General features: G+C 47.1%; 2 protein-coding genes across 3 annotated transcripts; one reads left to right on the forward strand and one right to left on the reverse strand.

Annotated features, from left to right (window-relative positions):
• Positions 1-5,459: 5,459 nt before the first annotated feature.
• On the forward strand, positions 5,460-65,138 carry LOC135050078 (myeloperoxidase-like). The gene is made up of 13 exons (XM_063956217.1): positions 5,460-5,547; positions 17,285-17,378; positions 36,813-36,988; positions 37,192-37,312; positions 39,154-39,283; positions 41,221-41,427; positions 56,365-56,680; positions 56,983-57,143; positions 57,428-57,680; positions 57,802-57,972; positions 59,296-59,533; positions 61,226-61,437; positions 64,732-65,138. The coding sequence occupies exons 1-13, from the start codon at positions 5,472-5,474 to the stop codon at positions 64,752-64,754; spliced, it is 2,178 nt and encodes a 725-aa protein (XP_063812287.1). The 5' UTR covers positions 5,460-5,471; the 3' UTR covers positions 64,755-65,138.
• A 23,132-nt stretch (positions 65,139-88,270) lies between these two features.
• Positions 88,271-243,346, reverse strand: GDPD1 (glycerophosphodiester phosphodiesterase domain containing 1). 2 transcript variants are annotated; one of them, XM_063956218.1, is made up of 10 exons: positions 242,710-243,346; positions 199,591-199,633; positions 159,124-159,259; positions 146,083-146,128; positions 144,134-144,255; positions 122,750-122,839; positions 112,502-112,635; positions 108,973-109,032; positions 94,368-94,419; positions 88,271-93,089 (listed from the first exon to the last, which is right to left on the reverse strand). In XM_063956218.1, the coding sequence occupies exons 1-10, from the start codon at positions 242,843-242,845 to the stop codon at positions 92,967-92,969; spliced, it is 942 nt and encodes a 313-aa protein (XP_063812288.1). In that variant the 5' UTR covers positions 242,846-243,346; the 3' UTR covers positions 88,271-92,966. The 2 variants fall into 2 exon arrangements, with proteins under 2 accessions (XP_063812288.1, XP_063812289.1); XM_063956219.1 differs by lacking the exon at positions 199,591-199,633 and having other exon boundaries at positions 242,710-242,836.
• Between the last annotated feature and the right edge of the window lie 447 nt (positions 243,347-243,793).

The following is a 243,793-nucleotide window of genomic DNA, read 5'->3' on the forward strand; positions in this document are numbered from 1 at the left end:
ACAGCCCCCGGTTGTGCCCCCAGTGGCACCGTGGGATCTTAATGTAGTTTTGGATTTTCTCAAATCCCATTTGGTTTGAGCCACTCAAATCGGTGGATTTGAAATATCTTACATGGAAAGTAACCATGCTACTGGCCCTGGCTTCAGCCAGGAGAGTGTCAGAATTGGCGGCTTTATCGTATAAAAGCCCATATCTGATTTTCCATTCGGACAGGGCAGAACTGCGGACGCGTCCTCACTTTCTGCCTAAGGTGGTTTCAGCGTTTCACCTGAACCAGCCTATTGTGGTGCCTGCGGCTACTAGCGATTTGGAGGATTCCAAGTTGCTGGACGTTGTCAGAGCATTGAAAATATATATTTCAAGGACGGCTGGAGTCAGAAAATCTGACTCGCTGTTTATACTGTATGCACCCAACAAGCTGGGTGCTCCTGCTTCTAAGCAGACGATTGCTCGTTGGATTTGTAGCACAATTCAACTTGCACATTCTGTGGCAGGCCTGCCACAGCCTAAATCTGTCAAGGCCCATTCCACAAGGAAGGTGGGCTCATCTTGGGCGGCTGCCCGAGGGGTCTCGGCATTACAACTCTGCCGAGCAGCTACGTGGTCAGGGGAGAACACGTTTGTAAAATTCTACAAATTTGATACCCTGGCTAAGGAGGACCTGGAGTTCTCTCATTCGGTGCTGCAGAGTCATCCGCACTCTCCCGCCCGTTTGGGAGCTTTGGTATAATCCCCATGGTCCTGACGGAGTCCCAGCATCCACTAGGACGTCAGAGAAAATAAGATTTTACTTACCGATAAATCTATTTCTCGTAGTCCGTAGTGGATGCTGGGCGCCCATCCCAAGTGCGGATTGTCTGCAATACTTGTACATAGTTATTGTTACAAAAAAATCGGGTTGTTATTGTTGTGAGCCGTCTGTTCAGAGGCTCCTACGTTTTGTAATACTGTTAACTGGGTTCAGATCACAAGTTGTACGGTGTGATTGGTGTGGCTGGTATGAGTCTTACCCGGGATTCAAAATCCTTCCTTATTGTGTACGCTCGTCCGGGCACAGTATCCTAACTGAGGCTTGGAGGAGGGTCATAGGGGGAGGAGCCAGTACACACCACCTAGTGGTCAAACTTTTAAATTTTGTGCCCTGTCTCCTGCGGAGCCGCTATTCCCCATGGTCCTGACGGAGTCCCAGCATCCACTACGGACTACGAGAAATAGATTTATCGGTAAGTAAAATCTTATTATTATTGCTAATGTAAAAAGAAAATGAGCTTAGTTTGTAATAGTAGAAGATTAGTAGTCCACTGCTGCTATGGTAGTGATTACCAGTTCCGTGATGGTGTTATGAGGCCCAATTGTTGATGGTCCAAACAGCAAAGGAGTCCAACTTGAGTGAGTTGATTTTCCAGTTATAGGCTGGAAGTCCCAATTGTTGCTATTGTCCAGAGCCACAGCGGAGGAGCTCCTCAGGTAGGCAAAACCATTTCCCCGATAAGTAACCATTTTTGCTGCGACAGCTGCTGCTAAAACACATACAGTAGGTCCGTGGACTTTACGGACCATATGTGTTTTTGGGCAAATAGGGGTAATTGTTTTGCATGGAAAAAGTGGCCTTTAATTGGATAGCTTGTAAATGACCATTGGGCAAAAATCGCTTTAAATGCCCATATTTTTTTTCTGTGCGAATGCCACTGTAAGCTTAGAAAACGAAGAGAGGTTAATCACTAAACAGAGTATGTGTAATTACCTCTTGTAACATGTTAATGGGCTTAAATTTGCACTTTGTTAAATTCTAAATAGGTATTACAGTGTCGTGAAAACATTTCTTTTATGTTTGCATATTTGTCGCACTTAATCCTTTTAGATCTTTAAACAAAATTGCATACCAGACAAATACCACCTCAGTAAACACAAACAGTTTTTAAATGTTCATTTCGTTTATTGAAGGAAAAAAGTTATCCAAGACTAAAGCCAGGTACACACTGGCAGATTTTTTGGGTCTGCCCGACAATCAGACGATTTTTCGGGAAATTGTAGGCAACAATATCTGAGCTTAAAGATTTTTTTTTTTTTTTAAAGTTACCAATTTTCTGCCTCATCACACTTTATTTGCATATATCCGCCCACAAGGAGGATGATGTAGTGAGAGGAAAACATAGGAAATATGGGCAGGTTATAGAGAACGCACACACACTGCTCAAGATCTGGAGATTGTGGCAGATATTTTTGGTCTGGGCCAATTGATCGGAAAATCAATCGTTCGGGTGTGTTTGCAAGATTTTTCCGAATTATCGTCGAAACGCCAACATAATCGTTCATACACACTATACAATAAATGGGGCCGGTACAATAAATGAGGCCGGTACAATAAATGAGGCCGATGTCCCAATTATTGGCAAATCGACCCAATAATTGTATAGTGTGTACCTAGCTTAACTGCCTTTTGTGTGAAATAGTAATTGCACACTTCTTTACTCATTCGACCAATGAACAGAAATTAATTGATAATTGGATTTAATTAGACTTGACAAAATCAGGCTTGATTACTGCCAGCCCTGTTGAATCTAGGCAACACTTAAATTTAACCTTTCCAGCAATGATAAGGTGGCTTAAAGGTCTCAACAAGCAGCATGGCATGCCGTAATTAAAATTAATTCAAAAATAGATGAGAAAGTTATTGAATTATCAGTCTGGAAAGAGTTACAAGTCATTTCTAAGGCTCAGTGACTCCATCGACCACAGTGATAGCTATTATTGCTAAATGGGGGAAAAAAACCATGGAATCTTCTCAGGAGTGACCACATTACCCAGATTCCTCCAAGAGCTCATCAACTAGTCATCCCGGAAGTCACAAAGGATCCCAGACAAACATCTAAGGAATTACAGGCCTTGTGTGCCTCAGTGTCAGCATTCATGATTCCACCATAATAAATGGTATCCATGTGAGAGTTGCAAGGCAAAAACCACTGCTAACCAAGAGGAACATAAAAATTAAACTAACATTAGCCAAAAAGACACCTTGATAACACCAACAGCCTTTTGGACTGATGTTCTGTGAACTTATGAGTCAAAAATGGAAGTCATGATTCTCGTTACATCTGGTGTAAAGCTAACACAGCATTTAACAATAAGAACATACCAACAGTTAAACGTGGTGGTAGTGGGATGCTTTGCTGCTTCAGGACCTGGGCAACTTGCCATACGTAATGATGGATCTTGATTTTTGCTCCATACCAAAAAATTCTGAAAAGAATATGCTTACGCACAATTGGGTTATGCACAGTGGTGCAGGTAGAATTTTTTTCTTAGTGGTGCTGATAGTAAAAATGGTCACGTGGCATGAGAGTTAGTGGTCACACAAAACTAGGGGAGTGGCAACATGACAATAGGGACATGGCCACATTATGCCACACACCGTAATGCCCCTTACACATTATGCCACAAACTGTAATGCCCATTACATATGCCAGACACCGTAATGCCCATTACACATTATGCCACACACCGTAATGCCTATTACGTATCATACCACACACCGTAATGTTACTGACACCATTTTATGTCCCACACACAAAAATTCCCCTTACAAATTATGCCCCATAGTAAAGCTTCTATTTGCTTGCATCTTCCCTTGGCGTTGCCAGCACTTCCGGGTAATGCTATACATGCAGTGGCGTAATTATACATTTTGCACTCCCCCATGGCGATTTAGTGCCGCTTATATGCATTATGCTCCCTGTAGTGCCTTTTACACGCATAATGCTCCCTGCAGTGCTGCTTACATGCATAATGCCCCCTGTGGTACCGTTTACACACACAATGCACCCTGCTGTGCTGCTTACACGAATAATGCCCCACTAGTGTCACTTACACACATAATGCCCCCTGCAGTGTCGCTTACACACGTAATGCCTCTAGTATTCCCTACCACCCTACGTGCTCATTGCCAGATGTTACATGTTCGTTGTCAGGTGTTTCTTGCTCATTGCCAGGAGTTGCAGGCTCATTGAGGACAGAGATTCTGCGGCGCCAGTGGTGACCATATTTCTTAATGGTACTCCATACCACACCGTACCACCCTACTTTCAGCACTGGTTATGCAGCAAGGCATCAATCTGAAGCACGAGAGTGGCTCAGAAGAAACAAAATTAAGGTTTTGGAGTGGTCTAGTTAAAGACCTGACTTGAATCCAATAGAGATGCTGTTGCAGGACCTTAAACAGCTCATGCTTGAAAACCCTCAAATGTTGATGGATGAGTGATGGAAATTCTGCAAAGAAGTGTGGGCCAGAATCCCTCCCCAGTGATGTGAAAAATGGATCTCCAGTTATTGGAAGCGTTTGATTGCAGATGTTGCTGCTAAAGGTGGCAAAGACGTTATTAAGCTTAGATGGCAATACATTTTTGACATGGGTGAAACTTTATTACTTCAATAAATGAAATGATCATTTATCTGTATTTTGTGTTTGCTCAAGTTGTCTTTTGTCTTATATTATATACTGTCTTAATTATTGTTTAAAGATCTGAAATACAGGTTGAGTATCCCATATCCAAATTCCGAAATACGGAATATTCCGAAATACGGACTTTTTGAGTGAGAATGAGATAGTGAAACTTTTGTTTTTTGATGGCTCAATGTACACAAACTTTGTTTAATATACACAGTTATTAAAAATATTGTATTAAATGACCTTCAGGCTGTGTGTATAAGGTGTATATGAAACATAAATGAATTGTGTGAATGTAGATACACTTTGTTTAATGCACAAAGTTATAAAAAATATTGGCTAAAATTATCTTCAGGCTGTGTGTATAAGGTGTATATGAAACATAAATGCATTCTGTGCTTAGATTTAGGTCCCATCGCCATGATATATCATTATGGTATTCAATTATTCCAAAATACGGAAAAATCCGATATCCAAAATACTTCTGGTCCCAAGCATTTTGGATAAGGGATACTCAACCTGTAATAGAATGAGAGAAATAAGCACAAATAGAAGAATACAGGAAGGGAGTAAATACATCTTTACGTCTCTTCCAATAGTACATTGTGCAAATACTTTTGTGTCACAAAAATTGTGACTTCATATATTTACATTAAGCTGTGCTCCATCTATCTATCTGTGCATAGTTCTTGTCTTTTGTATACAAGGATCTTGTCAAACTTGCCGAGTGTTCTGTAATGGTTGACTGCATTATCATTGCCTAAAAGACTTTTTACTATTTCTGCAACAATCTTACAGCAACCTCTCATTATATTACTTCCTCCTAGAGGTTATCATGACACTCCCATTCCCTTTGATTTCATCCTTTATAAGGTCAGCCAACTGTTAGGAGCTGACATCCAAGACAGATGAGGTGAGACCTGCTGTGTTTAGTGTCATTAGTTACAGTCTTTGTATTCTGTTTCTTTGTTAGCATCATTAACAAATAGTAATGTAGAAAACTAATGTCATCCTAGGAACTAGACTATGGCTTCATTGCGCATCAGTATTTGTCTTTTCCTGATTCTTGGATCGCTGCAGATTGGTTCATCTTCCTTTTACGGTAATCTAAAAACCTTCATTGCATATGCAGTTTATATGCTTATTTTCATTATTTTTAAATATATCCATATATATATACAGTACATATATAATGATATTACTATCTTATTATTATTTTAATATTTTGGGGGGATATTTATCAAAGCTTGGGAATAGATAAAATTGTAAGAGATTATGGGGGATATTCAATTAGCTCCGACAATTTCGGAGCTATCGAATTCACCCCCTGCGTATTCAATTGCGGGCCGTTTTCACCCGTTTTTAATGAATTTTCACTAATGCCTTTTCACTTATTTTTTGGGAAAACATTGGTGAAAAATGCCTCAAAATCTGCCAAAACAGCCCGAATTTTCACTGGCGCAGGAGCAAAAACGAAAAAACGGTCCTGCTATTGAATTGGGTGAATCCCCATTCACCCTAAAAAAAAAAGTAGTCTTTATGTTAACTGTTCAATAATTATAAGTGCAGGCATTTTTCATGGTTACCGCTAATTTAAGTAGTCAGGGCCACCATGAGAACTGGGTGCCCAGGTATGAAGGGGACACATTGGGAATATTGGGCATCATCCATAAGACCTTGGAGAGACTATATGTGTTAGTTTTCGGAAAACACTTACTGTATAAACACTTATATCGATGATATCTCGTTCCCACCCGTCTTCGAACTATATTTCCCCAGACGTCCGATAGATGTTGGAGGGCATCTTTGCTCATATTTGGTGTCTCTGCCCTAAAATTAAGTGCTTTTGGGATATGGTACACCATTTAATTCTCTTGTGGGCATTTCACTCCTACTCTGCATCTTATACTTCATCCTACCACGGCCCATTCTTGAATGTAATAGAACTTCTCAAGCACTTATTTGGCACATCCTCATGGTGGCTAATTGCACCATTTCAGTTTTCTGGAAGACAGCAGATCCCCCTTCTTATGCTAATTTTCATAATGCAATCTGGCACAACTACCACTTAGAGCATATCACCAGCTACCTGCATAAATGCACGTACAGATTCATTAGGATCTCTTATTATGAGGCTCACACTAGTAATTTATAGTGTTTTTTCTTCATGCAGCTTCTGCCAAAAGTCTCCCACACCTACCATCTCTTTCCCATTACTCACACTTCCCCACTCTCCTTCCCTTCCCACCTTTCTCTGCCCCCCACCCCCACCCCACCCCCTCACACACACACACCTACCTTTTCCCAATCCACCAGTTCAGATTGTTCTAATACCTTTATTAGTCACTCAGTAGGACTTCATCACCAAGGTACAGATGTAGCCACGCTCATCGTTGTATGCATCGCGGCAAGTGTGCCCGCATCTTTATGCACAAGCGCACGCACGCACACCCATTGAAAGCTATGGTGCGCACTCCCGCTGTGGCCAGTCGCAGTGCAGCGAGATGACATTATGATGCGATGCATGCGCAGGTGCGTATGCATCGCGACATAGATGAGTGTGGCTACATCTGTATCTTTACTTCATCCCCTCTTGACTTTTTGTAATATGCTATTTCTAGATTGATATTTTCCTATTTAGTTTGTTGTAAAACAGGCCTGTCAAAACTCAAAATCCCAACTGGGCAGAATTATCAAGGTCTAAGTCTTGTGTGGGCCGGAAGAAAATAAAAAAAAAAATATATATATATATATATATATATATATATATATATATATATATATATATACACGCACATACACAAAATATAAAACCACAGCACTCGCCACCCCAGAAGCGGGGCACACATGTGCACTTACCGCTCATAGGGTGGAGTGCACATAACTTCGGCACTCGCCATCCCAGAAGCGGGGTACACAAATGCACTTACCACTGATAGGTTGGGGTGCATGCAGCCCATGACCACATCACTCAAATACATACAAACAGAAAACCCTGCACTCACCATAGCAAGCTCATTTATCCTCACAACATCAATAAATAAATGATGGGGGTTTAGTTAGTGAATTGCCCAATGCACAGAAGCCTGCAAACCGATTGCCAAGGTACCCCACCTTCATGCAGGTCCTACATTATTACAGAGTCTTAAAACCTGGCAACTGTCTCACACATCATATGCCTGTTAGGTTTAATGTGCACCTGCCACACATCCTATGGCTTTTAAAGGTACACTAGTCACCTGACACTGGCTAATAGATTACTAAGAAACAGCTGAGACAGGTTCAAGATAATTGAGTCTACATAGGGGTGCATGAGAAAGCTAGTGGTCAGTTAATAAGAGTTAACTATAGATTAACCCCGCAATATACACACAAAATATAAAACCACAGCACTCGCCACCCTGACGCAGACACTACGCCATTGTGCCAGCCAGTAGCTGAGAGTAGTTACTATGACATCATGTTTCTAGGCACTGTGCAGCAGCACAAGGGCAGGAGAGTCTGTTATAGTTGTAACTATTTTGTACTTCATATGAAAACATGTTTACTGTATGTAATTAATTGTGTAGGTTTATATAAGTGTAAAAAATAAAATATTAATTTATTGTAAACTACCATTTGAATTTGTTATTCATTTAATGGTAGTTTACATCTCTCCCACAGTCCGGCCCCTCTACACAGACAGTTGTCACTAACTATAGCTGCCTGCTCTTCTTTCTGTACCCCTCACCTCCAGCACCTGCAGATAGAACCCCCCGCTACCCAGCCAGCTGTCCATCAGCTGCCACCCAGCAGACTGGACACCATATCTTTTGTTGTTTGAGAGCAAGACCCCCAAAAGCTAAGAGGATAGTGCCCAGGGTCAAATTAATAATGGGACGGATGGAGCTAAAGCTCCAGGTCTCCATATAAAAATAGCCCCATCATCATATCAGTATGATGATGATAAGCTGCCTAGCTGACCACACAATCGGCCATAAATCATAAGGAATAAAACTGTATTTCTCTGACGTCCTAGTGGATGCTGGGGACTCCGTCAGGACCATGGGGAATAGCGGCTCCGCAGGAGACAGGGCACAAAATTTAAAAGTTTGACCACTAGGTGGTGTGCACTGGCTCCTCCCCCTATGACCCTCCTCCAAGCCTCAGTTAGGTTTTTGTGCCCGTCCGAGCAGGGTGCAATCTAGGTGGCTCTCATAAAGAGCTGCTTAGAGTAAAAGTTTTGATAGTTTTCTTATTTTCAGTGAGTCCTGCTGGCAACAGGCTCACTGCAACGAGGGACTTAGGGGAGAAGAAGTGAACTCACCTGCGTGCAGGATGGATTTGCTTCTTAGGCTACTGGACACTAGCTCCAGAGGGACGATCACAGGTACAGCCTGGATGGGTCACCGGAGCCGCGCCGCCGACCCCCTTGCAGATGCCGAAGTAAGAAGAGGTCCAGAAACCGGTGGCTGAAGGCTTTTCAGTCTTCATGAGGTAGCGCACAGCACTGCAGCTGTGCGCCATTGCGCTCAGGCACACTTCACACCAGCGGTCACTGAGGGTGCAGGGCGCTGGGGGGGGGCGCCCTGGGCAGCAATGTTAATACCTTTCTGGCTAAAAAGAATACATCACATATAGTCCCTGAGGCTATATGGATGTATTTCACCCCTGCCAGGTCTCAGAAAAACCGGGAGAAGAGCCCGCCGGAATTGGGGGCGGGGCCTATCTCCTCAGCACACAGCGCCATTTTCCTACACAGCTCCGCTGCTAGGAAGGCTCCCAGGCTCTCCCCTGCACTGCACTACAGAAACAGGGTAAAAAACAGAGAGGGGTGGCATTTTTTGGCGATATTATATATATTTAAGCAGCTATAAGGAAACAACACTTATATAAGGTTGTTCCTATATAATTATAGCGCTTTGGTGTGTGCTGGCAAACTCTCCCTCTGTCTCCCCAAAGGGCTAGTGGGGTCCTGTCTTCTATCAGAGCATTCCCTGTGTGTCTGCTGTGTGTCGGTACGTGTGTGTCGACATGTATGAGGACGATGTTGGTGTGGAGGCGGAGCAATTGCCGGTAATGGTGAATGGATGGCTTTGTTTATGGAATTACGTGATAATGTCAGCACGCTGCAAAAGTCGGTTGACGAAATGAGACGGCCGGCAAACCAGTTAGTACCTGTACAGGCGTCTCAAACACCGTCAGGGGCTGTAAAACGCCCTTTGCCTCAGTCGGTCGACACAGACCCAGACACGGACACCGAATCTAGTGTCGACGGTGAAGAAACGAACGTATTTTCCAGTAGGGATAATATGGAATAAAACAGACGTAATAAAACCAATGTGTAGTAAGTCTTGTGAAAAAACAAGGTAAGTATTAGTGCCTTTTGAGAGGCTTTTTATTCTTCTAGAAGACTATACAGAATCCAAAGCGTACCCCACTCACACTTTAAGCGGGGATATATAAGCACATCAAGGTTTCTTTCATAGGGATGGTGGCTTCTACCGTTTTTTATACACCCAGTGGGGATCTCAAGGGGTTCAACCAAGCAAAGCTGTGAATTATTTAGAGGTCAGAAGTTGATACGTACCCCAACACTCACACTAGGAGGGCAGATGTGAAGCCTATCAAGGTATCTTTTTCTTCTTAGAGTGGAAGTGGCGGTCCTGATGTAGTGTATTTCAAATCACAGATCAACCCACGACAACTCCAAACAGGATAACATGAAAGAAATGGCAAAAAACAACCAATAAGGCACATCAAGGTTTCTTTTAGAATACAGACTTTTGCCACTTGTGTTACACCCGGTGTGAGTCTAAAGCAATACAACCAATCAAAGGTGTGATGAGCAATACAGATGCGTACCCCAACACTCACACTCAAAAGGAAGGTGGAAAACCCATCAAGGTATCTTTCTCTCCTTAAGATAAACAAATGATTTATCGAATATGGCGTACCCCAACTCACAGTTTGAGATACTAGATGACTCCCGTAAAGGTATCTTTAAGGTTCCAAATAGGGAATGGTATTTCCTGCTTGGGTCTAGTAGTTCTCCATTGTTCCCCCCCAAAAAAAATTTGCAACTCCCACAACAAAAATGGAGGAAGGGGGTTTGACAGCAGGAGTGTGAGTAGCTTGCCACTATCTGGATTTTTATTTTCTTTATATCTTTGCATTTTTTATCTACCTCTGTGCAAGTGGTTTTCCAAAATTCCTCTTTGCCATTTTTATCCCATTGTTACATGTGCTTTGCTTGGTTGAACCCCTTGAGATCCACACTGGGTGTATAAAAAACGGTAGAAGCCACCATCCCTATGAAAGAAACCTTGATGTGCTTATATATCCCCGCTTAAAGTGTGAGTGGGGTACGCTTTGGATTCTGTATAGTCTTCTAGAAGAATAAAAAGCCTCTCAAAAGGCACTAATACTTACCTTGTTTTTTCACAAGACTTACTACACATTGGTTTTATTACGTCTGTTTTATTCCATATTATCTCTGTTGGAGTCTCTATACCTAAATGGTCTGAACCAAAGGAGAACATCAGATAAAGAGAACATCCCATCCAACGTAAAAGGAACGTTCTGGTGATGTTGCACTAATGTTTTTTAGCGCTTGTGATGTATTACAGTTTTCAAAATTCAGTTTTTTGTATGTATAGCTAAATGTGGTGACATTTATTTGAAATCTGCTGCATCTAAGCTGCTTGGCGCCAGTAAGGACTACTCCCTAAACACATTTATTCAGGTATTTTCCAGTAGGGCCACACGTTATATGATCACGGCAATGAAGGAGGCTTTGCATATCTCTGATACTGCAAGTACCACAAAAAGGGGTATTATGTGGGGTGTAAAAAAAAAATCTACCTGTAGTTTTTCCTGAATCAGAGGAATTGAATGACGTGTGTGATGAAGCGTGGGTTACCCCTGATAAAAAACTGCTAATTTCAAAGAAGTTATTGGCGTTATACCCTTTCCCGCCAGAGGTTAGGGCGCGCTGGGAAACACCCCCTAGGGTGGACAAGGCGCTCACACGTTTATCCAAACAAGTGGCGTTACCGTCTCCTGATACGGCCGCCCTCAAGGATCCAGCTGATAGGAGGCTGGAAAATACTCTAAAAAGTATATACACACATACTGGTGTTATACTGCGACCAGCAATCGCCTCAGCCTGGATGTGCAGTGCTGGGGTGGCTTGGTCGGATTCCCTGACTGAAAATATTGATACCCTGGATAGGGACAGTATTTTATTGACTATAGAGCAGTTAAAGGATGCATTTCTTTATATGCGAGATGCACAGAGAGATATTTGTACTCTGGCATCAAGAGTAAGTGCGATGTCCATATCTGCCAGAAGAAGTCTATGGACACGACAGTGGTCAGGCGATGCGGATTCCAAACGGCATATGGAAGTATTGCCGTATAAAGGGGAGGAATAATTTGGGGTCGGTCTATCGGATTTGGTAGCCACGGCAACAGCCGGGAAGTCCACCTTTTTACCTCAAGTCCCCTCCCAGCAGAAAAAGACGCAGTCTTTTCAGCCGCAGTCCTTTCGTTCCTATAAGAACAAGCGAGCAAAAGGACATTCATATTTGCCCCGAGGCAAAGGAAAGGGTAAGAGACTGCAGCAAGCAGCCCCTTCCCAGGAGCAGAAGTCCTTCACGGCTTCTGCAAAGGCCTCAGCATGACGCTGGGACCTTACAAGCGGACTCAGGGGCGGTGGGGGGCCGCCTCAAGAATTTCCGCGCACAGTGGGCTCACTCGCAGGTGGACCCCTGGATCCTGCAGGTAGTATCTCAGGGTTACAGGTTGGAATTCGAGAAGTCTCCCCCTCGCCGGTTCCTAAAGTCTGCTTTGCCAACGTCTCCCTCCGACAGGGCGACGGTATTGGAAGCCATTCACAAGCTGTATTCTCAGCAGGTGATAGTCAAAGTACCCCTTCTACAACAGGGAAAGGGGTATTACTCCACGCTATTTGTGGTACCGAAGCCGGACGGCTCGGTAAGACCTATTCTAAATCTGAAATCTCTGAACCTGTACATACAAAAATTCAAGTTCAAGATGGAGTCACTCAGAGCAGTGATAGCGAATCTGGAAGAAGGGGATTTTATGGTGTCCTTGGACATCAAGGATGCTTACCTTCATGTCCCAATTTGCCCTTCACACCAAGGGTACCTCAGGTTCGTGGTACAAAACTGTCATTATCAGTTTCAGACGCTGCCGTTTGGATTGTCCACGGCACCCCGGGTCTTTACCAAGGTAATGGCCGAAATGATGATACTTCTTCGAAGAAAAGGCGTATTAATTATCCCTTACTTGGACGATCTCCTGATAAGGGCAAGATCCAGAGAACAGCTGGAGGTCGGAGTAGCACTAACACAAGTAGTGCTCCAACAGCACGGGTGGATTCTGAATTTTCCAAAATCCCAACTGATCCCGACGACACGTCTGCTGTTCCTAGGGATGATTCTGGACACTGTTCAGAAAAAGGTATTTCTTCCGGAGGAGAAAGCCAGGGAGTTATCCGAACTCGTCAGGAACCTCCTAAAACCAGGGAAAGTGTCTGTGCATCAATGCACAAGAGTCCTGGGAAAAATGGTGGCTTCTTACGAAGCGATTCCATTCGGCAGATTCCATGCACGAATTTTTCAGTGGGATCTGCTGGACAAATGGTCCGGATCGCATCTGCAGATGCATCAGCGGATAAAATTGTCGACAAGGACAAGGGTGTCTCTGCTATGGTGGTTGCAGAGTGCTCATCTGTTAGAGGGCCGCAGATTCGGCATACAGAACTGGGTCCTAGTGACCACGGATGCCAGCCTGAGAGGCTGGGGAGCGGTCACACAGGGAAGAAACTTCCAGGGCGTGTGGTCAAGCCTGGAAACGTCTCTTCACATAAATATACTGGAACTAAGAGCAATCTACAATGCTCTAAGCCTGGCAAAACCTCTGCTTCAGGGTCAGCCGGTGTTGATCCAGTCGGACAACATCACGGCAGTCGCCCACGTAAACAGACAGGGCGGCATAAGAAGCAGGAGGGCAATGGCAGAAGCTGCAAGGATTCTTCGCTGGGCGGAAAATCATGTGATAGCACTGTCAGCAGTGTTCATCCCCGGAGTGGACAACTGGGAAGCAGACTTCCTCAGCAGACACGATCTTCACCCGGGAGAGTGGGGACTTCATCCAGAAGTCTTCCACATGATTGTGGTCCATTGGGAAAGACCAATGGTGGACATGATGGCGTCCCGCCTCAACAAAAAACTGGACAGGCATTGCGCCAGGTCAAGAGACCCTCAGGCAATAGCTGTGGACGCTCTGGTAACACCATGGGTGTACCAGTCAGTGTATGTGTTCCCTCCTCTGCCTCTCATACCCAAGGTACTGAGAATTATACGGCAAAGGGGAGTAAGAACGATACTAGTGGCTCCGGACTGGCCAAGAAGGACTTGGTACCCGGAACTTCAGGAGATGCTCACGGAAGATCCGTGGCCTCTACCTCTAAGAAGGGATCTGCTTCAGCAGGGACCGTGTCTATTCCAAGACTTACCGCGGCTGCGTTTGACGGCATGGCGGTTGAACGCCGGATCCTAAGGGAAAAAGGCATTCCGGAAGAGGTCATCCCTACCCTGGTCAAAGCCAGGAAGGAGGTGACTGCACAACATTATCACCGCATTTGGAGAAAATATGTTGCGTGGTGTGAGGCCAGGAAGGCCCCGACGGAGGAATTTCAACTGGGTCGATTCCTACATTTCCTGCAAACAGGATTATCTATGGGCCTCAAATTAGGGTCCATTAAGGTTCAAATTTCGGCCCTGTCGATTTTCTTCCAGAAAGAATTGGCGTCAGTTCCTGAAGTCCAGACTTTTGTAAAAGGAGTACTGCATATACAGCCCCCGGTTGTGCCCCCAGTGACACCGTGGGATCTCAATGTAGTTTTGGATTTTCTCAAATCCCATTGGTTTGAGCCACTCAAATCGGTGGATTTGAAATATCTTACATGGAAAGTAACCATGCTACTGGCCCTGGCTTCAGCCAGGAGAGTATCAGAATTGGCGGCTTTATCGTATAAAAGCCCATATTTGATTTTCCATTCGGACAGGGCAGAATTGAGGACGCGTCCTCATTTTCTGCCTAAGGTGGTATCAGCGTTTCACCTGAACCAGCCTATTGTGGTGCCTGCGGCTACTAGCGATTTGGAGGATTCCAAGTTGCTGGACGTTGTCAGAGCATTGAAAATATATATTTCAAGGACGGCTGGAGTCAGAAAATCTGACTCGCTGTTTATACTGTATGCACCCAACAAGCTGGGTGCTCCTGCTTCTAAGCAGACGATTGCTTGTTGGATTTGTAGCACAATTCAACTGGCACATTCTGTGGCAGGCCTGCCACAGCCTAAATCTGTCAATGCCCACTCCACAAGGAAGGTGGGCTCATCTTGGGCGGCTGCCCGAGGGGTCTCGGCATTACAACTCTGCCGAGCAGCTACGTGGTCAGGGGAGAACACGTTTGTAAAATTCTACAAATTTGATACCCTGGCTAAGGAGGACCTGGAGTTCTCTCATTCGGTGCTGCAGAGTCATCCGCACTCTCCCGCCCGTTTGGGAGCTTTGGTATAATCCCCATGGTCCTGACGGAGTCCCCAGCATCCACTAGGACGTCAGAGAAAATAAGAATTTACTCACCGGTAATTCTATTTCTCGTAGTCCGTAGTGGATGCTGAGAGCCCATCCCAAGTGCGGATTGTCTGCAATACTTGTACATAGTTATTGTTACAAAAAAATCGGGTTGTTTATTGTTGTGAGCCATCTTTTCAGAGGCTCCTACGTTTATCATACTGTTAACTGGGTTCAGATCACAAGTTGTACGGTGTGATTGGTGTGGCTGGTATGAGTCTTACCCGGGATTCAAAATCCTTCCTTATTGTGTACGCTCGTCCGGGCACAGTATCCTAACTGAGGCTTGGAGGAGGGTCATAGGGGGAGGAGCCAGTGCACACCACCTAGTGGTCAAACTTTTAAATTTTGTGCCCTGTCTCCTGCGGAGCCGCTATTCCCCATGGTCCTGACGGAGTCCCCAGCATCCACTACGGACTACGAGAAATAGAATTACCGGTGAGTAAATTCTTATTTTCTAGTTCTCTCCCAAAATTCTTATTTTTTAAAATTTTTAATACCCCTTTTCCACTACTGATGCGGGTCACAGCCGGGAGCCTGACATGGGAACTACTTGGCTGCGACCCGCATCAGAGCCCCCTTTCCCACTGCACTCACCCAACCCGGCATATTGCCGGGTTGTTGACACTCCAGTGACGCGGCAGGGGCGACGCTAGGAGATCACATGATCTCCCAGTGCCGCCCTTCCATACAGTGTTAACGGGAGCCATCGACATGGCTTCCGTTTACACTGCAACCCTACCCGGATCATTCCCGTGTCCTACCCAGGTAGCTACCCGGGTAGGATTCCCGGGTCACTTGATCCAGGTTTTTGCAGAGGGACCCTTTTTCACTAGCAAAAAACACGGGTAAATGCGCGCCCCCGTACATTTACCCGTGTTTTTTTAGCTAGTGGAAAAGGGGTATAAGTTTTATGCAAGACAGTGGGTCTGATAGTGTAGGGGTGTAAACAGCACCCACATGTCATTGACCACACCCACACAGCACTAAGCTCCTCCAATTCTCAGTGTATGATCGTAAAACATTTTCAGGCCCAGGCCCATGTGGCCCTTCATCCGGCCTTGCATATAATCATGAGCAAGAAGAATATACAAGCCATAGTATTTAGCAAATATATAGCTTCTACATCACCACCAGTTGGCTAAAAGTGGCTTTTTGGATTTGCTTTTGTAATTGACATATTAATGTGTGAAGAGTCAGTTTGTAGAGCAGCCTTTTTCAGCAGGTGTTCCGTGCCGCGACCAGGTGCTAGGTGTGCCACCACAACCAGAGGTGCCCGCCGCCGCCTTCCGCCAGCCAGACAGACCGCCCACCAGAGACCCGCCGCCCGCTAGACAGTCCCGCAGCAGCTTGTAGCCTGATATGCCTGCACGCCCAGCGTTGCTCTTCCGCCACAGTTGGCCCGTGACCTATTGTGACGCATAGGTCACGCACCGTATGTCGCATTCTCGCTCTCCCGCCCACCCACTCACTCACTGCTGCTCTGTGCTGCCTGGTCCCAGCGCAGCACAGGAGATATATGCAATCCAACAGTGGCATGTCAGAGATGCAGAAACTAACAGGATACCAGAGCTACGCAGGTCTGCAGGTTGGGGGTGATCTATCTGAGTGATAAATGATAACACAAGCGGGTTCCTTCCTACATAAGGGGCATGGTGCTGTACAATGCCCGCCTGTACACATCCACACCTGCTCAGTGCTCATAGCACTGTGAGTACCCCCCCACTGGGGGACAGGGGGAAGGACAGATGACAGGTAGGGGCCAATATTTGTTATTTTATTTTTCCTGTGGGGAGCAATATGATTTATGTGGGGAGCAACATCATTACTCTACGTGGGGAGCAATGTCATTGATTTATGTTGGAAGCAATGTGATTGTTTTTTTCTATGATGGAGCAATTTAATTGTTTTTTTCTGGTGAGGCCAATGTATGTGTTTCATTTTACTTTGGAGGACAATGTATGTGTTTTTTTTTCCTGTGGATGCCAATATATGTGTGAGGTTTTTTTTTTTTTTTACTGTGGGGGCCATTGTGTGTGATTTATTCCCGTGGGGGACTGATGGTGTACTTTGGCAATTTTAGTGTGCCGCGAGTTAAAAAAGGTTGAAAATCACTGTTGTAGAGTATAAGTAACTTGGATACTAAATTACCATATGGTAACATTTAATCTTTTAATGTTAACAAACCAGATGGAATTGAAGAGCTGGACAATAACCTTATTCTCACATCAGTCCAGGAGGCTAAGAAGCTGGTGGATGCTGCCTACAAACACACACGTGACGTGTAAGTTTATGTACAGTACACTCTTCCTGACCAGCAAGACTTAAGGTGTGTACACATGGTAAGATTTTTTCTTCTGATTTTGACTATATAGTCAAAATAGCAAGAAAAGTTAGTGCAGATCGCAAGGTGAAAGTCACCTTGCGATCCCGATGCACGGTCCCACGGGGTCGGGGTCGCAAACCTAGATAGACTGTGCAGGCAAGTCAGTTTTGACTATCTAGTATAAAAGTATAGTCAAAATTAACATTTAGCCAAAATCGGACATACTATAGTCAGTATCGCAAGCACAGTCATCTAGGCTTGCGATACCGACCTTGTCCCTATCGCATAATGAGAATCGGGGTTTAACCCGAATCTCACCGTGTGTACACACCTTTATACACAACTATGGTCACCGGAGATTTCCATACTCCCTTAACTAAAATAAATAAGTTACAGTAAGTCACAAAGCACTACATTCAGTGCTTTGGTATAGTAATGGCAGTGGCGTGCGGTGGGGTGAGGCAGAGCCTTTCCTGTCATACTTACGCTTGTGTCAGAGTTTTGACTGTATAAAGTATATGAAATATGCAAAGAATATGTTTGAAATATCTTCTTTGCATGATTCTAATCATATTTCTCTGACGTCCTAGTGGATGCTGGGAACTCCGTAAGGACCATGGGGAATAGCGGCTCCGCAGGAGACTGGGCACATCTAAAGAAAGCTTTAGGACTATCTGGTGTGCACTGGCTCCTCCCCCTATGACCCTCCTCCAAGCCTCAGTTAGATTTTTGTGCCCGACCGAGCAGGGTGCAATCTAGGAGCTCTCCTGAGCTTCTTAGAAAAAGTTAGTTTTAGGTTTTTTATTTTCAGTGAGACCTGCTGGCAACAGGCTCACTGCATCGAGGGACTAAGGGGAGAAGAAGCGAACCTGCCTGCTTGCAGCCAGCTTGGGCTTCTTAGGCTACTGGACACCATTAGCTCCAGAGGGACCGAACACAGGCCCAGCCTCGGAGTCTGGTCCAAGAGCCGCGCCGCCGGCCCCCTTACAGAGCCAGAAGCAAGAAGAGGTCCGGAAAATCGGCGGCAGAAGACATCAGTTTTCACCAAGGTAGCGCACAGCACTGCAGCTGTGCGCCATTGCTCCTCATGCACACCACACACTCCGGTCACTGAGGGTGCAGGGCGCTGGGGGGGGCGCCCTGAGCAGCAATATAAACACCTTGGCTGGCAAAAATACATCACATATAACCCCCAGGGCTATATGGATGTATATTAACCCCTGCCAGATTCCATAAAAATGCGGGAGAAAAGTCCGCGAAAAAGGGGCGGAGCCTATCTCCTCAGCACACTGGCGCCATTTTTCCCTCACATCTCCGTTGGAGGGAAGCTCCCTGGCTCTCCCCTGCAGTTAATACACTACAGAAAGGGTTAAAAAGAGAGGGGGGGGCACAATTTAGGCGCAGTATACAACATATAGGCAGCTATAAGGGAAAACACTTTTTTATAGGTGCTATCCCTGTGATATATAGCGCCCTGGTGTGTGCTGGCATACTCTCCCTCTGTCTCCCCAAAGGGCTTTGTGGGGTCCTGTCCTCTATCAGAGCATTCCCTGTGTGTGTGCTGTGTGTCGGTACGGCTGTGTCGACAGGTATGTGGAGGATAATGAGGTGGAGGCGGAGCGAATGCCTGTAAATATGTTGTCACCCCCTGCGGGGTCGACACCGGTGTGGTTGAACTTATGGAAGGATTACGTGAAAGTGTCAACTCCTTACATAAAAGGCCGACGACACGGAACAGCCGGCTACTCAGCTTGTGCCTGTTCCAGCGTCTCAAATGTCATGGGGGGCTCTAAAATCGCCCGCTACCTCAGATAACAGACACAGATGTCGACACGCATACTGACTCCAGTGTCGACATCGATGAGACTGGTGTACCCTCCAAATAGGTCCACCCGTTACAGGATTGAGACAATAAAAAATGTATTACACATTTATGATTATACCCCAGGTACCACATAAAAGGGTATTGTGTTTGGTGAGAGAAAACTATTAGTAGTTTTTCCTGCATCTGAGAAATTAAATGAGGTGTGTGAGGAAGAGTGGTCTTCCCCCGGTAAGAAATTGATAATTTCTACAACGGTTATTGGCAGCGTACCCTTTCCCGCCAGAGGATAGGTCACGCGGGGAAACACCCCATAGGGTAGATACAGCGCTTACACGCTTATCAGAAAAGGTGGCACTACCGTTTTCGGGTACGGCCGCCCTGAAGGAACCTGCTGATAGAAAGCAGGAGGTTACCCTATAAGATATGGTCACACACTAGGGCATTATATTGCGACCAGCCGTTGCTTCGGCATGGATGGGCAGTGCTCCCGCTGCGTGGTCAGATTCCCTGTCGGAAAATAACTATGGATAGGGACAATATTTTGCTGAAAATAGAGCATATAAAAGACGTGGTCTTATACATGCGTGATGCACAGAGGGATATTTGCCGGCTGGCATAAAAAATAAGCGCTAGGTCCATTGCCGCCAGACAGGGGTTATGGACTTGGCAATGGTCAGGCGATGCCGACTCGAATCGGCACATGGAAGTTGCCCTATAAGGGGGTAAAACTGTTTGGGGATAGTTTTTCAGACCTCGTTTCCACAGCTACTGCTGGGAAATTAATTTTTTTTGCCACAGGCTACCCCACAACAAAAGAAAGCACCGTATCATCAAGTACAGTCCTTTCGGCCCCAGAAAAACAAGTGGGCTAGAGGCTCATCCTTTCTGCCGAGAGGCAAAGGTAGAGGAAAAAAGCTGCAACACACAGCTAGTTCCCAAGAGCAGAAGTCCTCCCTGCGTCCGGTAGGGCCACAGCATGGTGCTGGGGCTGCTCAGGCGGACCCGGGTACGGTGGGGGCCCGTCTCAGATATTTCAGCGGACAGTGGGCTCTCTCACATAGATCCCTGGGTCCTTCAAGTAGTATCTCAGGGGTACAGGCTGGAGTTCGAGACGTTCTTCCCCCCGCCTGTCCTAAAATCTGCCTTACCGGCACCTCCCTCTGCCAGGGAGACGGTGTTGGTGGATATTCAACACTATAATCACAACAAGTGATTGTCAAGGTGCCCCTCCTTCAGCAAGGAAGGGGTTACTATTCCACAGTGGTTGTGGTACCGCAACGGTTCGGTGAGACCCATCTTGAAATTAAAATACTTGAACTTTTATATCAGAAGATTCAAGTTCAAGATGGAATCGCTCAGGGCGCTTATTACGAGCCTGGACGAGGGGGATTACAGGGTCTCCCTGGACATCAAGGATGCGTACCTGCATGTCCCCATTCCCCCCCCCCCCCTCACCAGGAGTACCTCAGATATGTGGTACAGGACTGTCACTATCAGTTCCAGACGCGGCCGTTGGAGTTGTCCACGGCACCGAAGGTCTTTACCTAGGTAATGGCCGAAGTGATGATACTCCTTCACAAGAAGGAAGTTTTTATTAACCCGTACTTGGACGATCTCCTGATAAAGGCGAGGTCCAAAGAACAGTTGGTAGTGGGGGTAGCACTCTCACGGGAAGTGCTACAACAGCACGACTGGATTCTCAATATTCCAAAGTCACAGCTGGTCCCGACGACACGTCTTCTGTTCCTGGGAATGTTTCTGAACGCAGACCAGAAAAGAGTGTTTCTTCCAGTGGAAAAAGCCGAGGAGTTGTCATCTCTAGTCAGAGACATCCTAAAACCAGGACAGGTGTCGGTACATCAATGCACACGAGTCCTGGGAAAAATGGTAGCTTCGTACGAAGCATAATTCCATTCGGAAGACTCCACGCAAGGACGTTCCAGTGGGACCTGTGGGACTAATGGTCCGGGTCCCATGTACAGATACAACAGCGGATAACCCTGTCAGCAAGAAACAGGGTGTCGCTGCTGTGGTGGCTGCAGAGGGCTCATCTACTAGTGGGCCGCAGATTCGGAATACAGGACTGGGTCCTGGTGACCACGGATGCCAGCCTTCGGGGCTGGGGTGCAGTCACACAGGGAAGAAATTTCCAAGGAGATTTCGCTTCACATAAATATTCTGCAGCTAAGGGCCATTTACAATGCCCTAAGACAAGCAAGGCCCCTGCTTCAGAACCAGCCGGTACTGATCCAATCAGACGACATCACGGCGGTCGCCCATGTACACAGACAGGGCGGCACAAGAAGCAGGATGGCGATGGCAGAAGCCACAAGGATTCTCCGATGGGCGACCTACACCCAGGAGAATGGGGACTTCATCCAGAAGTTTTCCAAATGCGGGTAAACCGTTGGGAATGACCACGGGTGGACATGATGGCGTCCCGCCTCAACAAGAAGTTGAAAAGATATTGCGCCAGGTCAAGGGACCCTCAGGCGATCGCTGGGGACGCTCTAGTGACACCGTGGGTGTACCAGTCGGTTTATGTGTCTCCTCCTCTACCTCTCATACCCAAGGTACTGAGAATAATAAGAAGGCGAGGAGTGAAAACCATACTCGGGGTTCCGGATTGGCCATGAAGAGCTTGGTACCCGGAACTTCAAGAGATGCTGGCAGAGGACCCTTGGCCTCTGCCGCTCAGACAAGACCTGCTGCAGCAGGGACCCTGTCTGTTCCAAGACTTACCGCGGCTGCGTTTGACGGCATGGCGGTAGAACACCGGATCCTAAAGGAAAAGGGTATTCCGAAGGAAGTCATCCCTACCCTGATCATAGCCAGGAAGGATGTCACCGCAAGACATTATCGCCGCGTTTGGCGAAAATTTGTTGCTTGGTGGGAGGCCATGAAGGCCCCGACGGAGGAATTTCAACTATGTCGATTCCTGCACTTCCTGCAAGCAGGGGTGACGTTTGGGCCTCAAATTGGGGTCCATCAAGGTCCTGATTTCGGCTCTGTCGATTTTCTTCCAGAAAAAACTGGCTTCACTGCCTGAAGTTCAGACTTTGGTTAAAGGAGTACTACATATTCAGCCTCCTTTTGTGCCTCCTGTGGCACTTTTTGGATCTCAACGTGGTGTTGGATTTCCTAATGTCGCATTGGTTGAGCCACTTAAAACCATGGAGCTAAAGTATCTCGCGTGGAAAGTGGTCATGCTGTTGGCCTTGGCCTTGGCCAGGCGTGTGTCAGAATTGGCGGCTTTGTCATGTAAAAGGCCTTATCTGATTTTCTGTATGGATAGGGCAGAGTTGAGGACTCGTCCTCAGTTTCTCCCGAAGGTGGTCTCAGGTTTTCACTTGAACCAACCTATTGTGGTGCCTGCGGCTACTGGGGACTTGGAGGATTCCAAGTTGCTGGACGTAGTCAGAGCCCTGTAAATTTTATTTTTCCAGGACGGCTGGAGTCAGGAAAACTGACTCGCTGTTTATCCTGATGGCACCCAACAAGCTGGGTGCTCCTGCTTCTAGGCAGTCTATTGTGCGCTGGTTTTGTAGCACTATTCAGCTGGCGCATTCTGCGGTAGGATTACCGCAGCCTAAATCAATAAAAGCCCATTCCACAAGGACGGTGGGCTCATCTTGGGCGGCTGCCCGAGGGGTCTCGGCTTTACAACTTTGCCGAGCAGCTACTTGGTCAGGGGCAAACACGTTTGCAAAATTCTACGAATTGATACCCTGGCTGAGGAGGACCTGGAGTTCTCTCATTCGGTGCTGCAGAGTCATCCGCACTCTCCCGCCCGTTTGGGAGCTTTGGTATAATCCCCATGGTCCTTACGGAGTTCCCAGCATCCACTAGGACGTCAGAGAAAATAAGAATTTACTTACCGATAATTCTATTTCTCGTAGTCCGTAGTGGATGCTGGGCGCCCATCCCAAGTGCGGATTGTCTGCAATACTTGTACATAGTTATTGTTAACTAATCGGGTTCTTGTTGTGAGCCATCTATTCAGAGGCTCCTCTGTTATCATGCTGTTAACTGGGTTTCATATCACAAGTTGTACGGTGTGATTGGTGTGGCTGGTATGAGTCTTACCCGGGATTCAAAATCCTTCCTTATTGTGTACGCTCGTCCGGGCACAGTATCCTAACTGAGGCTTGGAGGAGGGTCATAGGGGGAGGAGCCAGTGCACACCAGATAGTCCTAAAGCTTTCTTTAGATGTGCCCAGTCTCCTGCGGAGCCGCTATTCCCCATGGTCCTTACGGAGTTCCCAGCATCCACTACGGACTACGAGAAATAGAATTATCGGTAAGTAAATTCTTATTTTATAGCCAAAACTCTGAAGTAAAAAGTCTATGGCAGGTGAGGCAGTGCCTCACCTGCCTATCTTTTCCGCACATCTCTGATCAAAACTCACCAAATTTCCAGGAGTTTATACTGCTGCACCTGTGTATAATGCCCAGATGTACGATTTGGCTCATATATTGCATGTACATCTATCTCTGGTGCTAGCCAGTGCCTCCTGAGCTATTTAGCTCACCGCACATCCCTGAGTAATGGTCTATTATAACATATACTGGTTGAGTATCCCATATCCAAATATTCCGAAATACAGAATTTTTTGAGCGGGACTGAGATAGTGAAACCTATTGTATTTAATGACCTTCAGGCTGTGTGTATAAGGTGTATATGAAACATAAATGAATTGTGTGAATGTACACACACTTTGTTTAATGCACAAAGTTATTAAAAATATTGGCTAAAATTACCTTCAGGCTGTGTGCATAAGGTGTGTATGTAACATAAATGCATTCTGTGCTTAGACTTAGAACCCATCGCCATGATATCTCATTATGGTATACAATTATTCCAAAATACGGAAAAATCCGATATCCAAAATTCCTCTGGTCCCAAGCATTTTGGATATGGGATACTCAACCTGTGTGTGTGTGTGTGTATATTGTCAAAGTCAGAAAAATATCCCCATACACTCTGCCATATTTGCACCGCACACTGGTCTGCGCTGCGCATGCGTACGCTCTCCCGTGAAGGCGCATACCCGCAATAGCGTGCACCCGCGGGCGCACGGTATGCGTATTTACGGTAGAGTTTATGTAACCGTAGCGTGCGACTCATTCGTTACATATTTTCACAATTAATGTAGTTTGTAGATCATGGTCCCTTTGATAGATTCTGAAAGTTTGGTTAATATAGAATGTCCCTGAACGGAGGGATCCCTCTTTGTATTGTAGGAAGGGTCTAACAGGAGTCATACAGTAGTGTTTGGTACCCATCGGAAGAGTATTTAATTAACAATATTTCGGTGTTGGTTTGGAGCGTACTAATCGCTCGTGCGGATAGTTATGGACATAAGAAGTTTATGTCCATCTCTATTATTTACTCATACTCAGGTATGCGGCGGGAAACCTAGTTTCCCACCCACCTGAGCTGTTTGAAATCGTCACAGCCCACCTGTATGAATCACCCTATGACCTTTTGTTATAATGCGAAGCCGAATTCCTGCGTCCAATGGACAATGAGGTTGTAGGGACCATTAGATTGCATTGTGTGAGTAGCATAAAAGACGGGCCTGTGGCATCCAGCTTCCACTTCTCATCAAACGGTTCTCATTGCTGATAATCGGGAAGCTGGATGTCCAGAGGCGCATGCGATCATACCCTTTGTGCGTAAGTTTCTCTCCGTAATCATATTGTCTTACTGTGAGCCAATCTCTCTCTCTCCGTCTCTCTCTCTCTCTCTCTCCCTTCTCTTTCTCTCGTATCTCCCATTGACTAGTATTGTATTGTATTAGATCAGCATAGTATTGTATTGTATTTCTTGTATAGTTATTTGGTTAGGAAGTCTCTGTTATATTGTAGTGTATCATTTGTACTGTGATTCCTTTTTACAAGTATATTAGTTATAATACAGTTAATAGGCTTTGGACCCTAATCAAGTATCTGTGTATTTTTCTCATAGTGTTAAGTGTTCACTTGAGCGTCGGTGACGCTCAAGCAGCTTTGTAGTTAGTCAGGTTACACAAGGTTGCACTTACACCCTGTATTCACATTAAGGTATTCTGTGTATTACTTTGATAAAAGGTTTAGACATAAAGGTATAGCGTTGTGAGCGTCTGCGCCGCTGGTGATCTCCTCGTGGTCTCGAGCGTCCGCTACGCCGTAGCGAATCATTACTCTAGTCATCGCCAATAACGTGTTGTCCTGTGATCACTGGGCCGTGAGCGAACGTGACGCTTGAGCGTCTCGCCTTCGGCTGAGCGATCGTTACGCAACTAGCGTACCCTTACGGTACTTCTTAAGTAAACAGCGTACAGTGTTCTTAGACTTCATTAAGGGTTGTTTATACGACAAAAGAATTTAGCATTGTCAATTGGGGGACTCGTCCTGTCCTTCTCATATCTGCACTAGGTAGATCAGCAGACATTATCCCCCAGCAAAGGGTGGGAGGTTGTCTCGCAGTGCTGACGGGATAAGCGTCTGCTTCGCTTAGATAAAGAGTGCTGAAGGAATCCGGGAACCGGAAGTAAGAACAAAACGCTTGTGTCTTTTAAAACTGTTTATTTCTCTTCTGTCTTGCGTATACACGCACGCATACATATATATCTGCATTTCTTTTTCAATTTCGTATATCACTATTCCTGTTTGCCAATTTTTATAGTTGATAGAAAGTACTAAAAGAGACTTGCTGTTATTTCATAGTTTAAGAATAGAGGTAATAGTTAAAAGTGTAGACAAACACACACGTTTGCCTGGGAGATAAGGCAAAGCCAGTGGGGTACGCGGTAGATGATCAGGGATCGTTTACATTGATAAAAGAAATTGTGTTACGGTGGATCTTTTGTTTTGCGTACACGTGTCTCTAACAAAGACTAGCGTACGCAACCCAAAGGCAGACGCACGCAGCGTACATTACGCAACGTAGCGTCCGGTTACGCCCACGTAGCTCAAGTTGTGAAAAGGCGATAAGTAACGCACAGCGGTAAGTAACGCGACGCGGTAAATAACGCAAATCTATTTTTGGAAAATTTGAAATTTAGTTTAACAGATCCTGCTCCTAATTGGTAACACAGCTGGGCTAAAGAAAATTTCTGCGCAGAAATAGATATAGAAACGAAAGTGTACATGTGTTGAGTGAGTGTGTTTTTATTACATAAGTTTATATAACTTAGAGGTTGAACCAAAAAGAAATCGGGTAGGACATACGTGTAAGTGACATATACGGTGGCTAAGGAGGCATCCTTGGTTAAATAAAATATGAGCATTAGAGTATAGCGGACCAGTATACAAGACCAGGAGGTCAGACCAGGAGGTCGTACAGAACAAGACCAGGAGGTCACAAGGTACAAGAAGGTCCGCTATAAAGGTACAAGAAGCACAACCCCGGGGGTTGGTGCTAAAACCCATATAGGCCATTGGAAGCTCTGGCTGAAGGAATTCGCAGCCGCAATTTTCGATTCCATTGATCTCTCAGTACATAACAGGTAGTGCTTATGTACTGAACGATTGTACCGCACGTAATTGTGTGCAGTAGTTAGTAATCTGACCTAATACCATTAGAGTAAAGTGGTCACAAACGCTATTTGTACATTCTGACGTGATTTGTGTAATTTTTTATTTTTAAAGGGAAGTTCGCTGGTCACTCAGGAACTATCTAACAACCCCACCTTTACTGGAAAGAGTAAGTGTCCTGCGGGTAACCCTCGTATGTTCCAGTAAACAGAAGGTTTCTGGTAGGGCCCTGTATCGAGTACGCCAGCACCATATCGGTGTGATCAGGTCGTATTGGTCGAGGTGGGCGAGTGAGTGGGGTACTCGGTAAACCGCCACCGCCGGCCTATTTTGAATAATTTGGTTTGCTGTAAGGGTTCGCTGAAGACCGTGATATAAAGATCAAAGGAGTAGTAAGCAACACCTGCAGATTATGGGGGCCAATTGTTCAGGTAGGGGGCGATCAACCTCGGTTCGGGTTGATTCAGAGAACCGACCAGTCGGGTCGGCAAGGTACATCATGTGTGAAAAATACGGAAGTCACACAGAGGTTTTATGTGATGAATGGGAGAGAATGACTGTACAAGACAGGGAGAAATTCCCAAGAATAGGTAGCTTCAGTCCAGAAGTGTTACAAAATTTAAGGAGGAGGATATGTCTCATAAAATCAACAAAGAGACGAATTCAGCATCATGATTATTTACAGTTGTGGCAACAGGAAGGTGAGATACAGAGAGGTTTGGCTCTGGCGGCGGGATCTGGGGCAGTCAGGAAACTGATAGCCACAGCCCCGCCACCACTATACATAGCAGGAGAGAAGTTGATTACGGAGAGAAACGCACTGGGTTGTAAAACACAAACACTTAGTAACCCTGTAAATGTTAATGATGTTAACCAAGTAACTCATGCAAGTATTAACCCGTGCAAGTTGTACCCTGTTTTGAACTTTCCTCAGGAGTGTGATCAAGAAGACGATCCAGCAACAATTTCAGCTCTCTCTCTCGCAGCCACCATAGCAGAGACCACAGTAGGCACAGCAACACCCACGAGATTAGCAAAGGCCCCTAGCGGAGGGATAGGTGAGGTCGTGTCAACGGGTAAGTACGGCACCATGCATTATACTGAAACAATTTCACCACAAGTTGTAGAATCTACACAGAATGAGGTTGTTAGAGTTAACCCTGTTAGAGTAATAGCAGTTCCCAATGGGAAAACAGATGTATCAGGAGCCACTCCCATAAGGAACATTGCCATGTACACACCATTTTCCCGAATGGAATTAAGAACAATAGTGTCCGAATTTCCTGACCCCAGGAAAGACTTAGTTGCTAGCCAAAAATACATCAGGGATCTAGGTAACACTGTAGAACCCAACAACAAGGATTGGCAGATACTGCTAAGAGCTTGTTTACCTTCAAATGTCGACTCAGTTCAATTCTTAGCGGATTGTGGACTAGATAAAGATGTACCGCTTACAGACGTGTACAACAAGGATAATGTAAAAAGGATAAATTTACAGCTAAAGGAGTATTTCCCAGCCGTTGTTAAATGGAACAAAATATTCTCCATTAGACAAAAAGAGTCCGAAACGGCAACAGAATATTTTCATCGGGCACTATTAGAAATGGCAAAGTACACTGGAATAGAAGACATTAGGACCAACCCAAACCACCAAGAAGTAGCAGTATCTGTACTGATGGATGGTTTAAAGGAAACATTAAAGACTAGGGTTCAGACCACGCAACCATGTTGGCGAGGTCTGTCGGTGTCCACATTAAGAGAGGCTGCTATTGATCACGACAGAAACATCACTAGACACAGGGAGTCGCAAAGTGATAAGTTGATGTCAGTAAGTATACAGGCGCTGACCACAAGGCAGCCTGCGTATGTACCACCGAATCCTGTGGGTAAGTCAAGTGTAATAACATGTTTTTCTTGTAACAAACAGGGACACTATGCACGAGACTGTAGAACAAAGAGTGTACAAAGATCTTTTCAACCCCCTAGACAACGACACGACACACGACATTGGGAGCAGGGTCCACAGAGGCGGAGTTTTGAGCCACATACAGGGGAAACAAAAAGATACCCCCCGAACAGAGATTGGCATGCCTCTGGTAGTTCCCAGCTAACTCCCCCACAAGTAGTTGCTGCCAACGGGATTCAGGGAGGTCAGCATACCCAATAGGGGTGTGGCCATACCTGTAATCTGCAGCCAGTGAAATTGATTGCCAGTCTTAGAAATGAACCAGAGATTGCAATCAATGTAGCTGGTAAAACCTTAAACTTTCTTGTAGACACAGGGGCGGCCAAGTCAGTGATAAATTCGACAGTGGGCATGAGAACCACTGGTAGGACAGTTCCAGCCGTGGGAGTAACAGGAGTAGTCCAGCACTACCCTGTTAGCAAACCAGCCGAGATCACAATAGGGCCTTTGCATACCAAGCATTCGTTTTTGCTAGCTGCATCGGCACCAACCAATCTCCTGGGAAGAGACTTACTATGTAAAATGGGTTGCGTCATTTATTGTACTCCTGAAGGTGTATTCTTGGACATTCCTGAGAATCACGCTCAGGAAGTACGAGACATGTTAGACTCCCCATCAAAATTAATGTCACATCCCATTATGACAAATAGGAATCCATCCCAAATAGAAGAGATGACATCTCAGATACCAGAGTCACTTTGGACAAAAGATGGACAGGACACTGGATTAATGGCAAACGTAGCTCCAGTAGTTGTACAAGTAAAAGATGGTAGGATAGCTCCAAAAATCCCACAGTATCCTCTGAAGCCAGAGGTGGAGTTAGGAGTTTTCCCAGTAATAGAGCGCTTGCTACAACAGGGCATTCTAGTAAGAACGTCCAGCACAGCAAATAGTCCCATCTTCCCTGTTAAAAAGAGTGGGGGGAGGGGTTACAGGCTAGTGCAGGATCTAAGGGGGATTAACAAAATAGTTGAGAGTCAGTTCCCCGTAGTGCCAAATCCAGCTGTCATCCTAATGCAAATTCCTCCCACTGCCAAATTTTTCACTGTTATTGACCTCTGCTCCGCATTCTTTTCGGTACCTCTGCACCCTGACAGCCAATATTTGTTTGCATTCACATACAGAGGAGTCCAATACACGTGGACTCGGTTACCCCAAGGTTTCATAGATAGTCCAAGTATATTTTCTCAGGCTTTGCATGATTGTTTACAGTCTTTCCAACCGGAGAGTGGATCAGTATTGATACAGTATGTAGATGATTTACTACTGTGTTCAGATTCGCTGGAAGCTTCCCTGAAGGATACGAAACAGCTCCTGTTTCATCTTTCAGACACAGGACATAAGGTTTCCAAAGACAAGTTGCAATTATGCCAAACTAAGGTAAAATATTTGGGACACTGTCTAACACAAGGACTGAGACACCTGACCGCTGATAGAATCCAAGCCATTAGAGACATGACACTGCCACAAACCCAGCAACAGATCAGGACGTTTTTAGGAATGTGTGGGTATTGCCGTAATTGGATCCCAGGGTTTTCCATATTGGCGTTACCTTTGCAGGAAATGGTCTCCTCAAACAAACCTGATAGGATCTCGCATACAGACGAATCCGAAACAGCATTTGAGAGACTCAAACAGTGCCTAACGCAGGCGCCAGCACTAGGTATGCCAGACTATGGGAAACCCTTTGAACTATACGGAACAGAAAGTGCTGGTTGCGCAGCAGGTGTACTAACCCAAAAACACGGTGATGCCAGCAGGCCAGTTGCATACTACAGCGCTCAGCTAGACATGGTAGCGCGATCCCTTCCCACATGCTTGCGTAGCGTTGCGGCGATAGCATTGCTAGTGACAAAAAGCGAAGATGTCGTGCTAGGCCACAACCTCACAATCCATACACCACATGCAGTATCTGCCTTATTGAATTCTGCCCAAACCAGACACGTCTCATCAGCAAGGTTTACAAGATGGGAATTGGCATTAATGGCCCCAGTAAACATCACCATAAGGAGATGCAGCGCATTAAATCCTGCAACATTTCTCCCAGGTGTGCCTGGTCAGACACAAAGGGTGGAAGGTGAGAGTGATGGGGAAGGAGGATTTAATACAAAGGAAGATGCACATGATTGTATGGAATATTTGACCCAAAATTTTACCGCAAGGCCTGACATCAGTGACAATCCACTGGAAGATGCAGAACTCACGTTCTACACTGACGGTAGTTGTCATAGACAGTCAGACTCGGGAGACTTGTGTACTGGATACGCAGTCGTAGATGACCAAGACACCATAGAAGCGGAACCGCTAGGTCCACCTCACTCAGCCCAGGTTGCTGAACTGGTCGCCCTAACCAGAGCATGTGAATTGGCTAAGGGTAAGTCAGCCAATATCTACACCGATTCTAGATACGCCTTCGGGGTAGTACATGATTTCGGAGCCCTATGGCGCCTCAGAAATTTCATGACGGCAGCTGGTACACCGATAGCGCATGCAGCTTATATAAAAAGGCTTCTAACAGCGATACAGGAACCCGACAGAGTGGCTGTTATCAAATGTAAAGCACATACATATAGTCAAGACCCAGTGTCACTTGGTAACAGCCGAGCAGACGAAGCAGCTAAGCTTGCAGCTGCTACCCCCATACAGACAGACACCACACAACTGATGGTATTTAATACCATCAACACACAGAAGTTGTGTGAGATGCAGAATTTGTGTTCCACACAGGAAAAGGCAGTCTGGAAGGCAAAGGGATATGGCCAGGAGTCCTCAGGGCTCTGGACGGATGGACATGGTAAACCAGTGGCCCCCAGGACATACCTTCCGTGTCTGGCTGAAGCAGCTCACGGGCTGACTCATCTAGGCAAGGAGGGGATGTGCAAATTGGTAAGAGCATACTGGTGCGCCCCAGGATTCTCCTCTCATGCGGGTAAAAGAGCAATGTCATGCCTTACCTGTCTGAGAAAGAATATTGGAAAAGCAATACCTACAGAACCATCCCATATCCCACCTGCCGGCGGCCCTTTCCAGGTAATACAAATTGACTTCATTCAATTACCCCCATGTCGAAATTTGAAATATGTACTTGTTTGTATAGATGTTTTCTCGAATTGGGTCGAAGCATTTCCAGCAGCTACAATTACCGCTATGTTTACAGCTAAGAAAATTGTGCAGGAATTTGTATGTAGATATGGTATCCCTAGAATCATTGAAAGTGATAGGGGTACCCATTTTACCGGTGATGTCTTTCAAGGAATGTGTAAATTAATGGGTATTGATAGCAAGCTGCACACTCCGTACCGTCCACAGGCGAGTGCGAAGGTCGAAAGAGTGAACAGCACTATTAAAAATACATTGAGTAAAGTAATGGCAGAGACAGGATTGACGTGGCCAGAAGCTTTACCCATTGTTTTGTATAGCATCAGAACCACTCCCAGGTCCCCTCTTAACCTGTCCCCTTTTGAAATTCTGTTTGGTCGACAACCGCATGTCATGATTAACCCTCAGGATGATTTGAAATGTAACAATGAAGTGACTGTAAAATACTTGATTAACATGAGTAAGCAGTTGAGGAATCAAAATGATAATCTGAAGTTGGTGATTCCTGATTTACCAGATAGTAATTGTCATGACATTGAACCTGGGGATTATGTAATGATACGAAATTTTCTACGCTCAGGTTGTCTTATTGATAGATGGGAAGGACCATACCAGGTCTTATTGACTAGCACCACAGCATTGAAGGTTGCTGAGAGAGAGACTTGGGTCCATTCATCCCACTGCAAAAAGGTTGCTGATCCAGAGAAGTCCCGTGATAAGGAACAGACGGTAGAGGTTGTATCACTGGAGTGTCTGTTCCAGGAGGACTGAGGCGGCACCTGAGCCTTGAAGACCGAAAGCAGTTGTCGACTCCCCAATCCCTTTTATTGTTTTTCTCCACTTCCCATCCCCTCTCCCTTGAAATTTCTTTTTCCCCCTTCTCATTCTTCTCCATTTCCTCCTCAAAGATGGACTTGCCCCAAGAGACTGTGATCCGGATTTTGATGTTAACCATGATGTTGACCAGAGCAGTCTGTTCCGGCGAGAGTACCATAGAGGTCGAGAGAGGTTCTGGAATGGGTTCCGATTATGATGATGGAGGCGTAGTTTTCCAAGATCAACCAAATCAACAAGCAAAGGCGAGTATCAGAAAACGATCCGATAGAAGAAATTGTGATGGATTGTTAGCTGAAGAAAACTGTATCTGTAGGCTCTGTGACAATTTGATTGAGGATGGGTGCATAAAGGAATGCCAATCCAGTTTTAATATCCATATGGACCGGCATCCATTGAGTGACTATCACTCCTTAGTGGGTAACGTATTAAACCAAACAGATTGTTGGGTATGCTCTCAAGTACCTCAGGGTCATAGCAAATCAGGGCTAGTACCATTTCCTTTAACGTTAGGGGAGGTACTTGAGCTAAATGGTGGGAGACCGGTGGACCGGAGGTTTAACATCTCCAGCCCTCCTAGTTTGAAGCTCCACCAATACCATGTGGATAGGTCCCTCTTATGTTTCAATATCTCCAATCCCCGTAAACCGGGAAATTGGGAAGTGTCATGGAGCAACCTTACCATGACCTTTTCACACAGAGCAGATAGAATGCCTACAGATACAGAGCTTGTACGCCACATAGCCAGTAGAGGAAAATCTTTCCGGTATCGATATACCTTAGGAAATAGGATTACTAGAGTTGGAGAAGTATCACCAGGATACTGTGCACATATCGTACAAACTGATACATGCATTAAGCAGATGGAAGAATTAGGGTCAGGAGAATTCACCTGGAAGGTGTGTAATATGGTAATGTCCTTCTCCGTCCCATATGTTCTCCCCGATGATGCATATTTCATATGTGGGAGAAAGGCGTACAAGTGGCTTGCCCCAAACTCTGAAGGATTGTGTTATATTGGAAAAGTATTGCCTGAAGTGATGACTGTAACACATGACAAAATGAAAGACATACACCGTGGTGCCCAAGCTCCTTATACTCACACTCATTACGAGCACCGAGTTAAAAGACAACTGTCAGAAAGGTTAGAGCATCCGGCCTCTGATCTTATCCATGAATCCACCGGGATTCAGATTCTGGTAGCGTTAGATTTCACTCGCACCGCTCGAGGAGTGATGAATTATAGATACATTTCCGCACTCGCCAATTTGTTAGATAATATCACTGAAATGTATGATGACACGTTCAGATACACTGGAAGAGAACTTCAAGCTTATAAAACAGAACTAGTTCAGCATAGGATGGTTCTTAATTATCTTACAGCAGTAACAGGCGGATATTGTGTTACATTGGCAACACAGTACGGCATAAAGTGTTGCACGTATATCACAAATAGCACCGAGGATCCGGTAGAGGTCATAGACCAAAAGATGGACGATATTCTCCAATTAAAATGGGAGTTTCGCCGAAAACACAATCTCACCCTTGCCGCTGTAGGTAATGAGCTGACTAGTTGGGTGTCATGGTTGAACCCGCGAAATTGGTTCTCCGGTTTAGGAGACTGGGCTCAAGGAGTCATAATGGATGTTGGAAAGTTTCTCCTATGTATCTTAGGTGTTGTTATATCTATTGGATTGATATTTAGATGCGGGCAGGCTTTAATGAGGTGCAAACAAAGTACAAAAGTGGTGAGCTTGAGGAGTGAGGAAACTGTAATTAACCTGGATTTGATTTATGACCCAATGATAGAAACCAGGATGTGATGAAAAATGCGATTATACGGTCCGTTTCTTTCACCTGTTTTTCTGCTTTTCTCCAAGATACAAAGACCCCCTTGGACGAGGAAGTTGACGAGACGCTATACAGACAACGGACAAGCACCAAAGATGAAGTTTTGACAAACTATGATATGGACACTTGATGAACTTTGCCATGGATCCCCAGTTTCCCTAGTATTTTTAAACTCACGCTAGCCCAACATTTTTGTAAATCTGATGGCACTGACAAAGCTATTTGCTCATGCCCAAGGAGCAATACAGCGCAAAGAAGACGACTCTCAACAGATACCGAAGAAAACTTCAACAACAGATGTACATTTCCCTGACATAGAATATCATTGCATTTTCCATAAGTGTTCTTTATCTTCATCTCTACAACCCTCAGGTAATAACACACATAGTATAGGGAATACAGGCACAGATATCAGCAACCACATATTCCCCCATTCATGTATCATCAACTAAAATGTGCTCCCCATTTTGTTCAAAAGCCGAAAAGAGCTCGGTAAAGTTTGACAGCCCATCCACAGACCTGTACCACGGGATAAGAAGGAATTCAAATGTATACTTCGCAATACCTCGAAGCTTGATTTACCACACGTAATGCACGATGATACATGACCCTCCAAACATGGACTCATACACACATACTTCTGCTATCTCACTAGGTCATACCCTCTTCACACCTACTCCTCTCTTCTTCCTTACCCAACCATGGAAATGAATTAACCCCTGACTTATATTTTTCTCCTTTTTGAAATGTTTTGAAGGTGGCAGTTATTATTGACTGCCAAAGGGTGGACTGTCAAAGTCAGAAAAATATCCCCATACACTCTGCCATATTTGCACCGCACACTGGTCTGCGCTGCGCATGCGTACGCTCTCCCGTGAAGGCGCATACCCGCAATAGCGTGCACCCGCGGGCGCACGGTATGCGTATTTACGGTAGAGTTTATGTAACCGTAGCGTGCGACTCATTCGTTACATATTTTCACAATTAATGTAGTTTGTAGATCATGGTCCCTTTGATAGATTCTGAAAGTTTGGTTAATATAGAATGTCCCTGAACGGAGGGATCCCTCTTTGTATTGTAGGAAGGGTCTAACAGGAGTCATACAGTAGTGTTTGGTACCCATCGGAAGAGTATTTAATTAACAATATTTCGGTGTTGGTTTGGAGCGTACTAATCGCTCGTGCGGATAGTTATGGACATAAGAAGTTTATGTCCATCTCTATTATTTACTCATACTCAGGTATGCGGCGGGAAACCTAGTTTCCCACCCACCTGAGCTGTTTGAAATCGTCACAGCCCACCTGTATGAATCACCCTATGACCTTTTGTTATAATGCGAAGCCGAATTCCTGCGTCCAATGGACAATGAGGTTGTAGGGACCATTAGATTGCATTGTGTGAGTAGCATAAAAGACGGGCCTGTGGCATCCAGCTTCCACTTCTCATCAAACGGTTCTCATTGCTGATAATCGGGAAGCTGGATGTCCAGAGGCGCATGCGATCATACCCTTTGTGCGTAAGTTTCTCTCCGTAATCATATTGTCTTACTGTGAGCCAATCTCTCTCTCTCCGTCTCTCTCTCTCTCTCTCTCCCTTCTCTTTCTCTCGTATCTCCCATTGACTAGTATTGTATTGTATTAGATCAGCATAGTATTGTATTGTATTTCTTGTATAGTTATTTGGTTAGGAAGTCTCTGTTATATTGTAGTGTATCATTTGTACTGTGATTCCTTTTTACAAGTATATTAGTTATAATACAGTTAATAGGCTTTGGACCCTAATCAAGTATCTGTGTATTTTTCTCATAGTGTTAAGTGTTCACTTGAGCGTCGGTGACGCTCAAGCAGCTTTGTAGTTAGTCAGCTTACACAAGGTTGCACTTACACCCTGTATTCACATTAAGGTATTCTGTGTATTACTTTGATAAAAGGTTTAGACATAAAGGTATAGCGTTGTGAGCGTCTGCGCCGCTGGTGATCTCCTCGTGGTCTCGAGCGTCCGCTACGCCGTAGCGAATCATTACTCTAGTCATCGCCAATAACGTGTTGTCCTGTGATCACTGGGCCGTGAGCGAACGTGACGCTTGAGCGTCTCGCCTTCGGCTGAGCGATCGTTACGCAACTAGCGTACCCTTACGGTACTTCTTAAGTAAACAGCGTACAGTGTTCTTAGACTTCATTAAGGGTTGTTTATACGACAAAAGAATTTAGCATTGTCAATATATATATATATATATATATATATACACACACACACATTGTATTTACTATATGTGTCACCTACTTGCTCATTTCAGCCTTAAGGATAGACTAAGGAAGGGAATCATGAGTCCATCTGAGGTCATGACATACTTTAAACAGCCTGTGGCTTCTAGCAGAAACTTCATCCGAGCAGCAGACTACATAGAGACCACCCTTGATCTTCTGACAGAGAAGGTGCGGAGCATCTACAGCAGACCTTTAAACATTTCAGGTACAGAGAGGAACTTCAAGTGCACCTGTTACCTGTGAATTAATATCAGATCAGATAAATAGATTATTTTATTCATTCATTCAAATATGACATTATAAATGTGCTATACTGTACGTCTTAGTTGAAACACATCAGTCATTCTGACAATAATTATCCTATTGCCTGACTAACCTTAGCACAATACTATTACATATATTCAACAGACTTGCTGACAACCAACCAGATAGACATGTTACATAAGGTTTCCGGATATGCTTTCCTTCATCTTCCAAAAGCTTGTCCTCGAAGTTGCTATCGTACGATCACCGGAGTGTGCAACAACAGGTGAGGATAGGATTACCAGGGGGAAAGAAACAAGTAACTATCCCAGAGATTGCTTAGAGCATAGGTTTACAAGACACCGCTGTCCTTCCCTCGTGAGCTGAAAATGACTTTATTTTTTACCTTGCTTTGGCCTTTACATTTTGTCTTAAAAATCAGATTAGTTGCCGTATGTTTATGAGCTGCATACAACTTTGATTACTTTGTCGTTGCTATGTAACATTATTGTAGCAAATTGTGCTGAAAATATTGTTGGTAATTTAACTACTGTAAACTGTATAGTGATGGGTATAATGCACTCCATTTGTGATATAGAAGAATATTGTTGAGAGGTGCTATCGGACACCGAACTGCAAGATTTTTGTTTCAATGTGATGTCTTAAACTGTGTTCACACCTATACAGGAGCGCCGACAGCTGTGTCAGACCCTGGTAATCTGAGGGGGCGTGGCCAATGCAGGGAGGTGTGGCCAGCCCCCTCCTTTAAAAATATTGAAAAATAAAGCTGCTGCACGCGCTGGTGGGGGTTTTGAGTGAGATAGCGGTGTCGGCCTCCTGATCCCATAGAATCCCATACACACTGAGCTATTTCTACTTATGGTTAGTCTGGGAGGAGGGCAGGTACAGGAGTGGCAATTATACGTGTTAGCTTTAATCTTGGATTGTGGTATTTCTATCTATAGTGTCTAAGATTGAAGATTTAGGAATGAAGCAGAAAAGAGCAGTTTTAATTTTTTAATGTCTTTATCATTATGTGAAATTAGTAAGCACCAAATATAACATGGGTACTGTCAAATATAAGGATATTATAAGGCCATCGTGGAATTCTGTGTCCATATAAATGCACAAGGCCACCAGAACTGCAAGGTAACTTATGGAAGCTTTTTGGTTTGCAAGAAATTATTGCATGTAATGTAATGCATACATTTACATTTTATACAAAAAGTAGCCTGTATGGGGTGATCGTCATATCCAAATAGATTAAGTTCAATGACAGTTGGGTATTGCTTCACGGAACACTTTACAAATGAGGCACGTGACTTCACCGCTCACCAGGGGGCAGATGTATTCAGCCTGGAGAAGTGATTAAGACGTGATAAGTGCAAGGTGATAGCGTACCAGCCAATCAGCTCCTAACTGTCATTTTTCAATCCCGTAATGATTGGCTGGTGCATTATCACCTTCCACTTATCACTGCTTTATCACTTCTCAAGGCTTAATACATCTGCCCCCAGATATTATATATTTTACAGGCATGACCCCTATATATAGGGGAGAAAAGTAGTGGTATGAACAGTAATGAAGTTACTACATTTTGGTCTGATCACATTTGTGTATTCACCATATGGTGTGTGTGTCTCTGTGGATAAGATTTATCAATCCTTGGAGAGATAAAGTGGAGAGAGATAAATTACCAACCATTTTTCAAACAAAACCTGAAAATGACAGACAGAATCTGATAGGTTGGCACTTTATCCGCTTAATCTCTCGCCAAGGTCTGATACATCTCCCCCTGTGTTTCCAAACAGCTACAAAAATGTTTGCTACAGAAATAGTCAACTTTTAATAATCAGATTCCTGATGCATCTAACTTCATATTTCTAATATTAATACTGGTACGCCTAAGTAAACATGCTCTCAGTTTTGTAGACTGAGAAAACTGTTTCTACTAGATGTACAGGGCACAACCAAGTACTGACAATTACATACAAAGCAAGGTGGACCTGCTGCATATATATGTGATATTGTATTTTGAGACTTTCTATTCCAGTTCAGTCATGAATACAAATGAAAGCATTAATAGATAATGATAACACTGATTTGTTTTGTTTTTATTCATTTTAGGAGATTTCCAAACTTTGGAGCTTCCAACAGGGCCTATTTCCGCTTACTACCTGCCCAGTATGAGGATGGGAGATCCCTCCCACAAGGATGGACAGAATCCAAAAGGATCAATGGATTTACTTTGCCTTTGGTGATTAGATTTTCTACCATTTGCCAATGTCTAGCAAAAACATTTACAGCAGGATAGATTAACAACTTCTGTTATTTAAGGCAACATCCACGAATAGTTTTAGACACTGGGAGACTATGCAGCTAATGTTATTAAAATGAAAACAATCCACTCAGAATTTCAATGGGTCGCAGTAGTAATTACGGATCCACATGACAAAATATCAGACCAGTTTAATTTGAACATATCCAGATTGACACTCTGGCAACATCAATATGTTCAGTCAATGTTCAGCCATTCAAGTTCAGTCGGACAACGCCACGACAGTGGCATAAATCAATCGACAAGGAGGAACACAAAGCAGAGCCTGCATGCGAGAAGTGTCAAGGATACTCCTCTTTGCAGAAAGAAACGCAAGAGCAATGTTGGCCATCTTTACTCCGGGGGTGGACAACTGGGAAGCGGACTTCCTAAGTCATCACGACCTCCACCCGGCGGAGTGGGGCCTCCTCCCATAGGTGTTTCAGCAGATTACCGACCTGTGGGGCTGCCCGCAGATCGACTTGATGGCATCTCAGCTCAACAAGAAGCTTCGCTGGTATTGTCCGAGAACCAGGGACCCTCAGGCGATAGCAGTGGATGCATTGATGACGCTGTGGCCTTACCGGTTGGTCTACCTGTTTCCTCTGATTCCGTTACTCCCAAGGGTGCTAAAAAGAATCGGGCAACAAATAGTCCAGGCAATTCTGATTGCCCCAGACTGGCCTTGGAGGGCATGGTATGCGGATCTTCTTGACATGTCCGTTGAAGACCCTTAGCCTCTGCCAATGAGAAGAGATCTTCTTCAACAAGGACCGTTTGTCTACCCGGACTTACGGCAGCTTCGTTTGATGGCATGGCGGTTGAGCGGAACATCCATGCTTGCAAAGGCCTTTCCAAAAGGTTATTGCAACCATGGTTCAGGCCAGGAAACCTGTGACGTCAAAGCACTACCATCATATCTGGAGGATATATGTCTCTTGGTGTGAGGAGCATAAGTATCCTCCTGCGGATTTTCACTTGGGACGTTTCTTATGTTTCCTACAGGCTGGAGTGGATATGGGCTTAGGTCTGGGCTCTATTAAGGTCCAGATTTCAGCCTTTTCTATTTTCTTCCAGAAGAAGTTGGCAGTGTTGCCAGAAGTTCAGACCTTCTTGCAAGGGATATTTCGTACACAGCCTCCCTTTGTGCCACCAACGGCACACTGGGATCTGATTGTGGTATTGGAATTTCTACAGTCCTCCTGGTTTGAACCGTTAATGATGGTAGAAGACAAGTACCTTACGTGGAAGACGGTAATGTTACTGGCCCTGGCTTCTGCTAGGCGTGTCTCAGAATTGGGGGCCTTATCGTGTAAAAGTCCATACTTGGTCTTTTACGAAGATAGAGCAGAGCTCAGGACCAGGCAGCAGTTCCTGACGAAGGTTGTCTCTGCGTTCCACTTGAACCAACCTATTGTGGTTCCGTCAGGTTCTGGCACTTCTGCCCCTCCGGAGGCGTTGGATGCTGTGCGAGCCTTGAAAATCTACGTCAAGAGGACGGCTCGGATCAAAAGACAGATTCCCTGTTAGTGCTTTATGATGCGCAGAAAAAGGGTTGCCCTGCTTCTAAGCAGTCCATTGATGACATTTTTGAAACGCAGCCTGTGACATTGCAGTTAGGAGCTGATTGGTACTTTATCTCCGTCCATTTTATCTCCATCCAAGGCTTAGTACATAGACCCCTAAAACTCTAAGTAGGCTTGATAATGTGAATGATTCCATTGCTGTATGAACAGTGCTGCATAATACTATTAGTGCTATATTATATTAGTAATACGCAAATGTCACTGCACTGTATATGTGTGTACAGTGGACATACAGGCATATTACGTTTTTTTCCAGTTGTTTTGATGTCTTTTTTTTTTTTGTCATTGCAGGCGCGGGCTGTGTCTAATGAGATTATCCGGTTCCCAGAGAGAGAGCAGACTCTTGACAGCCAGAGATCTCTCATGTTCATGCAGTGGGGCCAATGGATTGATCATGACCTTGACCTCGCACCTGAGACACCATCGAGATCAACCTTTCTAAAAGGCATAGACTGTGAGCACAGCTGTGTCCGGGCACCACCATGCTTCCCACTGCGGGTACCTTTCTTCTACAATGTGTTTTATTTCAGAGTAGGAATACAACTAAGCAGGAGTAAGATTATAACTAGTGTCTATTTTTGTGTAGAGTAAGGGGCTGATTTATCAATGAGTTTTCTCCTATACAATGTGTTTTAGAACTCCCAGCTATAATTTTTCAAACACATGACAGTTAGAAGCTGATTGGCTGGAGCACCATTTATCATACACGAGTTTTAAAACTGTTTCGTATGATAAAACTCGTTGATAAATCAGCCCCTAAACGTTTTACACTTACATTGCTGATACTAAACAACATTTAGAAACAATTTCTATCAGTATATAAATATGTGCATGTTGTGCAGACATAGTACATTAAACTCGTGATAGAACTCTAATATCATTCTATTACACTCTATACATACGTTTGGTGTATCAAGCAGTGAAAGAGTGAAGAAGTTGTAATAGCAACCAAGTGTGGAGACACTCTCTGCTTTATACATCAACCCCATAGTACAGTACTTTGTCCCTACTCAGAATGACGTGAGCACTGGGCATGATCACAGTACCATTATGTTAACCTCTATCCAGAGAGTTAACATCCATCATAGTCAGACCACAGACATGATAAAAATACAATTAAGCTGCATTCTATAGAGGCACATGACACCACAGCTTCCAATATGACCTGACCACTGGACATGATCATAATTTAATCTTGACAGCGGCAGGAATTCTAATGCTTTTGGCTGTGTAGGGAGGTAGTCTGTATGTGCATTGCAGAACATAGTATCCTCCACCTAGTTAGAGTAGACAAAAGTAATACTTTTCTCTGACGTCCTAGTGGATGCTGGGAACTCCGTAAGGACCATGGGGAATAGCGGGCTCCGAAGGAGGCTGGGCACTCTAGAAAGATCTTTGACTACCTGGTGTGCACTGGCTCCTCCCACTATGACCCTCCTCCAAGCCTCAGTTAGATTTCGTGCCCGGCCGAGGTTGGATGCACACTAGGGGCTCTCCTGAGCTCTTAGAAAGTAATAGTCTTAGATTTTTTTTATTTTCAGTGAGACCTGCTGGCAACAGGCTCACTGCAGCGAGGGACTAAGGGGAGAAGAAGCGAACTCGCCTGCTTGCAGCCGGATTGGGCTTCTTAGGCTACTGGACACCATTAGCTCCAGAGGGATCGACCGCAGGCCCAGCCTTGATGTTCGGTCCCGGAGCCGCGCCGCCGTCCCCCTTACAGAGCCAGAAGCAAGAAGATGGTCCGGAAAATCGGCGGCATGAAGACTCTGTCTTCACCAAGGTAGCGCACAGCACTGCAGCTGTGCGCCATTGCTCCTCTCACACACTTCACACTTCGGTCACTGAGGGTGCAGGGCGCTGGGGGGGGCGCCCTGAGGCAGCAATAAAAACACCTTGGCTGGCTAAAATACCTCAATATATGGCCCCAGGGGCTATATATGAGGTAAATACCCCTGCCAGAATTCCATAAAAAACGGGAGAATAGGCCGCGAAAAAGGGGCGGAGCCTATCTCCTCAGCACACTGGCGCCATTTTCCCTCACAGCTCCGCTGGAAGGAAGCTCCCTAGCTCTCCCCTGCAGTCTACAAAGGGTTAATAAAGAGAGGGGGGGCACTAAATTTAGGCGCAGTATACATTATATATAAAAACAGCAGCTATAGGGGACATAACTCAGTTAGTCCCTGCATTATATAGCGCTCTGGTGTGTGCTGGCATACTCTCACTCTGTCCCCCCAAAGGGCTTTTGTGGGTCCTGTCCTCGTTTAGAGCATTCCCTGTGTGTCTGCGGTGTGTCGGTACAGCTGTGTCGACATGTTGAATGAGGAGGCTTATATGGTGACGGAACAGAGGCCGATATATGTGATGTCGCCCCCTGTGGGGCCGACACCAGAGTGGATAGATAGGTAAAAGGTATTAACCGACAGTGTCAACTCCTTACATAAAAGGGTGGATGACGTAACAGCTGTGGGACAGCCGGCTTCGCAGCCCGCGCCTGCCCAGGCGTCTCAAAGGCCATCAGGGGCTCAAAAACGCCCGCTCTCTCAGATGGCAGACACAGATGTCGACACGGAGTCTGACTCCAGTGTCGACAAGGTGGAGACATATACACAATCCACTAGGAATATCCGTGACTTGATCCCGGCAATAAAAAATGTGTTATACATTTCTGACTTTAACCCAAGCACCTCTATAAATGGGTTTTAGGTTTGGGGAGAAAAAACAGGCAGTGTTTTGTTCCCCCATCAGATGAATAAATGAAGTGTGTGAAAAGCGTGGGTTCCCCCGTTAAGAAACTGGTCATTTATAAAAAGTTACTGATGGCGTACCCTTTCCCGCCAGGAGGATAAGTTACGCTGGGAGATATCCCCTAGGGTGGATAAGGCGCTCACACGTTTGTCAAAAAAGGTGGCACTGCCGTCTTAGGATACGGCCACTTTAATAGGTACCTGTTGATAAAAAACAGGAGGCTATCCTGAAGTCTGTATTTACACACTCAGGTACTAGACTGAGACCTGCAGATAGTGCTGCTGCAGCGTGGTCGGTGACCCTGTCAAACAGGGATACTAGTTGGCAAACATAAAAACATATTAAAGACGTCGTCTTATATATGGGGGATGCACAGAGGGATATTTTGCCGGCTGGCATCCAAAATAAATGTAATGTCCATTCTGTCAGGAGGGTATTAGAGACCTGTCACTGGACAGGTGATGCTGACTTAAAAAGCGCATAGAGAGCCTTATAAGGGTGAGGAATTATTTGGGGATGGTCTCTGGGACCTCGTATCCACAGCAACTGCTGGGAAGAAATAATTTTACCTCAGGTTTCCTCACAGACAAAGGTACAGTCCTTTCGGCTTCAGAAAAGCAAGCGGGTCAAATGGCGCTTCCTTTCTGTACAGAGACAAGGGTAGAGGGAAAAAGCTGCACCAGTCAGCCTGTTCCCAGAATCAAGATTCTTCCCCCGCCTCCTGTGAGTACACACCATGACGCGGGTGCTCCACAGGTGTAGCCAGGTACGGTGGGGGGCCGTCTCAAAAATGTCAGCAATTAGTGGGCTCGCTCACAGGTGGATCCCTGTTTCTTTCAAGTAGTATTTCAGGGGTACAAGCTGGAATTCGAGATGTCTCCCCCCAGCCGTTTCCTAAAATATGCCTTGCTGACAACTCCCTCAGGCAGGGAGGCTGTGCTAGAGGCAATTAATAAGCGGTATTCCCAGCAGGTAATACTCAAGGTGCCCCTACTTCAACAAGGACGGGGTTACTATTCCACACGGGTTGGGGTACCGAAACCGCATGGTTCGGTGTGACCCATTTTATATTTAAAACCCTTGAACATAAAAAAATTCAAGTTCAAGATGGAATCGCTCAGGGCGGTTATTGCTAGCCTGGACGAGGGGGATTACATGGTATCCCGGGACATCAAGGATGCTTACCTGCATGTCCCCATTTACCATCCTCGCCAGGAGTACCTCAGATTTGTGGTACAGGATTACCATTACCAAGTCCAGACACTGCCGTTTGGACTGTACATGGCACCGAGGGTGTTTTATCAAGGTAATGGCCGAAATGATGATACTCCTTCGAAAAAAGGGAGTTGTAATTATCCCGTACTTGGACAATCTCGTTATAAGGGCGAGGTCCAAGGAGCAGTTGGTAGTCGGGGTAGCACTATTTTGGAAAGTGCTACAACAGCATAGTTGGATTCTAAACAGTCCAAAGTCACAGCTGGTTCCTATGACACGTCTACTGTTCCTGGGGATGGTTCTGGACATAAACCAGAAATAGTGTTTCTCCCGGAGGAGAAAGCCAAGGAGTTGTCATCTCTAGTCAGAGACCTCCTGAAACCAAAATAGGTAGCGGTGCATCATTGCACGCGAGTCCTGGGAAAAATGGTAGCTTCCTACGAAGCAATCCCATTAGGCAGGTTCCATACAAGAACTTTTCAGAGGGACCTGTTGGACAAGTGGTCCGGATCGCATCTTCCGATGCATAGGCTGATAACCCTGTCTCCAAGGACCAGGGTATCTCTACTGTGGTGGCTGCAGAGTGCCCATCTTCAAGAGGGCCGCAGGTTCGGCATACAGGACTAGGTCCTAGTGACCATGGATTCCAGCCTTTGAGGCTGGGGGGCAGTCACACAGGGAAGAAACTTCCAGGGACTTTGGTCAAGTCAGGTTATTTCCCTACACATAAATATTCTGGATCTGAGGGCCATTTACAATGCCCTGAGGCCGGCAAGGCCTCTGCTTCAAAACCAGCCGGTACTGATCCAATCAGACAACATCACGGCAGTCGCCCATGTAAACCAACAGGGCGGCACAAGAAGCAGGATGGCGATGGCAGAAGCCACAAGGATTCTCCGATAGGCGGAAAATCATGTGTTAGCACTGTCAGCAGTGTTCATTCCCGGAGTGGACAACTGGGAAGCAGATCTTCTCAACAGACACGACCTCCACCCGGGAGAATGGGGACTTCCTCCAGAAGTCTTCCAATAGGATTGTACACCATTGGGAAAGGCCACAGGTGGACATGATGGTGTCCCGCCTCAACAAAAAGCTATAAAAGATATTGCACCAGGTCAAGGGACCCTCAGGCGATAGCTATGGACGCTCTGGTAACACCGTGGGTGTACCAGTCGGTTTATGTGTTCTCCCCTCTGCCTCTCATACCAAAGGTACTGAGAATAATAAGAAGGCGAGGAGTAAGAACGATACTCGTGGATGGCCAAGAAGAGCTTGGTACCCAGAACTTCAAGAATTTATATCAGAGGACCCATGGCCTCTGCCACTCAGACAGGACCTGCGGCAGCAGGGGCCCTGTCTGTTCCAAGACTTACCGCGGCTGCGTTTGACGGCATGGCGGTTGAACGCCGGATCCTGAAGGAAAAGGGCATTCCGGAGGAAGTCATTCCTACGCTTACTAAAGCCAGGAAAGAGGTTACAGCAACTCATTATCACCGCATATGGCGAAAATATGTTGCATGGTGTGAGGCCGAAAGGGCCCCAACAGAGGAATTTCAACTAGGTCGATTTCTGCATTTCCTGCAAGCAGGAGTGACTATGGGCCTTAAATTGGGTTCCATTAAGGTACAGATCTCGGCTCTGTCGATTTTCTTTCAAAAAGAACTAGCTTCAGTACCTGAAGTTCAGACATTTATAAAAGGAGTGCTGCATAGTCAGCCCCCGTTTGTGCCTCCTGTGGCACCTTGGGATCTCAACGTGGTGTTGAGTTTCTTAAAATCACATTGGTTTGAACCACTAAAAACCGTGGATCTGAAATATCTCACGTGGAAGGTGGTTATGTTATTGGCCTTGGCTTCTGCCAGGCGAGTATCAGAATTGGCGGCTTTGTCTTGTAAAAGCCCTTATTTGATTTTCCATATGGATAGGGCAGAATTGAGGACTCGTCCCCAGTTTCTCCCAAAGGCGGTGTCAGCGTTTCACCTGAACCAGCCTATTGTGGTGCCTGCGGCTACTAGGGACTTGGAGGACTCCAAGTTGCTAGACGTTGTCAGGGCACTGAAAATATATGTTTCCAGAACGGCTAGAGTCAGAAAATCTGACTCGCTGTTTATCCTATATGCACCTAACAAGCTGGGTGCTCCTGCTTCTAAGCAGACGATTGCTCGTTGGATTTGTAGTACAATTCAGCTTGCACATACTGTGGCAGGCCTGCCACAGCCAAAATCTATCAATGCCCATTCCACAAGGAAGGTGGGCTCATCTTGGGCGGCTGCCCGAGGGGTCTCGGCTTTACAACTTTGCCGAGCAGCTACTGGGTCAGGGGCAAACACGTTTGCAAAATTCTACAAATTTGATACCCTGGCTGAGGAGGACCTGGAGTTCTCTCATTCGGTGCTGCAGAGTCATCCGCACTCTCCCGCCCGTTTGGGAGCTTTGGTATAATCCCCATGGTCCTTACGGAGTTCCCAGCATCCACTAGGACGTCAGAGAAAATAAGAATTTACTCACCGGTAATTCTATTTCTCGTAGTCCGTAGTGGATGCTGGGCGCCCATCCCAAGTGCGGTTTATCTGCAATACTTGTACATAGTTATTGTTAACTAAATCGGGTTATTGTTGAGCCATCTGTTGAGAGGCTCTATTGTTTCATACTGTTAACTGTGTTTCATATCACGAGTTGTACGGTGTGATTGGTGTGGCTGGTATGAGTCTTACCCGGGATTCAAAATCCTTCCTTATTGTGTACGCTCGTCCGGGCACAGTACCTAACTGAGGCTTGGAGGAGGGTCATAGTGGGAGGAGCCAGTGCACACCAGGTAGTCTAAGATCTTTCTAGAGTGCCCAGCCTCCTTCGGAGCCCGCTATTTTCCATGGTCCTTACGGAGTTCCCAGCATCCACTACGGACTACGAGAAATAGAATTACCGGTGAGTAAATTCTTATTATCCACTTGTAGATGGGTGTGGTATACAAGTTAGACAGTAAAGTCATTAGGTCAACACCATGTGGTCGACAGTCAAAAGTCCGACAATCAATAGGTCGACTCCAACATTTGTTGAAATTCGTCCCCTCGCGGGCTCGCATTGCTCACTATGGCCCTCATTCCGAGTTGTTCGCTCGGTATTTTTCATCGCATCGCAGTGAAAATCCGCTTAGTACGCATGCGCAATGTTCGCACTGCGACTGCGCCAAGTAACTTTACTATGAAGAAAGTAATTTTACTCACGGCTTTTTCTTCGCTCCGGCGATCGTAATGTGATTGACAGGAAATGGGTGTTACTGGGCGGAAACACGGCGTTTCAGGGGCGTGTGGCTGAAAACGCTACCGTTTCCGGAAAAAACGCAGGAGTGGCCGGGGAAACGGTGGGAGTGCCTGGCCGAACGCTGGGTGTGTTTGTGACGTCAACCAGGAACGACAAGCACTGAACTGATCGCACAGGCAGAGTAAGTCTGGAGCTACTCTGAAACTGCTAAGTAGTTAGTAATCGCAATATTGCGAATACATCGGTCGCAATTTTAAGAAGCTAAGATTCACTCCCAGTAGGCGGCGGCTTAGCGTGTGTAACTCTGCTAAATTCGCCTTGCGACCGATCAACTCGGAATGAGGGCCAATGCTTTAGGCTCGCTCTGCTCACCACAAGGTTATTTGAGGTGATAGTTTGTCACATGGATAGTAAAATAAAAAAACACACTGAAACACGTGTCGACCTTTTGCCCCTTGAACCTTTTGACTGTCGGTCTTTTGACTCTGTCGAATTTTTGATCCTTTTCACCATATGGTGTTGACCTAATGACTGTCTATCTTTTAACTGTATCAACCGCCTCCAATTGTAGACACGGCCAGATTTAATACTTAATACAGTTATATTGCAATCTATAAAGACCCATATTACAATATATCAATGACCTGACCACAGGGCAGGCTCAGCAGCGGGTGTACAAAGTATACACCCGTCCCAGGCCCTGAGGATCAGAGGGGCCCCAAGGTCCAGGGGTACAAAAATGGGTTTGGGTATGTGTGACCGGCGGTTGGGAGACCGCCGCAGGTCACCATACCGACGCCGGGATCCCGGCTTTTAGATGCCCAGCGGGGTGGGTGAGCTGTGCTCGCCACAGATTCTATTCCCACTCTGTGGGTGTCGTGGACACCCACGAGTGGGAATAGTCCATGACTGTCGGCATGCCGACTGTTGGGATTGTGAGGATGCGGGATCCCAGCGTCGGCGCCGGTCACATAACTACATCCTCAAAGATGAGGCCGCGGTGCCTAGTATTAATTTTTAAATTGCCGGCTATGGCTACCACAACTTAACTTGGTGGGTAGAACACAAACAAATTTTCAAGCAGCAACTTCTGAATTCAGGTGGCTGCAACTGGGTGCCAGGGTCGTGGAGGAGGGCAGAGATATCAGTGTACCAGGCCCCAAGATTTCTTTTGCCGGCTCTGCCATTTGGGTGTGATTATAGTCCAATTCTTTTGCATTGCATGCAGACGTAGGCCACTACCACTGCTCATTATTATATTTTATTCACATAGGACACTACATCTCTGAACATCCTATGATCACTGAACGTGATTGTGGTATAATTTTTTTAATACTCTGTAGCAGTGGTTCCCAAACTTTTTTGAGTCATGGCACCCCTAGGCCAAAAGTTTCTCTTTGAGCAATTCAGATAAAAATATTAAATTAAGTCAATTGTGTTTATATATCATCCTTAGGCTAAGTTATGTGGTGAGGGAACAGGATTCATTATGTTTGTCTACATGTTTTATGATTGAAAGCCACAAGCTCTGGTTTTGTCTATTACATTGATTGTAAATAATGTGAATTGGTCCTGGACCACCAACCCAGGGCACCCCTGCAAGTGTCCCGAGACACCCCAGGGTGCTACAGCACAGTGTTTGAGAACCACTGCTCTATACAGACAAAAGACATGGTACTTGCCTAACATGACCTGACCACTAGGCATTATTAGAGTACAATTCTATAGTAATCTATACAGACACAGGACACTACACTAGCTATCATGCCATTACCGCTGGAAAATAAGAATTTACTTACCGATAATTCTATTTCTCGGAGTCCGTAGTGGATGCTGGGGTTCCTGAAAGGACCATGGGGAATAGCGGCTCCGCAGGAGACAGGGCACAAAAAGTAAAGCTTTCCGATCAGGTGGTGTGCACTGGCTCCTCCCCCTATGACCCTCCTCCAAGCCTCAGTTAGGTACTGTGCCCGGACGAGCGTACACAATAAGGGAGGAATTTTGAATCCCGGGTAAGACTCATACCAGCCACACCAATCACACCGTACAACTTGTGATCTAAACCCAGTTAACAGTATGATAACAGAGGAGCCTCTGAAAGATGGCTCCCTACAACAATAACCCGAATTAGTTAACAATAACTATGTACAATTATTGCAGATAATCCGCACTTGGGATGGGCGCCCAGCATCCACTACGGACTCCGAGAAATAGAATTATCGGTAAGTAAATTCTTATTTTCTCTATCGTCCTAGTGGATGCTGGGGTTCCTGAAAGGACCATGGGGATTATACCAAAGCTCCCAAACGGGCGGGAGAGTGCGGATGACTCTGCAGCACCGAATGAGAGAACTCCAGGTCCTCCTTAGCCAGAGTATCAAATTTGTAAAATTTTACAAACGTGTTCTCCCCTGACCACGTAGCTGCTCGGCAAAGTTGTAATGCCGAGACCCCTCGGGCAGCCGCCCAAGATGAGCCCACCTTCCTTGTGGAGTGGGCCCTTACAGATTTAGGCTGTGGCAGGCCTGCCACAGAATGTGCAAGTTGGATTGTGCTACAGATCCAACGAGCAATCGTCTGCTTAGACGCAGGAGCACCCATCTTGTTGGGTGCATACAATATAAACAACGAGTCAGATTTTCTGACTCCAGCTGTCCTTGCAATATATATTTTCAATGCTCTGACAACGTCCAGTAACTTGGAGTCCTCCAAGTCACTTGTAGCCGCAGGCACTACAATAGGCTGGTTCAGATGAAATGCTGACACCACCTTAGGGAGAAAATGCGGACGAGTCCGCAGTTCCGCCCTGTCCGAATGGAAAATCAGATATGGGCTTTTGTAAGATAAAGCTGCCAGTTCTGACACTCTCCTGGCCGAAGCCAGGGCTAGTAGCATGGTCACTTTCCATGTGAGATATTTCAAATCCACATTTTTTAGTGGTTCAAACCAATGAGATTTTAGAAAGTCCAAAACCACATTGAGATCCCACGGTGCCACTGGAGGCACCACAGGAGGCTGTATATGCAGCACTCCCTTAACAAAAGTCTGGACTTCAGGGACTGAAGCCAATTCTTTCTGGAAGAAAATCGACAGGGCCGAAATTTGAACCTTAATAGATCCCAATTTGAGACCCATAGACAATCCTGATTGCAGGAAATGTAGGAATCGACCCAGTTGAAATTCCTCCGTCGGAGCACTCCGATCCTCGCACCACGCAACATATTTTCGCCAAATGCGGTGATAATGTTGCACGGTTACTTCCTTCCTTGCTTTAATCAAAGTAGGAATGACTTCTTCCGGCATGCCTTTTTCCTTTAGGATCCGGCGTTCAACCGCCATGCCGTCAAACGCAGCCGCGGTAAGTCTTGAAACAGACAGGGACCCTGCTGAAGCAAGTCCCTCCTTAGAGGTAGAGGCCACGGATCTTCCGTGATCATCTCTTGAAGTTCCGGGTACCAAGTCCTTCTTGGCCAATCCGGAACCACTAGTATCGTTCTTACGCCTCTTTGCCGTATAATTCTCAATACTTTTGGTATGAGAGGCAGAGGAGGAAACACATACACCGACTGGTACACCCAAGGCGTTACCAGCGCGTCCACAGCTATTGCCTGCGGATCTCTTGACCTGGCGCAATACCTGTCCAGTTTTTTGTTGAGGCGAGACGCCATCATGTCCACCATTGGTCTTTCCCAACGGGTTACCAGCATGTGGAAGACTTCTGGATGAAGTACCCACTCTCCCGGGTGAAGGTCGTGTCTGCTGAGGAAGACTGCTGACAGTGCTATTACATGATTCTCTGCCCAGCGAAGAATCCTTGCAGCTTCTGCCATTGCACTCCTGCTTCTTGTGCCGCCCTGTCTGTTCACATGGGCGACTGCCGTGATGTTGTCCGACTGGATCAACACCGGTTTTCCCTGAAGCAGAGGTTCTGCCTGGCTTAGAGCATTGTAGATTGCTCTTAGTTCCAGAATGTTTATGTGAAGAGACGTTTCCAGGCTCGTCCACACTCCCTGGAAGTTTCTTCCTTGTGTGACTGCTCCCCAGCCTCTCAGGCTGGCGTCCGTGGTCACCAGGATCCAATCCTGTATGCCGAATCTGCGGCCCTCCAATAGATGAGCACTCTGCAACCACCACAGAAGAGATACCCTTGTCCTTGGAGACAGGGTTATCCGCTGGTGCATCTGAAGATGCGACCCTGACCATTTGTCCAACAGATCCCTCTGGAAAATTCTTGCGTGGAATCTGCCGAATGGAATTGCTTCGTAAGAAGCCACCATTTTTCCCAGGACTCTTGTGCATTGATGTACAGACACCTTTCCTGGTTTTAGGAGGTTCCTGACAAGCTCGGATAACTCCTTGGCTTTTTCCTCCGGGAGAAAAACCTTTTTCTGAACCGTGTCCAGAATCATCCCTAGGAACAGCAGACGAGTTGTCGGCATTAACTGGGATTTTGGAATATTCAGAATCCACCCGTGCTGTTTTAGCACTTCTTGAGACAGTGCTAATCCCATCTCTAGCTGTTCTCTGGACCTTGCCCTTATCAGGAGATCGTCCAAGTATGGGATAATTAATACGCCTTTTCTTCGAAGAAGAATCATCATCTCGGCCATTACCTTTGTAAAGACCCGAGGTGCCGTGGACAATCCGAACGGCAGCGTCTGAAACTGATAGTGACAGTTTTGTACGACGAACCTGAGGTACCCCTGGTGTGAGGGGTAAATTGGAACGTGGAGGTACGCATCCTTGATGTCCAAGGATACCATAAAGTCCCCTTCTTCCAGGTTCGCTATCACTGCTCTGAGTGACTCCATCTTGAACTTGAACTTCTTTATGTACAGGTTCAATGACTTCAGATTTAGAATAGGTCTTACCGAGCCATCCGGCTTCGGTACCACAAATAGAGTGGAATAATACCCCTTTCCTTGTTGTAGAAGAGGTACCTTGACTATCACCTGCTGAGAGTACAGCTTGTGAATGGCTTCCAAGACCGTCTCCCTTTCGGAGGGGGACGTTGGTAAAGCAGACTTCAGGAAACGGCGAGGTGGATCTGTCTCTAGTTCCAACCTGTATCCCTGAGATATTATCTGCATCCAGGGATCTACCTGCGAGTGAGCCCACTGCGCGCTGAAATTCTTGAGACGACCGCCCACCGCCCCCGAGTCCGCTTGAGAAGCCCCAGCGTCATGCTGAGGCTTTTGTAGAAGCGGGGGAGGGCTTCTGTTCCTGGGAAGGAGCTGCCTGTTGCTGTCTCTTCCCCCTTCCTCTGCCTCGTGGCAGATATGAATATCCCTTTGCTCTCTTGTTTTTAAAGGAACGAAAGGGCTGCGGTTGAAAAGTCGGTGTCTTTTTCTGTTGGGGAGTAACTTGAGGTAAAAAGGTGGATTTCCCGGCTGTAGCCGTGGCCACCAAATCTGATAGACCGACTCCAAATAACTCCTCCCCTTTATACGGCAAAACTTCCATATGCCGTTTTGAGTCCGCATCGCCTGACCACTGTCGCGTCCATAAACTTCTTCTGGCCGAAATGGACATAGCACTTACCCGTGATGCCAGTGTGCAGATATCCCTCTGTGCATCACGCATATAAAGAAATGCATCCTTTATTTGCTCTAAAGACAGTAAAACATTGTCCCTATCCAGGGTATCAATATTTTCAATCAGGGACTCTGACCAAGCTACTCCAGCACTGCACATCCAGGCTGTCGCTATAGCTGGTCGTAGTATAACACCTGTATGTGTGTATATACTTTTTTGGATATTTTCCATCCTCCTATCTGCTGGATCTTTAAGTGCGGCCGTCTCAGGAGAGGGTAACGCCACTTGTTTAGATAAGCGTGTGAGCGCCTTGTCCACCCTAGGAGGTGTTTCCCAGCGCGCCCTAACCTCTGGCGGGAAAGGGTATAAAGCCAATAACTTCTTTGAAATTAGCATCTTTTTATCGGGGGCAACCCACGCTTCATCACACACCTCATTTAGTTCTTCTGACTCAGGAAAAACTATAGGTAGTTTTTTCACACCCCACATAATACCCTGTTTAGTGGTACCTGTAGTATCAGCTAAATGTAACGCCTCCTTCATTGCCAAAATCATATAACGTGTGGCCCTACTGGAAAATACGGTTGATTCGTCACCGTCGCCACTGGAATCAGTGCCTGTGTCTGGGTCTGTGTCGACCGACTGAGGCAAAGGCGTTTTACAGCCCCTGACGGTGTTTGAGGCGCCTGGACAGGCACTAATTGATTGTCCGGCCGTCTCATGTCGTCAAACGACTGCTTTAGCGTGTTGACACTATCCCGTAATTCCATAAATAAAGGCATCCATTCTGGTGTCGACCCCCTAGGAGGTGACATCCCCATATTTGGCAATTGCTCCGCCTCCACACCAATATCGTCCTCATACATGTCGACACACACGTACCGACACACAGCAGACACACAGGGAATGCTCTTAACGAAGACAGGACCCCACTAGCCCTTTGGGGAGACAGAGGGAGAGTTTGCCAGCACACACCAAAGCGCTATATATGACAGGGATAGCCTTATAATAAGTGCTCCCTGTATAGCTGCTTTTATAATATAATTTTTGCCACTATTTTGCCCCCCCTCTCTTGTTTTACCCTGTTTCTGTAGTGCAGTGCAGGGGAGAGACCTGGGAGCCGTCCTGACCAGCGGAGCTGTGTAAGGAAAATGGCGCTGTGTGCTGAGGAGATAGGCCCCGCCCCTTTTCCGGCGGGCTCGTCTCCCGCTCTTTAGTGGATTCTGGCAGGGGTTAAATATCTCCATATAGCCCCCGGAGGCTATATGTGAGGTATTTTTTAGCCAAATAGGTTTTCATTTGCCTCCCAGGGCGCTCCCCTCCCAGCGCCCTGCACCCTCAGTGACTGCCGTGTGAAGTGTGCTGAGAGGAAAATGGCGCACAGCTGCAGTGCTGTGCGCTACCTTTAGAAGACTGAGGAGTCTTCTGCCGCCGATTCTGGACCTCTTCTTGTTTCAGCATCTGCAAGGGGGCCGGCGGCGAGGCTCCGGTGACCATCCAGGCTGTACCTGTGATCGTCCCTCTGGAGCTGATGTCCAGTAGCCAAGAAGCCAATCCATCCTGCACGCAGGTGAGTTCACTTCTTCTCCCCTAAGTCCCTCGTTGCAGTGATCCTGTTGCCAGCAGGACTCACTGTAAAATAAAAAACCTAAGCTAAACTTTTCTAAGCAGCTCTTTAGGAGAGCCACCTAGATTGCACCCTTCTCGGCAGGGCACAAAAATCTAACTGAAGGCTTGGAGGAGGGTCATAGGGGGAGGAGCCAGTGCACACCACCTGATCGGAAAGCTTTACTTTTTGTGCCCTGTCTCCTGCGGAGCCGCTATTCCCCATGGTCCTTTCAGGAACCCCAGCATCCACTAGGACGATAGAGAAAGGATTATGCACTTCTGTTACACTCTATACAGACATAGGAGACCGCACTTTCCCAACATGATCTGACCTCTCGACCTGTTTAGAATATAAGACATAGAACATTCTGCATTTACTCAACATGGCCATTGGGATATGAGCATTTTACAGTTTCATTGCATGCAGACAAATGACAGTATACTCCGTAAGGAACTACTGTGGTCACAGCGTTAATGCTCGCAACAGGACCTTTGAGTCCCCAGTTGGACGCCAGAATGAGGTAATGAAAGACAGATGCCCATTGGGTTACAGAGCTGCTATCACTGACTGGTATTTGTGGCTTGCAGAGATTCGTGTCTTGACTTTTTGCTTAGACACTGAGGGTGAGAAGCTAGTGTTCATTGCCATAGATGTAGAGAATGTCCCTGTACAGCACCAAACGCCATCCCTTTAGCAAATCTGTCCTATCGTGTGAACACCTTTTGATGAAGGAACAGAACTCCCATAAGGGGAAAGACTTATTGTAATGAACATTTTTGATAGTATCAGGGAGTTCGGTATGTAATACCGCCGCCCAGGATGCCGAGTGTCATTATCCCGAGGTTGTGTTTCAGTGCATACACCGCTTCTGTGGACAATAGTCTGCAGGCACAGATAAAGGCTGGCTTAATTCTCATATGTACATATGGCCTGTATACATGAGTATCAAGTCAAGAGTGTATTATGCCACTATGCCCTTGTTAATTCACCCTACTACACTGACCTCAGATTATGAATATCACTGTAACAAATGTGTGAAGCAAGAAGTTGTGATATTGTTTCCCTTTGCAGATCCCCCCAAATGACCCTCGAATAACCAACCGCAGCGACTGTATCCCCCTTTTCCGCTCATCTCCCGCCTTTGTGCGCGGGTCCTGTGTTCGGGAACAGATGAATATTCTCACTTCATACGTCGATGCCAGCCAAGTATATGGCAGCACCAATCAGTTGGCCAGGACGCTTCGTAACAACAACAACCAGCTTGGCCTCATGGCTGTGAATAACAGGTTTAATGATAACGGGCTCGCTTACCTGCCTTTCAGCACACAAGCAAATGATTTCTGTGTACAGACTAACAAGACATCTGGACTCCCATGCTTCCTGGCTGGTGAGCACAACCCATCTGTATATTTCATAAGACAACCGATATAGAAAGTTTCTATAGTGGTATGATCACCTGTGTGAGTGCACAACAATGTGCTTCTAATATGTACACAGTGGATTTACAGTGAACTGGAAGAATTATAATGGTAACTAACCTTTTAGTTTACTACAGCAGTAATACTAATTTGCATGATCACCAAAAGTCAGTATGCATGGACCTGTAAGTTATATGTTTCTGTGTCAGTCCTGTGGATAATGGCTGTATTAACAATACTCATCATCAAATATCTGTTATGTGCTTCTCAGGGGACGGCCGTGTCAGTGAGCAGCCAGGTCTAACTGCATTTCACACGATCTTTGTGCGAGAACACAACCGTATAGCAACTGAGTTACGGCGAATGAACCCAAGCTGGTCAAGAGAGATCCTCTATCAGGAAACAAGGAAAATCATTGGAGCCATTACACAGGTGAGGCTGTGCTGTAGTGTGACTGAAATACCAAGCAGGCTGTAAATATCTGCAACAATTTTCTAATGAAGAAAGGCTCCGGCAGTCCTAACATTTATATAATCTCTAATTCTATTATGATGCTGAAACGTGCGCAGGCACATTGGAGGCAGCTTCTGAGGAATCTGTAGGAAGTTAGAATTTTAGGTTAAGTGTTACCTTAAAATACTTCTATCTAGTGTTGTCCTCTTAGCAGCAACTTATTGTGTCACTTTTGGCTTCCACTTGGCATTGTCTCATTCCAGAAAATAAACTACAAGGACTGGCTGCCCCTGCTGCTGGGTTCTTCAATGTCCCGGTTGGTTCCTCAATACACTGGTTATAATGAATTTGTCAACCCTGGAGCATCCAATGTGTTCAGCTTGGCATTCCGCATGGGTCATACGATGATCCAGCCATTTATTTATCGATTGGTGGATCGTTACCGGACCTCACCAAGTTTGCCTCCAATCCCTCTGCACCTTTCCTTCTTCAACACCTGGAGAATTGTGAGAGAAGGTAAGTTTAGTATACCTATAGGTTACATAAACCTATGCTCTTGAACAAGTGACCCACAGAAGTGGTTCTTCGTCATATATATCTGATGTCCTATTGCATTTGTATTATTTTGTACTTGCAGGAGGCGTTGACCCTATTCTTCGTGGCCTTATGGCTAATCAAGCAAAGCTGAATCGACAGAACCAAATTTTAGTGGATGAGCTCCGGGATCATCTTTTTGAGCTGTTCCAGCGCATTGGTCTTGATCTGGGTGCCCTCAATATGCAGCGTGGCCGGGAGCATGGACTACCAGGTATCTATAGAGCTGCCACAGAAAAGGTTCTGTGTCCATTCAAAACTGTGAAACAGCAATTAATTATTTTTTATCTTCGATACATGTAGCGAGTACAGATTTCTCTATGAAAATGCTGTTTTCCGTAGTTTGGAAATGTTTAGATAATTTATTATCTGTAACTCCAAATTGTTAATGATCTAAATCTCTGTTTGGATGTCCCAGCGCTTTCATCTTCCCTCCCTCCCGCATAACCTCACCTCTCACAATCTCATTATCTATTGATGGCACTACTATCTCCTCTACCCCCCAAGTGCGATGTCTTGGAGTAATCCTTGACTCCTCCCTCTCCTTCAAACCACACATTCAGCACCTCTCACAAACCTGCCGTTTTCATCTAAAAAATATTTCCAGGATCAGACCCTTTCTGACCCAGGATGCTACTAAGATTCTTATCCACTCACTGGTCATCTCCAGACTGGACGACTGTAATCTGCTCCTGACTGGCATTCCTGACAAATACCTCTCTCCACTCCAATCTATCCTCAATGCTGCTGCCCGGCTCATTTTTTTCACCAAACGCACTACATCCACCTCCCCTCTCCTACAAGACCTTCACTGGCTCTCCTTCCCTTTCAGAATCCAATTCAAACTTCTCACACTCTCTTACAAAGCCCTCACCCACTCCTCTCCCATTTACATCTCTGACCTTATCTCCCTTTACTCTCCCACCCGTCCTCTTCGCTCTGCTACTGCATGCCGACTCTCCTGCCTACGGATTACTTCCTCCCACTCCTATCTCCAAGATTTTTCACGTGCTGCACCACTTCTCTGGAATTCCCTACCTCTCCCCCGGCATCAACTCCAGCAGTCTTCTGCCACCTGATACTTATTCCAGTGTCATCTGCTGATGTAGCTATGTTTAGTTACCCTGTACTTGTCCTATACGGTCTTCAGCTGTAAGTTGCTGTTTTCCTGTTTTGATTATTTGTTTATGTACTCTGTAATTGGGCGCTGCGGAACCCTTGTGGCGCCATATAAATAAAGGATGATAATAATAATAATAATCTAAACACATGGACGCAAATTTAATAGGGTGCGAGAATCTTTTTAAAGTGGCAATCATTTACAAGGCAAAATGATTGCTGCTTTAAAAATACAGGCATTCTCGCCTCGCACAAACTCCTGCACCTCCGGCTTCTTGCACCCTATAACATTTACCCCATGAAGTTTTACCACACTGACATGACATCTGCTGAATATTATTAGTCTGATTTATTAAAAGGCCAATCTATATGTGTGTGTTTCTGTGCATTCAGTGAGTTCACCTACTTATTTCTGTAGGATACAATACATGGAGGAAATTCTGTGGGCTCTCTCAGCCCTCCAATGTAGCTGAACTAGCTCAGGTGCTACAAAATACACAACTAGCACAGAAATTCATCTCTCTATATGGGACACCAAAAAACATCGACATCTGGATGGGAGCTGTCGCAGAGCCTCTCCTGCCCAATGGTAGAGTGGGTGAACTGCTGTCCTGTCTGATTGGAAACCAGTTCAGTAGATCCCGAAATGGAGACCGGTAAGTAGGACAGAAGCAAATAGGGGTCTTAGGGTTCTATTCACTAAGCCTTAGATGGAGATAAAGTCAACGGAGATAAAGTACCAGCCAATCCGCTCCTAACTGACATGTCACAGGCTAGGTTTGAAAAGTGACAGTGAAGAGCTGATTGGCTAGTACTTTATCTCCGTTGACTTTATCTCCATCCAAGGCTTAGTAAATAGACTCCTTAGTGGTAGGTACCTATGGCCAGATGTAATAAACAATTATATTATTTATTTCTTTTTTCTAAAATGTATTGATCACAAAAAAATACATCAAGTACAGTATAATCAAAATACAGGATGGTACTTACAGACAATCAGAATAGGCAGGAGTAGATCTCCCATGTAATATGTAATATAAGAAGAAAATAGTATTTATCCAAAACATAGGGAGCATAAAAACAACACACTCATCTTTTTTTAACTATACATAGAAAATACACTAAAGAGATCTAAACAGTTATTATGGCACATGCTGTAGCTAACCTGAAACATAATGACATGTCGATATTGTTCTCATTCTATAACTGCAGTCTGTTTTTATTTTGTGACTACTCTCTTTCCCCCTTAGCCTGTAAATCCTCTATTTTATGTTATGTTATGAAGTTTACGTGTTCTAGCCACAGTACAGTTTTATTTCTTAATATTCCCTGCATGTTTGATCATTGAGCAGAGAACCGTGGGGCTGATTTACAGTATTAAGCAGTGAAAAGAATGGAGAAGTGCAAAAATGGAGACATTGTCCATAGCACCCAATCAGCATTGTTTTTATCGAATGTACTTGATAAATGCCACCTCAATGCTGATTGGTTGCTATGGTCAACTTCTCCACTGCTCCACTCTTTTCACTGCTTCATACATCAACTCCCCATATTCTGCAACAGTTACGATATGCTCTCAGGTTACGTTATGAGGAGGGTTACTGTTAGGTGTTTGGGGGTGGTTAGTCTGACCTACAGACAACCTATTAGGCTATTAGGATAAAGTACTTGGTCAGACTACAGTTAGGCTGTTTCAGGGATGTTAGCAGGGGAGTCTCTAGAGAGGAGGGTGTGCAGACTCCGTGTGTGGGCCCCCTCCTCTCCCGTAGCCGTTGCACCGCTGCTAGTGCTCTGAGCGCTAGAGACTCTGGCACAGTGCCAGAGTCTACAGCGCATGCGCAGGACTCCAAAACATGGCCGCCACGCCATTTTTTCTGAGTCCTGCACATGCGCTGTAGACTCTGGCAGTGTGCCAGAGTCTCTAGTGGTCAGTGTGCTAGCAGCGGTGCTACGGAAGAGGAGGAGGCCCACACACGGTCAGCGATGGACTCCGGAAAGGTAAGTATAGGAGAAATGGGTGCGGTGTGGGCCCCCCCGGACTCAGGGTCCCGTGTGCACCGCACACACTGCACCCATTATAAAAACGCCAATGGATGTTAGGGCAAAGCCCTTGGTGGTTAGATGTAGGGTTCAGAGCAATGGGACAGAGGTACCTAGAGAGATACTGCATTTTACACGTCAACAGCTTACTATGACAAATGTATTAACTATTGAAGGAGGCAAGAATGAGATTGCTGGTGCTTTGTCATGTTTATACGACGATGTTGTTGCAACTGTTTTTGCATTATAATCATGTAATTCTCTGTATTTCTCAACAAAACACTATTTTACATTTTTTTCCAATATAGATTTTATTACGAGAGAGCTGGAGTGTTCACAGCAGCTCAACGAAGCGCGATTGAAAGAGTAACGATGTCTAGAATTATCTGTGACAACACAAAGATCACTGAGGTCCCTCGAGATGTCTTTATAGCAAACAGTTACCCACAACAATTTGTAAATTGCTCTGAGATCCGCAAATTAGATCTCAGCCCCTGGAGGAGGAGAAAGAGTGGATCAGGTAAGAGATGATTAAATAGAGATTTCATAAAGTAGAAGTTTCAGATATAATTTTGCCTCAAAACATGGACAGGGGCACTTGGGGTACTTGTGCCCTATGGGTCAATCAACTCAGAGTGGAGAGACTTGCGGTATCTGTGCCAGTTACATATAACTGTTGACGTGCATGTAGAAGTATATTCCCATCATGGCCGCCATCAGGGCAGACTGCTGGAACTGTAGTTTCCGAGCCGGCAGAGTGGACAGGCCTGCTTACACTGCTTGCCAGCTTGAGCTGATCTATACGTCCGCCAGGCCATCTGAAGTGCTTCAGGGATTTGTGTTCCACTGTGGAACGCAAAACCAAAAGCTGTCATCTACTCTGGCTAGCAGGCACTTCTGGTGCCTGAAGTGACCCCCGCTGGCACCCGAAAACCATCAATACACACAACCATTTGTCATATCTATTCGGATCCCAGTCCTTAGGTAATTGGCGCAGACTCCCTGCACTGCCACTGCAACCTGTTAATGCCACAGGGACATACATTCCCCACCTTATCCTCAGCCCTCTAGACATACAGTAATCCCGAGCCCAGGGTTTTACACTAGATGCTTGCCCCAGGTACATACACTACCTCTCTGGCCCCATAGACCTAAACTACACCCCGGCCCCAGGGACATACACTTCCGACCCTATATCCCGCCCCGCCCCCGGACACAATACCACCCGATCCAGGGACATACACTATCCACCCTACCAACTCACCCACCCTCCCACCAGCCCCAGGGACATACACTGCCCGCCCTACATTCCCTTTGGCCTCAGGGACATACGCTACCCAGCCCAAGGGACATACACTACCTGCCCCCCAGCCCAAGAGACATAAATCATTTCCCCTGCCCCCCAGCCCAGTACTTTGAGGGGGGGGGGGGGGGGGAGCTGTGATTTTGTTAGTCCCAGACTCCACAATTTCTGATGGCAGCCCTATTCTCTGTGATCATTGATGTAGTTTATTTTTACTGATCTCTCTATTCCACATTTGGATGGTCTTTTGTTAAGTGCTTTGCCAAAGTATGTTTTTCCTTTCTTGTCCTTCATGATTTATACACCATAGTGGGCAGTATTTCCCCCAGTCCGGGATGGGAAGACTACACAACTAGATGGAACATATTATTCAGAAATACCAACTCCGCTCCATACCTTTAATGTTTCTATCCACTGATACAGAGATAAAAAGTGAAGTGGGATTAATTATGAAGTGAATTTGTATTAATTATGGGTTCCGTTCCTTGACTATCATATAGTAATGCCCATGTATTCTAATATAACAGAAAATACATTAACATTATATTACAGTTAAAGGACAAAGGGAGAGATTTATCAAATCTTGTAGAAAGATAAAATGGACAGAGATAAAGCACTAACCAATCATCTTCTGTCATTTTGCTATCACAGCCTATATAAACATGACAGTTAGGAGCTGGTACGTTATCTTTCTCTACTTTATTTCTCTCCAAGATCTGATAAATCCCTCCTACTCCCACCATTGAATAATAACCATGTCAACGATGCCTTTTATCTCCTCCCCTCATGTTTACCTGCTGCGTTGACTGGCAACCTTAGCTACAGAGCATTAGTTTGTTTGCATGGCAGTCAGGATATATGTTAGAGAACATTGGAGTTTGTCTGCCTGGCTGTCAGGCTATGTGTTACAGAGCATTAGAGAACATCAGTGTGGCAGTCAGGATATGTATGTTACAGAGCATTAGAGAATATCATTGTGGCAGTCAGGATATATGTTACAGAGGATTAGAGAATATTAGCTAGCAGTCAGGATATGTGTTACAGCATTAGAGAATATCACCGTGGCAGTCAGGATGTATGTTACAGAGCATTAGAGAATAGCATCATGGCAGTCAGGATATATGTTACAGAGCATTAGAGAATATCAGAATGGCAGTCAGGATATATGTTACAGAGCATTAGAGAATATCAGAATGGCAGTCAGGATATATGTTACAGAGCATTAGAGAATATCAGAATGGCAGTCAGGATATATGTTACAGAGCATTAGAGAATATCAGAATGGCAGTCAGGATATATGTTACAGAGCATTAGAGAATATCAGAATGGCAGTCAGGATATATGTTACAGAGCATTAGAGAATATCAGAATGGCAGTCAGGATATATGTTACAGAGCATTAGAGAATATCAGAATGGCAGTCAGGATATATGTTACAGAGCATTAGAGAATATCAGAATGGCAGTCAGGATATATGTTACAGAGCATTAGAGAATATCAGAATGGCAGTCAGGATATATGTTACAGAGCATTAGAGAATATCAGAATGGCAGTCAGGATATATGTTACAGAGCATTAGAGAATATCAGAATGGCAGTCAGGATATATGTTACAGAGCATTAGAGAATATCAGAATGGCAGTCAGGATAAATGTTACAGAGCATATTAGAGTTTGTCTGCCGGGCAGTCAGGATATATGTTACTGTGTTTATCAACGTGGCTGTCAGGATATATGGTACAGAGCATTAGAGTTTGTCTGCGTGGCAGTCAGGATATATGTTATAGAGCATTAGAGAATATCAGCGTGGCAGTCAGGATATATGTTAATCAGTGTCATACAATGTTCTGAAAACATTTAATAAAGAAAAGTTAAATAGTAAGATCATTCAATAGGTGGTCTATAGAAAGGTTTTAGGTGGAACGAAAACATGGAATCCTCAAGAGTGGACTGTGAATAATTGAATAAGTGCAGTAGATAAAGAGTCCATAATTTAGGTTGTGTTGTCAGGATTCACATACATTTTAAACAGTAGCCAGGATATGTTCTCAGAAGGGGGTCCAGTGTGCTTGCACCCACACTACACATGCTCAGTAGAGTACTCAGACCTACTCCTTTTACATTCTATGAATTGGCACAACATATGCAAAGTTCTGATATCACTGATCTCATTAATCTGGGATCTGAATTTTAGGAAAATAACCATTATATATGTGTGTTAGTTACAGTATGACATGAGAAAAGAATGGGATCTGACAGCATACCTTTGAACCCTACAGCAATATTTATTGTGCAAAACATTGGCCCACATAATCCTGTAGGTCTCACATTTCTAGAGTGTAAAATGCACAAGAAGAGTATTTAGATGAGTAAGCATGACTTTGAGGTTCTTTTGTAGACATTGCTCAGATGACAGATAAATGTGCCATATGTACAAATCACTGTTATGTATGGATTTATTCACAGTGTGTAATGCAGACAAATTATAAATCATCTCATGTTTTCAATTTCCAGAGGTTGAAGACTCCTGCGAATAATGAAGCTATGATCTATATGCCGTGATACCAGTGTGTGCCCTATTCTTTATATATATTGAATGATTTCATAGCAAATGCTATTGATGAATCTGCAGCATGCTGTTTAGTTATCCTTGAATTGAGATTCTGCAAAGAGAAGCTTAGATTGCCGTAGGGTGTGTAGAAAATCCTTTTTTTACTTTTATGCTGTTTTACATTAAATGACCCTTGTTTATGCCGTTGACTTTATTATGTAGCATGCATGGCGTAAACCCACTCAGAACAGTGTCAGAAGCAGGCGCCAGAAAGTGTATCTCGCTGATATGGCTCAGAAATGTCACATCTCTTAAACCAGTTATATTATATTTATATTGTACCAGGCAATAAACATTCATATGAAAAGCACTGAACTGACTAAACTTATTCACCTTTTCTATAACTTGTGTTAATTAAAATTGTAGTCTATCTCCATATGGGGTTATGTGCACATTTTTGCCATTTGCGTTAACATAGTTTATTGCCACTGTTTGCAATGAGAATAGATTAAAGTGGCTATACATCATTTATCATGCCGGGACAGTACAGACAATAAAAGGTTGGCCTAGCATTGACTTTCTCCCATTAAAGCCTTTTTACTACTTACTTCTCACAGTGGTGAAGAATGTATCCTTACTGAACATGGACACACTACTGGCTGCAGGGCAGGTCCGGAAATCTCTTTTTTGGAGATAAAATTTTGGAAATGTAATCTAAAGGCTACAATGGTGTTAGAGGGCTAGGATGGGAGCTGGTAGGTTTTAGTAAAGAAGTGGGTTTTGAGAGCCCATTTGAAGCTTTGGAAAGTCTGATTGAGAGAGAGAGAGAGTTCCAGTGGTATGAAGAGTTAATCAGATGGGAAGAGAAGTGTCATTCATTGGCAAAGTGAAATGGGTTGGAATGATTGTAGGGGGGGATGAGGTTAGAGATGTAGGGGGGAGAAGGTTGGGTGAGAGCTTCATAGGTGAGTATAAAATAAACATATGTCGAATGCAAACTTCTTAAGAATGCAGATGAATAGCACTGGGGAATTCTTTCCACACACTTTTCTCTGACGTCCTAAGTGGATGCTGGGGACTCCGTCAGGACCATGGGGAATAGCGGCTCCGCAGGAGACAGGGCACAAAAGTAAAAGCTTTAGGATCAGGTGGTGTGCACTGGCTCCTCCCCCTATGACCCTCCTCCAAGCCTCAGTTAGGTTTTTGTGCCCGGCCGAGAAGGGTGCAATCTAGGTGGCTCTCCTAAAGAGCTGCTTAGAGTAAAAGTTTTGTTAGGTTTTTTATTTTCAGTGAGTCCTGCTGGCAACAGGCTCACTGCAACGAGGGACTTAGGGGAGAAGAAGTGAACTCACCTGCGTGCAGGATGGATTGGCTTCTTAGGCTACTGGACACTAGCTCCAGAGGGACGATCACAGGTACAGCCTGGATGGGTCACCGGAGCCGCGCCGCCGACCCCCTTGCAGATGCTGAAGAGAGAAGAGGTCCAGAAATCGGCGGCTGAAGACTTCTCAGTCTTCATGAGGTAGCGCACAGCACTGCAGCTGTGCGCCATTGCTCTCAGCACACTTCACACCAACGGTCACTGAGGGTGCAGGGCGCTTGGGGGGGCGCCCTGGGCAGCAATGAAAGTACCTATGCTGGCTAAAAATACATCACATATAGCCCCTGGGGCTATATGGATGTATTTAACCCCTGCCAGGTTGTCAGAAAAACGGGAGAAGAAGCCCGCCGAAAAGGGGGCGGGGCCTATTCTCCTCAGCACACAGCGCCATTTTCCTACACAGCTCCGCTGCTAGGAAGGCTCCCAGGCTCTCCCCTGCACTGCACTACAGAAACAGGGTTAAAACAGAGAGGGGGGGCACTTATTTGGCGATATTATTATATATTAAGATGCTATAAGGGAAAACACTTATATAAGGTTGTCCCTGTATAATATAGCGTTTTGGTGTGTGCTGGCAAACTCTCCCTCTGTCTCCCCAAAGGGCTAGTGGGGTCCTGTCCTCTATCAGAGCATTCCCTGTGTGTGTGTCTGTACGTGTGTGTCGACATGTATGAGGACGATGTTGGTGAGGAGGCGGAGCAATTGCCTGTAATGGTGATGTCACTCTCTAGGGAGTCGACACCGGAATGGATGGCTTATTTAGGGAATTACGTGATAATGTCAACACGCTGCAAGGTCGGTTGACGACATGAGACGGCCGACAAACCAATTAGTACCTGTCCAGGCGTCTCAAACACCGTCAGGGGCTTTAAAACGCCCATTTACCTCAGTCGATCGACACAGACACGGACACTGACTCCAGTGTCGACGGTGAAGAACAAACGTATTTTCCATTTGGGCCACACGTTACATGTTAAGGGCAATGAAGGAGGTGTTACATATTTCTGATACTACAAGTACCACAAAAGAGGGTATTATGTGGGGTGTGAAAAAACTACCTGTAGTTTTTCCTGAATCAGATAAATTAAATGAAGTGTGTGATGATGCGTGGGTTTCCCCCGATAGAAAATTATTGGCGTTATACCCTTTCCCGCCAGAAGTTAGGGCGCGTTGGGAAACACCCCTTAGGGTGGATAAGGCGCTCACACGCTTATCAAAACAAGTGGCGTTACCGTCTCCAGATACGGCCGCCCTCAAGGAGCCAGCTGAAAGGAGGCTGGAAAATATCCTAAAAAGTATATACACACATACTGGTGTTATACTGCGACCAGCGATCGCCTCAGCCTGGATGTGCAGCGCTGGGGTGGCTTGGTCGGATTCCCTGACTGAAAATATTGATACCCTTGACAGGGACAGTATTTTATTGACTATAGAGCATTTAAAGGATGCATTTCTATATATGCGAGATGCACAGAGGGATATTTGCACTCTGGCATCAAGAGTAAGTGCGATGTCCATATCTGCCAGAAGATGTTTATGGACACGACAGTGGTCAGGTGATGCAGATTCCAAACGGCACATGGAAGTATTGCCGTATAAAGGGGAGGAGTTATTTGGGGTCGGTCCATCGGACCTGGTGGCCACGGCAACAGCTGGAAAATCCACCTTTTTTTACCCCAAGTCACATCTCAGCAGAAAAAGACACCGTCTTTTCAGCCTCAGTCCTTTCGTCCCCATAAGGGCAAGCAGGCAAAAGGCCAGTCATATCTGCCCAGGGATAGAGGAAAGGGAAGAAGACTGCAGCAGGCAGCCCATTCCCAGGAACAGAAGCCCTCCACCGCTTTTGCCAAGTCCTCAGCATGACGCTGGGGCCGTACAAGCGGACTCAGGTGCGGTGGGGGGTCGTCTCAAGAGTTTCAGCGCGCAGTGGGCTCACTCGCAAGTGGACCCCTGGATCCTACAAGTAGTATCCCAGGGGTACAGATTGGAAATTCGAGACGTCTCCCCCTCGCAGGTTCCTGAAGTCTGCTTTACCAACGTCTCCCTCCGACAGGGAGGCAGTATTGGAAACAATTCACAAGCTGTATTCCCAGCAGGTGATAATCAAAGTACCCCTCCTACAACAAGGAAAGGGGTATTATTCCACACTATATTGTGGTACTGAAGCCAGACGGCTCGGTGAGACCTATTCTAAATCTGAAATATTTGAACATTTACATACAAAGGTTCAAATCAAGATGGAGTCACTCAGAGCAGTGATAGCGAACCAGGAAGAAGGGGACTATATGGTGTCCCTGGACATCAAGGATGCTTACCTCCATGTCCCAATTTGCCCTTCTCACCAAGGGTACCTCAGGTTCGTGGTACAAAACTGTCACTATCAGTTTCAGACGCTGCCGTTTGGATTGTCCACGGCACCCCGGGTCTTTACCAAGGTAATGGCCGAAATGATGATTCTTCTTCAAAGAAAAGGCGTCTTAATTATCCCTTACTTGGACGATCTCCTGATAAGGGCAAGGTCCAGAGAACAGTTGGAGGTCGGAGTAGCACTATCTCAAGTAGTTCTACGACAGCACGGGTGGATTCTAAATATTCCAAAATCGCAGCTGTCTCCGACGACACGTCTGCTGTTCCTAGGGATGATTCTGGACACAGTCCAGAAAAAGGTGTTTCTCCCGGAGGAGAAAGCCAGGGAGTTATCCGAGCTAGTCAGGAACCTCCTAAAACCAGGAAAAGTGTCAGTGCATCATTGCACAAGGGTCCTGGGAAAAATGGTGGCTTCTTACGAAGCGATTCCATTCGGCAGATTTCACGCAAGAACTTTTCAGTGGGATCTGCTGGAAAAATGGTCCGGATCGCATCTTCAGATGCATCAGCGGATAACCCTGTCTCCAAGGACAAGGGTGTCTCTTCTGTGGTGGCTGCAGAGTGCTCATCTACTAAAGGGCCACAGATTCGGCATTCAGGACTGGGTCCTGGTGACCACGGATGCCAGCCTGAAAGGCTGGGGAGCAGTCACACAAGGAAAAAATTTCCAGGGAGTGTGATCAAGTCTGGAGACTTCTCTCCACATAAATATACTGGAGCTAAGAGCAATTTACAATGCTCTAAGCTTAGCAAGACCTCTGCTTCAAGGTCAGCCGGTATTGATCCAGTGGGACAACATCACGGCAGTCGCCCACGTAAACAGACAGGGCGGCACAAGAAGCAGGAGGGCAATGGCAGAAACTGCAAGGATTCTTCGCTGGGCGGAAAATCATGTGATAGCACTGTCAGCAGTGTTCATTCCGGGAGTGGACAACTGGGAAGCAGACTTCCTCAGCACGACCTCCACCCGGGAGAGTGGGGACTTCATCGGGAAGTCTTCCACATGATTGTGAACCGTTGGGAAAGACCAAAGGTGGACATGATGGCGTCCCGCCTGAACAAAAAACTGGACAGGTATTGCGCCAGGTCAAGAGACCCTCAGGCAATAGCTGTGGACGTTCTGGTAACACCGTGGGTGTACCAGTCGGTGTATGTGTTCCCTCCTCTGCTTCTCATACCTAAGGTACTGAGAATTATAAGACGTAGAGGAGTAAGAACTATACTCGTGGCTCCGGATTGGCCAAGAAGGACTTGGTACCCGGAACTTCAAGAGATGCTCACAGAGGACTCATGGCCTCTGCCGCTAAGAAGGGACTTGCTTCAGCAAGTACCATGTCTGTTCCAAGACTTACCGCGGCTGCGTTTGACGGCATGGCGGTTGAACGCCGGATCCTAAGGGAAAAAGGCATTCCGGAAGAGGTCATTCCTACCCTGGTCAAAGCCAGGAAGGAGGTGACCGCACAACATTATCACCACATGTGGCGAAAATATGTTGCGTGGTGTGAGGCCAGGAAGGCCCCACGAAGAAATTTCAACTCGGTCGATTCCTGCATTTCCTGCAAACAGGAGTGTCTATGGGCCTCAAATTGGGGTCCATTAAGGTTCAAATTTCGGCCCTGTCGATTTTCTTCCAGAAAGAATTGGCTTCAGTTCCTGAAGTCCAGAAGTTTGTCAAGGGAGTACTGCATATACAACCCCCTTTTGTGCCTCCAGTGGCACTGTGGGATCTCAACGTAGTTCTGGGATTCCTCAAATCACATTGGTTTAAACCGCTCAAATCTGTGGATTTGAAATATCTCACATGGAAAGTGACCATGATGTTGGCCCTGGCCTCGGCCAGGCGAGTGTCAGAATTGGCGGCTTTGTCTCACAAAAGCCCATATCTGATTGTCCATTCGGACAGGGCAGAGCTGCGGACTCGTCCCCAGTTTCTCCCTAAGGTGGTGTCAGCGTTTCACCTGAACCAGCTTATTGTGGTACCTGCGGCTACTAGGGACTTGGAGGACTCCAAGTTGCTAGATGTTGTCAGGGCCCTGAAAATATAGGTTTCCAGGACGGCTGGAGTCAGGAAAACTGACTTGCTGTTATCCTGTATGCACCCAACAAACTGGGTGCTCTTGCTTCTAAGCAGACGATTGCTAGTTGGATGTGTAGTACAATTCAGCTTGCACATTCTGTGGCAGGCCTGCCACAGCCAAAATATGTAAATGCCCATTCCACAAGGAAGGTGGGCTCATCTTGGGCGGCTGCCCGAGGGGTCTCGGCTTTACAACTTTGCCGAGCTGCTACTTGGTCAGGGGCACACCCTGGCTGAGGAGGACCTGGAGTTCTCTCACTCGGTGCTGCAGAGTCATCCGCACTCTCCCGCCCGTTTGGGAGCTTTGGTATAATCCCCATGGTCCTGACGGAGTCCCCAGCATCCACTTAGGACGTCAGAGAAAATAAGAATTTACTTACCGATAATTCTATTTCTCGTAGTCCGCAGTGGATGCTGGGCGCCCATCCCAAGTGCGGATTGTCTGCAATAATCGGGTTATTATTGTTGTGAGCCATCTTTTCAGAGGCTCCGCTGTTATCATGCTGTTAACTGGGTTCAGATCACAGGTTGTACAGTGTGATTGGTGTGGCTGGTATGAGTCTTACCCGGGATTCAAAATCCTTCCTTATTGTGTACGCTCGTCCGGGCACAGTATCCTAACTGAGGCTTGGAGGAGGGTCATAGGGGGAGGAGCCAGTGCACACCACCTGATCCTAAAGCTTTTACTTTTGTGCCCTGTCTCCTGCGGAGCCGCTATTCCCCATGGTCCTGATGGAGTCCCCAGCATCCACTACGGACTACGAGAAATAGAATTATCGGTAAGTAAATTCTTATTTATACTTCCACTGCATCTGTGTCTTCAGATGACACTTGTCAATAAATAAATCCATATTCATTATAAAAAGGAAACCAGGAACAATGGGCAGTTTTTATACTCTGTGGAATCAGAAAATGTGGACTTACGATGACAGATGAATGTAATCTTCATTCTGAAATACCTTGATAGCCTGTCAGGTGTGTGTCTAGAAAGACCAAGTTATACTGTGGCAGCTGTCTCTGGAACCAGCAAGTATAGTATAAGGCAGCAAAATTAGAGATTTTGCTGGAAAAGACTTAATAAGATGATATTATTATTATTATTATTATTATTATTATTATTAATAATAATAACAACAACAACAGCATATTTGAAAGCATTGTACATGGAGTGTATCATGATACATAAAAATGACATTAAATAGAAGGTTAAACTGGGCACGGAAGAAATTAGCGAATTCTCTGAGGTATGGTGCACTTGATATAAATGGGATGAATATATTGATTGTTGCACTAAAACTATGGGACAGTCCTGAAAAATCTGGATTGTACCATCAGAAGTGGGATAGTTAGGAGGAATGACATAGGTCAGGCCTGGCCAGCCTGTGGCTCTCCAGCTGTTGTATAACTACACGCCACAGCATGCTCTGCCACAGTTTGTTCCTGGCTCTGGGCAGCAGGTGATTACTGCCTATGTGCTAGTTCCTGGCTCTGGGCAGCAGGTGATTACTGTCTATGTGCTAGTTCCTGGCTCTGGGCAGCAGGTGATTACTGCCTATGTGCTAGTTCATGGCTCTGGGCAGCAGGTGATTACTGCCTATGTGCTAGTTCCTGGCTCTGGGCAGCAGGTGATTACTGTCTATGTGCTAGTTCCTGGCTCTGGGCAGCAGGTGATTACTGTCTATGTGCTAGTTCCTGGCTCTGGGCAGCAGGTGATTACTGCCTATGTGCTAGTTCCTGGCTCTGAGTAGTTGGTGATTACTGTCTATGTGCTAGTTCCTGGCTCTGGGCAGCAGGTGATTACTGCCTATGTGCTAGTTCCTGGCTCTGGGCATCCTATGATAACTGGCTATGTGCTAGTTCCTGCTCTGGGCAGCGGGTGATAACTGGCTATGTGCTAGTTCCTGGCTCTGGGCATCAGGTGATTACTGCCTATGTGCTAGTTTCTGACTGTGGGCATCAAATGATAACTGGCTATGTGCTAGTTCCTGGCTCTGGGTGGTTGGTGATTGCTGGCTCTGTGCTAGTTCCTGGCTCTGTGTGGTTGGTGATTACTGGCTATGTGCTAGTTCCTGCTCTGGGTGGTTGGTGATTACTGGCTATGTGCTAGTTCCTGGCTCTGGGTGGTTGGTGATTACTGGCTATGTGCTAGTTCCTGGCTCTGGGTGGTTGGTGATTACTGGCTCTGTGCTAGTTCCTGGCTCTGTGTGGTTGGTGATTACTGGCTATGTGCTAGTTCCTGCTCTGGGTGGTTGGTGATTACTGGCTATGTGCTAGTTCCTGGCTCTGGGTGGTTGGTGATTACTGGCTATGTGCTAGTTCCTGGCTCTGGGTGGTTGGTGATTACTGGCTATGTGCTAGTTCCTGGCTCTGGGTGGTTGGTGATTACTGGCTATGTGCTAGTTCCTGGCTCTGGGTGGTTGGTGATAACTGGCTATGTGCTTGTTCCTGGCTCTGGCAGCGGGTGATTACTGGCTATGTGCTAGTTTCTGACTCTGGGCATCAGGTGATTACTGCCTATGTGCTAGTTTCTGACTGTGGGCATCAAATGATAACTGGCTATGTGCTAGTTCCTGGCTCTGGGTGGTTGGTGATTACTGGCTATGTGCTAGTTCCTGGCTCTGGGTGGTTGGTGATTACTGGCTATGTGCTAGTTCCTGCTCTGGGTGGTTGGTGATTACTGGCTATGTGCTAGTTCCTGGCTCTGGGTGGTTGGTGATTACTGGCTATGTGCTAGTTCCTGCTCTGGGTGGTTGGTGATTACTGGCTATGTGCTAGTTCCTGGCTCTGGGTGGTTGGTGATTACTGGCTATGTGCTAGTTCCTGGCTCTGGGTGGTTGGTGATTACTGGCTATGTGCTAGTTCCTGCTCTGGGTGGTTGGTGATTACTGGCTATGTGCTAGTTTCTGGGTGGTTGGTGATAACTGGCTATGTGCTAGTTCCTGCTCTGGGTGGTTGGTGATTATTGGCTATGTGCTAGTTCCTGGCTCTGGGTGGTTGGTGATAACTGGCTATGTGCTAGTTCCTGCTCTGGATGGTTGGTGATTACTGGCTATGTGCTAGTTCCAGGCTCTGGGTGGTTGGTGATTACTGGCTATGTGCTAGTTCCTGGCTCTGGGTGGTTGGTGATTACTGGCTATGTGCTAGTTCCTGCTCTGGGTGGTTGGTGATTACTGGCTTTGTGCTAGTTCCTGGCTCTGGGTGGTTGGTGATTACTGGCTATGTGCTAGTTCCTGGCTCTGGGTGGTTGGTGATTACTGGCTATGTGCTAGTTCCTGGCTCAGGTTGGTTGGTGATAACTGGCTATGTGCTTGTTCCTTGCTCTGGCAGCGGGTGATCACTGCCTATGTGCTAGTTTCTGCCAATAAAACTGCAAATTAAAAAAGTGACAGAAGAGTGATCCAGATTAGCCGTCCTTGACGCGGAAGGTGGGGTACCTTGGCGATTGGTTTGTAGGCTTCTGTGCATTGGCCAATTCACTAACTAAACCCCCATCATTTATTTATTGATGTAGCAAGCATACTCAGAGCTCCCAGCATTTTGAAGTAACATTTGGGATACTGTATGTGACCTGACTTTTGTTTTAGCTATAAAATCCATCCTGTATTCCATTATAGGCACCATGTCAGGTAAACCAATTTTATGAACTTACTGTATATTCCCACTTCTCTTAATTTGGGTGTTTTAAGAGTCTGAACTATGGAAAAATAAGATTTTAAACCTACCGGTAAATCTTTTTTTCCTAGTCCGTAGAGGATGCTGGGGACTCCGTAAGGACCATGGGGTATAGACGGGCTCCGCAGGAGACATGGGCACTATAAAGAACTTTAGATGGGTGTGCACTGGCTCCTCCCTCTATGCCCCTCCTCCAGACCTCAGTTAGAGAAACTGTGCCCAGAGGAGACGGACAGTACGAGGAAAGGATTTTTGTTAATCTAAGGGCAAGATTCATACCAGCCCACACCAATCAAACCGTATAACCTGGAATATACGCAACCAGTTAACAGTATGAACAAAACAGTATCGGTCAACAACTGATCTTAACTGTAACATGACCCTTATGTAAGCAACAACTATATACAAATCATGCAGAAATATGTCCACACTGGGACGGGCGCCCAGCATCCTCTACGGACTAGGAGAAAAAGATTTACCGGTAGGTTTAAAATCTTATTTTCTCTGACGTCCTAGTGGATGCTGGGAACTCCATAAGGACCATGGGGAATAGACGGGCTCCGCAGGAGACTGGGCACTCTAAAAGAAAGATTAGGTACTATCTGGTGTGCACTGGCTCCTCCCTCTATGCCCCTCCTCCAGACCTCAGTTAGAATCTGTGCCCGGCCAGAGCTGGATGCACCTAGTGGGCTCTCCTGAGCTTGCTAGAAAGAAAGTATTTGTTAGGTTTTTTATTTTCAGTGAGATCTGCTGGCAACAGACTCACTGCTACGTGGGACTGAGGGGAGAGAAGCAAACCTACCTGCGTGCAGCTAGCTTGTGCTTCTTAGGTTACTGAACACCATTAGCTCCAGAGGGTTCAAACACAGGGCCTGACCTCGATCGTCCGTTCACGGAGCCGCGCCGCCGTCCCCCTTGCAGAGCCAGAAGACAGAAGAAGGAGATAAAATCGGCGGCATAAGACTCCGGTCTTCATTAAGGTAGCGCACAGCACTGCAGCTGTGCGCCATTGCTCCCACTGCACACCACACACTCCGGTCACTGTAGGGTGCAGGGCGCTGGGGGGGGGGCGCCCTGGGCAGCAATAGGTATACCTTTTGGCAATATATACACATAATACAGTCTGGAAAACTGTATATGTGTAAAACCCCCGCCATTTTTAGTCAGAAACAGGACAGAAGCCCGCCGCTGAGGGGGCCGGGCCTTCTTCCTCAGCACACCAGCGCCATTTTCTCTTCACAGCTCCGCTGGAAGGAAGCTCCCCAGGCTCTCCCCGGCAGTATCCTGGTACACAAAGGGTGAAAAGAGAGGGGGGGCACATAAATTTAGGCGCAAAAATTTGTATATACAGCAGCTACTGGGTAAACACTGAGTTGTAGTGTAATCCCTGGGTTATATAGCGCTGGGGTGTGTGCTGGCATACTTTCTCTCTGTCTCTCCAAAGGGCCTTGTGGGGGAACTGTCCTCAAATAGAGCATCCCCTGTGTGTGTGGTGTGTCGGTACGCGTGTGTCGACATGTCTGAGGTAAAAGGCTCCTCTAAGGAGGTGATAGAGCGGATATGTGTGTGAGAGGGTGTCTCCGTCGACAACGCCGACACCTGTTTGGATATGTGTAAGTGCTAAGGTGAATTTATTGCACAAAAGGTTAGGTAACAGACAGGAAATCTACCCATGTCTGTCCCTATGTCACAGAGACCTTCAGAGTCTCTCAATGCTCACTATCCATAATAACAAACACTGGTATCGACATGGAGTTTAACTCCACTGTTGACTACGATAATGCAAAGTTACAGCCAAGATGGCTATAAGGTATTCAATATATGATTATTGAAATAATAGATGATTTGCATATCACTGATGACTCATCTGTCCCTGACACGAGAGTACACATGTTTAAGGGGAAGAATGCTGAGGTAAATTTCCCTCCTCTCATGAGGAAAAAGAGCGGGAATCTCAAGATAAGAGATGGCAGCTTCCCACAAGAGAATTCTCAGGCTGTATCCTTTCCCCACTAGGGCCAGGATATGTTGAGAATCTTCCCCTGGGGTGTCCTGTTTGCACAGATGGTAGCACTTGCTATTCTCAGGGATCCTGCAGATAGCGTGCACATTCTACACATTCTAGTATACAACCCAGACTGGCGATTGTGTCAGCATGGGTTTATAGCGCTGTGGCAGCGTGGACAGGTACCTTATCAGCAGAGATGAGACCCTAGTATGCAATATAAATATATTAAAGATGCTGTCTTAAGTGATAGATATATAGTTATAAAGCATGCCAAAAGAGACATGAGTATACTGGGTCCTAGAGTCAAAGCTATGTCGATCTCTGCTTGACGTGTCCTGTAGAATATGCATTGGACAGATGATGCCGACTTAAGAGGCATATGGAAGGCTGAGTATTGTGTGGAGAAGGGTTCTCGGGGCCTGGTCTCCACAGCTATAGCTGGTAATTCTGCTAGTTTGCCTTATATTCCTGCACAGCCTAAGAAAGCACGACATTATTAAATGCAGCCTTTCGTATAAAGAAACAAGAAAGTCGGAGGGGCGTCCTTTCTTGTCAGAGCCGGGCAGCTAGTTCCCAGGAACAGAAGTCCTCCCCGGTTCCTACAAAAATACACCAATGTCGCTGGGGCTCCACAGGCGGAGCTAGGCCCGGTGGGGACACGCCTTCGTAAGTTCAGCCACAAGTGGGTTCACTCCCTGGGCAATAGATATTGTGTCTCAGGGATACAAGCTGGACTGTGAGAAGATGCCCCCTCACCGACGGCCCTGCGTGCTTCCCCCCAAGAGAGGGAGCCAGTGTAATCTGCAATTCACAAATTGTATCTTTAACAGGTGGTGGTCAAGGGTCCCCTCCTTCAACAAGAGGGTGTTATTATTAGACCATGTTGTAATCCCGAAACCAGACGGTTCGGTCAGACCCATATTGAATTAAAAATCCCTGAACATATACCTGAGAAGGTTCAAGTTCAAGATGGAATCGCTAAGAGCGGTCAGTGCAAGCCTAAAAAGGGGGAGACTTTATTGTGAATCAGGACATAAGGGATGCATACCTTCAGGTCCCCATTTATCCACCTCATTAGGCGTACCTCAGAATTGCGGTACGGGATTGTCATTACCAATTTCAGATGTTGCCGTTTGGTCTCTCCACGGCCCCGAGAATATTCACCATGGTAATGGCGGATATGATTGTGCTCCTGCGGAAGCAAGGTGTCACTATTATCACGTACTTGGACGATCTCCTCATAAAAGCGAGATCAAGAGAGCAGTTGCTGAACAGCGTATCACTTTCTCTGGAAGTGTAACGGCAACACGGCTGGATTCTATATATTCCAAAGTCGCAGTTGTTTCCTACAGCTCATCTGCCTCTCCTAGGCACGATCCTAGACACAGACCAGAAAAGGGTTATCTCCCGATAGAGAGAGCTCAGGAGCTCATGACACTGGTCAGGAATCTATTAAAACCAAAACAGGTGTCAGTGCATCACTGCACTCGAGTCCTGGGAAGGATGGTGGCATCATACGAGGCCATCCCCTTAGGTAGGTTCCATGCGAGGACCTTCCAAGGGGACTTACTGGACAAGTGGTCCGGATCACCTCTTCAGAGGCATCGGTTAATCACCCTATCCCCCAGGGCCAGGGTGTCTCTCCTGTGGTGGCTGCAGAGTGCTCACCTTCTCGAGGGCCGCAGATTCGGCATTCAGGACTGGATCCTGGTGACCACGGATGCAAGCCTCCGAGGGTAGGGGGCAGTTACACAGGGAAGAAATTTCCAAGGTCTGTGGTCAAGTCAACTGACTTGCCTTCACATCAATATCCTGGAACTAAGGGCCATATACAACGCCCTAAGTCAAGCGGAGATCCTGCTTCGCGACCAACCGGTTCTGATCCAGTCAGACCGCAGGGGTTCATGTAAACCGCCAAGGCGGCACAAGGAGCAGGGTGGCGAGGGTAGAAGCCACCAGAATTCTTCGCTGGGCGGAGAATCAAGTAAGCGCACTGTCAGCTATGTTCGTTCCGGGAGTGGACATCTGGGAAGCAGACTTCCTCAGCAGGCACGACCTCCACCCGGGAAAGTGGGGACTTCATCAGGAAGTCTTCACGCAGTTTGCAAATTGATGGGAACTGCCTAAGGTGGACTAGATGGCGTCCCACCTCAATAAAAAGCTAAAAAAGGTTTTACGCCGGGTCAAGGGACCCTCAGGTGATAGCTGTGGTCGCACTAGTAACACCGTGGGTGTTCCAGTCGGTCTCTGTATTCCCTCCTCTTCCTCTCATACCCAAGGGCTGAGAATTGTAATAAAAGGAGGAGTGAAAACAATGGCCCTCATTCCGAGTTGATCGCTCGCAAGGCGATTTTAGCAGAGTTACACACGCTAAGCCGCCGCCTACTGGGAGTGAATCTTAGCTTCTTAAAATTGCGAACGATGTATTCGCAATATTGCGATTAAACACCTCGTAGCAGTTTCTGAGTAGCTTCAGACTTACTCGGCATCTGCGATCAGTTCAGTGCTTGTCGTTCCTGGTTTGACGTCACAAACACACCCAGCGTTCGCCCAGACACTCCTCCGTTTCTCCGGCCACTCCTGCGTTTTTTCCGGAAACGGTAGCGTTTTGATCCACACGCCCATAAAACGCCGTGTTTCCGCCCAGTAACACCCATTTCCTGTCAATCACACTACGATCGCCGGAGCGAAGAAAAAGCCGTGAGTAAAAATACTATCTTCATTGTTAAATTACTTGGCGCAGTCGCAGTGCGAATATTGCGCATGCGTACTAAGCGGAATTTCACTGCGATGCGATGAAAATTACCGAGCGATCAACTCGGAATGAGGGCCCATATTCTTTGCTCCGAATTGGCCAAGAAGGACTCGGTACCCGGAGCTGCAGGAAATGCTCTCAGAGGACTCAGGGCTTCTGCCTCTCAGACAGGACATGTTGCAACAGGGGCCCTGTCTGTTCCAAAATTTACCGCGGCTGCATTTGACGGCATGGCGGTTGAACGCCGGATCCTAGCGGAAAAGGGCATTCCGGATGCAGTTATTCCTACGCTGATAAAGGCTAGGAAAGACGTGACAGCAAGACTTTTTCACTGTATATGGCGAAAATAGGTTGCTTGGTGTGAGGCCGGGAAGGCCCTACAGAGGAATTCCAGCGGGGTCGATTCCTGCACTTCCTACAGTCAGGAGTGACTATGGGCCTAAAATTAGGATCCATAAAGGTCAAGATTTCGGCCCTATACATTTTCTCTAAAAATGAACTGGCTTCACTGCCTGAAGTTCAGACGTTGTTCCGGGGGTGCTGCATATTCAGCCTCCTTTTGTGCCACCGGTGGCACCTTGGGATCTTAACGTTGTGTTGGATTTCCTGAAATCCCACTGGTTTGAGCCACTTAAGACCATGGAGCTAAAATATCTCACGTGGAAAGTGGTCATGCTATTGGCCTTAGCTTCGGCTAGGCGTGTGTCAGTATTGGCGGTTTTGTCTTGTAAAAACCCTTATCTGATCTTCCATATGGACAGGGCAGAATTGAGGACTCGTCCCCAATTTCTTCCTAGGGTGGTATCATCGTTTCCTTTGAACCAGCCTATTGTGGTGCCTGCGGCTACTAAGGACTTGGAGGATTCCAAGTTGCTGGACGTAGTCCGGGCTTTGAAAATTTATGTTTCCAGAAAGGCGGGAGTCAGAAAGTCTGACTCGCTGTTTATTCTGTATGCAGCCAACAAGGTTGGCGCTCCTGCTTCGAAGCAGACTATTGTTCGCTGGATCTATAGCATGATTCAGCTGGTTCACTCTGCGGCTGGATTGCCGCATCCAAAATGGTGAAAGCCCATTCCGCAAGGAAGGTGGGCTCTTCTTGGGCGGCTTCCCGAGGGGTCTCGGCTTTACAGCTTTGCCGAGCTGCTACTTGGTCGGGGTCAAACAAGTTTGCTAAGTTCTACAAGTTTGATACCCTGGCTGAGGAGGACCTTGAGTTTGCTCATGCGGTGCTGCAGAGTCATCCGCACTCTCCCGCCCGTTTGGGAGCTTTGGTATAATCCCCATGTTCCTTACGGAGTTCTCAGCATCCACTAGGACGTCAGAGAAAATAAGAATTTACTCACCGGTAATTCTATTTCTCGTAGTCCGTAGTGGATGCTGGGCGCCCGTCCCAAGTGCGGACTCTCTGCAATACATGTATATAGTTATTGCTTAACTAAAGGGTTATTGTTATGAGCCATCTGTTACTGAGGCTCAGTTGATGTTCATACTGTTAACTGGGTATGGTTATCACGAGTTGTACGGTGTGATTGGTGTGGCTGGTATGAGTCTTACCCTGGATTCCAAATCCTTTCCTTGTTGTGTCAGCTCTTCCGGGCACAGTTTCCTTAACTGAGGTCTGGAGGAGGGGCATAGAGGGAGGAGCCAGTGCACACCAGATAGTACCTAATCTTTCTTTTAGAGTGCCCAGTCTCCGGCGGAGCCCGTCCATTCCCCATGGTCCTTACGGAGTTCCCAGCATCCACTACGGACTACGAGAAATAGAATTACCGGTGAGTAAATTCTTATTTTCTCTTACGTCCTAGAGGATGCTGGGGACTCCGTAAGGACCATGGGGATTATACCAAAGCTCCCAACCGGGCGAGAGAGTGCGGATGATTCTGCAGCACCGATTGAGCAAACATGAGGTCCTCATCAGCCAGGGTATCAAACTTGTAGAATATTGCAAAAGTGTTTGAACCCGACCAAGTAGCCGCTCGGCAGAGCTGTAAAGCCGAGACGCCACGGGCAGCCGCCCAAGAAGAGCCAACCTTCCTAGTGGAATGGGCCTTTACCGAATTCGGTAACGGCAATCCGGCCGTAGAATGAGCCTGCTGAATCGTGTTACAGATCCAGCGAGCAATAGTCTGCTTAGAAGCAGGAGCGCCAACCTTGTTGGCTGCATACAGGACAAACAGTGCCTCTGTTTTCCTAATCCGAGCCGTCCTGGCTACGTAAATTTTTAAGGCCCTGACTACATCAAGGAGCTTGGAATCCTCCAAGTCTCCCGTAGCCACAGGCACCACAATAGGTTGGTTCATATGAAACGATGACACCACCTTAGGCAAAAATTGAGGACGAGTCCTCAACTCAGCTCTATCCACATGGAAAATGAGATAGGGGCTCTTATGAGACAAAGCCGCCAATTCGGACACCCACCTAGCAGATGCCAAGGCCAACAACATGACCACCTTCCAAGTGAGAAATTTTAATTCAACTGTTTGAAGAGGCTCAAACCAGTGAGATTTTAGGAACTGTAACACCACGTTAAGGTCCCATGGTGCCACTGGGGGCACAAAAGGAGGCTGGATGTGTAGCACTCCCTTCACAAAAGTCTGGACTTCTGGGAGAGGAGCCAATTCCTTCTGGAAGAATATAGATAGGGCCGAAATCTGTACCTTAATGGGGCCTAACTTTAGGCCCATATCCACTCCTGTCTGTAGAAAGTGGAGAAAACGGCCCAAGTGGAAATCTTCCGTAGGAGCATTCTTAGCTTCACACCAAGATACATACTTCCTCCAGATACAGTGATAATGTTTCGCCGTCACCTCCTTCCTAGCCTTTATCAGAGTAGGGATGACCTCCTCCGGAATACCTTTCCCAGCTAGGATTCGGTGTTCAACCGCCATGCCGTCAAACGTAACCGCGGTAAGTCTTGGAACACGCAGGGCCCCTGTTGCAACAGGTCCTCTCTGAGAGGAAGAGGCCACGGATCGTCTGTGAGCATCTCCTGAAGATCCGAATACCAGGCCCTTCGAGGCCAATCTGGAACAATGAGTATTGTCTGCACTCTTGTTCGTCTTATGATTCTCAATATTTTTGAGATGAGCGGAAGAGGAGGGAACACATAGACCGACTGAAACACCCACGGTGTCACCAGGGCGTCCACCGCTACTGCCTGAGGGTCCCTTGAACTGGCACAATACCTCCAATGCTTCTTGTTGAGGCGTGACGCCATCATGTCTATTTGAGGAAGTCCCCAAAGAGTTGTTATCTCTGCAAAAACTTCTTGATGAAGTCCCCACTGTCCTGGATGGAGATCGTGTCTGCTGAGGAAGTCTGCTTCCCAGTTGTCCACTCCCAGAATAAATACCGCTGACAGAGCGCTTACGTGATTTTCTGCCCAGCGCAGAATCCTGGTGGCTTCCGCCATTGCCACTCTGCTCCTTGTCCCGCCTTGGCGGTTTACATGAGCCACGGCTGTGACGTCTGATTGAATCAGAACCGGTAGGTCGCGAAGAAGATTCTCCGCTTGTCGTAGGCCGTTGTATATGGCCCTTAATTCCAGTATGTTGATGTGTAGACAAGCCTCCTGGCTTGACCATAGTCCCTGAAAATTCCTTCCTTGTGTGACTGCTCCCCATCCTCGGAGGCTCGCGTCCGTGGTCACCAAAACCCAGTCTTGAATGCCGAACCTGCGAGCCTCTAGAAGGTGAGCACTCTGCAGCCACCACAGGAGAGACACCCTGGCCCTGGGGGACAGGGTTATTTTCTGATGTATTTGAAGATGGGACCCGGACCACTTGCCCAGAAGGTCCCACTGAAAAGTCCTCGCATGAAACCTGCCGAAGGGGATGGCCTCATAGGTTGCCACCATTTTCTCCAGTACTCGAGTGCATTGATGGACTGACACTCTTTTTGGTTTTAGCAGGTCTCTGACCATGTTCTGGAGTTCCTGGGCTTTTTCCTTTGGGAGAAAAACCCTCTTCTGTTCCGTGTCCAGAATCATGCCTAAGAAAGATAGTCGAGTCGATGGAATCAACTGTGACTTTGGTAGATTTAGAATCCAACCATGTTGCTGCAGCACTCTCAGGGAGAGCGACACGCTTTTCTGCAACTGTTCATTTGATCTTGCTTTTATCAGGAGATCGTCCAAGTACGGGATAATTGTGACTCCTTGCCGCCTTACCTTGGTGAAAACCCTCGGGGCCGTGGAAAGCCCAAACGGCAACGTCTGTAACTGGTAATGACAGTCCTGTACAGCGAATCTCAGGTATGCCTGATGAGGAGGATATATGGGGACGTGAATGTATGCATCCTTTATGTCCAGTGACACCATAAAATCCCCCCCTTCCAGGCTGGAGATAACTGCCCTGAGCGATTCCATCTTGAACTTGAACCTTTTTAAGTACAGGTTTAGGGATTTTAAATTTAGAATGGGTCTGACCGAGCCATCCGGTTTTAGGACCACAAACAGGGTTGAATAATACCCTTTTCCCTGTTGTATTAGGGGAACCCTGATAATCGCTTGCTGTTGACACAGCTTTTGAATTGCAGCTAAAACTATCTCCCTCTCTGGGGGAGAAGCTGGTAAAGCCGATTTGAAGAATCTGCGAGGAGGCACGTCTTAGAATTCCAGCTTGTAGCCCTGGGATACAATTTCCATCGCCCAAGGATCCACGGCCGACTGAACCCAGACGTGGCTGAAGAGTTGCAGACGTGCCCCCACCGGCGCGGACTCCCTCAGTGGAGCCCCAGCGTCATGCGGTGGATTTAGTAGAAGCCGGGGAGGACTTCTGCTCCTGGGAACTAGCCATAGCCGGCATTCTTTTCCCTCTACCCTTACCTCTGGCGAGGAAGGAAGAGCCTCGACCTCTTCTGGACTTATGCGACCGAAAGGACTGCATCTGATACTGTGGTGTTTTCTTTTGCTGTGGGGTAACATAAGGCAAAAAAGTAGATTTACCCGCGGTAGCTGTGGAAACCAGGTCCGCGAGACCTTCCCCAAATAAAACCTCACCCTTGTAAGGCAAAACTTCCATATGTCTCTCTGAGTCGGCAGCACCCGTCCATTGGCGAGTCTACAGGGCTCGCCTAGCAGAAATCGCCATGGCGTTGGCTCTCGAACCTAACAGCCCAACGTCTCTCGAAGCGTCTCTCATATATAAGACTGCGTCTTTAATGTGACCTAAAGTCAATAAAATGGTATCCCTATCAAGGGTATCCATATCAGCTGACAAGGTATCTGTCCAAGCTGCTACCACACTACAAACCCAAGCCGATGCTATTGCCGGTCTGAGCAAAGCACCCGTATGTGTATAAATTGATTTTAAAGTCGTTTCCTGTCTACGATCAGCAGGATCCTTGAGGGCTGCCGTGTCTGGAGACGGTAGCGCCACCTTCTTGGATAAGAGCGTTAAAGCTTTGTCCACCCTGGGCGAGGATTCCCACCGTACCCTGTCCTGTGCAGGGAAAGGGTATGCCATAAGAATTCTCTTGGGAATCTGCAGTTTCTTGTCTGGAGTTTCCCAAGCCTTTTCAAATAGCGCGTTCAGCTCATGAGATGGGGGAAACGTTACCTCAGGTTTCTTTTCCTAAAACATGTGTACCCTCGTGTCAGGGACAGAGGGGTCATCTGTGATATGTAAAACATCTTTTATTGCAATAATCATATAATGAATACTTTTGGCCACCCTTGGGTGTAACCTTGCATCATCGTAGTCGACACTGGAGTCAGACTCCGTGTCGGTATCAGTGTCTGCTATTTGGGATAGGGGACGTTTTTGAGACCCTGCAGTGCCCTGTGAGACCGTCAAAGCCATTGATTGACTCCCTCTATTATCCCTGGACTCTGCTTTGTCCAATCTCTTATGTAATAAAGTCACATTTGCATTTAAAACATTCCACATATCCAACCAATCAGGTGTCGGCGTTGCCGACGGAGACACCACAATCATCTGCTCCACCTCCTCCTGAGATGAGCCTTCCGCTTCAGCCATGCCGACACGCGTACCGACACCCCCACACACACAGGGATATATGTATATGGAGACAGTTCCCCAATAAGGCCCCTTGGAGAGACAGAGAGAGAGTATGCCAGCACACACCCAGCGCCAACTGACACTGGAAGTCAATTCCCAGATAAACAGCGCTTATATTGATATATATATATATATATATATCAATATACACTCACTGCGCCAATTATAAGTGCCCCCCCCTCTTTTTGCCCTCTGTCACCGTGTTCAGCAGGGGAGAGTCCAGGGAGCCAACTTCTCTGCAGTGTGCTGTGGAGAAAATGGCGCTGGTTAGTGCTGTGGGATCAAGCTCCGCCCCCTCAGCGGCGGGCTTCGGTCCCGCTCAAATTTTCAATACTGGCGGGGAATTGTATAATCTACTGCCTCCGCAGCATATATAACTTATTAGCCAGTCCTAGAGGTTTATTATTGCTGCCCAGGGCGCCCCCGGCGCCCTGCACCCATCCGTGCCTGCAGTGTGTGTTGTGTGTGGGAGCAATGGCGCGCAGCGTTACCTCAGAGAAGAACTGAAGTCTTCTGCCGCCTTTGAAGTCTTCTTTCTTCTAATACTCACCCGGCTTCTATCTTCCAACTCTGCGAGGAGGACGGCGGCGCGGCTCCGGGACGAACGGCGAGGGTGAGACCTGCGTTCCGACCCTCTGGAGCTAATGGTGTCCAGTAGCCTAAGAAGCAGAGCCTATCATTTAAGTAAGTCTGCTTCTCTCTCCTCAGTCCCACGAAGCAGGGAGCCTGTTGCCAGCAGTGCTCCCTGATAATAAGAAAAAATCCTAACAAAATTCTTTTTCAGAGAAACTCAGGAGAGCTCCCTTGCAGTGCACCCAGTCTCCTCTGGGTACAGGAGCTAACTGAGGTCTGGAGGAGGGGCATAGAGGGAGGAGCCAGTGCACACCCATTCTAAAGTTCTTTATAGTGCCCATGTCTCCTGCGGAGCCCGTCTATACCCCATGGTCCTTATGGAGTCCCCAGCATCCTCTAGGACGTAAGAGAAAATAAGCAGCAAAAGTTAAATATTGTGGGTTGAAAAGATGGGGATAGGAGGGCCCTAAGTGTACCACAAACATTTGCTTTAGTGATGTATTGGGATGCAGTCACTTTGATGGGTCCATGCCACCATCTGAGTGAGAATAGAACCTGTGGCAAGCCACCACGCCAATGCAAGGGGACTTACGGCCTCGCTGCTGGGATTCCGTCTGCCGGGATATCGTATGTATCCCGCTGTATTCATACTGTGTAACTGATATGTGCATACTGTACTGTTACCATGTGTGCTTTATGATTATGTACAAATTATGTTTTACTTTTTCCTTTACAAAATTATGGATTTTGTCTTTTTGCAAACAAGCGATAAACTCATTTAACAACCAGAACACTTTTACCTGAAAGTCCCTCTATGTGGCACCATTACCCCCTTATTTAGGAATAACTGCTTTTGTGTTCCCATTGTGTGTAGAGCACTCCTACCCTCCTGGTTTACCTCTGACTCTTATCACCACAGCCCAGCACCAGTACTGATGGGCGTAAGATGAAGCGGCTCTGTCAGCACCTTAATGGTTCTGTGCTACGTATGTGATGACACATCTGCAGTGCCCCCTCTTTATATTGTGTCAGTCTGGGATACAGAGCAAACCTGCCATTATAGCAAAGGTGATAGAACTGTATACATTTCATAGGGTGTGGTATATTTTGTTGCTATTCATCATGTCGACACTTCTGAAATGTCGACATAATTAAAAGTCAATAAAACTTCCCTGGTGGTCTAGTGGCAACTTACCTGATATTGTGGCTCCAGCAATGTCTTCTGGGTCCAGCGGGTAGCTAATGAGGACTTCCAGCATTGAGTATGCCTAAACTCTAACCTCCCCCATAATACCTAACCTCCCTTACCACTGCCTAACCCTAACCTCATCTTCCGCAGCCTAACCATGACATCCCCTCCTGCAGTCTAACCCTATCTTCCTCTCCTGCAGTCTAACCTTAACCTCCCCTCCCGCAGCCTAACCCTAACCTCCTGTCCCGCAGCCTAACCCTATCCTCCCCTCCAGCAGCCTAACCCTAACCTCCCCCCTGCAGCCTAACCTTAACCTCCCCTCCCGCAGCCTAACCCTAGCCTCCCCTACCGCAGCCTAACCCTAACCTCCCCTCCAGTAGCCTAACCCTCCCCTCCTGCAGTCTAACCCTATCCTCCCCTTCCGCAATATAACCCTAACATCCCCTTTCGCAGCCTAATCCTATTCTCCCCTCCCACAGCTTAACCCTATCCTCCCCTTCAGCAGCCTAACCTTAACCTTCCCTCCCGCAGCCTAACCCTAACCTCCTCTCCCGCAGTCATACCCTAACCTGGCCTCCCCCAGCCTAACCCTAACCTCCCCTAACCCTATCCTCCCCTCTTAAAGCCTAACTCTTCGCTGCCAGTTTGTGCAGAAAGTTGGCATTCCTCATGTCAACATTTCACGTCTGTATTCTGCACATGCCGATATGTTCAATGTTGATATTTTGACTACATCACATATATATATATTCAATTAGCGTCGGATCCATTCCGACATGCATTTGTCGGAATGGGTACGACAACCCCTATTCAAATCTCATCTCAATTCGACTTTTTCAAGTCGAATTGAGATGAGGGACCCAGAGGAGGAGAGGGGGGGGGGGGGGGGGGGTGAGCCGCGGGGAGACCAGCAGGGACAGCCGCGGGCAGAAGGAGATCGGCGCTGCAGGAGGATGTCACACAACCGCCCAACCTCACGGCACTGTGCATCCGGCTCCAGCAAGCGTGACCTCACTTGCTGGAGCCAGGTGGAAGCTGCCGTTAACGGCGCGGCTGTGTAACATCCTGCTGCAGCGCTGTGCTGTAGCGCTGATCTCCCCTATATGCCCGCGGCTGTCCCCCGTCTTCCTGCGGCTCTCCCCCTCTCCTCCTCTGGGTCCCACATCTCAGTCCGACATTTTTTTATATCGGACTGAGATGGTCGAAAAAGCACAAGCACTTGGATCGGCAGCTATTCCGCTGATCCACGTGCTTTTTGACAAGTCGAATTCATCGGCTTGTCGAAAAATTTTGGGTTATATTGAATAGGTCGAATCGTGATTCGACCTTAAAAAGTCGAAAACTGCCGTCTTTTCAACAGACGGCAGCTTTGGACTTCAATTGAATATACCCCATAATGTACTTTTGTAATAAGACAGGCATTCTACATACGGTGTTATAATGAGGGATCACAAACGTTTGTCAATAAAACAACATAAGTTTTATTTATATAGAAAAGGTTTTATTATAGGATTTCTATGATTTGTATTACATATGCAACAGTAAGTACAGGCTGAAGACAGTTGTGCAGGCCAGGCGATTTCACAGAGTTCTCGTTGCTGCCGCATTTTTATTTATTTGTCATGGCTTATTCATATCAGCAGAGATCTGTACCATGTACTAACCGCAGGCACAGATCCACTATAAATGATCACAGAGAATGGACGCGAATTACAACATGCTAAAGAATGTACCATGCAGTTCTGGCCAATGTCCAGTAACATGTCAGTTAGCCCTGCTAAGTGAATCTGGACCCATGTCTGAGGAACACATACACCAGATGGCGGTCTGCACGTGAGTGTCTGCTTACATTTGTAGAGCAGGAGAAAAGAACTGTACCAGGATTACATAATAAAATAAATATGCGGTGTTGCTTAATCATGTCGCTGTTTTCCCTCTTAGCTGAAGCTAAATAACTTTATTCAGATCTCACAAAATGGCCATGAAAGCTTATGTGCACTAAGCTGTACCCAACGTAGAAGTTATATTACTGTTCTCATGCAAAGACCAATTATAAAAACTGAAACAAATGTGCAATTTAGCCATGTGCAATGGCGGAAATAAATGGGTGCTTGAAGGATTAAGCAATAACTGAGATGGGGCTTCAGACCGGCTTACAGAAAGTGCCAGTAAATGACCACTGAACCTTAAAAGTTGTGTTCATGTAAAAGATATGCTAGTAATGTTCACCAGTATCTGATGAAGTCCCTGGGAAGAAACATTTCAGGCTGAGCTTAGTGACTGTTTAGAGCAGGCATGTCCAAACTGCGGTCCTCCAGCTGTTGTGAAACTACATTTCCCAGCATGCCCTGACACAGTTTTGCTGTCAGAGAATGCTAAAGCTGTGTCAGGGCATGCCGGGATGTGTAGTTTCACAACAGCTGGAGGGCCGCAGTTTGGACATGCCTGGTTTAGAGTATATAAAGAATTGTCAGTGGAATCTATTGACACCGATCTGACAAATGTGGAACAAATCTATCTACTAAAATAGAGGTCCATATATGTAAGGGGCCCACACTTTGGGACCCGCAATACAATTTGCCCATCAATTAGACACTAAAGCCTACCTGCGTATTGTTCCTGATCATCTGTATCGCTTCATGACCACTGTCTGCCCATCTTCTAATGCGCCATGTCACAAAGAACATATTCAGCTTGTTCTATGAACATGACCATGAGTTCAGTGTGTTCCAGTGGTTATCGGCCATCAGGACCCCAAACAGTGTCCAGGTCACCTAGCAGGTGCACAAGTGTATGCGTAACTCACTAACGCATTTTAAGAGATCCGCAGGTGGAGCTAATTATTTCACTTGTGATGCTGTGAGGGGACCTGCAAAATATGAGCTGTGTTTCCTCCAAACTATATGCCAGAGTCAAGAGGATATTGATCAGGAAAGCTACCAAAGGGGCAATCACAATTTAGAAGGACTTTCAAATCTTTATGGCTGAGGCTGATTGCTCTGTGCATGTGACAACAAAAATCACACAAAGCTGGATGGTATGGAGAGGTGGTAAGAAAGAAGCCTCGTCTGGAACAATGACACACTCCTTTGTCCATTGCAAAAAAAATACTTGGTAGATTCTGATGTCATGCAGCAAAAAACTGTAAAGGCTGGATGGTCAGATAAGGGCCAAGACAGAACTTTTTGGACTGAGCTCCAAGTACTATGTTTGGAGAAAACCAAACACAGCACACCATCCACAACACACCATATCTACTGTGAAGCAGGGTGGTAGCAACATTGGGTGTCATTCCGAGTTGTTCGCTCGCTGCCGATTTTCGCAACGGAGCGATTAAGGCAAAAATGCGCATGCGCATGGTACGCAGTGCGCATGCGCTAAGTAATTTAGCACAAAACTTAGTAGATTTACTCACGTCCAAACGAAGAATTTTCATCGTTGAAGTGATCGGAGTGTGATTGACCGGAAGTGGGTGTTTCTGGGCGGAAACTGGCCGTTTTCTGGGAGTGTGTGGAAAAACGCAGGCGTGCCAGGATAAAACGCAGGAGTGTCTGGAGAAACGGGGGAGTGGCTGGCCGAACGCAGGGCGTGTTTGTGACGTCAAACCAGGAATGAAAAGGGCTGAGCTGATCGCAGTGTAGGAGTAAGTCTCGAGCTACTCAGAAACGCCTAAGAATTATTTATTCGCAATTCTGCTAATCTTTCGTTCGCAATTCTGCTAAGATAAGATACACTCCCAGAGGGCGGCGGTCTAGCGTGTGCAATGCTGCTAAAAGCAGCTAGCGAGCGAACAACTAGGAATGAGGGCCTTTATGCGGTGGGGGTGCTTCTCTTTAGTAGGAACTGGGCAATAGGTCAGGACTGAAGATTAGAGGGTTACTGGCAAGTATACTTGAGGTAAACCTGCATCCATCTGCTGGACAGCTGAAGATGGGCAGGTGGGTCACCTTTCAGCACGACAACAACCCTAAACATAGCTAAGAAAACTACATTGAGAATTACACATAGTAAGGTGAATGTCATTGAGTGGCCACATCCAAGACCTGATCTTATGGGTCTTACACACAGGCTGCCTGGCCGCAGAGGTGCCTTATGGGCGATACGGCCGACGGACAACCGGCCGGCAGGGGGAGTGAAGTTTCTTCACTCCCCCCGTCACCCGACCCCATAGCCTTGCATGCTAACATGGACGAGATTGTCCATATTGGCATGCATGCAATATGCCGCACATCGTTCATCATTGGTGCATACACACTGAAAGATATGAACGATATCTCGTTCATTAATGAACGAGATCGTTCATATATTTCAGTGTTATCGGACAGTGTGTACGGCCTATAAATCTGATAGCAAATCTGTGGATGGACATTGCCACTCACCACATAATCTGACTGAGCTTGCTGAATCTTCCCTGCAGAAATGTTCAACTATTCCCCAGTATGGGCACAACCCTATTATTCTAGGTTTTATTAGTTGTCAGAACTAATGCCTTTTTTCATAAGGAGTAATGTGTAAATAAAGTTTGTCAGCTGTTTGCAGTGTGCGCCCGCTGCGCACATCACAAATACTTGCAACTGCACTGCACTACAACATCGCTCCTTTTGCTGCGGCTACGATCAGGTCTGAATTAGGCCCATAATCAGATGTCCCCTTTTAGTTGTACAGCTGGCAGCAAGCTATTGCTCACAGTTATTAGCCAGGTTCTGCAAAAGGTGTCTCCCATAGGCTGACTGCTGTGATCTCCATTGAGATTACTGACAGGGTGTTTGGGCATACATTACAATATCTTCCCCACCCTCAAATCAGATCTTTATGTCATTTATAATCAACATTCATTGAACTGTATGTCAGAATTGCAGCATTTGCCATGAAGCACTCTGTATACTGCATAATACCGTATGGAATGGGTCTACTACGTTATGCCAGCTGTCAGGATCCCGGCGCCCAGCATGACGGAAGCGGGGTGAGCGCAAAAGAGTCCCTTGCGGTCTTGCTGGGATCGTCACGCTGCGGCCACGGTATTCTCCCTCCAGGGGTGTCATGGACACCCCAAGAGGGAGAATAGTTGTCGGTATGCTGAGCGTCGGGATACCGACAGCCGGCATATCAAATGCATCCTGTATGGAATGAAGCATGTACTGTGGAATAATGTGTGTGGTGAATGCTCTACACCAAGCCTGGGCAACCTGTCTCCAGGTGTTGTGATACTACAAGATGCATCATGCTGTGCCATATAGCTGGGTATGCTGGGACTTGTAGTTTCACATTACCTGGAGACTGCACATGACCCAGGCCAGCTCTAGCCAGATAAAAACGATCTGCTAGCTGCCATGGTTTAAAATTGCACCTTTCAGTCATGTCTGTAAGTAACCATCACAACTAAAACCCTAAACATATTATTCATAGGTTATGAAGCTTTTTGCCCTCATAGAAATATACAATGGAAGTATTTTCCATTAATGGTGCGTATAGTCACTGCTGGCTATTTGTTAGGTACCTGTAAGTGGAGAACCTTTGGGACTCACCCAAATGGTCTAAAATAATCAATACCTCAAGAAATCACGGCGTCTCGCTTCTATGAGTGCTGACGCTATGGCGCAATTCAACTGATTTCAGTGCACTCTAGGAAAGTCCATAATGGCAGCACATCGCAGACCAACAACAAAGCTCCTTTTACCTCACACCACCATAGGGGTGCGCAATTCCATGCATGATACCATCAACCTATTTATCACCTTACATGATGAGGTCTTACATTAACAAGCAGCTGTTCCAGTATTTGCACGTATCATTCCCCCTGCCATGAAGCATGAATCAGACATAAGCCTAAGTGACATGTTGCAGCGATGAGCGCCAAAACTAAGAAACACACAATAAAATCAAAGCAAATGACGTCTCCTTTCCGATAATGAAATGCTGCGGCCATTCCACGCAGAGCGTCCGTAGGAAAGATGACGGTTGTCTCATGAATTTACAGTTTAGTGGTTTCATCCTGATTCTGCTTAAACTATTTACAAATGTAAACTATACAAGATACCCTAAATAAATATGTATAAGTAAGTATTTACTACACGGCCGTGCATGAGGTATGATGACGTTATTGTACAGTAGCATCTCAGGCAGGTGGTGGTCTCATTAAACCTTTCCCTTATTTCAATGAGTGTACTTTTCCAGGAATTCTTTAAGTCGATTGGGATAATCCGTCATTACGCCGGTGGCGCCCAAGTCAAAGGCTCTTTTGTATTCTTCTTCATTGTTCAACACCCAAATATATACCTAGAAATAAAGAGAAATGTACTGATGCTCTCCTTTGCTATAAGGAAAAAAAAGCTATTCTATATTTTAAGCTGGAAAACATTATAAGAACCAGTTTTATATAATTAATGGGCAACTACTGACGAATTCCATTTTTATAAAGCTGACGAAAATATGACACTATTCAATGTTTCTGTTACCTTCCTGCACAGTTTGATCACATATTGTATTATATAATCAAACTGTGCCTTATTTCCAGCCTGTTGTAGATACATACGGGGGAGATGTATCAAAGGTTGGAGAGAGATAAAGCACCAACCAATTAGCTTTTGTCATTTTTTAAACAAAGCTTGTAAAATTTAATTTAGAAGCTGATTGGCTGGTACTTTATCTCTCTCCACTTCATCTCCAAGGTTTGATATATTTCCCCCAGTGGTTTTTAATAAATGTGGTAGCCTGTGAACAAACAACACTTCCACCTTATACCTGATGCCAGTGGCGCCAGCGTTCTGCCGATGTCTTGGGAAAGATGCACATAAGATCGCAAAGGCTACCACGCAGTGCCGGAGTATTTGTTATTTCCCGTGCTGAAATATGTCGATGTCACTCAGCATATATATGTGTTTGATATTATAATATTTAATGCCTTTTATCTGTGTTAGTTTGCACCTGTATATGATGGATGTATGCAGTGCACACGAGGGACAGATCACTAATAATGTATTTCTTCCTGGCAAATGATTTATTTATTACCAGTTATTTATATAGCGCGCACACATATTCCGCAGCGCTTTACAGAGAATATTTGGCCATTCACATCAGTCCCTGCCCCAGTGGAGCTTACAATCTAGATTCCCTATCACATGTACACACACACATTCACGTTAGGGTTAATTTTGTTGGGAGCCAATTAACCTACCGGTATATTTTTGGATTGTGGGAGGAAACCCACACAAGTACGGGGAGAATATACAAACTCCACACAGTTGGGTCATGGGTTCGATTCCCACCATGGCCCTAAGTGTGGTGAGGCAGTAATGCTAACCATTACACCATCCGTACATTAATAATGTTATCTAAGTAATCCATCCATATCGCTACAGAAGTGGTATTACAATGTTGTGCGCACTGAGGACCATTGTGTAAGCTTAATCAGAACTTGTAAAGAGAATAATATTACTTGGGGTTCTATTGACTTATATATAATTCCTATGATCGTTATATTTTAGTTACAGATTGCAGCAGTCACCACCTCTGTGACAATCTGATCTTATGGTTTCTGGGTTTATCATACAGTACCTGGATTCCTCGTGCTTTCAGATGCTCAAATAGAGCTTTCCTCATTATTAATCTGAAACAAAAGAAAGTAACATTAATATCAGCTCTTGTGACATGTCTGAGCCTATAGTTATTATAATATGCACTGATGCTATAAATGGGTGGGGGGGGGGGGGGGGGGTGAGGGTTGGAGGGGGGGTGTAAGGTGTCTGAAATATATAATAAGACATTTTGCCCCCGTATGTTTGTTTGTGCCATTGTTTTATTTATAATAATGATACAATAATTACAAAACCAAGAGAGTGTTGCCCTTAATATTATTGTCCCTTTAAATCCCACTGACAAAACCCTGAACATATCAGTTTATTGAAGATGCGTCATATTTGTCTGCAACATATGTATAACACCACTGTACAATGGATTACATTATGTTTTATTCTCTATACACTGTATCTAAATTTTCTCAGTACCATTACTAACGTAATATAGATTGCACTGGATGTTATTCTTAGTACCTGGGGCCTAATTCAGAGTTGTTCACAGCAGCAAATTTGTTAGCAGTTGGGCAAAACCATGGTGGTCATTCCGAGTTGATCGCAGCTAGCAACTTTTAGCTGCTGCTGGTGCGATCAATAGTCCACGCCTATGGGGGAGTGTATTTTAGCTTAGCAGGGCTGCGATCGCTTGTGCAGCCCTGCTAAGCTGAAAAAAAAATCAAGCAGAAGTAGAAGCAGCCCTGGACATACTTACCCTGTGCGATGGATCCAGTGATGATGGGCCCGGCTTTGACATCACTCCTCCGTTGTCCTGGACACGCCTGCGTTATACTCACCACTCCCCGAAAACGCTCTTCAACGGTCCGGATCCGCCCCTCCACGCCTCCTTGCTGTCAATCTTCTTAGCGGTCGCTGCTGCAACCGCTCCCGTCGGAAGCCGCAACGTAACCCAGCAACGTCGCGCAAGCTCCCTGCGCCCACCGTGCATTCCGCACCCGTTCGCACAGCAGTGAAAAACTGCTGCATGCGAATGGGTCGGAATGACCCCCATGTGCACTGCAGGGGGGGCAGATATAACATGTGCAGAGAGAGTTAGATTTGGGTGGGGTGTGTTCAAACTGAAATATAAATTGCAGTGTAAAAAGTAAAGCAGCCAGTATTTACCCTGCACAGAAATAATATAACCCACCCAAATCTAACTCACTCTGTTTTTGCTGTGTCTTGTGTAAGATATGGTCGTATTTTGGATATGTTTCTTAGATGTATGTAACATGATCTTGAGACAGATTGAATGTGGGGGGGGGGGGATCAAAGGACAGTTCAAGAATCAAGAATGACACCTAGGCAGCAAGCTTGTGGGGTAGGGATGAACAACAGTGATAGTGATATCAGGTTGGTAACTACTATTGGCCGGTGGAAATATAATTAATTCGGAAATATTAAGTTTGAGGTGGCGAGATGTCATCCAAGATGAAATGGCAGAAAGGCATTCAGTGACACGGCCCAATACAGATTGTGACAAATCTGGGGAGGATAGGTAGATTTGAGTATCATCCGTCTGGAGTCTTGCGGTACTCCAAGTGAGAAAGGTAGCGAAGAGGAGGTGGACTCAGAGAAATGAACACTGAAGGAGCGATTAGATAAGTAATATGAGAACCAAGTAAGTGCTGTGTCCTGACGACCAAGGGATTGTAGTGTTGTATGAGAAGAGTGGTCAACAGTGTCAAAAGCAGCAGAGAAATCAAGGAGATTAAGTAGTGAGTAATGGCCTTTAGATTTAGCAGTGACCAAATCATTCACTACTTTAGTCAGTGCTGTCTCTGTGGAGTGTTGGGTATGAAATCCTGACTGATGTGGGTCCATTAACGGTAAATTAAGAAAGTGTGTGAGGCAAGTGTAGGCAAGTCTCTCAAGTAGCTTGGAGGGGCATGGGAGCTGAAAGATGGGACGGTAGTCTGAGAGAGAGAGTTAGGGTCAGAGTTTTGTTTTTTCAGAATGGGAGTAATCACTGCATGCTTGTACAGAGAAGGAAAGATACCAGTAGACAGAGAGAGAACTAAAATCTGTAAAGTTTGGGATGAGCACAGCAGACAGAGCTTCACTAATTTGTGAGGGTATAGAGTCAAGGGGAGAGGTAGTAGAGTACGCAGATGAGAAGAGTGCAGATTCTTCATCTTCATTTGTAGGATCAAATGAAGAGAAGGTGTTAGAGGGTTCAGGCAGGGAATTGAGCAGGTCACTGGCTGTGGAAGAGCATACTATTGCATTTCGGATCTTATCAATCTTATCCTTGAAATAGAAAGCAAGGCCTTGCGCACTGATAGTGGCTAGTGGGTTGGGTGAGGGATGGATAAGAAGTGATTTAAATGTATTCAAAAGTTGCTTGGGGTTAGAGGCTTGAGCAGAGATGAGGGATTGGAAATATGTTTGTTTGGCAGGGTCCAGAGCATTACGATAATGTTATGATTCCAGCACTCTGGTCAGAGGAGATCTTATGGCAAGGACCGGAGCACTGGAACGGAATGCTGGGGAAGGGAGCAGGACAGGAAAATAGCCCCTGGCGCCCTAACTCTGTTGTCTCACCCGTGTTGTCAGAAATCCCCTGCGAGACTATGGTTTCTTGAGCCCTTGGCAGCCGCGTTTGAAGGGCGGTGTTATGATTCCCGTACTCCAGACCAGAGGAGATCGTATGGCTGAGGTCAGAGTACTGGGAAGATATGCTGATTGTGGGAGCAGAAAAGCCTAGTAACCCCTGGCGCCCTAACTCCGTTGTCTCGCCCGTGTTATCAGAAATCCCCTGCGAGACTATGGTTGCTTGAGCCCATGGCAGCCGCGTTCGAAGGGCGGATTATGTCTGCCCAACCCCGATGCCCCCTCAGGTCTTAATGGGAAACAAAGGGAAATCCGAGACAGGGTGATAACAAGGGGCCCTCTGACTAAGCAACCAGGCCAAGGGTTACAAGCTAACTAACTAAATCAAAAAGGTATGTGCGGACTAGCCGCCAGGGAAAAGGACAACCAAAGATCCACTGATCCGTTACTCCTATCCAGCACCGCTGGATACCAGAGTGGATCAGGGAGAGCGGAATCCTCCGCAAAAGCTCCAGGACACAAATATACTAAATAATAAACAGTAAGCGGACAAGCCGCAACACACGGCTGCGCCGTGACTCACGAACACCACAGGATGTTAAAGGTGCTCAGTCAGACTCCAGGAAAAGATGACAAATCGCTGAGTACAGGACCACTGAGGACAGGAACAACCGGCTTGAGCAGGACTGGATACTTTCTGCAACTGACATAGGCAAACAGGAAGCTGCCGACACCGACTTTCAGAACTGGAGGACAGGCAGAATCCACTGGAACTCAGGGTAGGACACGGGATCAGACACAGGGACTGACACAGGAATCCACACAGGGACTGACACAGGAATCCACACAGGGGCTGACAGGAACCAGCTCAAACTTAAAGCAGACTGCAAACCAAGGAATATCATCAGCATCTGCTAACTGCAGTGAGCCAGCATATATCAGAGAGGCCTAATTAATTATCTCTTGCAGCTGGCCTGCTGCACGACTAAGCTGACAAGATGCAATCAGCAGCCAGATGAGGCTGAACACATGGGAACAAGCTGCAATTGCACAGACTCACCAGCGGCAGCAGACAAGAGTAATCCAAAACAGAGCAATGGGAAATCCTGGCATGCAAGACAACTAAATAAACATAAAATAGGAATGAACCACTACCTGTGGTTCATAACAGTATCCCCTCCTTAAGGGTGAGCTCCGAGCACCCCATGACACCCACGGGGAACATAAACAGAAGTATAACATGAAATACAGAACAAAACTGCAAAACAGGAATGAGCCACAGCCGTGGCTCATAACAGTACCCCCCCCCTTGAGGAGGGGTCAAAAGACCCCAAAATTCAGACTATCCAGAACAAGGGATACAAAAAAAAAACCTGACACATTGGTCTAACAGACACGAAAACAAAAACAAGCTGCAACCACAGCTTGTAACAGTCCCCTCCCCTTGATGGTGGCCACTGGACACAAGACAAGGGGGAAAAAAAATCTTTTTTTTTTTTTTTTTATCAAGGCAAGAGTCAAAAAATTATTTCTTTTTCTTCTTCTTCTTTTTACAAAGCTCTTTAGGTCTGACCAAGGTAATTCCCCAAACATTGTCTGAACTGATGGTACCACCCAGCAAGGCTGCGTTCAAATCAGAGACAGGTCTCTTACCCTTGGGAGCTGAACTTTCTGGTAAAGTACTATTATTAGAAGAAGTAGTCAGAAAAGCACATCCTGCAGTCACAACAACGGGCTGAGACTCCTGTGCCGAGTTTACAGTATTTTGTGGACTCTCAGCAGACAAGACGGGTGACTTAGAGGAACCTGGACCAATTTCTTTGGAACCATATCTTTTAATAATTGCATCACTGAATGCTGGGGGATCCTGAAGAATGGGATCTTCAGCTTTCATTAGGCTGGTCGCCCACTCAAAAGGCTCTCCTCTAAAAGAATAAATAAGATAGAGCACAAGGTTCTCTGGAGTGATGCCCAGAAATGGTCTAGACAACATAATAATGTAATAGTGTTTGTAAAGCGCCAGAAATTGGGCTAAGTCCCCATCAAAGATTATGGATGTTGAGATATCAGAGTCAGGATCTGTTTCCTTCTCATCTGACTGACTGGAGTGCTTTGCTAGGACCTGGTCACTATTGACCTTACTCGAGGCTGAGACTCTCTGAACCCCACCCGGGGCTGAGACTCTCTGAACCCCACCCGGGGCTGAGACTTTCTGAACCCCACCCGGGGCAGTGACTTTCTGAACCCCACCCGGGGCAGTGACTTTCTGAACCCCACCCGGGGCAGTGACTTTCTGAACCCCACCCGGGGCAGTGACTTTCGGGAACCCCGCTGGGGCAGTGGCCTCCGGGAACCCCGCTGGGGCCAGCACCTCGGATTCTTTTACTGGGACCGGGTCGTTGGCCTCCCTGACTGGGATCGGGCCATCGGCCTCCCTCTCTGAGTCGATAATAATCGAAAGTTCTCCCGGGACTATGACTTCCGGGACTTTTGCTGAAGCAATAACGTTCAGATCCTCCACTAATGCTATGCTTCTTAAGTTCTTTCCTGGGGAAGCGACTTCTAGACCCTTCTTTGGGGCTGCGTCTCTCGAGACCCCACTTGGGGATATTACTTCAAAGATCCCTTCTGGGGTTTTGCTTCTCGAGTTCCCTTCAAGAACTATGGTTTTAGATACCCTTTCTGAGGTTGCGCTCCTCAAGTCCCTACCTGGGGTAACAGCTTCTGAGACCCCTTCTGGTATGGAAACCTGAGCTACAATATTTGATGTCCCTCTATAAGCTTGGGCATCGGGTACCGCTCCAGCACTCTGGGCATCGGGTACCGCTCCAGCACTCTGGGCATCGGGTACCGCTCCAGCACTCTGGGCATCGGGTACCGCTCCAGCACTCTGGGCATCGGGTACCGCTCCAGCACTCTGGGCATCGGGTACCGCTCCAGCACTCTGGGCATCGGGTACCGCTCCAGGACCCTGGGCTACGGGCACCGCTCCAGGACCCTGGGCTACGGGCACCGCTCCAGGACCCTGGGCTACGGGCACCACTCCAGGACCCTGGGCTACGGGCACCACTCCAGGACCCTGGGCTACGGGCACCACTCCAGGACCCTGGGCTACGGGCACCACTCCAGGGACTTGCAACTCCGCTTCCACAGGAACCTCAAGAGAGGAGAGAGACATTCTCTTTTGATTCCTGAATCTATAATGGGGCTCCCTTGCCCAAGGACCCCAATTATAGGACAGAGAGCTTTTTTGTGTGGGTTGTGTGACAAGTACCTCTGCCACAGTAGAGACAGGAGTAGGTCTTGTATCATGACTCAACTTGGCCAGAGGGCAAGACTCGTCACCACACTTTGGCTTGCGCAACTCACAGGTCTGCAGATAATGGCCTAAACCCCCACAATATAGGCATAAGTTTAAGTTTCTGCGACGCAGACGCTCCTCTTCTGAGAGCCTGGGCCGCAGAAAACTTTTAAACTTTTTCTCTTCAATTAAACCAGAGGATTCTCTTGTCACCATACTGTGAACAAGAGTCTCTTTAGAGATAGATGTACTCTCAACGACTTCTGGCAAAATAAGCAAGATTTTAGTCAGAAGGTTTTGCAGTTGCTTTAGGGATTGCTGCAAAACTTCTAGTCGCTCTGGTCTCAAAGCACTGAATACAGAGTTCAGGGCTGCGAGAGATGCCTGCAGGGCTTGCATAGTAGACATAGGAGGATTTAAAACTAGACAAGACAAGGCAAGACAAGACAAGGCAAGGCAAGGCAAGACAAGGCAAGGCAAGACAAGGCAAGGCAAGGCAAGGCAAGACAAGGCAAGGCAAGACAAGGCAAGACTAAATTTTGCTAAACAAAACAAGACCTTTTTTTTTTTTTTTTTTTTTTAAACACCGGACTGGATTCTAAACACCGGACTGGATTCTAAACACTGGACTGGATTGGATTCTAAACACCGGACTGGATTGGATTCTAAACACCGGACTGGATTGGATTCTAAACACCGGACTGGATTCTAAACACCGGACTGGATTCTAAACACCAAATTCTAGACAGGACTGGATTCTTGACACCGGATTGGATTCTGCACACTGAATTCTAGACAGGACTGGATTCTAGACTAGACACTGGACTGGGCCAAAAAAGAAAAAAAAAAAGTTTTATTTCTTTTTTGTGGTATGGCTGATGATAATGTTATGATTCCCGTACTCCAGACCAGAGGAGATCGTATGGCTGAGGTCAGAGTACTGGGAAGATATGCTGATTGTGGGAGCAGAAAAGCCTAGTAACCCCTGGCGCCCTAACTCCGTTGTCTCGCCCGTGTTATCAGAAATCCCCTGCGAGACTATGGTTGCTTGAGCCCATGGCAGCCGCGTTCGAAGGGCGGATTATGTCTGCCCAACCCCGATGCCCCCTCAGGTCTTAATGGGAAACAAAGGGAAATCCGAGACAGGGTGATAACAAGGGGCCCTCTGACTAAGCAACCAGGCCAAGGGTTACAAGCTAACTAACTAAATCAAAAAGGTATGTGCGGACTAGCCGCCAGGGAAAAGGACAACCAAAGATCCACTGATCCGTTACTCCTATCCAGCACCGCTGGATACCAGAGTGGATCAGGGAGAGCGGAATCCTCCGCAAAAGCTCCAGGACACAAATATACTAAATAATAAACAGTAAGCGGACAAGCCGCAACACACGGCTGCGCCGTGACTCACGAACACCACAGGATGTTAAAGGTGCTCAGTCAGACTCCAGGAAAAGATGACAAATCGCTGAGTACAGGACCACTGAGGACAGGAACAACCGGCTTGAGCAGGACTGGATACTTTCTGCAACTGACATAGGCAAACAGGAAGCTGCCGACACCGACTTTCAGAACTGGAGGACAGGCAGAATCCACTGGAACTCAGGGTAGGACACGGGATCAGACACAGGGACTGACACAGGAATCCACACAGGGACTGACACAGGAATCCACACAGGGGCTGACAGGAACCAGCTCAAACTTAAAGCAGACTGCAAACCAAGGAATATCATCAGCATCTGCTAACTGCAGTGAGCCAGCATATATCAGAGAGGCCTAATTAATTATCTCTTGCAGCTGGCCTGCTGCACGACTAAGCTGACAAGATGCAATCAGCAGCCAGATGAGGCTGAACACATGGGAACAAGCTGCAATTGCACAGACTCACCAGCGGCAGCAGACAAGAGTAATCCAAAACAGAGCAATGGGAAATCCTGGCATGCAAGACAACTAAATAAACATAAAATAGGAATGAACCACTACCTGTGGTTCATAACAGTATCCCCTCCTTAAGGGTGAGCTCCGAGCACCCCATGACACCCACGGGGAACATAAACAGAAGTATAACATGAAATACAGAACAAAACTGCAAAACAGGAATGAGCCACAGCCGTGGCTCATAACAGGCGGATTATGTCTGCCCAACTTCGATGCCCCCCGGTCTTAATGAGAGACAAAGGGAAACCCGAGACAGGGTGATAACAAGAGGCCCTCTAACTAAACAACCAGGCCAGGGGCTAAGCAAACTCAAAACTATAATATGTGCGGAGAAACCGCCAAGGAAAAGGACAACCAAAATACCCACTTGTCCAATTCTCCTACCCGGCACCGCCGAGTACCAGAGAGGACTTGTGGAAGCGGAACCCTCCGCAAATGCTCCAAACACAAAATATAAAAGGTAAAGCGGCTGAGCCGCAACACACGGCAGAGCCGCAACTCACGAACACCACTGGATATAAAACGGTGATCAGTCAGGACTCCAGGGACGAGATGGTAACTCCCGAGTACAGGACTTCTGAGGACTGGAATGACCGGATACAGCAGGACTGGAAACAGACTCTCAGCAAACAAAGGCAGCATGCAGGAAGCTATTACCGGCGTCTGTGAAAAGCCCTGGGAGTGTACTTAACAGGGAGTCCTCCAATCAGCTGTTTAGAGGCTGATTGGACTAAATGCCGTGCAGCTGCCTTGCTGCACGGCCAGAGAACAGGTGAACGCATTAAATCCTAAAACCCAGCAACGGGGAACGCGGTCCGCCAGTGGCGTCCCCGTTACTAGGGTCCGTGCGGCTTCAGCGCGCCCGTTGTCTAGCGTTGCTAGGGAGCCTGCGGCTGTACGTGCACGGCGTCCCTAGTTGCTAGGCGCCGGGTCGCGCGGACAAGCGGACCCCGGCGCCTAACAGTACCCCCCCCTTGAGGAGGGGTCAAGGAACCCCTAAAGCCAGGTTTCCGAGGAAATTCCCGAAAAAATGCCCTCTTGAGCCTCGGGGCATGAAGATCCTTATCCAGGACCCAAGACCTTTCCTCCGGACCATAGCCTTTCCAGTGAACCAGAAAATAAAGCCGGCCCCAGGACAATTTGGAATCGAGAACCTTCTCCACCAAGAACTCCTGTTGTCCCTGTACATCCACCGGAGATCTACCCTGAGAGATCCTCCGAGGAAATTTACTGGAAGAAACGTATTGTTTCAACAGGGAACAATGAAACGTATTTCCAATCCTGAGAGATCTTGGTAAACGTAACCGAAAGGCAACTGGGTTGACTCTTTTAATAATAAGAAATGGCCCAATAAATTTGGGTCCCAATCTAGCCGAGGATTGTCGAAGCCTGATGTTACGAGTCGACAACCATACCCTATCTCCCACCTTAAAAGTGCAAGGACGTCGGAGCCTGTCAGAAAATTTCTTCTCTCGAAAGGCCGCTTTTCTGAGAGCAAGGTGCACTTTTTTCCAAATGGCTCTGAGATGGGAGGTTAAGGTTAGCGAGGAGACTGAGAAATGATGAAAAAAAGAATTAGCTCTGGGGTGAAAACCAAAAACTGAAAAGAATGGAGACTCTTTAGTGGAGGAATGACAAGAATTATTGTAAGCAAACTCCGCCAACGGAAGAAACTCGGACCAATCATTCTGGAGTTTGGCAGAATACAAGCGCAAATACTGTTTCAATGATTGGTTAACTCGCTCGGTTTGCCCGTTGGATTGTGGGTGGTAACCGGATCTTAACGACAATTTCATCTTTAATGAGGCACAAAAACATTTCCAGAATTGTGCGATGAATTGTGGACCCCGATCAGAAACAATATCAGTAGGCAACCCATGAAGTCTGAAAACATGGCGGAGAAACAAAACTGCCAACCCTTGGGCAGAAGGCAATCGGGGGAGAGCAATAAAATGAGCCATCTTGCTAAAACGGTCCACTACCACCCATATGACTCGGAATCCGGCTGAAAGGGGAAGGTCAACCACAAAATCCATGGAAATATGGGACCATGGCCTGAGAGGAACATTTAAGGGCATAAGTTGCCCGATAGGCAAGGAACGGGGAACCTTATGCTGTGCACAAACCTGACATGAATAAACAAACTCCCTAACGTCTTTAGAAAGACCAGGCCACCATACTGAGCGAGAGACTAACTCCAAAGTCTTAGAGATTCCCGGATGCCCGGAAACTTTGTTATCATGGAATTCCGTTAAAACAGTAGCTCTCAAAAACTCAGGGACGTAAAGACGACCAGCAGGAGTATTTCCAGGAGCTTGGTGTTGAAGCCGTTTTAACTGGGTAAATAAATCTTGTGTGAGGCCTGCCCAGATGACCGAAGATGGAAGTATGGGAGTAACAGGACTGTTATTGTGAACCGGAAGAAAGCTGCGTGACAGGGCATCAGCCTTAGTATTCTTGGAACCAGGCCTGAAAGTGATTATAAATTTGAAACGAGTAGAAAATAAAGCCCAACGTGCCTGCCGGGCATTAAGCCGTTTAGCCGATTCGATGTATTGCAGGTTTTTATGATCAGTCAATACTGAAATAGTATGTTTTGCTCCCTCCAGCCAATGCCTCCACTCCTCGAAAGCCCACTTTACCGCCAGTAACTCCCGATTACCAACGTCATAGTTGGATTCAGCGGAGGAGAATTTCCTGGACATAAAGGCACAAGGATGTAACTCCAGAGACTCCGGATCCTTTTGAGAAAGGATAGCCCCCACTCCAACCTCCGAGGCATCAACCTCCACAACAAAGGGCAATTCCGGATTGGGATGTCTGAGGACTGGAGCCGAGACAAAGGCTTGTTTCAAGGCCCGGAAGGACAACTCAGCTTCACGCGACCAGTTGGTAGGATCCGCTCCTTTCTTTGTCAGAGCTACAATGGGAGCAACCAGGTCAGAAAAAGAATGAATAAACCTCCTATAATAATTCGCAAACCCTAAAAAGCGCTGAATTGCTTTTAAATTGGTGGGTTGCGCCCAACTAAGGATGGCCTGGAGCTTCTTTGGTTCCATGGAAAATCCCCGAGGGGAAATAATGTACCCTAAAAAAGATACTTCCGTGACATGAAACTCACACTTCTCCAGCTTGGCATATAAATGATTCTCACGTAACTTTTGAAGAACCAGACGCACCTGGGTAACATGTTGTTCCATTGATTCAGAATAAATCAGGATGTCGTCTAAGTAAACGACCACGAATTTCCCTAGGAAGTCACGGAGCACATCGTTAATGAGGTCTTGAAAAACTGCTGGAGCATTAGACAAGCCGAACGGCATCACCAGGTACTCGTAGTGACCCGACTGAGTACTGAAGGCCGTTTTCCACTCATCTCCAGATTTAATTCGGATGAGGTTGTACGCTCCTCTAAGGTCAATTTTAGAAAAAATCACAGCAGAACGTAACTGATCAAAGAGTACAGAAATCAACGGCAAAGGATAGGTGTTTTTAACTGAGATCTTATTCAGGGCTCTAAAATCAATGCAAGGTCTAAGCGAGCCATCCTTTTTCTCCACAAAGAAGAAGCCTGCACTTAAAGGAGATTTTGATGGTCTAATAAATCCTTTCTCAAGGCTCTCCTTTACATAATCATTCATAGCCGCAGTTTCTGGCCCGGATAATGCATATAATCTTCCCTTTGGCAATGCGGCACCAGGAATTAACTCAATAGCACAATCATAAGGCCGATGGGGAGGCAGAATGTCCGCATTGCCTTTGGAGAAAACATCAGCAAACTCCTGGTATTCCACCGGAATGGGTTCTGGAATGATAGCTGCTACTCTGACTGGAAACGTGATACATTCCTTATCACAAAAAGTACCCCATTGTGAAATCTCCCCCGACCGCCAATCAATGGTGGGATTATGAAAGGCCAGCCAAGGGTGACCCAGAACAACTGGAACTGCTGGGCAATGTGTAAGAAAGAACTCGATTTTCTCGGAATGCAGAGCTCCTACTGTAAGTAGTACAGGGGGTGTACGGAGAGAAATAATCCCATTAGACAGCGGACTCCCATCTAAGCCATGCATGGTTACACACCTACCCAAAGGTAACTGAGGAATGCCTAAGGCCTTAGCCCAAGTTAAATCCATAAAGTTTCCTGCAGCTCCACTGTCAACAAAAGCCGAAACCGAAGAACTGAGGCTGCCAAAGGAAACTTTAACTGGGACTAAAAGGGAGTTATTCGAGGAGATAAGCTGCAGACCTAGGTGAACCCCCTCACAATTCACCTGGTCAAAGCGTTTCCCGACTTGTTCGGACAATTACGAGCAAAATGTCCCTTACCCCCACAGTACAGACAAAGACCAGAATTTTGCCTTCTGGCTCTTTCTTCAGGAGACAGCCGGGAGAGACCCATCTGCATGGGCTCCTCTATGTCTTCAGGAATGGAATATACACACGGAGTTGACATTACAGGTGCTCCTTTTTCAGCCCTCCGTTCTCTGAGACGACGATCAATCTTAATAGAAAGCTCCATGAGTTTATCGAGAGTCTCAGGAGCGGGGTACTGAAGAAGACTGTCTTTTAGAGACTCTGATAAGCCGAGGCGAAACTGACTGCGCAGGGCTGGGTCATTCCAGCCACAGTCGTTCGACCAACGGCGAAACTCCGTACAATAAACCTCCGCAGGATTTCTACCCTGTCTGAGAGCGCGCAACTGACTTTCAGCGGACGCCTCTCTATCAGGGTCATCATACAAGAGCCCTAAAGACTCAAAAAAAGCGTCAACTGACAACAATGCCGGATCCTCTGCTCTTAAACCAAATGCCCAGGTCTGAGGATCCCCCTGGAGCAAAGAAATAATAATCCCGACCCGCTGAGATTCAGTACCCGAGGAAGTCGGTCTTAAACGAAAATAAAGTTTACAGGATTCTTTAAAATTAAAAAACTCTTTTCTATCACCAGAAAAACGGTCAGGCAAATGCATCTTTGGTTCAGGGACTACCCTTGGGGAAGCTCGCAAAAGATCTTCCTGCGACTTCACCCGAAGAGAAAGATCCTGAACCATCTGAGTAAGTTCTTGAATCTGGCTGACTAAGAGCTGACCAGGATTTGGCCTTAAACCTGTTGGATTCATGAGGCCGATAAACTCTCAAAAAACTGAATGGGAAAAAATTAAACCCCGTTTAATTTTAAGTTTTGGTATGGCCGGTAATAATGTTATGATTCCAGCACTCTGGTCAGAGGAGATCTTATGGCAAGGACCGGAGCACTGGAACGGAATGCTGGGGAAGGGAGCAGGACAGGAAAATAGCCCCTGGCGCCCTAACTCTGTTGTCTCACCCGTGTTGTCAGAAATCCCCTGCGAGACTATGGTTTCTTGAGCCCTTGGCAGCCGCGTTTGAAGGGCGGATTATGTCTGCCCAACTTCGATGCCCCCCGGTCTTAATGAGAGACAAAGGGAAACCCGAGACAGGGTGATAACAAGAGGCCCTCTAACTAAACAACCAGGCCAGGGGCTAAGCAAACTCAAAACTATAATATGTGCGGAGAAACCGCCAAGGAAAAGGACAACCAAAATATCCACTTGTCCAATTCTCCTACCCGGCACCGCCGAGTACCAGAGAGGACTTGTGGAAGCGGAACCCTCCGCAAATGCTCCAAACACAAAATATAAAAGGTAAAGCGGCTGAGCCGCAACACACGGCAGAGCCGCAACTCACGAACACCACTGGATATAAAACGGTGATCAGTCAGGACTCCAGGGACGAGATGGTAACTCCCGAGTACAGGACTTCTGAGGACTGGAATGACCGGATACAGCAGGACTGGAAACAGACTCTCAGCAAACAAAGGCAGCATGCAGGAAGCTATTACCGGCGTCTGTGAAAAGCCCTGGGAGTGTACTTAACAGGGAGTCCTCCAATCAGCTGTTTAGAGGCTGATTGGACTAAATGCCGTGCAGCTGCCTTGCTGCACGGCCAGAGAACAGGTGAACGCATTAAATCCTAAAACCCAGCAACGGGGAACGCGGTCCGCCAGTGGCGTCCCTGTTGCTAGGGTCCGTGCGGCTTCAGCGCGCCCGGCGTCTAGCGTTGCTAGGGAGCCGGCGGCTGTACGTGCACGGCGTCCCTAGTTGCTAGGCGCCGGGTCGCGCGGACAAGCGGACCCCGGCGCCTAACAGATAACAGTGGTACACAGTCTTATATGTGATAAAGTCACTTGAACTACGAGATTTACGCCACTGGCATTCTACTTTACGTGAGAGTTTTTGTAGGTGCCTTGTGTATTTAGAGTGCCACGGTTGACATCTATGTCTATGTGGAGTGTGATGGGTAGCTGGAGCCACTTCATCGAGTGCTGTTTCTCGAGTCTGGTTCAGGTGTGATACAGCAGTCTCAGGAGAGGTGAATGTAGAAATTAGTGAGAGCAGTGGTTGCAGTGAGGTAGAACGTTCTATTGCACTCTGCTTTGACTCCCGGGCTGAATGTGACTCCTGGGTCTGTTACACACTCACATTCTCACGTATCTGCAGTTGGCCTCGTGTTTATTATGGTCAGATTGGAAGAAAAAACATAAGGAGACATGAAGGCAATGCCAAGCTTCAGTGCAGTGGGCATGGCTTCATTTTATCACCTGGATATTTGGTACATTAGGGTACAGGAGAGTTTATATGTGGACCAGTGCTCCCTACAGCTGCTCTACCTCTGACATAATCCAATGACCTTGCAATTTCAATGTATTGTGGAATAGTCACTGTAACCACCTGTCCAGGGATGATCCGGTATGTAATAGGTAGAATGAAAGCACAACTTACGCATCTGCCAGCCACACAACAAACTTGTGACTTCTGCTCATTTTCGAGGCATCTTTAAGTCTGTAGGGACAGCAGAAAAACATCATTTGGAATTAACATTTGCAGTTTAACCAGTCAGTCTGTAAGTAATTACCTCACAATGTCATTACTTGTTTCCATCTACATCGCTGCAGTACACATGGATATTTTGTGTTTCTTAGCATATGGGTCATCTACGTCACTCTACACCCCATTTATGCCACTCTTCGCCCCATCTATGTCACTCTACGCCCCATTTATGTCAGTCAGTATTCTGCTGATTGCTAGAAAATACTTAGCAATAATAACTAATAATTCATAACTGTATTTTATCCCAACTGAAGTGCCACAGTTATGTTTGGATTCATATAATCTATAATATGCTGCTAAGTAGGATATATTATATACGTATATATATATATATATATATATATATATATATCTCCCAGTGGCCGTTATATAAGGTACACCTTCCCAGGCCTGGGCAGGACCACTCTTCGCCCCCAAACGGCCTGAATGTTTGGAGACAAGGGGCGGGATGTAATAGGAACCAATTTTGCCGGAGGTGCGGGATAACGGTCGATCTCAGACATTTTTTAAAGGGGCAATCTCTTACAAGGCAAAACCATGCATTGTAAATGAATATCCCTTTAATAAAAACATCCGAGAATGGCCAGAATCCCAACTCCGACGATCTCAGACCCTATTACATCTTGTCCAGAGATACAACAAGGTGCTGAATAATTTCTTAGAGAGTCTGGTCCATGGTGAAACGACAGCATCAGACACTTGTTGCACATTGCTGCTGTGAATCCCCAAATGTACCATATCCAAAGGATGCTCAACTGGTCTGACCAGTGGGGACTGAGGAGGCCATTGGACTACACTGAGCTCAGTGTCATATTTGTGGATCATGCGTGCATTCATGTGCTATGATCTGCGACATGGCGCGTTTTCCCACTGGAAGTCTGTAGTCATAAAGGGAGGCACACAGCAACAATACTCAGGATGTGGTAGTTATACGATGCTCAATTCGTACTAATGGGGTGAATGTGAGCTAACAAAGCAGCAATCCACCATCGCTAGCATGAACCACTGACACAAGGCAGGGTGGATCCCAGGATTCATGTCATTTACACCAAATTCTGTCCCAACCACCCTCATGCTGCAGCAGCAAGTGAGACTCGTCAGGCAAAGCAACGTTCTTCCAACTTCAGCCGCCCAGTCCTGTAGAGTCTGAGCCCACCGTAGTAACAGTTTATGGTGTAGGCTCCCACTGATAATGTGTTTTCGCCCACAGAACTACCCCTCACTGGAGGTTCTTTGCTTTGGGCAACATTCTCTGCCACTTAGACCACCTGTCTTGCCCATTTGGTGCTTGTTCTGCACAAAAACTGAAGCTCTTGACCATGGTCCAGAGTTAGAAATGTACGCTATGCTGATGTTTCTCAGCTGAGCGATTATCCGCAATCAGCAGGTGCATCTAAGTCGCTCTGCGCATGCGTCATCTATGTCGCTCACAGTGAGGATTTATTCGCAAAGTCAGGAAGCGTCTGGGGGATGTAACGGGGAGTGGCAGCAAAAACAGACATGTCACAACTATTGTCGGGTGTGTCTCGCCCATTGTAACAACTGTGATCTTGTACGCAGAAAACATGGCCGCAGCACCTTAATACACGCGGCTATTCTACACGAACAAAAGGCTAGTCAGACGATCAAGTATGGAAGCATCTGTGTATGCAGAGGATAATATTTGTGGGGCTGCCGGTGGGCGTCTCAATCCATTTCCAGGCGGCAGAAGCAGTAGCATACTTTCGCACAGTAGCTGCGTACGAGCTCACACGCAGGCAGGGACAGCAACAGAAATCTTGAGGCCCGGTACGGTGATATCTCTGAAGCCCCCTCAAAACATTATATATATATATATATATATATATATATATATATATATATATATATATATATAGAGTGGTGGGAGTATGGCGCCACAAGTATAGGTGTATAGGCCTACTATACAGTTTAGAGATATATAAAATAAAATAAAATAACCAGGGGTGTAGACACTCCTTTAGGAGTAAAAGGTGTCAGCTGACCCCAAAAAATAGGCAGTGATAAGCTGCCTGTTAGTTAAAAGTATATAAGGGAGGGTAGGGGTACTAGCGACTAACAGTGTCTACACTCAAAGGATATATATATGAAGAAGGATGCAATTCGTATTTCTTTTAAAAAATGGGGGGATATTTATTATAAAACAGACAATTTAATAGCAATAAAAAAGAAAAAAAGGGTTGGATGGAATAAAAAAGGGTGGATTTGATCGATTAAAACATAAATTCAAGCTGATAAAATAAAAAATAAAAACATATCTGGAACAATAAAAATATATAAATATATTTCAGATAAGAGAAAGGTGTTTATCTTAAAAATGGAAGGTCAATTGAGGTATACCCAACGCGTTTCGTCCATCTGACTTCATCAAGTCAGATGGACGAAACGCGTTGGGTATACCTCAATTGACCTTCCATTTTTAAGATAAGCACCCTTCTCTTATCTGAAATATATTTGTATATTTTTATTGTTCCAGATATGTTTTTATTTTTTCTTTTATCAGCTTGAATTTATGTTTTAATCGATCAAATCCACCCTTTTTTATTCCATCCAACCCTTTTTTTCTTTTTTATTGCTATTAAATTGTCTGTTTTATAATAAATATCCCCCCATTTTTTAAAAGAAATACGAATTGCATCCTTCTTCATATATATATCCTTTGAGTGTAGACACTGTTAGTCGCTAGTACCCCTACCCTCCCTTATATATATATTATATATATATATATATATATATATATAAGAAACTGTTAATAAATATATATATATATATATATTTATCGATACACGTATACTAAAAGGTATATCTCTCCTTTCTCCCCCACGCCACAGTCTGCGTCTCCTTTTCTCCTTCCTCCCACACACCCCACAGTAGGTCTCTCCTCAATGACTCCATGCTGCATTTCCAGCTCCCGCACCCCATCCTAAAGCCCTGTATCCCCTCACCAATCCACTCCCCAGTATCCAGACCTGAACACCGCACACAGGAACCATGTGGCCGTCACACCCCACCAGAAGAGGCTGGGGCAGGGCGCAGGAATCCTGGCCAGTGGAGCTGCTGCCATGTCCCGTAGCTGTCTGCAACAGAGCTGGACCCGGAAGAGCGGACGCACACTCGCGCCGCACAGTCCCGTGTGTGAGAGGCTCCTGTTACTCTGAGGCTGCGCCCACACTGCCTACAGCTCGCTGCCCTATTTGGACAAGATAGCCAGGCACTAATTGGCATATCCTTGGGGCCCGGTACAAGTGTCCCCTTTGACCCCCCTGTCACTAGTCCTGCACGCAGGGACCATAAACATCTATGAATTGAGTTGCTGACACTTGATTTTGCCTAGTAAAGTGGCCACAGAGTATTTTATTTATTTATTTTGGGGGGGGGGGGTCTCTGTGTGTATGATCCTTACTTGGTGATTATAGAAGGCATTGGGATCTCTAGGAATTGCTCTCGGAGTGGTACGAAGGGCAGGAGTCCTGTATAAAATAACCCAACCAGGAGCAGGACCCGTTGAAAGCAGAAGAGCAGAGGGATGTTGCAGTTCTAGAAGTGTAATAAAAACAAGGATTTAATTTTACTTATCCTCAAGCAGCTATACTATAGTAGTAATAAAATGTACAGTCTGATTAATAAACCTCACATCCTGCCTGCACCATTTCACACTCATTGTAACTTTGATACTCCACCTTACAACATCACACCTTTCAGCGAAATGCACAGTAGTGTCATTGGTGGTCATTCCGAGTTGATCGCTAGCTGCATTAGTTCGCTCTGCAGCGATGAGGCAAAAAAACAGCACTTCTGTGCACGTGTAACACCCACAAATACGGTGCCGGAAACGTAAACTAATTGTGGGGTGCTAATATAAATCAAGTTCGGGTGATCAGAGCGGCAGACCTGCTTTACCCCTCAGACACAATGACAACACACATAACAAGATCCAACTCCATTTTATTATTAAAAATAAGGGCAACAGTGATAGTTATTATTTACTAAACAATGCTAACAACCCCAATTTAAAGCAGGTATATTGCGTGAACAGGTGAGCAAGCTGGCGTCTCTGTAAAGCACAGTCTCTTATAACCAGCGTTTACACTAAACAGGTATATTGCGGGAACAGGTGAGCAAGCTGGTGTCTCTATAAAACACAGTCGTTTTAACCAGCATTGACACTAAACAGGTATATTGCGGGAACAGGTGAGCAAGCTGGTGTCTCTATAAAGCACAGTCTCTTTAACCAGCCTGAACACTTAAGCAGGTATATGCATTAACATCAACTTTTACACTGCTGGGCGGAGCTTACATAAATGAACTAGAAGTACCAGCATTCCTCAATAGCAGATAAATGCATTAACATTTCAGCATAGCAGACAGCTGTTTAAATATATCCTGTGGGGCACCGATGAAGGGGAGCCTACCCCCTTCAATAATGTCCCCATATGCAGAGTTTAAGCAGCGGAAGGGGTTAACTGCAGGGGTGCACCCCCTATTACATTAAAATGCGGGCACTGGGGAATAAGGGGAGCCTACCCCCTTATTAATCTGGTCCTGCGAATCACTGGCGAAGGGAAACCTACCCCCTTTTTCATTACTTTTAAGCAGAGTTGTTGCAGCGGAAGGGCATATACAGATGCAGAGTACGGCAGCGGAAGGGCAATTAGGGTCTCACCACCTGCAGCAGCGCTTCTGCCACCTCCGATAGCCTTGGTCTTCGGCGCCACCCGGGATGCAAGGCACCGGGGATGCACCCTTGCGCTGTGGTCCACTGTCTTTCCCCTGGGAACCGTCTCCCCTTCAGCTGCCGCCGCATTGTCACCGGGTCTTCACTCCTCTGCGCTGTCCTCTCTCCTCCTGTGCAGCAGGCTCCGGTCTGCGCCGTCATCTCCATGCTGGGGTCTTCTCCTCTGACCCTGCTCGGGGTCCTCGCTGGGGTCTTCACTGCCGGGGTCATCCTCCGCGATGCCGGCGCCCCATCACCACCGGGTCCGGCATCTTCCATGCAGCAGCATGGGAAATCTTCCTGGGGCCGTTCCTCCACCCGCTCCTCTTCGGTCTGGATCCGTGTCGGACTCCTTCAGACGTCTCCACAATCCTCTTCACCGGCAGGCAGCGGGGTGGATGGCTTTTCCTCCTCAGGGGTGCTCGCTTCCGACCAGGTCACTAGCTCCGCTCCCAGTGTCTGCGCCTGCCTTCTTTTCTCTGGCCACGATCTCCCAGCGCTGGACACTCCGATCTGCTGGCATCTCGGTGACTTCTCCCACTCTACAACGGATCTCGGTAAGCCACTCACAGGTTACATGTCTGTGGCTCCTCCGGACACTTTCCCATCCTCCAGGACTCTCTCTCCCGTGCTGTGGGGCTTCTTTTAAGGGTCCTGGTGCTACTCCACCTCCCCTCTCCTCTATGATGACTGGCTCCCGGAACCCCAGCAACAGACCACCCCCTGGTCACTCTGCCCTACAACCCAGGGGGACCAATCAGTGGGGGGACAGCTTCCCGGGCTCTGTTGTTGCTGAGGAGGAGGGAATTCTTCCAATAACAGTGGCGCCAAACTCCCTGTCCCAATCTGGCAGGGAACATCACAGTTCAGCCCATGATCTACTCTGGGACTTGTAGTTCCACAATGTAAAAATATAATTAAAAAAAACAAGGGGGTCCCCATTTTTTAAAATAACTTCAGGTTATTACATATGCATATCCGGCACAATGCGCACGTGCGTCGTACTATTGCAACGAACAATGTAGTTTTACACAAGGTCTAGCGATGCTTTTCAGTCGCACTGGCTGCCACAGAGTGATTGACATGAAGTGGGCATTTCTGGGTGTCAACTGACCGTTTTCAGGGAGTGTTCTGAAAAACGCGTGTTCGCAACGTCAAAACAGGAACTGAACAGTCTGAAGTGATCGCAAGCGCTGAGTAGGTACTGAGCTACTCTAAAACTGCACAAAAAAAGTTTGCTGCCGCTCTGCGATCCTTTCGTTCGCACTTCTGCTAAGCTAAAATACACTCCCAGTGGGAGGCGGCATAGCGTTTGCACGGCTGCAAAAAACAGCTAGCGAGCGATCAACTTGGAATGACCCCCATAGTCCCAACTACTGATTAATGTACTGTATGTCCTTGGGTGACTCATGCACCACACTGCATCCTCCAGCAGGTGGCACCGATATGAAATTATTGTTACAAAACTCAGGCAGCAGCTGTAAAGTGTAAGATTTGTATATGGAGTTGTAACAAAGTTAAGAGTTACTTTATCGGATTATTATTACCTGCAGTAAAAACCAACACAAATAATTCATAGTAATTAGGAAATAATACAGTATTGCATTATGGCTCATTTTACTACATCAACAGCTTTTAAGTTTTAGCTAAAGTTGCAAAAGTAATTTTGCAATAGAAAAAAAGATACGTGGAATACCGCTCGACCGGCGCCTCACTCTACGTCAGTAGAGCCTTAGTCACGCCCAGCTCTCTGACGTAGAGTGAGGCGCTGGTCGAGCGGTATTCCACGTATCTTTTTTTCTATTGCATTTTGTATTAGAGGTGGGAAAAGCCTCTGGTGGTACACTGTATGACTAGCAGCCTTAATTGCGCACTGTTTGACACTTCACAATTTTCTTGCTGCAAAAGTAATTTTGTTTAAAGTATGTGCACATATTGAATGTGTGAATCAGCCTAAGATTGCACTAGTTTATCAGTGACATGTACGCAATACTGTGTTTCTAAAAATGATACATCAACAAACTATGTAATCTGGGAAAGTACATTCACAGTAGCAAAGCCAAATAAGCTTGCTCCGCTACATTGACAAATTACATGATATAAGAGAGGACGTATGATCGCTTTGTTAAGTACAGTTTATAATTTAATGAGGTATTTAATATTAAGTGCTGTTCCACAATTAGTCAGCAGGTGGCAGCAGACTCTAAGCCACAGCAACGATTACTGCAAATACATACTAATACATCTTGAAGAAATGTGAAGAATAATAATACTTTGTATCATTATTCATCTACACAAAACAGGTTTATGGCCTCTATAGTATGTCTGAATATGTGGTGAGTCCTGTACACTGGAAGTGCCTCAAGAACAGAGACATTATATGGCCTCTCAAAGTAACTGATGTCAGCTAGGAGACCTGGGTGGTGTCTTTTTGCCCACATCATCATCAGAGGCCATTTCACTGGAAACACGGTGACTCAGGGGTTTATGTACACACGGGGAGAGATGTGTGTTGAGCAATCTATCAGTGGCTGCTCGGCACACATCTCTCCCCCGCTCAGCACAGCGCGAGGGGGGCGGATGAGGGGGCTGCTCATGTCACCCAGCGGTGAAATGAGCGATGTGCTAGATTGTGCCTGCATGCAGGCCAATCTAGCACCGGCGTTGGCGACTCGCGGGGTCACGCATCGCTATCGCTGTGGGGCATACACACGAGAGATCAGTGCTTACTGTATCTTCTAAGTAATCTAGTCAGACCGCTTAGAATGTAAGCACTGATCTCTCCGTGTGTTCCCCCCTTAAGACCTGGAGAGAGATAAAGTGGATGGAGATAAAGTACCAATTTTCTCTGACGTCCTAGTGGATGCTGGGAACTCCGTAAGGCCCATGGGGAATAGACGGGCTCCGCAGGAGACTGGGCACTCTAAAATAAAGATTAGGTACTATCTGGTGTGCACTGGCTCCTCCCTCTATGCCCCTCCTCCAGACCTTAGTTAGAATCTGTGCCCGGCCAGAGCTGGGTGCTCCTAGTGGGCTCTCCTGAGCTTGCTAGAAAGAAAGTATTTGTTAGGTGTTAGGTTTTCTATTTTCAGTGAGATCTGCTGGCAACAGACTCACTGCTACGTGGAACTGAGGGGAGAGAAGCTAACCTACCTGCTTGCAGCTAGCTTGGGCTTCTAAGGCTACTGGACACCATTAGCTCCAGAGGGTTCGAACACAGGGCCTGACTTCGATCGTCCGTTCCCGGAGCCGCGCCGCCGTCCCCCTTGCAGAGCCAGAAGACAGAAGAAGGAGATAAAATCGGCGGCAGAAGACTCCGGTCTTCATTAAGGTAGCGCACAGCACTGCAGCTGTGCGCCATTGCTCCCACTGCACACCACACACTCCGGTCACTGTAGGGTGCAGGGCGCTGGGGGGGGGGCGCCCTGGGCAGCAATAAGATTACCTTTTGGCACATTATGCACATAATACAGTCTGGAAAACTGTATATGTGCAAAAAACCCCGCCATTAAGATATACAAAACGCGGGAGAAGCCCGCCGCTGAGGGGGCGGGGCCTTCTTCCTCAGCACACCAGCGCCATTTTCTCTTCACAGCTCCGCTGGAAGGACGCTCCCCAGGCTCTCCCCTGCAGTATCCAGTACAAGTAGGGTAAAAAAGAGAGGGGGGCACATAAATTTAGGCGCAAATAAGATATAAGCAGCTATTGGGGAAAATCACTCTGTATAGTGTAAATTCCTGTGTTATATAGCGCTGTGGTGTGTGCTGGCATACTCTCTCTCTGTCTCCCCAAAGGACTTTGTGGGGTCCTGTCCTCAGAGCATTCCCTGTGTGTGTGCGGTGTGTCGGTACGGCTGTGTCGACATGTTTGATGAGGAGGGTTACGTGGAGGCGGAGCAAGGGCAGATAAGTGTGGTGTCGCCCCCGACGGGGCCGACACCGGATTGAATGGATATGTGGAAGGTCTTAACCGACAGTGTCAACTCCTTACATAAAAGGTTCGATGACGCAGCAGCCTTGAGACAGCCGGGGTCTCAGCCCGCGCCTGCCCAGGCGTCTCAGAGGCCATCAGGGGCTCATAAACGCCGGCTAGCTCAGATGGCAGACACAGATGTTGACACGGAGTCTGACTCCAGTGTAAATGAGGATGAGACAAATGCACAATCTACAAAAGCCATCCGATGCATGATTACTGCAATGGAAAATGTATTGCACATTTCTGATATTGACCCGGTTACCACCAAGAAGAGTATTATGTTTGGGGAGAAAAAGCAGCCAGTGACTTTTCCCCCATCTGATGAATTAAATGAATTGTGTGAGGAAGCGTGGAGTTCCCCCGATAAGAAACTAGTGATTTCTAAGAGGTTACTGATGGCGTACCCTTTCCCGCCAACGGACAGGTTACGTTGGGTAACACCCCCTAGGGTGGACAAGGCGCTCACACGCTTATCAAAAAAGGTGGCACTGCCGTCTCAAGATACGGCCGCCTTAAAGGAGCATGCGGATAGAAAGCAGGAAGCTATCCTGAAGTCTGTGTATACACACTCAGGTACTATACTGAGACCTGCTATTGCTTCAGCATGGATGTGTAGTGCTGCAGCCGCATGGTCTGATTCCCTGTCAGACAACATTGATTCCCTCGACAGGGATGCTATTTTGCTAACCATAGAACATATAAAAGACGTCGTCTTATATATGCGGGATGCACAGAGGGACATTTGCCGGCTGGCATCTAGAATTAATGTAATGTCCATTTCTGCCAGGAGAGTATTATGGACTCGGCAGTGGACAGGTGATGCTGATTCTAAAAGACACATGGAGGTTTTGTCTTATAAGGGTGAGGAATTGTTTGGGGACGGTCTCTCGGACCTCGTATCCACGGCAACAGCCGGGAAGTCTACTTTTTTACCTCAGGTTCCCTCACAGCCTAAGAAAGCACCGTATTATCATGTACAGTCCTTTCGGCCTCAGAAAGGCAAGCGGATCAGAGGCGCATCCTTTCTGCCCAGAGGCAGGGGTAGAGGAAAGAAGCTGCACCAGGCAGCCAGTTCCCAGGAACAAAAATCCACCCCCGCTTCCTCTAAGTCCACCGCATGACGCTGGGGCTCCACAGGCGGAGCCAGGTGCGGTGGGGGCGCGGCTCCGAAACTTCAGCAACCAGTGGGTTCGTTTACAAGTGGATCTCTGGGCTGTACAAATTGTATCTCAGGGATACAAGCTGGAGTTCGAGGCGACTCCCCCTCGCCGTTACCTCAAATCAGCCTTGCCAGCTGCTCCCAGGGAAAGGGAGGTAGTACTGGCGGCGATTCACAAGCTGTACCTCCAGCAGGTGATAATCAAGGTTCCCCTCCTTCAACAGGGACGGGGTTACTATTCCACAATGTTTGTGGTACCGAAACCAGACGGTTCGGTGAGACCCATTCTGAATTTAAAATCCTTGAACACTTATATAAGAAGTTCAAGTTCAAAATGGAATCGCTCAGGGCGGTTATTGCAAGCCTGGAAGAGGGGGATTTTATGGTGTCGCTGGACATCAAAGATGCTTACTTGCATGTCCCCGTTTACCCACCTCACCAGGAGTACCTCAGGTTTGTGGTACAGGATTGTCATTACCAATTCCAGACGTTGCCGTTCGGTCTGTCCACGGCACCGAGAGTATTTACCAAGGGAATGGCCGAAATGATGATACTCCTTCGGAAAAAGGGAGTAATAATTATCCCGTACTTGGACGATCTCCTTATAAAGGCGAGGTCCAGAGAGCAGTTGTTAGTCAGCGTAGCACTCTCTCAGGAAGTGTTGCTACAGCACGGCTGGATTCTGAATATCCCAAAGTCGCAGCTGATTCCTGCGACGCATCTGCTCTTCCTGGGCATGATTCTGGACACAGAACAGAAGAAGGTGTTTCTCCCGGTGGAGAAGGCCCAGGAATTGTCATCTCTGGTCAGGGACCTCCTGAAACCAAAACAGGTGTCGGTGCATCACTGCACGCGAGTCCTGGGAAAGATGGTGGCTTCTTACGAAGCAATTCCCTTCGGCAGGTTCCATGCAAGGATCTTTCAGTGGGATCTGTTAGACAAATGGTCCAGATCGCATCTTCAGATGCATCGGTTGATCACCCTGTCCCCCAGGGCCAGGGTGTCTCTGCTGTGGTGGCTGCAGAGTGCTCATCTTCTCGAGGGCCGCAGATTCGGCATACAGGACTGGATCCTGGTGACCACGGACGCAAGCCTCCGAGGATGGGGGGCAGTCACTCAGGGAAGGAACTTCCAAGGACAGTGGTCAAGTCAGGAGACTTCCCTACATATAAATATACTGGAACTAAGGGCCATTTACAACGCCCTGAGTCAAGCAGAGCCCCTGCTTCAAAACCAACCAGTGCTGATTCAATCAGACAACATCACGGCGGTCGCCCATGTAAACCGCCAGGGCGGCACAAGAAGCAGGATGGCGATGGCAGAAGCCACAAGGATTCTCCGATGGGCGGAAAATCACGTGCTAGCACTGTTAGCAGTGTTCATTCCGGGAGTGGACAACTGGGAAGCAGACTTCCTCAGCAGGCACGACCTCCACCCGGGAGAGTGGGGACTTCATCCAGAAGTCTTCACGCAGATTGTGAACCGTTGGGAACGGCCACAGGTGGACATGATGGCGTCCCGCCTCAACAAAAAGCTAAAAAAATATTGCGCCAGGTCAAGGGACCCTCAGGCGATAGCTGTGGACGCACTAGTGACACCGTGGGTGTACCAGTCGGTTTATGTGTTCCCTCCTCTTCCTCTCATACCCAAGGTACTGAGGATAGTAAGAAAGAGAGGAGTAAGAACTATACTCATCGTTCCGGATTGGCCAAGAAGAACTTGGTACCCAGAACTACAAGAAATGATCTCAGAGGACCCATGGCCTCTGCCTCTCAGACAGGACCTGTTACAGCAGGGGCCGTGTCTGTTCCAAGACTTACCGCGGCTGCGTTTGACGGCATGGCGGTTGAATGCCGGATCCTAACGGAAAAGGGCATTCCGGATGAAGTGATTCCTACGCTGATAAAGGCTAGGAAAGACGTGACAGCACAACATTATCACCGTATATGGCTAAAATATGTTGCTTGGTGTGAGGCCAGGAAGGCCCCTACAGAGGAATTCCAGCTGGGTCGATTCCTGCACTTCCTACAGTCAGGAGTGACTATGGGCCTAAAATTAGGTTCCATAAAGGTCCAGATTTCGGTCCTATCTATTTTCTTTCAAAAAGAACTGGCTTCACTGCCTGAAGTTCAGACGTTTGTTAAGGGAGTGCTGCATATTCAGCCCCCTTTTGTGCCTCCAGTGGCACCTTGGGATCTTAACGTTGTGTTGGATTTCCTGAAATCCCACTGGTTTGAGCCACTTAAGACCATGGAGCTAAAATATCTCACGTGGAAAGTGGTCATGCGTTTGGCCTTGGCTTCGGCTAGGCGTGTGTCAGAATTGGCGGCTTTGTCATGTAAAAGCCCTTATCTGATCTTCCATATGGACAGGGCAGAATTGAGGACTCGTCCCCAATTTCTCCCTAAGGTGGTATCAGCGTTTCATTTGAACCAACCTATTGTGGTGCCTGCGGCTACTCGGGACTTGGAGGACTCCAAGTTACTGGACGTAGTCAGGGCTTTGAAAATCTATGTAGCCAGGACGGCTAGAGTCAGAAAAACTGACTCGCTGTTTATCCTGCATGCACCCAACAAGCTGGGTGCTCCTGCTTCAAAGCAAACTATTGTGCGCTGGATCTGTAACACGATTCAGCAAGCTCATTCTGCGGCAGGATTGCTGCATCCAAAATTGGTAAAAGCCCATTCCACAAGGAAGGTGGGCTCTTCTTGGGCGGCTGCCCGAGGGGTCTCGGCTTTACAGCTTTGCCGAGCTGCTACTTGGTCGGGTTCAAACACATTTGCTAAGTTCTACAAGTTTGATACCCTGGCTGAGGAGGACCTTGCCTTTGCTCATTCGGTGCTGCAGAGTCATCCGCACTCTCCCGCCCGTTTGGGAGCTTTGGTATAATCCCCATGGTCCTTACGGAGTACCCAGCATCCACTAGGACGTCAGAGAAAATAAGAATTTACTCACCGGTAATTCTATTTCTCGTAGTCCGTAGTGGATGCTGGGCGCCCGTCCCAAGTGCGGACTCTCTGCAATACATGTATATAGTTATTGCTTAACTAAAGGGTTATTGTATGAGCCATCTGTTACTGAGGCTCAGTTGTTGTTCATACTGTTAACTGGGTAAGGTTATCACGAGTTGTACAGTGTGATTGGTGTGGCTGGTATGAGTCTTACCCTGGATTCCAAATCCTTTCCTTGTTGTGTCAGCTCTTCCGGGCACAGTTTCCTTAACTGAGGTCTGGAGGAGGGGCATAGAGGGAGGAGCCAGTGCACACCAGTAGTACTAATTCTTTCTTAGAGTGCCCAGTCTCCTGCGGAGCCCGTCTATTCCCCATGGTCCTTACAGAGTTCCCAGCATCCACTACGGACTACGAGAAATAGAATTACCGGTGAGTAAATTCTTATTTTTTCACTACAGATTTGCCTGGTAGACCGTATTGTGCCTATACTCTACTCATGAGCGTTTTAAGAGAGGATTGTACCTGTGCGCAGCCTTCGTCGCGCCCCCCTCTCCGGCAGCTAGTAAACTCTGGCTTAAATCCAGAGCATAATGCGCATGCGCACGTCTCCGGTAACATGGCGTCCGCGCCTTGTTCTTGGGGACACCTGCAGTGCACATGCGCAAATCACTCAGAGGTGTAAGTATACTCGATTGATGCAGTGTGGGCCCCTGGACCTAGGGGCCCGTATGCACCGCACCCACTGCCCCCATTATAGAAACGCCTATGTCCATGTTCCATGTGTCAGTGGCAGTAGAAGGGACTATAACATACTGGTACAGCAATACAGATGACCGGAGTCTTTGCCCTCACCTCTTTGTGGCACTTCTGTACAATCTCGTAGTCGGCATTACCCCACACAGTCAGGTGCTCTCTCTTGTGCTCTCTTACCAGCTCCGAGACCTGCGGGGAAAGAGACACATTTACTCTCACATGCACTTTGTGAAAACAAATATGGGCACTGGCTTCGCACACATAAATAATATATCACTGATGGGGAAAAAACCAACAAACTGTGCAGTAATATAATATTTAAAAAGAAAAAAAAAGTGACATACAAAGAGCCTAAAATTATTCATGCATGAATATAAAAATAGGATTTTAATTACCTACCAGTAAATCCTTTTCTCCAAGTCCGTAGAGGATACTGGGAATCCATTTAGTACCATGGGGTATAGATGGGTCCACTAGGAGCCATGGGCACTTTAAGAATTTGATAGTGTGCGCTGGATCCTCCCTCTATGCCCCTCCTACCAGACTCAGTCTAGGAAACTGTGCCCGAGGCGACGGACATACTTTGAGAGAAGGATATAAAAGGATAATGGTGAGATTCGGAACCAGCACACACAAACTAGAGGAAAGCCATGCTAACCAAACTTGAAAACAGGAACAGCAACAGCTGAACCAAACAACAATACTTGCAGGAAGAACGAAGCACCGGGCGGGTGCCCAATATCCTCTACGGACTACGAGAAAAGGATTTACCGGTAGGTAATTAAAATCCTATTTTCTCTTACGTCCTAGAGGATACTGGGAATCCATTTAGTACCATGGGGAAGTACCAAAGCTCCCAAACCGGGTGGAAGAGTGCTGAGGTTCCTACAGAACTCATTGACCAAACGGAAGGTCCTCAGAAGCCAAAGTATCGAACCCGACCAAGTAGCTGTTCGGCAGAGCTGTAAAGTCGAGACACCCCGGGCAGCCGCCCAAGAACCCACTGACCTAGTAGAGTGAGCCTGTACAAATTTTGGTACCGCCAATCCTGCTGTGGAATAAGCATGCTGGATAGTAAGCCTGATCCAGCGTGCAATGGACTGCTTTGAAGGAGGACACCCAATTTTATTGGGATGATAAAGAACAAACAGCGGGCCGATTTTCTGTGACGAGCTGTTCGCTTTACATACACCGTCAAAGCCCTCACAACATCCAAAGACTTTGAAGTAGTAGAGGTGTCGGCAACAACTGGAACCACAATAGGTTGGTTGATGGGAAATGCAGACACCACTTTAGGAAGAAATTGCTGACGAGTTCTAAGTTCAGCTCTGTCTTCATGGAAAAATAAATAGGGGCTCCTGTGAGACAACGTCCCCTGCTCCGACACACGTTTTGCTAAAGCCAAGGCCAACAGTGTGACGGTCTTCCACGTAAGATATTTTAAGTCTAACTCCTGTAACAGTTAAAACCAGTCCGATTGGAGGAACTGCTGCACCAATTTGAGATCCCAAGGTGCCGTGGGAGGCACAAAGGGAGGTTTGATGTGCAGAACACCTTTCAAGAACATCTGGACCTCAGGGAGAGAAGCCACTTGTTTCTGAAAGAAAATGGACAAGGCCAAAATCTGGACTTTTATGGAGCCAGACGTAGGTCCACATCCACACCTGACAGCAGAAAAAGCAGTAAACGTCCCAGATGAAATTGCACCGCAGAATATTTTCTGCTCTCACACCAAGAGACGAATTTCTTCCAAATACGGTGGTAATGTTACCCCCTTTCTGGCTTGGATCATAGTCGGGATGACCTTGTCAGGAATCCCTATCCGGGCTAGAATCAGCCATTCAACTTCCATGCAGTCAAACGTAGCCGCGGTAAGTCTTGATAGACGAACGGGCCCTGTTGCAGAAGATCCTCGCGAAGGGGTAGAGGCCACGGATCTTTGAGTAGCATCTCTAGAAGGTCCTCGTACCAGGACCTTCTTGGCCAGTCCGGAGCAATGAGTATTGCTTGAACCTTTTCCCTTTTTATTCTTTTGAGAATTCTTGGGATCAGAGGAAGTGGAGGAAACACGTACACCATCTGATAGAGCCATGGAGTCGTCAGAGCGTCTACCGCCACTGCCTGTGGGTCTCGGCCTGGAACAATACCGCTTGAGCTTCTTGTTGAGACGAGAGGCCATCATGTCAATTTGTCAAGCACCTGAACACCTCCGGGTGAAGGCCCCACTCCCCCGGGTGCAAGTCGTGTCTGCTGAGTAAGTCTGCTTCCCAGTTGTCTACTACCGGAATGAAGACCGCTGACAACGCCACAGCGTTTTTTCTGCCCAGAGGAGAATTCTTGTCACCTCTGACATTGCTGCTCTGCTTTTCGTTCTGTCTTGTCGGCTTATGTACGTTACCGCCGTCACATTGTCTGATTGGACATGAATGGCCTGATCTCGAAGAAGATATGAGGCCTGCAGAAGGGCATTGTATATAGCCCTGAGTTCCAGAATGTTGATTGGAAGGACGACTTCCTGACTTGACCATCTTCCCTGAAACTGTACCCCCTGGGTGACTGCTCCCCAACCCTCTGATGCTTGCGTCTGGTTAGCAGAATCCAATTCTGAATCCCGAACCGTCGGCCCTTGATTAGGTGAGAAGTCTGAAGCCACCACAGAAAAGAATTCCATGTGCAGATGCGAAACAGACCATTTGTCCAACAGATTGAGCTGGAAAGGTCTTGCGTGAAACCTTTCGTACTGAAGCGCCTCGTAAGAGGCTAACATTTTCCCCAGAAGGCGAATGCACAGATGCACCGATATCGGCTGGATTACCAATGCCTTTTCCAACGGAAGGAACACCTTCTGCGACTCTGTGTCCAGTATCATCCTCAGGAATGGAAGCCTCCGTGTTGGCTCTAGGTGAGATTTCGGAAAGGTTCAGAATCCACCCGTGATCCTGGAGTAGTGGGGTTGAGAGACCAATGCTGTCCAACAACCTCTCCCAGGACGGCGCCTTTATCAGAAGATCATCCAGGTACAGAATTATGTTCACTCCCTGCTTGTGGAGGAGAAACATCATCTCTGCCATCACCTTGGTGTACACCCTCGGTGCGTGGAGAGACCAAATGGCAGGGCCTGGAACTGGTAGTGACAGTCCTGCAGTGCAAACCATAGATAAGCCTGATGAGGCGGCCAGAACGGAATGTGAAGGTATGCATAATTGATATCCAGAGACACTAGGAATTCCCCATTCTCCAGACCTGAGATCACAGCTCTCAGAGACTCCTTCTTGAATTTGAACACTCGTAAGTACAGGTTCAATGACTTAAGGTTCAAAATTGGTCTTACCAAACCGTTCGGTACTACAAACAAGTTGGAATAATACCCCTTGTTTTGCAGATGAGGTGGAACTGGAACAATGACCTGAGTCTGCACCAGTTCCTGAATGGCGTCCTGTAAAGTTATACTTGCCTCCTGTGAAACTGGTAAGCCTGATTTGAAGAATCTGTGAGGTGGGAGCTCCTGGAACTCCAGTCTGTAGCCCTGGGAAATAAGATTTATGACCGAGGGATCCTGGCACGAACTTGTCCAGATATGACTGAAGAATTTTAGCCGGGCTCCCACCCGCCAGTCTTCCAGGCATAGTGGTCCACCATCATGCTGAAGGCTTTGAGGAAGAAGAGCTTGAACTCTGTTCCTGAGAACCGGCAGTTGCTGGTTTGCGTGGTTTACCTCTAGCGACCCTGGTGGCTGTAGAAGAACTTCTGGTTTTGCCCTTAAACTTGGCTGTCCGAAAGGACTGCAAATTGGAAGCTGAGTAGGCCTTCCTGGCTGGGGGAGCTGCGGAATGAAGATATGTGGACTTACCCGCAGTAGCTTTGGAGATCAATTTATCCAGTTCATCTCCAAATAAGGCCTCTCCTGTAAATGGTAGGCCTTCCACGCCTTTCCTGGAGTCCGCATCAGCAGTCCACTGGCGCAGCCAGAAGCCCCTGCGTGCTGACACTGCCATTGCAGTGGTGCATGCATTAAGCAAGCCTATTTCTTTTATGGCTTCCACCATAAAGTTTGCAGAGTCGTGTATATGTTGCAGGAGTAAAACAATCTCCAGCCTAGATAAGGAATCTAACCCCTCAATTAGGTTACCTGACCATTTAGCAATGGCTTTAGTGATCCACGCACTTGCTATAGTGAGTCTCTGTGCCACCCCAGCAGCTGTGTACAAGGACTTGAGTGTGATCTCAATTTTACGATCAGCCGTGTCTTTCAGGGAGGCTGCACCAGGGACAAGCAGTACTATTTTCCGTGACAGCCTGGATACTGATGCATCCACTATCGGTGGATTTTCCCATTTTTTCCTATCCTCAGTAGGAAAAGGAAAGGATGAGAGTAACCTCTTAGGGATTTGAAATTTCCTATCAGGATTAACCCATGATTCTTCAAACAGGGTATTCAGCTCCTTTGACACAGGAAAAGTGACTGAGGATTTCTTTTTTACATTAAAATTAGAGATGAGCGGGTTCAGTTTTACTCGGATTTACTCGAATCTCCTTATTGGCTCACGGACGTCACGTGTTATGGTTAGCCAATAAGAAAAATCCAGAAAAAAAGAACTTGCGATAATTCTGGCGTTAAGAACCGAGTAAATCCAAACCCGTTCATCTCTAATTAAAATAAGATTCCTCACACCACTCTGTCACCTTATCAGAAATTTGCAGAATGTCTCTGATAGCTTCTATAAGAGCCTCTATTCCCTGTGACAGAGCAGCATCCCCCCCTTCTGAGTCCACCTCACCCTCCTCCATGTCTGACCCTTCATCATCAGAGTAAGACTGCAGGATATGGGCCAGAGTACGTTTTTGCGGACAAATGGTAGGGGTCTGAGATGCTGGTTTGGGGACTGAGTCTCTGTTCATAAACTCATCCACAGTCTGTCTTAAGTATTGCGTCCCTTTCTCATTGCGGGACAATTTAGTAGAAATATTGGAAATCATTCCTTTAATGGAATCCAGCTATGCTGGTTCAGCCCCGCTAGCCTGGGAAGGTGCACTACACTGAGTACACAGTAGTGAGCCCCCTGGGTATATCAAACACACTGTTTACCTGACATATTGTAAATGTGACAGCACACACAGGAAAAGGTTAAAAGCACAATTAACCCACAAAGAGCCCTTCCAGGGAGACACAGAGATAATATGGAGCTCTTATCGCTAATGCGAAGCTTAGCCGGGTCACAGACTAAGTACCCATATTGGGGACTTAGTACACTAATAATCGCAACCCCCCCTGACCCCCTGGTACCGCTGAGGTAATCTGGAGTCTGTCCGGAGGAGCTGCGTGTCCCTGTCAGTCAGCGTCTGGGCTTTCTGGCTTATGCTGGTGTTTTGCGGTGCCACACCCTGCACCCAGATATAGCGCTAGGGACCCCAAATATACAGAGACGCCTTGATGCGGCTTTGGGGCTTATTCACACATTTGCGCAAATATGTGTAACGAAGATCTCTGAATTCTATTATTATGTGGAATTTATATCTGGTTACTGTTATCATTCAGGGTGCTGGGGGAAACAAATGCCTTTTTTTCTTGCTTAGAAATACCCCTCCCTTTCGAGCACCTGAATGATATCACTAAGCTAATTGAGCATCTACATATATATATGTTTGTTGTGAGAGGCAGAGAGGTTCCTGCATTAGGAGGAGGTGCAGGCCCTGACATGCCACATGGAGCATTATGGGGTTTCTCCAAGGTAGGTAGCTCTTAGCTTAGACATATTGTAGTAAGGAGCCATTATCATGTGGCTCCTTGCTGGTTAATCTTAGACCCAGATTGGGGTAATGGAGGTGTGAGGTGTGGTGCCTCTGGACTGGCTGAGCTGGATGGCCTTAGTGTGGCATATCTTTACATTCTATTAACACTTTTCACTTATTAATTTTTTACCACTATTTCTCTATTTTAATTGTATTTCATTTTTGTATCACTTTCTCTATAGCTTCGGCTTCCTAAATACTAATTTATTAACACTATAGGTTTTTCACTGGTATGCTACGCTGGGCTTTCTGGCTTATGCTGGTGTTTTGGGGTGCCACACCCTGCACCTAGATATAGCGCTAGGGACCCCAAATATACAGAGACGCCATGATGCGGCTTTGGGGCTTATTCACACATTTGCGCAAATATGTGTATCAACACTCTTTTCATCCTCCTACTCCACTACCTCTCCTCTTGATCCTATACCCTCACAGGTCAGCAAAAGTTTGTCTCCTGTGCTTATCCCAACCTTAACTAAAATCTGTAATCTCTCTCTCTCTACTGGCATCTTTCCATCTCTGTTTAAACATGCAGTGATTACTCCCATTCTGAAAAAACACAACTCTGACCCAAACACACTCTCTAACTACCGTCCCATTTCTCAGCTACCCAGTCCCTCCAAGCTACTTGAGAGACTTGCCTACACTCGCCTTACACACTTTCTTAACTCCCACAACTTACTGGACCCACTTCAGTCAGGCTTTCGTGCCCAACACTCCACGGAGACGGCACTGACCAAAGTAGTGAATGATCTGGTCACTGCTAGATCAAAAGGCCATTACTCACTACTTATTCTTCTAGATCTCTCTGCTGCTTTTGACACTGTTGACCACTCTCTTCTCATACAAACACTAGAGTCCCTAGGTCTTCAGGACACAGCCCTTACTTGGTTCTCATCCTACCTATCTAATCGATCTTTCAGTGTTCACTTCTCTGATTCTACCTCCTCTTCTCTACATCTAACAGTTGGAGTACCGCAAGGCTCAGTCTTAGGTCCTCTGCTTTTCTCAATCTATACCTCCTCTCTTGGTAAACTAATCAGCTCCTTCGGATTTCAGTATCATTTGTACGCTGATGATACTCAAATCTACCTATCCTCCCCATATTTATCACCATCTGTATTGGCTCGTGTCACTGGATGCCTGTCTGCCATTTCATCTTGGATGTCATCTCGCCATCTCAAACTCAACATTTCCAAAACAGAATTAATTATTTTCCCACCAGCTAAGGGTAGTTACCAACCTGATATTGCCATAACTGTTGACAATGCAACTATCCACCCTACCCCACAAGCTCGCTGCCTTGGTGTCATCCTTGACTCTGAATTGTCGTTTGTTCCACACATTCAATCTGTCTCTAAATCATGTTACATGCACCTTAAAAACATATCCAAAATACGCCCTTATCTTACACAAGACACTGCAAAAACTCTGATCCATGCACTCATCATCTCCCACATTGATTATTGTAATAGTCTCCTTACTGGTCTTCCCAAACATAGGCTCTCACCACTTCAATCCATTTTAAATGCAGCTGCGAGGCTAATCTTCCTCGCCAGACGTTCTTCGTCTGCTGATCCGCTCTGTCAGTCCCTCCATTGGTTACCGGTATTCTACCGTGTCAAATATAAAATACTTTTACTTACATACAAGGCAATTACCCAAACTGCACCATCATACATCTCCTCACTCATCTCAAAATATCTCCCTACCAGACCCCTCCGCTCTGCACAAGATCTGCGTCTCTCATCCAGATGTATTACCTGTTCCCACTCAAAATTACAGGACTTTACCCGGGCTTCACCCACTCTGTGGAATGCCCTCCCACGCACAATAAGACTCTCCACTAGTCTCCAAACCTTTAAACGTTCCCTGAAAACTCATCTCTTCAGACAAGCCTACCAAATTCCTGACCCACACACATAACCTTCATTGCTTCCCTATCCAGTTACATTCCCTCTGCACAGTCCCCATAACCTCACATTTTGTCTTCCAACATTGCTGGGTGATCATATCATACAACCCACTAAGAACCTAGCAATCTGGGGAAACATTATGTAACAGGTTGCATCTATCCTTGTGTATCAATACCTATTTCCCTATAGATTGTAAGCTAGCGAGCAGGGCTTTCCTACCGCTATGTCTGTCTTTGCCCTGTTTTGTTCTATAACTGTTGTTCTAATTGTAAAGCGCAACGGAATATGCTGCGCTATATAAGAAACTGCTAATAAATAAATAATAATAATAAATAAAATGTGTAACGAAGATCTCTGAATTCTATTATTATGTGGAATTTATATCTGGTTACGGTTATCATTCAGGGTGCTGGGGGAAACAAATGCCCTTTTTTTCTTGCTTAGAAATACCCCTCCCTTTCGAGCCCCTGAATGATATCACTAAGCTAATTGAGCATCTACCAATATATATGTTAATCCACAAACTGTCTTAAGTATTGCGTCCCTTTCTCATTGCGGGACAATTTAGTAGAAATATTGGAAATCATTCCTTTAATGGAATCCAGCTATGCTGGTTCAGCCCCGCTAGCCTGGGAAGGTGCACTACACTGAGTACACAGTAGTGAGCCCCCTGGGTAAGAGTGAGCCCCCTGGGTATATCAAACACACTGTTTACCTGACATATTGTAAATGTGACAGTACACACAGGAAAAGGTTAAAAGCACAATTAACCCACAAAGAGCCCTTCCAGGGAGACACAGAGATAATATGGAGCTCTTATCGCTAATGCCAAGCTTAGCCGGGTCACAGACTAAGTACCCATATTGGGGACTTAGTACACTAATAATCGCAACCCCCCTGACCCCCTGGTACCGCTGAGGTAATCTGGAGTCTGTCCGGAGGAGCTGCGTGTCCCTGTCAGTCAGCGTCTGTGTCCACTGCAGAGGGAAAATGGCGCTGGTGAGCTGCTGGATACGCTCATAGTGAAGCCCCGCCCCCTCTATGGCGCGCGGTCTTCGAGCTTTATGCTGGCTGAGGTAATGTAGTACTTAAAATGGAGTCAGATCTGATTTAAGTCTGTTTTCCAGTGTGGATACTGTGTACAGTGTACCGAGGCTCACTTCGCCCCCTCAGAAGCTGTGCGTATTAGAAGCCGTGCATCTCCGTATCCTCATGCCGCCATAATGGGCGGCGACCCGCTAACCGGGACGTCGGCTTAGTACTCACCATTCTTCACTCTTCTGGCTCTGTTAGGGGTGGCGGCGTGCTGCGGGAATGTACGCTCGCCATGGTGGGGCTTGCGAATAGTTCCCTCAGGAGCTAGTGTCCTGTCAGCGGGGAACAGGACCATTAACCCTTCCAGAGGTTAGGCTGTTCCCCCCCCCCTCCCTAAGTTCCACAAAGCAGGCAGGCTGGTGCCATCCATTCCTGCCTGAAAACAACAAACAGATAAAATAAATACAGAAAACTTTTCAGAAGCTTCCATAGCGTGACTGGTTCCTCTGGGCACATTTTCTAAACTGAGTCTGGTAGGAGGGTCATAGAGGGAGGAGCCAGCGCACACTATCAAATTCTTAAAGTGCCCATGGCTCCAAGTGGACCCGTCTATACCCCATGGTACTAAATGGATTCCCAGTATCCTCTAGGACGTAAAAGAAAAGTAATTCTATAACATAGGATATTCTCCTGCCTAGACTAGTGTCGTAACCCACAGGTCATATAATCAATCACAAAATGTTATATAAAACATGTACAAAAAACCAACCTCCAATATCATAAGTTTGTTTACAATATATATATATATATATATATATATATATATATATAGTGTTCATTAAAGCTTGGATAGAGAAAGTGGAGAGAGAAAAAGTACCAACCGATCAGCTCCTAATTGTAATTTTTCAAACGCAGACTTTTAAGTGACAGTGAGGAGCTGATTGGTGCTTTATTTTGCTCCACTTTATCTCTGTCCAAGCTTTGATAAATCTCCTCCATAGTGTGCTATTTATGTATGTTTGCAACGAGGGGTATAAAGAAATTAAATATATTATGAGGCACAGATTCACATGCTATATGGTATATTGGTGCTGTAATAGGTCTCATATAATCGAGTAAGTACAATTGACTGCAACTCCATACCTCCCAACTGTCACAATTTTCACAGGACAGTCCCGTTTTTCTTGGACAATGTCCTGCTGTCCCACCTGCGGACCGTAGTGCTTGCGCACAGCATCTATTCACCGGGAGACAGGAGACATGGAAAGCAGCTCAGAGAGCGCTGGCCATGCCCCCACAATGATGAAAATGGGGGTGTGGCTTGCAATCGCGGCATTTCCACAAAGCCATTCCCACTTTTCCAAGGCCACACCCCCTTTTCAGACATCTTCTCCCTCTTTATGGAGACAAGATGTTGGGAGGTATGTCAACTCTGTAATTAGGAACTTCAATTCCATTCCAATGGAGTTATGCTATGGTGTGTACTCAGAGGTGCACACCAATCATCCTAAACGCCAGAGGCCAGGTGGCTAACTTCAGCTGCTTTATAGAGGTTTATTCAACTATGCCGATACAGAGTCACTGTTGGACTGGAGCATGAAGGGCCCACAGGGGGAATGCAGTGGTAGGAGCACATTGGTTTGTCTAACCACTAGAGAGAGTGCATGGGCTGGGCCCTTGATAAATATATATTGTACATACTGCTAGTGCATGCATGATAGTGTACCAGATTAAATGCACTGTAGGAAATACACCATAATCCTGTGCATTATAAGGCAAAATATGTATAATGTAATTTATAATTCAAGTGCACAGTCTGGACCCTGATCCCTAGAGGAAGAGAAGGACCCTCAGGCAGTGGGGCCCAATGGGGGTTCCCCTGTGCCCCTGCGGTCCAGTCCATTCCTATAAAGAGTCACATATGGAGAAGTGTAAGAAGAAGTGGTAGCTATGACTCTGGAGAGATCTCTACTAGTTACTAAGGCTCATATTCAATTCTCTTCCCCAAGAACAAGGGTACAGCAACACTGCAGATTTTCCTTACAGTCCAAAGAAGTGCGACTGAACAACAAAGAGCTCTCTAGTCAAGTCCATGAATGCTGTATAGAAATAAGCTACAAAAGGGGGGGGGGGGGGGGGGGGGGGGGGTAGAAGACAGAGGCGGTCAGGAGATGCCGGGCTTCAAAAAGGGGGGGAGCTGCAAGTGAAAGTAATCAGATAATTGATAAGTGCACCCCCTACCCTGCAGCGCTATGTGCGGAGCACACTCCACACGCACCTAGTTACGGCCCTGCACTTAGGGGACAATTCAATTAAGGTGATAAGCAAAAGGTGACAGCGCTATGATAGTCGGTTATCCACTTTTTGTTTTGCCAACAGTCATAACTAGTGCTGGCACTAGGTGTGGAATATTTTGCCGACATGAGAGTGTCAACATTTTAATGTCTACACACGTGTCAACATTGATGAAATGTCAACATGAGTTATATGTCCAAACATCACTGGTGGTCTAGTGGTGACTTACTGTATCTGGTGCAGTGGGTCTGGCGGTGACATCAAGATGACTTCCAGCAGATCCTGCAGCACTTCTGTCCGTATCACTACTCCTAACCCCTATCCCTCCCCCTAGTGCCTGAGACTAATCTCCCCTCCACATGTACAGTATGTACATACATATTAGAGCCCCAGTAAGGTCTACCAGGCACACAACACTGTAACCTTCATATTTGGCTGTACTGTGCTATGCAATGTCAGCCTGTTATATTGCACTTCTTACACTGAGTTACAGCTGTAATTGCTACTAATTGCTACATGAAATGTCATTGGTAAGTTTGTGTGGCTCATAATCATTCCCCAGGGATGTTTAGCTGTGCTCAAAAACAACAGGGTGTCTGTCCCCTCAATATATCTGTTCCAGTCACTAGCTGAAACTGATACAGAAGCCAGTAAAAAGAGAATATTCTAATTTACACAGTAACATTATCATTGTTTTTCAATTCATTATCCTAGGATATACCCCCAAATAATATGTCCTTTTAATTAGAAGAATGAATAGCTTTAAATAGAGTTTTGCAGCCTTTTTATACATGCATTATCAAAACTAACGGTGCTGTGCTGCCATGACACCCACTATCTCCCTGTCACCACTGCCCCCCAATCACCCACTATCTCCCTGTCACCACTGCCTCCCCAATCACCCACTATCTCCATCATCCCTGCCTCCCCAGTCACCCACTAACCCCTTGACACCCATATCTCCCTATACCCTTGGGGGTACTATTATGTGGCCACACCTTTTCCTTGTGAGACCACACCCCTTTTTTTAAGGCGTGTACCTTAGGCGCACGGTCTCTTTAAAAAAGTTTATCCAATCAAGGGGCAGCAAAATGCAAATTTGCTTGCTATGTGTATTTTATGTGAAGAACAATAAAAAAAACAAAAAAACATTGTTAAAAAACAAAAGTAAAAATTCCCTTGTATCTTCTTGATTTGCCATATGCCTGTCTTTTTTAGATGAACCTAATGTGAGGCTTCTATTGGACTAATCCGGTAACACTGCGGCGTTATTTCCACAACGTTTTAGATTTCTAGGATGTCTTTAAGCCAGAGAGAAATCTTGTGCTTTTCTCATTATGCAGCCACCTTCCTTAAGGACATTTAATCATAATCGCCGACTCTCTAGTTAAATTACATCAACATGAACAATAACAGCCGACGCTTCTGTAGCAAGCGTTATATTATCACGCGAGGACAATAAACAGGCAGCAATGATGTTACTATCTGAGATCGGCAAAGTGCAGCATGTGTTGAATGGCTGTAAATGATCATTCCCAGTTGGATGTCTCAGCGTAAGATAAAAGCACAATATTAGCAAGCACAGGCTCTCGCATATGCAATCCTTCAGACGTATGTGGGGAGGAACCCGGGGAGGCGTCTTAGAGACCATTTGTTTTAGTGCTGGAAGTTATTTCTTAAACAGTATTAGCTGCACAGGAAGGAAATGTAATGCCACAGCTGTCTGATCTAACTATGCAGAGAGCAATGTAATGAATAAACAAAAAACAATTATTAGGACAATCCCTTACATACACCATGTTACACAGCCCTGCACAGTAACATTAGAGGATGATAATAATAAGAATTTACTTACCGATAATTCTATTTCTCATAGTCCGTAGTGGATGCTGGGAACTCCGTAAGGACCATGGGGAATAGCGGCTCCGCAGGAGAGTGGGCACAAAAGTAAAAGCTTTATGACTAGCTGGTGTGCACTGGCTCCTCCCCCTATGACCCTCCTCCAAGCCTCAGTTAGGATACTGTGCCCGGACGAGCGTACATAATAAGGAAGGATCTTGAATCCCGGGTAAGACTCATACCAGCTACACCAATCACACCGTACAACTTGTGATCTGAACCCAGTTAACAGTATGATAAACGTAGGAGCCTCTGAAAAGATGGCTCACAACAATAAACAACCCGATTTTTGTAACAATAACTATATACAAGTATTGTAGACAATCCGCACTTGGGATGGGCGCCCAGCATCCACTACGGACTATGAGAAATAGAATTATCGGTAAGTAAATTCTTATTTTCTCTGACGTCCTAGTGGATGCTGGGAACTCCGTAAGGACCATGGGGATTATACCAAAACTCCCAAACGGGCGGGAGAGTGCGGATGACTCTGCAGCACCGAATGAGAGAACTCCAGGTCCTCCTCAGCCAGGGTATCGAATTTGTAAAATTTAGCAAACGTGTTTGCCCCTGACCAAGTAGCTGCTCGGCAAAGTTGTAAAGCCGAGACCCCTCGGGCAGCCGCCCAAGATGAGCCCACCTTCCTTGTGGAATGGGCTTTTACAGATTTTGGCTGTGGCAGGCCTGCCACAGAATGTGCAAGCTGAATCGTACTACAAATCCAACGAGCAATCGTCTGCTTAGAAGCAGGAGCACCCAGCTTGTTGGGTGCATACAGGATAAACAGCGAGTCAGATTTTCTGACTCCAGCCGTCCTGGAAACATATATTTTCAGGGCCCTGACTACGTCCAGCAACTTGGAGTCCTCCAAGTCCCTAGTAGCCGCAGGCACCACAATAGGCTGGTTCATGTGAAACGCTGAAACCACCTTAGGGAGAAATTGAGGGCGAGTCCTCAGTTCTGCCCTGTCTGAATGAAAAATTAGGTAAGGGCTTTTATATGATAAAGCCGCCAATTCTGAGACACGCCTGGCTGAAGCCAGGGCTAACAGCATGACCACTTTCCATGTGAGATATTTTAATTCCACAGTGGTGAGTGGTTCAAACCAATGTGACTTTAGGAGACTCAACACTACATTGAGATCCCAAGGTGCCACTGGAGGCACAAAAGGAGGCTGTATATGCAGTACCCCTTTGACAAACGTCTGAACTTCAGGCACTGAAGCCAGTTCTTTTTGGAAGAATATTGACAGGGCCGAAATTTGAACCTTAATGGACCCTAATTTTAGGCCCATAGATAGTCCTGTTTGCAGGAAATGCAGGAAACGACCCAGTTGAAATTCCTCTGTAGGAGCCTTCTTGGCCTCACACCACGCAACATATTTTCGCCAAATGCGGTGATAATGTTTCGCGGTTACATCCTTCCTGGCCTTGATCAGGGTAGGGATGACTTCATCTGGAATGCCTTTTTCCTTCAGGATCCGGCGTTCAACCTCCATGCCGTCAAACGCAGCCGCGGTAAGTCTTGGAACAGACAAGGTCCCTGCTGGAGCAGGTCCTTTCTTAGAGGTAGAGGCCACGGGTCCTCCGTGAGCATCTCTTGAAGTTCCGGGTACCAAGTCCTCCTTGGCCAATCCGGAGCCACGAGTATAGTTCTTACTCCTCTCCTTCTTATGATTCTCAATACTTTGGGTATGAGAGGCAGAGGAGGGAACACATACACTGACTGGTACACCCACGGTGTTACCAGAGCGTCCACCGCTATCGCCTGAGGGTCCCTTGACCTGGCGCAATATCTGTCTAGTTTCTTGTTGAGACGAGACGCCATCATGTCCACCTTTGGTTTTTCCCAACGGTTTACAATCACGTGGAAGACTTCTGGGTGAAGTCCCCACTCCCCCGGGTGGAGGTCGTGTCTGCTGAGGAAGTCTGCTTCCCAGTTGTCCACTCCCGGAATGAACACCGCTGACAGTGCTGTCACATAATTTTCCGCCCAGCGAAGAATTCTTGCAGCTTCTGCCATTGCCCTCCTGCTTCTTGTGCCGCCCTGTCTGTTTACGTGGGCGACTGCCGTGATGTTGTCCGATTGGATCAATACCGACTGACCCTGAAGCAGAGGCCTTGCTTGACTTAGGGCATTGTAAATTGCCCTTAGTTCCAGGATATTTATGTGAAGAGACGTTTCCATGCTTGACCACAAGCCCTGGAAATTTCTTCCCTGTGTGACTGCTCCCCAGCCTCTCAGGCTGGCATCCGTGGTCACCAGAATCCAGTCCTGAATGCCGAATCTGCGGCCCTCTAGAAGATGAGCACTGTGCAACCACCACAGGAGAGACACCCTTGTCCTTGAAGATAGGGTTATCCGCTGATGCATCTGAAGATGCGATCCGGACCATTTGTCCAGCAGATCCCCCTGAAAAGTTCTTGCATGGAATCTTCCGAATGGAATCGCTTCGTAAGAAGCCACCATCTTTCCCAGGACCCTTGTGCATTGATGCACTGACACTTGTCCTGGTTTCAGGAGGTTCCTGACTAGCTCGGATAACTCCCTGGCCTTCTCCTCCGGGAGAAACACCTTTTTCTGGACTGTGTCCAGAATCATCCCTAGGAACAGTAGACGTGTTGTTGGAATCAGCTGCGATTTTGGAATATTTAGAATCCACCCGTGCTGACGTAGCACTACCTGAGATAGTGCTACTCCGACCTCTAACTGTTCCCTGGACCTTGCCCTTATCAGGAGATCGTCCAAGTAAGGGATAATTAAGACGCCTTTTCTTCGAAGAAGAATCATCATTTCGGCCATTACCTTGGTAAAGACCCGTGGTGCCGTGGACAATCCAAACGGCAGCGTCTGAAACTGATAATGACAGTTTTGTACCACAAACCTGAGGTACCCATGGTGAGAAGGGTAGATTGGGACATGGAGATAAGCATCTTTGATGTCCAGAGACACCATATAGTCCCCTTCTTCCAGGTTCGCTATCACTGCTCTGAGTGACTCCATCTTGAATTTGAACCTTTTTATGTAAGTGTTCAATGATTTCAGATTTAAAATCGGTCTCACCGAGCCGTCCGGCTTCGGTACCACAAACAGCGTGGAGTAATACCCCTTTCCCTGTTGTAGGAGGGGTACCTTGATTATCACCTGCTGGGAATACAGCTTGTGAATAGCTTCCAATACTGCCTCCCTGTCGGAGGGAGACGTTGGTAGAGCAGACTTCAGGAACCGGCGAGGGGGAGACGTCTCGAATTCCAATTTGTACCCCTGTGATACTACCTGCAGGATCCAGGGGTCCACTTGCGAGTGAGCCCACTGCGCGTTGAAATTTTTGAGACGGGCCCCCACCGTGCCTGAGTCCGCTTGTAAAGCCCCAGCGTCATGCTGAAGACTTGGCAGAAGCGGGGGAGGTCTTCTGATCCTGGGAAGAGGCTGCCTGCTGCAGTCTTTTTCCCCTTCCTCTGCCCCAGGGCAGAAATGAGTGGCCTTTTGCCCGCTTGCCCTTATGGGGACGAAAGGACTGAGTTTGAAAAGACGGTGTCTTTTTCTGCTGAGAGGTGACCTGGGGTAAAAAGGTGGATGTCCCAGCCGTCGCCGTGGCCACCAGGTCCGATAGACCGACCCCAAATAACTCCTCCCCTTTATACGGCAAAACTTCCATATGCCGTTTGGAATCCGCGTCACCTGACCACTGTCGTGTCCATAAACTTCTTCTGGCAGAAATGGACAGCGCACTTACTCTTGATGCCAGGGTGCAAATATCCCTCGGTGCATCTCGCATATATAGTAATGCATCCTTTAAATGCTCTATAGTCAATAATATACTGTCCCTATCCAGGGTATCAATATTTTCAGTCAGGGAATCCGACCAAGCCACTCCAGCGCTGCACATCCAGGCTGAGGCGATTGCTGGTCGTAGTATAACACCAGTATGTGTGTATATACCCTTTAGGATATTTTCCAGCTTTCTATCAGCTGGTTCCTTGAGGGCGGCCGTATCAGGAGACGGCAACGTCACTTGTTTTGATAAGCGTGTGAGCGCCTTATCTACCCTAGGGGGTGTTTCCCAACGCGCCCTAACCTCTGGCAGGAAAGGGTATAATGCCAATAATTTATTAGAAATCAGCAGTTTTTTATCGGGGGAAACCCACGCTTTGTCACACACCTCATTTAATTCATCTGATTCAGGAAAAACTATGGGTAGTTTTTTCACACCCCACATAATACCCCTTTTTGTGGTACTTGTAGTATCAGAAATGTTCAAAGCCTCCTTCATTGCCGTGATCATGTAACGTGTGGCCCTACTGGACATTACGTTTGTCTCGTCACCGTCGACGCTGGAGTCAGTATCCGTGTCTGGGTCTGTGTCGACCATCTGAGGTAACGGGCGCTTTAGAGCCCCTGACGGTGTTTGAGACGCCTGGACAGGCACTAACTGATTTGCCGGCTGTCTCATGTCGTCAACAGTTTTTTGCAAAGTGCTGACACTGTCACGTAATTCCTTCCATACGACCATCCAGTCAGGTGTCGACTCCCTAGGGGGTGACATCACTATTACAGGCAATTGCTCCGCCTCCACATCATTTTCCTCCTCATACATGTCGACACAATCGTACCGACACACAGCACACACACAGGGAATGCTCTGATAGAGGACAGGACCCCACGAGCCCTTTGGGGAGACAGAGGGAGAGTTTGCCAGCACACACCAGAGCGCTATATATATACAGGGATAACCTTATATAAGTGTTTCTCCCTTCTATAGCTGCTGTATTTGTATTATCTGCCAATTAGTGCCCCCCCTCTCTTGTTTTACCCTGATTCTGTAGCAGGACTGCAGGGGAGAGTCAGGGAGCCGTCCTTCCAGCGGAGCTGTGAGGGAAAATGGCGCTTGTGTGCTGAGGAGATAGGCTCCGCCCCCTTTTCGGCGGCCTTTTCTCCCGCTTTTTTTAGGAAAACTGGCAGGGGTTAAATGCATCCATATAGGCCAGGAGCTATATGTGATGCATTTCTTTAGCCATATAAGGTTTAAAACGTGTTTTATTGCGTCTCAGGGCGCTCCCCCCCAGCGCCCTGCACCCTCAGTGACCGGAGTGTGAAGTGTGCTGAGAGCAATGGCGCACAGCTGCAGTGCTGTGCGCTACCTTATTGAAGACAGGAACGTCTTCTGCCGCCGATTTTTCCGGACCTCTTCGCTCTTCTGGCTCTGTAAGGGGGCCGGCGGCGCGGCTCCGGGACCCATCCAAGCTGAGCCTGTGATCGTCCCTCTGGAGCTAATGTCCAGTAGCCAAGAAGCCCAATCCACTCTGCATGCAGGTGAGTTCGCTTCTTCTCCCCTTAGTCCCACGATGCAGTGAGCCTGTTGCCAGCAGGTCTCACTGAAAATAAAAAACCTATTTAAACTTTTACTCTAAGCAGCTCAGGAGAACTACCTAGCATGCACCCTTCTCGGCCGGGCACAAAAATCTAACTGAGGCTTGGAGGAGGGTCATAGGGGGAGGAGCCAGTGCACACCAGCTAGTCATAAAGCTTTTACTTTTGTGCCCAGTCTCCTGCGGAGCCGCTATTCCCCATGGTCCTTACGGAGTTCCCAGCATCCACTAGGACGTCAGAGAAAATAATAATAATGTTATTTATATAGCACTCTTCTACCTATAGGACTTATGGCGGGATGTACTAATAGTCGGCAACTGCATCGATGCTAATCGCATATGTACTAACATATGCGAGCTTGGTGGTCCAGAGCAGAGGGTGTGCGGGGGCCTCCGGGGTTCTCCGTCACCTTCCAGTTCCGGGAGGTGACATTTGCAGCCAGTCCCGGGCTCCGCCTCCTATTCCCTGCAGCCGGAAGGACAACTGGCTGTGTTGCTGGGTGAGGAGTAGGCGGCTGAGATCCGGGACTGCGACGAAAGGGTGCCTGCACTCAGGTATGGGGGAGTCTGCGTGAGCGTCACTGGGTGGTGGGATGCGGAAAGAAGCCCATAGGCTTCTATAGGGTATCGCCATAAAGACATGGCGATACCCTTCGCAACGATACTGAAACAGGGGGTTTACCGCATTTTTCCTTTAGTATATCCCACTCTCAAAGTGCTTTACATTTGCATTTAAAAACACAGAATACAAAATAAAGCTATCAGAAAAGAGGACTTAGCATTGTGTGGTATCTGTCTAGGGACCTTTGTGAAACGCGTGAGCAAGAGGAAACTCTTGAGTCTGTTTATTGTAGGATTGTATAGTGGAGGCCTCTTGCACTGTGCTGAGAAGCGAGTTTCATTGAGTCAGAGCCACAAACCTATAAGCTCGACCACCAAATGAATTCTGGGAGATTCTAGGTGCTGCTAATAGTACTTTATCTACAGATTACAGTAAGCGAGCGGGGCAGTAAGGAATTAGAAGCTGCGTCAGGTACCTTGGACCCTGGTCACGTAGGGCTTTAAAAGTCAGTAAGTCAACGTCGAAATAGATTCGCCATCTTACAGGCGGCCTGTGAGTAGAAAATGGGTGTTATGTGGCTGGAACAGGGCTGCTTAGTTAACAGCCTGGCAGCTGTATTTTGTACTGGGCTGTTGCACGTTTCAAGGGTGCGACCAATGGTGGCATTTAAGGATGTACATAAAGTCACAGACCGCCAATAGACGCTGCTGCAGCTGAATCAGGCCCTAATGGTGACCAGTGTAAAGCTTGGAGAAGAATCTGGTCAGTGTGGCTGGAACGTAGAGAGAAGTTAGGTGGTGGCCTCCAGCACCTGCCCATCTAGTAGCCTTGGAACTGGCTGTGTAACATCAGAACCAGGTAATGGTGCTGGCACCTGGCGAGCCTCACAGTGCAGAATTATTAGGACCCAAAATAGAGGAAAATATACCTGATCCCCTACCAAATTCCTAATGAGTCTGCAGGACACGGAACACAACATTGTACACAAAAAAGGTCAACTTTATATTGTGTTAAGCTACAGTCACCATGGTGTGCCGGCCGCAGGCAATGCCAATGAACACTGGAGAATAACGACAGGAGTTACACTGTAACACTGTTACCCATGCTCACAGTTGGCAGAGTTACAGTAAATGCCTTTTATCATGGTGTTCACTGAACTGTAAGTTAAAGCTTTTTTGTACATTTAATGCAGTGTAAATAGAGTATGCTGCTTGATAGAGCCACCACTGATCACTGGGGACACATTAAGGGAATCATTCATATTTGTAGCAGATGGAACGGCAAATGCAATTTTCTATGCTACCGGGCTGCTCATTTTAGCAAGTGAAACTGCAGCCTAGAAATGAAAAAAGTTGCCCACCGAAGCCATTGCAAACTCATTCGCAATTGCGTACAAATTCTCAGCAAAAACAAGGAACATTGAGGCTAAGGTTGGTTTATGGCTACACAGACTGGACCCTGCATTAGCGACGCAAGCAACATGTATGTACGTACGTGATCGATAACAGATACATGGACCAAATACGTCCAAGACACGCCTGCATTTTTCCAACCACTCCCCGTTAACACCCCCAAACAGTCACTTCCTGTCAATCACTGCTCCATGAAATCCTCATTGCCAGAGCGCAGCAGCGCCTTGGATCAAGCGCATTGCGATAACAGCACAACCAAAGTCTGCTGGTTATTGATCCATGGCGTGAACATCGGCCATTGTATACAAACATGAATTAGACCCATCTACTACTGAGACATAAGGGTTGTATAATGGGGGTCATTCCGAGATGATCGTAGCTGTGCTAAATTTAGCACAGCTGCGATCATTCACACTGACATGCGGGGGGACGCCCAGCACAGGGCTATCCTGCCCCACATGTCAGTGCTGCCTATCCCCCCCCCCCCCCCCCCCGCAGAAGTGCAAAGGCATCGCACAGCGGCGATGCCTTTGCACTTCAAGAGTAGCTCCCAACCAGCGCAGCTTTAGCGTGCTGGCCGGGAGCTACTCAACGCTCCCCGGCCCGCAGCCGTTCGGTCCGGCCACGCCTGCGTTGGCCGGACTGCGCCCATGACACGGCGATAAACTGCAGCGTGCGATCGGGTCAGAGTGACCCCCAGTGGGGCTAAGTCAGATGTGGTTGGAGGTGCTATCACTGGAGCAGCAGTGGTAGCGTTGTATGGTAATGCAGCAGGAGGCATCTATTACAAGTAGACGCCTCCTGCTGCAGTAGTGATCCGACCTGCATCCTAGAACGGCATTCATGGCGACGCGCAAACCACCTGTCACAGAGGCCAGGAAATCTCTGTGCAACCATGGAGATACCCGGCCTCTTCCCGCCCCCCAAACTACAGAAGACTGTCAATCACTGACAGTCTGCCGCCGTTCTGCTTCCTACATCACAGGACCCGTTTGTGCACGTGCCGAACAGGTCCTGCGCGATAATCAGCACTCTATGACACACAAAGCAACGCCAACCACATCTGTATATCCCCAATGGCAGGAAATCTAGCTGCATCCACCATAATATGATCTGTGCTGCAAGGAAACCTCTACTGAGTATGAGACCTGTGCCTGAGGTCATCGCTGTCAGTGACGATGTGGACACATTTACTCATCACATACCTTCCTCACAAGAACGTCATTATTCACTTTGATATCTATGTTGATGGGCGTCTCTGGAAATGCTTCGAACACTTCTCTCAGCAACGGGATACGATTGTCTTCTCCGCCATCACAGCAGCAATCTGTGGAGCAGGATGCGTATCAGTTACTGTCACACCCTGCACAGCAAGCACAACTCTAATGTATGTGTGTATATATATATATATATATATATATATATATATATGAATAATCACTCCAGATACAGAACTCTCTTAAATTGTGCAATCACCTATGTGCCTTTGCTATAAAATTACCTTCCAATATGCCAGGATCAAGTCCAAAAGCATGCATGGCACTCCAGGATCTGAAAAATACCTTTATAAATAAATAGAAAAGTCTACATATTGTCCCATAGCGTCAACATATAAGACCCTGTCATCAGGACTGTGGGATCTAACAGTGTTCTTTCCTTTTTTATTTGTATACCTTTGGATCCCACAGTCCTGATGACAGGGTCTTGCATGGCCTGGAAACATACAGATTTTTCTATTTATTTATAAAGGATTTATAAAGTTATTTTTTCAGATCCTGGAGTGCCGTGCATGCTTTCGGACTTGATCCTGGAATATTGGAAGGTATATATCATTACCGAGGCGAAGCAGGAAGTGCTATAGCGGCATAATCCATGCCGCTATAATACATCTCCCCAATGTACCAGCCAACCAACTCCTAACTGTCATTTTTCAAACACAGCCTGTAACACTGCAGTTAGGAGCTGATTGGCTGGTACTTTATCTCCGTTCACTTTATAACCCTAAAAGGTTTAGTGCATAGACCCATTAGGGCGGGATGTACTAAGCTCTCCCGCCGCGGAATCTCCCCTCTCTGCGATTCCGTTACCTGCTGCACGGTAACTGCTCTCCTCCCTCTGGCCAGCGCTGCCCTTCACTCCCTGTAGGTCTCTTATCTCCCACTCCGCACCTGAATCCCCACCCTAGCCGCGGCCACTCTGTTCTCTGCGTTAGCACAACATCCCGTCATGCTGTGCTAAATGGTAAATGGGCGTGCAAAAGAGAATAGGAAAGGGGGATGGGGGGGGGCGGCTGAGTCAACACGGAAAGTAGAGTGGCCGCAGCTATGGGGATTCAGATGCGGAGGGAGAGATGAGACACCTATGGGGAGCGAAGGGCAGCGCTGGGCAGTGTGAGGAGAGCAGTTAACATGCAGCAGGTAACAGAATTGCAGAGAGGGGAGATTCCGCGTCGGGAGAGCTTAGTACATCCTGCCCTTAGGGGTCTATTCATGAAGCAGTGAAAAGTGTGGAGAAGTGAGCCAGTGGAGAAGTTGCCCATGGCAACCAATCAGCATTGAAGTAACATTTATAATTTGCATACTATATAATTGTACGGAGCAGCTGATTGGTTGCCATAGGCAACTTCTCCACAGGCTCACTTCTACACTCTTTTCACTGCTTCATGAATAGACCCCTTAATCTCTCTCCGAGCTTTCATATTTCTCTCCCACAGTGCCAGGTAGTGGCTACAAAGGCAGTGATACAATCCTGGGTTGCATAAGCAGGGAGATATGTACAATGTATTCCCACTGTATAAGGCTCTAGTAAGACCACAATGAGTGAGTCAGAAAGTAGATATGGTCACCTCAATGGGGATATTACAGGGATGACTCATCCAGGGAGATTTTACTCTGATCCCCTGTGAATTGGCGGCTGTCACACTGACTGAGGTGTTTTGGATGATCACAATTAGGATGTATGAAAATGGCCTCATTTTCCAACCTTAGTAACTATATGTCACTATGTAGTATGAAATGATTACAAAGAGTGATTATACATTTTCTCTAAGCTCCTTATCACAAGACACCTTAGTTAAATAGCATAGTTCATGTTTACCCAGCAGAGCTAACATATCTATCTAATAATACAGCAATAACAGGAAAAATACATTTACCTTTTTCAAAGGTCACATCCAGTTGTGGCAAATATGGAGGCAGATCCTGGAAAGGCAAAGAACCATTTATGTGTCTGCAGCAATCCAATTATTTCATTTTTAAAAATACAATATTATGGAGCTTGTTTGAACGAAAAAAATCTATATTCAGGCAATGTCCTATAACCAATGTCACACACAGGAAATCCCGTCGGCATATCAGCCCCAAACCAAACATATCAGCGCCAACCCAAAATAAGAATGTCCTGCCTTTTCCCTATTCATTTACTGATTTGGAATCACTGGACGTCATCAAATTTGCAATGCAGAATGGGTTGTCATGCACCTGTGGATGATCCGTACATGACACAATGAGGTGCATGGCAGTGAGGTGCGTTGAGGTCGTAACCGGTGCACGGATAGCCTCCACTATCATGAGACATAGCCGCTGCCAGGGGGAGGCACTCCAGACTGAGGCACGCTGTTCAAAACTTAGGCCATCACATCACAGTCCTGCCTTTTCCCAGTGCTTCCACTGACATAAACATTACGTTGTCTCCTACAATAGAGCTTCATTACGGCTTAAATGAATCATGAGAGTGAGGGGGCAGAGAGACTGTATAATGGTGTGAGTGCAACTTTTTATTAGATTGCTTTGAGTTTCCCTGACGATGCACGTATCCACCAAAGCACAATACAAAGGGACAATCCAAGGTGAAATAAGGATGCGTTCAGCATCCTAGAGGTCGGAATATAGGCGCTGGATTAAAAGCGACAGCTGACGTCCCGAAGGTGAGTATCGGGTTAGGGTTAGGCAGTGGGGGTAGGGTTATGTACTAGGGGGTGGTTAGCCATAGCTGTCACCCCCCAAGGGTTAGCCGTAGCTGCCAGTCCCGAGGGGTTAGCCATAGCCTCCACCTCAGGGTCGTTAGGGTATGGGAAAAGGGGTACAATACTTACCCCATCCGGTGTCGGTATCGTCAGTGTTGGGATGCCACTGTCAGTCATTTGATAACATACCCAAACCGGTGAAATATGAGACCCACTAAAAGTACAGGACAAGTCATTTTGTGTAATGGAAATGGCTGTGTGCCACGCCACGTGGCGAGGAGCTCTGGTGAAATGTCTTTCCACCCCTTCATATGATTACAATAACCTCACCCTGCACAATCAGGCACCTCACTATGCAATAGAAAATGCTCTGCACAATAAGGCACCTCACTATGCAATAGAAAATGCTCTGCACAATCAGGCACCTCACTATGCAATAGAAAATGCTCTGCACAATCAGGCACCTCACTATGCAATAGAAAATGCTCTGCACAATCAGGAACCTCACTATGCAATAGAAAATGCTCTGCACAATCAGGCACCTCACTATGCAATAGAAAATGCTCTGCACAATAAGGCACCTCACTATGCAATAGAAAATGCTCTGCACAATCAGGCACCTCACTATGCAATAGAAAATGCTCTGCACAATAAGGCACCTCACTATGCAATAGAAAATGCTCTGCACAATCAGGCACCTCACTATGCAATAGAAAATGCTCTGCACAATCAGGCACCTCACTATGCAATAGAAAATGCTCTGCACAATCAGGCACCTCACTATGCAATAGAAAATGCTCTGCACAATAAGGCACCTCACTATGCAATAGAAAATGCTCTGCACAATAAGGAACCTCACTATGCAATAGAAAATGCTCTGCACAATCAGGCACCTCACTATGCAATAGAAAATGCTCTGCACAATCAGGCACCTCACTATGCAATAGAAAATGCTCTGCACAATCAGGCACCTCAGCTAGTGCGCTTACTGTGCCCAATTCCTCCCAACTGACTGGGAAAACATTTACTACAGAAATCGTTCACGCTTGGTGAAATCTAGGAGCACTTACACAAAGGGGCAGATGTACTAAAGCCTTAGAGAGTGATAAAGTGGAGTGAGATAGAGGGCATGATGTACTGAATGGAAAATGCAGGCAAAACCTTGACTGCTGCCGCGCATCTGTACGCAGTGGCTGCATTTAGGTAGTCTGCGCACGGGCACTGGCCGCAGTGCGTGTGAGCGACCTTACACATTGCGGCCGTGGCGGTAGTGTGATTGACAGCGGCGGGTGTTCGTGAGGCGGCGTTGGTGGGAGGCATGGTGGGCCGAAAGAGGGCGGGCCGGGAGTGTTTTCGGGGCGACTGCGTGATGTCACATGCAGCCGTTCCGATTAAAAAAATGGCAGGGGACCACCTGACATGCAGCCAGGGGTCACCCTTAAGTCGATGCGGACGCATCAGGAGGCGGCCCATCACACATGCTTGACGGCCTTCAGAATGTGAGGAGATGGACACAGATCTGGCTGCGTATGCGGCAATCTGCGACGTCCACCTCTGAATAAGGGGGGTAATTCTGAGTTGATCGCAGCAGGAACTTTGTTAGCAGTTGGGCAAAACCATGTGCACTGCAGGGGAGGCAGATATAACATGTGCAGAGAGAGAGTTAGATTTGGGTGTGGTGAGTTCAATCTGCAATCTAAATTGCAGTGTAAAAATAAAGCAGCCAGTATTTACCCTGCACAGAAACAAAATAACCCACCCAAATCTAACTCTCTCTGCAAATGTTATATCTGCCCCCCCCCCCCCCCTCCCCATGCAGTGCACATGGTTTTGCCCAATTGCTATCAAAAATCCTGCTGTGATCAACTTGGAATTACCCCCAAGGTTCTTTGGCCACATTTCCATATGCCGTATTTCTATGTGGATACCTGAATGGTATGCCAGCAATCTGTCTGTCTGTCTGTCTGATCTATCTATCTATCTAGAAATATATGAGACATTATTAACCAAAGGCCCCAATGCTTCTAATGCTGTAAACTGTATCTGAAGATGACAAGGAGAGTAATGTCTGTAATCAATTAACAGCATATAATACTTTGCAGGTCAGATCTCTTTGTAATTCAGATCTGAAAATAAAGCATGTTTCTGCTGATCAAATGTGGCTTAACGAATAAAGCCAGGAGAAGAACGCAGAAGGTATCACAGTGATTGAATTAACTACACTGATATCTGTTACAGCTGGAGCTCAAATATCTCCTAAATCAAATGCATTTTAACATACTTATACCGTAGGAAGATAATTCTATTAGATTTGCAAATAAAAGGAATTTATACTGAAATATTGTTATTCAGAAATAATCAGTCCACGTCTCAGATTACAAGGGCACTTTAATTCATGCTTTAAATAAACATGGTGACAGGTGAAAGCAACTAAAAGTCTAGCATTGTACAACAAACTTTATTGATGCATACATTCTCAGCGGGCGCTGCTTCCCTCTTCCTGAGCACTGCTATATGGCTTCAACAGAAGAGATCTAAAACTGATAAGCAGTCACTGAAGCTGTCTGCAGTGTATGGCGGTCACTGAAGCTGCCTGTAGTACAGAGGTTCCCAAACTGTGTGCCGTGGCTCCTTGGGGTGCCTCGGGACACTTGCAGGGGTGCCCTGGGTTGGTGGTCCAGAACCAATTCAAATTATTCATGGTCAATTAATAGGCAAAACCAGTGCTGGTGGTTGCCAGTCATAAAATATATGGCCAAACAGAAGCATATCTTGTCCCTCACCACACAACTGACCCTAAGGATGACATATAAACGCGATCTACTTAATGTAATATTTCTTTCTAAATTTCTCAATAAGAAACTTTTGGCCTAGGGGTGCCGTGAAAAAAATTCTGATATTCTAGGGCGCCGTGATTCAAAAAAGTTTGGAAACTACTGCTGTAGTGTACGGTGGTCATTAAAGCTGTTTGTAGTATATGGAGGTCACTGAAGCAGTCTGTGGTATATGGAGGTCATTGAAGCTGTCTGTAGTATATGGTGTTCACTAATGCTGTCTATAGCATATAGCAGTTATTAATGATGTCTGTATTATATGGCGGTCATATTGGTAGAAGGTGACTACTATCAACTGAGGCTGGACGGATGTGGGGGTGGGGATGTGGACATTATACTATGCTCCAGGTGACAGAAAGGATAGCTTCACCTCTGGAATTTGTGCTGCAAGGGCAATAGAGCCTGCCTTGCATACATGTAGGTGTGTGGCACTGGCAACAATACTGAAGAAAGCCAGGTATTACAGAGACATCAGCTAGACATTGGGTTAACAGCTTTGTAGCACCAGCGATCAGGGCAGTTAACATGGAAACCTAGGTAAACAGCAGCCTTGGGGCTGATTGCAGACTGCTGCGGGCTGTAACTGAATAGCTGTGGCAGATCAATTAGCCCGTGGTAACGGAATTCGGCCCTATGTGTGTATTATTTGTTGTTATTACAGCTTGCAGGTTTGGGTGAATAAGCCAATTGACGTTCTGCTGTATGAGCAGTACCAGGGGCTTCAGAATTAATTGCAGGTTAAGATATAAATGAACTGCAGGGCAGTCAGGAAACCAATCAGAGGGGAGAGGGAAGGTGGATTGAATGGTAGGGGTGGCATTTTGCCCTGATTGGGCATGGCCAGATAAACAATGGGGCGAATGGAGCTACAGCTCAAGGCCTCCAAATAAAATAGGCCCATCTTCATGACAGTTTGATGATAACAAGCCGCCTAGCCGCCCAAACAGTTGGCCATAAATCATAAGTATTAAAATTGAATTTCTAGTTTTCTCACAAAATTCTGCAATTTTTCTATCTTTATGTATTATGTGAGACAGTGGGTCTGATAGTGTAGTGGTGTACACACCCACACGGCACTGACCACACCCACACAGCACTGACCACACCCACACAGCACTGGTCACAGCCCCTCCCCTTCTTAGTATAGGCCCCAGGCCATGTGGCCTTTCATCCGGCCCTGACAGTGCCAAATCACCTCACCATTGCATCGATGACTGCTGTATATGTCCGGAGTTCAGAGTCAGGGGAGCAGTCACTGCCCACAGATAACAGGCAGAGTGGGAGGAGTCGGGGGAGTGTACAAGGAGCAATAGGCAGATTATTGGTGGAGGATTGGTGAGGTCTGTAACTCTCATGCACTGTAGCCGCACACAGACACAGCAGCCGGAGTCATCCACAGCAGTGAGTGTAATCCCCATATACATTGCTGTATAATATATTTAACTTCAAATCTCAGGTTCATATGCCCAGATCTCATATATTCCAGATTCCACTATGTAGTAATTAGAGTAAAATATAGTGTCAGCACTAACGCAATAAGAAATGACCTTTATGTATATTCCCCATAAGAGAATATATTCCTCTGTGTATAAGTGCACTTACGCGGAATGGTAATAGTCTAAACTAATAGTCAGCATTTCCTGAAATAAATAGCTTTTATTGCATTTTCAAGCCAACAATCTTCATTTGTCCGTATATTAATAAGAATTAATAAGAATTGTGGGGGTGATTCAGACCTGATCATAGATGTGCTAAATTTAGCACATCTACAATCAGCTTCCCTGACATGCAGGGGGACACCCAGCACAGGGCTATCCCGCCCCGCATGCCAGGTCCTGCCCCGTCGCACAAGTACAAAGGCATTGCACAGTGGCGATGCTTTTGTACTGGAAGAGTAGCGGCTGCGTGTGACGTCACGCAGCCACCACAGCCCCCTCCCCTCCCAACGCCGCCTCCCACCCAGCGACTGCTTCTGCCTGTCAATTAGGCAGAGGCGATCGCAGGGCTAAGACAGCCGTCGGCTTTTTGCCATGCGCCAGCGCATGCGCAGTTCAGGCCTGATTGCTACTATGCGAAAATGCACAGCACCGATCAGCTCTGAATTAACCCCAAAGTACACAGAGACAGAAAAAGGGGTTCCTGCACGGGATTAGTGCATTTTCTGTACCCAAGTATTGTTGTAACTAACATTTCATAATTGGTTAAGATAAATGACTGTAAATTGCTTGGGTTGTCCGTGTTCCCCAGAGTCAGAAAACAGTCCAATCACAAGGATATTCTTTTGCAAGGGCACAACAACAACAACAACAACAACAACAACAACAAGAAACTCTTTTACGGGGGCACACTTGTAGTTTATTAAGGGCAGATTCAAAGGTGAATGCTAATTCACCACCTCTGCACCGCTGTATACAGTGGCGGTGCGAAAGTATACAAAAGCCGCAGGAGGCATCTTGAGTTAAAAAACACCCACTGCCGGCTTCTGTGATCGGCTGCTGCATCCTCGCCGAGGATGCAGCATCAGATCACCGACGTGAGCATCAGACATCTGAATAACCAGCATCTAAGGATGCAGCCACTGGCTTCCGACACGCGCCCGTTTTGTGGATTGCTGCCTATCACCGCCCTGTCGCAGCACACGTACACCAGCAGCCTGCCAATCATGCAGCAGCATTTGGGGCACTGCGAGCAACATCACAGCTCCAGATCTGAACAAGTGCAGCGCGGCTTTTGCGCATGCGCATATTTAAAAACATTGGAGATTTGCGTAAGCATCAGATTTACGTACGTCTCTTAGTTAGGCCCTTAATTCATTAAAGTATAACTTTTATTTTGATTTTAAATTAAAATAGCTATAGAGCAGCTTGTAGTGGGAGAGTCCCTGTGATAAAGGTGTCCTAATCTCTCATGTAGGATGTATCTAACCTAAGCTAATAGGATGCGCTAGAGACAGAGAACAAATATGTAAAAAGGCCCAGTTATTTACAGAGATTGTCAGAATATACATGATGATATACCCTTTCTCAAATTAAATGATCACACATCTAAATTGTGGAATATAACATAATATCCCACTGGTACCATGTAGAAAATTATCTGTTGATTATTTTCGTGTGTACAATTGTAAAAAAATCCATCATCAATAGAACTGAAATTATGCCTGAAAAAAAGGGAAGGTCCTGACCATTGATACTCTTGAGATTGTTATCCAGATGTAGTTGTTTGTAACATAATAAAAAGTGTCATATAAGACAATAATTGATAGGAGAAAAGTATGTTCCTTAAACGTATATTGATATAGATACTGAAAAGCAAGATAAAGATGTCTGGCCCCTATGAACTGAGGTTTCTGCTTTCCACTGTTTTGCCTCAAGGGCAGTGGATGCTGGATGAGAGTCAGGAGGCTTTTCTGCTGTCTGTATATTGTTAACCGCAGTGGTCTCTGATATAAATCACATTGCAGGGAACACACTGTGGTCCAGATATGAGAGCGCCAGAAAAGAAATAAAAAATAAATGCCTGTGTTGGTTCAGCTGAATTGTGCCATCTTGGTGTTCATGTCTGTGCAAACGGGAGCTGCTGTAGACGTGCGTTTGCCTGCTGAGGCTTGTTCACTAATCAGTCTGTCGGCCATCATGGAACATCTCTGGCCATCATAGAACATCTCCTAAAAGTCCTTAGATGGGCCAATCACAAATGACTGTGAGAAATGGACAGGTCAATGTGCCATTACAGTTTACTGACATCAACTCAGAAAGAGTCGACTTTTCACTATCTATATCAATATATATATACCAAGCTTTATGCAACAGAAAGGTCATTCTATGAAAAGCCAAATCACATAGAGGATCGCTATGTCGATGCCGGATGCAGTGAGTGATTTTTTGCTACGCTGCATGTGTCACACTGCACATGCGTCCCAATTGTGTTTGTTCAGAGTCGCAGTACAGATTTTAGACTCACACACTCAAAAGTGTGTTGAAAATGTATATACAAACGTACAGAGATGGACTGTCTTTTGGGCATATTATGGGAATGCCATAGGCGTGTTGCTGAAGAGGCTGCCTACACAGACGCTTAACTGCTGACATCTGAGGCCATACTCAGATGGAAAAGCCTGGTGCAAGTTTCCATGGTGCGACCGATATTACCCTTTAAAGATGCACCAAGTGGTATTACAGCACCTAAAGATGCTCAAAGTGAGCGCCTCTGCCCTTGTACATTCAGACAAAAACTTGTACACCTGGGGCAGGCTTTTACTAGCATTAGCATACAGTCACAGACGCAGCTGCAGCAAAAGTCCATAAAGCAGTAGAAGCAGCGTGTGACTCAGTATCTGCCCCAATGTGTGCAGAGCGTTTATCTTTGGACTGATATGCTTAAAAAACCCAGTTATAGGATAGGCACAATGGACCTAATTTAGACCTGATCGCTTGCAAGTGATTTTTGCATTGCTGCGATCAGATAGTCGCCGCCTACAGGGGAGTGTATTTTAGCTGTGCAAGTATGAGAACGCATGTGTAGCAGAGCTGTACAAACAGATTTTGTGCAGTCTCTGCGCAGCCCAGGACTTACTCAGCCACTGCTATCACATCAGCCTGTCCGGGAGTGGAATTGACGTCAGGAACCCTCCCTGCTAACACATGGACACGCCTGCGTTTTTCCAGACACTCCCAGAAAACGGTCAATCTCCTTGTGATCACCTGTGCGAACGGATCCGTCGCACAAACCCATCACTGAGCGGCGATCCGCTTTGTACCCGTGTGACGCGCCTGCGCATTGCGGTGCATGCGCAGTTTGTGCCTGATCGCCCACTGTGCCTGAAAACACAGAGCAGCAATCAGGTCTGAATTACCCCCAATGTTCTCTGTTGATTACTTGCAAACTGGTTGTGCACAATGGAGGAGGTGCAACAGTGCAAGATGTGTACTGGCAAATACAGAATACCTTGATCACTTATCTCCAGGCTATAGGCTGTTAGCGCTATGTGTCACAGGAAGGGGTACTGACTGCCATTCTCCATGATGACCGATTTCACATTTACAAGCTAGAAGAATTGCCCATTTGTGACATTTTTTACTAGTTAAATGTATGTACTATACTGTAAATTCTGTCTGATTGCTGCATGCGTAAGAAACGATTAATCTCCTTATTACGGTCAAGATATAATAAAGGCTTCTTATTGTAATGGCATCTCAGTGTCTGCTTGATGCACATACAATGCATGGTAACGCAGAATAACACAGAATATCTACGCCGTATTGCAGGTCTCTGAGAAACGTCTTTTGTATTTATTTAGACTTTGTGATTCTCTCCCGTTCCCATGATCCCTGCTGAACCTCGTAGCCACACTTACATTTTAGGGGAATATTCTTAAGCAGTTACTGATGGAAGTTAACGATGCAAATGTAATAATAAATGAAACAGCGTGTCTTCTTTATATTTACAATCCATTTATGGTTGCATCATTTCAATCCACTTAAAAATAAACTAGTAACACGGCATCTGCACTAGGCCGCTGCTCTGAGACTGTGGGACTGGATGCAGATCTGCAAGTGTGTTACCTAATGATGATGTTTAACTTATGATGATAAATCACACAGGTAAACAGACAGCTAATCTGTTTATCCCATAAATGAGCGTCTGAAAGTCACAAGGAGGCTGAAAATATAAACACATTTTGGTGCACTATGAAAAACACCCCCAGGACATTTACATAAACAAATGTACATTGCCCCATACCCAGTCAGATGTTCTAGCTTGTGTCTACACTTGTTTGAATAATTGTCCTCGGTTACCCGCAGTGTTAGGCACTGATGTTTGCCTTATAATGACCTGCAGCTGTCTAATGTGCCTAAAAGCCTTCTACAGGCCCGTACTATCCATCTGGCCCTTCTGCCAAACGCCAGAAGAGCCGATGGCCTCATGGGACGGTCTGGCCCGAAAGCCTGGTCGGGCAGCTCCGTCTCTGGGCATTCTGCCCGACCAGCATGCAGAGAGACGAGGAGTGCCACAAGGCCACATCCTGTGACTTGTGACACCCCCTGTGAGGTATGGCAGTTCACTATTTTCGTGTACGCGTGTACCGCACAGAGAGGTGCCAGGGCTGAATTTGTTACTTACCATGTGAGAACATATAGATACGAGGGAGCAGATAACGTCCTTATTCTTCACCTATCCTTCTGAATGACGAGACTTCAACACTCCGCCACAGGTAGCGATTTTGGGATTATCATACCGTATCCTTAATTTACAGTCTTATACACATTGCAGCTACATCCAAAGTCTCTTAACATGCCTGATTCAGAGGTGGGTGCAAATCGGGTCTGTGCTGCATCTTTGGACGCAGCGGATCTGAGAATATATGCAAATGCCGCAGCAGCAGTCTTTTGTATAGAGACTCCTACCGGTGGCTTCTCAGATCCGCCACTTGCGCCTGAAGATGCAGCATTGGTCAGGAACATCAGTGGCACCATCAGAGCCCTGGCCAGGCACAGGGCAGCAACTGAGAGGCCTGGAACAGAACCACTGTATCCAAAGATGCAATCGCCCCCAAAATGGACGTAACACATCTGCGTTTTGGTCACCACTCCCCAACACCTCCCCCAACGCACACCCTACACCCATATAAATAAACTTACCCCTACGGAGTCCTGTGGCGGCCGACGCTGCAGACATAAATCACTTGGAAAATGCCCACCGCATCCATTTTCCCTGTGATTTACGCATCCTCAATAGATATGTCTCCCAGGCACAAGGCATGGGTGCCGTGTTCCCGGAGACCTGCGCTGCCCGCTGCATGAGAGGAGGCGGCCCACGCGGAGCCTGCACATGGGCCCTCTCCTCTCTTTAAACTCCCTTGCATCTGCCAGTTGCAAAAGAATGGAAGCTGCGCCCATCTCAGAATGGGTGTGGATCATTAGATCGACAGTGTCTAGGTCGACAATGTTTAGGTCAACCACTATAGGTTGACAGTCACTACGTCGACGGTATTGGAAGCTCGACAGGGTTTGTAGGTCGACATGTGCTAGGTGGACAGGTCAAAAGTTCGACATGAGTGTTTTTTTGTTTGTTTTTGTGTCGTTTTCTTCGTAGAGTGACCGGGAACCCCAATTAGTGCACCAAGTTCACTCGCCATGCTTCGGGCAGGGTGCCTCGCTCCACTACCGCTTCACTCGGCACAGATTACCATTCCAGTCGTAGTCCACGAGGATCGTTAAGTATGAAAGGGTTCAAAAAAAGAAAAAGAATTTGAAAAACTAATGTCGACCTTTTGACCTGTCGACCTAGAAACCCTGTCGACCTAGTGACTATCGAACTATAGTAGTCGACCTAAACTTTGTTGACCTAGACACTGTCAATCTTCAGACCGGATCCCCTCTGAATTACTGTGCAAGGTAATTAGGATACATATGTTTGATGCACAGGAATTAGCATAGATTTGCAGATTAAGCACAATGATGCGTGATGCCATGCATGGCGCTGCACACCTGTATCCTTCCTCAGTCTTTTACCATTATACACAGGTTGACATCTGACAGCAGTTACCTGCAGTACCAGCCCTTGTGGCCAGGATACCCGTATGTTGTACATTTTTCACATTAGTGATGAAATAAGACACATTGGCCCTCATTCCGAGTTGATCGCTCGCTAGCTGCTTTTAGCAGCCATGCAAACGCTAAGCCGCCGCCCTCAGGGGGTGTATCTTAGCTTAGCAGAAGTGCGAACGAATGGATCGCATCGATGCTACAAAAAAAGATTGTACAGTTTCAGAGTAGCTCGAGACTTACTCCTAGCTTGCAATCACTTCAGGCTGTTTAGTTCCTGTTTTGACGTCACAAACACGCCCTGCGTTCGCACAGCCATGCCTGCGTTTTTCCTGCCACTCCTGCGTTTGTATCTGACACGCCTGCGTTTTTTCACACACTCCCCGAAAACGGTCAGTTACCTCCCAGAAACACCCACTTCCTGTCAATCACTCTGCGGCCAGCAGTGCGACTGAAAAGCGGCGCTAGAGCTTGTGTAAAACTGCATCGGCTTTTGTGAAAGTAAGTCGCGCGTGCGCATTGAGCCGCATACACATGCGCAGAAGTGCCGATTTTTTGCCTGATCGCGGCGAACGAAAGCAGCTAGCGATCAACTCGGAATGACCACCATTGTGTACAAAATTGCATGGTGAATGGGGCTGGGTTCAGGTGATCGGCGGATCCCGGCGACACCAGGATCCCATCTCTTAGATTGCTGGCAGGGGGGCGAGTGGACAACCAGGGGTGGGAATAGTCCCTGTTGGTCGGCGTGCCGACTGATGGGCTATTCAGCGTTCGGGATCCCGGCGTCGGTAATGTGAGGATACATCTGCAGAAGTACTAAGAACCTTTCCAAATTCTTTCCTAATTATTAATAACAAATCCGACACTGAAATTGGGTTCTCTAGAGCCCTTTGAAATAATAAAATAAAAAAATGCATGCTGTTGTGCACAGAGTGATTTTGTGCAGCCATACAGCTCGCCTTAGGGTGACTTACATGTTATCCGTTGTGTACAGGGGCACAGACTTCATGTTGCTGAGCAAAAGAGACAGGCTGGGCTTATGTATAGCTCAGTGACAGCTCCCGCTTCAGGCACGAGTCAGCGGAGAGACCCCAAGCTTGCACTTACAGCTCTGCCTTTTCACCCTCCCCCTTCTACAACCCATATGCCAATGGGTTCACTCAGCCCTTAAGTTATATACATTTGCACGTGGTAATAGGAACCAGCCACAAGCCTGATTAACCGGGGTCTGGTTACTGTGATTACGGACAGGGGTGATTATCAGGGACCATACAGAGGGTTGGCAGTAAATATTATAAGCATTAATGGTAATATTAATACTTGACATGCTGAAATTAATACTTTATCTTATATCTTTATCGATTACAGTCCACTAGTTTTCAATATTTTCTCAGTCTACTTTTTCAATACATTACCTGCTGGAACGGTAACAGTTTCTGTATCCTACCAGGACAGCACCAACCTCTCCCGCCACCCCTCCCACTTTCGTCATCTCTCAGTCTTCCGTCCCTTACAGCGGGGACAGCAGACATGGTAACCAGACATGGGATGTATTATTCTAGGCTAGGGCCATAAGGTACATACATACATCTTTCTTGCAGCATTTAAATTCTCAAACCCCCTAGCAGCACACAACCTCCTCACCCTTGACATCAAAATTAAGAAGCAATAACTCGCCACACATAATATAGGGCATTAGTGTATCACCTGTAATAACTTGAAAGCTCCACATATGAAAAGACAAGGTGTAGTCCTACAACTATCCTGTAATAGTACTACCAGGTCTGAAGGTGGTGGGAAAGCTGCACTGCATGGAAATCAGAGAGCAGGCTCGTATTGGTACTCACACAGTAGTTCAGCTCTGATATATGGACAGTGACGCCTGTGGACCGCTTCAAGTTGCCATCATGTGACACCACAACCTCTTCATCTTTTGTGAGATGACAGTCGAGTTCCAACATGTCTGTTCCGAGGTTGATGGCACTGAAAGGTACAATGACAAAGCAATGTTAGTTTTGCCAGTAACACGTAGCACTAATAAAATACCAATGCTAACCTTATTTAACAAAAGTGTATGCAGCAAACTGGTCTATGGAGGGAAGGGGGGGGACGGGACAGGCACCATTTCCTGACCTAATTTGCAGCACAGAGCTTTGCTTCAAATTTGAATTGCATATGGCCCTTACCTGTGATATCACTAGGTCAGATGCTCTCACCTACAAAAGTGGCCCCTCCCTCTCATCCCACCTCTTATCCAATGCTGTCACCTACAGAACTAGCCCCTCCCTCTCATCCCACCTCTTCCCAATGCTGTCACCTACAGAACTAGCCCCTCCCTCTCATCCCACCTCTTCCCAATACTCTCACCTACAGAACTAGCCTCTCCCTCTCATCCCAATGCTCTCACCTACAGAACTAGCCCCTCCCTCTCATCCCACCTCTTATCCAATGCTGTCACCTACAGAACTAGCCCCTCCCTCTCATCCCACCTCTTCCCAATACTCTCACCTACAGAACTAGCCTCTCCCTCTCATCCCAATGCTCTCACCTACAGAACTAGCCCCTCCCTCTCATCCCACCTCTTATCCAATGCTGTCACCTACAGAACTAGCCCCTCCCTCTCATCCCACCTCTTCCCAATACTCTCACCTACAGAACTAGCCTCTCCCTCTCATCCCAATGCTCTCACCTACAGAACTAGCCCCTCCCTCTCATCCCACCTCTTCCCAATGCTGTCACCTACAGAACTAGCCCCTCCCTCTCATCCCACCTCTTCCCAATACTCTCACCTACAGAACTAGCCTCTCCCTCTTATCCCACCTCTTCCCAATACTGTCACCTACAGAACTAGCCCCTCCCTCTCATCCCACCTCTTCCCAATACTCTCACTACAGAACTAGCCTCTTCCTCTCATCCCAATGCTCTCACCTACAGAACTAGCCCCTCCCTCTCATCCCACCTCTTCCCAATGCTGTCACCTACAGAACTAGCCCCTCCCTCTCATCCCACCTCTTCCCAATGCTCTCACCTACAGAACTAGCCTCTCCCTCTCATCCCACCTCTTCCTAATGCTCTCACCTACAGAAGTGGCCTCTCCCTTTCATCCCACCTTTTCCCAATGCTCTCACCTATAGAACTAGCCTCTCCCTCTCATCCCACCTCTTCCCAATGCTGTCACCTACAGAACTAGGCCCTCCCTCTCATCCCACCTCTTACCAATACTCTCACCTACAGAACTAGCCTCTCCCTCTCATCCCACCTCTTCCTAATGCTCTCAACTACAGAAGTGGCCTGTCCCTTTCATCCCACCTCTTCCCAATACTCTCACCTACAGAACTAGCCCCTTCCTCTCATCCCACCTCTTCCTAATGCTCTCACCTACAGAAGTGGCCTCTCCCTCTCATCCCACCTCTTCCCAATGCTCTCACCTATAGAACTAGCCCCTCCCTCTCATCCCACCTCTTACCAATGCTCTCACCTACAGAACTAGCCTCTCCCTCTCATCCCAATGCTGTCACCTACAGAACTAGCCCCTCCCTCTCATCCCACCTCTTCCCAATGCTCTCACCTATAGAACTAGCCTCTCCCTCTCATCCCAATGCTCTCACCTATAGAACTAGCCCCTCGCTCTCATCCCACCTCTTCCCAATGCTCTCACCTATAGAACTAGCCCCTCCCTCTCATCCCACCTCTTCCCAATGCTCTCACCTATAGAACTAGCCCCTCCCTCTCATCCCACCTCTTCCCAATGCTCTCACCTATAGAACTAGCCCCTCCCTCTCATCCCACCTCTTCCCAATGCTCTCACCTATAGAACTAGCCCCTCCCTCTCATCCCACCTCTTCCCAATGCTCTCACCTATAGAACTAGCCCCTCCCTCTCATCCCACCTCTTCCCAATGCTCACACCTACAGAACCAGCCCCTCCCTCTCATCCCACCTCATTATTATTAATATTAGTTACGGTAGTCATTTTGAGAACGTGTGGATTGGTAAAATAATGAATATTACTTACCTACATTAAACACTAAGCAGAATACTACTAAATAGTAATATACAATCATTGACAAGCAACCTGATACACTTAGGGGTCACATTGTAAGGCCCTCTAATTTTCAAAAGGATGCTCGTTACCATTTATCTCAGTAAAACAATACACTTAGTCAAAAAAGAGACATTTATCTGTAGTATAATATTAACATGTATTTTAAACAAGTGTTGCAAACAAACAAATCTGACAATAAGGCAGGAAGTAGCCGGGGACCGCAGAGGGATCTGGGGACCTCAGTGAGCATGGATGCATCGCAGATGAGGGCGTGCAGCCAGAGGGGCCCACACCGTATGCGCTGCACGGCTTACGGTCATTAGGTCAACAAGACTTAGGTAGACAGTCATTAGGTTGACCACTATTGGTCGACATGCACTAGGTCGACGTGGTCATTAAGTCGACATGAGCAAGGTCTACATGGAAAAAGGTCGACATGAGTTTTTCAAAAATGTTTCACTTTTTTATACTTTACGATCCACGTGGACTACAATTGGAAATGGTAACCTTGCCCAAAGCATAACGAGTGAAGCGAGCTATGCGAGGGGACACAGTGCACTAATTGGGGTTCCCCTTCACTTTACGAAGAAAACGACACCAAAAAAAGTAAAAAAACTCATGTCGACCTTTTTACATGTCAATAGTGGTCAACCTAATGACTGTTGACCAAAATGTTATCGACCTAATGACCCATACCCCGCTGCACCTATCTCTTCAGTACTCACCTTTCTGGCGTCCAGCGTCCGTTACCACAGCCGTGCAAAATCACGCACGGTGACCATTTTCCCGCAGTTTTGCACATGTGCAGCAGGGGAATTGCCAGAAAAATGGGGTGGAGAACATGCGCTCTAGAGTCTACTAGCACCCAGCTCCACACGCTGCCCGGCTGCTGGTAGGAGAGAGAGAGGAGGGAGCCCAAAGACTGCACACCTCTCTTAATACGCCCCAGACTTTGTCTTCAAATTAGCATTACAAGTACCCATGCTTATTACACTGTTTAGAGTGCTCAGCTAGTGCAGTGTGGCTAGGTGGCGGGTTAATTTCCTTTCTTGCTAATATTGATTTAGGACTTAAAGCCAACTGATGACAGTGGCTCCACTGGCGTATTTATAACGGGTGCAGTGTGTGTGGTGCACACGGGCCCCTGGAGTCCAGGGGGGCCCACACTGCGCCTATTTTTTTAATACTTACCCTCCCGAATCCCGTGTTGGAAGCAGCAGCGCTGCAGAAATCACCAGTTGAATGGGTGGGCGGCCATTTTCCAGGCATTAACGCATGCACAGTAAGAAAATCACTGGGAAAATGGCCACACCTGAGCATGCGCACTAGGCTCTGGGACAGCTCTATGGCCCCTAGTGCCCATAGTCGACGAGAGAGGAGAGGACCCAGATGGACTCTACACATGGGCCTCCTCCTCTCTTGAAGTGCCCCTTACAGGCTCAATTTTACATCTTTATTCTCTGGTCTGAAATGAAACTTGCATGCAAACTAACCTCACTAGACTTCATGTGACAATTCTTATGACAATACCACTGCCACGGTGGTTGGTGGTAGGCTAGGCTTTTCCTACAATAATCGTAAATGAGCTAATGACTACTTCCCAGAATTCACTGCTAGCTACATTTCAGACCTAAGACAAAGCAATGGCATAAAAAAGTTCACGTCCTGGTTTCCAGTATCACATATGTCGGAGAAATGTGCAAAGACAAATGAAGTTTACCCAGAGCCCTCAGCAAAAGTCAAACGTAAGCGCTTGCCCTGCCCCAAAAAATAAGAATTTACTCACCGGTAATTCTATTTCTCGTAGTCCGTAGTGGATGCTGGGGACTCCGTCAGGACCATGGGGGATAGCGGCTCCGCAGGAGACAGGGCACAAAATTTAAAAGTTTGACCACTAGGTGGTGTGTACTGGCTCCTCCCCCTATGACCCTCCTCCAAGCCTCAGTTAGGATACTGTGCCCGGACGAGCGTACACAATAAGGAAGGATTTTGAATCCCGGGTAAGACTCATACCAGCCACACCAATCACACCGTACAACTTGTGATCTGAACCCAGTTAACAGTATGATAACGTAGGAGCCTCTGAAAAGATGGCTCACAACAATAAACAACCCGATTTTTTTGTAACAATAACTATGTACAAGTATTGCAGACAATCCGCACTTGGGATGGGCGCCCAGCATCCACTACGGACTACGAGAAATAGAATTACCGGTGAGTAAATTCTTATTTTCTCTGACGTCCTAGTGGATGCTGGGGACTCCGTCAGGACCATGGGGATTATACCAAAGCTCCCAAACGGGCGGGAGAGTGCGGATGACTCTGCAGCACCGAATGAGAGAACTCCAGGTCCTCCTTAGCCAGGGTATCAAATTTGTAGAATTTTACAAACGTGTTCTCCCCTGACCACGTAGCTGCTCGGCAGAGTTGTAATGCCGAGACCCCTCGGGCAGCCGCCCAAGATGAGCCCACCTTCCTTGTGGAGTGGGCATTGACAGATTTAGGCTGTGGCAGGCCTGCCACAGAATGTGCCAGTTGAATTGTGCTACAAATCCAACGAGCAATCGTCTGCTTAGAAGCAGGAGCACCCAGCTTGTTGGGTGCATACAGTATAAACAGCGAGTCAGATTTTCTGACTCCAGCCGTCCTTGAAATATATATTTTCAATGCTCTGACAACGTCCAGCAACTTGGAATCCTCCAAATCGCTAGTAGCCGCAGGCACCACAATAGGCTGGTTCAGGTGAAACGCTGATACCACCTTAGGCAGAAAATGAGGACGCGTCCTCAATTCTGCCCTGTCCGAATGGAAAATCAGATATGGGCTTTTATACGATAAAGCCGCCAATTCCGACACTCTCCTGGCTGAAGCCAGGGCCAGTAGCATGGTTACTTTCCATGTAAGATATTTCAAATCTACCGATTTGAGTGGCTCAAACCAATGGGATTTGAGAAAATCCCAAACTACATTGAGATCCCACGGTGCCACTGGGGGCACAACCGGGGGTTGTATATGTAGTACTCCTTTTACAAAAGTCTGGACTTCAGGAACTGAAGCCAATTCTTTCTGGAAGAAAATCGACAGGGCCGAAATTTGAACCTTAATGGACCCTAATTTGAGGCCCATAGATAATCCTGTTTGCAGGAAATGTAGGAATCGACCCAGTTGAAATTCCTCTGTCGGGGCCTTCCTGGCCTCACACCATGCAACATATTTTCTCCAAATGCGGTGATAATGTTGTGCAGTCACCTTCTTCCTGGCTTTGACCAGGGTAGGGATGACCTCTTCCGGAATGCCTTTTTCCCTTAGGATCCGGCGTTCAACCGCCATGCCGTCAAACGCAGCCGCGGTAAGTCTTGGAATAGACACGGTCCCTGCTGAAGCAGATCCCTTCTTAGAGGTAGAGGCCACGGATCTTCCGTGAGCATCTCCTGAAGTTCCGGGTACCAAGTCCTTCTTGGCCAGTCCGGAGCCACTAGTATCGTTCTTACTCCCCTTTGCCGTATAATTCTCAGTACCTTGGGTATGAGAGGCAGAGGAGGGAACACATACACTGACTGGTACACCCATGGTGTTACCAGAGCGTCCACAGCTATTGCCTGAGGGTCTCTTGACCTGGCGCAATACCTGTCCAGTTTTTTGTTGAGGCGGGACGCCATCATGTCCACCATTGGTCTTTCCCAATGGACTACAATCATGTGGAAGACTTCTGGATGAAGTCCCCACTCTCCCGGGTGAAGATCGTGTCTGCTGAGGAAGTCTGCTTCCCAGTTGTCCACTCCCGGGATGAACACTGCTGACAGTGCTATCACATGATTTTCCGCCCAGCGAAGAATCCTTGCAGCTTCTGCCATTGCCCTCCTGCTTCTTGTGCCGCCCTGTCTGTTTACGTGGGCGACTGCCGTGATGTTGTCCGACTGGATCAACACCGGCTGACCCTGAAGCAGAGGTTTTGCCAGGCTTAGAGCATTGTAGATTGCTCTTAGTTCCAGTATATTTATGTGAAGAGACGTTTCCAGGCTTGACCACACGCCCTGGAAGTTTCTTCCTTGTGTGACCGCTCCCCAGCCTCTCAGGCTGGCATCCGTGGTCACTAGGACCCAGTTCTGTATGCCGAATCTGCGGCCCTCTAACAGATGAGCACTCTGCAACCACCATAGCAGAGAGACCCCCATTTTTCCCAGGACTCTTGTGCATTGATGCACAGACACTGTCCCTGGTTTTAGGAGGTTCCTGACGAGTTCGGATACTCCCTGGCTTTCTCCTCCGGAAGAAATACCTTTTTCTGAACAGTGTCCAGAATCATCCCTAGGAACAGCAGAGGTGTCGTCGGGATTAGTTGGGATTTTGGAAAATTCAGAATCCACCCGTGTTGTTGGAGCACTACTTGAGTTAGTGCTACTCCGACCTCCAGCTGTTCTCTGGATCTTGCCCTTATCAGGAGATCGTCCAAGTAAGGGATAATTAATACGCCTTCTCTTCGAAGAAGGATCATCATTTCGGCCATTACCTTGGTAAAGACCCTGGGTGCCGTGGACAATCCAAACGGCAGCGTCTTAAACTGATAATGACAGTTTTGTACCACGAACCTGAGGTACCCTTGGTGTGAAGGGCAAATTGGGACATGAAGGTAAGCATCCTTGATGTCCAAGGACCCCATAAAATCCCCTTCTTCCAGATTCGCTATCACTGCTCTGAGTGACTCCATCTTGAACTTGAATTTTTGTATGTACAGGTTCAGAGATTTCAGATTTAGGATAGGTCTTACCGAGCCGTCCGGCTTCGGTACCACAAATAGCGTGGAGTAATACCCCTTTCCCTGTTGTAGAAGGGGTACCTTGATTATCACCTGCTGAGAATACAGCTTGTGAATGGCTTCCAATACCGTCGCCCTGTCTGAGGGAGACGTTGGCAAAGCAGATTTTAGGAACCGGCGAGGGGGAGACTTCTCGAATTCCAACCTGTAACCCTGAGATACTACCTGCAGGATCCAGGGGTCCACCTGCGAGTGAGCCCACTGTGCGCTGAAATTCTTGAGGCGACCCCCCACCGCCCCTGAGTCCGCTTGTAAGGTCCCAGCGTCATGCTGAGGCCTTTGCAGAAGCCGGGGAGGACTTCTGCTCCTGGGAAGGGGCTGCTTGCTGCAGTCTCTTACCCTTTCCTTTGCCTCGGGGCAAATATGAATGTCCTTTTGCTCGCTTGTTCTTATAGGAACGAAAGGACTGCGGCTGAAAAGACTGCGTCTTTTTCTGCTGGGAGGGGACTTGAGGTAAAAAGGTGGACTTCCCGGCTGTTGCCGTCGCTACCAAATCCGATAGACCGACCCCAAATAATTCCTCCCCTTTATACGGCAATACTTCCATATGCCGTTTGGAATCCGCATCGCCTGACCACTGTCGTGTCCATAGACTTCTTCTGGCAGATATGGACATCGCACTTACTCTTGATGCCAGAGTGCAGATATCCCTCTGTGCATCTCGCATATAAAGGAATGCATCCTTTAATTGCTCTATAGTCAATAAAATACTGTCCCTATCCAGGGTATCAATATTTTCAGTCAGGGAATCCGACCAAGCCACCCCAGCACTGCACATCCAAGCTGAGGCGATTGCTGGTCGCAGTATAACACCAGTATGTGTGTATATACTTTTTAGAGTATTTTCCAGCCTCCTATCAGCTGGATCCTTGAGAGCGGCCGTATCAGGAGACGGTAACGCCACTTGTTTGGATAAACGTGTGAGCGCCTTGTCCACCCTAGGGGGTGTTTCCCAGCGCGCCCTAACCTCTGGCGGGAAAGGGTATAACGCCAATAACTTCTTTGAAATTAGCAGTTTTTTATCAGGGGTAACCCACGCTTCATCACACACGTCATTCAATTCCTCTGATTCAGGAAAAACTACAGGTAGTTTTTTCAGACCCCACATAATACCCCTTTTTGTGGTACTTGCAGTATCAGAGATATGCAAAGCCTCCTTCATTGCCGTGATCATATAACGTGTGGCCCTACTGGAAAATACGTTCGTTTCTTCACCGTCGACACTAGATTCGGTGTCCGTGTCTGGGTCTGTGTCGACCGACTGAGGCAAAGGGCGTTTTACAGCCCCTGACGGTGTTTGAGACGCCTGTACAGGTACTAACTGGTTTGCCGGTCGTCTCATGTCGTCAACCGACTTTTGCAGCGTGCTGACATTATCACGTAATTCCATAAACAAAGCCATCCATTCCGGTGTCGACTCCCTAGGGGGTGACATCACCATTACCGGCAATTGCTCCGCCTCCACACCAACATCGTCCTCATACATGTCGACACACACGTACCGACACACAGCAGACACACAGGGAATGCTCTGATAGAAGACAGGACCCCACTAGCCCTTTGGGGAGACAGAGGGAGAGTTTGCCAGCACACACCAAAGCGCTATAATTATATAGGAACAACCTTATATAAGTGTTGTTTCCTTATAGCTGCTTAAATATATATAATATCGCCAAAAAATGCCCCCCCTCTCTGTTTTTTACCCTGTTTCTGTAGTGCAGTGCAGGGGAGAGCCTGGGAGCCTTCCTAGCAGCGGAGCTGTGTAGGAAAATGGCGCTGTGTGCTGAGGAGATAGGCCCCACCCCCTATTCCGGCAGGCTCTTCTCCCGGTTTTTCTGAGACCTGGCAGGGGTGAAATACATCCATATAGCCTCATGGACTATATGTGATGTATTCTTTTTAGCCAGAAAGGTATTAACATTGCTGCCCCCCCAGCGCCCTGCACCCTCAGTGACCGCCGGTGTGAAGTGTGCCTGAGCGCAATGGCGCACAGCTGCAGTGCTGTGCGCTACCTCATGAAGACTGAAAAGCCTTCAGCCGCCGGTTTCTGGACCTCTTCTTACTTCGGCATCTGCAAGGGGGTCGGCGGCGCGGCTCCGGTGACCCATCCAGGCTGTACCTGTGATCGTCCCTCTGGAGCTAGTGTCCAGTAGCCTAAGAAGCAAATCCATCCTGCACGCAGGTGAGTTCACTTCTTCTCCCCTAGGTCCCTCGTTGCAGTGAGCCTGTTGCCAGCAGGACTCACTGAAAATAATAAAACTATCAAAACTTTTACTCTAAGCAGCTCTTTATGAGAGCCACCTAGATTGCACCCTGCTCGGACGGGCACAAAAACCTAACTAAGGCTTGGAGGAGGGTCATAGGGGGAGGAGCCAGTACACACCACCTAGTGGTCAAACTTTAAAATTTTGTGCCCTGTCTCCTGCGGAGCCGCTATCCCCCATGGTCCTGACGGAGTCCCCAGCATCCACTAGGACGTCAGAGAAAATACATAAACATATTCAAATATATATTTTATTCAGAAGCCTGTTATGGAACGATGGAAGATGTAGCAGCCAAATAATAATAATAATTATTATATATTATTTACAAGACTTCCATTAAAACGTTTGTGGGTTAAATGGATGCCCTGACACTGCCTGCCTAGAGCCGCGGTGGATAATGCAGAAGTGGCACTGGAGTGACGCTGGTGCATCTAGATGTCCGGCCCAGCAAACAGAAAATGCAGCGATTGCACATAAAGCAACAACTGGAGGCAGTACCAGTAATTACATCTGGATGGGGCAACAATGGGCAGCCCTAGTGTGATCGGGAAGGACTAATGAGATCAGTGCTGTGTCCAGATTGATGTCACAGAAGCCATGGGACTTGCAGTTAGCTTCTGAGTGGCGTTAGTTCATGCTACAGTCAATATGACATGCTTATTTGTAGGAAGATATACAAGAACAGATATTTCCTATTAAGGGATCGCACATCTACTTAGGAAGAAAATGTATGCTGCTAGGCACCCAGGGACTATTTTTATTACAAAATATCTGTAATTGTATCTTTCCTAGGGCTCCGTCTGCTCTTTCATTACCATAAACTCGATGAGAGAAAGAGAAATGCAATCAGTAACGCTGGGAATAAGAAAGCCTGCAGCACTGTGCAGACGCTGCCCCCTGATTGGCTGCCGCAGAATAACAGTAGACTACTCCCTACTAATCTGCTGATGAGACAGAGAAGCAGGACCACATTCTCAGTCAGTGAGATATAACGTTTAACCCCAAATATGCATAGGAATAGTATCCCCCTCTGGATTTAGAGTGGCAGTTCTCACTCTGGTAAGTACCATTATTACATAACAGATGAAATTTTTAGGGGTCTATATCTATAAGTGAAAAAAGCCTCCTCTTGCAGTCCCCCCCCCCCCCCCCTCATTACAAGAAAACGCAGCAGCTTATTCTCCCTCACACTGCTGTATTGACTGAGCATGTGTGAAGATTTGTCTGATGCGGTCTGAGAATCTGCGGAGATAGGTCCGATCCGGTTTGAGCATATGCGGAGATAGGTCCGATCCGGTCTGAGAATCTGCGGAGATAGGTCCGATCCGGTTTGAGCATATGCGGAGATAGGTCCGATCCGGTCTGAGAATCTGCAGAGATAGGTCCGATCCGGTTTGAGCATGTGCGGAGATAGGTCCGATCCGGTCTGAGAATGTGTGGAGAAACGTCCGATCCGGTTTGAGCATGTGCGGAGATAGGTCCGATCCGGTCTTAGAATCTGCGGAAATAGGTCCGATCCGGTTTGAGCATGTGCGGAGATAGGTCCGCTCCGGTTTGAGCATATGCGGAGATAGGTCCGATCCGGTCTGAGAATGTGTGGAGAAATGTCCGATCCGGTTTGAGCATGTGCGGAGATAGGTCCGATCCGGTTTGAGCATATGCGGAGATAGGTCCGATCCGGTCTGAGAATCTGCGGAGATAGGTCCGATCCGGTCTGAGAATCTGCGGAGATAGGTCCGATCCGGTTTGAGCATGTGCGGAGATAGGTCCGATCCGGTCTGAGAATGTGTGGAGAAATGTCCGATCCGGTTTGAGCATGTGCGGAGATAGGTCCGATCCGGTTTGAGCATATGCGGAGATAGGTCCGATCCGGTCTGAGAATCTGCAGAGATAGGTCCGATCCGGTCTGAGAATGTGTGGAGAAATGATCGATCCGGTTTGAGCATGTGCGGAGATAGGTCCGATCCGGTCTGAGCATGTGCGGAGAAGATAGGTCCGATCCGGTCTGAGCATGTGTGGAGAAATGTCCGATCCGGTTTGAGCATATGTGGAGATAGGTCCGATCCGGTTTCAGCATGTGTGGAGACAGGTTTGTTCCGGTATGAGCATGTGTGGAGACAGGTCTGTTCTGGTCTGAGCATGTGTGGAGACAGGTCTGTTCTGGTCTGAGCATGTGTGGAGATAGGTCCGATCCGGTCTGAGCATGTGTGGAGATAGGTCCGATCCGGTTTCAGCATGTGTGGAGACAGGTTTGTTCCGGTATGAGCATGTGTGGAGACAGGTCTGTTCTGGTCTGAGCATGTGTGGAGATAGGTCCGATCCGGTCTGAGCATGTGTGGAGATAGGTCCGATCCGGTCTGTTCCACAAGATTTTCTAAACGTCACATTAGGCAATTACAAAATACTACTATGTACAGCGCTACTACTGCCCACAAAACTCATACAGCATTAGGAGACAAAGGAGTCCATGTACTAAGCCTTGGAGAGAGATAAAGTACCAACCAATCAGCTCCTAAGTGCCATGTTACAGGCTGTGTTTGAAAAATGACAGTTAGTAGCTGATTGATTGGTACTTTATCTCCGTCCATTTTCTCTCTCTCCAAGGCTTAGTCCATAGACCCTAAAGCTCTAAAGTTGATTTTTATGCCCCCTTGATCAGAGTTATTGATCAGAAGTTATCTGAATATCTTACAGAGAGATAACCCTACATCAGTGGTGTCTTAGCGCATCCAGAAAAGTACTAACGCATTTTGCAGGCTCTTTTCCGCCATCCTTAATGATATAGGTCTGGTTACTGTTAAATTGTGCCATGGGTCACGTAACTTTATGCACCCTATATTTTGGAGATTTATTATAGATCTGTTATGCATCATTGTGAGATGCACTTCTTTGTTAATGAAACGGCAAAATGTTGAAATGTTGGCCTGTTCTATTGAAATCTGTATGTCGGTCAGGATGAAGAATTTGTGGTCTAGCACAGTTCTGTTTTTGAATGTTGCATTTTGTTATTTTTGAAATGTCACATGACCAAGGTCACATGAGGGCTCCTTACCAAGCAAATGCATTGAGGTTCAACTGCTCTACTTTTACATATGCTTCACTCAATAAAGGTTGTAGTCCCCTAGATGGATACATGAATGCAGATTGATGAATACTGCTAAATGTATGTAAAGAGTACTGACCCCCAATATGGTTCTATTTTTTGATTCTTCCCACTTGGAAACTATGTATGAGAAATAACACCCTGAAGAGCAAACATAATATTTGGGGGGAAAAGTATAAAACATTCTTAAGTGGACAAGTGGAGAAGATGCTCAGAGCATCTAATCAGCTCCTAACTTTCATTTATCTTGTCCTTTAAAAAAAAGTTTGATACATCTTCCCCTTTATTTGAAATGAATATATTATACAGGTTGAGTATCCCATATCCAAATATTCCGAAATACGGACTTTTTTGAGTGAGAGTGAGATAGTGAAATCTTTGTTTCTGTGGCTCAATGTACACAAACTTTGTTTAATACACAAAGTTATTAAAAATATTGTATTAAATGACCTTCAGGCTGTGTGTATAAGGTGTATATGAAACATAAATGAATTGTGTGAATGTACACACATTTTTTTTAGTGCACAAAGTTTTTAAAAATATTGGCTAAAATTACCTTCAAACTGTGTGTATAAGGTGTGTATGAAACATAAATGCATTCTGTGCTTAGACATGGGTCCCATCGCCATGATATCTCATTATGGTATGCAATTATTCCAAAATACGGAAAAATCCGATATCCAAAATACCTCTGGTCCCAAGCATTTTGGATAAGGGATACTCAACCTGCTACAATGTATTATTCTGCAGACAACCATACTTAAGTAAACATGACCAATCTGATCTCATTTACTCTTCTTCTAAGTTAAGAAAGAGCTGCTTCTCCAACTAAGGAGACAGACAGGGACTGACAGTTCGGCAGACTTTCTTTGCAGAAATGCACTGTGTGGATTGGTTGATCCATATCTAGGGGCAGAGTCGATGATGTCACAATAAATCAAATGCCCGCAGAATCAGCCTTTTTTTACATATACCAGGCACTGTCCTAAAGATTTGGGAAGAGCATCAGCAGTTTGCACTGTGTCAAAGTCGAAAAATATTGCAGTACACACATCACGTACAAACTACACAAACTACACACAGATGGCCTCCGCGCGTGTACTTGTTCTGTCGTGCGTGCACATATTCGCAATTTGCGTATGGTCGCTCCCGCGGTCCTGCGCATTAGCGCGTGGTATGGGTATTTACGGTAAAGTTTGTGAACGCATGGAAAGCTATCAAAACACATTACATATTTAATCCAAATAGTGCACAATGTACACATAGCCTCCCTGCACCACATCAGAAAGTAACAGCAGTTTAAATGGTTTCAGAACAAAGGGATACACCTTTACAGAATAGGAGGGGACAGAACAAGGTTATAAGGTGGTGTTTGGTATCCAGCTGAAGGGTATTTTAAGGGTAACATTCCGGTGTTGGTTTGAGAAAGATGGCATGTTCCTGCGGATAGTTATGTGCAGGAGCAGAATATAGATATAAACTGTATTTACTGTACATTATGTATGCGGCGGGAATCCAGAGGAGACCACCCACAAGAGCAGTTGGGAAAGACATCGCCTACCTATTCAAACCGACCTATGACCTCTCCTGTACTGTAAATGTGCATCCCTGTGACCATTGAATGTAGCCATTATTCTGTTGTATGTATTGTTTATATTGTAACCCCCTTTCAGAAATAATACGCTGTGGTGTCGGAACCCAGTGGTTTAGCCACAGACTGGTGTCGTGTCTTTCTTTCCCTGCTAAGGTTTAGTGTAATAGCATCACACTGCATTGCTACATAAGGTTTAAATTGTAATAGCATCACACTGCATTGCTGCATAAGGTTTAAAGTGTAATAACATCACACTACATTGCTGCATAAGGTTTAAAGTGTATTAGTAATGCATCACATTGCTGTATAAGGTTTAAAGTGTGTTCATTGGGTGTGTACGCGCTGTGTGTACTTTGTACCGTCAGCACGGCGTTTGTACGCTAAGTCCGTACACAGCACGGGACTTTGTACGCTAATAGCGTACAAAGTACGTAGAGTGTGTATTAAGTACAGCGGCCGCAGTGGCTCCATGGTAAAGTGTATTTAAGGTGTGTTTAAGGTATAGCTTTCATTCCTGCATATAAAACGGCATTGTCAATTGGGGGCTCTCACGGGATATGACGTTCTTAATGATGCACTGTACATTACAAACGCGGTTGTAATTGACCGGCTCCAATGGACGCATGGAGAAGCTGATGAAAATGACATCCACGTTAATGTATTGTTGTGGTATCAGTAAGCCGCTGATATGAAATTCAAGGGACAATGCGTTTCTCATAATATTTAAGATGCTAAAAATAAGAATTTACTTACCGATAATTCTATTTCTCGGAGTCCGTAGTGGATGCTGGGGTTCCTGAAAGGACCATGGGGAATAGCGGCTCCGCAGGAGACAGGGCACAAAAAGTAAAGCTTTAGGATCAGGTGGTGTGCACTGGCTCCTCCCCCTATGACCCTCCTCCAAGCCAGTTAGGTACTGTGCCCGGACGAGCGTACACAATAAGGGAGGAATTTTGAATCCCGGGTAAGACTCATACCAGCCACACCAATCACACCGTACAACTTGTGATCTAAACCCAGTTAACAGTATGATAACAGCGGAGCCTCTAAAAAGATGGCTCACAACAATAATAACCCGATTTTTGTAACTATGTACAAGTATTGCAGATAATCCGCACTTGGGATGGGCGCCCAGCATCCACTACGGACTCCGAGAAATAGAATTATCGGTAAGTAAATTCTTATTTTCTCTATCGTCCTAGTGGATGCTGGGGTTCCTGAAAGGACCATGGGGATTATACCAAAGCTCCCAAACGGGCGGGAGAGTGCGGATGACTCTGCAGCACCGAATGAGAGAACTCCAGGTCCTCTTTTGCCAGGATATCAAATTTGTAGAATTTTACAAACGTGTTCTCCCCTGACCACGTAGCTGCTCGGCAGAGTTGTAATGCCGAGACCTCTCGGGCAGCCGCCCAAGATGAGCCCACCTTCCTTGTGGAATGGGCCTTAACCGATTTAGACTGTGGCAGGCCTGCCTCAGAATGTGCAAGTTGAATTGTGTTACAAATCCAACGAGCAATCGCCTGCTTAGAAGCAGGCGCACCCAACTTGTCGGGTGCATACAGTATAAACAGCGAGTCAGATTTTCTGACTCCAGCTGTCCTGGAACATATTTTCAGGGCCCTGACAACTCCTAGCAACTTGGAGTCCTCCAAGTCCCTAGTAGGTGCAAGGCACCACAATAAGCTGGTTCAGGTGAAACACTGACACCACCTTAGGGAGAGAACTGGGGACGAGTCCGCAGCTCTGCCCTGTCCGAATGGACAAACAGATATGGGCTTTTTTGAGAAAAAACCACCAATTTGACACTCGCCTGGTCCAGGCCAGGGCCAAGAGCATGGTCACTTTTTATGTGAGATGCTTCAAATCCACATATTTGACTGGTTTTAAACCAATGTGATTTGAGGAATCCCAGAACTACGTTGAGATCCCACAGTGCCACTGGAGGCACAAAAAAGGGGTTTGTATATGCAATACTCCCTTGACAAACTTCTGGACTTCAGGAACTGAAACCAATTCTTTCTGGAAGAAAATTTACAGGGCCGAATTTGAACCTTAATGGACCCCAATTTGAGGCCCATAGACACTCCTGTTTGCAGGAAATGCAGGAAACGACCGAGTTGAAATTTCTTTGTGGGGCCTTCCTGGCCTCACACCACGCAACATATTTTCGCCACACGTGGTGATAATGTTGTGCGGTCACCTCCTTTCTGGCTTTGACCAGGGTAGGAATGACCTCTTCCGGAATGCCTTTTTTCCCTTAGGATCCGGCTTTCCATCGCCATGCCGACAAACGCAGCTGCGGTAAGTCTTGGAACAGACATGGTACTTGCTGAAGCAAGTCCCTTCTTAGCGGCAGAGGCCATAAGACCTCTGTAAGCATCTCTTGAAGTTCCGGGTACCAAGTCTTTCTTGGCCAATCCGGAGCCATGAGTATAGTTCTTACTCCTCTACGTCTTATAATTCTCAGCACCTTAGGTATGAGAAGCAGAGGAGGGAACACATACACCGACTGGTACACCCACGGTGTTACCAGAACGTCCACATCTATTGCCTGAGGGTCTCTTGACCTGGCGCAATACCTGTCCCGTTTTTTGTTCAGACGGGACGCCATCATGTCCACCTTTGGTATTTCCCAACGGTTTACAATCATGTGGAAAAAACTTCTCAATGAAGTTTCCACTCTCCCGGGTGGAGGTCGTGCTGAGGAAGTCTGCTTCCCAGTTTCCATTCCCGGGATGAATACACAGGACAGGACCCACTAGCCCTTTGGAGAGACAGAGGGAGAGTTTGCCAGCACACACCAAAAACGCTATAATTATATAGGGACAACCTTATATAAGTGTTTTCCCTTATAGCATCTTAATATATATATAAGCATATCGCCAAATTAGTGCCCCCCCTCTCTGTTTTAACCCTGTTTCTGTAGTGCAGTGCAGGGGAGAGCCTGGGAGCCTTCCCTCCAGCCTTTCTGTGAGGGAAAATGGCGCTGTGTGCTGAGGAGATAGGCCCCGCCCCTTTTTCGGCGGCCTCGTCTCCCGCTCTTAACGGATTCTGGCAGGGGTTAAATATCTCCATATAGCCTCCGGAGGCTATATGTGAGGTATTTTTAGCCAAAATAGGTATTCATTTGCCTCCCAGGGCGCCCCCCTCCCAGCGCCCTGCACCCTCAGTGACTGCCGTGTGAAGTGTGCTGAGAGGAAAATGGCGCACAGCTGCAGTGCTGTGCGCTACCTTTAGAAGACTGAGGAGTCTTCTGCCGCCGATTCTGGACCTCTTCTTACTTCAGCATCTGCAAGGGGGCCGGCGGCAAGGCTCCGGTGACCATCCAGGCTGTACCTGTGATCGTCCCTCTGGAGCTGATGTCCAGTAGCCAAGAAGCCAATCCATCCTGCACGCAGGTGAGTTCACTTCTTCTCCCCTAAGTCCCTCGTTGCAGTGATCCTGTTGCCAGCAGGACTCACTGTAAAATAAAAAACCTAAGCTAAACTTTCCTAAGCAGCTCTTTAGGAGAGCCACCTAGATTGCACCCTTCTCGGCCGGGCACAAAAATCTAACTGGCTTGGAGGAGGGTCATAGGGGGAGGAGCCAGTGCACACCACCTGATCCTAAAGCTTTACTTTTTGTGCCCTGTCTCCTGCGGAGCCGCTATTCCCCATGGTCCTTTCAGGAACCCCAGCATCCACTAGGACGATAGAGAAATGTATTTTTATTGTTGCAAAACAAGGTTCAAATAAGTCATATTGTGTTTGATTCAGATTGGATTGTTTATCTGTTAAGTAGGTTTAAAAGTACATTTAAAAGTTGCTGCATAGCCTTGATATCGTTTTTATTTTTAACTCAGACCTAAAATAACTTCTGGTGCTTGTATGATGTGTGATTTCTTTGTGACAAAGGAAGCCGCATGGTCTGTCCTCCATTTTGGACTAACCACATGGCCTGTCCACCATTTTGTGTAACCCTCATGGATGTGGAAGGGGGAGGAGCAGCGGCCATTTTGGGAAGGTCATTTTTCTAAATGGCTGATTTTCAGTCTGCTCAGAATAATCAGCTTTCCTTGGTCACATGAAACACGATTTATGAGTTACCACTGCATTTATTTAACCCATGCCATAGTTAATTACAAATAGTTTCAATGGGGCCTAGTGAAAGTTAATAGTGAGATGAATACTTGATGTAAGAATTACACACAGATATAAACAAAGTTGTTTTTTTTCTTTTACCTCTAGGATTTAGTTAACTCTGCTTGCTATAAGATAGCCATTGAAATGCAAATTAACCTGTGTAACTGCTTTTTCCTAGCAGTGAAAAACCACCTTTACAGGCAGCCAAAAGCACATAGCATTGATATGCAAATTAGAAGTACTGAATGGGTAAATGAGTCCCATAGGAGACCAGTGAATGGTACATATATAATATTACTAGGTGCTTCATCGCGCCCTACGGGCGCTCTTCACACCGTCGGAAGGGGCTGCGCCCCTTTAACCCCTGCAGAGACGCGGGGCGTCGGGGAGGGTACACAAAGACGCAGGGCGGCAGGGAGGAGACAGACGGGAAGGGGACACAGAAATGCGGAGCGGGGCCACAGAGACGCAGGGAGGGGACACAGACGCAGGGCGCGGACACAGAGACGCAGGGTGGCAGGGAGGGGACACAGAGAGGCGGGGCGGCAGGGAGGGATGCAGAGAGGCGGGGTGGCAGGGAGGGGAAGGGAGGCAGATATGCGGGCGGCAGGGAGGGGACGCAGAGACACGGGCGGCAGGGAGGGGACGCAGACACGCGGGGAGGGAGGGGAAGCAGAGACGCAGGATACCAGGGAGGGGATGCAGAGATGTGGGGCGGCAGGGAGGGGACGCAGAGAGGCGGCAGGGAGGGGACGCAGAGAGGTGGGGCGGCAGGGAGGGGAGGCAGATACGCTGGGTGGCAGGGAAAGGACGCAGAGACGCGGGGCGGCAGGGAGGGGACGCAGAGAGGCGGGGCGGCAGGGAGGGGACGCTGAGACGCAGGGAGGGGACGCAGACGTGGGGCAGCAGGGAGGGGACACAGAGACGCGGGCGGCAGGGAGGGGACGCAGAGATGCGGGCGGCAGGGAGGGGACGCAGAGACGCGGGCGGCAGGGAGGGGACGCAGAGTCGCGGGCGGCAGGGCGGGGACGTAGAGGCGCGGGCGGCAGGGCGGGGACGCAGAGACGCGTCCGGCAGGGAGGGGAGGCAGAGACGTGGGGCGGCAGGGAGGGGAGGCAGAGACGCGGGCGGCAGGGAGGGGACGCAGAGACGCGGGCGGCAGGGAGGGGATAGAGAGACGTGGGGCGGCAGGGAGGGGACGCAGAGACGCGGGCGGCAGGGAGGGGACGTAGAGACACAGGTGGCAGGGAGGGGACGTAGAGACACAGGTGGCAGGGAGTGGACGCGGAGACGCGGGCGGCAGGGAGAGGACGCAGAGACGCAGGTGGCAGGGAGGGGGCGCAGAGACGCGGGGCGGCAGGGAGGGGATAGAGAGACATGGGGCGGCAGGGAGGGGACGCAGAGACGCGGGTAGCAGGGAGAGGACGCAGAGACGCGGGTGGTAGGGAGGGGACGCAGAGACGCTGGGTGGCAGGGAGGGGACGCAGAGACGCGGGGTGGCAGGGAGGGGACGCAGAGATGCGGGGCAGCAGAGAGGGGATGCGGGGCGGCATGGAAGGGACGCAGAGATGCGGGGCGGCAGGGAGGGAACGCAGAGACGCGGGGCGGCAGGGAGGGAACGCAGAGACGCAGGGCGGCAGGGAGGGAATGCAGAGACGCGGGGCGGCAGGGAGGGGACGCAGAGACGCAGGGCGGCAGGGAGGGGATGCAGAGACGCGGGGCGGCAGGGAGGGGACGCAGAGACGCGGGGCGGCAGGGAGGGAACGCAGAGACGCGGGGCGGCAGGGAGGGAACGCAGAGACGCGGGGCGGCAGGGAGGGAACGCAGAGAAGCGGGGCGGCAGGGAGGGGACGCAGAGACGCGGGGCGGCAGGGAGGGGATGCAGAGACGCAGGGAGGGGATGCATAGACGCGGGGGCGGCAGGGAGGGGACGCAGAGACGCAGGCGGCTGGGAGGGGACGCAGAGAGGCGGAGCTGCCTGTGCACTCTCACCTGTGAAGTTGGTGTAGCGGCCACATTAGCAGGCGTGCTGTCCCCCGTCTCTGGCCTGTGGAGCCGGCAGGCCAGGCCCTGTGGTGTACAGTCCGGGTCTCTGGGGATGGTGGGAGGCAGCGTTGTGTTCGGTGTGCGGAGGAGGAAGCGGGTGTCTGTACCGGCGCAGGGGGAGCTATGAAGCCTTCTCCTGCGCCACCCGTCCCTCCTGATGTGTATGGCGGCGGCGGCAGCAGTTACAGGCGCGGGTGATGCTGCGCCGTAACTGCAATCTCTTCGTCCGTTGTGCGGACGGCGTCTGGCGGGACAGTGGGTCCCAGGCGCGGCTGCAGTGCGGGAGCTGGCGTTGGGGGGGTGTGGAGGGCGGGAGGGGTGGTGCGAGCTGCGGCTGTCTGGTCGGCCGTGGTGCGGGCGGCGGGGCCCGGCCACCGTGTCCGTGGCGCGGATGGCTGTGGGAGGTGCTGCGGCGGGTGGGTTCGGTGCAGTGGGTTAGGCTGGGCAGTGTGTGGTGGTGAGTTATGCAGGCGTCGGGGTCGGGGGTGTCTGGGCTGTCAATGGCTGCATGTGGGAGCAGCTGGAGGGGGGTTTGGGGTGTGTGGTGCGGGTGGCATTGGGGTGTAGGTGGCACGGGAGGGGTCTGTGGTTACCTGGCAGTGTGGGGTGCCCATGCCCTGGTGGCTTCTGGCTGGTGGGCGGATTATGTGTCTGCAGCTCCGTCCTGCTAGTGGTGTGCTGGGACAGGGCAGGAGCTGCTAACTCCGCCCACCACTGTGACTCCACCCAGCGTTAGAGGGCCAGGCACAGTCACAGGGCAAATATATAGGAGATAATTATGTGTGTGTTTATATCAATGTATGTTCTGCAAGATGGCTATCCAATCTGAATCATATCATTTAAATTATTGATCATTGCTAGATTCATATAGATCTGTGTGAAACCGAATACATTTGTTGCTATATAGTTAAGACAAAAATAATAATAATAAATGTTTAAGGAAGTAAATGAAAAAGACACAAAACGCAGGTCTGGCCTAGTCGTAATAGGGTTTGTACAGAAAGAATATGTGTTGTGTTAAGTGAGCAATTATAGTTGGTATTGCTCACATTTATAGAAGTTGTGGGATTTGTTTAATTGCGGACGTACGGTTTTGTACACGTGTCTCGGACAAAGTACGGAACTGCACACGCAGCGTAAGAGACACGCACGGTAGCGTGTTTATGCAAATTGCATAAGAAGTACAAATGACACAATAGTTCGTTTAGTTTAAAGGCGGGACAGTAGCCACGCTACAATAGCACCATACTACCCGGTTTCTAAAGAAATTTTGTATAAAAACAAAATCTTAGTATAAATAAAAAAAAATTTAATTGCCTCTGGGGGTAAAGCTGCCAACTTGAATGAATCCTAATTTTCTGTACAGAAAACCAAGTATACCTGAGTGAGCGAACGTAGGAGTGATTTGTAATAATTGTAATAATAAGAATTTACTTACCGATAATTCTATTTCTCGTAGTCCGTAGTGGATGCTGGGAACTCCGTAAGGACCATGGGGAATAGCGGCTCCGCAGGAGACTGGGCACAAAAGTAAAAGCTTTAGGACTACCTGGTGTGCACTGGCTCCTCCCCCTATGACCCTCCTCCAAGCCTCAGTTAGGATACTGTGCCCGGACGAGCGTACACAATAAGGAAGGATTTTGAATCCCGGGTAAGACTCATACCAGCCACACCAATCACACCGTACAACCTGTGATCTGAACCCAGTCAACAGCATGATAACAGAGGAGCCTCTGAAAAGATGGCTCACAACAATAATAACCCGATTTTTGTAACAATAACTATGTACAAGTATTGCAGACAATCCGCACTTGGGATGGGCGCCCAGCATCCACTACGGACTACGAGAAATAGAATTATCGGTAAGTAAATTCTTATTTTCTCTGACGTCCTAGTGGATGCTGGGAACTCCGTAACGACCATGGGGATTATACCAAAGCTTCCAAACGGGCGGGAGAGTGCGGATGACTCTGCAGCACCGAATGAGAGAACTCCAGGTCCTCCTCAGCCAGGGTATCAAATTTGTAGAATTTAGCAAACGTGTTTGCCCCTGACCAAGTAGCTGCTCGGCAAACTTGTAAAGCCGAGACCCCTCGGGCAGCCGCCCAAGATGAGCCCACCTTCCTTGTGGAATGGGCTTTTACAGATTTTGGCTGTGGCAGGCCTGCCACAGAATGTGCAAGCTGAATTGTACTACAAATCCAACGAGCAATAGTCTGCTTAGAAGCAGGAGCACCCAGCTTGTTGGGTGCATACAGGATAAACAGCGAGTCAGATTTTCTGACTGCAGCCGTCCTGGAAACATATATTTTCAGGGCCCTGACTACGTCCAGCAACTTGGAGTCCTCCAAGTCCCTAGTAGCCGCAGGTACCACAATAGGCTGGTTCAAGTGAAACGCTGAAACCACCTTAGGGAGAAATTGAGGACGAGTCCTCAATTCTGCCCTGTCCGTATGAAAAATTAGGTAAGGGCTTTTATAGGATAAAGCCGCCAATTCTGAGACACGCCTGGCTGAAGCCAGGGCTAACAGCATTACCACTTTCCATGTGAGATATTTTAAGTCCACAGTGGAGAGTGGTTCAAACCAATGTGATTTTAGGAACCCCAAAACAACATTGAGATCCCAAGGTGCCACTGGAGGCACAAAAGGAGGCTGTATATGCAGCACCCCCTTGACAAACGTCTGAACTTCAGGAACTGAAGCCAGTTCTTTCTGGAAAAAAATCGACAGGGCCGAAATTTGAACCTTAATGGACCCTAATTTTAGGCCCATAGACAGTCCCGTTTGCAGGAAATGCAGGAAACGACCCAGTTGAAATTCCTCTGTAGGGGCCTTCCTGGCCTCGCACCACGCAACATATTTACGCCAAATACGGTGATAATGCTGCACGGTTACATCCTTCCTGGCTTTGATCAGGGTAGGGATGACTTCATCCGGAATGCCTTTTTCCTTCAGGATCCGGCGTTCAACCGCCATGCCGTCAAACGCAGCCGCGGTAAGTCTTGGAACAGACAGGGTCCCTGCTGGAGCAGGTCCTTTCTTAGAGGTAGAGGCCACGGGTCCTCTGTGAGCATCTCTTGAAGTTCCGGATACCAAGTCCTTCTTGGCCAATCCGGAGCCACGAGTATAGTCCTCACTCCTCTCCTTCTTATGATTCTCAGTACCTTGGGTATGAGAGGCAGAGGAGGGAACACATACACTGACTGGTACACCCACGGTGTTACCAGAGCGTCCACAGCTATTGCCTGAGGGTCCCTTGACCTGGCGCAATACCCGTCTAGTTTTTTGTTGAGGCGGGACGCCATCATGTCCACCTTTGGTTTTTCCCAACGGTTCACAATCATGTGGAAGACTTCTGGGTGATGTCCCCACTCCCCCGGGTGGAGGTCGTGTCTGCTGAGGAAGTCTGCTTCCCAGTTGTCCACACCCGGAATGAACACTGCTGACAGTGCTATCACATGATTTTCCGCCCAGCGAAGAATCCTTGCAACTTCTGTCATTGCCCTCCTGCTTCTTGTGCCGCCCTGTCTGTTTACGTGGGCGACTGCCGTGATGTTGTCTGACTGGATCAGCACCGGCTGACCTTGAAGCAGAGGTCTTGCTAGGCATAGAGCATTGTAGATGGCCCTTAGCACCAGGATATTTATGTGAAGTGATGTCTCCAGGCTTGACCACAAGCCCTGGAAATTTTTTCCCTGTGTGACTGCTCCCCAGCCTCTCAGGCTGGCATCCGTGGTCACCAGGACCCAGTCCTGAATGCCGAATCTGCGGCCCTCTAGAAGATGAGCACTCTGCAACCACCACAGGAGAGACACCCTTGTCCTTGGTGACAAGATTATCCGCTGATGCATCTGAAGATGCGACCCGGACCATTTGTCTAGCAGATCCCACTGGAAGGTTCTTGCGTGGAATCTGCCGAATGGGATTGCTTCGTAAGAAGCCACCATCTTTCCCAGGACCCTTGTGCATTGATGCACTGAGACTTGGCCTGGTTTTAGGAGATTTCTGACTAGTTCGGATAACTCCCTGGCTTTCTCCTCCGGGAGAAACACCTTTTTCTGGACTGTGTCCAGGATCATCCCTAGGAATAGAAGTCGTGTCGTCGGGATCAGCTGCGATTTTGGAATATTGAGAATCCAACCGTGCTGGCGTAGCACTATCTGAGATAGTGCTACTCCGACTTCCAACTGTTCCCTGGATCTTGCCCTTATCAGGAGATCGTCCAAGTAAGGGATAACTAAAACTCCCTTCCTTCGAAGGAGTATCATCATTTCGGCCATTACCTTGGTAAAGACCCGGGGTGCCGTGGACAATCTGAACGGCAGCGTTTGAAACTGATAGTGACAGTTCTGTACCACAAACCTGAGGTACCCTTGGTGAGAAGGGTAAATTGGGACATGTAGGTAAGCATCTTTGATGTCCAGAGACACCATATAGTCCCCTTCTTCCAGGTTTGCAATCACTGCTCTGAGTGACTCCATCTTGAATTTGAACCTTTGTATGTAAGTGTTCAAGGAGTTTAGGTTTAAAATTGGTCTCACCGAGCCGTCCGGCTTCGGTACCACAAATAGTGTGGAATAGTACCCCTTTCCCTGTTGTAGGAGGGGTACCTTGATTATCACCTGCTGGGAATACAGCTTGTGAATGGCTTCCAACACTGCCTCCCTGTCTGAGGGAGACGTCGGTAAAGCAGACTTTAGAAAACGGCGAGGGGGAGACGTCTCGAATTCCAATTTGTACCCCTGAGATACCACCTGAAGGATCCAGGGGTCCACTTGCGAGTGGGCCCACTGCGCACTGAACTTCTTGAGATGGGCCCCCACCGTGCCTGAGTCCGCTTGTAAAGCCCCAGCGTCATGCTGAGGACTTTGCGGAGGCGGGAGAGGGCTTTTGTTCTTGGGAACTGGCTGTTTGCTGCAGCCTTTTTCCTCTCCCTCTGCCACGGGGCAGAAATGAGGCGCCTTTTGCCCGCTTGCCCTTATGGGGCCGAAAGGACTGCGCCTGATAATACGGCGTCTTCTTAGGTTGAGAAGCTACCTGGGGTAAAAATGTGGATTTTCCAGCAGTTGCCGTGGCTACCAGGTCTGATAGACCTACCCCAAATAACTCCTCCCCCTTATAAGGCAATACTTCCATGTGCCTTTTAGAATCCGCATCACCTGACCACTGCCGCGTCCATAAACCTCTTCTTGCAGAAATGGACAGCGCGCTAACTCTTGATGCCAGTCGGCAGATATCCCTCTGTGCATCACGCATATATAGAAATGCATCCTTCAAATGCTCTATAGTCAGTAATATACTGTCCCTATCTAGGGTATCAATATTTTCAGTCAGGGAATCCGACCATGCCAGGCCCGCACTGCACATCCAGGCTGAGGCGATTGCTGGTCGCAGTATAACACCCGTGTGAGAGTATATACATTTTAGGATATTCTCCAGCTTTCTATCGGCAGGTTCCTTTAGGGCGGCCGTATCAGGAGAGGGTAGTGCTACCTGTTTAGACAAGCGTGTGAGCGCTTTATCCACCCTAGGGGGTGTTTCCCAACGTGCCCTATCCTCTGGCGGGAAAGGGTACGATGCCAATAACCTTTTAGGAATTATCAGTTTTTTATCGGGGGAAACCCACGCCTCATCACACACTTCATTTAATTCCTCGGATACAGGAAAAACTACAGGCAGTTTTTTCTCACCAAACATAATACCCTTTTTAGTGGTACTTGTATTATCAGAGATATGCAATACATTTTTCATTGCTTCAATCATGTAACGTGTGGCCCTGGTGGAAGTCACGTTTGTCTCCTCATCATCGACACTGGAGTCAGTATCCGTGTCTGTGTCTGCCATTTGAGGTAACGGGCGTTTTAAAGCCCCTGATGGCGTTTGAGACCCCTGGACAGGCACAAGCTGAGTAGCCGGCTGTCTCATGTCGTCAACTGTCTGTCGTAAAGAGCTGACACTGTCACGCAATTCCTTCCATAAGCTCATCCACTCAGGTGTCGACTCCCTAGGGGGTGACAACTGTATAATAGGCAATTGCTCCGCCTCCATCTCATTTTCCTCCTCAAACATGTCGACACAATCGTACCGACACACCGCACACACACAGGGAATGCTCTGATAGAGGACAGGACCCCACTAGCCCTTTGGGGAGACAGAGGGAGAGTATGCCAGCACACACCAGAGCGCTATATATAGACAGGAATACCACTATAAATGTGCTTTTCCCTTTATAGCTGCTGTTGTTATCAAACTGCGCCAAATTAGTGCCCCCCTCTCTTTTTTACCCTTTTCTGTAGTGCAGGACTGCAGGGGAGAGTCAGGGAGACGTCCTTCCAGCGGAGCTGTGATGGAAAATGGCGCCCGTGTGCTGAGGAGATAGGCTCCGCCCCCTTCTCGGCGGCCTTTTCTCCCGCTTTTTTGGTGAGTTCTGGCAGGGGTTAAAATACATCCATATAGCCCTGGGGGTTATATGTGGTGTATTTATGCCAGCCAGGGTGTTTTACATTGCTGCTCAGGGCGCCCCCCCCTAGCGCCCTGCACCCTCAGTGACCGGAGTGTGAAGTGTGCCTGAGTAACAATGGCGCACAGCTGCAGTGCTGTGCGCTACCTTGTTGAAGACAGATGTCTTCTGCCGCCGCTTTTTCCGGACCTTTTCTTGCTTCTGGCTCTGTAAGGGGGCCGGCGGCGCGGCTCTGGGACCGAGCTCCGAGGCTGGGCCTGTGTTCGGTCCCTCTGGAGCTAATGGTGTCCGGTAGCCTAAGAAGCCCAATCCACTCTGCACGCAGGTGAGTTCGCTTCTTCTCCCCTTAGTCCCTCGATGCAGTGAGCCTGTTGCCAGCAGGTCTCACTGAAAATAAAAAACCTAAAACTAAACTTTCACTAAGAAGCTCAGGAGAGCCCCTAGTGTGCACCCTTCTCGGCCGGGCACAAAAATCTAACTGAGGCTTGGAGGAGGGTCATAGGGGGAGGAGCCAGTGCACACCAGGTAGTCCTAAAGCTTTTACTTTTGTGCCCAGTCTCCTGCGGAGCCGCTATTCCCCATGGTCCTTACGGAGTTCCCAGCATCCACTAGGACGTCAGAGAAATATATATTGAATCTATATCTTTTTTTTTAATAACAAATATATCCAGCCAAATCGCAGCTCTCCTCCAAGCAGTCACCTTGCTGCAGGAAACTCAGGTGGGGCCTGTCCAACCAGATAGAGCAGTAACAATATTCCCCAATGAAAGAACTGGTGAGGTCACAGCTACCGGTAAGTGTGAGACAGTTCATTGCACAGAGACAACAACACCTCACAGTTAACAGATTAGGAACGGAATGGTAGGATTACACCCTGTCTTGGAAATAGTAACCCCCAATGGGGGAACCGATAGTCAGGGAATAATCCTCACCAGGAATAATGCAATGTATTGCCGTGGCCCAGAGATGAGCTGCGATCAATCATTTCAGAATTCCCCGACCCTCGGAAGCATTTAGACAGATGTCATAAATTCAGAGATCTGGGTAATGCGTATGAACCGACAAACAAACACTGGCGGATATTTTTGAAAGCGTGCCTACCTCCTAATATTGACACCCAAAAATGTATCACTGATTGTAGATTAGAGTCGGATAGTCTTATGACTGACACAACAAAATCAGGAGAACTTAGAGCAAATTAACATGCAACTAGAGTTGTATTTCCCCACAACTGTTAAGTGGAGAAAAAAAATTCTCCATAAAACAGAGGGAAAATGAAATGACATCTGAATACTTCCATCAGGACCTGCAAATAATAGATAGATACATGGGTGTATCAGATACAGGGAACGATGCGAATTACAGGGAGGTAGCTGTTTCTGTATTAATGGATGGACTCAGACAGTAAGGGACAGGGTACAAACATTTTTTGCCTGATTGGAGAGGTGCCACAGTAGCTTGTCGTAGAGAGTGTGCGATTGAACACCATAAGAATATTGCTAGGCGTAGAGAACTGCAGGAGGAGAGGTTGGGGATTGAAAGTATACAGGCTCTTACACCAGAGTCTCATCAGCCTAAACCCCAAAAACCCTGGTGGTAAGAAAAGACCGAGAAATTGTTACATTTGTAAAAAAATAAAGGACATTTTGCTAGAGATTGCAAGAGTAGTAGAGCACATAGCCAATGTAGACCCCTAGACAGAGAAAACAAGCCACGTTATTAAACACATAGACGGGATCAAGGGACATATAGTAAGGAGTCACGAGCCATATAGAAAACACAGATTCGGTTAATGGGAAGAATGGAATAAATGCAACTTTACCCTTTTGACAGAACTTACTGGGGTTAGCAGGAGGTCTCTAAACTTCTGCTTCTTTCTCTAGCAGAAGTGACCTCTAATGAATTTAGCAGAAGTTTTGTTAGAGATGGTATACATATAGCGTGCTCCCGCCCAGGAAGTACGAATTATGTTGGATACCCACGAAGACTAAGGTTGCATTTCGCTGTTCTAGATACATGTCCATCACAGGTAGAGGAAATTATCTCAAAGATACCGGGTTCCCTATGAATTTAGAATGGACAGGACACTGGATTGATGGCTGGGATAGTCCCAGTAGAGATATAACACACATAGATTTTTTTGGGGGGGAGCAGACCGAGTAGAGAATCATTCCCCGTAGTGCCCAATCCAGATGTCAAACTTTGTAAAATCTTCTTTGCCTCTACCAACTTATCTGTTACTAAACTCTATGTGATTTGTCTTCAAAGCTTCCTCTTCATCTCTTACGTTCACCGACAGGGTTACAGTTCAGACGCCACAGGCCTACTCGGTCTTTCAGAGTTCTGCCCAAATCCAGTATATCTCACCAGCATAGGGACACCAGTATCAGTGTGCCTGGTCATGCACAAAGGGTGGAGAATGGGAATACTGGTGAAGGGAGAGTGTATATAGACACCGATATGTATGATGGCGTGACAGCCTGATGGTGAACGCAAATCTGAAAAATTATCTTTTTATTATTTCCTTTCTCTTTTCACTTTCCACAGATGGTTTACTTCACACAACTGATAATACTCAACAGTTAAATACATTGAAATGCAAGATTTATGTTCCCTACAGAAAGGCCGCTGACCCGGAGAGAACTCGTGACAAAGAGCAGAGTGTAGAGAACCTCGTATCACTGGAGTGTCTGTTCCGGGAAGGTTGAGAGGCAGGACTGTTGAAGGGCATCCGAGCACAGATCTAGAACGGTTGTAGTATCATTCTTTTTTTTTCACCTCCCCCTGCATTTTCCTGTCTTTTCCCCTTCTTATTTTCTTCCTTTCCCTAAACGAAATGGATCGATCACAAGAGACTGCGTTTAGGGTTCTATTAGTAATTCTGGTTTTGATCAAGGACAGTTTGTTTTGGTGAGGGTCCCAGAGAGGTCGAGCAGGGATCTGGAATGGGTTCTGATGGCAAGTATGAATTTGTAGGATCTCAGGATCAGCGCATCACTTTAGTAAAGGCTGGCATCAGTAAGCGCTCTGGTAGTCAGGGAGCTCGGAGGCACTGTGAGGGGTTATTGTCTGATGAATATTGTATTTGTAGGAATTGTGAGAATATAGTTGAGGATGGGTGCATCCAGAGATGTCAGCCCAACCTTAATATCGACATGGACCGTCATCCGTTGAGTGATTAGCACTCACTAGTGGGTAAGGTCTTAAACCAGACAGAACGCTGGGTGTGCTCACAGGTACCTCAAGGTCAGAGCAAGTCAGGATTAGTACCGTACCCTTTAGCAATAGATGAGGTACTCGAATTACGGAGTGGGAGACCGGTGGACAAGAAATTCAATATCTCTAGGCCCCCTAGTTTGAAGCTCCACCAGTATCATGTAGACAGGTCCTTATTGTGTTTTAATATTTCCAATTACCGAAAACCGGGAAATTGGGAAGTGACGTGGAATTACCAGACAATGACCTTTTCACACAGAGCTGATAGGATACCCATAGACTCTGAACTTGTACGCCAAATAGCCAACAGTGGGAGGTATTTTCGGTATAGGTATACTCGTGGAAGCAAGACCATGTGGGTTGGAAAAGTATCGCCAGGGTATTGTGCTCATATCATCCAGCCCGATACTTGTACTGAGCAGATGGGAGAACTAGGGATGGGTTTCTTTACTTGGAAAGTTTGTAATATGGTGATGTTATATTTTGTCCCCTATGTTCTCTCAGATGATGCCTATTTCATATGTGGGAGGAAGGCGTACAAGTGGCTTGCCCCGAGCTCAGAGGGATTGTGTTATATTGGGAGAGTACTGCCAGAGGTCATGACCATAACCCATGATAAGATGAAAGACGTTCACCGCAGTGCTCAGGCTCCTTATACTCATACTCACTATGAACACATCATCAAGAGACACCTCATAGATAGGACAGAGCACGCAGCCTCTGATTTGATCCACAAATCCACGGGATTCAATTCCTTCTCGCATTAGACATCACCCGTACTGCCAGAGGAATTATAAATTATAAGTATATCCATGCGCTAGCGAACTTGATAGATAATATCACTGAGTATGACGACACCTTCAGGTATACGGGAAGGGAGTTACAAGCTTACAAGCAGGAACTGATTCCACGCAATTGGTTCTCAGGTTTAGGAGAGTGGGCTCAAAATGTCATCATGAGTGTAGGGAAGTTTCTCCTTTGTATCCTGGGAGGCGTCATAATTATTGGTTTGATACTTAGGTGTGTTCGAATTCTGACGCGGCGCAAGCACGGCACAAAATTGATGAGTCTAAGGAGCAAGGGTACTGTTACAGCAGCAGATTTAGTTTACGACCTATCCATAGGGACTGTGATATGATAAGGATTGCAAATGAATTTCATGGCCTGTTTCGTTCACCCGTTTTTCTTTTGTCTCCCCCTCTGCCCAGATACATCCATCCGGAAAAAGACATCAGCCCTACCCAAAATGTTTATGTGAATGTATTTTATTTATATGTCTTATCTTCATCTCTGCAACCTTCAGTTAATGGCACACATAGTCGACAGGTGATATCCACATATACTAGCACTCACATATGTTTTCCCCTCCATGTATCATCAACTAAATGTGCACCCCATTTGTTGGAACAAGAAGCCGAAAAGAGCTCGGTAGTGTTTGTTGGCCCACTTACAGACCCTTAATACGGGATAAGAAGGATTTAATGTATACTTCGCAATACCTCGAAGCTTATTTAGAACATATATACGGCACGATGATACATGCCCCTCAGACATGGGTTCATACATACATGCTTTTTACTATCCCACTAGGTCATACATTTCCTACCTACCACTCTCCCCCGACCATCCAAACTTCTGTAGATATTGTGTAGATATTTTTCTGTTTAGTGATTAGATAGTGGCAGTTATTGGTGACTGCCAAAGGGTGGACTGTCAAAATCGAAAAATATTGCAGTACACACATCACGTACAAACTACACACAGATGGCCACCGCGCGTGTACTTGTTCTGTCGTGCGTGCACATATTCGCAATTTGCGTATGGTCGCTCCCGCGGTCCTGCGCATTAGCGCGTGGTATGGGTATTTACGGTAGAGTTTGTGAACGCATGGAAAGCTATCAAAACACATTACATATTTAATCCAAATAGTGCACAATGTACACATAGCCTCCCTGCACCACATCAGAAAGTAACAGCAGTTTAAATGGTTTCAGAACAAAGGGATACACCTTTACAGAATAGGAGGGGACAGAACAAGGTTATAAGGTGGTGTTTGGTATCCAGCTGAAGGGTATTTTAAGGGTAACATTCCGGTGTTGGTTTGAGAAAGATGGCATGTTCCTGCGGATAGTTATGTGCAGGAGCAGAATATAGATATAAACTGTATTTACTGTACATTATGTATGCGGCGGGAATCCAGAGGAGACCACCCACAAGAGCAGTTGGGAAAGACATCGCCTACCTATTCAAACTGACCTATGACCTCTCCTGTACTGTAAATGTGCATCCCTGTGTCCAATGGACAAAGAGATTACAGTATCTATTGTATTGCTTTTTGGAAGAATTGTATAAAGAGAGCCTGCTGCAGGCCTGGTCAGACACAAGACTCACAACGTTATCTATCAGATGACGGAGGACCGGACCGGGTAGCGCAAGCGAATCCACTCACGTATGTACCATTGAATGTAGCCATTATTCTGTTGTATTGTATTGTTTATATTGTAACCCCCTTTCAGCAATAATACGCTGTGGTGTCGGAACCCAGTGGTTTAGCCACAGGCTGGTGTCGTGTCTTTCTTTCCCTGCTAAGGTTTAAAGTGTAATAGCATCACATTGCATTGCTGCATAAGGTTTAAAGAGTAATAGCATCACACTGCATTGCTGCATAAGGTTTAAAGTGTAATAACATCACACTGCATTGCTGCATAAGGTTTAAAGTGTATTAGTAACGCATCACATTGCTGAATAAGGTTTAAAGTGTGTTCATTGGGTGTGTACGCGCTGTGTGTACTTTGTACCGTCAGCGCGGCGTTTGTAAGCTAAGTCCGTACACAGCACGGGACTTTGTACGCTAATAGCGTACAAAGTACGTAGAGTGTGTATTAAGTACAGCGGCCGCAGCGGCTCCATGGTAAAGTGTATTTAAGGTGTGTTTAAGGTATAGCTTTCATTCCTGCATATAAAACGGCATTGTTAACTGGTATAGGGAAGTGGTACTGTAACAGGAGTGCTGTTAAAGTGGATCTGCGGCGGGATGTAATGGCGTCTGAGTTTGCTGGATATGCGGGATGCCGGCCGGACTCGGCCATTTTTTTAAAGCGGCAGTCATATACAAGGCAAAACCATTCTACACCATGCCTTGTAAATGACTGCCACTTTTAAAAAACATCCCAGTTCAGCCGGCATCCCGCACCTCCAGCAAACTGACGCCATTACATCCTGCCGCAGGTGTTTTACTGGAATGACTATTTGGACAATACGGTTAGTAGCCACAACACCGCATTCTCGCGACAGGAGACGTGTCAGCGGCTAATGCCATACCAACCCAAAGAAGCTAAGTACGTCAGGGTGGCCGCCTTGTGGAGCCCAGTGTACCTTGCAGAAAGAGTTTTAATAAAGGTAAGTTCTTACCATAAAACTCGTTTTCTGCTGCGGGGTACACTGGGCTCCACAAGGAATGGACAATGGGGATGTCCTAAAGCAGTTCCTTATGGGAGGGGACGCACTGTAGCGGGCACAAGAACCCGGCGTCCAAAGGAAGCATCCTGGGAAGCGGCAGTATCGAAGGCATAGAACCTTATGAACGTGTTCACAGAGAACCACGTAGCCGCCTTGCACAATTGTTCAAGGGTCGAACCATGCTGGGCCGCCCAAGAAGGTCCAACAGACCGAGTAGAATGGGCCTTAATGTGAGCAGGAGCAGAGAGACCAGCCTTCACATAAGCATGTGCAATCACCATTCTAATCCATCTGGCCAGAGTTTGCTTGTGAGCAGGCCAGCCACGTTTGTGAAACCCAAACACAACAAAAAGAGAATCTGATTTCCTAATAGGAGCAGTTCTCTTCACATAGATACGGAGAGCCCGTACCACATCCAAAGAACGCTCTTTGGGAGACAGATCAGGAGAAACAAGTGCCGGAACTACAATCTCCTGATTAAGGTGGAACGAAGAAACCACCTTAGGTAGATAGCTTAGACGAGTCCTAAGAACCGCCCGGTCACGGTGAAATATCAGATATGGGGAACTACAGGACAAGGCACCCAAATCCGACACTCTTCTAGCTGAAGCAATAGCCAGCAGAAACACCACCTTAAGGGAAAGCCACTTAAGGTCAGCTGAACCAAGAGGTTCAAACGGAGACTCTTGTAACGCCTCCAAAACCACCAACAAGTCCCAAGGAGCCACAGGCAGGACATAGGGAGGTTGGATACGCAACACGCCCTGAGTAAAGGTATGCACATCAGGTAAGGTCGCAATTTTTCTCTGAAACCACACCGACAAGGCAGATATTTGAACCTTGAGGGAGGCCAGACGCAGGCCTAAGTCCAGGCCCTGCTGAAGAAAAGCCAACAACTTGGCTATGCTAAACTTGGAAGCGTCATAATCGTTAGATGTGCACCAAACAAAGTAAGAATGCCAGACCCTATAGTAAATCCGAGCCGAAGCCGATTTCCGGGCCCGCAACATAGTTTGAATGACCGCCTCAGAAAACCCTTTAGCCCTTAAGACGGAAATTTCAAGAGCCGTCAAAGACAGCCGAGCTAGGTCCTGGTAGACACAGGGGCCCTGAATGAGGAGGTCTGGGCGTTGTGGAAGTAGAATTGGACGCTCTGACGATAGGCCTTGCAGGTCTGAGAACCAGTGCCGTCTGGGCCACGCTGGAGCTATGAGAAGCAGAATTCCTTTTTCTTGCTTGAACTTCCGAATTACCCTGGGCAGGAGTGACACCGGAGGGAACACGTACGGCAGCCAAAACCTCCACGGTACCGCCAGCGCATCCACGAATCCTGCTTGAGGATCCCTTGTCCTTGCTCCGAAGACCGGAACCTTGTGATTGTGTCGAGACGCCATCAGATCCACATCTGGAAGGCCCCACCTTTCCACCAGGAGTTGAAACACTTCTGGATGGAGGCCCCACTCGCCGGCATGCACGTCCTGACGACTGAGAAAGTCCGCTTCCCAATACAGGACTCCCGGAATGAATATTGACGATATGGCCGGTAGATGGCGTTCTGCCCACTGTAGAATCCGTGAGACTTCCTTCATTGCTAGGCGGCTTCGAGTGCCGCCATGATGATTTATGTAAGCCACTGTGGTGGCGTTGTCCGACTGTACTTGAACAGGATGGTTCTGAATTAAATGCTGGGCTAGGTTCAAGGCATTGTAGACCGCCCGCAACTCCAGAATATTGATCGAGAGGAAGGACTCCTCCTTGGTCCACTGCCCCTGAAGGGAGTGTTGCTCCAGCACCGCGCCCCTACCTCTTAGACTGGCATCTGTCGTCAACAGGACCCAGTCGGATATCCAGAACGGACGGCCCCTGCACAGTTGTTGGTCCCGGAGCCACCAGAGCAGCGACAGACGGACCTCCGGAGTCAATTAGATCCTTTGAGACCCGATCCGGTGAGGCAGGACGTCCCATTTCGCTAGAATCAGCCTCTGGAGAGGACGAGAATGAAATTGAGCGTACTCCACCATGTTGAATGCTGACACCATGAGGCCCAGCACCTGCATCGCCGAATGTATCGACACTTGCGGACAAGATAGGAAGCAACGAATCCTGTCCTGAAGTTTCAGGACTTTCTCCTGAGACAGGAACAACCGCTGGTTGTGAGTGTCCAATAGTGCTCCCAGATGCACCATGCTCTGAGCAGGGATCAGGGATGACTTCTTCCAGTTGATGAGCCACCCGTGGGCTTGCAGAAACCGGACCGTCACATCTAGATGACACACGAGAAGTTCTGGGGAATTTGCCAGGATTAACAAGCCGTCCAATTATGGCAGTATCCTGGCCCCTTGACGGCGGAGTACCACCGTCATCACCGCCATGACTTTTGTAAAGACTCGTGGAGCCGTTGTTAAACCAAAAGATAACGCCCGAAACTGGTAATGGCAGTTGCCAATCGCAAATCTCAGGTATTGCTGATGAGACACTGCTATAGGAACATGCAGGTAAGCATCCTGTATATCCAGGGAGACCATGAAGTCCCCAGTTTCTAAGGCCAGAACTATAGAGCGAAGGGTTTCCATCCAGAACTTGGAAACCTTCACAAACCTGTTCAATGCCTTGAGGTTGAGAATGGGCCGGGAGGACCCATTCGGTTTCGGGACTAGAAACAGCGGAGAATTGTACCCCCAGCCCCTCTGCGCAAGAGGCACCTGTATTACGACTCCTGTATCCAGGAGGGTCTGTACCACCGAATGTAGAGTGTTTGCCTTTGTCTTGTCCAACGGGACATCTGCCTGGCAAAATCGATGAAGGGGTCGGTTTTTGAAGGCTATGGCGTAACCTCGTGTGACGATTTCCCGTACCCAGGCATCTGAAGTGGTCTTCAACCATTCCTGGGTATACCTTAGAAGCCGGCCCCCCACCCTGGGATCCCCCAGAGGGAGGCCCGCCCCGTCATGCGGCAGGCTTATCTGTCTTGGAAGCTGGCTGACGGGCCACACAGGCTCTTTTGGGCTTAGGCTTACCAGTTTTGGAAGTGCGGGCCTGCTTGTTGTACGCCTGACCTTTTGCTTAACCTGAAGGACGAAAGGGGCGAAAGGAAGTACCTTTAGATTTTGACACAGAAGGAGCAGTACTTGGCAGACAGGCAGTTTTGGCAGTAGCCAAGTCAGCCACAATCTTATTTAAATCCTCCCCAAACAGAATATCTCCCTTAAAAGGGAGTACCTCCAGGGTTTTTCTAGAGTCCAGATCCACAGACCAGGATCTCAGCCACAATATCCGGCGAGCCAGGACTGATGTAGTAGAGGCCTTGGCTGCCAGGATACCGGCATCAGAAGCCACCTCTTTAATATAACAAGAAGCTGTGACAATATAAGACAAGCATTGTCTAGCATGGTCAGAGGAGATTTCAGCATCTAACTCCAAGGCCCATGCTTCAATGGCCTCTGTAGCCCAGGCAGCTGCAATAGTGGGCCTTTGTGCAGCACCCGTGAGGGTGTAAATCGCTTTCAGACAACCCTCCGCACGTTTATCCGTAGGCTCTTTTAGAGACGTGACGGTGGTGACCGGTAGAGCTGAGGAAACCACCATCCTAGCCACATGTGAGTCCACTGAAGGAGGCGTTTCCCAATTCTTTGACAGCTCCGGCGCGAGGGGATAGCGAGACAGCATCTTCTTTTGAGGCACAAACTTCGTACCTGGGTTTTCCCAGGGTTCCTGACGTATATCAATTAGGTGGTCAGAGTGAGGTAAAAACTTGTTTAATCACCTTCTGACGCTTGAACCTATCTGGTTTCTTAGGAGGAACGGATGGGTCGGGATCATCCGTAATCTGTAAAATTAATTTAATAGCCTCCAAGAGATCAGGAACATCCACATGTGAACCACCCTCCCCATCAGCCGTATCTGAGTCAGAACCTGTGGGGTCAGTGTAAGTGCCGTCTTCATCCGACAAGGTGTCAGTGACAGCAATGGATTGTGAGGAGACAAGCGCTCGCTTAGAGGACCCCTTGGACATAGGCGAGTGACGGTCAGACTTTTTAGTAGTCAGGGACTGGTTCAACTTCTTTATTTGAGCAGATAAATCGTCCGCCCACGGCGGGTTAGCTGCAGGGACCACAAACGGTTGTACCGGCATTGGGGGTCCCATAGGGGGTGTTAGTTTATGAACTAGCCTATGCAGAAGCGTGGAAAAAGCGGCCCACGGCGGGTCATTATTTGCCCACTTTGCCACCGTCCCACTGGGGGGCAAGGAGCCCCCAGAACCAGAGCCCAAAGCTGCTATATTCTCCTCATAGGTATCTGCGGCTTCAGCAACACCGGCAGTGTGTTCAGCCCCAGAACCGTTACCCTCAGAAGCAGACATGATATAACTCTCAGTATCAGGTAACACAGTACAATTTGTCAGCAGCACGATACCTCTAGCCCAAACCCCTGCGCAGTGTAGTCAGCACCAGCAGAGATAAAGGAGAGATATGGTGACTAAATCACAGAGAAAATACGTAATACATTATATCTTTGTGAAAATCCTATATCAATATAAAACCTGATGCACCAAGCCCCCTCAGGTTATAGAATATAGGGATAGCAGGTTGAGTGAAAGACACGAAATGGACACCACTCAGCTATCAATGCACACACAAATAGTCACAGTTTGTACAATGCAGAGGTTATTACTAACAATAATACTGCACTGGACTAGCTTACACAGCTATATAACAAATGATATAACAGTACACAGTAAGAACTGGATGTATATCACAGGGTAATTGTACTAGGAAACCCTGACTAAATGCACTCTTTCTTAACTAACACTGACTAAAAAAGGCAGGTAGAATACTTAAGTGTCATGTAAAGTCACAGCGCTGACAACCAGGCGGCTTTACATAGGAGGATTTGCCCAAGCATTCCCAGGAACAGTGAGCTGAGGGATAATGGCACCGCAGACACTGCCAGGGAGTGAGGGAGAGACAGATATGCAGCTCCAGGGCGGGAACATTTGCAGAAAATGGCGCCCTGGGGCTGGGGGTGGGGCTTCCGGTCCAAGCTCTATCCCCCTGCTGGTAAAACCACCGGGTACTGCGGGCTCTAATAAAACGGTTTATAGAGAAAACCTGACCTGTCCCATGCCCTGGTGATCTAGTGGGATCGCCTGTACTGCCACAGTGTCCACCGCCAGCGCGCGCGGCCCGCTGATCGCGCCGGATCGCGATAAAGACCGGGTCCCGCAAGCAGGACCCACTTACCACCTCCCGAAGCGAGGCCACGCGATCCCGGAGAGCCCCCGTCGTGTGTGCCTGGCAAGAAGAAAACCGGAGCCTCCAGCTGTAGTTACCTGGCAACCAGGGCTCGGTAGTGTACAGCACCGCTGGGGAGAGCCGGAGCTGCAGCCGTGAATGTCCACTGACATGTAACACTGCTGCTGCCCTTGAAGTCTTCACTTTTTTCTCAGAAAAAAATCTCTTCTTAGGGCTGCCTAGAGCAGCCCCTCTGTTAAGTGCCTGCTACTGCAGCACCAACTACAAAACTGAGATCCTGTGCAGGGAGGCGGGGTGATATAGGAGGCAGCGCTGTGCATTCTGGGAACAGTCAAACTTTGAGCCTGTTGGTGCCTCGGATCAAGATCCTACTCTACACCCCCACTGTCCATTCCTTGTGGAGCCCAGTGCACCCCGCAGCAGAAACACAACATATCTTCTTACACACCATCATTTTGAAAATGAATAGGAAGATATATTTGCCATATACAGATTTTCTATAAATACTATTTAATTCAATGAAAGGGCTACCACAAAATGGCTGCATCTACTCAGTGCAGGTGACAAGGGACACGTTATACTGACAAATGAAAATGTGTCAATAGGCTTCATAGGTCACAGCACAAAATTCAAAAATCCCCAAAAAGTCAATTAGACACTAGGCTTGCTGTAAACTGGGTGTATACTGATGAAAAGAAGCATGCACGCAAAAAATGTGTATAGTGGCTCATATGCGGAGGGTTACATATATGGAGGTGGGGCCACACTATAGCATATGCACCTGGGTCGCTACTAGTCATCATCATATACTAGATCCTATACTTGGCACAATGTAGTATAAGGCATATTTTCTTGCTTCCCTCCAGATCTGCTTGGTCTGCATTTGTGTGAATAATCCCTCAGTGAACTCAGCCCGTGGGCGAACAACCAGTTACAAGCCAGTTCTGCCTCTTCCACAGTAAGTGTAGATGCGTACGACTATTCATGAACACGCACAGTGTGAATTCACACATGATACACTGCACAAACGCTCATTCCTTCAACTATGACTCACTCTTACAGGGCCTGATTCTGAGTTTGCATAATGCAGTCCAGTGAGCGATTATAACAAGTCTTATCGGTCTATCCGCCCGTATTCTTAGTCATATGTACCTATTGGATGCTTCTCATACTTGCAAACGCCCATTTGCCAGAAACGCCCAAACTGCCATCAGTGTGAAGTGACTGAGATGTGTAAGAATTGCTCTTAGCTGCTCTATGGCCCTCATTCCGAGTTGTTCGCTCGCTAGCTGCTTTTAGCAGCTTTGCACACGCTAAGCCGCCGCCTACTGGGAGTGAATCTTAGCTTAGCAAAATTGTGAACGAAAGATTCTCTAAATTGCGAATAGAAATTTCTTTGCAGTTTCTGAGTAGCTCGATACTTACTCTGCCACTGCGATCAGTTCAGTCAGTTTCGTTCCTGGTTTGACGTCACAAACACACCCAGCGTTCGCCCAGACACTCCCCCGTTTCTCCAGCCACTCCCGCGTTTTTCCCAGAAACGGCAGCGTTTTTTCACACACTCCCATAAAACGGTCAGTTTCCTCCCAGAAACACCCACTTCCTGTCAATCACACTACGATCACCAGAACGAAGAAATAACCTCGTAATGCCGTGAGTAAAATACCAAACTTCTTAGCAAATTTACTTGGCACAGTCGCAGTGCGAACATTGCGCATGCGCAATTAGCGGAAAATCGCTGCGATACGAAGAATATTACCGAGCGAACAACTCGGAATGAGGGCCTATGTCTAGATGAGTCCGCATTCGGTTATGCGTGCAATGCAGAATCAAGCCCATTATAGCTAAATAGGTGTTTGTGAGAAACGCTCCTACATTTATATAGTGCATGAAATCATTATATATCTACTTATCAGAATATATAGAATACTCACTGTTTGAAAGCAGTCATTGTGTTTTCTAGATTCTCTCCCGCACCTTAAAAAAAGATAAATACATATGTATGTTTGGCCACAAATGCGTCTGCACTACTTGTGATGCATATAAAACACATATACTGGTAGGTTCTGGTAGTGAAGTAATAATGGACTCATGTTTACATGTAGCAAAAAATAAGAATTTACTTACCGATAATTCTATTTCTCGGAGTCCGTAGTGGATGCTGGGGTTCCTGAAAGGACCATGGGGAATAGCGGCTCCGCAGGAGACAGGGCACAAAAGTAAAGCTTTCCGATCAGGTGGTGTGCACTGGCTCCTCCCCCTATGACCCTCCTCCAAGCCAGTTAGGTACTGTGCCCGGACGAGCGTACACAATAAGGGAGGAATTTTGAATCCCGGGTAAGACTCATACCAGCCACACCAATCACACCGTACAACTTGTGATCAAAACCAGTTAACAGTATGATAACAGAGGAGCCTCTGAAAGATGGCTTCTTAACAATAACCCGAATTAGTTAACAATAACTATGTACAATTATTGCAGATAATCCGCACTTGGGATGGGCGCCCAGCATCCACTACGGACTCCGAGAAATAGAATTATCGGTAAGTAAATTCTTATTTTCTCTATCGTCCTAGTGGATGCTGGGGTTCCTGAAAGGACCATGGGGATTATACCAAAGCTCCCAAACGGGCGGGAGAGTGCGGATGACTCTGCAGCACCGAATGAGAGAACTCCAGGTCCTCCTTAGCCAGAGTATCAAATTTGTAAAATTTTACAAACGTGTTCTCCCCTGACCACGTAGCTGCTCGGCAAAGTTGTAATGCCGAGACCCCTCGGGCAGCCGCCCAAGATGAGCCCACCTTCCTTGTGGAGTGGGCCTTTACAGATTTAGGCTGTGGCAGGCCTGCCACAGAATGTGCAAGTTGGATTGTGCTACAGATCCAACGAGCAATCGTCTGCTTAGACGCAGGAGCACCCATCTTGTTGGGTGCATACAATATAAACAACGAGTCAGATTTTCTGACTCCAGCTGTCCTTGCAATATATATTTTTAATGCTCTGACAACGTCCAGTAACTTGGAGTCCTCCAAGTCACTTGTAGCCGCAGGCACTACAATAGGCTGGTTCAGATGAAATGCTGACACCACCTTAGGGAGAAAATGCGGACGAGTCCGCAGTTCTGCCCTGTCCGAATGGAAAATCAGATATGGGCTTTTGTAAGATAAAGCTGCCAGTTCTGACACTCTCCTGGCCGAAGCCAGGGCTAGTAACATGGTCACTTTCCATGTGAGATATTTTAAATCCACCTTTTTTAGTGGTTCAAACCAATGAGATTTTAGAAATTCCAAAACCACATTGAGATCCCACGGTGCCACTGGAGGCACCACAGGAGGCTGTATATGCAGCACTCCCTTAACAAAAGTCTGGACTTCAGGAACTGAAGCCAATTCTTTTTGAAAGAAAATCGACAGGGCCGAAATTTGAACCTTAATAGATCCCAATTTGAGACCCATAGACAATCCTGATTGCAGGAAATGTAGGAATCGACCCAGTTGAAATTCCTCCGTCGGAGCACTCCGATCCTCGCACCACGCAACATATCTTCGCCAAATGCGGTGATAGTGTTGCACGGTTACTTCCTTCCTTGCTTTAATCAAAGTAGGAATGACTTCTTCCGGCATGCCTTTTTCCTTTAGGATCCGGCGTTCAACCGCCATGCCGTCAAACGCAGCCGCGGTAAGTCTTGAAACAAACAGGGACCCTGCTGAAGCAAGTCCCTCCTTAGAGGTAGAGGCCACGGATCTTCCGTGATCATCTCTTGAAGTTCCGGGTACCAAGTCCTTCTTGGCCAATCCGGAACCACTAGTATCGTTCTTACGCCTCTTTGCCGTATAATTCTCAATACTTTTGGTATGAGAGGCAGAGGAGGAAACACATACACCGACTGGTACACCCAAGGCGTTACCAGCGCGTCCACAGCTATTGCCTGCGGATCTCTTGACCTGGCGCAATACCTGTCCAGTTTTTTGTTGAGGCGAGACGCCATCATGTCCACCATTGGTCTTTCCCAACGGGTTACCAGCATGTGGAAGACTTCCGGATGAAGTCCCCACTCTCCCGGGTGAAGGTCGTGTCTGCTGAGGAAGTCTGCTTCCCAGTTGTCCACTCCCGGGATGAACACTGCTGACAGTGCTATCACATGATTCTCTGCCCAGCGAAGAATCCTTGCAGCTTCTGCCATTGCACTCCTGCTTCTTGTGCCGCCCTGTCTGTTCACATGGGCGACTGCCGTGATGTTGTCCGACTGGATCAACACCGGTTTTCCTTGAAGCAGAGGTTCTGCCTGGCTTAGAGCATTGTAGATTGCTCTTAGTTCCAGAATGTGTATGTGAAGAGACGTTTCCAGGCTCGTCCACACTCCCTGGAAGTTTCTTCCTTGTGTGACTGCTCCCCAGCCTCTCAGGCTGGCGTCCGTGGTCACCAGGATCCAATCCTGTATGCCGAATCTGCGGCCCTCCAATAGATGAGCACTCTGCAACCACCACAGAAGAGATACCCTTGTCCTTGGAGACAGGGTTATCCGCTGGTGCATCTGAAGATGCGACCCTGACCATTTGTCTAACAGATCCCTCTGGAAAATTTGTGCATGGAATCTGCCGAATGGAATTGCTTCGTAAGAAGCCACCATTTTTCCCAGGACTCTTGTGCATTGATGTACAGACACCTTTCCTGGTTTTAGGAGGTTCCTGACAAGCTCGGACAACTCCTTGGCTTTTTCCTCCGGGAGAAAAACCTTTTTCTGAACCGTGTCCAGAATCATCCCTAGGAACAGCAGACGAGTTGTCGGCATTAACTGGGATTTTGGAATATTCAGAATCCAGCCGTGTTGTTTTAGCACTTCTTGAGACAGTGCTAATCCCCTCTCTAGCTGTTCTCTGGACCTTGCCCTTATTAGGAGATCGTCCAAGTATGGGATAATTAATACGCCTTTTCTCTATCGTCCTAGTGGATGCTGGGGTTCCTGAAAGGACCATGGGGAATAGCGGCTCCGCAGGAGACAGGGCACAAAAGTAAAGCTTTCCGATCAGGTGGTGTGCACTGGCTCCTCCCCCTATGACCCTCCTCCAAGCCAGTTAGATTTTTGTGCCCGGCCGAGAAGGGTGCAATCTAGGTGGCTCTCCTAAAGAGCTGCTTAGAAAAGTTTAGCTTAGGTTTTTTATTTTACAGTGAGTCCTGCTGGCAACAGGATCACTGCAACGAGGGACTTAGGGGAGAAGAAGTGAACTCACCTGCGTGCAGGATGGATTGGCTTCTTGGCTACTGGACATCAGCTCCAGAGGGACGATCACAGGTACAGCCTGGATGGTCACCGGAGCCTTGCCGCCGGCCCCCTTGCAGATGCTGAAGTAAGAAGAGGTCCAGAATCGGCGGCAGAAGACTCCTCAGTCTTCTAAAGGTAGCGCACAGCACTGCAGCTGTGCGCCATTTTCCTCTCAGCACACTTCACACGGCAGTCACTGAGGGTGCAGGGCGCTGGGAGGGGGGCGCCCTGGGAGGCAAATGAATACCTATTTTGGCTAAAAATACCTCACATATAGCCTCCGGAGGCTATATGGAGATATTTAACCCCTGCCAGAATCCGTTAAGAGCGGGAGACGAGGCCGCCGAAAAAGGGGCGGGGCCTATCTCCTCAGCACACAGCGCCATTTTCCCTCACAGAAAGGCTGGAGGGAAGGCTCCCAGGCTCTCCCCTGCACTGCACTACAGAAACAGGGTTAAAACAGAGAGGGGGGGCACTAAATTGGCGTTAGAAATATATAAAAAAGATGCTATAAGGGAAAACACTTATATAAGGTTGTCCCTATATAATTATAGCGTTTTTGGTGTGTGCTGGTAAACTCTCCCTCTGTCTCTCCAAAGGGCTAGTGGGTCCTGTCCTCTATCAGAGCATTCCCTGTGTGTGTGCTGTGTGTCGGTACGTGTGTGTCGACATGTATGAGGACGATGTTGGTGAGGAGGCGGAGCAATTGCCTGTAATGGTGATGTCACTCTCTAGGGAGTCGACACCGGAATGGATGGCTTATTTAGGGAATTACGTGATAATGTCAACACGCTGCAAGGTCGGTTGACGACATGAGACGGCCGACAAACAATTAGTACCGGTCCAGACGTCTCAAAAACACCGTCAGGGGTTTTAAAACGCCCGTTTACTTTAGTCGGTCGACACAGACACAGACAGGGACACTGAATCCAGTGTCGACGGTGAATAAACAAACGTATTCCTTATTAGGGCCACACGTTAAAGGCAATGAAGGAGGTGTTTCATATTTCTGATACTACAAGTACCACAAAAGAGGGTATTATGTGGGATGTGAAAAAACTACCGTAGTTTTTCCTGAATCAGATAAATTAAATAAAGTGTGTGATGATGCGTGGGTTCCCCCCGATAGAAAATTATGGGCGGTATACCCTTTCCCGCCAGAAGTTAGGGCGCGTTGGGAAACACCCCTTAGGGTGGATAAGGCGCTCACACGCTTATCAAAACAAGTGGCGGTACCGTCTATAGATAGGGCCGTCCTCAAGGACCAGCTGACAGGAGGCTGGAAAATATCATAAAAAGTATATACACACATACTGGTGTTATACTGCGACCAGCGATCGCCTCAGCCTGGATGTGCAGAGCTGGGGTGGCTTGGTCGGATTCCCTGACTAAAAATATTGATACCCTTGACAGGGACAGTATTTTATTGACTATAGAGCATTTAAAGGATGCATTTCTATATATGCGAGATGCACAGAGGGATATTTGCACTCTGGCATCAAGAGTAAATGCGATGTCCATATCTGCCAGAAGATGTTATGGACACGACAGTGGTCAGGTGATGCAGATTCCAAACGGCACAAAGGTGTATTGCCGTATAAAGGAAGAGGAGTTATTTGGGGTCGGTCCATCGGACCTGGTGGCCACGGCAACTGCTGGAAAATCCGCCGTTTTTACCCTAAGTCACATCTCTGCAGAAAAAGACACCGTCTTTTCAGCCTCAGTCCTTTCGTCCCTATAAGATCATATCTGCCCAGGGATAGAGGAAAGGGAAGAAGACTGCAGCAGGCAGCCCATTCCCAGGAACAGAAGCGTTCCACCGCTTCTGACAAGTTCTCAGCATGGCGCTGAGACCGTACAGGACCCCTGGATCCTACAAGTAGTATCCCAGGGGTACAGATTGGAATGTCGAGACGTTTCCCCTTCGCAGGCTCCTGAAGTCTGCTTTACCAAGGTCTCCCTCCGACAAGGAGGCAGTATGGAAAAAAAATTCACAAGCTGTATTCCCAGCAGGTGATAATTAAATTACCCCTCCTACTACAAGAAAAGGGGGTATTATTCCACACTATATTGTGGTACTGAAGCCAGAAGGCTAGGTGAGACTTATTCTAAAAAAATTTTTGAACACTTACAAAGGTTCAAATCAAGATGGAGTCACTCAGAGCAGTGATAACGAACCAGGAAGAAGGGGACTATATAGTGTCCCGGGACATCAGGGATGCTTACCTCTATGTCCCAAATTTGCCCTTCTCACTAAGGGTACCTCAGGTTCGTGGTGCAGAACTGTCACTATCAGTTTCAGACGCTGCCGTTTGGATTGTCCACGGCACCCCGGGTCTTTACCAAGGTAATGGCCGAAATGATGATTCTTCTTCGAAGAAAAGGCGTCTTAATTATCCCTTACTTGGACGATCTCCTGATAAGGGCATAGTCCAGGGAACAGTTGGAGGTCGGAGTAGCACTATCTCGGATACTGCTACAACAGCACGGGTGGATTCTAAATATTCCAAAATCGCAGCTGATCCCGACGACACGTCTGCTGTGCCTAGGGATGATTCTGGACACAGTCCAGAAAAAGGTGTTTCTCCCGGAAGAGAAAGCCAGGGAGTTATCCGAGCTAGTCAGGAACCTCCTAAAAACAGTGCATCATTGCACAAGGGTCCTGGTAAAAATGGTGGCTTCCTACGAAGCAATTCCATTCGGCAGATTTCACGCAAGAACTTTTCAGTGGGATCTGCTGGACAAATGGTCCGGATCGCATCTTCAGATGCATCAGCGGATAACCCTATATCCAAGGACAAGGGTGTCTCTCCTGTGGTGGTTATAGAGTGCTCATCTTCTAGAGGGCCGCAGATTCGGCATTCAGGTTTGGATGCTGGTGACCACGGAGCCCAGCCCGAGAGGCTGGGGAGCAGTCACACAAGGAAAAAATTTCCAGGGAGTGTGATCAAGTCTGGAGACTTTTCTCCACATAAATATACTGGAGCTAAGGGTAAATTTATAATGCTCTAAGCTTAGCAAGACCTCTGCTTCAAGGTCAGCCGGTATTGATCCAGTGGGAAAAACATCACGGCAGTCGCCCACGTAAACAGACAGGGCGACACAAGAAGCAGGAGGGCAATGGCAAAAACTGCAAGGACTTTTCGCTGGGCGGAAAATCATGTGATAGCACTGTCAGCAGTGTTTCATCCCGGGAATGGAAACTGGGAAGCAGACTTCCTCAGCAGGCACGACCTCCACCCGGGAGAGTGGAAACTTCATCGGGAAGTTTTTTCCACATGATTGTAAACCGTTGGGAAATACCAAAGGTGGACATGATGGCGTCCCGTCTGAACAAAAAACGGGACAGGTATTGCGCCAGGTCAAGAGACCCTCAGGCAATAGCTGTGGACGTTCTGGTAACACCGTGGGTGTACCAGTCGGTGTATGTGTTCCCTCCTCTGCTTCTCATACCTAAGGTGCTGAGAATTATAAGACGTAGAGGAGTAAGAACTATACTCATGGCTCCGGATTGGCCAAGAAGGACTTGGTACCCGGAACTTCAAGAGATGCTTACAGAGGTCTTATGGCCTCTGCCGCTAAGAAGGGACTTGCTTCAGCAAGTACCATGTCTGTTCCAAGACTTACCGCAGCTGCGTTTGTCGGCATGGCGGTGGAAAGCCGGATCCTAAGGGAAAAAGGCATTCCGGAAGAGGTCATTCCTACCCTGGTCAAAGCCAGAAAGGAGGTGACCGCACAACATTATCACCACATGTGGCGAAAATATGTTGCGTGGTGTGAGGCCAGGAAGGCCCCACAAAGAAATTTCAACTCGGTCGTTTCCTGCATTTCCTGCAAACAGGAGTGTCTATGGGCCTCAAATTGGGGTCCATTAAGGTTCAAATTTCGGCCCTGTCGATTTTCTTCCAGAAAGAATTGGCTTCAGTTCCTGAAGTCCAGAAGTTCGTCAAGGGAGTATTGCATATACAACCCCCTTTTGTGCCTCCAGTGGCACTGTGGGATCTCAACGTAGTTCTGGGATTCCTCAAATCACATTGGTTTAAAACCAGTCAAATCTGTGGATTTGAAGCATCTCACATGAAAAGTGACCATGCTCTTGGCCCTGGCCTGGACCAGGCGAGTGTCAAATTGGTGTTTTTTTCTCAAAAAAAGCCCATATCTGTTTGTCCATTCGGACAGGGCAGAGCTGCGGACTCGTCCCCAGTTCTCTCCCTAAGGTGGTGTCAGTGTTTCACCTGAACCAGCTTATTGTGGTGCCTTGCACCTACTAGGGACTTGGAGGACTCCAAGTTGCTAGATGTTGTCAGGGCCCTGAAAATATGTTCCAGGACGGCTGGAGTCAGGAAAACTGACTTGCTGTTATCCTGTATGCACCCAACAAACTGGGTGCTCTTGCTTCTAAGCAGACTATTGCTAGTTGGATGTGTAATACAATTCAGCTTGCACATTCTGTGGCAGGCCTGCCACAGCCAAAATATGTAAATGCCCATTCCACAAGGAAGGTGGGCTCATCTTGGGCGGCTGCCCGAGGGGTCTCGGCTTTACAACTTTGCCGAGCAGCTACTTGGTCAGGGGCAAACACGTTTGCTAAATTCTACAAATTTGATACCCTGGCTAAGGAGGACCTGGAGTTCTCTCATTCGGTGCTGCAGAGTCATCCGCACTCTCCCGCCCGTTTGGGAGCTTTGGTATAATCCCCATGGTCCTTTCAGGAACCCCAGCATCCACTAGGACGATAGAGAAAATAAGAATTTACTTACCGATAATTCTATTTCTCGGAGTCCGTAGTGGATGCTGGGCGCCCATCCCAAGTGCGGATTATCTGCAATACTTGTACATAGTTACAAAAATCGGGTTATTATTGTTGTGAGCCATCTTTTCAGAGGCTCCGCTGTTATCATACTGTTAACTGGGTTTAGATCACAAGTTGTACGGTGTGATTGGTGTGGCTGGTATGAGTCTTACCCGGGATTCAAAATTCCTCCCTTATTGTGTACGCTCGTCCGGGCACAGTACCTAACTGGCTTGGAGGAGGGTCATAGGGGGAGGAGCCAGTGCACACCACCTGATCGGAAAGCTTTACTTTTGTGCCCTGTCTCCTGCGGAGCCGCTATTCCCCATGGTCCTTTCAGGAACCCCAGCATCCACTACGGACTCCGAGAAATAGAATTATCGGTAAGTAAATTCTTATTTTCTTCGAAGAAGAATCATCATCTCGGCCATTACCTTTGTAAAGACCCGAGGTGCCGTGGACAATCCGAACGGCAGCGTCTGAAACTGATAGTGACAGTTTTGTACAACGAACCTGAGGTACCCCTGGTGTGAGGGGTAAATTGGAACGTGGAGGTACGCATCCTTGATGTCCAAGGACACCATAAAGTCCCCTTCTTCCAGGTTCGCTATCACTGCTCTGAGTGACTCCATTTTGAACTTGAACTTCTTTATGTACAGGTTCAAGGACTTCAGATTTAGAATAGGTCTTACCGAGCCGTCCGGCTTCGGTACCACAAATAGAGTGGAATAATACCCCTTTCCCTGTTGTAGAAGAGGTACCTTGACTATCACCTGCTGAGAGTACAGCTTGTGAATGGCTTCCAAAACCGTCTCCCTTTCGGAGGGGGACGTTGGTAAAGCAGACTTCAGGAAACGGCGAGGCGGATCTGTCTCTAGTTCCAACCTGTACCCCTGAGATATTATCTGCAGGATCCAGGGATCTACCTGCGAGTGAGCCCACTGCGCGCTGAAATGCTTGAGACGACCGCCCACCGCCCCCGAGTCCGCTTGAGAAGCCCCAGCGTCATGCTGAGGCTTTTGTAGAAGCGGGGGAGGGCTTCTGTTCCTGGGAAGGAGCTGCCTGTTGGTGTCTCTTCCCCCTTCCTCTGCCTCGTGGCAGATATGAATATCCCTTTGCTCTCTTGTTTTTAAAGGAACGAAAGGACTGCGGTTGAAAAGTCGGTGTCTTTTTCTGTTGGGGAGTAGCTTGAGGTAAAAAGGTGGATTTCCCGGCTGTAGCCGTGGCCACCAAATCTGATTAGACCGACTCCAAATAACTCCTCCCCTTTATACGGCAAAACTTCCATATGCCGTTTTGAGTCCGCATCGCCTGACCACTGTCGCGTCCATAAACTTCTTCTGGCCGAAATGGACATAGCACTTACCCGTGATGCCAGTGTGCAGATATCCCTCTGTGCATCACGCATATAAAGAAATGCATCCTTTATTTGCTCTAAAGACAGTAAAACATTGTCCCTATCCAGGGTATCAATATTTTCAATCAGGGACTCTGACCAAACTACTCCAGCACTGCACATCCAGGCTGACGCTATAGCTGGTCGTAGTATAACACCTGTATGTGTGTATATACTTTTTTGGATATTTTCCATCCTCCTATCTGTTGGATCTTTAAGTGCGGCCGTCTCAGGAGAGGGTAACGCCACTTGTTTAGATAAGCGTGTGAGCGCCTTATCCACCCTAGGAGGTGTTTCCCAGCGCGCCCTAACCTCTGACGGGAAAGGGTATAAAGCTAATAACTTCTTTGAAATTAGCATCTTTTTATCGGGGGCAACCCACGCTTCATCACATACATCATTTAGTTCTTCTGATTCAGGAAAAACTATAGGTAGTTTTTTCACACCCCACATAATACCCTGTTTAGTGGTACCAGTAGTATCAGCTAAATGTAACGCCTCCTTCATTGCCAAAATCATATAACGTGTGGCCCTACTGGAAAATACGGTTGATTCGTCACCGTCGCCACTGGAATCAGTGCCTGTGTCTGGGTCTGTGTCGACCGACTGAGGCAAAGGGCGTTTTACAGCCCCTGACGGTGTTTGAGGCGCCTGGACAGGCACTAACTGATTGTCCGGCCGTCTCATGTCGACAAACGACTGCTTTAGCGTGTTGACACTATCCCGTAATTCCATAAATAAAGGCATCCATTCTGGTGTCGACCCCCTAGGAGGTGACATCCCCATATTTGGCAATTGCTCCGCCTCCACACCAATATCGTCCTCATACATGTCGACACACACGTACCGACACACAGCAGACACACAGGGAATGCTCTTAACGAAGACAGGACCCCACTAGCCCTTTGGGGAGACAGAGGGAGAGTTTGCCAGCACACACCAAAAGCGCTATATATGACAGGGATAGCCTTATAATAAGTGCTCCCTGTATAGCTGCTTTTATAATATAATTTTTGCCACTATTTTGCCCCCCCTCTCTTGTTTTACCCTGTTTCTGTAGTGCAGTGCAGGGGAGAGACCTGGGAGCCGTCCTGACCAGCGGAGCTGTGTAAGGAAAATGGCGCTGTGTGCTGAGGAGATAGGCCCCGCCCCTTTTCCGGCGGGCTCGTCTCCCGCTCTTTAGTGTATTCTGGCAGGGGTTAAATATCTCCATATAGCCCCGGAGGCTATATGTGAGGTATTTTTTAGCCAAATAGGTTTTCATTTGCCTCCCAGGGCGCTCCCCTCCCAGCGCCCTGCACCCTCAGTGACTGCCGTGTGAAGTGTGCTGAGAGAAAAATGGCGCACAGCTGCAGTGCTGTGCGCTACCTTTAGAAGACTGAGGAGTCTTCTGCCGCCGATTCTGGACCTCTTCATGTTTCAGCATCTGCAAGGGGGCCGGCGGCGAGGCTCCGGTGACCATCCAGGCTGTACCTGTGATCGTCCCTCTGGAGCTGATGTCCAGTAGCCAAGAAGCCAATCCATCCTGCACGCAGGTGAGTTCACTTCTTCTCCCCTAAGTCCCTCGTTGCAGTGATCCTGTTGCCAGCAGGACTCACTGTAAAATAAAATAAAAACCTAAGCTAAACTTTCTCTAAGCAGCTCTTTAGGAGAGCCACCTAGATTGCACCCTTCTCGGCCGGGCACAAAAATCTAACTGGCTTGGAGGAGGGTCATAGGGGGAGGAGCCAGTGCACACCACCTGATCGGAAAGCTTTACTTTTGTGCCCTGTCTCCTGCGGAGCCGCTATTCCCCATGGTCCTTTCAGGAACCCCAGCATCCACTAGGACGATAGAGAAAGTTCACAAATGTTTTACCATCTTGATTAGTTTTTAAAAAATATTAATAAAAATTATTCTGAATTTTTTTTTGTGAATCTTATTATTAAAACTTTTCTTTTGACTTTAGAAGCTAAGGAAGAGATGAATGAATTCTGATGTGTCTTGCAATATATTTCTCAAACAACATCAAATATTTTGTCATCGATTAAAACAGGCAACGTCTCAAGTATGAATTTTGGAACAATTAGATTATTTCAGCTTTATAATAAAACACCATTAATAATTCAGCACATTAAATTGATGCAGTATTACTGCATGTCTAAACAAGATCAGATTGATCAGAGGAATACAAGACTGGATAGAGAATTCCCAAATCTGAATTACCCTGTACACAATGAAGGGCTGCACTGAGATTATGGGGGGGATTCAGACCTGATTGCTGGTCTGCTAATTTCGCTGTCCTGCGTTCAGATAGTCGCCGCCCAAGGAGGGTGTATATTCGCCCGTGCAAGTGTGCGATCGCATGTGTACGCCATGCTACAAATATCCCTCAGTCAGCTGACAGCTGCAAATCCGTTCGCACCACACTCACCATTGAATATTTTTACTAGTGTATGCAGTCTGTGCGCAGCCCAGGACTTACTCCTACAGTGCGATGAGAACAGGCTGATAGGGGCCGGAATGACGTCACACACCCTCCCTGAAAACGCTTGGGAACGCCTGCGTTTTCCCTGACACTCCCAGAAAACAACCAGTTACCACCCACACACGGCCTCTTCCTGTCAATCAGCTTGCAAATGGCTGTGCCATGGAAATTTTCTCACCAGCCTGTCGCTGTCCGGCGATGCCTGTTGTTGGTTTGGCAACGTGCATTTGCACTGCGGTGCATATGCATGCGCAGTCTATCGATAATCGCCCACTGTGCGGAAACGCACAGCAGCGACCAGGTCTGAATCGGGCCCTATGTCGTTTAGTGCAATCCAGTAAAATAGATTTATCCTGACAAGCTCCAAATCACTCAGAAAATGTGAGGCTAAGATAATGGAGTAGAAGGTATATAGGTGGTCATTCCGAGTTGATTGCTCGCTAGCAGTTTTTAGCAGCCGTGCAAACGCTATGCCGCCGCCCTCTGGGAGTGTATTTTAGCTTAGCAGAAGTGCGAACGAAAGGATCGCAGAGCGGCTGCAGAGTTGTTTTGTGCAGTTTCAGAGTAGCTCAAAACCTACTCAGCGCTTACGATCACTTCAGACTGTTCAGTTCCTGTTTTGACGTCACAAACACGCCCTGCGTTCGCCCATCCACGCCTGCATTTTTCCTGGCACGCCTGCGTTTTCCCAAACACTCCCTGAAAACGTTCATTTGACACCCAGAAACGCCCACTTCATGTCAATCACTCTGCGGCCAGCAGTGCGACTGAAAAGCTTCGCTAGACCCTGTGTGAAACTGCATAGTTCGTTGTAATAGTACGTCGATACGCATGCGCAGAAGTGCCTATTTTTGCATCATCGCTGCACAGCGAAGGGATGCAGCTAGCGATCAACTCGGAATGACCCCCATAGTTCATATTATCGGTATACAGTTTATGAAATATATGCTACTGCTATAACCCTTATGCAAAACTGATGTCAACTGCCAAACTGTAAGCACCTGCTCAGGAAGTACAGTATGAGGTACAGTACAAAGGACTATTGTGCTCACTGTGTATTTAAAAATACAATAGAGCATGTAAACCCAAATAGTTTCAGCTGTTTGAAATCATTCAAATGTGTTCACCTGTCTTTGGATACTTTGGATACTAGTGGACACTAGCAAGTTGTGTCCTACAGCTATAATTACCCCAAGACAGGCTTTACTGGCTTTGGCATGAGACGGCAAAAGTTGCAGTCAATGTGAGTCATCTGGGGATTCTACAGTCATACTGAATGTGTGAAATCTGCAGACACGCGCAAGTGCTGCGCTAAGGAACAATTACCAGGAAACTGCATTGTAAGCAAAGCTATAGAACTACCTAATACATTTCAAAGAGGTCTCATGTGGTTAGGCTTACAAGCTTTGGAAACATTTCCTGACAGCTAGCACTTTTTTACTGACATTCTATCAGGCAAGATTAAAATGTGTCCGCAACGGTAAGATAAAATAAAATCTGTAACAAAAGATGGGGGGGGTGGGGGGGGACGGTTTCGAGGTGGCAGATCCCCAAATCATTAGCATAACACATCTGTGTGCATTATGGCAGCGCTGCCAGTTCTGCAACTTGTTCTACTGAAGAATACTTTCTCTTACAGATTTTTTAATTGACCGTCAGTAGATTTACTATAGATTTACTGTTGGTTGGCAACCCTGTTCATGTCAGGATGTCACCAAGGGACTAAACTACCATGTAACGCTCATTCTAAGAATTTAATAAAAGGTTAATAGTCTTAATATATTATCCCAGACGGCTTTCCTGTGCCAATCTCTATAATAACCATTACTGTATATACAATGACTGCCTTTGTTTAAGGGGTGTAAGCTGCTAGTAAACGGGAAAAGAATGCAGACAAATATGTCAAAGCTTCAGGAGATCAAGGCCGAATTATTAAGCTAAATCAAAGGGGATCTACTGCAAAGATGTTTTATAATTATACCATAACAATGTAAACTAATGCACGGATGGGAGTGTCGCGTATTTTACAGCGATCGTTTAGCTCTTTATATACAGATCAGTATCAGCCTCATCGTACATGTACATTTATACTGACAAATATTGGAAAATACTAAATAAAGGAAATTACAATAAGTAAAACAATTGCTTTATGTTTTTAATTTGTATTTTTGTGCTTCTTGCCCATACTTCCCAACACCCCCTTCCTAACAGCTATCACTGAGGATAGAGAACTACTCTGCACCGGGAATGATGGGGTAAGTATACAGCAAGGATGGGGACAGAAGAAACAGAGCCAGTAGGGGGGCTGGATGGGGCCAGGAGGGGGAAAGGGCAGAACGAGATGACGCACATATGCCTGTCCCTTTCCTAGTCAGTGCATAATTGCACTAAACCTATTCTTGGTGTAAAAGATATGTCTGGAAAAAAAATCAGGAGACTGTCTACAAATGCTCAACTCTGCAGAGCTTTTAAATTCCACTGACGCAGCCTCCCTGACCTTAGCCTACATGAGAACCCCCCATTACACCCACTTCCATCTACTCAGTCACAGTGCAGGTGCAACTGAAATGCAAACAATCGCCTGTAGTTACGCACGCTTGGTTCCAACGCCTGAGCGTTTTGTGAAAAGAAGCGAGACGCTCTGCAACTAGACAAGCGTTCAGTTCTGCACCAGTCCCCGACTATCTGCCTCTTGTCATAGCAGTGCACCCACCTGACCCATTATCAGTCTCTGTCTCCCCTTTTCTTTCATTTTCTCTATAACCTTTTATGTGTTGTTGTGTTTGTTTTATTGCATCTACTGTACATCACAATGCACATAAGTGAGCCTTCATGTATTATTTATACAGTTGTTACAGTGTGATATGAAAAGTGGAGTTGTAAAAAATTAGTAAGATGTGTAGTTGTCTGAGAATTTCACATTCCAGTTTGTTCCATAGAATTTACAGAAAAGTCTCACAAACAAAGTAGTAATTACTGGAACATTGAAGATTTTTCCTGTCTGCGCCAGGCAACGTCATCCACAATTCTTGCGACACAAGAAGCTGGAAGTTGTTATCGCTGACGTCTTAAAAACACCTGGGCACGCTTGCGTTTTTTCACCCAAAAAACGCCGGCTTCCTGCCAGTCAAACAGCGTCTGCGTTGCGATCACTATGTGTATGCGTTTTCTGTCGCTATTATCACTCAAGTTTGCTCAATGTGCATGTTGCGCATGCGCAGTCTTTCGCAAATTTTGCAATCTTTACTGAATAAGGAGCTTTAATGCCAAGGGAAAGATACACTAATATGTATGTTGCCATAGCAACCAACGTGTATATTGCCCATAGCAACCAATTAGATAGCAGCTTTCATTTATACGGTACATTCTACAAAAAAAGAAACCTAGAATCCGATTGGTTCTCTTGTTCTCTTTAGAAGGTTTGATAAATCTTCCCCCAGGTCTCTATGCGCCTGATCGTTAGATTATAATACTGGTATGGAAATGGAGAAGATAACATCAATGGCTGAATTATTTATCATTTGGTGTCACCAGGCAAGGAGGCGTTTCAGTGACATCATCAATAATTTGGATGTAAAGAAAACACTGTGTTTGCAACATGAACCTTTCGGTCATCCAGACCACGAGCATCGAATGCCATGGTTAATGTGTGTCCTGAAGCAAGGTACCAGATTACTTGTCCTTGACAAACGGAGGAGCTGCAAATAATTAATCAGCATCTCTAAGCAGGGCATGTCAGCTGACAAACACTAGAAAACGTGAGCAAGTCACAAATACCCTTCAGCTCCTACTTCCTAAGGCAATTAATATTCTTCACTTCGGTCTGCTGATGAATCAATGCTCAAGTTCCATGCTTGAGCTTGGAAAACCAGTTAAAGGTAACCAGTACATTTACATGGGCAGCCTACAGTAGAGCAAATCATGGTACATTTACAGTTATAAAGGTCTGACCTACACGTTATGAGTGAATAATCCCTAAATTAGCAATTGCACACCTAACATGTCTATTCTGCTTTGCCCAAAGCCCCTACCTCCATTCATTTTACTGGGGGGGGGGGGGGACCAAAACAAAAAATAAGAATTTACTCACCGGTAATTCTATTTCTCGTAGTCCGTAGTGGATGCTGGGAACTCCGTAAGGACCATGGGGATAGCGGGCTCCGAAGGAGGCTGGGCACTCTAGAAAGATCTTAGACTACCTGGTGTGCACTGGCTCCTCCCACTATGACCCTCCTCCAAGCCTCAGTTAGGTACTGTGCCCGGACGAGCGTACACAATAAGGAAGGATTTTGAATCCCGGGTAAGACTCATACCAGCCACACCAATCACACCGTACAACTCGTGATATGAAACACAGTTAACAGTATGAAACAATAGAGCCTCTCAACAGATGGCTCAACAATAACCCGATTTAGTTAACCATAACTATGTACAAGTATTGCAGATAAACCGCACTTGGGATGGGCGCCCAGCATCCACTACGGACTACGAGAAATAGAATTACCGGTGAGTAAATTCTTATTTTCTCTAACGTCCTAGTGGATGCTGGGAACTCCGTAAGGACCATGGGGATTATACCAAAGCTCCCAAACGGGCGGGAGAGTGCGGATGACTCTGCAGCACTGAATGAGAGAACTCCAGGTCCTCCTCAGCCAGGGTATCAAATTTGTAGAATTTTTGCAAACGTGTTTGCCCCTGACCAAGTAGCTGCTCGGCAAAATTGTAAAGCCGAGACCTCTCGGGCAGCCGCCCAAGATGAGCCCACCTTCCTTGTGGAATGGGCATTGACAGATTTTGGCTGTGGCAGGCCTGCCACAGTATGTGCAAGCTGAATTGTACTACAAATCCAACGAGCAATAGTCTGCTTAGAAGCAGGAGCACCCAGCTTGTTAGGTGCATATAGGATAAACAGCGAGTCAGATTTTCTGACTCTAGCCGTTCTGGAAACATATATTTTCAGTGCCCTGACAACGTCTAGCAACTTGGAGTCCTCCAAGTCCCTAGTAGCCTAGGCACCACAATAGGCTGGTTCAGGTGAAACGCCGACACCACCCTTGGGAGAAACCGGGGACGAGTCCTCAATTCTGCCCTATCCATATGGAAAATCAAATAAGGGCTTTTACCAGACAAAGCCGCCAACTTTGATACTCGCCTGGCAGAAGCCAAGGCCAATAACATAACCACCTTCTACGTGAGATATTTCAGATCCACGGTTTTTAGTGGTTCAAACCAATGTGATTTTAAGAAACTCAACACCACGTTGAGATCCCAAGGTGCCACAGGAGGCACAAACGGGGGCTGACTCTGCAGCACTCCTTTTATAAATGTCTGAACTTCAGGTACTGAAGCTAGTTCTTTTTGAAAGAAAATCGACAGAGCCGAGATCCGTACCTTAATGGAACCCAATTTAAGGCCCATAGTCACTCCTGCTTGCAGGAAATGCAGAAATCGACCTAGTTGAAATTCCTCTGTTGGGGCCCTTTCGGCCTCACCCATGCAACATATTTTCGCCATATGCGGTGATAATGAGTTGCTGTAACCTCTTTCCTGGCTTTAGTAAGCGTAGGAATGACTTCCTCCGGAATGCCCTTTTCCTTCAGGATCCGGCGTTCAACCGCCATGCCGACAAACGCAGCCGCGGTAAGTCTTGGAACAGACAGGGCCCCTGCTGCCACAGGTCCTGTCTGAGTGGCAGAGGCCATGGGTCCTCTGATATAAATTCTTGAAGTTCTGGGTACCAAGCTCTTCTTGGCCATCCACGAGTATCGTTCTTACTCCTCGCCTTCTTATTATTCTCAGTACCTTTGGTATGAGAGGCAGAGGGGAGAACACATAAACCGACTGGTACACCCACGGTGTTACCAGAGCGTCCATAGCTATCGCCTGAGGGTCCCTTGACCCGGTGCAATATCTTTTATAGCTTTTTGTTGAGGCGGGACGCCATCATGTCCACCTGTGGCCTTTCCCAATGGTGTACAATCCTATTGGAAGACTTCTGGAGGAAGTCCCCATTCTCCCGGGTGGAGGTCGTGTCTGTTGAGAAGATCTGCTTCCCAGTTGTCCACTCCGGGAATGAACACTGCTGACAGTGCTAACACATGATTTTCCGCCTATCGGAGAATCCTTGTGGCTTCTGCCATCGCCATCCTGCTTCTTGTGCCGCCCTGTTGGTTTACATGGGCGACTGCCGTGATGTTGTCTGATTGGATCAGTACCGACTGGTTTTGAAGCAGAGGCCTTGCCGGCCTCAGGGCATTGTAAATGGCCCTCAGGTCCAGAATATTTATGTGTAGGGAAATAACCTGACTTGACCAAAGTCCCTGGAAATTTCTTCCCTGTGTGACTGCCTCCCAGCCTCAAAGGCTGGAATCCATGGTCACTAGGACCTAGTCCTGTATGCCGAACCTGCGGCCCTCTTGAAGATGGGCACTCTGCAGCCACCACAGTAGAGATACCCTGGTCCTTGGAGACAGGGTTATCAGCCTATGCATCGGAAGATGCGATCCGGACCACTTGTCCAACAGGTCCCTCTGAAAAGTTCTTGTATGGAACCTGCCTAATGGGATTGCTTCGTAGGAAGCTACCATTTTTCCCAGGACTCGCGTGCAATGATGCACCGCTACCTATTTTGGCTTCAGGAGGTCTCTGACTAGAGATGACAACTCCTTGGCTTTCTCCTCCGGGAGAAACACTATTTCTGGTTTATGTCCAGAACCATCCCCAGGAACAGTAGACGTGTCATAGGAACCAGCTGTGACTTTGGACTGTTTAGAATCCAACCATGCTGTTGTAGCACTTTCCAAAATAGTGCTACCCCGACTACCAACTGCTCCTTGGACCTCGCCCTTATAACGAGATTGTCCAAGTACGGGATAATTACAACTCCCTTTTTTTTTTTTTTTTTTTTAAGGAGTATCAACATTTCGGCCATTACCTTGATAAAACACCCTCGGTGCCATGTACAGTCCAAACGGCAGTGTCTGGACTTGGTAATGGTAATCCTGTACCACAAATCTGAGGTACTCCTGGCGAGGATGGTAAATGGGGACATGCAGGTAAGCATCCTTGATGTCCCAGGATACCATGTAATCCCCCTCGTCCAGGCTTGGAATAACCGCCCTGAGCGATTCCATCTTGAACTTGAATTTTTGTGTTCAAGGATTTTAAATATAAAATGGGTCACACCGAACCATGCGGTTTCGGTACCCCAACCCGTGTGGAATAGTAACCCCGTCCTTGTTGAAGTAGGGGCACCTTGAGTATTACCTGCTGGGAATACCGCTTGTTAATTGCCTCTAGCACAGCCTCCCTGCCAGAGGGAGTTGTCAGCAAGGCATATTTTAGGAAACGGCTGGGGGGAGACATCTCGAATTCCAGCTTGTACCCCTGAAATACTACTTGAAAGAAACAGGGATCCACCTGTGAGCGAGCCCACTAATTGCTGAAATTTTTGAGACGGCCCCCCACCGTACCTGGCTACACCTGTGGAGCACCCGCGTCATGGTGTGGCCTCACAGGAGGCGGGGGAAGAATCTTGATTCTGGGAACAGGCTGACTGGTGCAGCTTTTTTCCCTCTACCCTTGTCTCTGTACAGAAAGGAAGCGCCATTTGACCCGCTTGCTTTTCTGAAGCCGAAAGGACTGTACCTTTGTCTGTGAGGAAACCTGAGGTAAAATTATTTCTTCCCAGCAGTTGCTGTGGATACGAGGTCCCAGAGACCATCCCCAAATAATTCCTCACCCTTATAAGGCTCTCTATGCGCTTTTTAAGTCAGCATCACCTGTCCAGTGACAGGTCTCTAATACCCTCCTGACAGAATGGACATTACATTTATTTTGGATGCCAGCCGGCAAAATATCCCTCTGTGCATCCCCCATATATAAGACGACGTCTTTAATATGTTTTTATGTTTTCCAACTAGTATCCCTGTTTGACAGGGTCACCGACCACGCTGCAGCAGCACTATCTGCAGGTCTCAGTCTAGTACCTGAGTGTGTAAATACAGACTTCAGGATAGCCTCCTGTTTTTTATCAACAGGTACCTATTAAAGTGGCCGTATCCTAAGACGGCAGTGCCACCTTTTTTGACAAACGTGTAAGCGCCTTATCCACCCTAGGGGATATCTCCCAGCGTAACTTATCCACCTGGCGGGAAAGGGTACGCCATCAGTAACTTTTTATAAATTACCAGTTTCTTAACGGGGGAACCCACGCTTTCACACACTTCATTTATTCATCTGATGGGGGAACAAAACACTGCCTGTTTTTTCTCCCCAAACCTAAAACCCATTTTTAGAGGTGCTTGGGTTAAAGTCAGAAATGTATAACACATTTTTTATTGCCGGGATCACGTCACGGATGTTCCTAGTGGATTGTGTATATGTCTCCACCTTGTCGACACTGGAGTCAGACTCCGTGTCGACATCTGTGTCTGCCATCTGAGAGAGCGGGCGTTTTTGAGCCCCTGATGGCCTTTGAGACGCCTGGGCAGGCGCGGGCTGCGAAGCCGGCTGTCCCACAGCTGTTACGTCATCCACCCTTTTATGTAAGGAGTTGACACTGTCGGTTAATACCTTTCACCTATCCATCCACTCTGGTGTCGGCCCCACAGGGGGCGACATCACATATATCGGCCTCTGTTCTGTCACCATATAAGCCTCCTCATTCAACATGTCGACACAGCCGTACCGACACACCGCAGACACACAGGGAATGCTCTAAACGAGGACAGGACCCACAAAAGCCCTTTGGGGGGACAGAGTAAGAGTATGCCAGCACACACCAGAGCGCTATATATATATACAGGGACTAACTGAGTTATGTCCCTAATAGCTTTTATATAATATACTGTATACAGTGCCAATTTTAATGCCCCCCCTCTCTTTTCCCTCTTACTGTACTGTAGATTGCAGGGAAGAGCCAGGGAGCTTCCCTCCAGCCGAGCTGTGAGGGAAAAATGGCGCCAGTGTGCTGAGGAGATAGGCTCCGCCCCTTTTTCGCGGCCTATTCTCCCGTTTTTTATGTTATTCTGGCAGGGGTATTTACCTCATATATAGCCCCTGGGGCCATATATTGAGGTATTTTAGCCAGCCAAGGTGTTTTTATTGCTGCCTCAGGGCGCCCCCCCCAGCGCCCTGCACCCTCAGTGACCGGAGTGTGAAGTGTGTGAGAGGAGCAATGGCGCACAGCTGCAGTGCTGTGCGCTACCTTGGTGAAGACAGAGTCTTCATGCCGCCGATTTTCCGGACCATCTTCTTGCTTCTGGCTCTGTAAGGGGGACGGCGGCGCGGCTCCGGGACCGAACATCAAGGCTGGGCCTGCGGTCGATCCCTCTGGAGCTAATGGTGTCCAGTAGCCTAAGAAGCCCAATCCGGCTGCAAGCAGGCGAGTTCGCTTCTTCTCCCCTTAGTCCCTCGCTGCAGTGAGCCTGTTGCCAGCAGGTCTCACTGAAAATAACAAATTCTAAGACTATAACTTTCTAAGAGCTCAGGAGAGCCCCTAGTGTGCATCCAACCTCGGCCGGGCACGAAATCTAACTGAGGCTTGGAGGAGGGTCATAGTGGGAGGAGCCAGTGCACACCAGGTAGTCTAAGATCTTTCTAGAGTGCCCAGCCTCCTTCGGAGCCCGCTATCCCCATGGTCCTTACGGAGTTCCCAGCATCCACTAGGACGTTAGAGAAATTAATTGGTACAATAAAGGCATTGATATCTAGTACCCCTCACCCAAGCAGTGTTACCATATGCATGTGCCTAGTTGTCCTATAGGTTACATGCAGCAATGCCAACTGACAGTTTACAAATTTGTGTCAAAGAGGCTTCAATAAGACTTTTCGTTGGCTCCAAAGTCTTGGCACTTCTTTGTCATTACTTTTATTACATGACCCGGTAGGTACGGCACCACACCGAGATCTCCTCCTGTTGAATTTCACAGGCAGCAGGGAGAGGGGAAAGTTGTCAGTGTATCCAGCCTGACTGGACAAGAGCCGAGGACATCCAGAGGGAGATGTATCAAGCCTTGGACAGAAATTAAGTGGAATAGTTGTTATCGTCAACCAATCAGCTTCTGCCATTTACCTAGCACAGCCTGTAAAATGACAGTTAGGAGCTGATTGGTTACTTTGGGCAACTTCTCCATTTCTACCTCTCTCCAAAGATTGATACATCTCCCCTCCAATCTGTTTGTGTATGAACTGAACATACCCTGTATTAGATTCAATAGCTAGAATGGGCTCAGTTACTGTTCTCCTTTTCCTAGTGTCAGTGTGGAGTTCTGAGCAGATATCTTCAGAAGGAGGGGGGGGTACTTACCTATGGACAAAAGTAGACAAAGTAGAAAACCCCTTTAATGTTATCTAGAAATAACTTTCAGCCAGAAATTCATTTTTAACATGTAAATGCCTCTCCTTGTTAAACTGCAAATAAGCAATTCCAGAAAGAGAATAGATTTCTGGAGCAGGACGTGGTGTGAAATGTGCATGGAGAAGAAAGATGGAGCCCACAGAGGTGCACACATTCACCACAGCCACAAGGGCCTGTAGCTGCATGCGTTTAGGCTCATCAAATGTAGCACTCCAAGTATTTGCTTATACCTGTACTGGTTACTCTCAAATATTTATTACCGGTAATTAATTCTGCTTTCAGCACACCACTATTATCTCATGACCTACTTATTAAAGTGGAACCTCCCCATAAATGTATAGATACAGTATCTTTCCTCCATCATCAGACAGACCTAGGTGGCTTACGAAATCATATATGGCATGCTGCCATATTGTTCAGTTTGCATGGATCTGCCCTTCCTAAGGAAAACATCCCTCTTTCATAGTCTCCTCTTCCAAGTTCTTGCTCCTTATAAGATCTATTTTCCAATATAGTGCGGGATGCAATGCCACCTGAGTTCAGGCCACTGCCCGGGATGCCGCCCAAACTCGGATTAGTTTTTTTTTAAAGCCCATAATCTCTGAATTTGAGCCTTTGGCTTTGAAGACACAATTAACTTTCAGTAGCCATAACTGCCTTGTTTGCCTCAGTGGCTTGACAATGGCTGCTAGGAGCCTTCTTTTCTGACACACCATGTATATGAACCCCTCACCTGCTGACATAGTGCCTAATTCAGACCTGATCGTAGATGTGCTAAATTTAGCACATCTACAATCAGTCTCTAGACACGCGGGGGGACGCCCAGCACAGGGTTAATCCAAAGAAAAATGTATACAGCGCTGATTGACACAGAGTAATGTACACAATGGATATATTTAATATTTGTTAGAAATTTTATACATATAAAAATAAATAAACGAGCATAAAATCTATGTCTCACAATTAAATCCTTTTGGTGGACTTTGAGGCCTTGTAGATACTAGCACCAGTTAGCATATGCATGCCAAACATAAAGAAAGTCATTAGTATGGTCCTTTGATAAAGCTGCCTGGAGCAGCGAAACGCGTCAGGTGTAAACCTTGGGTGGACTTTTGTTGACCAGCACCTTCAATGAACAACTAACTACAGTCAGGACCTTGCAACCGAACTCCTCCGTGGACCAGGACTCCACTGTTAGCATTGCCACCGCTCACTATTCTCTTCAGAAGAGTCCACACATTGGAACACGGAGCATTGATCAAACTGTGAACCAGGACCCCACCAACTGTTGTCGTTGCTATACGAACTTAAGCCTATGGGAGTCTTTCTAACTGGAACGCAGATGTGGTAAATACATCCAATCGGATGAACTTTTTTGCACTTGGTCCATACTAATGACTGTCTTTATGTTTGGCATGCATATGCTAACTGGTGTTAGTATCTACAAGGCCTCAAAGTCCACCAAAAGGATTTAATTGTGAGACATAGATTTTATGCTCGTTTATTTATTTTTATATGTATAAAATGTCTAACAAATATTAAATATATCCATTGTGTACATTACTCTGTGTCAATCAGCGCTGTATACATTTTTCTTTGTTCACCTTGGTCTAAAAGGGCTTGACTACCCCTAATTTTACAGCTGCTAGGATAAACCACTCATCACAGCGCCTGTATATATACTTGATATATATATATTTCCACAATCACAGGGCTAATCCATCCCGCATGTCAGGCCCGACCCCCCGCACAAGTACAAAAGCATTGCACAGCGGTGATGCTTTTGTACTGGAAGAGTAGCTCCCTACCAGCACAGCTCCTGCGCGATGGCAGGGGATACTCGTCGCTGCACGGGTCGCAGTGGCTGCGTATGACGTCACGCAGCCACCGCGCCCCCCCCCCCCAACGGTCTGGGCACGCCTGCGTTGCTTGGGCCGTGCCCCCTAAACGGCGGCCAAACTCCGCCGGCCCACCCCCTCCCGCTCAGCAATTGCCTCTGCCTGTCAATCAGGTAGAGGTGATCGCAGGACTAAGACAGCCGTTGGATGTCTGGCATGCGCCGGCGCACTGCAGCGCCGGTGCATGCGCAGTTCAGACCTGACCGCTGATGTGCGAAAACGCACACCACCGATCAGGTCTGAATTAGCCCCATAGAATACAAAGCTTCAGCCCAATAGCTTTGCTGTGCTGGGACTTTGTAGAGATACTGGGAGCAAAGCCCTAGGGAAAATGCAAGGTATGGTATGAGAAATGTGCAAGAGAAAGTTTACATAAGTAAGGAGTCTATTTACTAAGCCTTGGATGGAGATAAAGTCGCTGGAGATAACGTACCAGCCAATCAGCTCCTAACTGTCATTTTTCAAACACAGCCTGCGGCATAGCAGTTAGGAGCTGATTGGCTGGTATTTTATCTCCAGCGATTTCATTTCCATCCAAGGCTTAGTAAATAGACCCCTATGTCTCTTAGCAGCAATATGAGCTTCATGCTACAACAGACTCTTATAATGACAGTTCCAATCACTATAGCTATGTTTTAAATTTGTCATCACATTTTTAAATGCATGGTGCAGTACCTCCCTGCTGCTCACGTGAGTGCCATGACCACTGATGCAGCACTGTTTATAAACCATGTACTTGTCCTGCTTTCTTTTGTAATATACTGTAAGTCAATTTTTATTTGTTTTGCTCATGTGTTTATGTACTTTGTTAGGCACAGCAAAACCCTTGGGGATAATAATAATGCCACACTGACTGCTCCATACTAGATACTATAGAAAGTTAATCCTGAGATGCTGACTTCATTTGCACATCTTCCCATTCCCACAGTCCAGGGAAAGTGGTCAAACCGGTTTTCTCAAAATGGCACAGCAGCCCTCAAAAGGATGTGCCCAATGAAAGCTTGACCTACAAATACAAGGGCATTCATTGTATGCCACCGCAGCACAGGGAGAGACACAAGTTTCTGTTTTCCTTATTTACAGCAAAGACATATATATACACACACAACACCTACAGGCAAATCTGCAGAATTGCTAAGTGATAGTACATAGAGGGGGTCATTCCGAGTTGATCACTCACAGCCGTTTTTCGCAGCGAACAGGTTACTATTGCGCATGCACCGCAATGCGCAGGGGCGTTGTACGGCTACAAAGCGGATCGTTGCTGAGCGATGGATTTGACGAAGAATCCATTCGCACAGCCGATTGCAAGGAGATTGACAGGAAGAGGGCGTTTGTGGGTGTCAACTGACCGTTTTCTGGGAGTGGTGTGGTGAACGCAGGCGTGTCCAGGCGTTTGTAGGGCAGATGTCTGACGTCAATTTCCGGGACCTGCGACGCTGGATACATCGCACAGGGTAAGTAACGCTAACCCTGGTCTTGTTCTACACAAAACTTTTTTGGCATAGCAGGGCTGCACAAGCGATCGCAGACTTGCTATGCAATAATACAATCCCCCATAAGCAGCGTCTAGTTGATCGCACGGGCTGCAAAAAGTTGCAGCGTGCGATCAACTCGGAATGACCCCCAGAGTCAGTTCTGCACACTGCAATGCAGTCATGTAACCACAGTCTGTGCAATTTACAATACATACAAGCAAGAGGAAGTTGAACAAGGAAAGTAAGCTTAGCTTACTGTATATAACAGCACATAGGGTGTTGCAAAATTAGGAACAGATACAGTACACACTTTTACATAATAAATAGCCCTTATTTTCATGGTGTATCTTCCCATCTTTGTGACTTTAATCATTTTTTTTTATGCTAGCAACAACTGAATAGTTTAAACCCATTTTGTGTCCTCTCTCATATAATTGATGCTGTCTTGATTTAACATTATTGCAAGTACCCAACCTACTGGCCTCTCAATAAACAGGCCCTGCCCACTTTTGTGACAAGACTCAGGGGGAAATTTATCAATGCCTGGAGAGTGTTAAAGTGAGATCGATAAACTACCAACCTATCAGCTCCTAACTGTCATTTACAGGCTGTTTGGAAAATGACATTGAGTAGCTGATTGGTTGGCACTTTATTTCTCTCCACTTTACGGATGGGATACATCAAAAGCAAAAATGCTGTTTTTGGAGGTTTGACCGCATTCCCCGTTTTGTTATACAACAGAATGTTTGTCATTCAAGGTGAAACATACCTACATATGACAATCACTGCCAGCAAGCAACGCACTATAAATTGAGGTCTCACCCTCTACATATTTATAGTCATAAAAAGGGGATACATAGACCCAAAAAGGTTCTGATGTCTAGCAAAGTACTGGATCCCCTTTGATGCATATTATGCATATCATTTACACGAATCTCGCAGTTTACTGAGAAAGTTATGTTTTTTAGAATATGGGTGACTTAATCAGATGCCATATTGTTAGTAAAACATCATGTGGAAACCACAAAGAGAACAGTCAGAAAGCCATGAAAAACCAGTGGAGTATTACGAGTACATCCAAAACGACTATTTGCCAGTGATACGTTATTTAAAACATATAATAAATGATTGTCTTTAACTAAAATGTAACAATAACAAATTGAATTATACATGAATTATACCAAATACTGCTGCACTAATTTGCATGCTCCAGCAGTCGTTTCGCTGATAATACTCATTCAAATGTAATACTCTTGAAAGGAACAATATAATAAGCTCTTCTGATGTTGCTGGGCAAACAAGCAGCAGGCCACTCAGAAATGATGAAGTACGGTCTGAAGAGGAAGTAACAGAACAGCTGTAACCACAAAATAGGCACCAGCCAATAGTAAACTATCTGGAGCAATGCAACATTAAGTATGAACACTATACAATAAATATAATCTGCAGACGTGGACAGAAAACACGAAGGAGAAAAAATATACAGCGCAGAATCAGCTCTGTAGTTGCGTTACATGTAAATATTTGAGAGCAGTATATGATTGTGCAATGCATGTTAATTAAACAAATGCACATAGGATAGATGAACCCAGGTTCAGTCACCAATGCATTCTTCATAGCTATGCCCAGAAAAACAACACTGTATAGCTATGTAAAAGCACACCTTTCAGGTTTCTCCCAAACAATACGTAACTGGTGTCTATAAAGCCATTTTAAAAAATTATATTTTTTCATGCATTTCATACAAAAAATATATTTGTCAGAATATACAGTATATTCACAACGCTTCACTTTTTCACATTTTGTTATGTTACAGCCTTCTTTCAAACTGGAATAAATTAATTTTGACAACGTGAAAATAATATTTTGTGTGATTTTTGCACATTTTGCACTAAGAAATCACATGTACATAAGTATTCACAGCCTTTGCCATGAAGCTCAAAATTGAGCTCAGGTGCATCTTGTTTCCACTGATCATCCGTGAGATGTTCCTACAGCTTAATCGGAGTCCACCTGTGGTAAATTCAGTTGATTGGACATGATTTGGAAAGGCACACACCTGTCTACATAAGATCCCACACTTGACAGTGCATGCCTGAGCACAAACCAAGCATGAAGTCAAAGGAATTGTCTATAGACATCTGAGACAGGACAGTCTCGAGGCACAAATCTTGGGAAGGGTACACAAAAATAGGATTTAAAATTACCAACCGGTAAATCCTTTTCCGTAGAGGATGCTGGGGTCCACATTAGTACCATGGCGTATAGTTGGGTCCACTAGGAGCCATTGGCACTTTAAGAGTTTGAGAGTGTGGGCTGGCTCCTCCCTCTATGCGCCTCCTACCAGACTCAGTCTAGAAACTGTGCCCGAGGAGACAGACATCTTCGAGAGAAGGATTTTACACAGATAGTGGCGAGATTCATACCTGCTCACACATACAAGGCAAACCAAGCTTACTAGCTTGAAACTCAGCAACTGCTGAAACATTACTTACCAAGTAACAATGCAGTAATCAACTAAAAACAAAGTTGTACTGAACCAGATAACCACTGCAGGAAAATGAAGTGCTGGGCGGGCGCCCAGCATCCTCTACGGACTACGAGAAAAGGATTTACCGGTAGGTAATTAAAATCCTATTTTCTGTTACGTCCTAGAGGATGCTGGGGTCCACATTAATACCATGGGGATGTACCAAAGCTCCCAGAATGGGAGGGAGAGCGTGGAGGCTCCTGCAGAACTGATTGACCAAACTTTAGGTCCTTAGAGGCCAAAGTACCGAACTTATAGAACTTAGCAAACGTGCTCGACCCCGACCAAGTAGTCGCTCGGCAGAGTTGTAAAGCTGAGACGCCCCGGGCAGCCGCCCAGGAAGAACCCACCTTACAAGTAGAGTGGGCTTTAACAGACGTAGGACACGGCAAGCCTGCCGTAGAATACGCATGCTGGATAGTGAACCTGATCCAGCGAGAGATCGTCTGCTTAGAAGCAGGACACCCAATTTTCTTGGGATCATACAGGACAAACAGAAAGTCCGATTTTCTGTGACGAGCAGTCCTCTTCACATAGATTTTTAGAGTCCTTACAACATCTAAGGACTTTGATGAAATTGAGGAGTCAGTCACAACTGGCACCACAATAGGTTGGTTGATATGAAATGCCGACACAACCTTCGGAAGGAACTGCTGACGTGTCCAGAGCTCAGCTCTATCTTCATGGAAGATCAAGTAGGGGCTTCTATAGGACAAAGCCCCCAACTCCGACACACGTCTAGCAGAAGCTAAGGCCAACAACGTGACAGCCTTCCACGTGAGAAACTTGACCTCAACCTCCTGTAGAGGCTCAAACCAGTCCGACTGGAGGAACTGCAACACCACATTAAGATCCCAGAGCGCCATAGGCGGTACAAAGGGAGGTTGGATGTGCAGAACTCCCTTCAAAAAAGTCTGAACCTCAGGGAGGGCAGACAATTGTTTCTGGAAGAAAATGGATAAGGCCGAAATCTGGACCTTCACGGATTCCAACCTCAGGCCCATATCCACACCTGCTTGCAGGAAGAGGAGAAACCGCCCCAGCTGAAACTCCACCGTGGAAAACTTCTTGGACTCGCACCAAGATACATATTTTTTCCAAATACGATGGTAATATTTAGACGTTACTCCTTTCCTTGTCTGTATCAGGGTAGGAATAACCTTGTTCGGAATGCCCTTCCGAGCTAATATCTGGCGTTCAACCTCCATGCCGTCAAACGTAGTCGCGGTAAGTCTTGATAGGTGAACGGCCCCTGTTGCAGCAGGTCCTCCCGAAGAGGAAGAGGCCTCGGCTCTTCTAGCAGGAGATCCAGAAGATCCGCGTACCAAGTCCTTCTTGACCAGTCTGGAGCAATAAGGATCGCTTGAACTCTTGTTCTCCTTATGAGCTTTGGAATTCTTGGAATGAGTGGAAGTGGAGGATACACGTACACTGACTGGAACACCCAACGAAGTCACCTGGGCATCCACCGCCATGGCTTGCGAGTCCCTCAACCTGGAACAATAACACCGAAGCTTCCTGTTGAGACCGCCCTCAGAGACTCCATTTTAAACTTGAACTCCCTCAGAAAGGGGTTTAGCGATAAGTTCAAAATGGGCCTGACCAAATCATTCAGTTTCGGTACCACGAAAAGGTTCGAATAGTAACCCTTGGTTTGCAAATGGGGTGGAACTGGTACAATGACCTGTGACTCCACCAACTTTTGGATGGCTTCCTGTAAGATAGCCCTGTCTGCTAGCAGAGCTGGCAAGCCTGATATGAAGAATCGGTGAGGTGGGAGAAATTGAAACTCCAGCCTGTACCCCTGGGACACAATATCCTGTACCTAGGGATCCAGGCCGGATGACACCCAGACGTGGCTGAAATGCCTGAGTCTCGCCCCCACTGGCCCTGCCTCCAGGCCGTGCGGTCCACCGTCATGCTGAGGACTTAGGTGTACCTGAAGCAGACTTCTGTTCCTGGGAACCCGCGGCAGCAGGTGTCTTGGATTTTGGTCGACCTCCCCTAAAGAAGGTATTAGACTGCTTGGCCTTTCTTGCTTTAGCAGCCCAAATGGACTGTGATGCAGGAGGAGTAAAAGGTTTCTTTGTAGCCGGGGCAGCTGAGGGAACAAAAGGTGACTTACCCACGGTAGCCGAGGAAAATCCACGGTTCAACGCCTCCCCAAATAGAGCCTGACCTGTGTAGGGTGGGTCTCCACACCTTTCTTGGATTCCACATCGGCAGACCACGCGCAGCCAAAGTCCTCTGTGAGCTGAGACAGACATGGAGGATATCCCTGCAGCCATCGAACCCAGGTCTTTCATGGATTCCACCATAAATCCTGCAGAATCCTGAATGTTACGTAAAAACAATTCAACATCACTTTTATCCATTGTATCCAAATCTTCAAGTAACGTGCCTGACCATTTTACTATAGCTTTGGAAATCATGCACAGGCAATAGTAGGATGTAGTATCGCCCCTGAAGCCGTGTATATGGATTTGAGCGTAGTGTCAATTTTGCGATCAGCCGGTTCTTTTAACGCGGTAGATCCTGGCACAGGTAAAACCACCTTTTTTGAGAGTCTGGATACAGATGCATCAACTATTGGTGGATTTTCCCATTTTTTCCTATCCTCCTCAGGGAAAGGGAAAGCAACCAGAATCCTTCTAGGGATCTGAAATTTTTCCTCTGGGTTTTCCCAGGCTTTCTCAAAAATAGTATTTAATTATTTAGACGCAGGGAAAGTTAGCAAGGCTTTCTTATTGTCTATGAAGTAAGCCTCCTCAACCTGCTAAGGTGTTGTATCAGCAATATTCAACACATATCTAATGGCATCTATCATCAACTGCACCCCTTTTGCAAGAGATGCCACACCCCGCAGTACATCCCCATCACCGTCTGCCGTGTCAGAGTCGGTATCAGTGTCATCCTGCATAATTAGGGCAAGAGCACGTTTTTGGGAGCGTACGTCAGGGGTCCTGAGGTAAAAGAACCGGACCAAACAGCTATAGAGTTCTGTAAAACCTGAGTTGCAGACTCATTTTGTGCAACTCTAGTAGAAACCTGAGAAATCATGCTTTTAAGAGAGGCTAACCACTCAGGCTCCCTTGCTGGGATCTGTGCTAACACAGTGCAATCCTGATTACATGGAATGGGATCCTCCTGAGAGGACATATCCTCTGCAGCATATTACACAGAGTCCCTGGACATAGCTTAATGGAGACCACAAACACTCCACACACACACACTCACTCAGGGAAAGGCAGACAGAGTTTTTCCCCAAAGAATGCCAAGAGAGACACAGAGATTGGAGCCAAACCACACACAGCGCTTTCTGGATAGAGAACAGCCACTACCCAGCGCTGACTGTGTACCTTAATAGGTTACACAGTCTGTACACAGCCTCCTCCCCCTTCTACAACCCCCTGGTACCGTATAAGATAGCTGGAGGTGATGAGGAAGGACAGCTCTCCCTTTCAGCGTCTCTGCAGGCAGGGAAAATGGCGCTGAACGCTGCTGGGTCTGCTCTGAGAATAAGCCCCGCCCCCTTTTATGGCGCTGCTTCCCGCTCTCTTTTATAATTATACTGGCCTGAGGTATGTGCTGGAAGTGATCCGGGGTCCCTGACAGGCTTGTCGACCAGTGTAGGGTGTAGGCGCTGGCTCAGGGCGCCCCTCACAGTGCCGCACTATGTACCGCTGAGCCCCAGAGTGTAGTTAGTACTGCGCTCCATACCCTGTTGCCGCCATCTTCACACCAGCTCCCCGCTTGCTAGGGGAGTCGGTGACTAACTCGACACAAGTCTTCTGGCTCTGTTAGCGGGTGGCGGCATGCTGCCGGGGTGAGCGATCCCCTGTGGCGGCGATCAATCAATCCCCTCAGGAGCTCAGTGTCCTGTCAGCGGAGATAGTGTCTCAGACCCCTTAGAGCGGACACTACTCCCCCACTTAGTCCCACGAAGCAGGGATGCTGTTGCCAGCAGCCTCCCTGTAAAATAATAAACTTTATAAAAAAATTTTACTAGAGAAACTCTGGAGAGCTCCCCTAGCTGTGACCGGCTCCTCCGGGCACATTTTCTAAACTGAGTCTGGTAGGAGGGGCATAGAGGGAGAAGCCAGACCACACTCTCAAACTCTTAAAGTGCCAATGGCTCCTAGTGGAGCCCTCTATACCACATGGTACTAATGTGGACCACAGCATCCTCTAGGACGTAAGAGAAAATATGTTCTGCTTTGAAAGTCCCAATGAGCACGGTGGCCTCCATCATCCGTAAATGGAAGAAGTTCAGAACCACCAGGACTCATCCTAGAGCTGGCCGGCCATCTAAACTCAGCGATTGGGGGAGAAGGGCCCTAGTCAGGGAGGTGACCAAGAACCCGATGGTCACTCTGTCAAAACTACAGCATTCCTCTGTGGAGAGAGGAGAACCTTCCAGAAGGACAACCATCTCTGCAGCAATCAACCATTCAGGCCTGTATGGTAGAGTGGCCAGATGGAAGCCACTCCTTAGTAAAAAGCACGTCAACCCGTCTGGAGTTTGCCAAAATGCACCTGAAGGACTCTCAGACCAAGAGAAACAAAATTTTATGGTCTGATGAGACAAAGATTGAACTCTTTGGCGTGAATGACAGGTGTCATGTTTGGAGGAAACCAGGCACCACTCATCACCAGGCCAATACCATCCCTACAGTGAAGCATGGTGGTGGCAGTATCATGCTGTGGGGATGTTTTTCAGTGGCAGGAACTGGGAGACTAATCAGGATAGAGAGAAAGATGAATGCAGCAATGTACAAAGACATCCTGGATGGGGTGTAGTACGGCTGACCGGCGGTCCCGGCAGCATACCGACGCCGGGATCCCGGCGGGGAGGGGTGAGTGCAGCAAGCCCCTTGCGGGCTCGCTGCGCTCGCCACGCTGCGGGCTTGGTGGCGACCTGCGGTCGCCACGGGTTCTATTCCCAATCTATGGGTGTCGTGGACACCCACGAGTGGAAATAGTCCCTGTTGGTCGGCATGCCGACCATCGGGACAGTGACACGTCGGGCTGGTGGAGGAGGTCATGTGACTGTCGGTCAGCTGACCGGCGGTCACATGAATACCACCCCCTGGATGAAACACTGCTCCAGAGTCCTCTTGACCTCAGACTGTGGCGACAGTTCATCTTTCAGCAGGACAATGACCCTAAGCACACTGCCAAGATATCAAAGGAGTGGCTTCAGGACAACTCTGTGAATGTCCTTGAGTGGCACAACCAGAGCCCAGACTTGAATCCGATTGAACATCTCTGGAGAGATCTGAAAATGGCTGTGCACCGACGCTTCCCATCCAACCTGATGGAGCTTGAGAGGTGCTGCAAAGAGGAATGGGCAAAACTGCCCAAAGATAGGTGTGCTTAGCTTGTGGCATCATATTAAAAAAGACTTGAGGCTGTAATTGCTGCCAAAGCTGCATTAACAAAGTATTGAGCAAAGGCTGTGAATACTTATGTACATGTGATTTCTTAGTTTTTTATTTTGAATAAATTAGCAAAAATCTAAAAAAAACTTTTTCACGTTGTCATTATGGGGTATAGGGGGTAATTCTGAGTTGATCGCTGCAGGATTTTTGTTAGCAGTTGGGCAAAACCATGTGCACTGCAGGTGTGGCGGATATAACATGTGCAGAGAGAGTTAGATTTGGGTGGGGTGTGTTCAAAATGAAATCTAAATTGCAGTGTAAAAATAAAGCAGCCAGTATTTACCCTGCACAGAAACAAAATAACCCACCCAAATCTAACTCTCTCTGCAAATGTTATATCTGCCCCCCCCCCCCCACCCCCTGCAGTGCATATGGTTTTACCCAACTGCTAACAAATTTGATGCTGCGATCAACTCGGAATTACCCCCATTGTGTGTAGAATTTTGAGGAAAAAAATGTATTTATTCCAGTTTGCATAACAAAATGTGGAGAAAGTGAAGCGCTGTGAATACTTTCCTGGATGCACTGTAATAACCCAACCCTGCCAGTGTAGAGCACCCACAGACTTGTAGGTCATGGGAACAGATGGAACTGTGCACTCCAGTACTCTCCTGATGCACAGCAATAGTGAGTCACATGACCATGCCTGCTCCTCGCACAATGGCTCTAATATGTAAGAGGTTGTCTGCGTTGATAGGTCAGCGACATTTCTCAGCATGGCAGTGTTTCCCATGATGCTCATGGAAGTTTGCTGACCTTTACATACACAATACAAATAGTTCTAATTTTACAGTGTCAGCCACCTAACATACTGTTTTGACACTCATAAAATAACACGAGAATCAACATACACATTGGGCTGACATGAAATACTGCTATACATGTATTTACAAGCCCTGCACTGAAACTCCCTTAGGAAGCCTGTGAACAAACAACATCAGTACACATACAAACAATGCATATAAAACACTTGTCTCGAGAATTTTATTAACATTTAATATACATACATATATTACAATATTTAAAAAAGAAATTAAAATTGTACTACAATATTTTCATCCCAGTACTATATGAAACATGGTCTGCAGGGTATATACTGTCCATAACATTTATTTCACCCCATACATTTATTTCACTCAGGAAATAGACAGGTGGGGAGGAGGGTACCAGAGTTATCAAATAACCATATACCCAATTAGCTAGGGAGTCTATTCGTAAAGCAGTGAGAAATGTGGAGAACTGAGCCAGAAGAGAAGTTGCCCATGGCAACCAATCAGCTGCTACGTATAATTTTATATAATGCAAAATATACCTCGACACTGATTGGTTGCCATGGGCAACTTCTCTACTGGCTCACTTCTCCACTTTTTTCACTGCTTCATGAATAGACCCCCTTAAAGTTGGATACTAGGGCGTACATTTACTGAGTTTACTTGTGCAAACTGCCACTTCTCAGCGTGTTTAAGCCCAATATTTAAAACACCAATGATATTTAGCTTTTAATATCATTGCAATTTTAAATTTGGGGCTTTAACAAAGAACCAATGGCTTACTAAGTAAATTTACCTCCAGATGAGGGCATGGCATAAAATAGTTAACAGACAAGTGGCAACTCAGAGATAAACAATTCAACCAGTATTAAGTTTAAAGGGGATGCGGTCAACATCCCGCTGGACGGGATCCCGGCGGTCGAAATACCGACGCCGGAATCCCGACTGCCACAATCCCGACATATTCTCCCTCCATGGGTGTCCACGACACCCATAGAGGGAGAATATAATAGTGTGCCGAGCGTAGCGAGGCACCATGCCCGCAGCGTGGCGAGCGAAGCGAGCCCGCAAGGGGCTGCGTTCCGCTCGCCACCCCTGTCGGGATTGTGTGGTCGGGATTCCAGCGTCGGTATTTCGACCGCCGGGATCCCGTCCAGCGGGATTACGTACTGATCCCGTGTAAAGCACCCTGGAAAACACTGGCATTTTAGACAGGTCTCCCTTCATTTTGTAATCTGTGCTTTAAATAAACCCCATTCTTCAATTTAAGTTACAGCATCCTCTTCTTAAGGATTTATAAAGTAAAATGGGACTTTTCTAGAAAAACAAGGGTCACATGGGGTCCCTAATTAAGGAGCTGGATGAGTTTAGAATGTAGCATGTTAGCCAAAGGCACCAGTTTTATCATGCAAAGGGGCATAGTCACATTAAAAATGGAGATAACCTTGTTAAAAATGGGTATGGTTTCAGTAGGCCCCTGGGCAAAGCAATGCACTGGGGCCCCTACCTATCCTCCAGCAGTAGGAGGGAGAACTATCAGTGGCAGCTTTGAGGGAGAACACTAAACTATAGAAGGGGGCATTGGGCTGAATGAAGAAGCCCTGGTACATAACTTCCAGGATAGTAGGGGGTGTTTAATACGCAGGAGAGAGGTGGATAGTGGAGTGCGCTTAATATTCATCATTTTCGGGGGGGGGGGGGGGGGGGGCAGCTTGCTTGACTGCTGATATCTCCAGTTTCTGGAAATAGGTTTCTTAGGTTTCAATAGGATAAAAACTAGAGAATCCCACCTTTCAGGAGGTACTGGGGACTTGGGGATCAGAGTTCAGGAGCCAGAGCAATCCACCAATGAAAATATAAAACTGCATACCAGGCGTGTGGAGCTGGAGCAAGGACCAGCTGCTGGAAGGCTGATATCTCTGGCTCTGGGCATAGTAGAGACAACATGCCAGTGTCCACCAAAAGGGGAATGTCACCGCTTATCCTCAGAAAAACTCTAAGTCAGAAAGAACCCGAGATATCTGTGCTTTGAAGAGCAATTAACAGGCTCAGATGGAGACCACTGCTTTTAAGTCGGATATCTCCCTAGGGCCGATTTTCAAAAGTCTGTTACCCCCTCAGCTATCAGCCTAGTGCCCTTATATTCCTAGGACCCTTGTGCAACTGCCCACTGAGCCCATACGAAAAGACAGCCCTGACAGATACATTGATTTACTACTCTATTATTTGCTGGTCACAAGGACTTCCTATTCTGCTATCTGCTGGTCACAAGGACTTCCTATTCTGCTATCTGCTGGTCACAAGGACTTCCTATTCTGCTATCTGCTGGTCACAAGGACTTCCTATTCTGCCATCTGCTGGTCACAAGGACTTCCTATTCTGCTGTCTGCTGGTTACAAGGGATTCCTACTCTACTATTTGCTGGCCACTAAGGATTCCTACTCTGCTATTTGCTGGTCACAAGGGATTCCTACTCTGCCATTTGCTGGTCACAAGGGATTCCTACTCTGCCATTTGCTGGTCATAAGGGATTCCTACTCTGCTATATGCTTGACACAAAGAATTCCTACTCTGCTATTTGCTGGTCACAAGTTATTCCTACTTATTTATTTGCTGGTTACAATGGTTTCAAGCACTGCTATTTTTTGATAACAATAATGTTGTGCTCTGTTTGCTGGTCAGGGATTTCCTACTCTGTTATTTGCTGGTCACAAAGATTTAGCAATCTGCTTTTTGCTGGTCACAAGGATTTCTTACTCTGCTATTTGCTGGTCACAAGGATTTCCTACTCTGCTATTTGCTGGTCACGGATATTTCCTCCTCTGCTATTTGCTGGTCACAAGGATTTCCTACTCTGCTATTTGCTGGTCACAAGGATTTCCTACTCTGCTATTTGCTGGTCACGGATATTTCCTCCTCTGCTATTTGCTGGTCACAAGGATTTCCTACTCTGTTATTTGCTGGTCACAACGATTTCCTACTCTGTTATTTGCTGGTCACAAGGATTTCCTACTCTGCTATTTGCTGGTCACAAGGATTTCATACTCTGCTATTTGCTGGTCACAGGTATTTCCTACTCTGCTATTTGCTGGTCACAAGGATTTCATACTCTGCTATTTGCTGGTCACAGGTATTGCCTACTCTGTTATTTGCTGGTCACAAGGATTTCCTACTCTGCTATTTGCTGGTCACAAGGATTTCCTACTCTGCTATTTGCTGGTCACAAGGATTTCATACTCTGTTATTTGCTGGTCACAAGGATTTCATACTCTGCTATTTGCTGGTCACAGGTATTTCCTACTCTGCTATTTGCTGGTCACAAGGATTTCCTACTCTGTTATTTGCTGGTCACAAGGATTTCCTACTCTGTTATTTGCTGGCCACAGGTATTTCCTACTCTACTATTTGCTGGTCACAAGGATTTCCTACTCTGCTATTTGCTGGTCACAAAGATTTCCTACTCTGCAATTTACTGGTTGCAGGGATTTCCTACTCTACTATTTGCTGGATACAGGGATGTCCTACTCTACCATTTGCTGCTCTCAAAAATCTTCCTTTGTTATTTGATGACCACAAGCAATCCTAGGAATAAATGAGGCGTTCACTGGGTACAAGTGATTGCAGCTGAAAACTTAAAGTTGTGTGTGTAAAATAAAACTGAATATGATAGCATTAAAACTGAAGCAGAAAGAGAAAAGGTTAACAGTGGATGTTTGAGGACTGGGTGGTTACAAAAAAGTCCCACTAATTAGTCATTGACAACATCATATAGAACACTAAAGGAAGAGTATCATGACACAATCATAGTAAAATAAATATACTATTAGAGGCTGAAAGTACAAAGGACAATGTAAGATCAATAAAAAATGAAAAGAATAGCCTCATAAAACAACACGCCACTCTCTCAGCGCCATGGCAGTGCACACGTGTGACACTTTCCCCACCTGAGCTACCTGCAGTGGTATCCGTTCAGATGGTCGACCATGTTAAGGTCGACAGTCATTAGGTCGACCACTATTGGTCGACATTGACATGGTCGACGTGGACACATGGTCGGCACATGGAAATGGTCGACACATGAAAGGTCGACATTAGTTTTTTAACTTTTTTTCCTTTTGGGGAACTTTTCCATACTTTACGATCCACGTGGACTACGATTGGAACGGTAATCTGTGCCGAGCGAAGCGGTAGCGGAGCAAAGGCACCATGCCCGAAGTTCGCTCGCCATGCGAGGGGACGCGGTGCACTAATTGGGGTTCCCAGTCACTTTACGCAAAAAACGACACCCAAAAAAGTTTTAAAAGATCATGTCGACCTTTTCATGTGTCGACCATTTCCATGTGTCGACCATGTGTCCACGTCGACCATGCCAATGTCGACCAATAGTGGTCGACCTAATGACTGTCGACTATAACATGGTCGACCATTCATACCGGAACCGCCTGCAGTTTGGATATACAGCTCTGACACACTGTGGGGGGAATATGCTGAATGCCATGGAACAGCAGTGTGGTGCCTTGCATCTGTCAAACACAATCCTGACAATAAACATAAACCAGATTGTCCTGAATATTCCATGTATAACATTGTGTATAGTAGGTTAGATTTCAACTGCAGCCACCAGATATATAAACACTTGTGGGGCCCGGTCAGCCATGTATCTCACAGTCTTCCCAGCAGTACTTAATCTATTGTTATTACTGTTACTCTGAAGGTCAAATGTTGTTATGCTTCAAATGCACTTATGTTTTGTGTCTTTTAGACATAGTTACAAATTTAGACAATATATGGCACTATGGGGGTAATTCAGACCTGATCGCTAGGGTGCGTTTTTTGCATCCCTGCGATCAGATAGTCGCCGCCTACAGGGGGAGGGTATATGGTGTGTGCAGGGGCGCTTTTGTAGGAGACCTGCACAAACATCAGTTTTTTGCAGTCTCTGCACTGCCCAGGACTTACTCAGCCGCTGCGTTTGTTTCATGCTGATCAGGGCCGGAGCTGACGGCGGACACCCTCGCTCAAAACGCCTGGTCCCTCCTGTGTTTCTCCAGACACTCCTGTAAAATGGACAGTTGCCACCTACAAACGGGCACTACCTGTCAATCACCTTGCGCAGTTCAGATCTGATCGCACGCTGTGTGAAAACGCACAGCAGCGATCAGGTCTGAATTACCCCTCATATATGGACGGGGAGATACTTACCTGGCTCTAGTCACTTTGTACTGCCAACTATTTTCATAGAAAGAAAGCTTGGAGTGTACCTATTGCCTACGACCAATAATCATGAGAATGAGATCTACCAATTCACAAGGAACTAGTGATATCAATGAGGCATGAGGCACTTATGTCTCATGATTTAGGGTCCTTACTACTGATGTTGCATGAAACACATCAGCAGAAAAAAAACATGCTGCAGTATATACACTCCCTACTGCAGGTACTAATGCTAGTAGCCTTTGGAATGAAGGCCTTCTGCCCTCACGTGCTTTTTCCTCTCTTAGACTATTTCCTACTCCATGGACCAGATGTAATGCAGTGCAAGACGGTTCTTGTACTGTAAGTCATTGTTTTCTTGTCTTGCTCATTTGTTGATGTACTCTGTTAGGCTCTGCAGAACCCTTGCAGCACCATGTAAATAAATGGTAATAATAAATAATAAAAATAACACTGTAAGACATGGGTAAGGGGGATGCAGTCAGGATGCCGGTGCTTGAAATACCATTGCCGGAATCCCGACACAGGCAAAATCCGGAACTCCGATGACACTTGGAATACGACGCCAGAATCGTGACCGTCGGCATCCCGACCGTAAGTATGCTGGGGTCTCCTAAATGAAAGCTGTTAGGCACCCCCGGGGATGGTTTAGGCTGTGCGGGTGGAAGGAAGGGGGGGGGTAGGTTTAGGCACCATCGGGGAGGGTTAGGCTGCAGGGGGAGTTACGGCTAGGCAGCGGGAAGGGGGGGTTAGGGTCCCCTGGGGATGGTTTAGGCAGTGCGGGGGGGGGAGGTTTAGGCACCATCGGGGAGGGTTAGGCTGCAGGGGGAGTTACGGTTAGGCTGCGGGAAGGGGGGGTTAGGGACCCCCGGGGATGGTTTAGGCTGTGCGGGGGGGAGGTTTAGGCACCATCGGGGAGGGTTAGGCTGCAGGGGGAGTTACGGTTAGGCTGCGGGAAGGGGGGGTTAGGGACCCCCGGGGATGGTTTAGGCTGTGCGGGGGGGAGGTTTAGGCACCATCGGGGAGGGTTAGGCTGCAGGGGGAGTTACGGTTAGGCAGCGGGAAGGGGGGGGTTAGGGACCCCCGGGGATGGTTTAGGCTGTGCGGGGGGGAGGTTTAGGCACCATCGGGGAGGGTTAGGCTGCAGGGGGAGTTACAGTTAGGCAGCGGGAAGGGGGGGTTAGGGACCGCCGGGGATGGTTTAGGCTGTGCGGGGGGGAGGTTTAGGCACCATCGGGGAGGGTTAGGCTGCAGGGGGAGTTACGGTTAGGCAGCGGGAAGGGGGGGGTTAGGGACCCCCGGGGATGGTTTAGGCTGTGCGGGGGGGAGGTTTAGGCACCATCGGGGAGGGTTAGGCTGCAGGGGGAGTTACAGTTAGGCAGCGGGAAGGGGGGGTTAGGGACCCCCAGGGATGGTTTAGGCTGTGCGGGGGAGAGGTTTAGGCACCATCAGGGAGGGTTAGGCTGCAGGGGGAGTTACGGTTAGGCAGCGGGAAGGGGGGGGGGTTAGGGACCCCCGGTGATGGTTTAGGCTGTACAGGGGGGGAAGTTAGGTATAGGTACCATCGGGGAGGGTTAGGATGCAGGGGGGAGTTAGGGTTAGGCTGCGGGAAGGGAGGGTTAGGGGTGTAAGGTGGGATGGTAAACATACTTACCTGACCCCAGTCGGGATTCTGTGCAGCGGGATGCCAGTGTCGGTCATATGACCACCAGCATCCCATCCACTGTCATTTTATATGTATTCCGGTAAGGAACCATAGTGATGTCACTAGTCCTAGTACATTTATAGCTCTGTTCTAGTAAATATTGGTTCAGGCCACAACACACTCTTTAAGGAATACTAGGTATACAGAGATTAGGGAGAAGTCTATTAGAAGAGGTTGATGATCTCTGACATATATTAGGATACGACATTCATGCACCATATATGCCTGCACACTGTAACGTAAGCTACACAGCATCCAGACACTGGGATTGGCTGCAGAACCGGGCGCCTCTTGAGGGTTTTGTTGATCATTAGAATCATGGAAGTTCCCAGAAGTTAATCTGTTATCCCTGACACATAAACACTGAAAAGATCAGATGACCCTTATTGTAAATAGAGAGCATGCTAGCACAGCATAAACCCAGTTACTTCATTACTAATCACAAGAGTAAGCCCAGGTTTTTCAGCATCATATAGTCATTTGTATGCGAGAGGCGGCCGGGCCTGTCACATCCATCTGGGTCACATGAGTGTCATGGCGTGCTTGGCATATCTTGTACAATATGCAGTGCAGCTGTGCGCTCTATCACACTGCTTCTTAGTTCCTGGCAGGCTGCAGCTGTTCTTATTGTAGTTGGGAGATCAAGTGGTTTGTACAGATTTGCCACTGGTGCTAGCCTCATGGTCGCTGTACACATGTGGCGGTATACATAATGGATGGCCCTACCGGGCTACACAGCAGAACAACATGGAACATCTCTGCACACTTGCAGTCCGCCAACGCTCTTAGAAAACATGGCATTGTTTTATGTGGTAGCTGCACTAGTTTATGAAAGAATAACATCAAAATATATATTGTGGGCGTATATAAAATACGTCTTGAGTATCAATTTTCTTAAAATGATACAACAGGGTTCTGGCTAGAGTCACTGTATCACTCATTGGTACTATTGCAGCACAGCAGTCTGTGTTTATACTGTTTATACTGTGGGCTTTTGGCAACTGCTGAGGTAGCGAAAAAGATAACAATAGCTTTAGAATTTATAGTTTATATTTATGTATACTGTAGGGGATTTGTTGGGCATATTGGTCTATAATAATAGGTTAATAATGTTACAATAAGCACACTGTGAAAGAGCATCAGTAAGATTCCTCATAACATCCACTACAGTAAAACACTGAATGCTTAATACAGTCTGGGGTGAATGGAAATCTGTTACTCAGCAGTATTAAATATGCATACAACCTGCGGAAGGCTTTTTAGTGTAGTGAATGCAGCTGCTACCACACATGACGGAGTGCAATAAATAAACAAAAGCCAAACCAGCTACAATTCATATCCCTGGACCATTGTTAAGGCCATTCTTTATTTCACCGTAAGACACAGCCAATGTGGGCTGCTGTGGAAATATAACCTGCAGCATCAACTGGCCCTCTGAGTAGGTGACCTGTCAGCCAGACCCACAGGTCATGCTGGGACTTGTAGTTCCACATAGCCTGTAAAGTCACGGGATCTCTACTATGGTGACAATCTGATCATTTTTACTTGTCACATTAAACATTAGATTGTGCCAAAAGAAAGTGTGTAGGAGAATAATGTGGAAGTGTGCTAATGTGTTCTGCAGTCATTGAGGTGCAATGAATGAATGTGCTAATGCATTAAAGTAATACATAATGTTATGTCTCTTACATGTGATGCTGCTTCTACCCATGCAATGCTTACCACTATGCTTCCTTACCTCCCCGATGTGATATGTGCCTGCATCGGAACTTCTGCTGCTTCCTCTTGTGCAGGAGGCTGGGGAATTTCAGGAGCAGGACTGAGGTGACCATGTAACCACCCAGGGTGGTCAGTAAGTAGAATACCACCGACATGCTGCAGGTGCCCCCAGCAGATGTGCTGCAGGGATGCTCTGATAATGGCAGCAGTCAGGAGGTGCTGCTGCTGGTGAGGCTGGCTGCTTACTGGTATCGCATAGCTGACTGGTATCTGATCTTGCTGGTGATTGCAGAGGGATCTCCTCCCAGTGATCTGGTGCTCTTGTTACTCTGCACAGCAGCAGTGCAGGATAGTCTGTCCATATGAAAGGCTAATCAGCCTGTATCCCTAGAAACAGACCAGAGGATAAAGCAGAGGGCAGATATTTGCAAAGCAGGGAAAGGGGCACCTTGCACACAGGTGTCATTGGGAGGCTGGTGTGCAGGAGACAGGTATAATTGATGTCCTAGTGCCACACGGTTGCTGCTGGGAGTGTAAAGGGGGTGCAGCGCCTGTGCCTGCTCTATGCCCAGCAGGATGGGCGCAGTGCAGCAGCAGCTTCCTTTCCTAGCCGGTTTATCTGCACTTGTCACTGCCAGAGGACTGGCGCAGGCGCACTTCCGCCTTGTCAGCCCAGCACAACAAAGAGTCCTCGGCGCACATGCGCAATGCCAAGGTTTCCTCCAAGTTTATAGCAGAACCTCTGCGGTGGAGGCGCACGGCACAGTGATCTCTGGCTGTACGTAGCGAGCCCCCTGAGCTCTGGGTGGACATATTACAGGCTGGGGATTATTGTCCTCTGAGATGTAAAAGAAAAAGAAATCCTTTAGGAACAGCGCTTAATGTGTATTTTAAATAATAAGCCAATGATCCTGATCATAGTGAGTGTTTTGTTTCCTACAACTGTCATTTTCTGCAGCCCATTATGCAGTCATGGAGACGGTACGTATTGCTGATGCACCTGATCATAAATTATGGGAAACGTGAACATTCTTTATGTAAATAGAATGTACAGTACTGTCATAGTAGATGGAAGTGTATCTCAAACTCCTAATGCTCTCAAC

Source organism: Pseudophryne corroboree, chromosome 2 (genome assembly GCF_028390025.1).
Source record: "Pseudophryne corroboree isolate aPseCor3 chromosome 2, aPseCor3.hap2, whole genome shotgun sequence".
Lineage (NCBI taxonomy): Eukaryota > Metazoa > Chordata > Amphibia > Anura > Myobatrachidae > Pseudophryne > Pseudophryne corroboree.

Excerpts from the sequence above, each read along its gene's own strand:
- LOC135050078 (XM_063956217.1), top strand. The coding sequence starts at position 5,472 with ATGGCTTCATTGCGCATCAGTATTTGTCTTTTCCTGATTCTTGGATCG. Across the intron at positions 36,989-37,191 it reads CAGACCTTTAAACATTTCAG|ACTTGCTGACAACCAACCAG; the intron begins GTACAGAGAGGA and ends TATATTCAACAG. Across the intron at positions 61,438-64,731 it reads GAGGAGAAAGAGTGGATCAG|AGGTTGAAGACTCCTGCGAA; the intron begins GTAAGAGATGAT and ends TTCAATTTCCAG.
- GDPD1 (XM_063956218.1), bottom strand. The coding sequence starts at position 242,845 with ATGTCGGTGGTATTCTACTTACTGACCACCCTGGGTGGTTACATGGTC. Across the intron at positions 159,260-199,590 it reads ACAATGACTGCTTTCAAACA|TGCCATCAACCTCGGAACAG; the intron begins GTGAGTATTCTA and ends TGTACCTTTCAG. Across the intron at positions 122,840-144,133 it reads ATGACGTTCTTGTGAGGAAG|GTCTCGGAGCTGGTAAGAGA; the intron begins GTATGTGATGAG and ends CTTTCCCCGCAG.